The sequence below is a fragment of the Megascapheus bottae genome, chromosome 24 (assembly GCF_031878675.1).
Source record: "Megascapheus bottae isolate mThoBot1 chromosome 24, mThoBot2.hap1, whole genome shotgun sequence".
Lineage (NCBI taxonomy): Eukaryota > Metazoa > Chordata > Mammalia > Rodentia > Geomyidae > Megascapheus > Megascapheus bottae.
In genome coordinates this window covers 18,704,366-18,988,681 of record NC_143532.1, presented here as the reverse complement: position 1 = coordinate 18,988,681, position 284,316 = coordinate 18,704,366, and the positions used below count along the sequence as shown (strand labels likewise).

Here is a 284,316-nt window from a genome sequence, read left to right as displayed (position 1 = left end):
CAGAGTCAACAGCTCTCTTTTCCAGGGGCCTCTAGAGTAATCCTCTCTGTCCGGTACTCCCCAAAGAGGAGTGTAGGTGTGTCTTATTAAAGTCCTGTATAAACCCCGGTTGCCACATCGCAACCAACTTTTCAGAGTGAAATGGAACTCGTCTAGGGGTCGGGGCGGGGCCAGCGGCCTCACGTCCTCCTCGTGGTGATAGGCTGGGGGAGGTGGGCGTGGCCTCCGGAGGCCCCGCCTTTCCCGCCCGCGGCCGAGCGTCCTGACGACTCGCAGCGCGGTCGCCGTGGTGGTGATGCATGGCGGGCAGCGTGAGGGGTTCGTGGGAGATACAAGACTCGCGCCAAAGCCGCTTGAGCAACGGGGTGACTGACGATGAAAGCGACAGCGGCCTCACCGACTCCCAGGGGAGCGAGGAGAACGACCTGCCTGTTATCCAGCTGTGTGGGCTGGTGGATGAGCTCAGGTATCCGCCGGCGGCTTCTGGGGGCCCCCAGCCCTCCTCGTGGACCCCTGTCCCCGAAGCCTGAAGCCTAGGCTCCAGCATGGAGACCATCCACCAAGAGTGGGGAGACTGAGGCCCCACCCCGCCTCCCCCACCGTGTCCCTCAAGTGGAACAGGAACGTGTCTTTGCTTGGTGGTCTCAGGACCTCCAGTGCCAGTGACCTAACAAGCTGTTGATAAAGCCAGGATGGGGTGGAGGGATACGGAGTGGAAAACCCCAAGGTAAAATTCTAGCCCAGGGGTCGCTGGTGAAGGTTATTAGTGCTAGAACTTGAGCCTGGTGTCTGCCTAATGCCAGGCTTTGTGCCCAGGAGCTTCCCAGTCCTATCTCAGATGACCTTTAAGCCTCTTCCCAATGCTAATGATAAAATTAATAGGGTAACCGGGTAGAAAGAGAGCAAGTGGAACGATTTGCCTATTAGCAACATTGCAAAACCTAGGCATAAGAATGGCAATAGAGCCAGGCACTGGTGGTTCAGTCCTGTAATCCTAGCTACTCAAGAGACTGAGATCTGAAGATTGCAGTTCCAAGCCTGCCCAGATAGGAAAGTCTGTAAAACGTACTTTTCTTTCTTTCTTTCTTTCTTTCTTTCTTTCTTTCTTTCTTTCTTTCTTTCTTTCTTTCTTTCTTTTCCTTCCTTCCTTCCTTCCTTCCTTCCTTCCTTCCTTCCTTCCTTCCTTCCTTCCTTCCTTCCTTCCTGTTTTTCTTTTTCTTTTGATTCTGGGACTTGAACTCAGGACCTAAGAGCTGTCCCCTGAGCTTTTCTGCTCAAGGATGGTGTTTTACCATTTTGAGCCATAGCTCCAACTTACAGCTTTTTATATATCAGTCTCATAGGCTTTCCTGCCTGAGATGGCTTTGAACCATGATTCTCAGATCTCAGCGTCCTGAGTAGTTAGAATTACAGGCAAGAGCCACCAGAAACTATAAGACTCTTACTTCCACTAAATTTTACACACACACACACACACCTGGAGGAGGAGCTGTGGCTCAAGTGCTAGAGCATTATCCTTGAGCAAAAGAAGCTTAGAGACAGCATCAATGCCCCAAGTTCAAGTCCCAGGACTGGCACAAAGCAAAAAAGAGAAAAAAAGAGTGGCTATAGACTGTGAGGAAGGACTTTTGTTAACTACCCTAGCAAGTAAATGGAATACCAGGATTCCATGATGTAGGTTCATCCTACTCTTGCAGAGTATTTTGGTTCCTTCAAACTAAGGAGATGTTGCTTTATACACCACAATTGGTCTGTTGCTACCAGTGTTTTCAGTGCTTATTATTTGCTCATTATTTTGCATATATGACTTAAAGTGATGACAGCAGTCCTGGGAGGTCATTTCCCTAAGTTCACACGCCCTGTGAATATGATTCAGACTCAGGAGCAACTCCATGGTCTATACCACAAATATGGTATATGCTGGAAAATCAAGATACCTTGATATTTTGTGTTTACCATAGAGCCTTCTCCACTAACCTTAAAAATTAGCCAAACATGGGCCAGGAGTATGGCCTAGTGGTAGAGTGCTTGCCTAACATGCATAAAGCCCTGGGATCGATTCCTTGATACTACATAAACAGAAAAGATCAGAAATGATGTGGCTCAAGGTGTAGAATGCTAGCCTTGAGAAAGCCCAGGGATAGTGCCCAGGCCCAGAGTTCAAGCCCCAAGACTGGCAAAAAAAAAAAAAAAAAAGAAAGAAAAAAAAAAAGCCGAACAGAAATTAGCTCAGTAGGGCAAGGTACCATATACATTAAAAAAAAAAGCTGGAAGTGGTGCTGAGGCTCAAGTGGTAGAAAGTCCAGGGACAGTGCTCAGTCCCTGAGTTCAAGCCCAGGACTGGAAAAAAAAAAAAAAGCAAAGAAATTAGTTCAGTAATATATGAAAACATCCATGCTAATTGGGCAACAATGACTCATACTTATAATCCTGATTACCCAGGAGGCTGAGATGTAATGGATCATAGTTCGAAGCCATCCCAGGCACTAAAGTTTGTAAGACTCCATCTCCAAAATAACCAGCAAAAAGCTGGGCTGAGGGTGTGGCTCAAGTGGAACAGTACCAGCTGAAACAATATCAGCAGTATTCTCTCTGACATATGTATGTGTCTTATGCACCCACATATATAGAGAGAATATACTAAATTACATAGATGTGGGAGGTTAAGAAGTTCAAAAAGATCATAATCTTGCATATCCAAGACAAGCCTTGATCTCTCAACTCTAGTTTTTTAAATATTGTTTAAAGTTTTCTATTGTTTATGAGAAACTTCCGACCTATTCTTTCATCTATTGGTATTAGACATAAGACTGCTGAGAAACATAAACCAAAAGGAAACATCTGAAGATGGTGGCATGTATTCACAAATGAGTTAGATGATACTTGAGGACACAACTAATAAATCATTTTCAGTATTCTACCAGTGCACTGAATTTTGTGGCTTATTAAACATAATTCTAAAGATACCAAATACTTAACTAGCATTTAACTCTGGTGATCTGGAACTATCTAGCCCCAAGTCTTTGCATTTCTTGTTGTAGCCCTAAAATGCAACCCCATTTTTTATGAGTGAAGAAAGACAGTAAGAGGTCACACACCCTCAGCAAGAATCAATATGACTAGGAAGTACTAAGGACTGGTTATTGGAGGATGTAAACTCCCATTAGGACTTATTAGGTTCCTCTGCCTTTCAGCTATGGGAACTCAGCTCTCAAAACAGAGACAGAGATGTTTGAGAAATATTACTCCAAACTGGAGCCTGGGGATCACCGCCCTCCCCGGTTGTCAGATATCAAGATCTCTGCTGCAGATCTTGCACAGGTACACAATGGAGACCTGAAAATCATTTAACTCTGTTTATCCTCTTAAATGTAAATAGTATTGGTATATATGCCTTTTGATGTTCCCCTCTTTGGCCAAATGGGCATCCTTTCCCATTTTTTCCCATCCTTTCCCCTCCTCTCACTCCTCCCCCCTACTCTCTTCCTCCTCCTCCTCCTCCTTCTCCTCCTCCTTCTCTAACTCCTCTTCCTCCTCCCTTAAGTTTGGGGATGCAGTTATTTACAAGCCTGTCCAGCCACATTAAGGAGTGAAGTGGCCATCATGTTTCAAAGGGCGCTCAGGCATCTGTGTGTGTGTGTATGTGTGTGTGTGTGTGTGTGTGTGTGTGTGTGTGTGTGTGTGTGTGTGTTTGTGTGCTTTTCTTTTGAGAGGCAAACTTTGAGGCCCACACATTTCCTGGACCACCCACTTGTGACCTTTGCCTCAAACACATTAAAAAAAAAATAGGGAAGATTTTTGTTTATCTGTTTTACTAAAACTTTCTAACCCAGTCTGTCTTCTGTTATGTTCAGGAAGTTCTGACCTTGAGGCTTCCCCATGACCTTGAATGTCAATCTACAGTGGGATAACATTTAGTCAAGAAAAATTTCTCTTATTTATTTTGTTTATTGCCAAACATAGGTCTTAGTACAAGGCCTTAGGATGATGTGGGAAATCAAAATCATCTTAGAATCTGTCAGTCAACTTTTTGTGGTTGTGACAGACACCTGAGGAATAAACTTCAAAAGAAGATGCAGTTTGGCTCCTGGTTTCAGAAGCCTTGGTTCATTGACAGGCTTCTTGGCTTTGGACTTGAAATGAGGCTGACCATTGCAGCGGAAATATGTGTTGGGGAAGCCTGCTCACTTCGTGGCAACAGAACTTAGAAAGAGAGTGGGGAAAAAAGATGTTGGGGACAAAGATACAGTCCCCAAGGTTCCACTTGAAAGAACCCACTCCCTTCAACTGGTCCTACCTCCCAAGTTTCCATCACCTTTCACCTGCTGATGGATTAAGCCGTTAATGAGGTCAGAGATATTGTAATCCAATCACCTCTCAAGAGCTCTACCTCTGTGCGCCACTACTATGAACCTTTGGGGGACATTTCATACTCAAAGTATCCCCTCCCCAGATATTTGTCCTCTCTAACTTCATTCAGGGAGGTTTCTGATAGATCTTAGGGGTCATTTGATATCCATCTTGGGCTGATATTTTTGTGTGTATGTGTGGGCTCAGGGACTTGAACTTTGGGCCAGGGTGCTGTCCCTTAGGTTTTTTTTGCTCAATGCTAGCACTGTATCACTGGAGCCATAGCAGTACTTCCAGCTTTTTGGTAGTTCATTGTATAAAAGAGGCTCACAGACTTCTTGCCCAGGCCACTTTTAAACTGCAATCCCCAAATTTCAGACTCCTGAGTATCTAGGATTACTAGCTACCACCAATTCCTCTTTAACAGTGACTTGGTTTCCCTTGGGTTTCTAGTTTAGAAGCAGACGGAAATCCAAGTCCCGTATGGACCGTTTGACAGGCCTGGCTGTAGACCAAAAACTTGAGCTTGTACAAAGGGAGCTAGAAGACACGAAGGATGAAATAAGGCACATGAGAGCCAATGCTGAACGGGACCTGCAGCACCATGAGGTATCCTTTTGTCCTTCCTGGGCCCCCACTTACACCTCATCAGGCAGTGCCTGATGTCCATGTTATTAGTGGTGTTTTAGAAGAAGCACAGTCAGGATAAGACAAGTCAAGGCTCTCTCTACTTTAAAGAACTTGCAACTTCCTTGAGGAGACAACACATTTAAAACTATCTTAACTAAAATTGTTGCAGCACATTCTAATGTCGTAAAGTAACAAAACGAAGCCCTTTGTACTCAACACCGGCCAATAGAGGGATCCTTTTCTATCTTCACTGCCCCAACAATTTTTTCCTCATTCCCAAGGTCAATAGGAAGTGTAGCCTAGTCATATTGTTTATCTAAGTATTTTAGCAAGTGGATTTAAGAGATGGATTCTTAAAAACTGTAAGCACACTAACCATGAATACCTTCCAAAGTTTCTAATTCTTTAATAATAAAAGGAGCTTGAGGTTTAAACGAGTGATTGGTTAAAAATTCACTAAGTTGTCCTTCACGGTCATAGTCCAGGTCCTGATAGATTCCAACACAGTGTCTCCCAGTGAGTACGACACAATGGTTTCTCCTCCAGTGAAGGAGGAAATATCCCTGTTGATTGGATTGTCCACAGGATGAAGTTGTTGGTTTGCCTCTGAGAACTATGGAATATGACAAAAAAAGATAGCTATTTCTGTTTTTCTACTGAAAAGAATGCGTGTAGAATCACACTTGTTTCCAGAGGACATGTCAAGTTGACCTAAGTCTTCCGTCAATGAACCATCGGAACCTCTTTCTTCTGCTTTCTCTTCCTAACCTTGTGACATTCTCCTCTTCTTTTCTCTTTGCAAATGGACACTCCCAGCAAGTTAAAGGTGCCTCAGATATGCCAGCATTGTCCTATCCTGCTAGGTTGCGGACTTCTCTTCCCATATATAAAAATATATATCTTACTTATAACATCTTTTTGAAGTTACAGAAATGGATGAGTGTCCTACTTCCTTACTAATTCAATTCTCTAGACTTTAACTGTGATTAGGGTTTTCCCTTTGTTTGTCCAGATAATTTAACATAGCATTTTTTTTTGGCACTTGAACTCAGGGCCTGGGTACTGTCCTTGGACACTTTTTGCTGAAGGCTAGCACTCTGCTACTTGAACCACAACACCACTTCGGGCTTTGTCTGAGTATGTGGTACCAAGGAATTGAACCCAGGGCTTCATGCATGCCAAGTGAGCACTCTATCACTAGGCTATGCTCCCAGCCCTAACATAACATTTTTTTAAATTTTTTTTGTCAGTTGTGGTGCTTGAACTCAAGGCCTGAGCACTGTCCTTAGACTTTTTTTCTCTAGGCTAGAGCTCTACCACTTGAGCCTCAGCACCACTTCTGGCTTTTTCTAAGTATGTGGTACCAAGGAATCGAACCCAGGTCTTCGTGCATGCTAGGCAAGCACTCTACCACTAGGCCAAACTCCCAGCCCCTAACATAGCATTTTTAATGGGTAAATAATATTTCAAATACCTATTTATAGAGATATGTGAGACTTTGCTTTTGTTTGCTTGCACCCCCTTTTGTAAATACCATATAAATCTTCTGAGGCATGCCTCAGAACAACAAAATAATATTCATGCAATCAGGTTTGCACCTATCTTTCTTTCTTTCTTTTTCTTTTCCTTTTTTTTTTTCTTTTTGTCAGTAGCAGGGCTTGAACTCTGGGCCTAGGCACTGTCCCTGAGCTCTTCAGGTCAAGGCTACCACCCCACCCCTTGAGCCAAGCACCACTTCCAGTTTTCTAGTGGTTAATTGGAGATAAGAGCCCCACCATCTTTAGTGCCTGGGCTGGCTTTGAACTTTGATCCTCAGATCTCAACCTCCTGAGTAGCTAGGATTACAGGCGCGAGCCACTGCACCCTGCTTGTATCTATCTAAGACTAAGAAGTTTTATACATTGGGCTATAAGGCGGCCTGGGAATTTAGGTATTCCCAGGGAACAAGTCCTTGGGAATTTTTTGGAAGTCTTCCTTCTAATCTGACTCTCCCAGGCAATCATTGAGGAAGCTGAAATTCGATGGACCGAAGTTCAGAGAGCAGTGCATGACTTTGAAAAGGATATTCTAAAAACCGTATCCAAAAAGAAAGGAAGTATTTTGGCCACCCAGAAAGTGATGAAGTACATAGAGGAAATGAACCGCCGGAGGGTGAGTTGGGGATATCTTAGAAAGGGAGAGGCTGGAAGCTGCAGGGAGAGATGTAGTAGGCCTTCATTTCCAGAGATTTTTCCAGCACGTTAAGCTCTGAAGCCTGAAGCCAGCAAAGCAGTTGTACCAAATCTACCATGTGTGCTAACACAGGAATAAGAAACTGCAGACTCAGAAGAGCATTTTGTGTAGAAGGCCCCCTCCAGGAGCCCCGCACCTGGATACGTTTGAATTGAAAAGCAATGTGAAATGTGCACGGGGCATACCCAGTTTCTTCTGCAGGCTACCTACATGGTGAAATATCATGGCATTGCTAGCCCAGACCAGAAGTAAAAGGGCCTCAAATAAATGACGGAATGTTTGGGTTCAAGGTTTGGTTTATAGCTCCACATCTACTTTTCAAACCCACAGGGACAAAAAAAAAAAAAGAGAAGAGAAACTGATTATAATATGCTTTTATTTCTTAGGATAATATGAAGGATAAATTATGTTTGAAAAATGTTTCTCTCAAAGTTCAGAGGAAAAAAATGCTTTTTCAATTGCGACAGGTATGTGGCTTTTTTCCTCCCTATCATTCCTTTCAAAGGCAGTTTGGATCACAGCCTTCATGCCCACCAAAGCTGTTCCTGCATTCCTTCTTGGGCTCTGTGAATTTATGTGACAAAAGGATTATTCAGTAGTGATTAAGAACGTTGAGATGGGCAGGTGATCTTGGACTCAGTGTCATCCCTTCTGCAGTTCCTTATACAAGGGGAACAGAGATCAAAGTGATGAGATACAGGAGGGGATCATGAGCCAAGGTATACAGGAGACTTCTAGAAGCTAGAAATGACAAGAGAGGCTCCAGAATAATGCAAGCTCTGACAGTATCCTGGTTTTCATCTCCCAAACCCATTTTAGATTTCTAACCAGAACTGTAAGATAATAAATGAGGTTTGTGGTAATTTTGACCTTATAGCAGCTATTAGGAAACTCAGATACTGTGCAGAAAAATCAGGGAGAGGGAATTTGCCTGTAGGGAAGGAAAGTAGATGAAGGGTGTAGAGTTAGTAACATTGGGGCTTGAAGAAATTATTGTTTGGGGAGAAGGGAAGAAGAAACACCTTAGGCTATAAGGAACTGCTTCTATGTTGGACATGGGAAGTCAAAATTTAAGATGGCAAAGGCCCAGTTGGGCAGGCAGTGTGATGGCAAATCAGATAGGGAGCCTGACACTATAGCACACTCACCCTGCAGAAACAGCTTGGAAGAAAAGGAGGGGAATATACAGATGGCTTTTTTCTGGAACTTTCCATGTTTATAAATGACCTTTTCGTGTGAGCCAGTCCTGGGGCTTGGCGCTCTGTCCCTGAGCTGCTTTTGTTTAAGGCCAGTGCTCTACCACTTGAGCTACAGCTCCACTTCTGGCTGTTTTGGTAATTTAGAGATTTAGTAATTTGGAGATAAGAGTCTCACAGACTTTTCTGCTTGGGCTGGCTTTATATCAAAATCCTCAGATCTAGGTCTCCTGAGTAGCTAGGATTGCAGGCATGAGCCACTAATGTCCACTACAAATGACTTTTTTAATGACTGTTCTTCCTTACTACCCTGAGGGAGGATTCTCCTGGCTCTGCCCAGGATTTCCGTGTGTCCCTTTCCTGGTCCTCAGCACCACACTTTCCCCGGGCCAGGGAGCATTGTGTTAACTCAAACATCCATGCCCAGTGCTTAGTACAGTTGGCCAGGATATTTTTTTGAATGACTGAATGGTGACACATCTCTCTATTCTCATCCCAAAGTTACAAGGTGGGAGGCTACATTCAGAAATCACACCTGAACAACCATCTTTCTGTCTTTCTGAGCTGTAGAAGGAAGAAGTGGGTGAGGCACTCCACGATGTTGATTTTCAACAGTTGAAGATTGAAAATTCTCAGTTTGTAGAAACAATTGAAGCAAGGAATCAAGATCTGATCCAGCTGAAGCTGATCTCTGGAAGCACCTTGCAGATCCTTAATGCATACAAAGTAAGACTCAGTCCACTCCAGAGCCCAGACACCCCAGCAGAGCACCCCTGACTGCTGCCCACACCCACCTGTCCAGCCATAGGAAAGTCCTTGTGTCATTTCACCCACCACTGACTCCTGACTTCTCTCAACAAAGTCGTGCTCCTGAAATTTCCTCCACAACTAGGGCACATGAAACCAATATATACGCATGTGTATACATAAACATATACATATATTTACACAATATATATATGTGCAAAAAAACCCCCAAGAAAACAGTGTCCTACTCCACACAGACTGATTGGATTAAGGGGTAGAGTCCATTCCTGTCACTTTGGTGTATTTTTTTTTTTTTTTTGTCAGTCATGGGTCTTGAACTCTGGGCCTGAGCACTATCCCTGAGCTCTTCTTCTGAAGCCTACTGCTTTATCACTTTGAGCCACAGTGCCACTTCTGGTTTTCTGGTGGTTAATTGGGAATAAGAGTCCTGTAGTCTTTCATGCCCAGCGTGGCTTTGAACCACAATCTTCAGCTCTCAGCCTCTTAAGTAGCTATGATTACAGGCATGCCCCACCAGTGCCCATCTCTCCAAATGATTTTTTTTAAATGATTTTTATGCTTGATGTTTTGAAAAAGCTAATCACATTTAGTTCTATGTTTAATTTAGGCCTATATTAAGCACGTCCCTGCTTAAAACGATCTCAGTTATAAATCAGAGAATGACTGAATTATTTATTACCCAAATGCAATGCCTTAGGGAAAGAAAAAGGCACTATTAATAATTAAGGAGAGCCTATAGACTGAATAGGGCCTTTCCAGCACACCAGGCCATCTGGCCACCTTGTGAGTGATTGTGAGACTATTGTCTGACTATCATCATAGTGGCTAGCAAACTGGACAAGTGTGTCCTACCCTGGCCTGTGAGCTAAGATTGGCTCAGAGAGAAACATTTGCAGCAAATTAGATGATAGAAACCATTAATACCTAAACTCAGGAAAGGAAAACAGACTTCTCACCCAGAGATCTCCTCTTCTCATTAGCAGATCTCAATTCCAAAGTATTACAGTCAGTTCTTACACTTTTTTTTTTTTTGCCAGTCCTGGGGCTTGAACTCAGGGCCTGAGCACAATCCTTGGGCTTTCCTCAAGGCTAGAGCTCTACCACTTGAGCCACAGCACCACTTCTGGCTTTTTTCAGTGTATGTGGTACCAAGGAATTGAGCCCAGGTCGTTGTGCATGCTAGGCAAGCACTCTACTACTAGGCCAAACTCCCAGCCCAGTTCTTACACTTTTAATTTCATCAATAAAACATTGAAATTAGAGGATTCTATTTCTTATTATAATAATTACATAATATATGCAGTATTTGCCTCTGGGCCTTCAAAAACCTAAACTATTTACTATCTGAATCTTTTTGGGAAAAATCGATGGCTTCCTGGCCTAGCACCCAAATAAAAATAGTGACTACAGGCCTAGTTAACTCACTATCTGGTGTCCTTTGACCCACACAGTATTGTTTAGCAATGTAAGTTTGAGGGATTGGCTGTATTGGTAAAGTGCTAACCAATTAGAGAAAGCAGCTGGTACTGAGTTGGGGTCCCAGTCTTGGACCTGAAAAAAAAAAGTATAAATTTGAAGCTAGTTGCTGGTAACTCATGCCTATAATCCTACTTCTCAGGAGGCTGAAATCTGAGGATTGTTTTTTGAATTCAGCTGGGGCAGGAAAGTCAATGGAATTCCAATCTCCAATTAACCATCAGAAAATCTGGGCTTGGAGCTGACACTCAAGTAGTAGGGCACTAAGCCTTAGCAATAAAGCTAAGAGACAGCATTTAGGCTCTGAGTGTAAGCACCAGGAACAGCACACACACACACACACACACACACACACACACACACACACACACACACAGAGTTCATTTGAGTTGGTCAGCAAGCATTTAGTAATTCATGCTTGTAATCCTAGCTATGAAGAAAGTTGAAAGATGATGCTTAGGATTTGAAGCCAGCCCAGGCTGGTTAATTGCAACAAATTATGTGGTTCTGAGTTCAAGCCCTGGTATAGACAAAAAAAATGAATATGTTTAGGCCAGGCTTGTGTTGATTAATCTTTTTTCTTTAATAAACAAAAAACAGAATATTTGCCAGATTCAAACGCAGGTTAGAGACGGCGCGGGAACTCCCGGCCCACTGTGTTCCATTCATTTGCCTCCCCTTTGCCATAGAAGATGCAGGAAACACTGATCGAGCAAATGGAAACGGATGTGTTATGAGCATCCAGCCATCAGCAGGTCATCTTCGGAACTTCTCACATCAGCAGTTGGTATCTGATTAGTGGCATCCACACCAAGTCAGTCCATGACTGCAGCAGAGCCAGGAGCATGTTGCCCAGATCACGTGGGACCTCCGCTTTATCCCATAAAGTCACTGAAATAATGTGGGACCTGTCTGGTCTTGCTGCCCACGTACGTAGGGGAGCAGCTGAGCTCTGCAGGGCAAGCCTAAGTTCAGTGTGGATTACGGGCAGTACTAGAGCAGTAGCAGCAGCGCAGTCTGCAGGGACTGAAGGAGCCATTCTGGTCCAGAGTCTGCTGCAAATAATAGCAGACAGAGCTGGGGAGGGGGACAGGGGACACCACAGGTGCCTAAAGGTGGACCCACGTGACAGGTTGGGATAGAAATCAGACCTACTTCATGTGTGAGTTTTCAGCTCAGCCCTGGGAAATAGAGACAGAGTAGCTGTGGCTTGGGGAGCAGGACACATGGCGGGGAGTTGGATGGTGTTTCTGCTGATGGAGAGCTGAAGTCTTGTGTCTCGGATTTTTGTCAGTTGGAGGAAGGAGAAATTGTAAGATGTCCCCAGACTCTTGCCCCTGGTGCATGTACTCTGGTGTGACAGCTTCTACCATTAGGACATGTCTGTTGAATGAGTAGGCAACATTATATGGCATGGTTGACCCTAAAATGAGGAGATATCTAGGTGGACCTGGCTTAATTACATGAACCTATTGAGAACAGAATTTCTTTGCAAGAGATAGAGCTGTGAAGCAACAATGATTTTTTTTTCTGGGTCAAAAGTTCCCCAGGGCCGGGAGTTTGGCCTAGTGGTTAAAGTGCTTGCCTAGCATGCATGAAGACCCGGGTTCGATTCCTCGGTACCACATACATAGAAAAAAGCCGGAAGTGGTGCTGAGGCTCAAGTGGTAGAGCTCTAGCCTTGAGAAAGTCCAAGGACAGTGCTCAGGCCCTGAGCTCAAGCCCAGGACTGGCAAAAAAAAAAAAAAAAAAGTTCTCCATTAAAAAATGAGCCAGGTATCGTTGCTCACACCTGTAATCCTAGCCACTCAGGAGGCTGAGATCTGAGGATATCAGTTCAAAGCCAGCCTGGGCACTAAAGACCATGAAACTCTTATCTCCAATTAACCACTAGAAAATGGGAAGTGGAGCTGTGCCTCAAGGGTAGGGCAGTAGCCTTGAGCTGAAGAGCTCAGGGACAGCGTCCAGGCCCAGAGTTCAAGTCCCATGACCCATCAAAAAAAAAATGTCCTCTGTTACTGCTTGAAGATAGGAAAGCCATGTGGAAGAGGTCTTAGAGTTGCCTCTAGGAGCTGTGAGTCACCTGCCAACAGCCAAAAAGAAAACAGCACCTTAGCGCAAGGAAATGAGTTCTTCCAACAACCAGAGGGCTTGGAGAAGGGCTGTGTGTCTCAGATGACACCCACTATCCCACCCCCCATACCCAGCAGGTCCATGATAGACTAGCTTTCCCCTCCCCCACTCCACTGCCTTGGCATAGTCTCTCCTTGGCACAGTAAGGCTGCTGCAATTTTTCTGCAGTGATGGGCCAGCCTCCTCACCTCTGGGCTCAGGCTGACCTCCTGGAGACAGGCCTAGGCAGTTTCACTACCCAGTACCTGGTGCTGGGAAGGACAGTGTTCAAGGCCCCCTGAAATCTCTGGCTGCTTCTACTGGCCTTCTCCTCAGTTAAGCAGAGCACATCCCAACTCTTTATGGGCTGACAGCTCCACGGGCACGGTTTGCTCCCATGTAAGAAGCAGGAGTCGGGCCAGGAGTATGGCCTAGGTTTGACCCAGGTTTGATTCCTAGATACCACATACAGAGAAAAAGCCAGAAATGGTAGAGCACTAGCTTTGAGAAAGCCCAAGAACAGAGCTTAGGCCCTGACTTCAAACCCCAGGACTGGCAAGAAAAGAAGAAGAAGAAGAAGAAGAAGAAGAAGAAGAAGAAGAAGAAGAAGAAGAAGAAGAAGAAGAAGAAGAAGAGGAGGAGGAGGAGAAGAAAGAAAGAAGAAGCAAGAGTTTGGCAGGGGATAAAATTTCAGATGACACAGAGAGATTCCTGAGGGATTCCAGCCCCTGCCCTGGGCCCAACATGGACTCATGGGCAGCAGATCACACTGCCTGACTTCAAATCCTGGCCCCTACTGTATATTGGCCAATTGCTTCCCCTCCCTGAAGGTCAGTTCTCTCACCTGTAAGCAGGGCAAGGGGTCACATCCACCCTGTGGTGGTCCTTCCTACCACAATTTCCACCTCTGGAGACAGTCAGGTCACCTGTTAAGTGTTCATGTGCCAGGCGCTGTGTCCAGTTCTTTATCAGAGAGTAACTATACTAGTATGAAAGAAGTTCTAGGACTTGCCCAAAGTTGCCGTCAGAGTGTGGCAGGATTTGGGTTTCCATGTGTCTAACCACTCTGCTTCCCCATCTAGTTCTCAGCCCTCAAGAATGTGAAGACTGAAGTTCCTGTGCAAAGGCAGACCTCGGTTCCTGGAGGAACTTGATCTTGATTCTCCATCTACTCCTGTGCTTTTTATTTTTATGCTAGTCCTGAGGGCTTGAACTTATGGCCTGAGCAGTGTCCCTAAACTTTTTGCTCAAGGCTAGTGCTCTACCACTTGAGCCACAGCTCCATTCTGGTTTATTGAAGAGTCTCATGGACTTTCCTGCCAGGCCTAGTTTTTTGTTGTTGTTGTTTTTGTTTTTGTTTTTTTGCCAGTCCTGGGCTTGAGCTCAGGACCTGAGCACTGTCCTTGGACTTTCTCAAGGCTAGAGCTATACCACTTGAGCCTCAGCACCATTTCCGGCTTTTTTTTCTATGTATATGGTACCGAGGAATTGAACCCAGGTCTTTGTGCATGCTAGGCAAGCACTCTACCACTAGACCAAACTCCCGGCCCCCAGGCCTAGTTTTGACTTGCAATCCTCAGATCTCAGCATCCTAAGTAGCTAGGATTACATGCATGAGCCATCAGTGCCTGGCAAGTTTCTTTGTTAATAATGCTGGTACTGAGGCTCGAACTCAGAGCCTTGTGTTCTTGCTCAGCTTGCCTGCTCATGGCTGGTGCTTTACCACTTGAGCCACTCCTCCAGTTCAGCATTTTTCTGGTTAATTAGCATCTCTTAGACTTTGTTGCTAGGGTTGGTTCAGAACCTTGATGCTCAGATCTCAGTGGATAGGATTCTGGGTATGAGCCCCTGGTATACTTGTCTCTCAAGCTCTAAACAGAAGACTTGTGTTTCAGAGCAAGCTTCACCGGGCATTGGAATTGAATGTCAACTTGGACAAGGAGGTCTTAATGAGAGCGGAGCTACTTGACAAAATTGAAAAAGAAACCCTACAGGCTGAGGAGGTAGGAGAGGGTTTGTCTCCTGCCTATAGTGCTTGCCTGTATGTCTACAAACATCCTAGGTTCTTGATGGTTTCCCTAGAGAAGCCAAGATCACAAAAGTCAAAATAGCTTTGAGCCATCAGATCAGAAGCTGGACTTACAACCTCGTAATGTTATGTTCACTGTGGGTGATGCTCTGAAGAGTCCAAACACCAAGAATTCCTTAAGGTATCTGTAGAAAATGGGATTACTTAAGGTGACTGAGTTGCAGGTTGGGAATAGGGAAAGTTCTGGGAACACATGGTGAAGGGGTTTGTGCCATGGTGTGAATATTTATAATGTTTAAAAGTGGTGTAAGGCCGGGAGTTTGGCCTAGTGGTTAAAGTGCTTGCCTAGCATGCATGAAGAACCGGGTTCGATTCCTCGGTACCACATACACAGAAAAAAGCCGGAAGTGGTGCTGAGGCTCAAGTGGTAGAGCTGTAGCCTTGCGAAAGTCCAAGGACATTGCTCAGACCCTGAGCTCAAGCCCAGGACTGGCAAAAAAAAAAAAATGGTGTAAGGAGCTGGATTCTAGTGACTCATGCTTGTAATGCTTGCAACTCAGGAGGCTGAGATCTGAAGATCACAATTTTTTTTTTTTGGTAAGAAAAACTTGGTAGAGCTTTGAGTAAGTAAGCAAACAGGCAAACAGAAGGGCAAGGTGCATTCTCTAAGAGTGTATGGATGCTCTCACAGGTAAGGTGTGGTGGCTCACGCCTGTAATCCTAGCTACTCTGGAGGCTGAGATCTGAGGATCATAGTTCAGAGCCAGCCCAGGCACTAAACTCTTATCCCTAATTAACCACTAGAAAATGGGAAGTGGGGCTGTGGCTCAAGGGTAGGGTGGTAGCCTTGAGCTGAAGAGCTCAGGGACAGTGCCTAGGCCCAGAGTTCAAGCCCCATGGACCCATAAAAAAAAAGGAGGGGATCACAACTTTTTTTTTTTTTTTTGCCAGTCTTGGGCCTTGAACTTGGGGCCTGGGCAATGTCCTTGGGCTTTCTCAAGGCTAGAGCTCTACCACTTGAGCCATAGCACGGTTTTCTGGCTTTTTTCTATATATGTGGTACCAAGGAATTGAACCCAGGTCTTCGTGCATGCTAGGCAAGCACTCTACCATTAGGGTAAACTCCCAACCCGGGATCACAATTTGAAGCCAGCCCAGAAAAGTCTATGAGACTCTTATCTCCAATTAACTAGCAAAAAGCTGGAAGTGTAACTGTGGCTGAAGTGGTAGAGCACTTGACTGAAAAGGGCAAGCAAGAACATGAGGCACTGAGTTTGAAGCCCTAGGACTGGAAAAATGTATGTATATGAAGTCAAAATAAAGTTAAATAGGCATTTCTTCTTACAAAGAAATCCTAAGTAGAGTATATTCCTTAATACAGGAGAAAGGGAGTAAAGAAAGCAGGGAAGGGAAGCTGGTTGTGGTTGCATTGGCCTGTTTCCTCAACCTCAGGAGGCAGACACACCAAAGGATCAAGACTCAGCCAAGCTAAGTCACATAGTAAGTCCAAGGACAACCTGGGCTATGTAGTAAGACCTTGTCTCAATAAACCAAAGCCAAAACAAAACAAAACAACAAAAAAGGTTGGGATGAAATAGGAATAGGAAAGGAAGAACAGAAAAAGACAAGGCTGATGTTTCTCATTGGCATTAAAACATTACAATCTGGCTTAGAGTGGTGACCTGTTAATGCCAGCTTCACAGGAGTTGATGGTAGTGAGATTGTGCATTGCCAGAAATGTATCACCCTATCTGAGAAACAACTAAAAAACCAGAAAGGCCCTGGGAACATGGTTTGACTCGTGGGGTGCTTGCCTAGGAAGCAAGCAAATGGCCTTCAGTTGCCAGTAACACACACACACACACACACACACACACACACACACACACACACACACACACAATCTACAAACAAAATAACCACTGTTTTAGAACTACACTAGGACTGGAGAGAGATGCCAGATTTTCCTGGGACTAATCTACCTTTCTCAACTTAGGACCGGGCCAAAGCTGAGTCTATGAACAGGAAGTTGAGGAAGCAGCTGACTGAGTATCGGGCACCACCAGTGATGATGTACGTCAAGGAGAAGATCCTCATTACAGACCTGGAGAAGACCATCAAGATGTGGGAGAGGAAAGTGGAGATCGCAGAGGTGAGGCTGAGAACCCAAGGTGGGATGCCTTCTCCACAGCGTGCTAAACCTTTCATGTTCTCAATGTTTTTGTTGAGGGCTCTGCTTTGTTGGCCTAAGAGTATAGAGACATTTGCAGCTTTTTAGTGTGTGTGCTGGTCATAGGGTTTGAACTCAGGACTTGGGTGCTGTGGATAAACTCCTTCCCTCCCCCCAAGATTAGTGCCTTGAGCCTGTGGCTAGTGCCACAGCTCCACTTACTGCTATTTAGTGGTTAAGAATCTCATGGACTTTCCTATCTTGGCTGGCTTTGAGCCATGATCCTCAGATCTCAGCCTCCTGAGTAGCTAGGATTGTAGGCATAAGCCACCATATTTTGTCTATGAGAAACTTCAAACATTGTTTCAGCTATAAAAGCAAACTGAGACAGGTGAAAGGGTATCAATGTATGGGAATTAATGCACCATCTATCTTGCAAATATCATGTAACCCTTCTATTAATTACAATAAAAAATATATGAGAAAAAAAATCAAACTGAGAAATGGCTTTTAAAATTCCTTTTACAAATGTGTTGTTTTTGTTTTATGCTGTTAGTTTTAGTATCAGGGAGAGACAGACTATAGGAATAGTGTATTTTTAGTTGTGTTTAATGAATTCTAGAAGCTTCTGAATAGTGAGTTACTTTATACATGGAGGAGTATTCTTAAAACTGAGGAGAAAAGGGATGTTGAATGTCATTGGTGCTGGGTTGCAACGTTGCCAGGGTCTTCGTGTGTCTAAATGACCCTGCAGCCTCCGGGTGTGGTTCATTCTGCAGGGGAGCACCCTGCCCCCCTGTCAACCTCTGGGTCACGTGAGCCTGGCAGGCTGCTGTCAGGAAAAGCATTGCTCAGGACCACACAGCCCTGGTGAACATTGAGATCATCTCAAAGGCATTACTGTGGCTGAAAAACCTAATTGGGCTGCTTGGAAAACAGGGAGCTGGGCGTTTACACATCTGAGTCCCAGCTACATTTCTCACGTGACTTCCTTCGGCCTTTGTTGTGACTGCTTCGTGGCAGAGAGGAATGTAGTATCCAAACTTGGGCCTGGTCAGATCTGAAACCCAGAGGCTACAGGAACTGGCAGTATGGCTGAAAAAGTCTTTGGGGTGGGAGCTAAGCCCTAGGAGGCTCCTCCCCCTCCCCCCCGCCCCTCCACATCCTCTGCACCTTCCACAGGGCAAGAAGTGACTGCACACTCAGTTTACTCAGTTTTTCTCTCCTTCTCCCCGCTTTTGTCTGTTTTACAGATGTCCCTAAAAGGCTATCGCAAGGCTTGGAACAAAATGAAAACCAGCAGTGACCAGTTGCAGGAGATGGACATTCCTGAGCAGGAGGGGGAAAAGGAATGGCTTGCAGATGAAGTGACCCATTAAAGTTCTGGGTGCTTTTCTAGTCATGGGGTCTTCTGACTGTTCCCTGTGTGACTGGTGTCCCCAGCTCCCAGCCAGGCTTCCCGTCACCTCCAGGACTGCGTGCACCCATGGAACGTATCTTTGCCCTCTGGCCCCAGGACATTGAAAGAATCACAGGGCACTGTAATGGTTTTGACACTTGTTAGCCCACACATTTAGTTCACAAGGACAAAATGAAAGTGAACTTCTAAAGTGGGAGTGAGACAGGAGGGAGAACCAGCCCAGCCCTGTGGTGCATGCCTGAGCCGATCCATGCCAGCCCAGGTGAGCACCTATCAAAAACAGACACCAGAAGGGCCTGGTCAAGGCCTGGCACTCAGCGCTCCAAGCTTCCTCTTCCATGTGGTGTGGGTTAGCTACACCAGACACTGCTGCCAAAGGAAACTAGCACGAAGAAAACCAAGCTCATTGCTTGGGGGGGCCCCAGCCTGCTCTGACCTGCAGCCGCCTCCTCCCCGGCCTCGCCACCATAGTAGTCATAGTACACGGGTTGAGAGGATCCCTCGAGATGTCTTTCTGTGTCCTGGAGCCCCTTAGCCCTGAAGGTTTGACTAGCTTCTCCAGAGATGTTTACTAACCCTGGGTGCACCGTGGACCTGTCACGTGCTTCGTGGCGGGACCAGGCAATGCGGTGTGGTGCAGCATAAGTGCTCATGGGCATAAGAGCTGAGGCCTGGTGGAAGGAAACTGGGATCACCTTCTCCCAGGGGTGGAGCGAAAACAGGGAAGGGCCAGCCCTCCTAGCCTTGGACATAATCCAGTCACTGTAATCTTCCACTTTGGTGTACAGGAAGAGGCCGGGACATTGGTCACCTCCTCGAGTCACAAGTCCTCTCAGGACCCACAGATTCACCTCCTGAAGTTGGCACATCATGGGGTTTCCTGGTTCCCCCTGCAACAAAGGATAGAAAACTTTAGGGCCTGGAAAAACAAAACAAAAACAAAACTTGTTTCACTTTCTGGATCTTGTGCAGCTCACTGTTGAGTCTTCTTGGAAAATGGGACAAATTGTAGGATGCTGTCTCAATTACAGATGGTTGCCACTACAAATTCCAAAGGGTGATTTTCCTTTCATTATGCAAATTCCTGTGGTGGGCTACAGATTGCCTTGTAGCTTCCTGGTTCATCCTTTACTCGTTGCCACCCTCCCACCCCTAAATACCTCTGACTGACTCTTCCCTCACTCCTCAGGTGCTGGTGTGCCTCTTTTGGCAGTGGCTTGCCTTGCTCACACTCACACTTCTCCTCACTTTCTTCCTCCTATCCTTCCTTCAAGGCCCTTTGTCCCACCTTCTGGCCTAAGTAGGGGCTGTAGAAGGGGTCAGAGACAGAGTTCCCAGGGAGCACAACCTAGGCTGGATTCACAGCTTTACCTGGAGGCTGTCTAGGATTTTGTTTGTTGTGTTGGTACTTGAGCCTAAACTCAGGACCTGGGCACTGTTCCTAAGCTTTTTGTTGTTGTTTTTTCCACTCAAGGTTAGTGTTCTACTATTTGAGCCACATCACCACTGCTGGATTTTTTTTAGGGGGGGGGGAGATGGGGGAGAGGGAGTTCATTTGAGATAAGAGTCTCATGGACTTTTCTCCTGGGACAGGCTTTGAACTTGGATTCTCAAATCTTAGCTTCCCTAGTAGGATTACAGCCGTGAGCAAGTAACTGGTCTGGGATTATTCCACCAGTGTGGCCTTCCCCTCTCCCCAGGAAGCAAGTGCTCTGGAACTCAGGATTCTGCCACATACCACTCATTTCTTACAAGGCAAATGGGTAGAAGCTTGGCTTGCTTAGATAGATAGATAGGTGCCCCTGGGCCACGTGACCTAGTTCTCATTGAGCCAAAGTAGTGATGCAGTGAATGTCTATGACACATACAGAACCTGGCATGGTACCTGCAATGCAATATGCACTCAATGAAGTTTTAGCTACTATCATTTGGTCTCTATAAAGGTCATCAGTTTTCTCCAAAAGTTAAGGGAAAATGAAGGAAAGAAGCATGACAAGTACTACGTATGAGTTGCTCATCTGTTCTGCTCCACACCCATCCCAGGCTTCCTTTTTTGTTTGCTTGTTGATCATGGGGCTTAAACTCTGTTCCTGAGCACTATTCCTGAGCTCTTCAGTTCACTGTGCCCGGCTCCAGGCTTCCTCTTAAAGGAACATCTACCTCCACCTTCATCCCACCCATGATCTGTCTTAGCCCCCAGGGGAAGGGGAAGGCTACTCTATTGTCCTTGATTGTGTGGCCTGCCTAGCTCTGCAACTAAGGTGTGTCTTTAATCAGTTGATGCCTAAGTCTAAGTGGCATTAGATAAAATCATGATAGGTTCTGCCATTAGTGACATCTCATATTTGATGAAGTATGACACTGGCTTGATGGGATGATTATGGGAAGAATCTTGTTGAATGGTTCTGTCTTCTACTCTGCATGAACACATCTAATTTCAGAAGTTGTTAAGGTTTTCCCCCTGGTAATGGACCCATAGAAATGTGGCTTGAGCCTGGTGCTGTGGCTCATGCATGTAATCCTAGCTACTCAGGAAGCTGAGATCTGAGGATTGAGGTTCAAAGTCAGCCCAGGCACAAAAGGACCTGAGACTCTTATCTTCAATTAACCTCTAGAAAACAGGAAGTGGGGCTTGGCTCAGGGTAGGGTGGTAGCCTTGAGCTGAGGAGCTCAGGGACAGTGCCCAGGTCCAGAGTTCAAGCCTTACATCTCTCTCTCTCTCTCTCTCTCTCTCTCTCTCTCTCTCTCTCTCTCTCTCTCTCTCTCTCTCTCTCTCTCTCTCTCTCCCTCTCTCTCTCTCTCTCACACACACACACACACACACATACACACACAATGGCGCTTGAAAAATATTAACCAAGTTTGGAAGAGCAAAACTATATCAATGGCAGTCCTTCGTGCTTTTGCAATTAATAGACTTACAAAGAAATGTCATACGCACACACACACTCACATATATATATATATTATATATATATATGTATATTCTGCCTTACTAGATACTCTGAAGGAAAACACCTCTGCATCAGGAGTCCTGAGGTTGCTTAGAGGGGAACAGGTGATTGGCATCTTAGAAAGACGGAGTTAGAATAAAGAAGGGGGAGTCTGCCTGGAGATCTGCTTGCCTTAGGTTCCATCTTTGCCTTATTATTTGTTGTCTAGTTCCCTGGGTTTGAACACCAGAAGACTCTAACCAGGTGTTTGTGAATTCTACACAAAGGAGAGCCAAACCTATACAGCTCTCATCTGGGTGGTAGCAGGGTTTCTTAACAAGAAAAATCTGATAAAAACCTCTGGGAGGGGGTGAAGATGGCGGATCCTCTAGTGTCTCTAGGGCAGAGAACAACTGAACACCTCATTTTCCAGGTGGATGAGAGGGATAATGCACGGAGGTTCGGCAGTGATCACAGCCAGATTTTAATAAGGAAGATGGACAGCTTTGGCAAGCTGAACAGAAGGACTGCTCCAGTGGGCAGAGAGCCCAGCCCGGCAGCATGTACACATCCGAAGTGGCAAAAGAAAGAATGAATAAAAGGCAAAGTTCTAAAAAAAAAAATGGACTGTGATCAGACAGAATCTTATTTAAAATAGGAATAGGAGGCAGGCATCATGGCATATGCCAGTAATCTCAGCTCTGAAGGAGGCAGAGATAGGAGGATCTTGGTCTATGACTGGCCCCGGGGGGGGGGGGGGGAACTGTATTTGAAAAACAAAGTAAAAATAGCAAAAAGAATAGAGGAATGGCTCAAGTGGCAGAGTACTTGTCTAGCTAGAACAAGATAGTGAATTTAAGACCCAGAACCACCAGCCCCCTTCCCTTAAGGAAAAGGAAAAAGAAAAGTGGGAGGGGGTCGGGGGAGGGGAATAGGCACAAAAACATGAGAAGGGGATCAACGTGTGAGAATACACCTACTGCCTGGTGAATGTAACTGTAACCTCTCTATATGTTACTCAACAATAAAAAAAATAAAATTAAAAAAAAAAAAAAGGAAAGTGGGCCAGGAGTTCAGCCTAGTGGTAGAGTGTTTGCCTAGCATGCATGAAGACCCGGGTTCAATTCTTTGGTACCACATACATAGAAAAAAAAAAAAAGCCAGAAATGGTGCTGTGGCTCAAGTGGTAGAGCTCTAGCCTTGAGAAAGTCCAAGGATAGTGCTTAGGCCCTGAGTTCAAAGCCCAGGACTGGCAAAAAACAACAACAAAAACAACAAAAAAAAAAGGAAAGTACTGCTAAGTCAAAACGGAGAAAGTGTTGGGGGGAGGACAAAAACAACAACAAAAAAACAACAACAACTTCTGTGCAGCCAGGAGTTTGCCTAGTTAGTGGTAGAGTGCCTGCCTAGTATGCATGAAGACCTGGTACCACATACATAGAACAAGTCAGAAGTGGTGTTATGGCTCAGGTAGTAGAGAGCTAGCCTTGAGAAAGTCCAAGGACAGTGCTCAGGCCCAGAGTTCAAGCCCCAGGACTGGCAAAAAAACCCAAACAAACCCAAAAAACAAAAAAAGCTTCTGCAAGTTCTGGGTAGAAGTGAGATGCAAAAACTCAGAAAATACAGTTATCTAGATGCCACTAACTCATGCCTATAATCCTGGCTACTCAGGAGGCTGAGATAGGAGGATCGAAGAGCTGAGAAAACCAAGACACTCTTATTAACTAGCAAAAAGCTAGAACTGAAGGTATGACTCATGCCAGCTGTGAGTGAAAAGCCAGTTGAGATTGGAGATCCTGAGTTTAAGCCCTAGTGCAGGGCTTACATACACAACACACATACACACACACACACACACACACACACACACACACACACACTACAATTAACACTGGCCCCAATGCCTAGATTCCATCTTTGCTCTATTATTTGTTGGCCAGGGAGATTTGTAGTCTACCCAGGCAAATTAGAAAACTGCAAAGACTTAGGAAAGAGGGAAAATCTTTCTCTCCAGCATTTGGTCATAGCAAGATGGTGGGAGGATGTGAAGGAGAGGTGAAGGAACCCCGTGAGAGAGCAATGGTTGGTTGACGCTGCACTGTCCTTGCATCATCCTGGCTCTGGGAGCATGCAACAAGATTCAGACCCTTGTCTACTGAGAGCTGGCTGGGAAAGCTGGCCTACCTGCCGAGGAAGGTCTGAATCAGAGACATAGAGAACTCCATGTGGGGCCAAATAACTTGGGCTCACAGAAAAGAGCAGAAGTCAATTAATTACCCTCTGAATGACAGGGAGGATCGAGCCTGGAGACCCAGATGTACTCATCACTTCTCCCAAGCAGGAGGCACTTGAAGCCCCAGAGATTAGGACCTGATGAGAAATCTCATCCAGTGTGCTCCTGCAGTCCTCAGAAGCCATATCTGCTGCCCAGTCCCAAACAGGCCTTTAGGTTACTAGGCAAAACAACTCAAAGGAAACAGGAAGTCAGCTTGCCACTGGTAAGCTGGCCACCGAAGCCAGAGAGAGCCAGTGGGCAGAGCAGAGACCGCACTGTTGTAATAGAGGACCAGAGGACCAGAAATCTATCCTTTCCTTAGCAATGATGATGATGATGATGTTTCTATTTTTCTCATTCTTCTATTTTTGTCAATTTTAAAACCAGATTGATTGATTTACATATATTTTATCTCATTTCTTATATAAGTTCTTCCCCCCCTTTGCTTCGCTTTATTATGCCATATATATATATATATATATATATATATATATATATATATATATACACTTAATATCTAATTTGACTTTTGGCTTTAAAAAATTTTTCACGGAGCCAATAGTGTGGCCTTAGTGGTAGAGTGCTTGCCTAGCATGCATGAAGCCCTGGGTTCAATTCTTCAGGACCACATATATAGAAAAAGCTAGAAGTGGTATTGTGGCTCAAGGGGTAGAGTGCTAGCCTTGAGAAAGCCCAAGGACAGTTTTCAGGCCCGCAGTTCACACCCCAGGACTGGCCAAAAAAAAAAAATGGCACTAGCTGGGTGCTGGTGAATCACCCTGTTAATCCTAGCTACTTACGAGGCTGAGATCTGGGGATAACAGTTTGAAGCCAGCCCGGGCAGGAAAGTCTGTAAGACTCTTATTTCCAACAAACTACTCAGAAAAAGTAAGAAGTTGCTCAAGTGGTAGAGTGCTAACCTTCGGTACCACAAAGAGGCTCAGGAATGGTGCTGGGCCCTGAGTTCAAGCCCCAGGACTGGCAAAAAAAACCAAAACAAAACAAAACATGAAACACTGAGATTCCCTGTCACTGTGATCAGAACGGCCATCATCAAGAATACAAACTGAGCCAGGAGTTTAGCCTAGTGGTAGAGTAATTGCCTAGCATGCACAACGCTCTGGGTTCAATTCCTCGGTACCACATACACTGAAAAAGGCTGGAAGTGGTGCTGTGGCTTAAGTGGTAGAGTGCTGGCCTTGAGGAAAGCCCAAGGACCGTGCTTAGGCCCTGAGTTCAAGCCCCAGAACTGGCAAAAAAAAAAAAAGAATACAAACAAATGCTGTGAGGGTGCAGGGAAGAAGGGATTCTGGTGCTATTGGTGAGAATAGATTAGTCAAACTACTGTGGAAAACAGTATGGAGGTCCCTCCAAAAGAACTCCAAAAGACCCCAAACTAGAAGTAAAACTACCATACATTCCAGGGATAACACTCTCAAACATATTGCCCAAAGAGTAAAAATACATAATAGAGGTACCTCACATCAGGTTTATAAAGACTGCATATGAAGCCCTATCATACTGAGGAAAACCTGATAGTATTTCCTCTTAGATCAGAAAGGACACTGCCAAAATCATCTCTTTTCTAATATAGTGCTTGAATTCTTAACCAGAGCAATAAGGCAAGATAAAGAAATAAAAGGGATACAAACAGGAGATATCATGACCCTATAGACTTCTAAAGACTCCGCTAGAGGATTCTTAGATTTGATTTAGAGCAGACTAGGAGGGTACAAAATCTATACACCACCAATAAGCTCACTGAAAAAGAAGTCAGGAAAACAATCCAATCTCCTATAGCTTAAAAAAAAAAAAGACATAAATTCAACCAATGGGCTGGGAGTTTAACCTAATGGCAGACTGCTTGCCTAGCATGCACTAATACCCAGGTTTGATTCCTCAGTACCACATACACAGAAAAAAAAGCCAGAAGTGGCACTGTGGTCAAGTGGTAAAGCTCTAGCCTTGAGAAAGCCTAAGGACAGTGCTCAGGCCCTGAGTCTAAGCCCCAGGACTGGAAAAAAAATTCAACCAATGGTGCCAAAGGCTCTACAATGTAAACTATAAAATGCCAAAGAAAAGAAATTGTACAAGACCTAGAAGAAGGGAAGACCCCACACACGGTTCTGGATCAGCAGAATAAATAGCTTAAATAGCCCTACAAAAGTGATATGTGAATTTAATGCAATCCCCATCAAAATTCCAGTGGAATTCCTTCCAGAAATAGAAATCAAAGTCATATGGAAACATGAAGAGCCAAAATAGCCAAAGCAATCCTCAGCAAAAAATACCAATGCTGGGTGTATCATGATATCTGATTTCAAACATTACAGAGTCACAGTAGCAAAAATAGTCTCACCAGGTAGCCCAGAGGCTAACCTACCATTCACGACCCTCCTGCCTCAGTCTCTCAAAGGCTGGATGGAATTACAGGTGTGTACTTCAACATTTAACCATGCAGTAGTTCTTCTCTGCTATCTGTTCCCCTTACCCCACCCCTAGAAACAGCTATGAATCCCATCGGTATTGTTGTCTTCCCAGAAATATTTGTCCAAGAGAAGCCCCAACCCTCCCTACCATGCCCTCCTCTCCAACACAGCAATGCTTACTCTCAGGATTTATCATATTCTTACCAAGCAGACGGTGTTGGTTTCCTGCTCTGTGTGACTGCCGCATCCTGTCTTCCGGGGTTTGTGTAGGGGACATGACTCAATGTCTTTCACGGAGATTCTCCTCAGGATACTCATTGTCATGTGATTTCCTGTCTGGACCATGCAACAGAGAGCCCAAGAATTATGAACAAGAAGCTTGCCTCTCAAGTCAATCCAGCTGCCACTCACGTATCCAAATGAGGACCAGTTCTAGCATGTGGTCCTATAAAAGAAATCTCTTCCATAGAAGTCAGAATCTAGATCTGAGTTTTCCCTGGAAACTACCCTTGCTTTGACCTTGAAAGAATCAACAGGCAGAAAACAATTCACCCTTGTTTCACATCTAAGTAAGATCTTCCTTTTTTTTTCTTTTTTTCTTTCCTTTTTTCCTTTTTTTTCATTCTTTCTGTCCCTTCCTTCCTTCTTTCTTTTCCTCCCTCTGTCCCTCCCTCTCTCCTTTCCTTCCTTCCTTCCTTCCTTCCTTCCTTCCTTCCTTTCTTCCTTTTCTCTTTGTTTCTCAAGAATGACAAGAAACACAAATGGCTTAGACTCCTTTGTCCACAGCAAGCTCTAGTCTGAGAAATAATATCCCCTCACCTCAGCCCTCCTGTCCCTTCCTATAGTCTGTCCTCTGTCTATGCACTTCTGGTATGGGTACAGGCCTGTAATAAAAGGACCAATTTCATGCAGTATCAGAAACGCCACAGAAAGGGCAAGCCATGGGAATCTGATTGGATGGGGCTTCCAGCCCACGTCCAGAACCTCATGTATCCAAATGATTATCTTTAGTCCTCAAAAAAACAATTTCCAACTCTCCCCCCTTCCCCCAACCATACACACACACACACACACACACACACACACACACACACACACACACAGCCTCCTCTAGTAGAAGGATTGCATTAACTGCAGACGTGGGGTTCCATCCTGACACCCAACAGTTGTGCAAGACCGGTGGCAAATGCAGCTTTCTACTCAGGAAGCAGATGGACTGGACCAGGTCGTTGAAATGTATCGCCGAATCTGTCCTCAGCAGGGCTATGTTATGGTTCATTGAGTTGTTATCAAAGTCTTCATGGATGATGATGATATTGATGGGGTACTCTGTGTGAGCAACCATTTTGGGATCCATGTTGGCTATACCAACCACAGCAATAACGTTCTGCCTAGAGATAGATGGACAGACACACTCAGACAGACAGACAGCAAAGGAATCTTGAGAAGCCAAGATAATGAGAAGGTAACAGAATGTCCTCTTGTCCTAATCCTTATTGTTTCAACCTGGATGTTAGTCCAACTCAACTTCCCTAGGTAAAATTTTTTTCTTTTTCCTTTCTTTCTTTCTTTCTTTTTTTTTTTTTTGTGGGTCATGGGGCTTGAACTCCGGGCTTGGACATTGTCCCTGAACTCTTCACCTCAAGGCTACCTCCTTACCCCCGAGCCACAGCCCCACTTCCCATTTTCTAGTGGTTAATTGGAGTTAAGAGTTACATGTTCTTTCCTGCCTGGGCTGGCTTTGAACCTTGATCCTCAGATCTCAGCCTCCTGAGTAGCTAGGATTATAGGTGTGAACCACCATGCCCCCAGCTCCTAGGTAAAATTTTAACTCGCTCTCTTAGGCTTGAACTCCAGGAAATCTTTTTTGGAATCCTTAGACTTGTGCCCCCTGCTTCCAGCAAAGAGTCCTTGGGGGATCCTTCTAAACACTGTTTCACTACCCAGAATTAATCTGGTCACATGTTACTGCTGGTTTTCTAGGAATATTTTGGGGTTTCTTTTTGGTTGTTGATGGATTTTTTGTTTGTTTTCTTGGACGGTGCTGGGCTTTTGAACTCAGAGCTCCTCACTTGTCAGACAGATCCTCTGCCTCTTGAACCGTGCCCTCAGTACTTTCCTTTGAAATTGTTTTGGAGATAGGATCTTGCTTTTCTGCAGAGGCCAGCCTGGAGTATGATTCTCTTATGTATGCATAGCTGCTATGGAAAGTGGGCTCCATCTTGTCCAGTTATTGGTTACTTTTTGCCTGGGCTGCCCTCACACTGCTGCCGTCCTGATCTGCTTCTACCCTGGCTGAATAGCTGAATAGAGTGTGTGTGTGTGTGTGTGTGTGTGTGTGTGTGTGTGTGTGTGTGTGTGTGTGTGTAGATATAGATATAGATATAGATATGTATATATAGTTGCTGGGCAAGAGTATAGTGGTTTGAAGCCAGCCTGGGCAGAAACAACCTGGATATGAAACTCTCCAATTAATCAATTAATCTCCAATACATTAATTCAATTAATCTCCAATTGAGCAGGAAAAAAAAACCAGCTAGACTGGAGGTGTGGTGGGGTGTGGGGGTAATCAAAGTTTGAGGTCAGTCTGGGAACAAAAGTAACAAGATTCAGTCTTAACTGTGAATGAGAATAGGAATGGTGATGCACACCTATATTCTAGGCATAACTAGGAGGATTGCGGTCCAAGGCCAGACAAAGGAAAACCAGGAAAATTCTATTTCAAAACTAACTAAAGAAAAAAAAAAAAAGAAACCCCCAAATTTTAAAGCAACTAACGACTGGGGTATGGTTTGCCTAAGTTCAAATTTCAGTACCACTGAAAAAAAGAAAAGAAAGATATAACTTACAAAAGCTTTTTTTTTCCTTACAAAAGACTTAAATCTACCATTTAATTCTACCACAGCAAACATTTAAAATGTTACAGAAAAATCCACATTGAAACACATCCTGGTAAGTCCCAATTGGAAACAGATGGCACACTCAAATAAGTAGATTGGGGGAGATTAATTTCTTTTAAAGATTCCCCCCTCTCAAGGGGAGAGATTATTTATTGCAAAGCTCATGGTTTCAGAGCCCATGGTTGTCTGGCCCCCATGTGCTTGGACAGAACAGGATGGCCACAGAAGCATGTAGAGGAAAAGCTGCTTTATCTTTTTTCTTTTTTTTTGCCAGGCCTGATGCTTGAACTCAGGGTCAGCGCACTGTCCTTGGGTTTTTTCCTCAACGCTAGCACTCTACGACTTGTGCCACAGCATCACTTCTGGGTTTTCTATGTATGTGGGACCGAGGAATCGAACCTGGGTCTTTGTGCATGCTAGATGAGCACTCTACCAAACTCCTGGCCACAGCTATTTCATCTTATAGTGAGCAGAAGTAGAAAGGACCCGATAAGGAACACTTTCCAATTATTATCGCAGAATGCAGAAGTCACAACAGGGCTCTGAGCCTGCCTCTGGGATCCAGGGGAGGCAAAGTTGTCACTTAGCTGGAGGAGGAAGCCATGCTGCAGGACCAAACCAGGGGGAAAGTCCCTGACTTTTACTCTTTCTTCTTTTGATCCAGGGCTCCCATTGGCTCAAGCCAACTGGAATCAGAGAGAGCATTAGCGTATCCCACATAGGTCAACATGCTGGGAGGTTGAGCAGGAGGGAAAGAGTAGAGAGGGAATCTAGAGGGATCAATCCAACATAAAAGAGGAAGCCTTGGGCATACAGACCAACAAAAATAAAATGAGCCAGAATTCAACCATGTAATGTATTGTCTAATCAGGGAACATACACAAATGAGAAGAGGTGTTAGAGGCAAGAAGCTGGGAGAGAAAGCAGGTATCCAACAGACTTTCCCTGGTACATGAGGATATATGGTCACCCTCCTCCAAGAGAGAACACAAGAATCACATCGGGCTGGGCCAGAAGCTCATGCCTATAATCCTAGTTACTCAGGAGGCTGAGGTCTAAGGATTACAGTTCAAAGCCAGCCTTGGCAGAAAAGTCTATGAGATTCTTATGACTAGTTAATCACCCAAAAGCCAGAAGTGGAGCTAGGTTTTGGGGCTGGGAGTTTGGCCTAGTGGTAGAATGTTTGCATAGCACACACAAAGATCCAGGTTCGATTCCTCCATACCACTTACATAGAAAAGCTGGAAGTGGTACTGTGACTCAAGTGGTAGGGCACTAGCCCCGAGAAACCCAAGGACAGTGCTCAGGCCCTGAGTTCATGCCCCAGGACTGGCAAACAAACAAACAAAACACTAGGTTTGAACAAAAAAAAAAGCTCAAATATAGTATCCAAGCCTTTAGTTTGAATTCTAGGACCCGCACGCGTGCGCGCACATGCGCGCGCGCGCGCACACACACACACACACACACACACACACACACACAATCAGACTTTCCCACACCAGAAGTCAAGAGGGGTGGAGTCCTATGGTGACACCTAGACAATTCTCAGAAAGAAAGTGTGAACTAAAGGGTCATTCAGGCTTAAGGTCAGCACATTTCTGAATATATGCAAAGACCCATGAAATGTGGTTCTTGCAAAAACAACTTGAAGACCAAACAACTTAGAATCCAATGAAGCAAATACAGCAAAAGGACTGTCAAGCAGTGTGAAGCTCATTGTAACACTGGCCTAAAATCAGAACAAAAGGGCAGGGAGCATGGCCTAGTGATAGAGAGCCTACCTAGCCTGCTCAAAGCCTTGGGTTCAATTTCTTAGTACCACATACATAGAAAAAGCCCCAAATGGTACTGTGACTCAAGTGGTCTAGCACTAGCCTTAAGAAAGCCCAAGGACAGGGGCCAGGAGTTTGGCCTAGTGATAGAGTGCTTGCCTAGCATGCACGAAGACCTGGGTTCAATTCCTTGGTACCACATACATAGAAAAAAGCCGGAAGTGGTGCTGAGGCTCAAGTGGTAGAGCTCTAGCCTTGAGAAAGTCCAAGGACAGTGCTTAGGCACAGAGCTCAAGCCCTGGGACCAAAAAAAAAAAAAGCCCGGATGGGTGGGGGGGAGGGTAATGGGTACCAAGACATGTGAAAGGGTATCAATGTATGTGAATTAATGCACCTTCTATCTGGCAAATATCATATAACCCTTTTATTAATTACAATAAAAAATTTAAAAAAATAAATTAATTAAAAAAAAAAAGCCCAAGCATAGTGCCCAGGCCTTGTATTCATGCCCTAGGACTGGAAAAAAAAAAAGAACAAAAGAAAAACCTGTTAATCTGTTATTGATTGAAGCAAAAATGGAAAATGGGAAAAAGTACAATAATCAAATAATATGAATGAAGGCAGAAAAACAGAGGAAGGTGTTGGTAGATCAATTTCCTCATCTTTATAGAAATTGAGACATATGGAAATATGGAAATAATCAATATATAACATACATGGCTGATCTGTGAAATAAATGTGAAAATGTAGGATGAACGTTAAAAATTATATTAAATGCTTTAACAGGTTTGTGTGTGTGTATGAATACGCCAGTACTGGGACTTTAACTCAAGGCCTGGTACTCTACCACTTGAGTCACAGCTCCTCTTCTGGTTTTTGTGGTAGTTTATTAGAGCTATGAGTCACATGGATTTCCCTACACTTGCTTGCTTTGAACCATCCACCTCTTAAATAGTAAGGACAATAGGTGCAAGCCACCAGTTCCTAGCCACATATATATAAAATGCCTTGAATTTGGTTCATGAAAGAGGAGTGAAATGAGAAGACATGACTCTTAGTAGTAGCCACATTGGGTCCAGAAAACGCTTGCCAGGCAGAACAGAGGATTTTGGTGTCTTACATGAAATTACAGCTCTAAGACAAAAAGCAGACTGAAAACAGAAACTTTCCAAATTTGTCATAATTTATCTGTGATCAGAAACAACTAAAGCAGCAGGGAGTTTGGCCTAGTGGTAGAGTGCTTGCCTAGCATGCATGAAAACCCAGATTCAATTCTTCTGTACCATACACATAAAAAAAAAAACCAACTAAAGCAAATGTTACTTTGTGAATAATAAATTAAGGAGACACTCCTAAAACACAGTCTCAGGAGACATATTCTGAACCTCAAGCCAGAGCAGAGGGACATCAAGAGAGACCAAGAAAGGCTCTTAATGAAGGTCAGAAATTCATCATTAAGCCATTAATATCAACACCAAGTGACTGAGTGTCCATGAAGTTACAGCCATAAAATTTACCTCCGTCAGTCTAGGACAGATCAAGTAGACTTCCTCCCCAAATTTTACGAATTAAATTATATAATCCTGAGGCACAGTGAACTTTTCCATTACCTATGGAAAATATTGAATGGACCGTGTAGAACAGAACACACAATCAGGACAAAGTCCTAAAGACATCACTATAGCTCAAAATATGTAATGTTAGAAAACAAACTAATACAAATCTAGCACCTGGATATTTAAAAACTTGGCCATTAACAAAACCCTTGATCAAGGAAAAATCAAAACCAGAACAGTAGCCTTAGATTCCCCAAGGAGATGACATGGGAAAGAAAAGTAGTGAGAGATAATGGATGAAGGAAATACTTCTCGCTGTGTAAATATACTTGGCCTCCTGAGTATCCAGGATCAGCAGGTGTGAGCCATTGGCACCCAGCTGAAATTATTTTCTTCATATCATCTCCACAAAGTGAAATCACTGAGTTATTTCTTGTTTGTAGGGTAATCCACCCTACAATGTCTGGGTGTATTACCAGGATAAGTGGTAAGGCAGCCAGACAGAAATTAAGACTCAGTGCCTGGCAGACAAGGTGGTGCACTCCTATAACCCCAGATGCCTGGGAATCAGAGGCAGGAGGACTATAAGTTTGAGACCAAGAGGGGTAAAATTAGCAAGACATTGTCTCAAGAACAAAATATAAACAAAAGGGCCAAACAGAACAATTGTCTGGCACGGGCAAGGTCCTGGGTTCAATTCCTAGCACTGAAAAAAAGCAAACAAACAAAACCTCCATGGTTGCTGAATAATCAGAACTATGGATGGAACATTCCTGTCATACCAGCTGAGAAGAGCTGAGGCAGAATGATAAGTTTCAGGGCACCATTCTGGGTTGTATAGGGAAACACAATCTGGAAAGAAGAAAGAGAGAAAGAGAGAGAAGGAAGGAAAGGAGGGAGGAAGGAAGGAAAGAAAGAGAAGAAAAGGGAGGGAGGGAGGGAGGGATCAAAAGCAACGTACTTCCTGTACAGAGTACAGAGTACAGAGTAGTGCTCAGAACTCGGAAATCCTAGCAGTTGGTGATTTAGGACGCCGAGTTCAGGTCAGAGCAAGAAGCACTCATTTCCTTCCCATCCCTCTCCATCCCTCTGACCTCCTGTGTAAGGCAGATGCAGTGCTGAGGATCCAGAACTCGCTGAGGATGCAGCCAAAGGCCAGGTGGGTGTACTGTGTGTCCTGCAAGGACACCACCCACGGGAACTCGCGGCTGCCCACCAGGTTCTCCTCCGATTTGTCCGCTATGGTGGCTTTCTGGATACCACACTCTGCAGAAGGAAGAAAGTACCAGTGGGCACCCACCCTCACCAGCCTCAGCCTTGCTCATCACTGATCAGCTTTTTTTTTTTTTCAAAAACCCAGTACTATTGGACGCCCTTCCCAACTGTCCCAGGGGAGGTGGATGCCGACTGATGCTGTTGCAAAGCGTTCCCCCACCCCTTCCCGCCAGTCCTGTGTTAATCCAGAAGAGGTCTGTATACCTTATGTTCTTAGACAGATTCTAATTCATAGAATCAGACAGAATGTTAGGACGTTAGAAAAGGAAGGCCCTGACATGTGTCTGGTTGGAAAGGAGTATATTGTGAATAAGGGAAGAATGATGTGGCTATTTAAAAAATCAATTAACAGTAAAACACATTTGGTAAAGAAGAGGAAGGAGGGAAAGGAGGAGGGAGTGAGGGAGGGAGGGAGGGAGGGAGGGAGAGAGGGAGGGAGGGAGGGGAGAAGGAACAGAAGCCATGTCTCTCAAGTCCTGGATGTGGTGAACTGACCCCACTTTCCAGGCATCATTCATTAGATGGTGACTCCACAGGCGGTTTTGTTCTTCCAACTGCTGAATCTACTGCCCCAATCAGTAGATTCTTCCCAGTCAGTCAGTACACCTTGCTTTGATGACTCCTTCCTGGCCTTGTTAGACCAGGGGAACAGGGCGGGAGAGAGCTTTCCTGCTCAAGCAGACCAGGTGCAGAGGTTCTGAACCCTGACTGTACATCGCATCCACCAGAATTCCTGGCATGGCACTTGCTAAAGGCCTCAGAGCAGAGGCCACAGTGATTTAGGAAAGGCCTGGATGCATAGACACAAGTCACATTGGCCCCTTAGTGTGCTATGAAATCTTAAGTGTGCGTCATTGCTCTTCTCTGGGTCCCAGTTTCCCATTTGAAACAGGGGGGGTGATAATCTTGAATGTGCACACTTGTGGGAGGGGAGGGGAAGGAGGGGGTGAAGTTCTTTCTTGGTGATGGAATTGTGGAAAGTGCTTGGTCTACTAAACCTCTATGATGAAACATGCTAGAACCCCCAGAGCGGAGCTGACTGCCTGCTTAGCCTCTCTAAGTCCCAAACAGTGGCCTTTGATTAGGGGTGTCACATTGTCACAGGGGACATCCTTCTCCCTCCCCTACTCCGCAGCACACTGAGTGGATGGGACCGGTTAATGGCTGCTTCTTCAGCCTATCATCCCTCGACACACAGCCTTGCCAGGCGCTGGCCTGAGGGCCGGATTCAGGGATCATCTATCATTATGACCTGAATCACACAGACAGTGGGACAAAAGGGAGCATCCAGGGTGCAGGCGGGGAGGCTCTGGCCTGTGCCGGAAGCCTGGGAGAGCTCCCCCTGCTGTTGACGTTTGGGGTTAGCACTGAAGACAACGCAGGATAAGCCAGTCCTTTGCCATCTATAGCACTGTCATGAGCAGACACATCATGAGATCAAACGTCTTCTTTCTAGGATCCTTGGACACTTTTCTAGAATAATGACAGAGCTGAGTGCTGGCAAAGTGACACCTGGGAAGTCACTCGATGATTTAGAAATCATCAATGACAGACACGAATCAGTAGATTGATTCCCTCCACTCCCCAACCTTGGGACATGGACTTATACTAGAAACCTGAGCCAGTCTCTCTCAATCCAGGAACCTACATGTGTGTGTGTGAACTTTCATTTGCCTAAATCTCTATTTGGAGAGCTCAATGGCCGTAAAAATCCTTGCAAGGCCAGGAGATGAGAAGGAAGTCCCACCCCAGTGGTGGAATGCTTGCTTATCCTGGATCCCTTGATGGTGGCTTTTAGAAGGGAGAAGGGCCCTTTCTGTGTTTTCTGGATATCCTTAGCACGGAGACAGAGGAGGCTGGGAAGATGGAGTTCTCTGATGGCAAGACAGGCTTCTCACATGACTCCATGTCAGCCCAGGAAGGCCAAGGCAGAGCCGGCCAGGAGGGGAGCAAAGCAGACAGTCCTGTGTTAGCAAGCTGTCCCCCTTCCACCTGTCCTTTTCTAGGCTGGATTTCCTACTTCTGAACAGCCTACAGCTCAGGGGAGGAAGGGATCACAGTTGCCAGTTCTGCTTCCTGATGCTCTGATGGCCTTCAGGGCACTGAGAGCAGAGGAGCTCCAGCTACTCCTAAGATGGGTGCTGGGATCCATATGTGGGCAGGGACAGTCACAGCTTTTAAAGCAGCAGTGAGCCTCAGGCAGGCAGGTCGGAGCTGAAGGCATTGAAGCAGGCCTCACAGGACCTCTCTGCCCAACTGGCATCTCTGTAGCCTAAAGCTGATTTTCCAGCCCTCTCTGCCCCCAAAACCAGTCTTGACCAGGTTTTTAAGCCAGTGTCCCTATCCACAGCCTAGCGGGTTCCCACTGGCTCCTGTCACACACAATGCTGCCCAAAGCAACATACTGCGAATCAAGTGCTCCCCCCCCCCACCGAGCCACCCCGCCCCCTCTGGGAAGGTTCACACTCACTGGCAGCAGTGTGGGACACATACAGCAGCACCAACAGCATCCCTCTCAGCTCCGCCATCCCCAGAGACAAGTGCAGCGGGCACCATGGGCAGCTGGCAAGACAAGAGAGCCAGTGACTGTCACCCTCGCAGCCCACATGCCTCTGCTCCCAAGTCAGAAGCATGCCTCTTCTTTGCTACCCATGAAATACCGAAACCCAAGCATGGTGATTCGTGCCTGCAATCCTAGCTACTTGGGAAGTAGAGATAGGAAGATGGTGGTTTGAGGCCAATTCTGTCTCACAAGACCGACGTTGTGAGGCTTGTTTGTAATCCCAGCTACTATTAAAATGGCGATAGGAGACTAGCAGTCCAATGCCAGCCTCTGGTGCAAAGGCACAAGAAACTGTCTGAAAATAGCTAAAAGCAAAAGGGGCAAGAGGCATGGCTCGGCGGTAGCATATCTGCCCATCAAACAGGAGGACCTGAATTCAAATCACTGCAATGTCATTGAACAACAGACAAAATAAATAAGTAAAATCTGGGTACCAGTGGTTTACACGTGGCTCACACCTGGAATCCTCGCTACTCAGGAGGCTGAGATCATGATTCAAAGCCAGTCCAGGCAGAGAAGTTCCCATGAGACTCTTATCTGCAGCTAACCACTCAAAAGACAAAAGTGGTGCTGTGACTCAAAGTAGTAGAGTGCTAGTCTTGTGCAAAAGAGCTTAGAGACGGTATACCCAGACCCTGAGTTCAAGGCCCACAACCAACAAAAAACAATGTCTGGAGTCAAGGGAAACTAACCTGTCACATCCTCAGTGCTTGGATATTCAGTAAAGAGGCAGATAGCTGCTGTCCCGCACACACTCGCAGCTAGCAATTTGCAAGGTGGCCAGCTGGAGGAGAGAAGGCAGCTCACGTGTTCCGCTTGCTCCTTAGTGTAGCCCAGGCCTTGGCATGCCCAAGAGAGCTGGCTCTCTAAGAAGGGTTGGGTTTTGACTCGTGGAATTCAACCCTTGCTTTAACTCCGTGGCCACAAAATGCTACTGAAAGGCAAAGCAAGGTTTGGGTGAGTGCACAACTCTAGACTTTTGGTCAACACCGTCACTCTACTCCCACCAAATCAGCTGGCTTAACAAACACCAAGGTCGGCTGGGAGTTTGGCCTAGTGGTTAAAGTGCTTGCCTAGCATGCATGAAGACCCGGGTTCGATTCCTCGGTACCACATACATAGAAAAAAGACGGAAGTGGTGCTGAGGCTCAAGTGGTAGAGCTCTAGCCTTGAGAAAGTCCAAGGACAGTGCTCAGGCCCTGAGCTCAACCCCAGGACTGGCAAAAAAAACAAACAAACACCAAGGTGTCTTTGGGGTAGTCACAGCAGTATTTATACACCCAAAATTTAGCTCAACTCATTTTCACAACCACAGCAAGGAGGCAGAACCCTTCATAGGACCATTTTACAGATGCAGAAACAGAGACCTTAAGGGACCAGACTAAGGTAGCACAGTTACCAAGTAGAAAGTTGGAGCTTGAGCTTAGGACTCTCTGAATCCAAAGCCCTTGGATGCTTCACTTCAGATCAAACTACCAGGCCACCATCCTTGCCTTAAACCATGCACAGTGCCCTAAGGAGCCCAGGAAGTAGCTGCTAAGTCACCATGTTCCCCTCATAGTAGCCTTGAATCCTGAGAACCGACCCCACTGAGGAGACAGGAACTCACTCTGGCCTTCCACAACAAAGCTCAACAGAGGAATTTCTCCCACTACCGGGAAAGAATGTTCCATTGTGGCATCATGGTTGCCATGGTATCGCCAAGCAAATGTCTGGATGTGGGGATGTGGATGGGCTGGTATGAAAAGCCAGTTGTTACCCAGTGCTACTCTGGAAGCCAGGCATTCCCCAGGCCTGGCTGAGCCACACTCATTTTGTAGAACATAAAGTTAGTCAAGTCTGTGCTCTGACTTCCCCACAGCATCAATCCTGTGTCTGCACAAGTGAGTGTGACTAAGGTGGGTCACACCAGTTCCTGTCAGCTTTGTATGCTTCCAGTGTGGTTTCTTTGAAGTGCAAAAGAGCTCAGGAACAGTGCCTAGTCCTTGAGTTCAAACCCCATGACTGACAGACCAAAACAAAACAAAAAAACAACTTGTTTTCTCCAAACACTTGGAAATAGTCAAAATCTGGGGTGAGGACTAAGTGTTTCCCCTCCAAGGCTCTTGCACCCTGGAAAGAGAGGTGGGTGGATTTCTAGGCCACTTGGTTGCTTTTCTGTCTGGGAAAAGATTTTCTCATGTTCTGTTACAGCCTTGGTTTTTAAGCATGCCAATAATAGCCCCACTACATTTCAGAATCTCCTCACTTTTGAGATGAGTGGAACAAAAAGAAATCCTTCTCTCTGGTCTAGGTATACCACATTTTGTGAGCATGATTCCTGTTCATCACTAGTCTACTGAGTTTGGAAGCAAAATGTCTGCTAACCCTTTGCTATGGATGCTATGTCCTAAGGACTCATCTGTGCAGGAATCATGCACTGTCACACAGAACATAGATTTTAATACCCACACTCTCACTTAAAGCCTCCAGTTCTGGTACAACATGTACTATAGGAAACACAACTTTGAAGCAGGTTTTTGCTTTTAAATATGTTCTCTGCTCACCCCTTTTCTCTCTATCCCAACATAGGATTAATTAATTAATTTATTTATTTATTGTCAGTCCTGGGGCTTGAACTCAGAGCGTGGGCTCTGTCCTTGGGCTTTCTTACCAGTTGTACACCATCTAAAGTTCACTCTACAGAAAATATAATACCAAACAGAGCAAGTGTTCCTAATTTTCCCTCTAGGGTTGTCTTGATTATTTTTGTCTCTTTGTACTCTAATATAGTTTAGAACAACTTGTAAACTGCCACAAATCAATAACCCAAAACTGGGGCTTGGAGTGTGGCCTAGTGGTAGAGTGCTTGCCTAACACGCACTGGGTTCGATTCCTCTGTACCACATACACAGTCCTTTGGGGACTCCATATAGATATATGTTAGACTTTCTCATTTTTACCCTTCATGTCCTTCATTGTATTTGTATTTCTTTTTATTATTCTGTATTATATTCTAGGTGATCACTGTGATATGCCTTCCAGTTTAATCAATATCTTTTCATCTGTGTCTAATTTTCTGTCCAGCTGCCCTCTGGAGGACCCTTCTTCTTCTTCTTTTTTTAAAAAATTTAACAAAGACACCTGTTATCCTTTTTATTTTAAGACTGGGATGCAAATTCAGTATCTGAAGCTTTTCTCATTGGCTGCCGCTCTACCATCTGAGTCACACCTTCAACCCCGAAACATCTTTGAAAGATGATATCGTTCATCTTTTAACTACTTCGATGTATTTCAATGTATTTCTCTCTCTCTCTCTCTCTCTCTCTCCTCTATATTCAAGTGTTTTCTCTATATAATATATACCACACACACACACACACACACACACACACACACGTATATATATTCTAAAAGTATTCTGCTTTGCTTGAAAAGACTTTTCAAACCACTCGGTGCAGGGTGATATTCAAAGTGAAAAGGGATCTGAGCTTGTAACAGCTCATGCATCCAGAGCTAAACTAATGGCCTCACAGTAGAGCAGGCTATCTCCTAACTCAAATTCACACTTTTAGATTAGTGGTTTCTGGAGTTTTCTCTTCTTCATTCAAGTTTTTGGCTACTCTCTTGCATTTATCATACTTTTGGATTCATATGTCTCAGTGCAAATGAATCACACTCTGGGTCCTAGCTATTATTTTTATGAGGTACAGTATTTATGCTTTTATTTTGCATAAGTCTATGTGTATGTATGTATGTGTGTGTGTGCGCGCACATGTGCACACGTATGCATGTGTGCACCAGTGCTCAGGGCACGGTGCTCTCTCTTAGCTTTTTCACTCAAGGCTAGCACTCTACCACTTGAGCCACAGCACCACTTCTCATTTTTTGGTGGTTAGTTGGAATTAAGAATCTCATGGACTTTTTTTTTTTTGCCAACACTGGCTTCAAACTGATCCCCATATCTCAGCTTCCTGAGTAGCTAGGATTCTAGAGGTGGGTCATTGGTAGCTGGCAGAGAACCATTTCATACATACAGAAGGATATATTTTTTTACATATCTTTAGTAACAACAGGCTATGATTTGGGTATGGGGTGAATGTATCCTCCCGGGAACATGTGTTGACATGGTTTGGTCTTAGTATGGCTGTGTTGGGAGGTGGTACAACCCTTAGGGGAATTGTCTATAGAGAGGGGTTAATATAGCTCTTGTGGAATCTTAGCTCACAAGAGAGGATTGTTGTAAAAGAGCAAAATTGGCTCTTGTCCTCTCTCTGGGTTCCTCCTGATCTCTGATCTCTCTCCCACACATGCTCCCTCATGACACATCCATGAGGATAGGGTGTCATGCAGTTGAGCCTACACTATGCTGTTGGACTCTCAGCCTCTGAACTGGTGAGCCTTAATAAAGCTTTTCTCAAGTTTCCCAGCCTCAGGTTTTTGTTCTATCAGTAGAAAATATAGTCATATGTAGCATAAAAATAGTAGCATGCTCTGGTATCTACAAGCCAAAAAGGGAAGGTAGGGACTCACCTCTCTGTAGGACATTGAGACAGCAGGTAAACATTGTTTAAGTACTATTAAATATAGTTAGAACACCATTACTGATAAGTCTTCATATTAAGTACTCTTCTGGAACATTATAGATTGTGTTCGGATGAAGGGGAAAACTTAATTTCCCAACTGACATAAGCTATTCCCTCTTCCAGAGCCCCAGCTGGAGCAAAGAAGAGCCTTCCAAACAGGTAGCAGGACTGTTCTCATGACAATACCGAAATATGGCTTTCAGTGTTCCAGAAATAGAGTTCAAAGACTTGAGCCCAAAACAAGACCAATTGTCACACTTCCACAAGGGAATTGGAGGAGGTCAGAATGACTTTAACCCATCAGTAGACCCAGTGATTGGTGCAAACTCAACTCTTCATTTGCATAACAGTGTATCATGATTGGTGGAAACAGGAGGGGACTGCTGTTATTGGTACAGACATCCTTGAGCAGCCCTCCCCTTCTGCCTCTATAATAAGCAGGTTGATCTACTCACTTTGAGAGCAGTTGGGAGTCATTCTCCTTTTTGCTTCTCTAGTCTTATAACATCAGGTCCAAATAAGATTTTTCAAGTTGTCTTGCCTACATTTGCTAAGTGTTAACATGAAGAAAAAGCAGCAGCAGCAGCGGCTGTGGTGGTGGTGGCAAAAAGGAAGCCACCCAGGCATCAGGGTGGCAGTAAGGCTAGAAAGCCAAAACTGACTATAATGGTGCGGGTGGATGGAGGGGGGGCGGGGAAGCAGATAACACAAGCAATGGAAAAATAAAATGGTGGGATCAATTGGCAGACCCTTCCCACTACCCAGGGCCCAGAGCCACATGAGCTACCTTAGCTGTCAAAGGCCCCCAGGGTTAAATGCCATTACCCACTGTTGTTCTCTACCACTTGCAAGAACCTGGAATAACTACAGTTGCTTCTCCTCTACCCACAAGTGCTAACTGAGTAGAGCAAAAGAATACAACCAGCTGGCTGGTGCCTTGCCAATGCCAGCCTCTGAAGGAGATGAGAGCATTTCCATGGCACCCACCTGAAACCTCTTGCTTTTTTTTCTTTTTTCTTTTTTTTTTTTTTTTTTTTTGGTGGATCATGGGGCTTGATCTCAGCCCTGGGTGCTGTCCTTGAGCTCTTCAGCTCAAGACTACCGCCCTGTCCTTGAGCCAAGCCGCACTTCCTGTTTTCTAGAGGTTATTGGAGATAAGAGTCTCAGGTTCTTTTGTTGTGCCTGAGCTAGCTTTGAACCTTGATCCTCAGATCTCAGCCTCCTGAGTAGCTAGGATTACAGGCGTGAGACACAGTGCCTGGCCCTCTTGCTTCTTAATATCATGAGAACTCCCTGAGATTTCTCTTCTGGTCAAATATACAAAGATTCTTTTATTACTATTGAGTTTGAACAAAATGACACTGTTTGAATAAAAAACAAATTTCCTGGCATTGGCAGTCCAGTGTAAATGTTTTAGTTATCCAAAGTGATAAACAATCAGCTCAAGTCTCCAATCTTGGGCCACACCAAGGCAGATCAGCTAGGACAGTTTTTGTGTTTCAAGGTGACAAGAGTACCTCTTGAGCAAGTGACCACATTATCATGGTCACAAATTAGAGTAAACTCGGAATGACTGGCATTAATAGATCCATTAATAGGGCATTGGTTATATAAACAAGTTACTTAATTTGAAATACCATACATGGTTAATGGCAATTATAGAAATATATGTATATTTTAGATAGATAGATAGATATAGATATAGAGAGAGACAGAGAGAGACAGAGAGAGAAAGTTAATGGGAGCAAAAAAATGTATATCTGTTATAGAGTAAACACCAATGACAGGGCTTAGAGAAAAACTCTGTGTGTGTGTGTGTGTGTGTGTGTGTGTGTGTGTGTGTGTGTGTGTGTGTGCTGGCACCAGGGCTAAAACTTGGGTCTGCTGCTCTTTCTTGGCTTTTTTTTTTTTTGATCCAGGCTGGTACTCTACCACTTGAGGCACACTTCTGCTTCCAGCTTTTTGCTAGTTTATTGAAGAGAAGAGTGTTGTTGTTTTTTTCTGCCAAGATGGCTGGCGGGATCTGGCAGCCTCTCTGTGGTATTCAGCAGCTCAAAGAACCTTCTACTAGAAACAACTAGCCAATCATGTTTCAGATATATATGATGCCTTTAACATTCATCAGCCAACAGCACTTACTGACAAAGTGAGAATGAGAAGGCATGGGGGGGGCAGGACAAATGGGATATCGCTAAACTCACCAGCTGAGGAAGGACAGACACCATGTGTCCACTACAGAACAAAACAATGCAGGAGACCGAGGACCCATCCGTCAGACTAGCTGCTAAGATTTTCTGTCTCACTGCAGGAAGAGACATCATGGGGACCCACAAGGCCCTACTGAGACAGGCCCGACAGGAAGATCCACAGCCAAACACTTCCACATGCAATAGGGGAAAGCAGAAAGAGGCCAGAGGTAGCCGGCTCTCATCCTGCTGCTTGAGCTCCAGCTTTCTCACTTGCTGTCCCACCTCTGCTCACTCCATGCCATCCCTGGAGAATCCTGTATCCTCCATCCCACCTTTCTTCCTGCTGCTTCTGGGAATTTTACCTGTGCAGCTGCAGGCAGGAGGCCCTCAGCACCTTGGCACAGTCACAACGTTTTCTGCCATCCAGTTCCTGCCTCAATCACCCAATCCTGCTAAATCCATATGCAAAAAATGTAGTCATATTAGCTCATCCAACTCCAGCAAACAGGTGTTCTCATCACTGCTGTTTTACAAAGGCAGCTCAGAAAGGATAAGGCCCAGGCATGGGAACCAGGTCTCTGTCGCTCTAAGTCTCCAGGTCTGGATGATGATCCACTGAACTGCCTGTACACCTGTTTGTGTAGCTATTGGTCTGTGCTAAACCAGGAAGGTATTGAAGGGAGGGCGGGTTGTGTGTCTGTTTGATTCTCAAGATCAAGCCCAAGACATTGCACAAAGGCACAAGGCAGGAACAGAGAAATGGGCAGAGGCAGAGTAAGAAGAGGATAGTCTTTTTTTAGAGGGCTTTAAAGAACATTTAGCCAGGCACTAGCATTCATAAACATTCATGTTTTCTTTCATTCAGCCCATGTTTATTGAGCAACTGCCATATGCTGACCCAGCTCTAGATGCATGAACCAAATAAAATCTTTGCCAATGCAGCTTGCTTTCTAATATTGAAGACAAACACACACACACACACACACACACACACACACACACACACACACACACACAGCATGATGATAAACACTTGTAATGTAGCTAAACCAAAAAGCCAAGGGCTAGGACTTTAGCTTAGTGGGGAAGTGTTTGCTTAGCATGTACAATGGTTCAATTCCCAGCACTGCAAATAATCAAACCATACCAAAACAGAGAACCCACAAATAGGTACAATGCAATGTCCAGGACATTTGCTGGGAGAGAGCACCCCTGTAAATAAACTAGGTAACTAGTGGAGGCTGGGCACGAGGGGCCAGGAGGCTGGCTTTCTTGCTCCTTTTATGTATTTACAGCATTTTCAAGTCTTTAAAACATCTCTCTTGGCTACACCAAGCCACATCCACTCTATCATTCATATCATTTATTCATTCTGACACTGGCTCAGCTCCTTCAAGCACAACCACCCTGAAGCTTCATGCAATGATCACTGTGGTCAGTAGGTGGCGATCTTGTCTGAAACATGCCGCACTCAAGCCTTAAAATGGCAGTGGAGAATGACAAAATTAAGGTAAAAGGTTACAGCCCTGGTGAATCTTGTTGCTAGAGAAGCTACTGTTTGTAAACAAAGAAACACACTCAAAAGCAAACAAGCTTCCTTTAATTTCTCATCACTTTTTTTTGTTTGTTTTTAGAGGAAACTGCTTGGGGGTGGAGTGTGGGGGAGGCATAATTTTTCTCTTTTCTTCCTTGGTGTCATCTGGCTGGTTCATAGGCCAGTGAGACTGCATGTCTCTATCCTATGCCTCAGCACAAAGCAGATTAGCCTGGTAAGAAAGTGGTCATGGCTTTCACCCTCAGTAAATATTATTTCTGCTGGACACACCTAGGCTTTGCAGCATCTTAGAGGAACTCCAGAGGGTTCCCCAGATGAGAGGAATACTAAAATCTAAGTGGAACACCTGTCAGCCCTCGCACCTGTTTTTGCGCTGCTGCTCAATGGTAAGATTTCACGTGGTGGAAATTCTCTGCTAGTATAAAATCTAACACACTGCACAAATTTGGCACCGGGGGTGGCAATTAACATAGAAGCAGCTGGGATAGATCCCAAATCTTGCTTGACTACAGAAATGTTAGGTGGAAGTGGGGCTGGGGCTCAAAGGGTAAGGTGGTAGCCTTGAGCTGAAGAGCTCAGGAACAACGTCCAGACTCAGAGTTCAAGCCCCATGATCCACAAAAAAAAAAAAAAGGAAGGAAGGAAGGAAGGAAGAAAGAAAGAAAGAAAGAAAGAAAGAAAGAAAGAAAGAAAGAAGTTAGCAAAGATAAAGCCTTGTTATGAGTAACTTGAATGTGTTCTCGAAAGTCAGTGTTGGCGAGAGCTTGAATTCTAAGTGGAAAGTTCAAGAGTTTGGAGCTTCAGAGTGGAAAACTGTAATCACAACAGGTTTTGCAAGAGGACAGACACGTGTCTCTTTTGGTTTTGTATACTTTCTCTGTTTGGGAAGGTGGCAATGGCATCAGTGGAGTGTAGGTGTTTGGGGACTACACTGCTCTGTATGATTGCCTGCTGCCTATGAAGCCAGGAATGAAAAGGGCAGGAGGAGTCCCTTTCTCCCTGAAGGGATTTGTTTTTTCCCTTCTCTAACTGGCTGGGAGAGGCAACCCTCTGGTCCTAGGTGGGGCTGTGGTGGGGGCGGGAAGCATCTCTCTCCTTTTCTTGCCTTTCTCAAACACCAAATTCCTGGAAAGCCACAGAGATTATGTGTTTTCTGGCTGCGTGATAGGCAATGAAAGGTCAGTGCTTCGAGTCCAACCCTGGGTTTCCAGAAGCAGGGTTAGTGTCCTGCTTGTGTCACCCTTAGTAGCCACACTGGGGCTAAAGAGAGCAGATGTGATATGCAGTCCTTTCATGGCATCCCTACTGGCAGAGGACCCAGTAGGACTGAGCAGGTGGGGAGTGGTCTTGAACCCTGATGGCTCACACAGTGCTTTGAGAACATCCTGGGTTTTTTACCTCATAGCCACAATCTGTTTCATAAAAGACCTGTTCAATATTGTAGCCTGATCCAGTTGGCACATGTACTGTTGAGGTTAGATATGACATTGTTTCAATTTTGGAAGTCACTCTGTCACTCTCTACCTTTTTTTCCCTCCTAGCCTCTTGTTTTCCTGTGACTTTCATGCTCAGGGCTGGTGCTTTATTGCTTGAGCTGAGCCACACTCCCAATCTGACATTTTGCTGGAGATGGTACCTCATGGACTTTTTTGCCAGGGACTGGCTTCAAGCTGAAATTGAGCCACCAGTCTGGCCTCCATCTTAGTTTTTGCATAAATGTCTGCTTTTTTTTTTTCATACTCAGTATGTCTTGTTCTCCACAAACTCTTCCTCACCCCCATTAATTGAGGGCACAACACTATCTACCTCCAATTACAGAATGTCTTCTTTGTCTTTCAAAATCAGTATCCTTGTAGTCTAGGGGTGTCCCCATGTGTATCAGAGGGGCAGAAGTTAAGGAGAGGGCAGCAACGAGGTCATTGAGAATCACAGTGGAGGGGTAGAGCAGAGGGGAACCCTATACTCTGCCTAGAACTAAACCTCCTGTGGAAGGGAGGAGGCTGGGAATTCAAGCCATCCACTGAACTTGGACTTGGGGCTCTGAGTCCCAACCACAATAAATCACAGGTGGCAGAAAGGCAGCTCCAGAAGCAGCACAATCCTCTACATGGACTCAGGCTTGGCCTACTGGCTGTCCCTTATAATGGGAATTCCTCAGTGATGGGCCTCAGGGCAGAGTTAAGGACCTCTGGCCATGGCCCCCTCCCCAGCCTGAGATCCCTACTGCTTCACCTTAGTGGTCCACACACAACCCTCTCCCTCTGCACAACTGCCTCTCATGGCTGTCTCCCACACAGACACTGTGAGAAGGTGGCCCCCAGATCCCCAATTTAGGATTGACCCCTGTTTCCAGGTCCCCAGAGTAGCTCAGTCTCGAACGACAGGCCTCCTCTCAAGAAGCTGCCTGGGCTAGCACTCTGGGATATGGGAAGTGACAAAATGTCCTTCTGCTCCAGTGCTCACATCACATCCTCCCCTCTCCACCCCCACTTCCCACACACTGGGATTGATTGAAGCTTGTGACAACTCTGGCCTTAGCCAGATGCTATGTCTGCCAGTCTCTGCCACCAGGCTGGCCTCCTGGCTTCAGCTTCTCCCTCCTCACTAGCCCCACCACTTTGGAAACTGGGGTTGGAGCTTGCGACTGTTTCCTGCTTTTCTCTTCACAGTCTCTAAGTCTCTTTCCATTTTTAAAATTATTTATTTATTTATTTATTTTTGCCAGTCCTGGGCTTGAGCTCAGGGCCTGAGCACTGTCCTTGGACTTTCTCAAGCTCTACCGCTTGAGCCTCAGCACCACTTCTGGATTTTTTTTTTCTATGTATGTGGTACCGAGGAATCGAACCCGGGTCTTCGTGTATGCTAGGCAAGCACTCTACCACTAGCTAAACTCCTGGCCCCATCTCTCTCCATTTTTTCAGGTGACCTGTCACCCTTTCATGGTTGCTGATGCTTCTTTTCTCTTTGGAATATCATTTGTGCCTTGTTCCCCTGACTTCTCATTCAAGGAGTTGCACAGAGGAAACTTCTAGTTGCATAGAGGAAACTTCTAGTCTGCCATCTGGCCTCAAACATCTGGCAATTTCACCTATAAGGGTTGTGTGTTCATTGTTGTGAATGGTACGTGGCCTTGTACTTGTATCTCTAGAACCCTGCCCCTCAGTGCTTTCTGTCTGTTTTTCCAATAGGATCATATATTCCAGGCAGGTCTGGACCAAGATCCATAAAGTTACTTATATCTATGATTATTATTTTTCCCAATCCTGGGGCTTGAACTCAGAACCTGAGCACCATCCTTGGGCTTTCCTGAAGGCTAGAGCTCTAGCACTGGAGCCACAGCACCACTCTGGCTTTTCTATATATGTGGTATCGAGGAATCGAACCTGGGTCTTTGTGCATGCTAGGCAAGCACTCTACCACTAGGCCAAACTCCTGGCCACTTATTTTTGGTTTTGAAGGCAGGGTCTTGCAAGTGTAATCCAGGCTAGCCTCAAATTTAAATCCTCCTACCTCATTCTCCCCCAAATGCCAGGATTCAAAGAGTGCACCACAGTACCTGGCCTCTGTCTCCAAATGATTTTAAGCAGTTTCTCTTACGCTTTCCCTAAATTTGATAGCAGTACTTTCCTTTGCTTCTTTGTGGGCTCATGCGAAAATATAGAGTGCATGTGAACACAAACACTTAAAATAGAGACATATTCTCAAGTCATCAAAAGGGCTAGAAATACATTTTAATTATATACTGATTCAGAACTTTGAAACTTTGAAAACTTATGAGTCAAGCAAAATGTAATTTGACCTTTTCTAAGTTTTCCCGGAATGTAGAGCTTATAATATAATTTATATCAATTATGCCCAGAAGTCCATAGTAGAGTTCTGAGACTGTCATCACAATAATAATAATAATAATAATGTTTCAGAGTTAGAACCAAAGAGGTTGGAGAGGAAATTTAGAGAGAAAACAACATTTTCTGTTATGTTGAAGTTTATAACCCAAACAACAGGCATGATCAATTTCCTACACATAGGTGGCAAATCTGTACAAGCAGTGTCACCTTTACCTACAGGAGATTATTGAAAGGAATCCTCGTGCAAACCCTTCTAAAACGCCTCATGGTGGAATGTTGCAAGTGTACACAAGGCAGAGAGGCTCCAGTGAGGAATCACTATTGTTGCCACCAGCCATGTCCATAGTTGGGTCATAGATGACAGTCTTATCAACCCCCAGTTCCCTTCCCTCCCTCTGGATTATTTGGAAACAAATCCTAGACTATTACAAAATTAAAATGGAAAGCATGACGATACCTCTTGCAAAATACCCCCAAGGTCTTCCAGTGGTAATCATGGAATCTTAAAAAATAAATAAATAAATAAAAGGGGAAATGGAGAGGAAGTAAGGAAAAAGAAATGGACTCAGTATCTGATTTGTGAAATGGTACGACACTTTAATAATGATAAAATTATATTTAAAAAAGAAAAATAAATAAGGGCCAGGAGTATGGCCTAGGGGTAGAGTCCTCACCTAGCATGCACAAAGCCCTGGGTTCAATTTCTAGGTGCTACATATAAAGAAGAGGCCGGAAATGGCGCTGTGGCTCAAGTGGCAGAGCGTTGTTAGCCTTGGGCAAAAAGTGTCCAAGGACGGTGCCCTGAGTTAAAGCCTCAGGACTAGCAAAAAAAAATTTTTTAAAGAAACAAATAAGAAATATAAAGCTTGGTTGGGGGTTTGGCCTAGTGGTTAAAGTGCTTGCCTAGCATGCACGAAGACCCAGGTTCGATTCCTTGGTACCATATATATAGAAAAAGCCGGAAGTGGTGCTGAGGCTCAAGTGGTAGAGTTCTAGCCTTGAGAAAGTCCAAGGACAGTGCTCAGGCCCTGAACTCAAGCCCATAACTGGCAAAAAAAATATATATATATATAAAGCTTGGTTTGGTACCTGTGGCTCATGCCTGTAATCTTAATTATTCAGAAGGCTGAGATCTGATGATTGAGATTCATAGCCAGCCTGAGCAGGAAAGTTCACCGACTCTTATCTCCAGTTAACTAACAAAAAGCTGGCAGTGCAGCTGTGGTTCAAGGGATAGAGAGCCACCCTTGAACAAATAAAGCTGAGGCACAATGCTAAGGCCCTGAGTTCAAGTTCCAGTACCAGCACAAAGTAAAAGGAAGGGAAGAAAGGAAAGCATGGGAAGGGAAGAGAAGGGAAGGGAAGACGGAGGGAGGGAGCTAAGGGAAGAGAAGGAAGAGCCACCACAAACTTGAAAAGTATTGAAAGCCATATCATGATAGTCTAAAATTCAAAGTCTACCACATAATGTCAGAAGATTGATTGTACACAGGTAAAATGAAAATGGTTGCTTTAATTTTTTAAAGAGCTTGCTACGTTACCTCCACAACTACTACATGAAATGCACATCTTTTCTTGGGGTTAAAAGAATAAGATCAAGTTGGAAGTTTTTGCAGCATGAGGGAGTAAACATCAAAAGGAGAATGGAAAATTACCAACTTGGTAGAACAAAGCAGAGACAGCTGCTAGCTCTAAAATTAGGAACAGAGACAAGAAATTTTCTGAGTGCCACCAAACAAATCACAAAGGCTCAGTTCACCCAGCACCTTTCAGAGCCCCGTTCACCCTTCCAGGATGACAAAGCTAGCTACTGTCAGGCCATCAGCTGGCAGCTGTTCACTTCCCCAGACTTGCCATTTCTGAGGCCAGGGCTGTGGCTTTCCGGAGGGCTGCCCTTGAACGACAGCTCACGTGAAGGCCAAGGGCAGTGCATGTACACTTCTTTAAAGATCTGTGAGCGTAGACAATTCAGAAGTCTAGTATGTTTATTCCCCCCCCCCACTCTTGTTTTTTTTTTTTCTTTGCCAGTCCTGAAGCTTGAACTCAGGGCCTGAGCACTGTCCTTGAGCTTTCTCTAAGCTAGAGCTCTACCACTTGAGCCACAGCACCATTTCCGGCTTTTTTCTATGTATATCGTACCAGGGAATCGAACCCAGGTCTTCATGTATACTAGGCAAGCACTACCAGGCCAAACTCCCTGCCCAGTCCAGTATGTTTTACCTAGATTTTTTATCACTACATGAGCTCCTTTAGCATCCTGATGACACAAAAAGGTTAAATACTTTAAGTGGCTGGGTGATAGGTATCTTTTTACCTATCTTAGCCAGCTACTAAATAAATAAATAAAAATCCCACACTATGATGTTTAATGGAGCAATTTTGGACTTAGGCAAAGACTTGATTTCTAGCCCCAAGACTTGATTTCTAGTAAGTTCTCTGCCCCAAATCCAGCTCTCTCTGGAAAGACTAGGTAGGTCATTCCTGTTCCTTTAAGCCACTGGAAGCTAGGTGTTGCAAAATGGTAAAACAAGAATCCCACTGAGAGCTGGGCAGGTGGCTCAGGCCTGTAATCCTAGCTACTCAGGAGGCTGAGATCTGAGGATTGAAGTTCAAAGCCAGCCTGGGCACTAAAAAGTTCGTGAGACTCTTATCTCCAGTTAACCACTAGAAAACCAGAAGTGATGCTGTGGCTCAAGGGCTTGAGTGGTAGCCTTGAGCTGACGAGCTCAGGGACATGCCTAGGCCCAGAGCTCAAGACCCACAACTGACCAAAAAAAAAAAAAAAAGAATCCCACTGAGTACATACTCGGTGACTGGGGACACAGTGCTCAGTATCACCAAGCATTTCATTTGAATTTAGAGATTCAGTGGCCCATAGAGGCTGGGGGCTAGTCTTGATTAGCTCTAAGTGAGAACTCTTCAGTAATATGTAAAAGCTTCATTTCACTTCCTCTTCTAGAAAATTGGAGACCTTGCAATGGGAATTACATTCTGATGAGCCATTATTAAAAGAAACAATCTCAGGTAAAAAAATATTGATTAACAAGAGCAATGATGCAATATTTGTGTACCCAATGTTATGGACATCGTCTTGGAGCTATAAACATAACTGCATAGACATAAAAATTATGATGGGCTGGGCCGGGAGTTTGGCCTAGTGGTTAAAGTGCTTGCCTAGCATGCATGAAAACCTGGGTTCGATTCCTTGGTACCACATACATAGAAAAAAAAAGCTAGAAGTGGTGCTGAGGCTCAAGTGGTAGAGCTCTAGCCTTGAGAAAATCCAAGGACAGTGCTCAGGCCCTGAGCTGAAGCCCAACCAAGACTGGCAAAAAAAAAAAATTATGATGGGCTATATACTCTATAGACATAATGTTTTATTATGTAGATTAATATATATGTACCTATGACATACAAACCTTCAGCCTAATTTTAATCGTGTTCTAAAATCTGTGCCAGTGATTGTATACAGATATTCCCCTCTTGAATACTTGTTTGTTAAACATGACATTTGAAATATGATGTAAAAAAATCAATGTTAATAAAGTCACTAATAAAAAATAGATCGCTTAGCTGTACGCAGTGGTTCATGCCTGTAATCCTAGCTATTCAGGAGGCTATGATCTGAGGATCGAGGTCCAAAGCCAGCATGGGCACTAAAAAGTCCATGAGACTCGTATCTCCAGATAACCACTAGAAAACCAGAAGTGGCACTGTGGCTCAAGGAGTAGGATGGTAACTTGGAGCTGAAGAGCTCAAGGACAACACCCAGGCCCAAAGTTAAAGTTCCACAACCAAAATCAACAGCAACAAAAATGTACACTGACATACCAAATCTGACACTGAGTTTATCAGTGCAGCAAGCACACCCTAGCGTATGAACTAACTAGGACAAAATTCACTGCATCACTCTATGCATGGCATTTGTGAGATAGGGTCATGTTACCTGTTGGAAGCCCAAGAAAACATTCAGATTCAAAAGTTATGTGGTTTCTATCGAAAGTGCATCCATTTTGCACCATTGTAAAGTTTAGAAAAATGCTGGTGGCTCACACTTGTAACCCTAGCTAGTCAGGAGTAAGACATCTGAAGACTGTAGTTCAAAGTCAATCCAGGCAGGAAAATCCCAGACACTCCTACCTCCAATTAACCACCAGAAAACCAGAAGTGGCACTGTGGCTCAAAGTGGTAGAACACTACTAACTTTGAGCAGAAGAGCTTAGGGACAGTGCCTGGACCCCAGGTTCAAGCCCCACAACCAACAACAACACAAAAAAGACTTGCTTAGTCAGATGTGGTTGTATATACTTGTAATCCCAGTACTTGGGAGTCTGAGACAAGAGGATTGCAAGTTCAAGTCGAGCCTGAACTTCATTGTCTCAAAGCAAATAAAAATTGTGCCAGGTAGTGGTGGCTCATGCTACTCAGAAAGCTGAGATCTGAAGGTTGTAGTTTAAAGTCACCTGGGGCAAGGAAGTCTGTAAGACTCTTATTTCCAATATACTACCAACCCCAGACCTCCCTATCCCACCCCCTGCACCAAGCCTGGAAGTATAGGTCTGGCTCAAGTGGTAAAGTCCTAGCCTTGAGCAACAAAAGCGCAGAGACAGTGGCCAGGCCCTGAGTTCAAGCTCCAAACAGGTACAAAAATGAATAATAAATAAACATAGATAGATATAAATTGGAAGCGCCGGATCATCTGTACTTGGATTCTTATTTCTTTGAGACAGGATCTCACTACGTACCTAGTCCAATCTGAGATTCAATCCTTTTGCCTCCTGCTCCCAAGTGTTAGGGCCACAGACATGTGCCACCATGCCTGCATGAACGCAGAATGTTTAGATTTCATTTAGAATGAAACCCAGAGGATCCTAAGTAACACTCCTCAGACGTCATTATGAAATAAAAAAGGAGCCAGACACTGGTGGCTCATGCCTATAATCCTCACTATACAGGAGGCTGAGATCAGAGATTCAAGGTTTGAAGCTCACGTGGGCAGAAAGTCTGTGAGGGTTCTATCTCCAACAAACTACTCAGAAAAAGCCCGAACCAGCACTGGAGCTCAAGTGGTAGAGCATTAACCTTGAGCACAAACAGGCTCTCGGAGGCCAGCCCCCAAGTCCAAGCCCAGTGACCAATAAAAAAGACAAAAGAAATAGAAAGGGAGGCAATATTATCAAACCCATTCTACCAAGGTAGTATTATACTCATTCCCAAACAAGAGAGAATTATAGCCATGCACTGGTGGCTCACAACTGTCATCCTAGCTAATCAGAAGGCTAAGATTTGAGGAGCATGGATTGAAGCCAGCCATGTCAAGAATGTCTATATGACTCATTTCAAATTAACTATCTAAAAACTGGAAGTGGAGGTGTGGCTCAAAATAACAGAATGCTAGTCTTGAGCAAAAAGGCTCAGGGACAGTGCCTAGGCCCTGAGTTCAAGCCCCAAGACCAACCAAAACAAAAAAAGAGAGAATAATAGACCAAGCTTACTGATGAATATAGATGCTAAGAAGCTCTCAATCAAATACTTGCAAACCACATTCATTTACACATTGAAAAAATCAGACACCATGATCAACTTGGTTTCATTCCAGGGATCCAAGGATGGTTCACCATTCATAGATCAAATAAGTGTAATGCAGCATGTGAACAAATTCACATGACCATCACAACTGACCACAGGAAAATTATTTGACAAAATCTGACATCTTTTTTATGATACAAGCACTGAAGACATTGACACAATAGAAGAAATGTACCTGAATATAATGAAGGCTATAGGTGGCAAATCTGTTTTTCTTCAAAGAAAAAAAAAACCTGGAGGGGTCAGGAGTTTGACCTAGTGGTATAGTGCTTGACTAGCATGCATGAAGACCTGGGTTCGATTCCTCAGTACCACATACACAGAGAAAGCCAGAAGTTGTACTGTGGTTCACGTGGTAGAGTTATAGCCTAGAGGAAATCCCAAGGACAATGCCCAGGCCCTGAGTTCAAGCCCAGAACTGGAAAAGAAAACCTGGAGATTATTATGCTACATGAGAATAGCCAAGGACAAAAAGACAACTATCCTGTGTTTTCACCCATTTGTGGAAATTAGACCTGTAAGATAAACATACTCACACACACACACACACACACACACACACACACACACACGGGAGAAGAGGAGGTGGAGGGTTGGAAAAGACCATGATGGAGGTGAAGAATGCAAGGAATGGTACAGTGTATGCACGTGTGAAGATCCCACAAGAAACCTACTGAAAGCTGCTGAACACCAGAGGGAGAGAAGGAGAGCAAGAAAGAGGGTTTTCCTGATTTAAATATAACATGCACCTGTGAAGTATCATGGTGCATTCCCTTGGCACCATTAATCTAAACAATAACTATCAGAACTCTTTTTTTTTTTTTTTGCCAGTCCTGGGCTTGAGCTCAGGGCCTGAGCACTGTCCTTGGACTTTCTCATGGCTAGAGCTCCACCACTTGAGCCTCAGCACCACTTCTGGCTTTTTTCTATGTATGTGGTACTAAGGAATTGAACCCGGGTCTTCGTGCATGCTAGGTAAGCACTCTACCACTAGGCCAAACTCCCAGCCCAGAACTCTTTTTTTTTTTTTTTTTGAGCAGGTAGGTACCAGAATGGACAGAATGAATGGGGTGACTGTGATTGATGAGATGTGACGCTAGAACATTGAAATCTGTTGAAATTATTCTAAGGAGGGGTGGGGAATACCATTGGTAAAACACACTATGGTACACTGTGTGCTGCGTGGTAGTGTCATACAGAAAATCCTCCTTTGTACAACCAATGTGTGCTAATTCAAAAAAAAAAGTGAGAAGCCTCTAGAGTACCTTTCAGGTTTCTGTTTTGACAATAGGAAGTTGGCACCACTCACATAGCCAAGAATAAAGGAAGATGTTGCCCTCAATTCTGGATGCTGCTCATGGCCTCCTAGAAGAGTTCCACAAATTAGAGTTTGAACTCAGCAGACATCAAACAACTCTTGGAGGCCACAGCAATTTCATCCAAGGATGGTGGGGCGGCTAGAAAGCCAGGGGGAGTAAGGACAAAATATGCCCATGGAGAAAGGAGAAAATGGGACCAACCAGAGAGTCTGAACACTCTCAATAGACAGAGAAAGAAAGCCCAGGTGAGAATACCATCCTGGAACTCAGGAAGAGAAGAGGTAGGAAGGAAAATGGGGTGGCAAACAGCATCAGGGAGCCAGACCAGGTGAGGTATTTCTGGGAAGGCTGGAGAGGTCCTAGATAAGTTTAATGGCAGCAAAGGAGCAGAGGCTGGAGAGCAGGTCCGAGGGACAGGGAAGTTGGATGTGGAGCCAGAGGCAGATCCAGCCAGAGTGAACTGCACTTCAGAGGCATTTCACTCAGGATGAAAGAGAGGACTAAGTATCAGTTAAGGCCATTTGGAGTCACAAGGTTAATTTTGACCTTATGTCACTGTTATATATAGAGAGAAACAAAGAATCTCAAAAGTTCGGTTTTGTAAAATCAAACTCATCCAGTTAATGGGGTTTCCACAATGAGTCAGAACCCATTAGAGCATATGTTACTTGGCAGTTATAGGTAGCCAGCCATGACTCAGAAGCACTGACAAAGAGCCATGTACTGCTGCTATATGTTACTAAGAAGACCTATGCATTGTCAAGCAGTGATTTAAAAGCTGCATATAGTAGCAAATGCCTGTTAGCCTAGCACACAGAGTGGGGAGGTGGAAGCAGGAGGATTGCAAGTTTGAAGCCAGGCCAGGCTACATGATGAATTCAAGGTCAGCCTGAGCTACATAGCAAAATCAATCTATAAAAAATAGATTATGGCCGAGAGTTTGGCCTAGTGGTAGCGTGCTTGTCTAGCATGCATGAAGACCCGAGTTCGATTCCTCAGTACCACATACATAGAAAAAAGCCGGAAATGGTGTTGAGGCTCAAGAGGTAGAGTGCTAGCCTTGAGAAAAGTCCAAGAACAGTGCTCAGGCCCTGAGCTCAAGCACAGGACTGGCAAAAAAAAAAATAGATTACACAGTAGGTATATGGGTGTATATACTGCTGGCAGAATAGCCTAGAATTATAGAACTTATATCTCCGTTGGTGGAACTTTGGGGAATCTGTAATTGATTAAAAAATACTCTGAGTCCAGGCATGGTAGCTCACAGCTGTAATCCTAGCTACTCAGGAGGCTGAGATTTGAGGATCACAGTTCAAAGCCAGCCCAGGCACAGAAGTCCATAAGACTCTTACCTCCAATTAACCACCAGAAAACCACAAGTGGGGCTGAGGCTCAAGGGGTAGGGCAGTAGCCTTGAGCTGAAAAGTGTAGGGCCCCAGGCCCAGATTTCAAGTCCCATGACCAACCAAAAAAATACTCTGAGATTATAAACTCTAATCAGTAGACATAAAAAATGTACAGCTTTCTTCATATTTGTATTTATTTAATTCTTCATAATTTTTTCTGGCTTGAGTAATTAATTTTTCTAAAAGAAAAGCAAAAACAGATGGTGATGTTCTGTAGTATTTAAGAGCAGTTTGTGTTTTGAATCCTATGTTAACTCTTAGAAGCTTTGCAATCTTGGCTAAGTACCTGACTCATAAAATGAGAAGAATAGGACATACTACAAGGCAGGTGGGGATGTGGGGGAAAAAGGAAGAAAGGCAGTTGCTGTCAGGTGAAGTGAGGTCATGTGTATGGGGTGCTTGGTATAGGTCAGGAAACCTGATTAGAGTTTGGTAGGCATGAGCTGATCTCTGATTCCGGTAGACTCTAGTCAGAAGGGAGCCATAGGCTCAACTAGCTGAGAGGTACTAGCATTTCAGCCACTCGGGAGGCTGAGATCTGAGGTTAAGGTTCAAGACCAGTGTGGGGGAAAAGTCCAAGAGATTCAGCTCCAAAATAACCAGCAAAAAGCCAGACTGGGGGGTGGGACTCAAGTAAGAGAGGACCCGCTATGAAAAAGGAAGTAAAAAAAAGCACAAGGCCCTGAGTCCGGGCCTTAGTACTAATTAATGATAATAATAATGATGCAGGGGGTGGGGGGTGGGGGGGAGAGGGAAATAGGTACCAAGACATGTGAAAGGGTATCAATGTATGTGAATTAATGCACCTTCTATCTGGCAAATATCATGTAACCCTTTTACTAATTACAATAAAAAAAAATTAAAAAAAATAATGATGCAGGGCAGGGAGTTTGGCCTGGTGGTAGAGTGCTTTGCCTAGCATGCACTAAGACCCAGGTTTGACTCCTCCATACCACATACACATAGAAAAAGCCAGAAATGGTGCTGAGGCTCAAGTGGTAGAGCTCTAGCCTTGAGGAAGCCCAAGGACAGTGCTCAGGCCCTGAGTTCAAGGACCAGGACTGGCAAAAATAATAATAATGATGATGATGTTGGAGACTCATTTGGAGAAATGACATCGCATCCCAACCGGAAGTGAGGTAGACAGGGAAGAGAAACAATAGAACAAGATCCTAAATAGTACTGGTATTCTATAAACACGCAGACATACATATTGGATTATGTAAATATATATACGCACATATGCACTGCATTTCCACTGGAGTCTTTCCTATGCTTTGCCAAATCTGTGACAGCAATATTATCGAAAGCACCATGCCACTCAATATCAAATAACGGGAACAGTTTTAAGCCAATATTGGAATGTACTCACTCACCCCAGTGAAAACTGAAGGAAAGGCTTTGACATGGCTAGATTTTCTTCACGAAAACCCAATCCAGCATCACTAGCCCTGCTATGTATCTCTGTGGCCTCCCAGGTTAGGCCTGGGCTTTCTTGTGTGTGGCCAGCTACCCTGTGACCTTTACAATAACCTCCCCATTCCAATCATGGTGCGATCTAGGTCTCCTATTCATCTCTTTTCCTTCGTGCTGTATTGTGACTGGTCACTGAGCTCAGCCTCTCAGAATCCAGGTGGACGAAGAATGGAGGAGTGGTTCCCCAAGGAAAAAAATTAAACCATGAAGCGATCCCAATCAATCCACTCATGTCCTTTATCAGCTATCTCGGAAATACTTTTAATTTTAAAAAGTAAGGATCTGAAAAAAATTCTTTCTTTTTTTTCTTTTCCTGGTAGAACTGGAAACTGAATTCAGGGCCTTGTGTTACTAGCACTCTACCAATTCTGGGACCATGTCCCAAAAATTCTTTTTCTTTTCCAGACAGAACCTCAAGCTTTTGCTTGGACTAGCCTCAGACTATGCTTCTCCCAGCTTCACCTCACAAGTAACTGGGATTACAGGTGTTCACAACCATCTTTGGCCACTTTTTGTTTGTTTGCTTAAATAAGACAAGGAACCAAATGAGGGTAGTTACCTAGATGGCTGAGGCTGCAGCTGGGAAACAGGAGCCATCATTTTCTGGGGATCAGATTGCCCCCCTCAAGTAATGAAAAGCCTCTTTTTCAGATCATTACTGAGATAATGATTCACAGGACTACAGTTGGACCAGGACTGCTTAATTATGCAGATTTGTCACATTCCTGTCCCTGTTCTTTCTCTATTTAAACCTAAAGCTCACGTCTGCAGCCCCCAGGTGGGCTGAAATGCTAATTCTCCCTCTTCCTGTGGCATAAAACTCCTTTCTCCTCTGCCATTACTCATCTCTTCATATGGAGGATGGTGGGGAGTGATAGGACCCCCCGGAATAAAAAAAATAATAATCTCTGGAGCATCAATTACAAAGCCAGAGATTCTTTCACAACTGGGACCTGACTAAGGTATATCTACACAGTGGAGGAGCAGAAGGGAAGCCTGTGTGTCGGAGTTTAAATCTCACTAGGTCCTATGGGCTTGAGGTTTTATTTTTAAAATTTAATACAGTTTTTGTAGTATCAGAGGATCTAACCCAGAGTCTTGTGAATGCAAGGCAAGTGCTTAGCTACACCCCAGCCTTGCATTTTTTGTTTGCATACTGGTAAAATATCACTTATGTTTATAACTTGCCATTTTAATTGTTTTTAATCAGTTCCATATCGATGTGTTCTTCACCCCCAGAACATTTTCATCTTCCCAAATTGAAGGTTTCCACCCATTAAACACTTAACTCCCTCCTCCCCTCCTCCCCGCCTTCCTCACCAGCCCAGGCCCATAGCAGTACCATCCATCCCACTTTCCTGTACATGAACCTGACCATTCTTAGTAGCTCACAGACGTGGCGTCTCATAGTGTGTGTCTTCTTTGACTAAGCACAACGCCCTCAAGTTCTACTCTTGTTGAAACAAGTGACAGAGGGGGTTGGGGGAGAGAAAGCAGAAGAAAAAAAAAAAAAAGATGGGAGCTGGGGGCGGTGGCTCACGCCTGTAATCCTAGCTACTCAGGAGGCTGAGATCTGAGGATCAAGGTTCAAAGCCAGCCTGGGCACAATAGGACCTGAGACTCTTATCTCCAGTTAACCTCTAGAAAAGGGGAAGTAGGGCTTGGCTCAAGGATAGGGTAGTAGCCTTGAGCTGAAGAACTTAGGGACAGTGTCCAGGCCAAGTTCAAGCCCCATGACCCAAACACACACACACACAAAAAAAAATGGGAAGGGGTAACAATGTTCAAGAAGTAATGTACTCACTACCTTAGCAATGTAACTATAACCACTTTATATTACCTATTATCACCCTGATAATAAAATTTAGAATAAAAAGAAACATGTCAGAGTGTCATTCTTTTTGAAGGCAGAATAATACTTCATATTTTATTTTTGTTTATTAATTTGTTAATGGACACTTGAGTTGGTTCTATTGGCTCTTGTGGATGGATGTAACAAACTTCCTTTCTTCTTTCTTTCTTCTTCCTTTCTTCCTTCCTTCTTTCCTTCCTCTTTCCCTCTTTCTTCTTGCCTCTCTCTTCTTCTCTTTCTCTTTCTTTCTGTCTTCCTTCCTTTTCTTTAATTTTTTTCTTTTTGGCGTAGTAGAATTTAAACTCAGGAATCCGTGCTTGATTTATTTATTCATTTATTTTTTTCTTGCTAGTCCCAGGGCTTGAACTCAGGGCCTGAGCACTGTCCTTGGGCTTTCTCAAGGCTAGAGCTCTACCGTTTGAGCCACAGTACCATTTCCTGCTTTTTCTGTTTGTGGTATGGAGGAATTGAACCAAGATCCTCCTGCATGCTAGGCAAGCACTCTACCACTAGGCCAAACTCCTGGCCCCTTGATTTATTTTTAACACTGAAAGTCTTAAGTCGCAAGAGACATTAAGTCCTGGGCAAACTGGGACTGTTAGCCACCAGAAACATAAACCCAGCTAGCATATCCGAAGCAAGTAGGCAAAATTGTCACCACCCGAGTAGTTCTACCTACACAGGGTATGTCTTTCTGACCCCAAAAGGGGGCCTCGTTTTGTATAGCCACAGAGGACAGAGCAAGCTAAAGAGAGATGGTTTGTGGTGGTCCCTGAAAGAATGCATTGCCCAGGACACACACACACACACACACACACACACACACACACACACACACTTCATTTGCCCACACCTGTCCTTATTCATAAATACAAAATTTCGTCAAAGATCTGACTCCTACAAAGCTGAAGGGATTTTTCATTAACATGGAACTGAATTTTTAAAGCATGCACACATTTGGTATATCTAAGAGGTTTCTTTCCTTTTACTTTTGTGCATTATTTCTACAATGTGCTAGTTGCCAAAGGTTCTACTTTTATATATTCACACTGTAATACTTGCAAGAAAACAGAATGCTCAGTTTCTGGCATTCAACATGGGGTTTTGGTTTGCTGTCAGTCTAATGGGCCAGGCTTCTGTTTTTCTGGGTCTGTAACATGGTTTGTTATGCGGTAAGATCAGGAACAGTAGGTTTTGGGGAGGTGTCATGTTCTATTTGCATTGGTTTACCAACTGCTAATGCTGACAGATTTGAGCAACTTTCAGGCCTGAAATATTTTAGATCTTTGGTGGTGTTAGAGATGAGTGAAGGGATTTTTTTTTTTTAAGTACTTGATCTGTTTATCATGGAATTACACTGTGATTTTTGTTCTTTAGCTCTCTGCTTTTATTTTATTTTTGAAGGTCCTAGAACTTCAACTCTGGGTCTGGGCACTGTCCCTGAGCCTCTTTGTGCTCAAGGCTAGTCCTCTACCACTTGAACCACAGCCCCACTTCTAGCTTTTTCTGTCTCACAGACGTTCCTGCCCTGGCTGGCTTTAAACCACAGTCCTGAGATCTCAGCCTTCTGAGCAGCTAGGATTATAGGTGCGAGCCACCGGCACCTGACTTAGATCTCAGCTTTTAAATTTCAATTGTGTGATACTGTCTTTTTGTGAGATGGTTATATGGGATACAGCAGTAGTAGTGGTAGTAGCAGTTGTTGTTGTTTTTATTGTAAAGATGATATACAGAGCTGGGAGTTTGGCCTAGTGGTTAAAGTGCTTGCCTAGCATGCATGAAGACCCGGGTTCGATTCCTTGGTACCACATACATAGAAAAAAGCTGGAAGTGGTGCTGAGGCTCAAGTGGTAGAGCTCTAGCCTTGAGAAAGTCCAAGGACAGTGCTCAGGCCCTGAGCTCAAGCCCTAGACTGGCAAAAAAAAAAAAAAAAAAAAGATGATATACAGAGGGGTTACAATTACATAAGTCAGATAATGACTACATTTCTTTTTGAACAGTGTCACCCTCCCTCATTTTCTCCATGTTTTTCCCCTCTCTCCCTTCCCTCCCCACCAAGTTATAGTTTATTTCCAGCAGCATGTCTAATGACTATCACTGCTGAATTGCTTCATCCTTTGTCACACTGTTTCCCTTTCCCCTCCCCAAATCAGATAAACTTACATACAAGAAAAGGGTACAGGGCCGGGAGTTTGGCCTGGTGGTTAAAGTGCTTGCCTAGCATGCATGAAGACCCAGGTTCGATTCCTTGGTACCACATACATAGAAAAAAGCCGGAAGTGGTGCTGAGGCTCAAGTGGTAGAGCTCTAGCCTTGAGAAAGTCCAAGGACAGTGCTCAGGCCCTGAGCTCAAGCCCAGGACTGGCAAAAAAAAAAAAAAAAAGAAAAGGGTACAGAAATCAAGAACAATAACACTAGGGAAAAAAAAACAGGAGAGAGAGAGAGGGAGAGAGAGAGAGAGAGAGAGAGAGAGAGAGAGAGAGAGAGAGAGAGAGAGAGAGAGAGCGCCACAAACAGTATAATTAAAAAAAAAACTCTTGTTTTTAAAACTCTTGTTCCCATTTCTTAGGATACAGGAGTTTTAAAACTACATTTTTACAGACATCTTAGTTAATCTATTTTAATCACATAATAATCTTTATCTCTTCCAAAGTGATTTTTACTAACAAGTATTAGGTGAACAATATAAACTCTAAGGATGCTAGAAGAATTCCATAATGATATTGATGATTGTAAACAAACTAAACAGGTGGTGGAGTCCCAGTTCCCAAAGATTCAATAGCTCTAGGCTGGTTCCATTTTGCAAGCAGGTAAGAATTGGTGCCTCTGGTTCCTTCTGCAGCATGGGGCTACTTTACCTTTGGCAATCTTTCCAACTCTGTGTGTTAACCCATGGGAACACCCACGTGGCTGGGAGTCATGAATGACTTAGAAGTTCAAATTATATGTAATGAGGTTTCCAAGGATAAAAGCTCCCCTGAGACAGAATCATGGTGGCTTTAAACCACACACCCAACCGTTCAAGGCCGGAAGCAGTGTCTTGTCAGTTCAAAGGATGCAGTGAGGTCAGAATTTTCCCCAGACATGTATGTCAGGAGACTTAGGCAGCTTCCTGAAGGGGCTGTACATTAGGCTTGCTCACAATCCGTTCCCCCCAATAAAAGGGGTATGGAGCCTGGTGCTGGGGGCTCATGTCTGTAATCCTAGCTGCTCAGGAGGCTCAGATCGAGAATCATGGTTCAAAGCCAGGCCGGGCATGAAAGTCCATGAGACTCTTAACTCCACTTGATCACCAAAAAGCTGGAAGTGGTGCTGTAGCTCAAAGTGGTTAGAGCAATAGCCTTGAGTTGAAGATCTAAGGGATGGCACCCAGACCTAGAGTTCAAGTCCCATGACCAACAGAAAAAAAAGGGGGAGGATGAAATTTTTATAGTTTTTAAGTTCTCATCTTTGCTTTCACTACCAAAAAATGTGGAGTGATATTCAGCAAGCCACTTGGAGAGATGGACTGTCTGTACTGGACATGTCCCAGTTCGCCTGCAGCCTTGTGAAGAAGGTTCTGAACTGGTGAATGCTACTGTGGCTTACTCCAAACTGTGATTGGCCACATGTTGGCACAATACCAAGGTTGAGCTGGTTCCTCCAACCCTGCTGAAATCCCTGCAATTAGCTATTCAGAGCCGGAGAAAAATAAATCCATATTGCTCTGACTGGTTGCTTCAAACAGTTCACAGTTCAGGAAGCTATGCTGAACAGTTCGGTGGCCACTGAAGTGTGGATGTCATTGACAAGTGAAGCATCATTGGCTATGATGTTTGAAGACCAATCTTAACATCTGATTCTATTGGATGTATTGCTTGAGTGTTCTTAGACATGTGTTCAAAGTGTTATCTGAATAAAATGAGTCAAAAAAGCGTTCCATAAGAGTTCAAGCCCCACAACCCACCCCCCCAAAAAATCTAATTTCATACTTGCTTTGTTTTAATTTGGGGGGGGGTCAAGGGGCTTGAGCTCAGCCTGGGAGCTGTCCCTGAGCTCTTCACCTCAAGGCTACTACCCTACCCTTGAGCCAAGCCCACTTCCCATTCTCTAGAGGTTAATTGAACGTAAGAGTCTCAGGTCCTTTTGTGCCCAGGCTGGCTTTGAACCTTGATCCTCAGAGCTCAGCCTCCTGAGTAGCGAGGATTGCAGGTGTGAGCCACCATGCCCAGCTTGTTTTAAAAGTTCTTAAGGGTTTTTGTTTATTTTATTTGTGCAGCACTGGATCTTCAACTGAAAGTTTCTTGCCCTCATTTAGTTTCTTTCCACTTAAGGAAGTCTACCACAAGTCACAGTTCCACTTCTGGCTTTTCCCTCGCTAACTGGAGGTAAAAGTCTCCAGAATTTGTCTGTCTGGGCTAGCTTAAAAGTCAATTCTTAAATCTTGGCCCTAGAGTAGCTAGGAATACAGATGTCAGCCACCTGGATTATTTCTTAGGACTTTTAATGTGAAAGTAATACAGACACAAATTTAAAACTTCAAGCCATATGAAAAGACACACAGTGAAAAGTAAATCTTACTCTTCTTTTGATCTCCTGTCTTTTACTTCTCTGGGGAAATATACTGGTCCTGAATTTATTCATATCTTCCTTGAAGTACTCTAGGAAAAACTAAACATATTTATAAATATATAAACTCCACTTTAAAAGTGGCACCATGGCTGAGAGCATGGCCTAGTGGTAGAGAGCTTGCCTGGCATGCATGAAGCCCTGGGTTTGATTCCTTGGTAGTGCATACACAGAAAAAAGCCATAAGTAGTGCTGGGGCTCAAGTGGTAGAGTGTTAGCCTTGAGAAAGCCCAAGGACAGTGTCCAGGGCCTGAGTTCAAGCCCCAGGACTGGCCAAAAAAAAAAAAAGTGGCTGCATGCTCTGTTGTTTGTTCTGTACTTTGTTATTTTTGTTTTTGTTTTTGTTTTGGTACCTGTTCTGGAGCTTGAACTCAGGGGCTGGACTCTGTACCTGAGCTTTTATTGCTCAAGGCTAGCTTTGTTTACCTGAGCCACAGCTCCACTCTGGCTTTTGATTTTTGTTGTTGTTGTTGTTAATTGGACAAAAGAGTCTCAAGACTTACTTGTCTGAGCTGTCTTTAAACTATAATCCTCAAATCTCTGTCTCCTGAGTAGCTAGGATTACAGGCATGAGCCACCAGTGCCCAACTACAACTCTGACTTCCCTTCCTCTGCCTCCTTCCCTCCCTCCTCCCCCTACCCCTTCTTCTTGTCCTCCTCCTCCTCCTCCTTCTTCCTCCTCCTCCTCCTCCTCTTCTTCTTCTTCCTCTTCCTCTTCTTCTTCCTCTTGTTCCTCTTCTTCCCCTCCCTCTCCCCACTCCTAGCCTCAGAAGTCACACAGCATCATATCCACAGATTGAAGTAGTCATTAAAACATGCCCTACCTCAGCTTCACAGAATTCGCAGCTAGCATTTTTTTTAAACTACCATGGCCCAACTTCTGTCCACAAATGTCCCTTTCATTCATATGCAGAATAACCATCTTTTTCTAAGACTCCTTGATGCAATCTAGATGTGTCCCTAAAAGGCCTTGACACTATCAGGAAATGATGGTACTTAGAACAGGTAGGACCTCATGCACATGTTAGATGATTAGGGTGTGCCCTTGAGGGGGCAGTTGAACCTCAGACTCCTCCTTTTCCTCTCCTCTCTTTCATATCCTGGTCATGAGGTAAGCAGTTCTGCCTTACCGTACAATATCTCTATTTGGTATTGCCTCTACAGGCCCATATCACTGGGGCCTACTAATAATTGACTGAAACCTCCATTGGTGAGGCATAGTAAGTCTTTTCTCTTTCTGACTTGATTATCTCCGATTTTTAAGATTGATTTCTACGTTCACTATTTATTATTATTATTATTATTATCAAGATGAGGTAAAAAGCAGTTACAGTTCTACATAGGTCAGGTAAAGAGTACATTTCTCATTTACCTTTTTTTTTTTTGCCAGTTTAGGGGCTTGAACTCAAGGTCTGGGCACTGTCTCTGAGCTTCTTTTGCTCAAGACTAGCATTCTACCACTTGAGCCACAGGGCCACTTCTGACTTTTTCTGTTTATGTGGTACTGAGGAATCGAACCCAGGGCTTCTATGTGCTAGGCAACACTCTACCACTAAACCACATTTCCAGGCAAGAGTGCATTTCTTTTTAGACAATGTCACCCCTTCCCTTGCTTTCTTCCAGTTTTTACCTCCCATCCTCACTCACACTGTGTAGTTCATTTTAAACACACAGTGAATACCCCTGTTGTATTTGTTCATAGCTCATGATTTTTGCTTATAGGAATAGAAAGCTGACTAATGAATTTCTCCAAACTCCAGAATTTGTCCCATGCCTCTTTGTGCCCACGTCTACAGCCCCAAGACATCTAACAAGCACTTGAACAATGGAGCAAAAGATAGTCCTTCACCATTTTCTTTTCAGATTGATGAACCTGCTCACTGCTCTACTCACTTTGGACTGGGAGCTACTCTGGTTACCAAACCATCACATAATAAATTACCATCAAAAGGGGAAAGTGTAAGAATAGTAGGAAAGGGTATTTTTATGGAGCTGGAACCACAGAGAAAGAAAAGTTGGATTAACAAGTACCACTATTATAATAACGCACTTGTGAATGCTTTGCCAAGTTAAGAAGGTGACATGAAGGATCTCTCTGAATAAATAAGATGGGTTTACAATTTTATTACATTGCTGAGGACTGTGGGAAGAGTCTAAAATCAGCACTGCCTACACATAAGGTCGAATTATGCCCATCAATTTATTTTGATCTTGTGGAAGGCGGTTTAGAGCAGGGCTCAAGAAATAGCTCAACCAAAAGAACATTCCAATTATGTAAAAATGAACCCCAGTCATTTTCATCCGTTAACCTTACATAATAGGATTTTTAAACATAGTACTGTAATTTCAAAATACAATACAGTAATTAGATCTCAAAGGTAATAAATCCTACTTGAGGTTTTTGCAAGAATAAGTTTAATTGCAAAGAAAGATTGTATCACCCTCAAGTTCATTTAGAAACTTGGATTGGAAAAAGATGAGGTGTGGCCAATCCTTGACTAAAGATGGTAATGGGCAATGTTGTACTACCTGTTCATTTGAGTGCTTGTCATAAGACAGGGGTCCTTTGAGATGCTGAAGATACTGAGGTAAATAAACAAATAATGGTGATTAAGGCATACTTATTGAGCCCTTTTTGTGGGCCAGTGCTGAGTCCAGAGCTCTATGGATAACCAACTTATTAGTGCACCCATACCACCATTCTAGGAGCTACTATTCTTATCTGCTAGGTCCTGTCCCTTAGATTTTTCACTCAAGGCTAGTGCTTTACCACTAGAGCCACAAAGCTCTACAATACGACATCTTTTCTGACCAAGATTGTCCTGTGCCAAAATGAAGTGCACAATTTCTTAATCTATAATTTAACTAAACTAGGATTGTTTGTGCTTTGGCCCCAATGTAAGATGATAGGTTTACTGCAGTTACATTTGTTTATCATTTTACTAAAGAAGAGACAAAGAAAAAAAATTGGGTAGAGCCTGGCACAGTGACTCACACTTATAATCCTAGCTACTCAGGAGGATGAGATCTGAGGATCAAGGTTCGGAGCCAGTCCAAGCACAAAAGGACCTGAGACTCTTATGTCCAATTAACCTCTAGATAATGGGAAGTGGGGCTTGGCTCAAGGGTAGCCTTGAGCTGAAGAGCTCAGGGACATCGCCCAGGCCCAGCTCAAGCCCCATGACCCACCAAAAAAAAAAAAAAAGATTGGATGAAAGAGCTAGGCTAGCATGGCCCATCTAATATTGCACCTGGCAATTCAGGAATTTAAGAGAAGTTACAGAGGGGATTCTGACATTCACAGGGCAACATATCTGTGATGTCACAATATTTTATGGAGTTCAGAGCAAAAGCACACAATTAAAAAGAAAGTAGTTGAAAAGTTCAGTCAACTTCAATTCATTGAAAGCATCTAGCGGTGAGGACTTCAAACTCTAAGGACTGTATTCAGAGCCAAAAGAAAGCTGCTGTTGAGAGCTTCAGGCTCTCAGACTTCATGATGAACTAGGTGGCCCTGAAAACTGACTAGTTTTCATTTCTCTGATCTTGAGTCTGTCTTACAAAAGACTCACAGCTTGGAGCCTTTGGTCTGTAATCTTACCTAATCAGAAATATGAGATCTGGAAGATCCATGTTTGAAGTCAACCCAGAAGGAAAAGTTTACTAGATTCCACACTCCAAATAACCATCAAAAACCAGGGCTAGAGGCATGGCTCAATTGGTAGAGCACCAGCTGAGTAACTGCAAGGCTATGAATTCAAACCCCAGAACCACAAGTGGATTCACAGAAACTGACAGGTTCTCTTCTTTCTTTGAAGACCTCAACAATATTTTACTTTATGGATTTCAGTCAAAGGGACAAAGTGATTACATCAGCTGTGATCTTACTAAAGAAAGAACACCTTTAGCTGTATGGACAATAGTACTAAATTTCAAAGCAATTCTGCAATCAAGATTTTATGTAATTTTTAGACAGAGAAAAATGGCACTTTTATAGGTCTTATAGGTCTTTGTTTTCCAATACCACTGGTATGGAGAATTCTGTTATTTAAAATGCGATACACTATTCTAAATGACAACCATTGCTTAAACAAATGGCAACTATTTCATCACTTCTGTCTCTAAACCCACCTAAATACGGATGCTCTTCCGGTTACAGTGGGGTTCCTAATAAGTTAACAATGCATTTAATGTACTTTAATATATATTAACCTATGGAATATCATAGGTTAGTCTGGCCTAACTCTCAGAATCCACTAGCCTATGTATGCAAAGCATCTAACACATCTTACCTTAGAGTGTTAGATATCTCATGTAATTTATTGAACGATGTGCTGACGGTGTAAAATACAATGCTTGTATTGGTGTGCTTTTGAGCCACCGTGAGAAATCACAAGTGAATGTACTGTAAATTGGAGAACCACTTATATATTAGCTGGGGAAACTGGCACGCCCAGCTCACCCTGGCTTTGCTTCTAGCTCGGGGATACATGTGTCACCAAAGGCATTTTGGGTGCCCGTTGTTTTCTCATTTGGAGAGAGGGCCTCAATAGTGCAGCCCCTACTGGCCTCCAACTCCAGATCTTCAGGGGCAATTACTGTCACATACCACCAAGCGCAATGTGGTCGGCATCTTTCGAAATGAAACTCCCAGGCCAGGCACTATGACCACAGTTGCAAGCCCAGCTGATTTAGGAAGTGGAGATGATGGAGGATCTCGGTTCAAGGATCGCCTTTGCAAACACAAGAGCCCCTAGGTGAAAAGTAACGCGAAGCTAGAAGAAAAAGATGGGCAATGTCAGGGAACGGATAGAACACGATGCCTTTATTTGAAGCCCCTAAACGCGCTGTAGTTTCACACAGACGTGTCAGTGAGTGCAGGCACAGAACCCAGAACAGATGCGTGGCGCAGCTCTGACCGGGAAGCGGCGCCTCCTTTCACGGCTGGGAACGCGATCGGCAGACGCGCTCGATTGCTTCTGCCTGGGCGAGCTGCGGGCCCGCCCCCCGATCGATCGACTGCTCGGGCCTGGCCCATCCCAGAGCGCGGGAAAATGCATTTGCGGCGGCCGGGCTGTGGCTCCGGCTTTTCCTCCGCGGAGTCCTCCGGAGCCGAGGTCCTCGGGTCACCACCATGTCCGAGGCTTATTTCCCAGTGGAGTCGGGCGCGCTGGGACCCGAGGAGAACTTTCTCTCCTTAGATGACATCCTCATGTCCCAGGAGAAGCTGCCGGTGCTCACGGAGATGCCGCTGCCGCGCCTGGGCGCCTTCTTCCTGGACCGGAGCGCCGGGCCCGAGCGCGCGCTCCCGCAGGTGAGGCCGGGGCGGGCCGGGCGGGGGCCCCAGCGCGTCGTCCGCTCCGCACCTGGCCGTCCAGGTGGTCACGCTCGCGTGGGCTGTCACGTGACCTCTCCTCTCGCTCCCTTCCCCCCCCACCGCTTCCCGCCATTGCCCCGACCGCCTTCTACGCGGCTCCTTGGTACCATCTCCCCACCTCGCACGCCGCCGTGTCCCAAACACCCATCCGTCATCGCTCTCTTCCCTTCTCCACCGCCTTCTCACCTCCCCCCCCATCACACCCAGCCCAGTCCCACAGTTACCTCATAGTCCCGATTCCAGAAGGGGGCAAACACACGCATTGGGCCTTTGGAGTCTGCTATGTTTTTCTTTGGCCGAGTCATCTTCGCTGGTCCACATAGGCCGTATTTACCCATTCATCGGTTATTAGGCAGCTCAGCTGCTGCGCAGTGTGCCTCTTAGGAACAGTGTTGCACGCATGGAGTAAACGCACAGGCATCGCTCTTGTGGGATGATCTGGGTGCTGAGCAATGTCAGCAAGGGAAAGGAGGCATCGTGGGGCTAAACGGGGGGGAGACCACGCACAAGCTTGTGGAATCCCCAGCCCAAGTCACGACAAACATCCCCTAGGAATGCATATTCAGCCAGAACTTATGTGAAATCTTGTCTATCAGGAAGCTTGGCTCAGTTGCTCAACGTTTCATTGGGAGCTTGTCCCATAGGTCACTTCCTAAGTCACAGTGAAATTCCTGCTCCCAGGAAAGCTGTTGTTGAGGGCTAACCACATTGCTTCTATGTCTAGTTCGGATAGAGTACTCTCAGCAGTTCCGGGACAGGTGGAGCCCTCCAAAATCCATCCAGGTTCCCAACCTACCTGGCAGACCGGCTATGTTTAATCCTGCTACATCCACTATCTCCCTCACACGTCTCCCTGGAAATACCTTTAGTTCACCTTTGCTTTTAAAGTGTGGGAGCTTTACATTAGCAGTTGATGGGTTTTTTTTTTCAATTTTTTTTTTTTTTTGGTTGGTCATGGGGCTTGAACTCTGGGCCTGGCTGTTGTCCCAGAGCTCCTCAGCCACAGCACCACTTGCAGTTTTCTAGTGGTTAATTGGAGATAAGAGTCTCACAGACTTTAGTGCCCTTGCTGGCTTTGAATTGCCATACTGGGGTCTTAGCCTCCTGAGTAGTTAGGATTACAGGCATGAGCCACTGCACCTGGCTCTTCTTTCAGCATTTTAAGAAAAAAAAAATTGTCATTTCATTTCTATTATTTTGGGGATTCCAAGTTTCTGTTTAGAAGTTAGGGGGGATCTGGAGTTCTGGCTCAAGTGACAGAATGCCTGCCTAGAAAGTGTGAGGTCTGGGGAAAACAAGATGAGGGACCGGGGTGGGGGGGGGGGGGAAATGGGGACCAAGACATGAGAACAAATATCAGTGTTTTTGAAGTAATGCACCTTCTCTCTGGTGAATATAATGTAGCCCTTCTATAATTACAATAAAAGATATATGAAAAAAAAAAAGGAAAGTGTGAAGTCTGAGATCCAACCCCAGTACTACCACAGTAAATACGTGGCAGAGAGCTCCATTCTACCTGGTACTAGTAGTTCATGCCTGTAATCCTAGCTACCCAGGAGGATGCAATTGGAGGATCAAGATTTGAGACTCTTATTAACCAGCAAAAAGCCAGAAGTGGAGTTGTGGCTCAAGTGGTAGAATGCCATCTTTGAATGAACAAGCTCAGGAACAGTGCTCAGACCTTGAGTTCAAGCCTCAGTTATGGCACAAAAAAATAAAGATAGAAACTGCATTCCTGTGTGCTTCAGGGCTCGAAGCTTGAACTCCCCTTGTGGCTGGCAAAAGGACTTTTTGACAACAAGCGGCGCATTCTTTCTGTGGAACTTCCCAAGATCTACCAGGAAGGCTGGAGGACTGTGTTCAGTGCAGATGCCAACGTGGTAGACCTGCACAAGATGGGGCCACATTTCTATGCATTCGGCTCACAGCTCCTGCACTTTGACAGTGTGGAGAACCCAGACATTTCCCAGTCCCTGTTGCAGGTAAGAAGTGCCATGAGCGTGTATGGCCACCACACATCACTTTTCTCTAGGGAAGCATATGAATTTAGTGTGTCATTCATTTAGGTTGCTATGCAATTACTCTATGCCTGCCAGTTCGATTTTTTTAAATTCAATTTAGTTTTTAACCGATAAAACAAAAGTTCAACTGAGGGTGTTGTACTAGTTGTAGATCATTTGCCTGGCACATTTGAAGCCCCAAGTTTAAGCCCCAGCACCTCAGGGAAAAAAAATGAAACAAACAAAAGGCATGGAAGTTGTACATATTCACAGGGTGCTGTGTGGTATTTCCCCACATGCATATATGTGTTCTGTTCATGTCCAGTTGAACTGTGTTCTCCTCAAAGTGAACCATTTCTTTATGGTGCAGATTTAAAAACAAAATACTTCTTATTGCCGTCTGAAATGTTGGGTCATAACTATCACACTGTTGGGCTATCTTCCTCCTGAGTGTAATGTGTATTTAATATGCCTGTCTGCTATTCTGTTTGCTTCCTAAGAATTGGGACTAGCAGGTAATCCAAGAAATGATGGACTACAGGTGACAGGCATATAGATACACAGTTCCAGCCTGTCACAGATCTGCACAGAGTTGCTAGTGGAAACTCTGGCATTACTCATAATCTGCTGTGTCCCTTCTGCAGCTGACTTGGCTTCCCGTGAGCAGGTGTGTGACTGGCCTGAGCACCTTGACCTTTCTGAGCATTAGATAATGATGAATTTCAGAGTTAGATAAAAACCATGCAGAAGCCAGATGCCAGTGGTTCACACTTGTGATTCTACCTACTTATGAGGTTGAAATTCTACCAGCCTGGGTAGGAGTATCTTTGAGACTCTTTTCCAAGTAACCAACAAAAAGCTGGCAGTAGACTTCTGATTCAGGCAGTAGAGAATGAGCCTTGAGAAAAAACACGCAGGGACAGCACTCGGGCCTTGAATTCAAGCCCCAGGACCAGCCTAAAACACACACACACACACACACACACACACACACACACACATACACATTTAATTTCGAGATGCTTGCCTAGAACCCAAGGCCTTGACATTCTAGGCAAGTGTTCTACCACTGAGCTGCAGCCAGCATTATACTTGTTCTTTCCGCAGATGAAACAGTGCTGTGCATCATTGTCCTTTGTTGTAGAACCTTATCTGAAGTCTGCACACATATCTGTTCATAATGACACCAACCATCCTCTCTGCTCCTGGGATGTAAACAGTCAAGGCTTTACTTCCTTGTTTATAGAAATTGTTGGCTCAGGGTGCATTTCCTCCTAGGTATCATCCTCCATCAGATTTAGTGTTCACCACCCCCCCCCCCCACACACATATACACCTCTGTTTTCCTAGTGTTGCTTTTGATGTAAGTGGTAAGAAGCAACATTGCTCTACATTCAGGAAAAGAAGTCACTACATAGACTACAGTCACAAACTACATGGACTACAAGCTTAAATTCAAGTTTATGAAACTCTTGAGCAAAGCTAAAACAGGAAATTCTGTCTTACAATGTCCCCAGGACATGTTCTTTCTTACATTAGAGTCTTGCCTTTTAAATGAGTTGTATGTTTTCTTTTCCTGTCCTTGCTCTGAAGTGCTTTAAAGGTACTTACAGGTAAGGTGACTGTCATGAGACAGTTGAAGAATGTAGAGCAGGGGCTTATGTTCACGAAATAGCCTCACTAGATCTTGTTTCTCCTTTCTGCTCGTGGACATTCAGTTAAATCAGAAGTTCATTATCATCGGAAGCTTTCAGCCTTTGATCATGGGACAATATTATGGCTGCTGTCACCAATACCGATAATGAGTAATGCTTGTCAAGGAGCTTCCTGTGTGTCAGCCATTTGCTAGGTGCTATTCATTGGTTTTCTTAACACCCACTGGATCTCCACAGTAATCCATTTCACAGTCAGGGATACCAAGGCCTGGCAATGTATGATAATATACTTGAGTGGTAAAGGATACCCAGGCTTCCTACCAGTTTCCCTCATGCCATTTCAGTGAACCCCAAGGGGCATGGCTCAAGTGGTAGAATGCCTGTCTAGCAACTGTTCTAGTATACAAATAGACCTGGCTGTGTGGGATGGGAGAACAACTCTGATTTGTCTCACTGCCTTTCCCTTCAGACTTTTATAGGACGTTTTCGCCGCATCATGGACTCCTCACAGAACGCCTACAATGAGGATACTTCAGCTCTGGTAGCCAGGCTGGATGAGATGGAAAGGGGCTTATTTCAAACAGGACAGAAAGGACTGAATGACTTTCAGTGTTGGGAAAAGGGTCAAGCTTCTCAGATCACAGCTTCCAACCTTGTTCAGAATTACAAGAAAAGAAAATTCACTGACCTGGAAGACTGAAAGCCTAAAGAACACAGAATTACTCTTTAGGAACTTATCCCTTGGATGTCCTTGATAAGACCCAGATGACTTTAAGAGCAAAAAAAAATGTCCTATTTTATAGTTTCTAACCTGAAGCAGTCTCCAGAATTTATACTATCTGGTGTGAAGAGGATGATCTGATGGGTTCCCTGATCCTGTAAGTCTTCCTGGACTGATATCACTGGATCCACTGCCCAGGCCAGGTGAGTTGGAGTTGGGCTTCCTGTGCCTGGGGGTGGAGACACCCTCAGATGTCCACTTTCACTGGCTGCAGCAGACATATACAAAGTGGGTCACTTTTATCTGTTCACAAAAATGTTCTCTTGAGCTTGTTCATCTTCCTCATGGTTGAACAAAGCACAGATTCTCTGGCTTGCTGTCCTGCCTTGAAAATATTTCCTGCAGCCTACCAGTGGGGAGTTACCCCAGTTTCCAAAACAGTCACCAGGATGAAGGAAGAAGGGGGAGATGAATGGCCTGGCAGGAAAGAAAAAAATGTTGCTTGCAGACCCTGGCATCTCATTGCTGCAGTCAACCCAGTGGGGACTTTTGAAACAGCCCCTGCTCTTCCCAGTATCTTGGGAAGCACCACAACTCCATTCCCTGACTAGACGAACTGTCAGGCCATTGTTTGGAATTGTGAAGTAGTTTATTAAAGGTGTTAAGCAGCCTTTATTGCATCTGGAATCAGGACTTGAGCATTGTAGATTATAAAGAGTCCTGTTTGAGAAACCTAGTGTGGTAGATGTTAAGTAGGCAAGAGAAGAGGCCTTGATTGTATATTTTGCGGGCAGAAAGTTCTGCATTATTGTTGCATAGAGGACCTTGACCATTTACCGGGAATCTATTTAAGCCAAACCAAATGCTTCCCTGGAAGGCAACAGGAAACCTGGGTGAGAAACAGGGTTTCCTGGGACCCATTGGACAGTGGGCCCTTTCTCCACACTACTGTCCCCTCTCTATAAAGTATTCTATTTAGGTATCTAGATAGTGCAGATGTAATCTTAGAATGACAGAAATATGTTTTAAATGCCTATTTTAGAATAAAAGGGGTTTTTAAACTTAATTTTAGGACTGGACGATCAGCTTTTCCTACAAATCATTCTGTACAGGTACTGTTTCTGTAGCTCCAGGACTGCAAGTGTTCTGCAAACCATCCAAAAACTTTGTCTTTGAGCCGGATGTGGGGGCTCACGCCTATGACAGTAATACCCAAATAAATCCTTGTTTTAATAATTGCTCTTTGTTTTTTTTTTTTTCGGTACATCATTCATGCCCTTGTTTTTGTTCCCACTTCCATTTTTTCGCCTACTCATAGCCTTTAGCATCCTGCCAGACCTACCTTCTTACTACATCTCTTAGGTTTCTACTTTGAGATTGTTTACAGAGTCTAAGCACCTCTTAGTCCCTGTAGTGCTGTCGTATGGGTCCAGGCTCCCACCATTTCCTTTCTGGATTGCTGATATCATCTTGTAACCGTCTCCCCACATTCGCTCTCACCTTCCTTCAGATTTTTACCGTGGTAGCTCAGATGGAGCTAGTACAGGATTCAGATCTTGCCAGGCACTGGTGGTTCATGCCTGTAATCCTAGCTACTTGAGTGGAAGGGGATCACACTTTGATGTCAGCCTAGACAGTACAGTTTATGAGCCACTATCTCAACCCATAGCTGAGGTGAAGGTACACTTAACATATGTGGGAAGGTGAGAACAAGAGCATCGTGGTTCCAGACCAGCCCAGGCAGAAAAGAAGCATGGTGGTGTGTGATCCCAACAACTACAGCTTAAAAGGATTGAGGCTCACCCCCTTCTCAAAATAACTAGCGAAGAGGATAGAAAGAGAAGAATTAGGGAAGGGTGACACTGATCATGATGTATTGATAAATCGGTATTGAATTGAAACCCCTTTGTACAACTAAAGATAATTTAAAAATTTTAATAATAAAACACAGGGCTGGAGGTCTGGGTCCTGGTAGAGTGCCAACTTGCAAGCTCAAGTCCCTGTTTTCAAATCCAAGTAAATCCAACAAAAAGAAAGTCTTGACCATTGCTCAAAGTCCTCCCATCTCTAAGAGGGCTCATATAGACATGTAGCCCTATTTTTCCCAAAGTGTCTTTACTCCATTGATCCATTAATCACTTTTCTTACTGTGCCTATAACAGAATCAATATTCTGTCTTCTCCCTAGGAAAATTCTGAGCATCTCACAGTGTGTTTAAGCAATCCACACCATACGACCAGATGGCTCTGAAGTGAACTGTAATAAAGAATTGTTTGGGCCAGGAGCATGGCCTAGTGGTAGAGAGCTCACCTAGCATGCACAAAACCCTGGGCTTGATTCCTCAGTACCACATACACAGAAAAAGCTGGAAGTAGTGCTGTGGCTCAAGTGCTAGCCGTGAGTATAAAGTGTCCAATGACAGTGCCTGGATCCTGTCTGTTCAAGCCCCAGGACTGACAAAAAAGTGTTAATCGACTCACTGAAACTGTCCTGAGGTCCAGTCTAGTGTTCAGGCATAATTCAGTGGTAGAGCACTTGCCCAGCAGAGGTGAGGGTGGATCTACAGCACTGTTTAATAAAGAAATCCTTTGTATCTTTTTTATTCTATCTCTTCAAGAAACCCCTTAGGACTGTTTGTGCTGAAACAGTGGACTGTAATTGTGCCAAGACTGACCTCAATAAAAAAATAAAAGTGCAGCTGGGTGCTAGTGGCTCACGCCTGTAATCCTAGCTACTCAAGAGGCTGAGATCTGAGGATTACAGCTCAAAGCCAGCCGTGGTACAAAAAGTTTGAGATACTCTTATCTCCACTTAACCACTGGAAAACTGGAAGTGGTGCTGTGGCTCAGTGTGGTAGAGACTAGCTTTGAGTTGAAGAGCTCAAACAGCACCTGGGCCCTGAGTTCAAGTCCTACGATCAACAAAAAATATTAATAGGGCCGGGAGTCTGGCACTCTGGTATAGTGCTTGCCTAGCATGTACGAAGGCCCGGGTTTGATTCCTTGGTATCACATACATAGAAAAAAGCTGATAGTGGTGCTGAGGCTCAAGTGGTAGAGCTCTAGTCTTGAGAAAGCCCAAGAACAGTGCTCAGGCCTGGAGCCCAAGCCCAGGATTGGCAAAACACACACACACACACACACACATATATATATATATATATATATATATATATATTAATAAAAATAAAAGCAAGGCCATTTGTATATTTCTGAAAGTGGATATTTTTGTGTTCAAGAGGAAAGTCTGTACTACAAGGAACTGGTTGAACAAAATGTATGTACACATATAACTATAAGGATTACTCTATGCCAGGTGCCTGTAATTCTAGCTATTTAGGAGGCTGAGTCCTGGAGGATCATGATTCAAAGCCAACACACTCAAGGAAAGTCTGGTTCCAATTAACTATCAAAAAGCTGAGAAAAAAAATGCTAAGAGACAGCACCCAGGCCCTGAGTTCAAGTCCCAGTACTCCAATACTGGTACACATACACACACACACACACACACACACACACTGTAAATACAGATGTACACCAACTCAGGCTCATGCAGACTTCAAGTTTTCCTTCAATGTCCTCTCCTGTTCAGAATCCAGTCCAAATCCCTTCTAAGCTAGAGACATACATCAAGAGGTTGAGCACTTGCTTAGCACACGCAAACAATAATAGCATTGCGGTCATTACTATATTTCAGAAATGCAGCTTACTCAAGCAGATTCATAAGGAAAGGAGAGAGGATGCAATCTGCTTTTCTCCTGGATTTTTCACTTTTTTAAATATGACTTACAGAAAAAGGCCTCTTTTACTCAAAGCTTCAGATATTCTCCCTGACAATCAGAAACGTGATTGCCTCCCCATTCTTTCCCAACACCCTTGAGCTAATTTTCCTTGTGTCTAAATGAGTTTAAAACGAGCACCAATTTATACACCAACATTATTAACAAGTGTCAGCACAGCTCTGAAAATAGTGCCTGGGACTTGCTCGTGTTTTAGAATTCATAAAGGAGCCCAGAGTCACAGCTCATCTTGCAAACTCCCACCATGGCTAATTGCAACAGAAAGCCAACTTTGCAAGCCTTAGAACATTTTCTGCTTCCATTTCACCCTTGAAAGAGTTTGTCTGATTGCCACATGATTTGTATGTCTCACTTTGCACAACTAAAAATCTTACTCAAGGATCCCCCACAACACACACACCCCTGCCACCTTTGGGCACACACAAAAAAATTACTAGCTAAGGAATGTAGCACAATTGATGGGTGAGTGAGGACTTGGTGATCAATGAAGGAAACTTGTGTCTGGGATTGTTTTGAGTCTTGAGGAAAGACTGGAGACAGAAAGCAGTCTCTTGGAATAGGATCCAAGGAAAAAAATGACAATGATCACTCCAGAGTGGCCTTCTCTTAATGCAACCCAGAGGGCCTGGCACTTATCTCTGTTCAGAAGCAGAACTTTGGGGAGGAGGGAACGGTTTAAAAGGGCACCTTTATTTTCTAATTTAGCACTTCTTGTTTGCTTTCATTTGTTTTTTCCTGTTTGGGTTTGGTTTTGTTTTTTTTTTTTTGTATTGGTCTGGAACACAGGGCTTGGAATTTTGGCACTCATGGCTGGCATTCTAGCACTTGAGTCATACCTTCATTCTGGCTTTCTTTTGTGCGTGTGTGTGTGTGTGTGTGTGTGCACACGCGAGTGCGCGCACATGCGTATTTGTGAGAGTTCTGGGGCTTGAACTCGGGGCCAGGGCACTGCCCCTAAGCTTTTGTGCTCAAGACTAGCACACACTCTACCACTTGAGCCACAGTTCCACTTCCAGCTTTTGGGGGGTTGTTAATTGGAGATAAGAGGCTCATAGACTCCTGCTTGGGCTGGCCTCAAATTGAGATCGTCAGATTTCACCCTCCTGAGCAGCTAGGATTACAGGCATGAGCCACTGGCGCCCAATGACTTCAGACCAGCTTTTTGCTGGTTAGTTGGCAACTGAGACATTCAAACATTCCCCACTATCACCCCTGCCCCGTGGCTGTCTCTAAACAGATCTTTCAGATCACAACCTCTTCTTGAGTAGCTAGGATTACAGATATATTCCACACTGATGCTCAGCTTGTTGAGAGAGAAAGAGAGGGAGACAGAGAGAGGGATGCACTGGGGCCAGAACACAGTCTCTTAGCTTTTTCACTCAAGGCAGGAATGCTACACCACTTGAGCAACAGCTCCACTTCTGGCTTTTTGGTGGTTAGTGGAGATAAGAGCCTCATGAACTTTCCTGCCCAGGCTCACTTCTAACCAAGATCCTGTCTGTATGATGGCCAGACCCCTAGGGGATCAATGCTGATGAACAGATCATCCAGGTTCTGTTGCATGGCTTCAGAATGCTGAGAAATCGGGGAGCTAATGTTTTAAGAGCCAGATGGTGGGGTTATGGTTTATTAGATCTTTTTGAACTGATAGCTGCTACATACAATCTCAGAAATCCTAAACAGAGGGACCTATAAGGATAATCTAGTCGAGCAAAAGAAGCTCAGAGACAGTGCCCAGGCCTTGAGCTCAAGCTCCAGGATTGGCAAAAAGAAGAGCCTCCAGTACTAGTATCCCCATTTTACAGAGGAAGAAAAGCTCAGGCCAATTACTAGTGGCTCATACCTGTAATCCTAGTTACTCAGTAGACTGAGATCTGGAAGCCACTCTGGGCAAGAAAAGCCATGAGACTAATATCCAAAGTCACGTAGCAGCCAGAGTTGGCCTAGGCCTAGAACCTGACTGGTTCAGTTCTGAGGGTCAGATTCCTAACCTGTTCCTGTACTGACTGGATAGTTAGCCACAGAGCCAGGCCTGGGCAGCCCTGTCCCATGATGCTGTGACCACAAGGCATTTCTGCTACAGTCTTAACCCTCCATGGCAGCTTTTACAGGAAGTATCACAGCCACCTCTCCTGTGTGTTTCCTTTGGCAAACATGGCCCAAACCATACCCATGTCCCATAACTACTGTCTATAATGTAACTAAGACCATCTTTTATTTCAAAACACCACTCATGTCATTGACAATTCATGCTCATTCCTGAGATTGCAAGTTGCTATTTTTGAAAAGTTATTTGGCATGCCTCAGGGGCTCGAGCCTGTTTAATCTGGGTATCTCAGTTGGCAGAACACTGAGTGGCCTCAGGGTTTGATTGTGTGTGTCTAATCTGGCTGTTACCAGAACTCCCCTACCTCCCTCTGTTTCCACCTCCAGTCCCTTGATCAAAACAAAATGAGGTTTGCCTGATAGTTGATTTCTGTTTGTAGAAAGAACCCACTAGGCTCAACTAGCTCCTACAAGCAGGGTTAGCTGACTCCTGGCCTCCTGTGCAGAAATGACTCCCATTCCTTCAGCCATCCACCTGCCCCTCAAGTGAGGCCCACCCAATGCCAGGGGTGAGTGTAGAGTTCAAGGTGGGGAAGGGAATAGCTGTCCATCCCCTGTCTTTATTAAGTGCAAAGACAGGGGTAAATCAGACTGTAACAATATGTAACAGGCTGTGATTTAACTGTGAAAAGAAACAGCTAGGGGCTTCTGTAAGTGGTGAATTCAGGAAGGGGCTCTTGAAGGAAGGGGGATGAGGAGCAGGCCCAAGGGAGGACATCAGTCTAGGCAGGGACGACAGCAAGTGCCATGGCCCTGGCATGTGAGAAGTCCGTGGTGTGGAAGGCCTGGTTGGCAGGAATGGGCATGAGACTGACAGGTGAGGAAGTGGGGACCGGAGCCTTTGAGAGGTGAATTCCACAGCGGGGCTGATTGTGGGGAGCTGGTAGAGGTGGGGGTGGGGAGGGGGACAGGAGAGATCTGAAGAGACTGAGAGGCAGTAGTACAACAGGGAACCCTGCTCCTGGCCCAAGGTAAGTTAACCCTTTGTTAATCCAGAGAGTGTGGCCAGGGGAGTGACTTATTAATATAGATTAGTTATGCAAGGGGAGCTTTCATTGTGACATTTCTACACTTGTTCATGTCTTCCAATCATTCCAATCATATGGTCCCCAGAAAGGCACCATTTGTGAATCTGTTAGAACCACAACTTCTAGTACTCCTGCCCTGCAGAGTCACCAGAGCACAAAGCACAGGGTCTCCAGTTGTCAGCTGTCCCAGTCCAGAATGTGTCCCCATTGTCAAGAGGAAGATGTGTGTGGTGGGTACCCTGGCACTCCCAACACCACTGGCAGGCCACACCCACCCTGGCATAGATTAAGGACATGGAGGAGCTTATTTCAAGGTGTGAAAGGAGACACAGAAATTGTGAAACTTCACTTGTCTCTGAGTGCTCTAGGCAAGGTATGAAAGGAATTTACATTCCCTGCAGCAGGTTAGAAACCTTGAAACTGGCTTTGAGTAGTTGATCAGCAAAAGAAAAAATACACAGCTGGGTGGGTGGGGCACTGGTGGCTTAAGTTTGTAATCCCAGCTACTAGGGAAACTAAGATGTGAATATCTCAGTTCAGAGGCAGCCCAGGCAGGGTGGGAAAGTCTGTAAGACTTTGATCTCCAAACTACCCAAAACAGGAAGTGGTACTGTGGCTCAAAGTGGTAGAGTGCTAGCCTTGAGCAAGAAAAAGAAAAAAAATGGAAAAAAAAAAAAAAAAACACCTCTGGGACAGCACACAAGCCCTGAACTCAAGTCCCACAACCAACAACAACAATAATGTGAATTTGGGACTTAGGTTCTCTTCAATCACAGTGAATTAAGTCCAGCTGCAGTGGATGTTAGCCAATCACCTGCTAAGAAAATGGCACTTTGGTGCTGAGAATAAGCCAGTACTTCAGCCTCAGGGGTCCTTCTACATAGAAAGTGCTCCCGAGAACAGCCCACAATCCAGCTGCCTCCACAGCCTGCAGAGCAGCAGGCCTGACACTTTAATTGCTCTGCTAGAAACAAGTTAATGGGGTTTTAATAAAAATAGAACCCAAATAGGCGTTGAGTCCCCTATTTTTTGCAACCAAGGGCCTTGGAGGGTTTGAATTCCACAGGTGGCCAGGTAGTCTCTTGAGACAGTTGGGAATAACGCTGAAGTGAGCAGAAGGGGCAGAAAGCACTAGACTGCCATCAGTCATAGCCAGTGGTGAGACAAGTGGAAAACAGCTCAAAGCAGTAAAACTTGGGGAGAGATCCTATGGGTCCTGCCCCCCATGTCTGGTATGAGTGCAAGGGCCCTTTGCTGCTCATTAAACCAGTTTGAATCTTTGAAAGTAAATAAGGTGTCATTTTTTCCCCATGCATTAGTAGTTCTAGACAGAATCCGCTCATAACTAAAGGCTCAGGCTTGGAGCTGAGAGCACATGGATTCAAATCCCAGCTTTGCCTGGTTATCAGTCATGTGACCTGAGGGCAGGCAGCATCCCCCTGTGCCTCAGTTTCCACATCTAAGAAGCAGGAGTTGGAATTGTAGTGATTTTTGTAGAGCTTGGAGGACCACAAATGGCTTTAGAAGTGGAATGGGAACTCAGGAAGGGGAACAGGTCTTGGTCAATGTCACAAAATCCTGCCTAGTGAATACATCCACTGTGGCCCTCCCACATGTGTCCTAGCCACACTGGAGTCCCATCTTGCTGGTAGCCCAGAAGAGGCTCATGATCAGCTTTCCATCTGACTTTTTTGGGGGGGATGGGGGGAGCAGTGTTGGGGATTGAACCCAGGCCCCTTCATGGATTCTAGTTAAGTGCTTACCAACCAAGCTGCATCCTCAGGGTTTTTTGTTTTGTTTTGTTTTGTTTTTTTGTCTTGTCTGTCCTAGGGCTTGAACTTAGGGCCTGGGCACTGTCCTTTGCTCAAGGATAGCACATTACCATTTAAACCACAGTGCCACTTCCAGTTATTTTTTTTCTATATGTATACTGAGGAATTGAACCCAGAGCTTCATGCATGCTAGGCAAGCACCCTTCCACTAAGCCACATTCCTTGTCCTTGTTTTCTTTCCTTTCCTTTTCTTTCTTTTCTTGTCTTTTTTGGAGACAGGATGTAGCCCAAGCCCACCTCAAATTCCAAGATTCTCCTGTCTCATCCTCCCAAAGGCTGGAATTAGAGAGTGTACCACTACATCCAACACCACTTTTGTCATCTACTTTCCACAGCGTTCCGGATCCTCACATTATTGTTTTTGCTTGAGAAATAAGATATAGTATGCCAGAAGATCAAATTGCTATTTACATATCATTTGTTTCCTACTGAGGCTTGTGCCTGTTTCTAGTCCTGACAAGTGATCAAGATTTCCTGTAAGTTTGCTAAGGGAAGCATTTCAGAGTTTGGAGGCTGAGACTGTGTTTGAGTGCATATGATTGTATTTGAGTGTGTGTTTGTGAAAGTGATGGTATCAGAGGATGTGTGTGGTTATGTGAGGTAATGAAAGTATATGTGAGTGGTTATACAAGTGTGAGAGAATGACTGTGTTACACATGTATGTATGTGTGAGTGCTCATGTGTGTCTTGTGTGAGTGTGTGTTGCTTTGAGAGTTTGTTTGTTTTTGTCTGTCATGGGGCTTGACCTCTGGGCTTGGGCGCTGTCCCTGAGCTCTTCAGTTCAAGGCTACCACCATACCCCTTGAACCACAGCCCCACTTCCCATTTTCTAGTGATTAATTGGAGATAAGAGTCTCATGTTCTTTAGTGCCTGGGCTGGCTTTGAACCGTGATCCTCAGGTCTCAGCCTCCTGAGTAGCTAGGATGATAGGCATGAGCCATCATGCCCGGCTGCTTTGAGTTTTTTGAGAAATCTGTAACATTTTTATTCTTTCATTTAAAAATAACAATCAAAAATTATTTAGAGATTAGGAATGTTGTTTTGCATTTTTGCAAATACCTTTACTGTCTGACCTAATAAAAGATAGCTGTGCTGGGTGATGCTCCCATCTGTAATCCTAGCTACTCAGGAGGCTGAGATCTGAGGATTGCGGTTCAAAGCCAAGCCAAGGCAGGAAAGTCCATGAGACTCTTGTCTCCAATTAACCACCCAAAATGCCAGAAGTGGAGCTGTGGCTCAAGTAGTAGAGTGCTATCCTTGAACAGAGAAAGCTCAGGGATAGCACCCAGGCTCCCAGTCACAGGACCAGCACATACAAGAAAAGATAACTGTGTTCATTCAAGTTAGTTTCACATGTCATGTGGCCTCTAGGAAACTGCCAGCACCCTGTGAGATGATGAACATGCACAAGTGCTTAGGCAATTTTGTCCCCAAGTCATATTTTGGATGTTGCAGGTAACTAGAAATGTCGTTCAGTCCTTGGGGCACACACTATGTCTTCCTTTCCCCTTGCCCCTCTTCTTTCTCCTGCCTTTCATGATCCCCTGTATGGAGGTGACATGTCCTCACCAGGTGGCTTCCTTGAAGTCCTGCCATACCATTCTGCTCATACACCTAGGCTTACTTGTGTTGTATTTTGTACTTGTTCTGTTCTGGGGCCTTTCCTTATACCTCACAAAGAGTCTTCTTGGAGGCCTGGCTGCCTGGTTTGGTTTCCACCTGTGGCAAGCTTTGACATGGTATGGGGACACCTTCTGCTCCTAGCTGCTTGTCCTGCGCACCACCAAAGTGGCTGGACTTCCATTCACAGTCATGCACGAGCATTCCTGCAGGATTCCTGGAGTAGAGTCAATGTCCTAAAGGCAATGTGCATTGAAATTTTTAATTGCTACCGTTAAATTATGTTCCCAAAGGGCTGCATTTTTCTTTTTGAAAAAAGTTTATCTAATTACAAAACTAATTCACAGTCATGAGTGTGGGCATGTGCATGTGTATATGTGTGTTTAGGGTTAAGTCTCACTTTGTAGTCCCAGCTGGTCTCCAATACCCAGTCTTCTCACCTCACCTGACAGCTGCTGCATCTGACACCACTACCCCAGCTTATTTTCCTTGAACATTTGTAAGAATATGAATTAGTACTTGGCCTGGCACCCGCCTGTAACCCCAGCTAAATGGATACATAGGTACAGGGATTAAGGTTCAAGGACAGCCGGCAAAAAAATCTTGAGACCTTGTCTAAAAAATAACTCAAAGCATGAAGAGCTGGCGACATGGCTCAAGTGATTGATCACCTCCTAGTACATGGAAAGCTCTGAATTCAACTCCATAGTACTACAAAGATGTTCAAGTACAAAAGTCCCTTGTTTACACTGTGGCCACTCCAAAGGCTTCTGTGTGACTGTAGCATGGAGTGTTGAACACACAGAGCAGTTCAAACCTTGGCTCCTGGTTCAACTTCAAATCCTGGCTCTAGTATATCTTTTGTCTTCTCCCATCCTTTTGCCTGTTTCCTGGCTTGCAAAGGGAGACAAAGAAACAGGTCTTGGGTTGTGGCTATATTAAATAAATTCACATGCATAAACTGTTTAGAACTGGTTCTGGCACAGGGTAAGTAGTAATTAAATGTCAGCTCTTATTATTTCCAGGGTTTGGCTATTGTAACATTCTTAACCATTTCTTTGCACACATCTATGATTACTTATGAGGGATAAATTCCTAGAGGTGGAATAGCAATGTTGATCATTAGCATATTTATAAGATTTTGAATCCATAGTATAAAACTTCTCTCTAAAAGATTCACACTGAATAGCTGACCCAGGACTGGTTTTTAGGGGTAAACAAAAGGAACACAAATCCTTCCACTCATGGAGTTCAGGATAGACAATGTTTTGGTTTTGCTGGCGGTGGTATTTTTCCAGGGCTTTGGACAAACTCAGGGTCTCACACCTACTAGGAAGTGTTCCCCACAGACTCCCATCCCCAGCCCTGACATGGGGTTTTCATTGGCTAGGGGTAGGTAGTAAACTAAATAAACAAGTGATCTATGCAGAAGTGGCCATTGCCACAGAAAAAAAAAGCGGGGGAGATGTTGAAAATGCTAGGACAGCATGCAGCTGCAATCGTAACGAGAGGAGACCTACCTGAGGAAATAGCATTACAGCAAAGACCTCAAGAAGGAAAATTGGACACCTGGGAAATATGCTTCAGGCAGGGGGAATGGCATATGCCATGAGGTAGACTTGCCTGGAATGTGAGGATCATGTATAGCCGAAAAGGTCAGTGGAGTCAGTGAGGGGATGGGGATATGTCACCAAGGGATTGACAGGCTGAATCACAGGCCCATGTGGTTCATGCCTGTAATCCTAGCTGCTCAGAAACTGAGATCTGAGGATTGTGGTTCAGAGTCAGCTGGACCAGGAAAGTCTATCTCCAATAAACTACCCCCATCCCTCCCAAAAAAAAGAGCCAGAAGTAGAGCTGTGGCTCAAGTGGTAGAGTGCTAGCTTTGAGCATAAAAGATCAGAGACAGCACTGAGGCCCTGAGTTACTTACACATATACATACACCAAAAAAGCATTAAGAGGAAGTGAGAGTGCTAATGTCTCCCAGGAAAACCAGGGGTTCCTTATCCTTGTTTTCTTTTTCTTTTCTTTTCTCCCTTTCCCTTTCCTTCCCCACCCCCTCGCTCTAATTGGAGATAAGAGCTTCACGGACTTTAGTGCCCAGGCTGGCTTTGAACTGAGATCCTCAGGATTACAGGCATGAGCCACTGCACCCAGCTAGGTTCCTTATTTTCTCAATAAACATGAGTATTTCTGATTCTTTAAACCAGTTATTTTTCCTAAAACAGTAAAGCAAGAGTAAAATGAGTTGTGAGCTTGTGAGGGTTACTGTGCCTTATTTCCAGATAAGTGACTCTCAGGGAATTGAGGTCTGAGATGACAGAGCCCCAGGAGTCCCAGCCTGAGATTTACATGGAGGCTGCCCGCAATACAGCACAGTGTCTTTGGGGACTGCCATAGTAGGTGGCATGAAATCTTCACCCATCTCTCCTTCTGGAACTGGATAGATTGGATCATGCCAGGGGCCTGGCAAAAGACACATTTAGAAATGAATGGATGGACTGTTTGACACAGGTTCAGAGATGAACCCCGGTGCCATAAAGTGTCCTCTACACCTGGCTCTGAGCTCCCATTTGTGCTTTGCTTGTCAGTAATATGTCACCAGTCACCTCCTGTGCACAGGCGCAGGGCCAGGTGCATGGAGGAGCTGCCAGTTCTGTGGGGGAGGGAGGGAGGGACCTGTCATACTGGGAGAACCTTGGCTTATTCCCCATGGCCTTGCTACCTCCCAGTGAATGTTTGTCAGCTCACTCTACTTCGTCCTTCCTTCTGCCTTTCTCTATTTCATTTCTCCTCTCTCCCTCTCCTGCTTTTCCCTCCCCCTTATTTCCTTCTATCCTTTTTCCTTCTGTCCTTCCTGCCTCCCTCCCTTCATCCTTCCCCTTTTCTTTTCCTCCCCCTCTCCTTTGTGCCTAGTTTTTTCACTATGACCCAGAGTTGACATAAATAGATCATTCTTCCTGGGTACTAACTCTAATTCATTTTCATTTTTTTCAGGAACAATAAATGATTGTTGAAAAAGTAAGAACAACACGAAAGCATCCAGAGAGGGCAAGTCATCACCATTTTCATTCCTGTTCTCCCTATGTCACCGAGTTTCTTTTCCCTTTCCAGGTAAGACATTTTCCTTATACATTTTTCTGAAGCGTCTTTAGACAGGAAGGGAATATGAGCTTCTGTCTAGCTTCCTGCTGTGTTCCCTGAGCCTAGCCCATGGAGGCATGGAAGGTACTTGTTGCACAAATGAATCCTTTGTGAATTTCTGAAATTTGACTCTTATGGAAACCAAGGTACAGACATCCTTCCTCCTCATTTATCTCACCCTTGTTAAGGGTGGGTCAAATTCCACAGAGCATCTGCCCTCGTGACAGTCTTTATACTTCCCTCATCTACATCCTTGCATATATGTGTATTTCTGTAGGTAAGTGTGGTAGATGTATTAGTGGCTTACCCTAGGCACTCATATTCTAATGCTAAGAGCCTGTCCATTTCTTAGCTTCTGTGGCAGAGGGGCTGCAGCTGTGAATCAATTAAGACTCTTGTGTCATTCTGTCCTTTGGGCTTTGTGCTGGCAAATAGAATCAAGTCTGACCATGTGCCTTTCTCATAGAATCCTCTGATGTATCGATGTGAGGAGCCTGTGGTGCACCTCTGAGTGGAAACACCTTACACCTGCTTTATGGCACACAGTTGGGACTGTGCTTAGTAGAGTTGGTTTTATGATGTTACTGTAGCATGGTTTCTTTTCAGATTGCAATTGAAAAGCTAATTTATATATTAAAAAAATGGTGCCAGGAACCAAAACTGTAATCTTGCTATTTCTCAGAGTTTGTTACATTTACTTTTTCTTCTTTGTAATGGAGTATGCTGAATGTCTCTGGGTCTTGTTCAGATGACCGTAGAACCTGGGAAATCTGTTGATGCAAGACATACTGCTGTTACTAGTTTTTTCATATATATATATATATATATATATATATATATATATATATATATATATGAATGAAGTGGAGAAGGGCTCAGGCAGAAAATTCCACAAAATTTCATCTTCATTTAACCAGCAAAATGTTGGGTTGGAGATTTAGCTCAAGTAGTCATGAACAAGAATGCTGAGCAAGTGCTGAAAGCTCTGAGTTCAAGCCTCATTACTGACAAGAAAAAAAATAAGTATATTGCTGTTATCTAACTCTAGGCTCCTATAAGAAATACTGAAGTGAGGAGCTTATAATGGACAGTTTGTGGGGGGCAGGGAGGGGATCAGGGGAGAGACAATCTTTTTTCCAGTTCTTTTTTTTTTGGCCAGTCCTGGGGCTTGACTCAGGGCCTGAGCACTGTCCTTGGGCTTTCTCAAGGCTAGAGTTCTACCACTTGAGCTATAGCACCACTTCCGGCCTTTTCTATGTATGTGGTACTGAGGAATTGAACCTGGGTTTCATGCATGCTAGGCAAGCACTCTACCAATAGGCCAAACTCCTGGGCCTGTTTTTTTTCTCAGTTCTAAGGACTAAGAAATCCAAGGTCAAGGTGCAAATGTGTTGTCTGCTGAGGGCTCCTTTCTTGGTTCATGGATGGCACCTTCTTGCTGTCTGTTTACCTGATGTGAGGGGCGAGTTGGCACTCTGAGGTCTTTTTCTTTCTTTCTTTCTTTTTTTTTTTTTTTTTTTGCCAGTCCTGGGCTTGAGCTCAGGGCCTGAGCACTGTCCTTGGACTTTCTCAAGGCTAGAGCTCTACCACTTGAGCCTCAGCACCACTTCCGGCTTTTTTTTTCTATATGTGGTACCGAGGAATCGAACCCAGGTCTTCATGCATGCTAGGCAAGCACTTTAACCACTAGGCCAAACTCCCGGCCCGAGGTCTTTTTCTTTCTTTCTTTCTTTCTTTCTTTTTTTGGCCAGTCCTGGCTTGGGCTCAGGGCCTGAGCACTGTCCCTGGATTTTCTCAAGGCTAGGGCTCTACCACTTGAACCACAGTACCACTTCTGGCTTTTTGCTATGTATGTGGTACCAAGGAATCAAACCAGGTCTTCGTGCATGCTAGGCAAGCACTCTACCACTAGGCCAAACTCTCGGCCCCTCTGAGGTCTTTTTCATATAGGCAGTACTCTGAATTGCAAGTCTCTACTCTCAGGACCAAATCAAAGCCTCAGAGGCTATGCCTCTAATACCGTCATCTAGGTGACTAGCTTTCAAAATATGGAAGCTGGGGACAGGGGAGGGTAATGGTGACTTATCTTCTCCATTCATTGGCTATATCTGCTGTGGTTATTTACTACTACCCACCCCTCAGGCCTTCTATAAGCCTGTAGCCTTCTCAAACTGTCGATCATAGACTGACATGTCTCTCCAGACCCTCTGACACAGAAGGGATTAGGTTGGATCAGATAGGCAGGTGTGGGAAACTCATGGGAATTTACACTCTGCTGGAAATGGACAGAACATCATCTACCTCTTTGTCTTGTCCTAACTGTCCTGTTCTGGCCCCACTGATTCATTTTTTACCTTGGGCTGTATTTCATTTTCTCCCTGATGACTTTCACGTTGGCTAAGGAAATGGTGAGATTAGACCCTCAGGCATCAAGCTACTAACTGATTGTTCCTGGGCCATTTCAGTGGAAAGAACAGGTGGAATTGGCCTCTTAAATACTGTAGAGAGAATGGAAGTGGACTGACATTATCATAAATAATGCACTGGACAAAAAGCCTCCACATCAGAAATAGCTCAACTTCAGGGTCTTTAATGCCTAAGAAATGATTCATATCAGAAAGCCTCACAGCTCAGAGCAAGGCCTGAACTCACGCTGGGAATTTTATTTTATGAGTGCCCAGGTGACCATGCTATGCAAATGGAAACCTGGATGCTGCTGACTTCCCTCAATGAAAAATGAGTCAGAGATTTGAGTTGATTTGTAAACTAAAATCTATGCACCACCATTATGGACAAATAATTATTCAACAGAAATGTGCATTTAAACTGCTACTATACCTTCTCCAGAAAACTAAACTTAAAACTAAATTTGACTAGAGCCAGGAGTTGAGATAGGAGAATTGTGACTGTAAGCCACCCAGGCCACATAGTAAAACTTTGTCTAAAAAGGGAGGGAGTAGGAGAAGGGGGCTGAATGCTAGTTTGCATATTGATCTACTCCTATCTTGAAGGGATGGGAAATAGCTCATCACCCTTTCTTTGTAAAAGAACTGATTCATTCTCTCTCCCCCTCCGTGTCTCTCCCCCTCCGTGTCTCTCCCCCTCCCTCTCCCCCCCCTCTCTGGTTAGTCATGGGAATTATATTCAGGCCTGGGTGCTATCCTTGAGCTCTTCTGTTCAAGGTTAGTGCTGTACCACGTTGAGCTACAGTGCCATTTCCAGTTTTCTGGTAGTTAATTAGAAATAAGAGTCTCATGGACTTTCCTGGGATTTCAAAACCTGGGCTGGCTTTGAACTGTGAAGTCTGAGGACTAGGATTACAGGTGTGAGCCATCAGCACCAGGCTGAAGTCTTATTACAGTTCAATAAGAGGAACCTAATTGTCCAGGCAAAATCTTAGACAAGACTGGCTTTTATGAACTTGTTAAAATTTTTTTCAGCACTGGGGTTTGAACTCTGTACCTTATAGTAGCTCAGTTTACTTGCTCAGCTGGTGATCTACTCGAACCCTGCCTCCAGGCCCAATTTTTTTCTGGGTATTTCAGAGATGGCGTCTCACAGACTTTTCTGCCTGCTGGCTTCAAACCATGATCCTCTATATTGCAGCCTCCTGAGTAGTGGAGTTTACAGGTGTGAGCACCATGCTAAATGAGTTTTCATAAGCATGTAAAGGGCACTTACAGAGTCCTCTGAAAATAAGCCTGGCTCTGTTTAGAAAAGAAAAAACAAAACCTAGACTAATAATTATGTTCAGAAAATAATTTATGTATAGTCCATATAGCCTAGATATATGAATTTCCTGCTTAGTGACAGAAACATTTTTCTTATTTATTATTAAAAGATATACTTTCCAAATTAAAACAGATAAAGGGGGGAAAAAACTAAAAAACCAACACCCAGGTAGAGCAGCTGTTAGCATCTGATGATCCAGATGCCTAGAAGAACCCTAGCCACCTCTGCTTGCAGTGATCTGAAATACTTGATTTTTCCAGATTTCAGGCTGGCCTCTGCCTAGTTAGTTACTGAGACAGGGCAGGGCCCTGATGGGCAAGACACTCAATCATGGTCTCTGCTCTGAGGTCCAGATTACTGTATAAATCTCAGTTCAAAGAAAATCAAGATGGGAAATATCTGCAGAGCAGTCAGTGCAGCAAACAAATATTAAAGCACACTGATTTTTGAAAACAGGATTATTAAATTAGCAAAAGGAAACACATTTGACCCTGCAAAGCTGAGTTTCCAAATGTCTTTCTGGAATAATTAACTCCAGGCAGTAGGGACCTGGTACATTCACCACAAGTAGGAAGTGGTGGCAGGGCTGCAAACTAGAGGATGGCTCTGGGGTTTGCAGAAGAGGGCTTCGGGAACTGGTGTGGTGGTACCTGTGAATCATGCACTTAGTAGAGGTATCAAGGATCAAGAATTTGAGGCCAGGCGGGGAATTTGGCCTAGTAGTAGAGTGTTTGCCTAGCATGCACGAAGACCTGGATTCCTCAGTACCACAGAAAAAAGCTGGAAGTGGTGTTGTGGCTCAAATGGTAGAGCTCTAGCCTTGAGAAAGCCCAAGGACAGTGCTCAGATCCTGCGTTCAAGCCCTAGGACTGGCAAAAAGAAGAAGAAGAAAAAAGAAGAAGAAGAAGAAGAAGAAGAAGAAGAAGAAGAAGAAGAAGAAGAAGAAGAAGAAGAAGAAGAAGAAGAAGAGGAGGAGGAGGAGGAGGAGGAGGAGGAGGAGGAGGAGGAGGAGGAAGAGGAGGAGGAAGAGGAGGAGGAAGAGGAGGAGAAATAATAATAATTATTATAATTTGAGGCCAATCTGAAATTCTAAGACCTTCAAGAAAACAAAAAGGCTAGAGATGAAGCTCAGTGGTAGAGTTCTTACCTAGCATGCACAAGACCCTGGGTTTCACTTCCAATACTTCAAAAAGAAAAGAAGGAGAAAGCTTGGAAAAGGGACTGTCCCATGAAAACAGGCATCTCTGCCAACAAGAGGAGGTTCGTTGGCAGAGTGCTAAATGCCTAGCTTAAAGATCTAGCTACAGTTTTGGCTCTGTCATGGACCAGCTAAAATATCAGGTAGTTTCTTAACTTTCATATGCCTTACCTTTCATCTCAACGGAAGATAATCTATATAAGTACTTGATAGGATCATGGCAGCAAACAGAAGCTTTCTGTCCATTAGTGATCCAAGTAAGCATTGAAAGCTGTCATTGCTGTGGTTGCTTGTCTAAAGAAAAGGCAGAAGGGGGGCAGGCCTGTGTTCAAGAGGGTCACAGCTGATTCCCATAGAGGATGGCATTGGAAGATAGCCTTAGTCAGACTCTTGCTGATTCACCATGGGCAAGAAACCGCAGGTGAAATCTAAAGCTAACAAAGTTGGTCCCCAGAGCCTCTGAAACAGTTGTTCCTGGTCAACTTATCAGCTATTGTTGCCTTAATATAACCTGCCAAACCCACCCCCTACAGACACTAAGTGCCTACTGCCCACCAGGCACAGGCCACAGTGATGAAGAAGATGGTACAGGGGGCTTCCTGGACACTAATCACCCAGATACATCTTGGCAGCAGGATGGGGGCCCTGCACACCATGTTCCCCGGTTTGGGTAAGCTCTTGTTTACCAGAGATGGGCATCTTCTGAGTGCTTGTCAGTTACCCTGAGCCCAAAGACAGTAGTGGTGACCGAAAATGGATCAAAATACAGACAGAAAGATGCTAAAATGAGAGCCTGCAAGAGATGGGATGGTCCCTTCCATTTCAGCCTGTCGAGTGGAGGAGAAAACTGGCAGTCACGATTATGGAAGTTGAGCATTCTTCTAGAATAATCTCCAGCAAACTGCTTGGATCTCTCACTGGTCCACCTGCTCTGCTCCCATCAGAAAACTTATTAAAGACACAGAATCTTTCTCGTCTACCCAATCCTACACGGCCAGGGGCCATAATTCGGTTATGGTGGAGGGTTCTCCCCTCTGGAATTACATGCAAACATCTGTCAATGCTTTAAATCTCGGGGGGAAAAGGAGGAGAGTTTATCCCAAAGTGCAATTTTTGTTTTCACCTGGAGTCTGCACTGTTTCCAATTTGTAAGCAGCTGCTAAATTCGGGCATTGTCCATATGTAGACTTGGAAATGGAGAGTAAAGAGACCAGCTATGGCCTACATTCTGCCCACCCAGCCCTCCCCCTGGGGCACCCTTCCTGCCAAAGTTTAGTGTCCACCTGGTATAGGGTTTTTCAGCATGTACTGCTCTGTGCTGAGGACTTTGCCCACAGTAAACACATCTTCATAATGACTTGGTGAAATTGTTAGACGTGGACACTAAAGCAGAGATTAGGGAACATGTTCAATATCACACAACTCCAAAGCTATCGGCTCCTGGGGTCCTCCCCTGAGGATCCTCTGATCTTGACCTTAACTCTAGATTTAACCACCTCTTCGCACCCTCTGCGAGAAGGAAGAACATACACACTATCATCCTTACCACACATGGCTGTCCACACTCCCATGCCACCACAACACACACGCCAAGGCTAGGGGACATGAGCCTGGTGTTCGCTGCCTCTCCCAGGGAAGTCGGGAACTTGATGGCTGTGACAGCTGGCTTGGCAAGAAGGAAACTGAGCTCACAAGGTGGCTTCTGTGGGTGGGAAGAGGGAACATGCTGTGCCACACACCAGGAGAGGCTGGGGGTGGGGTGGGGTGAGGGAGAGCTGAGCAAAGACTGAGCAGTCACAGTCCTCTCCAGGGGACACAGGGTGGCCACAGACTCTGACAGGTGGGGGCACCTGGCAGAAGAGCCACCTGGATGTGGAGACCCAGTGAAAAATCCCATCACTGCCCCTTTCTGAGGAGTTCTAGTTTCCAAAGCCTCAGTCAGGGATTCACTCTAATGCCAGCTACCATGAGCATGATAAGACAAAGCAGGATGCAGACATGTGGTCATTAGCTAAATGAGTAGTGGCATTATGGAAGAGGAAAGGTTTTCCTTCTGCTCCTCTCAGTTCCCTGGCTGGGGTCCTGTAAACTCCATTGGCAAATGACAGATGAAGAGAAACAGTTGTGCTCATGTGTTATTTCAGTGCACCCACCCACAGTGCATGGGGCAGGGAAACTAGTGAACTCACAGGGGAGGGGGCACTCAGGCTGACACAGCTTCTGAAATTCTTAGAGAAGTGACGAGATAAAGGGAAAAGACTGAGCTCCTGGGGGCAAATTGTGGCAAGGCGAATGCACAGGAAGAACGATGGAAGTCAGGCCCACTTGGTAAGGTTCATCAGCTATGTGAAAAGCCTATGTTTTGGGGCTGGCAATAACACCTCAAGGAGCCTAAAACCAGGCCAGAGTGCAACACATCAAGATTTAGGCTCCTCTCTCTCCTTGGGAAAGAAGATGGCTTTGTTCCCCTCCAGAGAACGAAGCTCACCCCTTCACCTGCTTTGTGCCAGATTCTTTTCTGCTGGGAACCCCAGAGAAGCTGCTCAGGCCCACAGGGCCAGTGGAAGCATGAGGACAGCGGAAAGCCTGAATGGTTAACTCCACCTACCAGGAGTGGTGCCTTTCCCTAGATCAAGTACTACCTTCCAGGGGAAACGAAAACATAGACACCTAAGCTCTGCCTCTTGGGCTTGAGCTCAGGGCCTGAACACTGTCCTTGGACTTTCTCAAGGCTAGAGTTCTACTACTTGAGCCTCAGCACCACTTCCGGCTTTTTATGTATGTTGTACCGAGGAACTGAACCAGGATCTTCGTGCATGCTAGGCAAGCACTCTACCACTAGGCTAAACTCCTGGCCCTTAGCTATGGTTCTTGTAACTCAATGGAATAAAACGTCAGCTTCTGAGAAGATTCCAAAGAGATTACCAACAGGCCTGTCTCAATTTGGTCTCAATTCTCGTTTGAAATGATTGTAGATTAATAGGAAGTTGTGAAAATAGGAGAGAGATCTGGTGTCCCTTTCTCTCAGCCTCCCCAGCTGGAACGTTTTTACAGAGTATCAAATAGAAATCTCAAACTTGCCACAACTTGGGAGGTGAGGGGCTGGTGAAGACCCTCACTGCTTCCCATGGGTTCTCCCAGAATGTACACAGATGTGAAGAACATCCAAGGTCAAGCATTTCTTGACCTCTTCCTGAGGGCAGACAGACAGGGATGGACAGGAAGTCAGAAACTAGGAAACCAAAAGAAGGCTGCACATTGCCTTCCTAAGGTCAAGAGATCCAAGCAAAGCAGGCCTGCTGTGACATTGTGTCCAATGATGAAAAACAGTCACATCCCAAATGCATGAATTCAGTTCCCAGGCAATAAGACAAATCTAGCTGATATTGTTATATTTAAAAAGAATAGTTTTTATCAGGGTAAATACAAAGCATTTGGAGGTTCATACCCCTAAATGTTAATACTGGCTACTTTTTTTTTTGAGACAAGGTCTTGATATGTATCCCAGGCTAGCCGTGGAACTCATGGTTCTCCTATTTCAGCCTCCTGAATGCTGACACTGCAGGTGTGAGCCACTATAGTCAGTAGAAGTACTGGTAATTTTTATTTTCTCTCTGTACCTGATAAAATGTGTACACTGAGTATATATTACTATCATATTTTTTTTTTGCCAGTCCTGGGCTTAAGCTCAGTGCCTGAGCACTGTCCTTGGACTTTCTCAAGGCAAGAGCTCCATCTACCATTTAAGCCTCAGCCTTCGTGCATGCTAGGCAAGCACTCTACCACTAAGGCCAAACTCCCGGCCCCACTATCATAATTTTTATCAGACCCATTTTTTGCCTTGATCTAGCACCACCTTGGGCTCCCTGTAGCTTCTGGTTTTAAGGAGGAGATGGAAAGCAGTTCCAAAGGAAGAGAAGTCTGCTATCCTCTGCGATAGGGGCTGGAGAGAGGAGACAGTGATTGCAGAGCTAAGAGAGAAAGGCATGGCAACATAGTCTGGTCCCACAGTGGCCCAGGAGATAATCTGGTGGTTAGTAATGGATTAAGCCAGCCACTCTCCCCCACCCACCTCTTGGAGCAGCTTCCGAACCATCTGCTCACATATACCCAGACATATACCACACATATAGTACAGCTCAGGAGCTCTGTAGGGGCAGGACTGTAACATGCTCTTCTCTGAGTACAACCCAGGGCTTAGCTGGCCCAATGTAAATAGATAAGTGGATGAATGGACAGACAGATGGGTGGATGGGACCCTTCCCCTCGTCACTATCTTCCATCTCCATCTGTTGGCTCTGATGCCTCTTCCTCCAGGATGTCTTTGCTGAGCCCCCAATTGCCCCTCATGGTACCTCATGGTAATCTTTGTCTGGTACCCAGGGTATGGGACTCAGAGCTGGGTTCCTCCATCAGGGTATAGGTACTTTAGAGGCAGAGTCAATGTCCCTGTCCACTCTGGATCACGAGTGGACTCTGCAGCTTGGGCTCAACACCAAGGGACAGTGACTCATTATGCTGCAAGAAGAGAAAGGTTCCTCTCCCCCAAGCCTACTGGATCCTGATTGAAGCGGGGAGGAGTTCCTACCTCCCTCCTCCTACTAAGAGATGAAGCCCCTATAGCCCCAAGCTCATGTACACCACCAGCCCCATAAGCTGTTTCTTCTGACTTGCTCCCGGCCATGGTCACGAGGGGACCAGAGAGGGCCTGTGACTCAGCCCAATTCATCACTATAATGGAAAAACCCAGTCACCTGTCCTCCTGGCAGCAGGACCCAAGCTGTGTTTGCATCGGGAAGGGCAGCAAACCACACAGTTCCCAAGGTCCTTTTGTCTTTCACCTGCTGAGAAATCAAAGGCAAAGGCTTGAAGGAGAACTCCTCACTGATACTGAGGGCTTATAGAGTAAGGTCAGTGACCAGAGACCGTATGCCCCTTCCTATTAGAGTTAGAGGTAGGAGTCCACGAGCTTCCTCTACATGAAGTTGGCACAGGTCATCTGTTTGGTCACTAGCATCTACCATATCCTTCCTACAAGGCAGAGCCCATCTCTCATCAGAGAACCGGGAAACCCCTCTTCCCAGCCTCCCTTGCAGCTTTGATGGACTGTCCAATCTGACTTGTCCAGGCAAGAGTTCCTTTGGACCATAAATTGGAAACTGGAGCACAGGACCAGTACAAGACCACCCAGTGATATTGGCTGCAGGGGGTCAGATGTCAGTACCCATGTCTATGGGAAGTGCCAGCCCAGAGTGTCTGTGCTAGGTTATGGCAGTGCGGTTTTTAACATCATACCAGAGCTACAATGTCAGGCCTCACTCATTTGATCCCAATGATTGCCTGGCCTCCTTTTAACAAAGCCGCTTTTCAATCAGCCAGAGCCAGTCTCTGTTTCTTACCCCTACTACTGGCCTGACACATTAGCCTCCCTCCCCCACCAATGCCAGATGGAGAAATGAAGACTTTTCTCCAGACTACTGTGGCCCAGCCAGGCTGCAGACCATTATGAACTGTCTTTCAGGAGCAAGGCCAGGGGACATGTCTCAGGCTTCTGCTCACACCTGTAATCTTAGCTACTCAGGAGGCTGAGATCTAAGGATCAAGGTTCAAAGCCAGCCTAGGCACTATAGTCTGTTTGACTCTTATCTCCAATTAATCACTAAAAAACAGGAAATGAGGCTGTGGCTCAAGGGTAGGGCAGTAGCCTTGAGCTGAAGAGTTCAGGGACAATGCCCAGGCCCAGAGTTCAAGCCCCATGCCCCCCCCACACACACACACACACAAAAAAAAGAGGATGGAGATTTAGAAAAGCACTTGCCTGGCAAATGCATGGCCTTAAGTTTGATCCTCAGCTCTGGAAAAAATAAATAAGTAAAGTAAAACACTTAGCCTGCCCCCAAGCAGCACAAAATGAAAAGAGCCCCGTAGGACAGGTACTGCTGGCCCTCAGTTCTGCTAGATTGCAGGAACCCTTGTCCTAGTGTGATTGACCCACCTGTTCCCACAGCACCTGTGATGGATGCAGTGCCAAGGTTCTTGCAACCCTGTTTCTTCATCACCCAGCAAATCTCAGGTGCAAGGGTTCCAGTCTGAGCACTCCGAAGTAATCAAAGTCAAGCAGATTGCAGGCATTAGTTCAAAGCTGTTAATGCCATGCTTCACACGGTCAGGCCTGACATAGCCCCAAGCTCTGGTTGAGTCACCTTTATACCCAGTTTTTCTCAAGGAGTTCAGACCTGGTAAGGCCTCATGGATTAGAACATCGGCGATTTACTTAATCCAATGACTACATCTGAAATTATTGAAAACGGTAGAACTCAGGAGAGCCAGAAAAATTCTAATGTAATAATGATAGCCTCATCATCAATAACAATAACCATTTATTGAATGTCTAAACTGCATCTGGCACTATGTAAGCATTTTCTTCACAGTACTTCTTTTTTCCTCCCAGACCTGAAGATTTAATGTAGGATCTCCTGCTTGCTAGAGAAGCACAGTTCGTTTAATTTTTAGAACCTTCTGAGGTCAGGCTTATCCCAATATCACACTGAATGACACTGAGGCTTATAGAGGGTAAGGAACTGGATGGATATCACACAGTCAAGAAAAATGCAGATCTAGCCTGTGTTTTAAGGACTGAATCCTGACAGCCTATCCAAAGGAAGAAGTTTTAAAGATGGAACTTTCTTCTGTCACCACTGACAAAGGCCATGGAGAGGCAAAAAGTCAAGAAGCAGGGATGTGTGACCGCCAAAATCTTACCAGTATCTTACCAGATGCTCCAGTTCTCAGAGACCAGAGCTAAAGGCCAAAGATCTGCTGGACACCTGGAGCAACACTGTCTTTACAGACCAGCCTGGGGCACAGGGAGGAGCAGGCTCTCTGTGGATGGAACTCCGACCTCGGGCCCTCATCTCACTCCGGACCAGATAATTTTGGGTCTTCTGACTTCCATACACAGAGCGGGACTGCATCCAGGGCCTTTGGCCCTCCTTTTGGGGGGCTATAGAAGGGGGTGTCTCTAGGCTGGAGCAGGGAGAGGCTCAGATAATGGAGGCGGTACCCCCAGGCCCACACAGAACTATGCCAGGGGTCAGCACGGGAATAGGAAGGATGACGCCCAATAGCTCCTGGGGCCCTAGTTTTTCGTGCGAACCCCACGGGGGCGAGGGGAGGGGGAAGGGGGACGTTTTCTCCAATTGTTCCCAAGTGGCAAAACCCAAGGGAGAGAGGGAGGAAGGGACGGGGTGTCCACGAGTGTACAAGGCCGGGGTCCCCCGGGGAGTCCAAACAAAGACGGGCGATGCCACTCGGGGACAGGGGCCCCGGGGCGGGGCAGCAGGCAGAGCCGCGTCCCCCTCGCCCAGCCTCCACGGCCGCACCCGATCTCCGGCATCCACGGGAGGTGAGTGGCCCGCAGCAGGTCGTGGATCGCCAGGTTCTCCCGCCAAGGGGTCCCGCTAACCTTCGCGCCCGTCCACCCAGCGCTTTGGCCGCAGCAGGAGGCGGAAGCCGGGCTCCAGGGACCAAGTCCAGCTCCTCCTTCCCCCGTCCTCCCCTCCCACAGGCCCGGCGCCCACGCCCACCGCGCCCCGGGGGGCCGCCCCGCCCCGCCCCCGTGTCGCGCCTCCCCCATCCTCGCCCCCGCCCGCGGCCTCGGCGAGGGGCGCCGGCAGCCGGTACCTGCGCGCGCGTTGGCGGCGGCACTGAGGCCCGGCTCCCGCCCGCGTGCCCGTCCCGCTCGGCATCCCCGGTGAGTCGCGGCGCCCCCGTCCCAGCGCCCCCGGCCTCCGCTCCCCTGGTCCTTACTACCGCGGCGGGCGCCCCCGGGCCCCAGCGCGGCCCTGCACCTGCTCCCCGGGGCTACATTCCTCCCCGCGAGGGTGGCGCCTCCGCACCCCAGCTCCCCCGTTCTCTGCCAGGCTCGCCCCAACCCCGGGACCGCGACCCAGGCGTTATCCGCGCCCCCCGCCCATGCCTGGCGGCAGCGGGCTTTTGTTCGGGAGTGGGGCGGAGGGCCCCCACCCGCGGTGTCACCCTCCCTCCGCCCCCGGAGTTCACCCGGGCCAGGTGGCAGCGGGCGCCTTTTGGGGGTGCGCGGCCGTGCAATTGGTGGATTTTTTTAAACCGTGGTGGAGGGGGCGGCGGGAGCGCGCCGGGTGCCGGCTGCCGCTCGCTCTCGGCTCCGGCTCTCCCGCTGCCGCCGTCGGCGTCTCCCGCGCGCCCCACCCCGGTCCAGGTCTCCGCCGGCCCAGCGCCTCCCCGACGACGCAGGCCCAGCCGGGCATCGCCGGGCGCCGAGATGAAGGTGCTGGGACACAGGCTGGAACTGCTGACAGGTACCGCGGCCCCTCCCCGCCGGCGCGTCCGGAGTCCGGAGAGGACCGGGTGCGGATGCCAATTGGGTCAACGGGTGTCTAGCTCGGCGCTACCTGCCCTTGAGCGCAAGTTCTCCGGGGAGAGGACCCGCACCTGCGCCCTTCCCGGCTCTGCTCCCGGATGCCAGAGTCCGGGGCGGGTAGAGCTCGCCCATCGATCGAATCGATCGACCTGGGATCGCAGGCGAGGGTCAGGGTTCGAAGGGGGCTCGGAGTCCCAATCCTCCCATTCCCATCAGCTCTCCGGGCTCCCGGCACGACCCTTCCATGGCCTCTCCATGGGACTCTCACTCGCTCTTGGGGTGGGAATGGAGAAGTTTCTTGTTGGGAGTAGAGGCCAAGTGGTCTGGGGAGTAGGAGCTCCATTAGAGCGTGAGGACTGGAGTCCCTGACCACTGCCCTGTTTGGAAGCCTGCGTCCAGGAGACCAAGGGAGGAGAAGAAACAGGGAACCCAGGCGGGGGTTGGAGTGGCTGAGGATAGGAAATGTCACCCAGGCAGAAAGTGTGGTCGCACTAGTCGCTTGTGTGTGCATTCTTCCCCAGGTAGGAGTAGAGACCCACGGAGTAGGCAGGGCCCTAGCTCAGCCACCGGCTGCATTTACAGGATGAACCCAGGGAACAAGCTCATTCCAGTAGATGTCTCGGGGGCTCTTACTTCTGGAGACAAGAGCACAGAGCATGGGAGCCCTGTTAATTATAGGGTAGGTAGATGAGGGCAGTCTGAGTGCACTCAAAACAGGCTGGGGTCTGGAAGAGGGACCAGAGGGGGACCAGAGAGGTTAGAGCATGTGACAGAGTTTGCGGACTAAAGGACTGGATTTCTATTCATGGAGAGGGAGGTGGATTGGGGTAGAAGAACTGGCCTGGATCTTGGGATGTGGGAGAAGCTTGGTGTCTGAGGGCTGTGGCAGCGGCGGAGCCTGAGTATGTGATCAAACGCGTTCACGTGAGGACTTGGGCTGTTTTTTAAATCAACAATGGGTTGTGGGAGGGACAGGTGGGCATTGCTTTTGGGGTCCTGAAAACCCCAGCTGGACATTCCTAGCAGCCCTCTTTACCTATTCATTGTCAGCTTTTCCTTGAGTTCACCAGAGGCAGACCTGGTGTAGGGACCTTGAAGGGAGCTTCATGGAGACTGAACTTGTTAACCCCCTGGAGGGAAAGTTTGTTATGTCCTGGAAGACCTAGAGCCCTACCAGGAGGGCAGAGCAAATGCTCTCAACTGTCCTGATAATGAAGGATTGGCCAGTAGCTGTCAGGGACTCTGGACTGCCGCCACCCTGCTTCATCCCGGCTCCCAGGAAGAATTCCTGGGAGATTTTAACTGCTTCCTCTTTGGATGATGAAGGGATCACAGGATGATGGAGAATTTTTTTCTGCCAGTCGTGGGGCTTGAACTCAGGGCCTGAACACTGTCCTTGGACTTTCTCAAGGCTAGAGCTCTACCACTTGAGCCACAGCACCATTTCCAGCTTTTTCTATGTATGTGGTACCAAGGAATCGAACCTGGGTCTTCATGCATGCCAGGCAAGCACTTTAACCACTAGGCCAATCTCCCTGCCCAGTAATGATGAATTTATTGGATCTAATCTTATCCTGCTCATCAGCTGTGCCACCAGAATGATTCTGTAGAAGCTTTTAGCTCCCTGCCCAACCTCAGCCTTATTATCTATAAACCCTAAATTATCTATAAACCTTTAAAAATGCACATCGTTCTGGTTCTGTAATTTTCCCTACCTTGCCCAAGCAGAATCACTTTCTCATGCTCATATATACAGCCAAGGAGAGAGAATGCTGGGTGCAAACCTGAGAGCTGAGCCATATGCCATGCTACCTGCCCTGCTCTGGGGCCAGTCTCCTCCTCAAGAAAATGGGGCCATGGTGATACTTTTGGGGTTGACGTCTTCAGCAGTCAGATGTGCATGTCAAGTGTTGAGCACAACATTTGTCAATGGGCAGCAAAGGACGCATAGGGCTGGGGTCCCTCAGTTGCCTGGGGTTCTGTCTGCCTTGGCATCCCTACTCCTCTGCTTTGCTATCCCACATCCCCCTCCCTCCCAGGGTATCCCCGTCTGTTCACTGGGTCCTCTTCTCAGTCTAAACCTCTCAGATATGGTCCCAGGGGAGACCTACTGAGGCCCCAGGACATGGGATAGAGTGGGGCATGGCATCAAGGGGTTGGATCCTTCTAGTCAGATATCCACAGCTCTGATGCCTGTAAGAGAAGCGAGGCCCCCCTTTCATGGGAGCTCAAAGGATGTCCATGAGTGGTCATGCCCAGGCTCAAGGTACCACTTTGTTGTGGAGGGAAGAGGGCGGTGATGAGGTCGTCTGAGCCTCTCTGGTCACTAATGTTTCTGGAGGCTGGTTAAGAAGGCAGGGATTTTGCAATCTGCTGATGTGGATCTCTGGGTCTTGTCCCAACCACTCAGCTCCTAGGCAAATTGCTCACTTCTTTTGAGGCCCAGGCTCATTAGTGAAATACCCAGGTGCCAATGGCTCAGGCCTGTATCCTAGCTACTCCAGGAGTCTGTTGGAAGCTAGGAGGCTAAGATCTGAGAATCATGGTTCAGAGCCAGCCTGGACAGACTCTTATCTGTGAGACTCTTATTTCTAGTGAAGCAAAAAAAAAAAAAAAGCCAGACTATAGGCATGGCACAGATGATGAAGAATATAAGTCGAAGCCTGGAGTTCAAGCATGCATATCTACACACACACACACACACACACACACACACACACACACACACACACAAGAAAGGATAGAGGAGAGTGAGGGTCCTGAGCGTGGTTAAGAGGGATACTGGTAAACAAGTCCAGATCTATGTCACAACTGTGTACAAGTGCCTCAGCACTCAAAGGGCCAGTACCCTTTGCCTTTGGTGGCTGGAGGTTTTATTTTTCCATGCAACGTGAGAAGGTGGACTGTGAGTGGGTTTGCACACTGGAATGCAGTTGTTTTGGGCATTTGCACTTAATGTTTCCAAGACTTGTGAAAGAGCTCTAAAATGGCTGCTTGGGGTATCTGGATGATCCCTTAGGAACCTTAGTGTTGGATCTTGGCAATTACAAAAAACAAAAACAAAACGATGTGTGATTTAAAAGGTAGGTCTTAGTCCAGGTGTTGGTGACTCATACCTATAATACTAGCTACTCAGTAGGCTGAGGTCTGGGCATCAAAGCCAGCTAGGGTAGAAAAGTCTGTGAGACTCTATCTCCAATACATTGCTCAGAAAAAGCTGGCAATGGTGCGGTGGCTCAAGTAGAAGATTGCTAGCCTTGAACACGAAGAGTCTCAGGCCCTGAGTTCAAGCCCAAAGACTGGGGAAAGAAAATATGTCCAGTTCGGTGTAGAATTTTGGCTTTATTTGAATTCACAGAATGTATAACCTTACAGTTTTGCAGGCTACATTTAAATACTTTTTATCGGTAGGTTGACCTGCATTTTACACGAGGGGGAAGCTGAGGCATAGATTTGCCCTTACAGACTGGACATAGAACCTCCAATCTTCATTTCTAGTTCATCCATCTCAGAATACACCGTGGACGCTGAACTTCAGCAGTGGGGGCACAAGTTGGCAGGTGTCTAGGACTTCAGCCACATGAGAAGATGGGCAGACTCCTTGCTCTGAGCAGGGGGACAAACTGGTACTGCTATCATTAAGGGCAAATTGTCAGTGAGGTATCGAAAAGTACATGTGACTGTGACTCAGCAGTTGAGTTTGTAGGAACAAACAAGGAGGTGCGCAGAGGTGTCTTCGCAAGGATGTTTGTCCTGTCATTGTTCATAGAGGCGGGAAGTGGCTCAGCCTAGCTGTGCCCTCAGACCTGGGAACCCACAGTGCACATGCAGATTGTTTATTTGCCCAGACAGATGTTCCCTTACACACGTGTTCTAACAACAGCGATGACAGGATCTGTTAGATGACATTTTTCCTGTGCCAGGCTCAGTCCTCAACACCTTCTATATGTTAGCAAGTCATCATAGCAACCATATGAGGTATGTACTTTTCTCTCCATTTTCTTTTTAGCATGGGATTAGCTGGGCCTTAGTACACTGTGATGATGTGAAGGGGAGATTCAGGGTGGCCTGAGGTGGTTTGAGGGTCCGCTTACCATCACAGCTTGGTGTTTGCTTTTGCAGTGCCTTCAGTGGAGGAGACCTGCTTTCCCTTGAGTGGCTGGGCAGGGCCATTAGCATGCACTGGAGAGCACCTGCTCCAAGCCCAGGCGTCCTCAGCCAACGCTGGGGCAGGCTGGCTGCCCAAGTATGCTTACCACTGGGTTGGACGGGTTCTTGACTTTACTCAGCCCCTGGAGACCATGCAGGGAAATAATAACTTCAGAACTCATTTCAGTTTCTTAGTCACAAGTGACTGAAACAGAATTTATACTGATATTGAAAGAAACACGGAGTGTATGCATCCAGCAAATACACAGAGGCCATCGGCTCTATCTCTTTCCCCCTTCATGGCTTAGCGGTTTGGATCCTGATGATTCTTTTCTTTTTCCTCCTCTCCCTCCCCCCCTCACCAAAATTTCCATAGACTTGCTGGTCATTCCCTGCCCCTGCCCCTGTCCCACAAGGTGGGAATATTTGCACTCATCATTTTGTCTCTGGCAGCTGAAATATACAAGGTGGCATCATCCTCAATGCTTGAGACCAGAGGTGTTTTAGATTCAGAGGTAGTGAAGATTTGGGTTTTGTTTTGTTTTGTGCCAGTCCTGGGGCTTGAACTCAGGGCTTCAATTCTTTTCCTGAGCTTCTTTTGTGCAAGGGTAGTGTTCTACCACTTGAGCCATAGCTCCACTTCCAGCTTCTTGTGGTTAATTGGAGATGAGTCTCATGAACTTTCTTATCCTGGCAGCTGCATGATTCTCAGATCTCAGATCTCAGCCCCCTGAGTGGCAAGGATTACAAGCATGAGCCACGGGCTCCTTGGTTTCTTGAAGTGTGAAATATTTACATAGATTTATCTGTTGAGTATCCCCAATGTGAAAATCAGAATCTGAAATGCAAAATCCTTTGAGCATCATACCAGCATTGCAAAATCTTCCAGTTTCAGCTGGATGTGGTGGCACCTGCCTGTAATCACATCCTGGGGAGTCCGTAGTGGGAGGATGGAGAATTTGAGGCTACGCTAGGCTACATAGTAAGACCCAGCCTCAACCTGGGCTGGTTCACCTGGTCACCCCCAGATCCACCAGTACACCTGAACACCAGGGCTGAGGGTGGGAGGGGACATCCCGAAGGGAAACATGGGTGCTGTTATAAGAACATGAGTTAGGGTGAGGGTAGTAACAGACCGAGACAGGCAGCCCCTCGGCTGGGTGGGAGGCAAGAGAACTCTGGGGGTTGCTTGGTGGGAACATTGTTCTTCAAGGTGCTAAGGAATCAGGAAGCTCAGAGGACAGAGAAATCACCGTGGCCTGGCAGAGGAAATGCCTCTAAGGAAATGTATGGCGTGCTCTGTGTTACAGACACTGCCAGGGAAGGTTTGCTGCATCTCTGAGTGTTGCATAGAGATCCAGGGCAAGTGTGTTTTTGTTTCTGGGAAATTTGCCTAATTGGGCAAGGATCCACAGCTGAAAGGAGAGAGATACCTGTGTGAAGGAAACTTGAGAACGGGTGACAAAGTGGCGAAGTTAGCTTTGTAACTTGGGAATGTAGGTCATGCTTGTGAGCCCATCTGTCCTGGTCAGGAAGGGCCGCTCTGGCGAAGCTGCATCACTCATCACTCCCTCTGATTAGCTCAAGAACTTCCCCGTTTTCAGGAAGCCCCAGACTTTCCCTTTTCCTTGACTTCCTTTACCATATTAGCGTGATTCTCCCAGAAAATGGCCTAAGTTTAGTTCAGCCTCAACTGTATGTAACCAAAAACCCATGATGGATAATATTAGATTTAGCAGGATAAAAATGTACCCCCGACTCCCACAAGTGGGGTCTGAAAATAAACCATCCAGAAAAAATATGGTTTCATGGCTCTTGATTATTGCTGATTTCTTCTATATCCTAGCTCTGTCATGGTTCATGTCCTATCAGAAATGGTTGTTTAAACTCCTGCCATTATAGCTGTATTCTATCCAGTTGGAGGAGAGTAAAACACTAGCACATCTTCTCTTTTAAGAACACAGCCTCTTGGGCCAGGAGTTTGGCCTAGTGATAGAGTGCTTGCCTAGCATGTATGAAGACCCAGGTTCCATTCTTTGGTACCACATACATAGAAAATACTGGAAGTGGTGCTGAGGCTCAAGTGGTAGAGCTCTAGCCTTGAGAAAGTCCAGGGACAGGCCGGGAGTTTGGCCTAGTGGAAGAGTGCTTGCCTAGCATGCACGAAGACCCGGGTTCGATTCCTTGGTACCACATACTTAGAAAAAGCCAGAAGTGGTGCTGAGGCTCAAGTGGTAGAGTTCTAGTCTTGAGAAAAATCCAAGGACAGTGCTCAGGCCCTGAGCTTAAGCCCAAGACTGGCAAAAAAAAAAAAAAAAAAAAAAAAAAAAAAAAGTCCAGGGACAGTGCTCAGATCCTCAGCTCAAGCCCAGGACTGGCAAAAAAAAAAAAAAAAAAAAAAAGACAACCTCAGGCTAGGAATGTGGCTTATTAATAGGGTGCTTACTTAGCATGCATGAAGCTCTGGGTTTGATCCCTCAGTACCACATAAAGAGAAAAAGCTGGAAGTGGCACTGTTGCTCAAGTGGCAGAGTGCTAGCCTTGAGCAAAAGAAGCTCAATGATAGTGCTCAGGCCCTGAGTTCAAGCCCTAGGACTGGCAAAGGAAAAAAAAGAGGAGGAGGAGGAGGAGGACACAACCTCTATTCTCATTCTTTCCTGACCATCTCACTGGCTGAATGTCACATAGTCCTGAGTGGGGCTCTGACTTGAGGCTCTAGTATAAGGCCAGGAGGAGAGAAGAAGGGTTGGAGAACAAGGAATAGGAGTCCTAGCAAGACCCCCCTGGCTCCATACAGAAGCTGCCCATCTAGTCTCTGCCCTGGCCTTTGGCCTGGAGATTGGGGGTTGTATTTAGCCCTGGAGCTTGAGTTGGTGCTGTGCCTCAACCACTGTGTCCACCCAGGGAGCTGCACTTTGCATACTTTAGAATCTCTAGATGGAGTGTGCTGGCTGAGTGAGCGGGGGACCCTGCGGCTGCTCACATCCCTGAGCACCCAGATTTGCAGAGTGGACATCAGGAGCCAGAAAGGAAATCCAGAAACAGCAAGGTCCGAAGGGAAGAGAGGCTGCCCACCAGGCCATACATCACCACTCAGGATACAAAACGTTTAACAAGAGCTTAAACAATTTCCCTCAATTACATTTGCCTTTTTAAGAATTCACGTGAGGGCTGGGAGCGTGGTAGAGTGCTTACCTAGACTGCACGAAGCCCTGGGTTCAATTCCCTGGTACCACATAAGACAGAAAAAACCAGAAGTGGTGCGGTGGCTCAAGTGGTAGAGCTCTAGCCTTGAGAAAGTCCAAGGACTGGGGCCAGGAATTTGGTGTAGTAGTGGAGTGCCTGTCTAGCATGCACGAAAGACTTAGGTTTGATTCCTCGGTACCACATACACAGAAAAAGGAGGAAGTGGGCTGTGCCTCAAGTGGTAGAGTACTAGCCTTGAGCAAAAGAAGCTCAGTGACAGTGCTCAGGCCCTGAGTTCAAGCCCCAGGATTGACAAAAAAAAAAAAGAAAGAAAGAAAAAGAAAAGAAAGAAAGTCCAAGGACAGTGCCCATGCCTTGAGTTCAAGCCCCAGGACTGGCAATAATAACAATAACAACAACTAAAGCCAGGTGCTATGGCTCATGCCTGTAATCCTAGCTACTCAGAATGCTGAGATCTGAGGATCATGGTTCAAAGGTAGCCTGGCCAGGCAAGTCTGTGAGAATCTTATCTCCAGTTAATCACAGGGAAAAAAAAAGCCCTAAGTGGTGCTATGGCTCAAGTATTAGAGTGCTAGCAGCCTTAAGCTAAAAGGAGCACAAGGACAGTACCCAGGCCCTGAGTTCAAGCCCCAGGACTGGCAAAATAATAACTAGATAACAAACATTCTCACAAAAAGGAACTAGGGGCCAGGAGTTTGGCCTGCACCAAGACCTGGATTCAATTCCTCGGTACCACATACATAGAAAAAAAAAAGCCAGAAATGGTGCTGTGGCTCAAGTGGTAGAGCTCTAGCTTTGAGAAAGCTAAGAACAGCACTCAAGTCCTGAGTTCAAGCTCCAGGACTGGCAATAAAGAAAAAGAAAGAAAGGAAAAAAAGGAACGAGGGCTTCTGGTGACAGATTTCTGGGCTCAGGCAGAAAAAGCACAAGCTGAATTTGGAGCAATGAATAAGTATGCTAAAATTAGGAACTACCAAAAAAATAATGTGTACATGTTGAAAAGACACAAGAGCCACCTTGAGGGAACTCCCAGCGGCCAAACAGCCCCGTTTGAACAATGAAGTTTGAAAAGTAATAGTCCAGGCACTGGTGGCTCACACCTATAGTCCTAGCTGTTCAAGAGGCTGAGATCTGAGAACTGCAGTTCAAAGCCCAGCTCAGGCAGGAAAGTTTGTGAAAATCTTATCTCCAGTTAGCCTCTAAAAGTCCAGAAGCGGAGCTGTGGTTCAAGTGGTAGAGAAGTAGCCTTAATTAAAAGAAGTTTAGGAACAGCACCCAATCCCTGAGTTCAAGACCCAAGACCAGCATGCACACACACACAAAAGAGCAACGGATGTTAGCCCATAGTATAAATATGCATGAGTTCCATCTGATGTAAGTAAACAGAAACAGATAGAGGGGGGGAAGGCAGCTGTTGTCTATAGGAACAATTAATAAATGGAGCACAAGGATCGGAATAAAATATGATCAGTAGACATCACAGTACTATCTGCATGGGCAAGACTCATCAATGGCTGCTAAGATTAGCCTGCCAAAGGATGTGGAGACACAAGATGTTCACAGAGTATCTTCCTACAAAGATAGAAAGTCATTAGAAAAGGAGAGATCGTTGCCTTACAGTGGAGAAGCCACACTGCCTTCATGGCCCCAGTAACCAGACAGAGGCACCTTAAGCACTACACAGAACATGGGGGAGTGACTGACTCTTGTTCTCTTGCCCCAGATGCCTAAAGTTCAGTCAAGTCCTGAGAAAACAACACAAACTAACCCCAACTGGAGACATTCTACTAGCCAACCAGCTCCCTTCAAAATGTCACACGAAGGGATGACACTGGTCAAGATGCATTACACTCAAGACCTGACGTCTGGAATTAAAACCCCTTTGTACAATACTTAATCAGCCCTATCTATCTATCTGTCTATCTATCTATCATCTATGGTCATAAAAGCCAACTGCTGGTGGCTCACACCTGTCATTCTGTTTAGGAAGCTGAGATGTAGGGAATCTGTGGTTCTAGATCACCCTGGGCAGAAAAGCCTGCTAGGTCCACTTCCAAAATAAACCAGCAAAAAGCTAGGCTGGAGGCAAGGTTCAGTGGTAGAGTATCAGAGTTGAGCAAGCAAGCATAAAGAACATCAGGCAAACCGGTGAAATTCACACAGCATCTTCATATAACCAGTAGTATTACATGTGTATTTTCTTCTGGGGTTTCTCCAGCTGTTGCTTGGGGGAAGTGGGGAGATTTCTGTGCTTTTTGTTTCTCTGTTGCAGCCCTGTTAAGTTGAGGACTAGTGGAATGATTCAAGTGATACAGCACTTAGCCTAGCACCCCCCCCCCCACCTCTTTGTCAGCAGCTTTCCTTAAGATGAATGCCTGGACACAGAATTGAAGAGTTGACTGGTATATGCGTTTAACTACCAGTTGTACCAAATAAAGTTGATCCCACTGCCATCGGACCAGCTGTGAGAGAATTTGCCTGTTTTCCCTCCCAGCCTAACCAACACCAGGGACAGGCACTCTCTTATTACTTTACAGCCTGAATGAATGATTCATCCCTCCAGTTATTCATCCCTCATTTCATTAAGCAAAAATGGAGAAATGGAGCGGCTACAGTACAGCTCTGAGAGAGAGCACTTGCCTGGTGAGTGCCAGGCCTGGGTTTCAACCTCTGCCCTATTGCAAAAGACTAAAGTACTGAGTGCCAGCAAGGTCCTGGACATGGGGCATCAGCAGCAGAACATAAGAACCCCCCTGTCCTGGAGGCGCTCTGGGAGGGGAGGGGGCACAGGCACAGGGGCTCACACCTGGACTGTTCCTGGCATTTTCCTGATGCGTGCTCTTCCTGGACGGTCTGTGAGCCCTTGCTGGTAGCCTTTGCTCTCCTCAGCTAAGTCTGCATTGCCAAGTAGAGAGCTGCTCTGTCTCTTCCCCTTTTGGACTGGTGAGTTGCACTGCAAGATGGGACACAGGCGGGCACAGGTAGGAGAGAACCAGGCTAAGATGCTCCAGATAGAGAGGTTCAGAGGGAACTTCTGCTTCCTCACATGCTGTGGCCAAACCCACCACCTCTGAAGCCTATTACCTGCAGCCCTGGCCACCAGCTTTGGTGGAAGATGCCTCCATGCTCCGGTATGCTTCCCCTGCCATGGTGTACCGACAGATGGCACTGGCACCGTGGCATTGTAGACATAGGGTGTTTGTTCTGCAGCCTGGGAGTGCAGGTTGACCATGAACCTCTCCTGTTGGTCCCCAAGCCTTGGCACATGGGCCCTGCTGAGCTGGGCAGATGAGCAAGACCAACTTCTGGTAGGGTGCCCGTGTGGGGCAGGGATGCTACTCACCCCTGTCATTCAGGTGACACGACTGACACTGTCCAAATGACTTCTCTCATTTATACTAGAGAGTCTTGCTCATTTCACCTTCCTGTACCCCCACCTCAGCTACCGGGACAACAGCTGGCCCCTGTCAGGGAGGTGACAAGTTGGTGGGGGGCGGTTCAAGGATTTTCCAGGTAAAGAGCTAACACACCTGGGACCTAGGCAGGGCTCAGCAGGTATGAGCATCAGAACCGCATATGACTTCCTGAAGCACAGGGGATACAAGGGAGTGTGTATATGTGTGTGTGTGTGTGTGTGTGTGTGTGTGTGTGTGTGCGCGCGCGTGCGTGCACATGCATATGTATGGCATGTGCATGCGTGTATGCCAGGCAGTAAAGGGAGGGTTGAAATTCAGAGAAACCTATGGGAAAGTAGGCCATGTCCCAGGTTGGGATAACCTAAGAGACAGCAGCCATAGCACAGAGCCCAGGGAGGCAGAATACACTCAGCGGTGAGGGGGGGGTTGGTATGGCTGTGGACCCCTTCCTAGGTCTGCATAGTGGATGGCACCTGCCCCTCACACCTTCCTGTGGCTTCTCTTCTGGTCTGGTTTAGCCCAGCCCCACCCCAATGCTGTCCCAATCTTCTAAGGTGCAGTTGGAAGATGGGTTCTTCCTGAATTGGGGTCTCGAGTTTCCAGGATCTCCTTTTGAAAGCTCTGCTGGTGTGGTATCACTGACTGCCGACTCCAATCGCAGGCAGCCAGGTCCTCCGACCAGCAGCCTGGAAGAGGATTTCAGATGTGGAAGCTTGGGTGAATCACGTGATCGCCCTGTGCCATTCTCTCGGTGTGACACAGGCTATCTCTGGCTGGCTGTCCACTCCCCCAGGGAGGCTAGCCAGGCTGGTTTGGCTCTGTGCCTCGGTTTTGATCTTCATTTGCGGTTCATAACTGGGCAGGGCATCTTAGAACCTCGACTGTGGCCTACCAGGCTTCCCTCATGGTGACAGGAAACATAAAAGCCATTCATTCCACAGTCACCCTTCCCCTGTTCTCTGTGTCCCATCCGGCCCAGCTTAAAAAACAACAACACAAAAATAGTGTACACTAGGCCATGAGGATGTCTCACAATGGCCGTTCCATATGCTCCTGCAGTGCCCCAGAGCAGACTCACCTCCTCTACAGTCCCTTCCTGGAGGCCCAGCGCATCTGCAGGGTGCTTCTTGACCCTGACCTTGTGTCTTTCAGTCTTGGTTCTCAGTGGGCTAGCCAGGGAGTGGACAGTTCTTCACTGGATCCTTCTCACTTCTGAATGCTAACACCCACACCAATGGGATACCCCCAATCTCCCATGACAATTCCAAATTCCTCCTTCCATCTTCAGCCACTATGCTATGACTTCCTCCCCTTTGCCCATTGAGTTAAAAAAAAAAATCCAGGCACCAGTGGCTCATGCCTATAAATCCTGGCTACCCAGGAGGCTGAGATCTGAGGATTAAGGTTTGAACCCCAGGCAGAAAAGTCAGACTCTTTCACTTATTTTATTTACTAGTCTTGGGGCTTGAACTCAGGGCCTCAGCACTGTCCTTGGGCTTTCCTCAATGTTTAGTGCACTACCACTAGAGCCATAGCACCACTTCAGGCTTTTCTATGTATGTGGTACCAAGGAATTGAACCCAGGTCTTCGTGCATGCTAGGCAAGCACTCTACCACTAGGCCAAACTCCTGGCCCCAAGTCTAGACTCTTATCTCCAATTAATCACCAAAGCACCAAAACTGGAGCTGTGGCTCAAATGGTAGAGCATTAGAGTTGAGCATCCACACCCTGAGTTACTGGCATCCAAAAAAAAAAAACAAAAAAACTTTAACTGTAGGGTATAACTACCACTGGTTTAAACATTTATTGAACTGTTTCCGGAACAACATAATAAAACGAGGACTGCTCCCCCTCCCACCGCCCCCAAAAAAGCTAGGCAGTGAAAGACAGAGAAACCTCAGCAGCTCAAGTCAGCCTACTGGGGAGGGGGAGGGTTAGGGTTCATCCAAGTCCTGCATGCTTTTAAGGTTCTATGTTCCTTTAGTGAATAAGCGATCTAGAGGGGAAAACAGCATAAGGTGCCTGCGGACTGCCTACAGCTGCTTTACCCCCCTGCCCCCTGAAACAGGCTTCAGCCAGCCAGCTTAACAGCAAGCTCACCCTCTTACAAAGACCGGCCAACTGTGTTCTCAAAAAGAAATCATAAGTCAGGTGCTGGTGGCTCATGCCTATAATCCTAGCTACTCTGGAGGCTGAGGGATCACAGTTAGAAGCCAGCCCCGGCAGGAAAGCCTGTGAGTCTTATCTACAAGTAGAGTTGTGACTCAAGTAGTAAAATGCTAGCCTTAAGCAAAAAGCTATAGAGGTGGATGTGAGATCCTGAATTCAAGCACCAGCAGTACCAGCGTGGGGAGGAGGGGAGGAGGGAGGGAGGGAAAGAAAGAGGAGTAAGGATGACTTCCTTGGGAAGATGTTTCTCTGCCATGCCTGTGGGAATGTCTGCTCTGTGCTCTTTTGTGTGTGTGTGTGTGTGTATGTGTATGGGTCGTGGGACTTGAGCTGGGCATGGGTGATGTCCACCCTACCCTTGAGCCAAGCCCCATTTCCCGTTTTCTAGAGGTTAATTGGAGGTAAGAGTCTCAGTTCCTTTTGTGCCCAGGCTGGCTTTGAACCTTGATCCTCAGATCTCAGCCTCCTGAGTAGCTAGAATGACAGGCGTGAGCCACGGTGCCTGGCCTGCCCTGTGCTCTTTGTCCTGGGGCCCTAGCACAGCCCATCAGGTTTCCAGGAGTGGTTGGAGCCATTCCTGTTTCTCTGAATTGCAAGGTCTCCTCTACCCCTTTCCTGCTCCTCCCTCCACCACAGGCCATCTGTCCCTGCACAGCCTACTCACGGCCCTTTTAATAGCACCTCTCTGGGGAGAATGGTCTCAGGGATCCCATAGCCAATGAGGACACCCTAGAGCTGCCCACATTTGAATTGAGATGGGTGTCAGGGAGGCAGGTGTCTAAGAAAGTCCTAAGATGAAGTGTCCCAAGGTGGGGACCCCACTTTCTGCTTCCACTTGGGTGGATGGAAAAGTATGCACACATCAGAAAGGACAGAGCAGAAGTGGGGTGGAGGGTCAGGGAGAGGGGAAAGGACGCCTTTCTAAAAATACAGCCCATCTGCATTGTTAGCTGGTTTCCTGGGAAACTGCTGGGAACAGAGAACCAGCGGGGCAGGATGCCTGGGAATAGGGGCCCTCCTGAAGCTAAAGAGGGCTGGACTGCCCTCCTTTGAGGCTGAAGGCCAGCGGCTCCCCACTGGGTCAACACATACAGATCTGGAAAGCATAACACCATTGTCCTGGATGCCCTTTAGAGAGCTGAGCTTTAGCCTTCAGACCTGAAGATGGGGAGCAGGGGAGCGCTGCCACCACAGGGGGCTCCACCATAGCCCTGCACCTTTGGGCTGTCACTGTCTTCAGTCACTGCTCTCTGTAGGGAGAAGCTAGCTGGGAGTATATGGGGGGGGAGTGGGCAAGGAGAAGGAGGGTAGGCATATGTGACCAGCCAGTCTTTAGGACAAAAGGGAAAGTCAGATTTTACTCACAAGGCCAGAAATAGAGTTGGAGAGGACAGGAGGTGAGGAAACCCAGGCCAGGTGGCTGCTGCCATACCCCAGCTGAGCACTGAGCCCAAGGCCAAGCCCAGCCTTGGCCTAAGTTGGGCCAACAATGGACCGTTTTTATCTGCAGTTTCCTCATCTCACTTGTCTCCCAGGATGAAATACAGTAGCACAAGCAAGTCTTTATGAATGATGAAATGCCGTACAAAGAAGAAACATTCCTAATCTCCAGCCAGATGTTTAGGGTATTTTTTTTTCTTTCTAGTTTTAGACCATATACCCCTCATTTTTCCATCTTCTGCCTGGGAACTTGATGTATTACTTCATTTATTTTTGAGACAGTTTCATTAAGTACCCTGGACTGGCCTTGAACTTGAACTGCCGGTAGAATCTTTTACATCATTTTAATTCATTTTGCAATGCCACCTTCCAGGAAGATGTATCCGTGTATTATATTGCTATAATGTATCAGCGTATTAAGATTTTGCAGCTTGCCTTCCTAGTAGATGTGTCCAGTTCTGTTGTCCACAGAGAAGAGTCCCTTGTTTTGATGTGAACTTCTTTGACTTCTAATGAGCTTCGGTGTTTTTTCAACAGTTCAACAGACCAGTTATAATGACATAAACTTCCAGTCCTTGGCCAGTTTTTCCTTGGTAGTTTTCTCTCCACCCTGAGCAGCAAGTGGGGCTGGGGACGTGGGTGTGCGAGTGTAGTGGGGGCAATATTGTCAGTCCTGGGATTGCAAGTACTGTGCCTTTCCTTGTCTTTCTGCCTCTCTCCACTTCCGGCTCTTCCAAACATGTGCACGCACACAGGCATCCACGCACACACACCTATACAGGTGTGACTTTTTTCCCTCTGTGAACGAAAGGCCCCAGGAACTCCCTAGAACAGTAGAATTTGAGACTTGGGTCCTACCACCCCTGTGGGGTTCTGACATGCCCACCTCTTCCGTCATTCTCCCTGCCGCCCTGTGGGTGAGTGGATGACCCCTCACTTCCTCTCAGGCCTGTCCGTCCAGCCCAAGAGAGCCCTCAGCTCCATCCTCTCCAGCCTCTGATCCCAGAACCTCATTGTCTACTTCCTGCCCCTGGGCCTCCACAGGGGACGTCTGGCTGCTCTCGATCATGCTGTGTGCTCCCACACCCTTCTCCCTGACCCAGATGCATCTCTGCATCTCAATGAATGACACCAGTTTAGGAATCCAGCGTTGCTTTTTTATTTTTATTTTTTGTCCCTTTTCTTTGCGGTGTGGGGGGGCAGTCCTGGGGTTTGGACTTAAGGCCTGAGCACTGTCCTTGGGCTTTCCCAAAGCTAGAGCTCTACCACTTGAGCCACAGCACCACTTCAGGCTTTTTCTATGTATGTGGTACTGAGGAATCAAAGCTGCATCTTTGTGTATGCTATACAAACACTCTTCTACTAGGCTAAACTCTTGGCCTTTTTTGCCCTTTTTTAAGATAGGATCTTGGGTTTTGCCCGGGCTAGCCTGGCCTGGACCATGACTCTCCTATTTAAGCTTCCCATAATGGGTAGGATTGCAGACACACACCACCACGCCCAGTTTCTTCTGTTGAGGTAAGGCCTGGTGAGTTTTTGTCCAGGCTGGCCTGAAACCTTGATCCTCATCTCTGCCTCTTAAGTAGCTAGGATTACAGGCATGAGCCACCCATCATGCCATTTGACTTTTTTTTTTCTTTTACCTAATATTCTCCTCTATTAGTTTCCCATGGCCTTGTATTTGTCTTTTTAAGAACAGATAACGTAATAGCATACCCTGAGGTGAGCAAGCTGATCTTGTGTAAGATTCTGTGTGCCCCTAGTGGGTGTGAAGAGCTCAAGGACAATGCCCGGGCCCAGAGTTCAAGCCCACGACCAACAACAACAATAAAACGCAAAACCAAGAATCTGTGTGCCCCCTCCTGCCACCACCACTCAGTGCCTCTGCCTGAATCCCCACCCTGGTCCTCTGGAGCTTTGGAATGGGACCCAACCTCATTCTTCCTCCCTCCTAGGGCTCCTTTTGCACGACATGACTATGGCTGGTCTTCAAGAGCTGCGATTCCCAGAAGAGAAGCCGCTGCTCCGCAGTCAGGACGCCACTGAGCTGGTGAGTTGCCCTCTTGCATCCTGAGACGAGAGCGCCACCTTGTGGCACAGAGGGAAACTGTGCGCTTTCTCTACCATCTTGCAGGTGGTAAGGAGCTGAGCCTCCATCCATGGGGAAGGTCACTCTGGCCGCCTTGTCCCTGTCTTGAGAGAGTTTGAGGGCCAGCTTAAGTCCCCAGCCAGCCTCACTGTGCCTTTAGCTTCCCTTCAGGATAAGCGTTCTGCAGAAGAGACATCTCCATTTGTATGCAAATGTAGGCAGAAAGAACTCACTTGGCTGTGTGATCGAGCTAGAGGCCGTGGGTTCCACCGGGCCTTTCCTGTCATTTTGTCACAGTCTCTGAGGTCCAATGGCAAGGCTCACCCATAGTACCACTAAAAGCTTTGAGACGGAGGCACCCAAAGCTATGATTTTGTTCCCACAGCCTCTCGGTGCTAGAGTCATAGTTTCTTCCAGCTCACCTTCCTTCTTGTGTCAAGTTAGGGGCTTCAGGGCTGGGCATCCCTGAAGGCCATGCTGACCCCGCTCTCCTCATTGTGCAGTTGGGGAAGTCTAGAATCCCATCCCTCACATCTTCCGTCCGCTGCTCTCTTCCTACCACAAGCAGGTGAGCCCACTGTGGGGCCAGCATGGGAACCAAGCAGCCACCCAGGGCCTTAAGGGTCCAACAGCATGAAACCATAGTCCTGTCTCTGACAAGGGACCTTAAACATTCAGAATAAAGTGCTGGGCTGGGTTGTTGAAAATCAGCCAGCAGAGGCTTCTAGGTGAGCTGGGAACTACAAAGCTCTGTGCTGAGTTCCTCCCGCCCGGCCTGCCCTCATTCCATCTCCCGCCAGGATGCTTGCAGGAGGCCCCCCACTGCTCTCCAGCTTGTGCTCTGCTCTTGTTCTGCACAGTTCTTTCAAAAGTTCTCCTGTCTGCTTAAAACTTGCCAAGGGCTTCCATTGCCCTCAGTAACAGCCACCATCTTTCCCAGGGCTCAGGGGTTGATCTGCATCCCCACCTTCTCCTTCCTTACCCCAGCTCCCTCCATCCAGCCTTCCTATAGCACATGCCTGCCATATTTCCAGCTGCCCTCTGTGTCTGAGATAGATGGGGGCAGCAGGGGATGGAGTTAGTCCAGGAATTTGCAGGACTGGCTCTTCATCTTCCTTAGGTCTCTGCTCAGATTTTCCTGGGAGGCCTTCACACACACACACACACACACACACACACACACACACACACACACACACACACACACACCCAGCACAGACTCCAGAGCAGCTACCTGGGCTGTTGGCCTTCAGCTCTCCCCAGCACCCAGCACAGCACCATGCTCACAGCTAGTTGTCAGGAAAGATGGGAACTGGTGATACCGCCCAGGCCCTCTTCCCCACACCAGCGTCTTTCAAGGCATGTGAGCAGAGACCTGTGGTGGAGTGCCATGTGGGCAGGTGGTGTCCCAGGAGGACCCCTCTTCCCACCCCTGCTCGAGGGGAGCAGGTTGCAGAGCGATGGGCACAGTGTGAGGCGTGTGGCTGGGGCCACGATTGGCCCCGTGGCACTATGAAGACAGCAGAGGGCATCCCACCCCATCCCTTCTTCCACTCCTCAGCAAGACACAACACCAACTCATGAGCTCCTCCTGCTGGAGAAGCCCGACACTGCCCCCCACAGGACCAGAGTTCACCACTGCCCACCTCTGTACGAGGGTCTGTGTCTCAGTCTCCCCAGAAGTCTGGCTTTTCTCGAGTTCGTACAAGGCCCATACTGGAGCCTTGGTCATGGTCATGGTCATATCTGCTTTTGCCAAAGGCCTATTAAAAGTCCCATTCCCAGGCCCAAAGCAGCTTCCATGGAGCTCCCAGCAAGGCCTTTCCGTGTCAGCCTTCTTCTGTCTTGGAGAGCTGCTGTATTTGCTGTATTTCAGGCTGAGTTGCTGGCAGGAAGCCTCCCTCCCTCCCTCCCTCCTGCTGTTACTGGGTCTTGAACTTAGGTTCTGGGCGCTGTCTTTAGCTTTTTTTTTTTTTTTGTCAGTCATGGGGCTTGAACTCAGAGCACGGGCACTGTCCCTGAGCTTTTTCATTCAAGGCTAAGGCACTACCACAGCGCTATTTCCAGTATTCTGGAGATAGGAGTCCCACAGACTTTCTTGTCCGAGCTGGCTTTGAACTGCAGTCATCAGATCTTAGCCTCCTGAATAGCTAGGAGGCTTTCCCTTAGCTTTATCATTTAAGGCTGGCACTCTACCACTTGAACCAGTTACACTACTTGCTTTTTAGTGGGTTTTAACCAACCACAGAGGGAAAATGTTAGGGAAAAGAATCTAATGCTTACTGAACACGTACAGACTTCTTTTCTAGTCATGAGTCCCTAATAGTATGACCTAACATGAGTTACTCTATGTAATCTAAATCTGATTTAAATTCTGTGAGAGGATGCCTAGATTCAGAGCATATGGTAGGGCGTTTTATACAAGGCACCTGAGCATCTTCAGTTTGGTATCCACAGAGAGTTGTAGAACCAGTGTCCCACGGATAAGGTACCTCCTCACACTGGCCTGCTCTACAGTACCAGGTGGGAGGCTGTCTTCCCTGTCTCCTGGGTCTCGGTACCTCACCTGTCTCCCATTCCCAGGGCTTTTCACCCTCTCTCAGCTGGGCCTTCTCCTCTGAGCTTGCTCATCTCCAGTTTGGGTGGTGGGGTTTTGAGGTGGCTCTTTCCCCCGCCCCCTGCCGTTTCTTGACTCTTCTGGGCTCCATCCCTCCCACACTCCCCATCTCCTGTGCCCCAGCTCCCTGGGAGCGCACAGCACACCCTGCCATTATCTGCCTCATCCTTTCTGTCAGATTTTGTTTTTTAAAACCCTGCCTCCTACTTCCTGCTCAGAGATAATTACCCTCTTTAGATTTCCAGTACAAAAACCTCCCACCCGTGCGCTTTCCCAGCCCCTCCTGGGAGACCTTTGGGTGAGAAGATCCATCCATGACTCCACCCCCACCCCTGGTGGTCCTTCAGCCTGGGGTTCCTGAGGTGGCTGCTGTCCTGCTCCCACACAGCACCTCCCCGCCTTGGGTGGATCCGTAGGAGGCATAGGTGCAGCCATGCTTGGCGTGGACCCCGCTGGCCTCTAATCCTCCTGTCCCAGCCTCCTGATTGCTGGGCTTGCAGATGTGCGTACTACACCTGAAGAAAGTACAGTCATTCTTTATGAAACAGTCTCAGACCCCTGGATCCTAGCTGACGACAGTTCCTGGTGCTGTCTGACCTCGGTGCACACGCCTACCCCCTCCCCCACCCATGCTAGAATGCAGGTGGCTAGACTTCTCTTTACTATGTGGGGGGAGGGGGAACAGGCCAGGAGTTCCTACTGGCAGATGCTTCCTAGTGGCCTAGTGGTAGATGAATGAAGACCTGGGTTCAATTCCTTGGTGCCACATACATAGAAAAAGCTGGAAGTGATGCTGTGGCTCCAGTGTAGAGTGCTAGCCTTGAAAAAGCCCAAAGACAGTGCTCAGGCCCCGAGTTTAAGCCCTAGGACTAGCCAAAAAAAAAAAAAAAAAAGTCGTAATAATCGATTGATTCTTCTTCCGGTGCCTGTGGGGCTCTTTGTTGCATATCTGCAGCCCGCCCCTTCTCTTGCCATCGTCCAGTAGCCTTCTGCTTCTAAGTTGACTGACATCGACTCACTAGGAGAAAGCACAGAGGGCAGAACAGGAGCCATCCCCAGTCTAGGCTCAGGGGCGCAGAGACCTGCCTGGAGCTCCCTCACCAAGTGTAGCAGAGAAGTTTGTGTCTAGACTGGCGCAGAAGACACCCGGAGAGACCCAGAGCTCTGCATTCCCTGAGCAGGTGCTGGTCTCAAAGGCAGGAGATCTGAGCTAGCCCTCTGCCTGGTTGCACAGTGGGAGATTCACAGGATGGGGGTCACTCCTGAGAACCGGGCCCCACTACAGAGTGACTCAGGAAGTGAGTCACAAGAGAGCTCAGCCCCGACCCACTGCCCTCCCGAGCTCCTTCTGGGGTGCCCTGAGCCAGGCACCTTCATCCAGATCCTGTGTCTGGGAACCTGTTCCAGCCCAGGCTTTGTGTTGAGCACAGCAAGGCATGGTCCCACCTGGAGTCCAGTGGAGGACAGGCACTAAGCAAAGGCACAACTGCTCTATGACACACATGCCTAAGTGAAGAGAGTGCAGCTGGCAGTACCCCAGACCCTGAGAAGTGTGCAGGGTAGGAAAGCCTGCGTTGCCCTGCCCCATGGTGCCTGGCTTGCTTGGCTGTGACAGTCCTCCTCCTTTCCTGCCTCTGCCCTGTGCCCTCTCCCCTGCCAGACCAAGGAAAATGGCTTTGGTAGGAAAAGGGCAAAGTGACCAATAGCCAGACTTCGATTCAGATATTCTAGCACTTTCTAGCCCTGTTGCCCAGCCCTTCAAGCTGCAGCCCCTCTCCTGCAAATTGGAATCATTTGCCCTTGACATTGATAAGCTCATAGGCTCTGGTGACTGGTGCTTATTGGTTAATGTTAATGTACACTGGGGATAGCCAGGCCCTGTGGGCCCCCCCAGGCTCCCCCCAGTTCATCTCTTCCCCCCCCCACCCCATTTGCTTTCCCTTAGGAGAACCCTGACACCTTCCTCTCCACTGTGGACACCGACTGGAAGGTAAGTCAAAGGCCAGCCTCTGGAGCTGTGGGACCCCTCTCCCCAGATGCTCAGACCGCAGGGAGATTATAGACTTCTGTGTGCCACACACAGTGGCTAGGGTAGACACCTTGCAGCCTCAGGGCTGCCATAACTACACCCCTCCCCACAGCTGTGCCTGCCCCCTGCCCCAATGGAGAGGCTTCCCAGGGAGGTGGTGGGAGGACCCTGTGTTGACAGGATGTGGAGGGGAGGCCTGGGGACACTGAGGATGGAGAAGGGCGTGAGAGATGTTGTCATCTGAATCAGCATTTTCCTCCTGTGAAAGCCAGGTTGCCTCTGAAATAGCTCCTGTTTCCATAGCAGCGGTTGCCTGGCCGACCGTGTCCTCCTTAATTTGATTTCAGATTCTCCATGAACACTGAACTTGCTCTTTGTTTCTGTTGTTCCACATGACTGTTTGGCCCACTCGGTTTTGCTCTTCTCCCCTCTAAGTCCCCTAGTGACCATTCATCTCCAGGTGTCCCCACATGTCTAATAGCACCCTCCAGGTGAACCCCACCAGCTTCCCAGTGCCCACCAGCTAGCCATATGGGGTGGTAAATTCACATGCTTCCCGCTGCCCAGATCGGTGGAGCCCCTAGACCATTGCCGTGTCTCCACCCGACCTCTGGGTCTGTCTCCAAGCCCCGTGAGGCTGCTGGACTTGTGCGATGGAGCCTTCTGGCTCCTCCCTCTGCAAGCTGCTGTTGGCAAAGATGAGGCTCCAGGCCTGCATGTTGGTCACGCTTCTCTTCAAGGACAGGAGGCTCAGCTCCAGAGCAGACCATGTGCACTTTCCCAGACCACCCCTCCCCCGCCACACCCATGCATTCTCCTGAAAGGATGGGATTCGGCAATGTGAAGTTGGCTGCTGCGGCGGGGGGCAGGGGATGCAAGAGGAGGGATATGAGCTCTGCAGCTTGAAGGTGCTGGAAATCAGAGCAGGTCCTGTGGCCACCACCTTGTTCCACACTATAGGAGGCCCAGGCTGCGCTACCCAGAGCCCAGTGCACACCCTCTATGGGCAGGGAGGAAGGAGCCCCCGAGATCACCCAGGAGCCCCTCTCCCCATTCCCTGCTCTCAGCCCACACCCAGGGCAGCCACCATGGTGGGTAGGAGCCTAGTGGGCTGAGAAATAACGTCCTCTCCATCCTCATTATGGTCACCACGACACCTAGGCAGCTTTATTTATTTTATTTAACTTACAGGAAAGTGCCAGGACCAAGCAGGGACTTTACCATCCTCCCTCCCCGACTTCTCAGTGACAGACAGGTCATTGTCTCTGGCCTTCATGGCAGAGACCAGCAAGCACCAGACATACTTGGGTCATCCAGGTCCTGTCTTGCTATTTACCAGCCATGTGACCTCTGTGACTTCTAGTAGAAGTCACCTCACTCAGCTACCTCATTTATTCTCTAACACAGGCAGCTCAGACATCACTGAGCTTGTGAGGCAGCCGTATCCACAGGCCCATAGAGCAGACTCTCGGCGATGATCACCAGAGCACGGAGCAGTGGCACACTGCCCGGGTGCCATTCTCAGTTTTCTAGCTGTGTGATGGGGGCAGGTTACCACACTTCTCTGAGCTCATCTGCCTCCCTGGAAAAGTGGCTACTGAGAGGATAAAAATGAGGCCACAAGTATGAAGTGCCTTAAAAGAGCCTAGCAGGTGGGAGACATTGAAAGTGTTTGCTTTTCTGAATGCTGTGATCTGGGGCACAGAGTGCTGATATGATCTGGGACAATTCCCTAACTTCTCTGTGCTTCTGCTGCCAGTGCTGCCACCTCTACCAACACCACCACCTCCTCCTCCTCCTCCTGCCAAAGGATGGAATGGGGGAGTGCCTGGGAGTGGCCAAGGATCCAACTGCGGGGGGGAGGGTGCAGCTTGTGGCCCCAGGCCTGTGGAAACCAAAAACTGATCACAGCAGCTTGGCCAGGACAGTATCAGGTGGCTCCTGGTCTGGGTAGGTGAGGAGGGACAACAGGGAGAGGGGCTCATGTGCAAGGATCCGGACAGGACAGACAGGCTGGGCCTCTGCAGCTGCTTCAACTCTCCTTCCAGGCATGGACAGGATGTAAGGGGCTCCTCCACACTCCTGCTTGGCTTCCTTTGGGACACAGCCTCAGAGCTAGAGGTCAGAGGTGGAACAGGGAAAAGTTGTTGATGCCCCAGGCAGAACACAAGGCCAGGAATTGTGCACAGCCCCTGTCACCTGGGACAGAGAGCTGATTGCATTCCCCAGGGGCCCTCTAGCACACAGGACTGTCAGCTCAGGCTGGAGCAAGAATCCAAGAGACAGAATGGGGGCACCCGTGCCCAGCCCCTCCCCACCCATGGAGTCTGAGATGGCTTTGTGCTTCCTACTGTCTGGAGGCCTGGCAGCTGAGCTCCCTGCTGATCGGCTACAGAAGATAAACAGCTTGGACAGCCTGCCTCTTGACCTTCATCCTCCTCCCTGGTGGCCCCCAGCCCCTTGCAGCAGGATGAGGTGGGAGGGCAGATCTGATAGTGCCCCCCAATATCCCTGCTCCTGCAGCCTGCCTAGCACCCCCCAGCCCAGAACCCCACTTTTAGCAGTGTGGGCAATCCCCAGGCCTCTCTGTAGGCAGAGTAGGAGCTACCCAAGGGAGAGAGAACCCGCTGGACATAGAAGGATGGACCAAGTTGTTTCAGTAAGTAGTGACCTTCCTACCCTCACACCCCAGCTCTCCTCAAAGGCAGGCCTTCCTGCTGAGGACCTGGTGGGGGGGGTGGGTCTGGTCCCCAGGATGCCAGGGCCCTTGTTCTTTGGAGTCAGGTGTGTGAATCCTGCCTTGCTCGGCTATTTCTTGGTTTATGTACGTGACCTGGGGCGTGGGCAGCTTCAAGTAGTGGCGAGTACCTAGGTGCTGAGACTAGGTAAACTAGCTCATTGCCTGTCATTGAGGCTGAGCATTTCGGATGCTGGGACCATCAGGATGCTGTGAGCTGGGAGGAAGGAGCAGGAAGAAGGGTGGGATGAGCAAGAATCCCAGAAGCCAATTGGAAGCCAGCTTTGTCTCCCGGTAGCCAATCTGGGAGTAATTGCTCGCTGAGAGCAAGTGGCTGATCAGAAGCCTTGCAAGGAGGCGGAGCCAGCTTGGGCAGGCCAGGATCTGTGTATAAAAGGCCCAGAGCCCCGCTGTGCTCCATCACAAAGCTGCTGGTCTACCACCCTAGCTGCCCCCGCCCTCCAGACTCCAGTGACTCAGGCTTTCATTTGCTCTTCCTGATCAAGCAAGCTCCCTCTCTTGGCAAGATGCCAGAGTGCTGGGATGGGGTGAGTGAGGGGCTGGGGCTGTGAGGGCAATGTGGTGGGCAGGGAGGACAGACATCCTTGTGACCTACAAGAGGGAAGAAGCATCCCTCTGCACTTGTGTGGTGCCTTTTCCCATCCCCCTGGTGACCCTGGTCTGCAGAGAGAGTTGGGGACAGCTGCCAGTCAGGCCTTGCGAAGGGCATGGCAGGGTGGGGAGAAGTCTACAGAACTGTAATGCATGCCACTGTATTCAGTGAATGACCACCACATGCCCTACTATTCTGTGTCTTCTGCTTGGCGTGTGTCCGCTGGTGTCTGCCCAGGTGTTGGAGATTAGCCCAGCCTGGTGGACCAGGGCCCCCTCCCTGGCTAGTCACCAGCTTGCCTGAGGCCAGGCCTTCGGGTTCTGGGCCTGTCCCTCGGGGGCTTGTCTGGGGGGTTGGATGTCTGTGGCCGGAGCCTTTGGAAGGAGAGACCGCTTGTTTTCCTTACGAGTTGCCTGTGCATCCCCAGGGTGTGGGGGGGAGGGGCAGGGGAGAGAATGATGTGGAGGTCAGTGTTTTCAAAAAGGAGGTGAGATGGGAGGGGACAGACAAGGAGGAGCCACCTATGCCTTGTTTTGTACCTTGGAAGGGCAGTGGCTGGCACCCACGCTGCAGTTCTTCCTCTAAGAGGAAGACGCAAGGGCAGACCTGCTCTTATGCTGTCCCCCTGCCCGTCCCTGCTTGGTCCAGGGCCATGACATCAGCTCCTACTGGCTCCTGAGGGCCCTGTTCCTTGAATTATTAATGCAGTGACAAATCTCAGCCCAGCAGAACCATCCCTGATGAGCCACAGCCCCTGCCCTGCCCACTCCTCAGCCGCTGCCAAGGTCACTGGCAGGGGAAGACAAGCTGTGAGGGATGGCAGGGCCCCCTCCCCCGCCGCCTGCCGCAGTGCCTCCCGCAGGTGCCCACCTGGAGGCAGGGCTTGGCTCTGACGTCACCGGGAGCCAATGGGAGCGTTCGACCCTGGGAGTCGGGGGTCTCAGAGCTGCATAGGGCTGCTGCCCTTGGGCTGTCCCCCAACACCTCGGGCAGCATCTAGGGAGAGGCGACATTCAGCTTGTCAGGCTGAGCTGGGTCAGAGCTCCACAGGCAGGGTCGTGCTTGGTGGGAGGAGGGGTGGAGCTGAGGGGGAGATGCAGCCAAGGTCACTAGGCCTGGGGACAGATAGCCTGATCATCTGCCACTCTACATCTCTGTAACCTGTCCAGACCTAGCCCTTTCCAGTCCAGGAATTGAGCCTTGGCAGGGTCACCTCTGCCACTGAGGTAGGGGACCTGGACATGGGACAGACAGGGGCCTTGGCAGTGGAGGGTAGAGGTCTGGGTTTGGAGGGTGCCCTGGGTCCTTGCCCTGAAGAGCGTGAGCTGCCTGACCCGGAGGCCTGCCCACTGCAGCTGGCCCTGCAGCATTGTGCTGCACCCAGCCCCTCCCCCCAGAGGCTGTGGGGTGAGTGGCTGGGCTGCAGAGGTCCCAGCAGAGACGGGCAGCTAGGGAGAGTCTGCGTCCTCAGGCTATCCCTTGGGGAAACCTCAGTATCCACTTCAGAAAGCCCAGTTCTTGGTGTGGGGCCCAGGCTCCTGAGGCCACACCTGCCCCCCCACCTTCCAGGGGCTGGGCTCAACCTTGGCCAAGGCAGGTATCTTCCTGGGCCTCAGTTTCCTCCTCTGGCTTGTGCCCAGTTGAGGAGGGAATGAGCTGACATATACATATCGTGGCCAGAGCCTTCATTCTCTGGTGAGACTGAGGGAGGCCAGGCCTGCCTGGAAGACCACAGGGAGGAAAAACAAACAAACAGGTTCCCAGCAGAATATGGCCTTTGAACATGGGATTGGAACCATCTTGTCACTCCCCGCTGAGGAAAGCCAGATCCTGAGAACCATCTCTGGCCATCCAAGTCTCCCTTTCTCAACCCAAGTGTTTCCATCTGCAAAATGGAGATTAGTGTTCCTTCTTCTTGTGTCACAGAGGAAGCCCAGCATGTGTCTGGTGCTATTTCTCCCTGTCCTTGACCCTGGCCCCACCACCCGCTGAGGTGCCTACCCAGGCTGCTTACCCAGCTCTGGCAGGCCCTCTTGGGACATCCTCCTGATTAAGTGACCTGTAAAGGGGCTGGCCATAGGGCATCTCCCCAGGGATAGGGGTACTGAAGCATAGCAGCCCTTCTCGGGGCTCCTCTGAAGGGAAAAGCCAGTCCAGCCCAGCCAGTCCTCCTCAAACTCCAATGACCAGAGCAGCAAAGTCAGGCAAAAGTGATGACTCAGGATGACCCCACAGCGGAACTGCAGGCTTGGGGACAGGAGGTCCCAGAGGTGCTTGGAGCGCAGGGAAGAGCATTGGAGGTCGAGGGCAGGGCAGGGAGGGGCATGAGCTAGAGCCCAGGGTGGGATCCAGGGGCGGGTGTGGAGCCCCAAGCTGGGCTTGGTTGGCCACGGGATGTTTGCTGTGGATTCTGGCAGAGCAGCAGAGGTCCTTCCTCTTTGGGAGTAAGGGGCGCTTGAGGGCTCTGAGTGAGTGAGGGGCTTGGTCTGTGGTGGCAGAACCGCAGGAATAGCTGCAGCAACATGGGGGGAAACTATGGCCTCCCGTGGAGAGCTGGGTCTGTGCTCCTCAGGATCTGGGCACTGACAGCACAGTGCATGGGGCTGGTTCGCTTCAGAGACCAGAATGTTCACGCAGCCCACGCTGGTCTCGTGCTGAACACCCCTAAGCGAGGCGGCTCCACTGACCTCAACTCTGATGAGAGGACACCCTAACCATCAGCCCAATGGCTTTTAGGCTGCCTGGCCTTCTCGTTCCCCAGAAAGCCTGGGGTGCGGGCAGCCAGTAGCCAGCGCTGCCCATCTTGCCTAGGAGCACGATATCGAGACGCCGTATGGCCTTCTGCATGTGGTGATCCGGGGCTCCCCCAAGGGAAACCGCCCAGCCATCCTCACCTACCATGATGTGGGCCTCAATCGTGAGTACAGCCAGGCCCCCTCCTGCTCTGCTGCACCCTCAGTCTGCAACCCCCCTGCCCCACCCTCCATTGCTGTCCCTTAGCTCTGTGAGTCAGCGTCCCTCTGCCCCTGCCCTCTGCAGACAAGCTGTGTTTCAACACCTTCTTCAACTTCGAGGACATGCAAGAGATCACCAAACACTTTGTGGTATGCCACGTAGATGCCCCTGGCCAGCAGGTGGGGGCGTCGCAGTTCCCTCAGGGGTAGGTAACCCAGAGCCCCTCTGCTACCCTCCCAGCCCAACCCCCAGCTGCACCCCGGTCGGTCCTGATCTCTGTGCTGCCCTCAGGTACCAGTTCCCCTCCTTGGAGCAGCTGGCCGCCATGCTCCCCAGCGTGGTTCAGCACTTCGGGTGAGTTCTCCTCCCTCCTGGCCAGGGCCCCTGCTTCTGGGCTGGGTCCGGGAGTGCCCCCATCACACCACAGCCACCTGGCTCCAGCAGAGGCCAGAGGGCAGTGGGCAGAGCCTCTCGGGCTGGTTTCTGGGAAATGACACCCCAAGCCCTGCAGTGACCAGCCCTGCTCTGCACTAGGTTCAAGTACGTGATTGGCATTGGAGTGGGAGCCGGAGCCTATGTGCTGGCCAAGTTTGCGGTGAGTCACCGGCCCCCTCCCTTCCAGCTCCACTGGAAACGGGGCTTCCCTGGCAAGGGACTTGATCTGGTTTTCCTGGTACCTTTTCTTCTCCTCTTAATTTTTCTTAAAAAGAAAAAAAAAAAAAGAGCCTTTTTTCTTCAAAGGAAGCTAATTTTCAAAAAAATGCAAGAGGTGACATGGCAGGTTTTCTTCAAAAACTATTAATCTCAACTTACTTAACCTTACTTAACCAGATTTTGTGTATGTATATGTGTGTGTGTGTGTGTGTGCACACGCACACACGCACACATGTACCAGTACAAGGGCAAATTCCAAGTCTGAGCACTGTTCTTCACTTTTTCACTCAAGGCTAGCACTCTACCACTTGAGCCACCAATTCTGCTTCCAGCGTTTTGGTGGTTAATTGATGATGAGAGTCTCATAGACTTAGGAGTACAAGGCCTGGGGGCTGGAACTGGGATCCTCAGATCTCGGCCTCTTGAGTAGCTGAGATTATTGGCATGAACCACTAGCACTCAGCTCAAAATTTCTACAAGCAACAAAATATGTTGATGATATTCAGGTCGCCCGTTGAGGGGACATTTGAACACAATCTTTTGTTTTTTGGTTTTGGCTTTTTTTTTTTTCTTTTGCCAGTCCTGGGCTTGAACTCAGGGCCTGAGCACTGTCCTTGGGCTTTCTCAAGGCTAAAACTCTACCACTTGAGCCTCAGCACCACTTCTGGCTTTTTCTACATATGTGATACCAAGGAATCAAACCTGGGTCTTCATGCATGCTAGGCAAGCACTCTACCACTAGGCAAAACTCCCAGCCCTGACCACATCTTTTGACTTTTTAAAAATTGGTTTTGTTTTTTCTTCATCAATCTTGGGGCTTAACCTTGGGGCCTCCATTCTGTCCCTGAGCTCTTTTTGCTCAAGGCTAGCTAGCATTCTACCACTTTGAGCCACATCTGGTTTTCTGGTGGTTCATTGGAGATAAGATTCTCACTGACTTTTCTGCTTAGGCTGGCTTTGAACCACCATTCTCAGATCTCAGCCTCCTGAGTAGTTAGGATTCCAAGCATGAACCATCAGCACCTGGCTCTTTTGACTTCTTGTGGGGGAGGGGGGGTCATGGGGTTTGAACTCTGGGCCTGGGTGTTGTCCCTGAGCTCTTCAGCTCAAGGCTAATACCCTACCCCTTGAGCCTCAGTCCCACTTCCCATTTTCTAGTGGTGAATTGGAGATAAGAGTCTCACGATCTTTAATGCCCCAAGTGGCTTTGAACCTTGATCCTCAGATCTCAGCCTCTCCTGAATAACAAGGATTACAGGCCTGAGCCACCGTACCCGGCTTCTTTTGACTTCTTTGAAGTTAAAAAATTATGCTGTATTAACCTCCTGAGGTCTATAAAGTCTATAAAATGCCATGTCAGGCAGGAAAGCTTTTTTACTTTTAAAATCACGGATGAAATCTTCATATAGAATCTTCAAATCTTTAAATAGAAATAATAATCAAGGAGCCGGGAATTTGACCTAGTGGTAGAGTACTTGCCTAGCATGCATGAAGACCTAGGTTCGATTCCTTGGTACCACATACATAGAAAAAGCTAGAAATGGTGCTGTGGCTCAAGTGGCAGAGCACTAGGCTTGAGAAAGCCCAAGGACAGTGCCCACACCCTGAGTTCAAGCTCAGAACTGGCAAAAATTTTTAAAAAGGTAGATAGAGAAATAATAAAGATTTTAAAATCCAATTTTGAGTCCAGCACTTGGCCACTGTATTAACTGTTGACTTTTCCAAACCATTGAGACAACCTCAACCAAGGATAGTATGGTATGAACTTTGTCATAGAACAGAAAATTCAGGCCGGGAGTTTGGCATGCTTGCCTAGCATGCACGAAGACCCAGGTTCGATTCCTTGGTACCACATACATAGGAAAAAAAGCCGGAAGTGGTGCTGAGACTCAAGTGGTAGAGTTCTAGCCTTGAGAAAGTCCAAGGACAGTGCTAGGCCCTAAGCTCAAGCCCAGGACTGGCAAAAAAAAAAAAAAAAAAGGAAAGAAAATTCAGGTCTTAACCTGGCTCTAGAGACTCACACCTTTAATCCTAGCCACTGAGGAAGCTAAGATCTGGAAGATCATGGTTTGAGGACAGCCTTGGCAGAAAATTCTGCCAGACTCTATCTCCAAATATAACGAGCAGAATCACAGAACTGGTAACATAGCTCAGGTAGCAGAGCGCACCAGTCTATCAAGCCAGAGGATCTGGAGTTCAAACCCCCCAAAAAACAAAATAGGCAGATCTTTCCCCAATGTTTTATGTAAAGCAGGCCCTGAAAAGATCAAGTTCTTAATTTATGTCACAAGGGTTCATCATTCCTCTCTTTTTCTCCTCCTCCTCCTCCTCCTCCTCCTCCTTCTTCTTCGCCAGTCCTGGGCCTTGAACTCAAGGCCTGAGCACTGTTCTTGGGCTTTCTCAAGGGCTAGAGCTCTGCCACTTGAGCCACAGCACCACTGCTGGCTATTTTCCGTGTATGTGGTAGCTAGGAATCGAACCCAAGTTTTCATGCATGCTAGGCAAGCACTCTGCCACTAGGCCAAACTCCTGGCCCCTTCATTCTTCTTTTATTATTATTATTTTTTCTCTTGGTGGTGGTACTGAGCTTTAAGTACTCAGGGGTCCTGCTTGCTCTACTGCTGAGCCATGCCCCCAGCCCAAGTAGCCAGGATTACAGGCCTGCAGCACCATGTTTGACTAATGTCTTCTTTTTTTATCTAAAAGCAATCAACCATGCTTGACTAGCATCTTTATTTTGTCTAAGAGCAATCAGCATGTTTGTGTATTTGTTTATGCAGCTAGGTAGTTATGGGCCTGGGGTTTGAACTCAGGGTCTCATGGTTACTATAGGAGTATTCCCACTTGAGGCATACATACCAGCCTAAGATTTTAAGATGTTTAGTATTGAGTTTTGCAACCCTACTTTCAAAAATATGTTAAAAGGGATTGATGATGTGGCTGCATGGTAAGTGTTTGTGGAACCATGGATGAGTGAGGTCCTGGATTCAAGCCACATCACTGCATTCATTAAAGGTCTGAGCTGGGTCTTGAGGCTGCCATGGAGGGGAACCTGGTGTGTACACAGTGGTAGTTCTGGGGCTCAAGGGACTGTGGTTACGGCAGCAGAGGGTAGACTGTCTCCACCCGATTTTGCAGAGCTGAGTTTGGTTGTTACACAGCCAGGATAGAGGACCTGGAGAATGTGCAACTGAGATGGGGCTTTTAAGAAAGGGTCTGCCCTCCACAGCCCCCCCCCCCAAAGAAAATGTACTAGCTCGATGCTGGTGGCTCATGCCTGTAATCCTAGCTACTCAGGAAGCTGAGATTTTAGGATAGCTGTTGAAAGCCAGCTGGGGCAGGAAAGTCTGTGAGACTTTATTATCTCCAGTGATCTACCAGAAAACCAGAAGTAGAGCAATGTGACTCAAAGTGGTAGAGGACTAACCTGAGCAAAAAGAGCTCAGGGACAATGCCCAGGCCCTGAGTTTAATGCCCAGGCCCTGAGTTTAAGGCCCGCGAACTGACAGGATCTCCAATGTTTGTCCGGAACAGAAACTCTAATGCTGCCCCTGTGTAACTTCACCGAGAATGGGTTTTACTAACTTTCTAATTTCCTACTTCTCCTCCCAAGTACTGGGTTACAGATGTGAGCCTCTAGACCTGAAGCTGCTGCCCTTTCAGAGGATGGAAGACATTGATATAAATCAGTGCTTGTTTGTGTGTGTGAAAATGGTATCATTGTATCACAGTCTAGGCCAGCCTCAGACTCCAGGTTTTCCTCCCGCTGCTACAGGGAACCTGTAGGCCTGTGTGCGCGCATCCTGCAGAGTAAATCACAGGCCAGCAAGGCTACTACAGCCAGCTGGCTCATAGCCTCTTGAAGACTTGCATGCTTCCCCCTAGTCCCACCTTCCCAACCCTCTAGGAGAAAGGCAGGGCCGCGATTTCTTTTTTAAATATTGTTTTTTCACTGAGTAGTTGTACAAAGGGGGCTCAGTTCCAGGCATTAGGACTACACTGACAGTTTCCTAGATGGGGAGGAGGGAAGCTTCCTTCCCTGCCCCGCCCTTCTCACCCAGCCACTTCTCCTGGTCCCCTGCAGCTCATTTTCCCTGACCTGGTGGAGGGGCTGGTGCTGGTGAACATCGATCCCAATGGCAAAGGCTGGATTGACTGGGCTGCCACCAAGGTGAGTGTGGGGAAAAGAGGACAGAAAGCGGGCAGAGACGCGACCTCGACAGACTAGATCAACCTGAATGCAGTGTTGAAGAGGGATGCCACCAGGACGAGGAGACACCCAAGCGCTCTCGGGGGCAGGGGTGAAGGGACAGATGGCTGGAGGGGACCTGAAGTAATTTATGAAGGCCTGCTTTGGGAAGCCCGTTGTGCAAGCCCACGGAGGACAGGTTTAGCCAGGTGTGGCCTGCTTTGGGGAACTCAGGCAATCAGGTGCCTGCCTGTGGCGGGTGGGAGGGGAGAAAGGGGCTTTCACTTTCTGAGATGGCAGATTCCTATCAGTGAGCCCCCTCCCCCTCAAGCCAGCTTTCCCCACTGTCCACAGCTCTCGGGCCTGACAAGCACCCTGCCTGACACCGTGCTCTCCCACCTCTTCAGCCAGGTAAGGGGGCTGCGGATGCAGTGGACTGGGCCGCCCCGTCCCCACTCAGCAGGCAGGTGGCTGAACTCTGTGGTTATTTGTGGGGGGGTAGAGGCTCCCCCACCCTCCCACACCACCTTCAGAGCCTCTCTGAGCCTCTCTGCCCCCCCCCCCCGCCCCGTCCCCACTTGCTGGGCCAGGAGGAGCTGGTGAATAACACAGAGCTGGTGCAGAGCTACCGGCAGCAGATCTCCAACGTGGTGAACCAGGCCAACCTGCAGCTCTTCTGGAACATGTACAACAGGTGCAGACTGTGGGGGGACCGTGTGTGGCGAGCTCTGCGGGGCGCCCGGCCCCTCCCCTGGCTGTCCCAGGCGCGAGCAAGGAGAAGGCTCACCTCCGGTGTGGGGCTCGCAGCCTCCTGGGGGGATCAGAGGGAGCAGGGCTGTAAGTTCTTCCACCTCTCCCTTGCTGGCTGGACACTGGGGTGGTAGGACCCCTTGACCCCACCTTGGGGGTCTGGGCGCTGACCTCTGTGAGGTGAGGAGAAGCTGGGGTGAGGTTGCTCGCTGGCTCTTTGGCGTCCTTTGGTGGCCTCTGGGGGGAGACAGCCCCCTGCCTTCCTTCTCTTACCTCTGTAAATACTTAGGCACCTGGTGGAGAACAATAGAGACTAAGAGAGCCCCAGGTGTGAGCACTTGGCAAGCCTCTGCCGGGGGCACAGTGCTAAAACCCAGGGAGAGCTCAGGGCTGCCTCCCCGCCGTCCACAAAGCAGCCAGCCGTGCTGCTCTGAGGACTCACAGGGAACTGGAGGGCTGGAGGAAAGCCCCTGCACTCAGCAGTGGAGGGCTCGCCCCTCCTTTCCTAATGAGTCTTCAGTTGGCTCACCTTTCCCTCTGCTGCTCCCCTGCAGCCGAAGAGACCTGGACATTAACCGGCCTGGGACGGTGCCCAATGCCAAGACACTCCGGTGAGTGCCCGCAGCCACAGCCCGCCCGTGCCCGTGCCCTGTGCCCTGTGCCAGGCCCCACAGCTCTTTCCCTCTGTGTCCACAGCTGCCCTGTGATGCTGGTGGTGGGCGACAATGCCCCTGCTGAGGAGGGGGTGGTGAGTATGTGGCTGTGTCCCGGACCAGACAGGCAGTCACGGCCAGGAGCCCTTTGGATGCGGGCAGCCGGGCCAGCTCTGGATGTGGCCTGCAGGGACAAGTGGTGGAGGGTACCCTTCCCCTCTTCCCTGTCATCTTGCCACTCCAGCCTGGTCACTTCCATGGTGCAAGTGATGGGGCCTGGAAAGAGGGGAGCGCACTTGGGTCACCCAGACACTGCCATTGCAGGTGGTGAGGCCTCAGGTCCCCTGGGGTCTGCTAAGGCCCAGCAGCACGTGGAAGTTCAGGGAGAAGGCCTGGGGGAGGGGCAGCCTCTGCCTGCATCTGCCCCCACCCCACTCTACCCCACCCCCAGCCTTCTCTCTGAGGCACAGACCTACATTACAGCGTGTATACACACACACACACACACACACACACACACACACACACACACACACACACACACACGTGCAGTGGTGCAGGGAGCAGGGCTGTTGCTGCAGCTGACTCCTGTCCCACAGGTTGAATGCAACTCTAAACTGGACCCGACCTCCACAACCTTTCTCAAGGTGAGACCTTCCTGTGCCCCAGAGACACTGGGTTCAGTGGCGGGCATGGCCTGCCTGGGCCCCAGATGTCTGGCCAGCAAAGCCTGGCCAGGTGGGCCCGGTGTAGCAACCTTAGCTCACCCTGTCCCTCCTCTTGCAGATGGCGGATTCTGGGGGCCTTCCCCAAGTCACACAGGTGAGATTCTTAGCCCTCCTGCCTTTATATCATCCAGCAGGGTGAGGCTGGGCATTTGGGAGGGAGGGAAGGACTCACCCTGTGAGTCCCAGACAGCCAATCAAAGTATGTGACTGTGACTGTCTCCCCCGCCTCCCCCCCTGCAGCCAGGGAAGCTGACTGAGGCCTTCAAATACTTCCTGCAAGGCATGGGATACAGTAAGTGATCCCCTACCCCCCTGGACAGGGGCAAGGCATGAGGGTGGGGGCGCTATCCTGAGCTCTGGGTTGCCTGGGCCCACACTGGGCTCTGCTGTCCAGACTCCACCCACACTCTAAGGTACTCACCGGGATGTAGGCACTATTGAGGGCAGCATGGGGCCTGATGGGAAGGACACTTGTTGTAGCCCCCATGTCACAGATGGAAGGTGGTGCTCACGCAGGGCCACCACAGGACTGGGTGTGGAGTCTGGGAAACAGGGGAGGAAAGTGGGGACTCCCCTCTGAGTGTTAGGATCTGAGTTGAAGGCCAGGAGGACAAGGTTCCCGTACCCAGACTTCCCCCTGGGCAGCAATGGCGAACCTGGGCATGGTGCCTGCAGGCCAGGAAGCAGACTGCTCCCTCCCTTTGCCCTCTTGGCCAGCCCCCACAGACTTAAACCCTGGGCCTTGTGCCTCCAGTGGAGCACCAATGGGGCAGGCTGGAGTTCCCCTCCCCCCCCCCCCCCCCCCCCCCCGGGGCCCAGCCTCTCTGGGAAGAAAGAGAGCAAAGAGAGGCCAAGGTTGGCAGGGAGGTAGAGCCAGGGACTGAGGCTGGGTCCTGTGCAAGCGATGTAGCTGTGTGAGCACAGAGATGAGTAAGCAGCCTTGGCAGACCCCCTCCCCACTGCCACTCCCCAGGCAGCCCAGGGGTGGGGAGGGACTTTAGAGCTTTGCAGGCCTCTCCCATCTTGTATATGGACCCAGCAAGCGTCTATAATGGCCTGGGCATTGGAGGTAGGATATGGGCCTGGAGGGGGAGAGGGTACAGTGAGAGTCCAGCTTCTGCTGTTAGGGCTCCCAGAGGCCAGATTGAGATCAGCCCCTGCTGAGGATCAGGGCTGGAACTCTGGCAGCCTGACCTGATTGGGCATTTTGAGGGCCAGCCCTCCTTGTACTTGTCCATCTGTCTTATCTCCTCGGCCTATCCCAGTACTCTTTCCCAGTCCTGGTCCCACCCTGATCTGTGTCTCTTCCCTGTCCCCACTCTCCTCTCTGGCTGTCTTCTCTCTTAGTTGCATACTTGAAGGATCGAAGGCTGAGTGGAGGAGCAGGTAGCCCCATGGCCCCTCTCCTGATGCATGAACCTCCCTCCCAGCCTCTCCCCTGCTCCCTCTGTGCAGTGCTGCAGCCAGGCCGCATCTTGCTGTGGTGTACACAATCTTCTGTCCTTTTCAACTCACAGCCCCAGCAGATTCCAGCTCATCCACAGACCCAGAACCACTGTGGGCTGTGTCTCATTTGGGGGCTCGTGATTGGCCTTGCCGCTGAGTTGCTACAGGCTGTGGGGCTTTCCAGAGCTCTGGGAGTGAGTTAGCAGCAGAACCTCCTCATATGTAGTCAGGCCAAGCCTGCAGGCATCGTGCGTGGCCCCGGCCTAGCCAGCAGGTGGAGTTCAGAAGGGTAGCGTTACTTCCTCAGGCCACAGGACCCTGAATGAGGGCAGAAGCAGAATCCAAGGCAGCTGGGAGCCACGACGCCAGCCATGTCTTCGTTAGAGAAGCAATCCAGCTTCCCAGCCACCATCCTCTTCACAGAGGCCCTCCCTGCCCACCCAGTCCCAGCCATAGCTGGTCCATCCCTGGCCTCCAGGACCTTGCTGGCCAAAGCCCCTTTAGTTCATTCCCTGCTGCCGGCTCTGCATGCCACAGGCCTGGTGGAACCCATGCCAGTCCCATGGCTGTGGATGAGCCTCTGTGTCATGGTCAGGCTGGGTCTTGCTGACTGCTTTGCTTGCATCATCCATTTCCTACCCGCTGGCGCCAGTTCCCGCTGCTGGTCCTCACACTGATTCCATTTGCGTCCACAGTGCCCTCCGCCAGCATGACCCGCCTGGCACGCTCCCGCACCGCGTCCCTCACCAGTGCCAGCTCGGTGGAGGGCAGCCGCCCGCAGGCCTGCACCCACTCAGAGAGCAGTGAGGGGCTGGGCCAGGTCAACCACACCATGGAGGTGTCCTGCTGAAGCTCGCGCGCCTCTCAAGATGCCGCCTCGTCGGATCCCCCTGCCGTCCCTGCGCCCGCTCGCCGTTCCTTTCATTTATTTTTGTAAGGGTTAAGGGGAGGAGACGAAGGTTATTTTTCTTTTGTTTAAAAACAAAAAGGAGGGGATCCAACGTAGATGCTTGCAGTAGAACAGTCTGAGACCGTTTGAGGGGTGCCTCCCCCCAACCCATCTTCCCCTGTGTGTTCACTTGGCTCATGTGCCCCCCCCTGCACTGTGGGGGAGAGCCTCAGAGAGGGCCGGGGTCCCCTAAGAACAGAATCCAGCAAGAGCATGGGGAGGAGGAAGAAAGACCGCCGGCAGGCAGGTTTGAAGGTGGGATGCAGTTCTGAGATGCTGGGTGCTGAGCTCAGTCTCTGATGTGTGGGGTACAGCAGGGAGCCCTGGTCCTCCGAAGGCCTCTTCCTCTCAGCCCCTCCACCACCAAGCACACCGGTCAGACTTGTAATACAGGTGACAAGCATGTGGATGGCAACCACAAGGGGGCGCAGTGACAGGGACAGCTGTTTTCCTGGTGCTCTCTGGGACTGAGGTAACCCCAGGACAAAGTCCAGTGCTTCCCTCTCCCGGCTCCTCACTCCCTACACCTTCAGCCACCCTCTGGCCCTGTTGCATCCGGAGCCAGGGGTCTCAGGCAGAAATCACCTGCTTTTGTCTTCCTAATGACCTGACTAGGGACAGAGGGATTGCTCATGGTTAGCCACTGAGAGATTTGTGGAAAGATCTGTGGAAATGGCAGGTGACTGAGAGTCCTGCTGATGCCCTCATTGCCTCAGAGGTCAGCTCACTTGGTAGTCACCTGGTGATTCCTGGCAAAGCCCTGGTCAAGCTGTGCCAGTGAGTCCTGCCTCCATCACTGGGGAAACAAGTTAATGGAGAGATCTGGTTCAAGACAAGACATCACCACCTCTGCCCACTGGAGTAGGCTGGGCTTTGCTGCGTCCTGCATGGGAAAAGTTCTTGAATAAGGGTGAGGTACACTTCCCATACACTCCTGTCTCCTGCAGCCCAGGACTGTGCCCTCTGCTCCCCAAGAACCAGGGAGAATCTCCCAGGCCCTCCAAACAGAACCCTTGTCTCTGATTCTCAGTCCATTGCCACAATCCCCCAAACAAGGAACACTGAAAGAAAAAAAAGGGGGCCATAAGGGAGAGGGCAGGGTTTGTGTGGGGCTTTTTTTTTGGGGGGGAAGGGGTGTTCTGAGGCCAATAGATCACTTAACTCCACATCTTGGCACAGGCTGCCCCCTTCTGTACTTTTAAGCCATTACTAGACTGCTCTAGAGCTGGGCGGAGTGTATTCTGTCATCAGTTGTTTGCTCATGTGCTTTCTTTGAATATTGAATGTGATTGTTTAAAACTGGTAGACTTAATCCCTCTTACTGTAGATAGCACTGCGAGTATCTGATTCTTTTATGCTGTGTTCTTTCAGATGAGATATCTATAAATAACTACACTATATATATATATGTACATTGAGTCCTCCCGTGTGTGGCTTTCTATTGGAGGTTGTCTCTTTGACCAAGGTGAACTTGAGTGGAGTTCATTACTTTCTTCTCTGTACAAAGAGCCTAATTCCGTGTATTATGGTGGCTGACGTCCTGAGGCTTTAAGATGACAAAATGTGTAACAACACTCATGTATGTAGAGCGAGTTGATTGTGCTGACAAACTAATAAAAGACACTAAGAAGAGCTTGCGTGTGATGATGCTAGATGGAGTCTTCGAGGCTGCTGTTTGGCCTTAGGTTCAGGGAAGGGGCCATGGGAGGACGGGATCTGTTTCCAGCACTCAGCACATAGAGTCTTACTAATCCTAACATTAATTCTGCAGGGGGCAATATCTCTTTCACAGCTGAGGACACTGAACTGAAAGATAAGGAATTTGGCTTAATAAATGGTCAAACTGAGGGTTAACTCTTGGCATTGCTGGCATTGTTTGGCTCATGCCCATAATCTTCTCTTTGCTGCCTCATTTTCTTTTTTCTGGTTTTTCTTTTTGATGTTGTGAAAAGTTTATTTGCTTATTTGCAGTCACTCCTTTTGTCCACCATCATGAGATAACTGACATACCTCATTTCCTTAACAGCATGCTTCATCTCCACATTTAACCACTGTCTTCGTATTCACCTGATAAGTACTGAGTCCTTCCCACGTGTCAGCTGCTAAAGGAACAGATGATGATGATTTAGTACAAAGAGACTTACCATTCTGTAAGTCAGTTCATGAGTGCAGTGATTCTTTCATTTTCACCCACTTCCCTTGTCCTTACCCACAAGTTACATAGCTCATTTTCTTACATCATGTGTATTGAGTCAAAATTACATTTGCCCGCCCTCTGTTCTTGCGTTCCCCTTTTCTCACCCTTATAAAATCTTTCCACTTCCTGGAGTTCATTTTGATAAGTAGCACTTTAGACGTTCAAAGGACTCCCCTAAGTATATCCTCCCTACAGAGGTAACTTTCAGAAAAGAATTATTGGGGCCAGGAGTTTGGCCTAGTGGTAAAGTGCTTGCCTAGCATGCATGAAAACCGGGGTTCGATTCCTCGGTACCACATACACAGAAAAGAAGTGGTGCTATGGCTCAAGTGGTAGAGCGCTAGCCTTGAGAAAGCCCATGGGCAGTGCTCAGGCCCTGAGTTCAAGCCCCAGGACTGGGAAAACACATTTTTTTTTTAAAGAGAAGAGGGAAGTCCCAGGCTCAGCGCAGGCCCGGGCAGCACGGGGCCCTCTCGCTCTCTCACGCAGGTTTGCTCAACTTGATTGAAAACGCCGCAATCGAAAAGGTCAGTTCGAGGAACGATTCCCTGGAAGCAAGGCCCCGCCCCGCCCTCCCTCTCCCCACCCTGCGGCGGTTCCGGTTCCGCCCCTTCCCGGACACGTGTCCCGGGCTCCGCCCGCCGACGCTGCCGACTGCGGCGTGGACGCGCCGGGCCGCGCGCGTTCGGGGCATGGCGACGCCGGCCAAGCGCCCGCGGGTGAGTGGAGGGCGGCGGGGCGGGCCCACCCCGAGCGTGGCTCGGCACCCCGCCCCGCGGGTTCCGAGCCCTCGCCGGGGTCCCCTTTTCTCCGGCGCACGCGTCCCCAGCCCCCGCGGGCCTTCCGGGGCGCGGCCGTGTCACGGGCTCCCTTCTCCCAGGTCGGCGGGCCGGCGGGCGGCGGCGGCGGCGGCGAGGAGCCGGCTTCCGACCCCGTGGCCGGCTTCCTGCGCTGGTGCGGGCGAGTCGGACTAAAGCTGAGTCCCAAGGTGAGCGAACGGCGCGGCGGGACGGACGCGGCGGGGCTCGGGCTGCTCTGACCCGGCCTCCCCGGCAGGTGGCGGTGAGCCGGCGGGGGACTGTGGCCGGCTACGGCATGGTGGCTCAGGAAGGCCTGCAGCCCGGAGAGCTGCTGTTCGCGGTGCCCCGGGCCGCGCTCCTGTCTCCGCACACCTGCTCCATCGGCGGTCTGTTGGAACGAGGTGGGCGCGCGGGCGGGCGCGGGGAGCCCCGGGCGGGCGGGCGAGCCGGGGCGCGCCCGAGCCTCACTCTGCGTCTTCTCCAGAGCGAGCTGCGCTGCAAAGCCCCTCGGGCTGGGTGCCGCTGCTGCTGGCGCTGCTCCACGAGCTGCAGGCCCCGGCCTCCCACTGGAGCCCCTACTTTGCTCTCTGGCCCGAACTGGGCCGCCTGGAGCACCCCATGTTCTGGTAAGAGCCGAGGGCGGCTTCCGCCTGCTCCGACGAGCCTGCCGGGGTCACCAGGTGCGGGGCGCTGAAGGGAGCCGGGCCGGCTGTTCCTGCAGGACGCAGGAGGAGCGGCAGCGCCTGCTGCAGGGCACAGGTGTCCCCGAGGCGGTGGAGAAGGATTTGGCAAACATCCGCAGCGAGTTCTATTCCGTCGTGCTGCCCTTCATGGAAGCCCACCCTGATCTCTTCAGCCCCAAGGTTCGCTCCCTGGAGCTCTATCACCAACTGGTGGCCGTGGTGATGGCCTATAGGTCAGTGGGTAAAATGATCTCTAGACCTCGTGAGGGGTGGAAGAGGGTGGAGCAGCAAAGTCCACCCCCAGTCTTCAGCTCTAGACGAGTTCTCTCTGTGGCAGCTTTCAAGAACCACTGGACGAGGACGAAGAGGAGCCAAACTCTCCTGTGATGGTGCCTGCGGCAGACATCCTGAACCATGTAGCCAATCACAATGCCAACCTAGAGTACTCTGCAGTGAGTGGCTCTCACCTATTGTGTATTTTGGTACTCACGTTTGTGTTAAAAGTTGTTTGAATATATTAAAGCTCGAAATTAAGTTGTGGAAGCCAGATGCCAGTAGCTCATGCCTGCAATCCTATCTACAGTGGAGGCAGAGAAACGCAGTTTAAAGCCAGCATAGATTTTTTTTGTCTAAACAGCAAAAAGCTGGGAAGCAGAGTTTAAGCCCCCACTACCGGCACAAAAAAAAAAAAAAAAAAAAAAAAAGTTGGGTCAGTCTTCTTTGACAGATATTTGAAGTAGCATTTAGAGTACATGTTCCATTCCCTGCTGACTGTCCAGTTGGTCTTGTGGACAACAGTCTGCCACTGTGGTCACAGAAGGATAGGAATGTTAGCCAGAGTTATAAGATAACCGATCCTCTTTTAAGAATGGTATCACTTCTATAGCAGAAGTTGTAAGTAAAGATGCCTATAATCTCAGCACCCAGGAGAACTGAACGTTCAAGGCTAGGCTACACTTCCTTAACAAGTTTACCAGATGAAGCTTTTTGGAAGGTCATGGGGCTTGAACTTGGATCCTTGGCATTGTCCCTGAGCTCTTTAACTCAAGACTGCTGCTTTGCCATTTTGAGCAATAGTTCACTTCCAGTTTTTGAGTCATTAATTGGAGATAAGGGTCTCAGGCTAGGACTGTGGCCTAGTGGTAGTAGAGTGCTTGCCAAGCATGCACAAAGCCCTGGGTTTGATCCTCAGGTACCATATACACAGAAAAGGCTGGAAGTGCTAGCCTTGAGCAAAAGCTCTCAAGGACAGTGCCTAGCCTGAGTTTAAGCTTCAGGGGGGAGAGTCTCAAGGGGACTTTTCTGCCTGGGGGTGGCTTTGAACCAAGATCCTTAGATCTCTGCTTCCTGAATAACTAGAATTACAGGCGTGAGCCACAGGTACCTGGCAAGGCTATTTCTTTTACTAGCTTAAAATGGAGGTCCTCCAGGGCTTCAAAAAGGTAGGATTAAAGGCTTGAGCCTTTAACTGTTCATTTTGAAAAGCTAGCATTTTGTAAACACTGAAGGTGACTGAGGTTCCTAACAACACATGGAGTTGGTCTTACCCATTTGATTCTACCATGCAGGACCTAACTGGCACTAGGTTTAGAAGAATGGTACATGTAGCCTCAGGCACCAACAGGAAGCTTTTCCTAGGGGGTGAGGGCCTTGGAAGGGCTTGGCCCTAGAGTCTCTCTTTCATCCCAGGACTATCTTCAGATGGTGTCTACTCAGTCCATTCCAAAAGGCCATGAGATTTTCAACACTTATGGGCAAATGGCTAATTGGCAACTGATTCATATGTATGGTTTTGTTGAACCATATCCTAACAACACAGATGACACCGCTGACATTCAGATGGTGACTGTTCGTGAAGCTGCATTCCAGGGTGAGTTTTTAAAGATTGTACATATATATATTTACCAGTCCTGGGGCTTGAACTCAAGGCAAGCACTCTATTAGAGCCACAGCACTGTGTATATGGTACCAAGGAATTGAACCCACCCAGGATTGTGTGCATGCTAGGCAAGCATTCTATCACTAGCACACTCCTGGCCCCCAGGGTTTTGTTAACTCAGTCTTCAGCCGTGACAGGCTGTAGAAACTTTGCTAACTATTGACTTAGAAATGTCAGCAAATACCATTTCCATCAATTATTTTATCTACAGGAGTGAAAAGCGTGTCTGAAAGGCTCCTCCTATACGAGCGCTGGGATTTCTTGTGCAAACTGGAGATGGTAGGGGAGGAGGGAGCCTTTGTGATCGGGCGTGAAGAAGTGCTGACTGAAGAGGAGCTGACCACCACACTTAGGGTAAGGAGCTGAGAATGGCCATGATGTGCTAATAATACATATATTGTTAAGATAATCAAAGGGCCCATGGTTTCATCTTAGGTACTGTGTATGCCTGCTGACGAGTTCAGAGAGTGTAAAGACCAGGATGGCTGGGGGGAGAGTGAAGGCGAAAGCAGCTTGTCAATCGCCAGTATCCCGAAACTCCAAGCATCATGGAGAAAGCTTCTTCGAGACAGTGTTCTGTTAACACTGCAGACATATGCCACAGACCTAAAAGCTGACCAAGATGTGCTTAGTAATAAGGAACTCTATGCCAAACTCAGCTCAAGGGAGCAGCAGGCCTTACAGGTTCGCTATGGTCAGAAGATGATCTTGTATCAGTTGTTAGAACTGACAAGTTAGCAGATTCTGTGTTTAACTGCAAGCTGGTGGTATTAAGGGAATCAAACCCCGCTATGCAAGGCTCCGGCTATTTACTTCTGAAACTAAGTCCAGTAGCATTGGTGGTGCTGTGGCTCAAATGGTAGCATTGAGCCGAAGAGCTCAGGGCCGACAGCTCCTAGACCAAACAACAAAAAATTTGTCTAAGTGGGGTCAAGTAATAACTAATTTCTGGACGTTGTTTTCCTGTTCCAAGTTTTCTCCAAAAATTCCCTTGCCAAGTGTGTCTTCAGGACAAGCTAAGCTGCACAATAAGATTGCCACAAGAAACAAGTTTCTATTATAGTGGTACAATCAGCAAGGAGTGATTTCCCAGTGGTCTGGATCTGTTTGCAGGGGTTTTTTTGTTTTTTTTGTTTTTTTTTAATTATTTCTTTTTTTGGTACCAGGCATTGAACACAAGACATTGCTAGGCAAGTGCTTTTCTCCATTGAGCTACATCACAGCCCAGTGGCCAGGGTCTGTAAGGCCAGGCGGCCTACTTTCCTCTTTACCCAGCCCTGGCTTCGTGCCATGACTTTAATGTTTGCAAAGCACTTAAAATCCTCAACAGAAGAGGCTGTTTTGGTGTTGACTGTGTAGGGCCTAAGCTAGTGCTGAGGAAGGATAACTCCTAATATTAGTTCCTTTTCCCATAGTTTGAAAGACCAGGAGGGTTGGGGGAAGAAGCTTCAGGGCTGGCTTGCTTTTTTTTTTTTTCTCTTCAAAATGAGTGCTTCCCCTGTAACTGTACAATGGCTTTCAGGAAAGGCACCCAAAACCCTATGTTATAGTGTTTGTGTTAGCAACTTAGTGTGGGTAACGCTAAGAAATCTACATTAATATAGTAATAGTTGGCACACTAGGAATGTCAGAAGACAGTTATATCCTTGAACAAAAAGCATGGTATTTAGCTGCCTCTTTTTATTACAAGATACTAGGTTTATGTACTTGCCTCGAACATATTTTGCACAAACCCAGAAGTAGACAAAAGATTTTTCTCTTTCATATATTTACACAAGTTCAAAATGATATTCACAGCATCATCTAAATTTTGGCCAAGTCAAAAAAATGCATTTAAACTTTGGAACGTGCCCACATAGACAGGAGGCCAACCGCAACAGTGTAGGTGTTGGGGCAGACACCTGAGGGCTGGGAGAGTCAGGAGGAGTTGGAAGGATTCCACAGTCAGTTTATCAGTTTGGTGCCTTTACAACAGAGATGCAGTTCATCTAACTGGCACCAGTTCCTTCCATTACTTGCTGAGCCTGCTTCTGTCCCATGCAGCACTGTGCAACGGACTGGAATAACCTAGAGAGTAGAAAGAATTACACACTGACTCATGAGCGAAGTTCAGGGTTAAAACTACTGGTTTTAGCTACTATTGCCTTTTTTGGTTGTGCTAGACAGTGGCCTTGAGCTACTTTCCCCTCATGGCTAGCCCCTCTACTACTGAGCCACAGCTAAACTTAGTTTTTATGGTGGTAAACTGGAGAGTCTTAGGGGCTTTCATATCTGGGTGGGCTTTCAACTGTGACCCTAATTAGCTGGGATTATTGTAACTGTACCAATCTACAGACATTATCCTGTTCCTAGATAATTCAACTTACTTTTCAATTTCTGGGGCACAGTGTACAAACTCATGGTTCCAGAATTTAAATGCTGGATTTTTAATCAGCTCGATGAAGGTAATAAGAAGACCCCAAGGATGTGGCCTATTTACAATCAACCGTTCCAAGAGAACCCTAGAAAGGAGAAAGGGATTAATGACTGTTAAAAACTAAAGACAAGAAGTGTTTTCCTAGTCAACTTTATAAGGAATACACATCACAAATAAGATGAATCAGCAAGTTTGTGTATGTCTCACTGGAATCATGCTACTTCTTGATCCTATACATAGTCCAAACAAGCTGAAACATCCTTGACTATGGTTGAGGAAAAGGAAACTTTTTTTTTTTACTTTAAATAGATCTGTGAGACTCAGTGTTGTTCTAAATAATGCAAACTAGACTCTAGCATTGCTAAGAAAGATTTCAATAGACTAGTAGGGACGAAAAGACCACCCGACCCCCCCCCCCCCGTTTTGTCTACAGTTCTATCCTGTATTTACAGTAGTGCTATGTGAAAGCTATAAAGGCATCATTTGGACAAACTTCTCACCTTGTGATCTGTTCCTGGATAGCTTCAGTGTTGGCCTCTGCAAAAAGGTACAGCATGGTGCAGCTGAAGTAGTGAGTATGGCTGTTTGGGTACCGCAGCTGATTTGCAATTGCATTCAAGAAGAGATACCGGCCTAGAAATCAAGAAACTTGACTTAAGACTAGCTTTGAAACACCATCATTATAAGAAAATTGAGGTTTTTTAAAATTTATTTTATTGTCAGGGTAATGAGAGGTTACAGTTAAATTCATCAGGCAGTGGGTACATTACTTCTCAAACATTAATACCTTCTCATGTTTTTTGTCCCCTTTCCTTCCCTCCACCCAGAGATTTACTTTTACTCTTTCCTTTTATAACTATTCTCTAGACAGTTTTCAGTTCTGTGGGATTTTTTGTGCTAATATTTTTAAATACTTAAAAAGAATAAAAATACTGTTTTTCTTAAAATGTTCAAGTCTCACTTATTGCATTCTGCAGATCTTGTCACAGTTGAAAGATAGCTAGACTTGCATTTTTTATGTGTTCAGAGAGCGGTACTACCATTCCAACTCAGGTAGCCTCTGAAAATACCTGTTCTGAGAGCCATTAGTCTATATTATATTGGAATTCGTTTTGAGGAAATGTCTTGCAATATGAGACTGGTCCTGGGCCAGGAGTTTGTACATGCTAGGCAAGCACTCTACCACTAGGCCAAAGACCTGGGTTCAATTCCTTGGCACCACATGCATAGAAAAATGTCAGAAATGGTGCTGTGGCTCATGTGGTAGAGCACTAGCCTTGAGCCCAAGGACAGTGCTCAAGCCCCAGACTGGCACACACACACAAAAAAGGCTAGTCCTGAACCTGTTCTGCCTCAGCCTCCCCCCACGTGCTAGGATTCTAGATGTATACTACCACACGCAGTTTGATTGTAAGCTTCAGCCAATGTATTTGTAAAGCTGTCCAGTGACCCTTATTACCATTTCCTTTCTCATCCCTTCTAAAAGGAGGCAAAAGCTTGTGTATGAACATCAGCCCCTTGGGCTGGGAATGTGTAATAGAGTACTTGCCATGCATTCATGAAGCCCTGGAGTTCGATTCCTCAAAAAGCTGTAAGTGGCACTGTGGCTCAAGTGGTAGGGGGCAAGCCTTGAGCAAAAAGAAGCGCAGCTGACAGTCCAGGCCCAATTCAAACTCTAGGACTGACACTGACACACACACTATCAGCCCCTCAGAGAAGCAGCACCGTGGTAAGGAGTACTCACTAGTGAATAAGCTCACAGATAGTGCCTGGGCCCTGAATTCAAGCCTCATGACCTACCCTCCCCCCCAAAAAAAAATCAGCCTCAAGAATATATAATAGGCAGAAGAAAAGTCCCAGTCATACACTGAATGTGGCAAGGCAAAAAATAGGCACAGAGTAAGTAGTACTGGGGAAAAGTTAGGCTAATAAAACCACCTACACTGAAACTTGACCAAAAGGAACTTTTATTATCATGCTAAAATATAATCATATGCATCAAAAATTGGTTTATTCTGCAGAATTTGGGTCCTTAAGCTTTTTTGCTCAATGCCAGCACACGTTGCCATTTGGGCCACAGCACCAGGTTTGGTTTTCTCTGCTTATGTGGTATGGAGGAATCAAACCCAGGGCATCAAGCATGCTAAGCAGGCACTCTACATCACTAAGCCACATTCTGAGTCCTGGTGTATTGGTACTGGGGCTTGAACTCAGCCTCATATCTGGTTTAGCTCTCGCTCAAGGCTAGAGCTCTACCACTTGAACCACACATTGCAGTTTGCCCACTTGCAGCTCTTGCTTAATTGGAGATAATCACACATATTAGTCTGCTGTGATTGCCTTTGAACCACAATCCCCCGCTTGCTTTCTTTTCTTTTTCTGGTCGGTCATGGGGCTTGAACTTGGGGCCTGGGAGTTGTCCCTGACTCTTCAGAAGTGGCACGGTAGTATCCTCGAGCTGGTTTTCTAGTGGTTAATAGAGATAAGGGTCTCATGGACTTTAGTGCTCAGGCTGGCTCTGAACATGTATCCTCAGCTCTTAGCCTCCTGAGTGGCTAAGACAGATTACAGGCGTGAGCCTCCATGCCCAGCAATCCTCAGCTTTCTAACTAGCAGGATTGTAATACAGGAGCCACATTATCAGAACCAGGTTGATAATTCTATTATTGTTTTTGGTGGGTCATGGGGCTTGAACTCTGGTCCTGGGTGCTGTCCCTGAGTTCAGCTCAAAGATACTGCCCTACCCTTGAACCCCAGTGCCACTTCCAGTTTTCTAGTAGTTAATTAGACATTAGTGCCCGAGCTAGCTTTGAACTGCAATCCTCAGATCTCAGCCTTGCCACCACTCCAGCTCAGGCCGATAATTCTTCATACTTGGTTGTCTTTTTACTGAGGGGAACAGGGTGCAGACTCAGGAATTTTCCTTTACCAAGTGATCGTGTTCTTTGGCCTCTAATCCATTTGCTCTGGTTTACAGCAAGTGTGTGTAGTCAGATTATGCGCGTTCACTCACCCTCTGTATCTAAGTCCACAGCCAGGTTCTGGAAGATGTCCATGTGTGCTGAGTGGGTGATGGTACTCATTGAAGGCGTGCTGCCTTTGTTGTGGATATGGGCAATGGCCTGAGTCCCTACATAGAGCACCAGAGCATTGATGAGCTGGAGATTGTAGCGATTGCCAGGCTCATTGGACACCTATACAAAATAAAAAAAAAAGAAAATAACACCATTTACTCTAAATTCTTTCTATGTTTCTATGGAAGGCTAAACTGCTCTTAGTGTTCCTTGAGTTTTCAATATGAGAACTTTGCTTATTAAGCTTGTGGGTTTTGTTGTTGTTGTTGTTTTTGTCAGTCCTGGGCTTGAGCTCAGGGCCTGAGCATTGTTGAACTTTCTCAAGCTCTAGCACTTGAGCCTTCCCACCACCTCTTTTCTAAGTCCGTGGAACCAAGAAATTGAACCCGGGCCTTCGGCCTTCATGCATGTTAGACAAGCACTCTACCACTAGTCCAAACTCCTGGCCAGTGGGCTTTTTAAAAAACACAACTACTGGGTCGGGAGTTTAGCCTAGTGGTAGTGTTTGCCTAGCATGGATGAAGATCCGGGTTCAATTCCTCGGTACCACATAAAGCCAGAAACGGTACTATGGCTCAAGTGGTAGAGCAATAGCCTTGAAGGAAAGCCCAATCAAAAAAACAGCAACAAAAAACTATCCCTCAAGACAAAAATCAGCTCCTGTGGGAACCCAAACAAATTAACACCACTCTGATCACTGCTATACACTAATGTTTTTCAAGTGAAAGCCTGTACAATTCAGTTATGTTTTAGATGGGGAGAAAGTTGTGGTTGGCTGTGTGGAAAGAGCAATTCCATTTCAAGTTATTTTTATTAAAAGCAAATATCAGAATCCCTTCAAAGTACAGAAAATAATCAAATCAGTCTTACAATTCAGTTAAGCCTACTTGCACCATTAGACATAACATGTCAACATCTCTAATTAGGCTGAAAATACTTCTGAAATGTACTTCCCACATGGTAGATAATTAACAGGAAGTGCTTTTTATGAAACACAGCAGAGTTAAGTCAAACCAACTCACCTGTAGATTGCTGCGCAGATCAGAGAGAAAAGTGACTGGTGATCGAGTTTTAAGATAGGAATCCAAATCCTTTTTGAACTGAGGTGGCATCACTCCAGTGAAATTGGTAAGAATCCGGGGAGCAATGTTAATTTCACTTAGCATGTCCACCTGCCAGAAATTCAAAAAAATCAACAATCAACTGTAGAAGCTAACAACTAATTATACCTGTGCTGGAAAGTGGTGTAATTATATAAACTTATACACATTATGTCATGAAGAGGTGTCTGTGATCTTTTAATAAATCAATCTTTTCCCCCGCTTTGGCCAGTCCTGGGGGCTTGAACTCAGGGCCTGAGAACTGTCCTGAGCTTCTTTTGCTCAAGGTTAGTACTCTACCACTTAGACTACAACACTATTTCTAGCCTTTTATGTGTATGTGGTACTGAGGAATCAAATCCAGGGCTCTATGCATGCTAGGCAAGCTCTCTACCAGCAAGCCACATTCCCAGCCTCAAAATCCACCTTTAATTATAAGAATGTAAATGCATACTACAAAATGAGAGCAAATTCTCATTTTAAATATTTTGGTTAACTAAGGCTCAATTCTTTTTCTGGAGATGTCTAATTTGCAATAGGAACCATCTTTTCCTGAAGTCAAAATTAGGTAAGCAGAATCCTCGCCAAGAGCTCTAAGTCCATGTCAGTGAGATGGACCTTTAAATACAACCTACAGAAAAACACCTGTGAAATATGGGCACTACAAAGTTCTATTCACATGGTCCCAACAATGCCCTAATACTCAGATTTGGGTCTGAAAACCACTGTACATTTAATAACAAAATGATAGGAAAGCTTGGTACCAGGGGCTTACATTTTAATCCTTGTTATTTAAGGAGGCAGAAATCTGAGGATTACAGTTCAAAGTTAGTCTGAGCAGAAAAGTCTCAAGACTGTTATCTTCAGTTACCCAGCAAAAAGTGGGGAGATGAGACTCAAGTGGTTAAGTGCTAGTCATTCATGAGTGAAAAAGGCAAAAATCAATGACTAAAGGACAGTTTACTTAATCTAAAGGTATAACTGCTCTTAACAATACACTGATTATCAAAATAAATACTGGGAAATGGAAACGTGTTTAGGAAAGGAGATTGAAGGAAGAAGGGTGAACAAATGCAGTCATTATGATCAGTGTAACTTATGTAAAACCCGAACATGGTAACTTCAGGGTAAGGACAGGAAGAGGAAAATGGACCAAGCAGCATTGTACTATGAGTACTTATGGAATTGTAACCGCTTTCTACAACTACTTAATTTTAGAGAAAAAAAGTAAATAAAACAATTAGGCCCTGAATACAAGCCACAATATGAGTAGCTGGGCATCTGTGGCTCACACCTGTAATTCCAGTTACTCAAAAAGCTGAGATTTGAGGATTATGGTTCCAAGTCAGCCTAGGCAGAGGGCCCAATTATTAAATTGCCCATCAAAGAACCAGATTACAGCTGTGGCTCAAATAGTAGGCTGCTAGCTAGCCTTGAACAGAGTACTCAGGCCCGAGTTCAAGTCCCAGGGTTGGGTAGGAACAAAAAGGGGACGAAATAGGACAAATAACAACTAGAAACACTGTGAATCAATTTATTAACATCTACCAAAAGCATTATCATTCCCATGAGGATCAATGACCATTATTACCCCATAACAGCAGCTTTGCCTGAGCTTCAGACTATGTGTGTGTAGTGTCAGCCTGCTTATCAGAGAAGTATTAATTAAAATTTTAACTTACTGAACTGTTTGGAACATTACCTTCAGATTAGGAGTGAATGGGTCTGGGAGCCTCATGTTTCTTGGGAAGGCACTCAGGATCAAATTTCTTAACTGGATACAATTGGGTGGGATCACATCACAGAACCCATAATGGTAATCACAGAGGAACTCTGGGAAATCATGCAAAAGAACCAGCAGCACTCTTAGAGTACCCTATTTAAAAAAAAAAACAAAAAACACAAAACAAAAAAAAAGGAACACTTCCACACTGAGAAAAGGAAGTAACATATTCTATTATTAATTCAACTCAAAGTTAAAAGGGCAAAAAGGCAATAGTATACTTTAATAACCAAAAATTTGTAGCCTTTAGTCATTATCCATCAGGTTGTTCCATAAACAGGTTGTTTATCAAAATCTTTACGTCTAGGTATCAGGAAAGCCTAAATGAGGATTCAAACCCTGGTCTTCATGCATGCTAGGCTAGCACTCCCAGCCCTCTGAAAAATATTGTTTTTATTTTTTAAGTTCTTTGCCAGTCCTAGGGTTTGAACTCAGGGCCTGAGCACTGTCTTTGGATTTTTCTCAAGGCTAGTGCCCCTAAACATACACTCTATAGACACACAAATGTTTTATTACATAGATTAATATGCATCTATGACGTATACATTTTAATTATGTTCTAAAACCTGAGTGCCAGTGATTGTATATAGAGATTCCCTTCTTGAGTACTTGTTTGTAAATTCTTTAATTAAAAAAAGGGAAAAAATGGCCATATGAACTGACCATCAAAAAAAAAAAAAAAAAAAAAGAGCAGTTAGTAGCCAGGAAAAGAACTAATGAGAATCAAGAAGAAAGAGAACATAGCAATTAATTCCTTTAAAGTACTTAGAAAAGTGGAAGTGGAGAGGGACAGGGCTGGAATAGAGAGGAGTCAGCAGAGAAAGCACACAACCCCCCCCCCCCCCAAGATTCCTTGGCCTAGTGGTAGAGTGCTTGCCTAACATGAATGAAGACCCAGGTTTGATTAATAGGTACCACATACATACAAAAGACTGGAAGGTGGTGCTGTGGCTCAAGTGGTCGAGCTCTAGCTTTAAGAAAGCCCAAGGACAGTGCTCAGGCCTGAGTTCAAATCCCAAGACTGTTCTCCCTCCCGCACCCCCTGCGGGATTCTTTCCTCCAGGCTCATATCTGTGACCTAGCTACTCAGAAGGCAGAGATCTGAGGATTACGATTGAAAGTGAACCCAGGCAGGTAAATATATGACTTTCTTTTTTGCTAGTTCTGGGGCTTCAACTCTGGGGCTGGGTGCTATCTTAGCTTCTTTTGGTCAAGACTAGCACTCTACCAGTTTGAAGCACAGTGTCACTTTCAGCTTTTCCTATGATTAATTGGAGGTTAGAGTCTCATGGACCTTCCTGTGCAGGCTCGCTTAGAACCTCCATCCTCAGATCTCAGCCTCCTGAGTAGCTAAGATTACACAGATATGAGCCACTGGTAGCCAGCATACAACCAAAATTTTGTTTGCCACTTTTTGTTATAATAACTACAGCTAAATCATACACTTGCATTTAGACAGATCTATTTAAGTGACATGAGTACAAATTTTCTTTAATTCCCTTAGATAAATCATTAGTTCTCCAATATCAATTGCCAAAGTTTTATGCATTAGAATGAGGTGATAAAGAACTATCCTTGAGCAAGACAAAGCTCAGGGACTGGGGCTAGGAGTGTAGCCTAGTGGTAGAGTGCTCACCTCACATGCACAAAACCCTGTATTCGATTCCTTGGTACCACATACATAGAAAAAGCTGAAAGCTGTGCTGTGCCTCAAATGGTAGAGCCCTAGCCTTGAGCAAAAAGTGTCCAAGGACAGTGCCTGGGCCCTGAGTTGAAACTCCACAACTAGCAAAAGAAAACAAAAAGCTCAGGGACTGGGCAGGCCCTAAGTTCAAGCCCCAGGATAGGTGCACACACAAAGATCCTTAAATGACACCTTTAACGCAACCCATCAGAAAGCATCTGAATATATATTACTAAAAGACTTGAACCGGGGCTGGAGTTTGGCCTAGTGGTAGAGTGCTTGCCTAGCATGCACGAAGACCCGGGTTCGATTCCTCGGTACGCCACATACATAGCAAAAAGCCGGAAGTGGTGCTGAGGCTCAAGTGGTAGAGTGCTAGCCTTGAGAAAGTCCAAGGACAGTGCTCAAGCCCTGAGCTCAAGCCCAGGACTGGCAAATAAATAAATAAATAAATAAATAAATAAATAAATAAATAAATAAATAAAAGACTTGAACCTAAAAAGGGAGGGGTGGGAACCTGAAGGCATAGACCCGACAGAGCAATTGTACTACAAGAACCAAGGCTCCATAACAGTACCAAAGGAATGAATTATAATTTAAAATTAAAAAGAAAAAACAATCCCCAAGAAACATGAGTAAAATATTGAGAGAAAAAAAATAAACAGAAAACCCCAATTTATAGAGAAATGGTTAAAAGAAATGCAAATTATATCCTTAATAAAACCCACCATGAGCTGGGTGTAGTGGCTCACGCCTACCTACTCAGGAGGCTGAGATCTGAGGATCATGGTTCAAAGCCAGCCCAGGTACAAAAGACCATGGGACTCTTATCTCCAATTCATTACCAGAAAACAGCAAGTGGTGCTGTGGATCAGGGGTAGGTCGGTAGCCTTGAGCTGAAGAGCTTAGGGACAACAGGAAGGAAGGAAGAGAGGGAGGGCAGGGAAGGAACCCATGCACCAGGCTGGGGGTGTGATCTAGTGTTGAGTGCTTGCCTTGCCATTCCTCGGTACCACAATACACAGAAAAGGCTGGAAGTGGTGCTGTGCCTTAAGTGGTAGAGTGCTATCTTTGAGAAAGATCAAGGTCAGCAGTTAGGCCCTGAGTTCATGCCCCAGGACAAAAAGAGGAGGAAGAGAAAAAAGAGGAAAAGGGAAGGGAAGAAGAAGAGGACTACCACCTGTATTGCCCACCAAAGGAGCTTTGAAATAAAAACAAAAAACAAACAGGTGTGACAAAGACGTGGAGAAACTGGTTTGTTGCTAAAAAGTGTAAACTGGTATAGGCACTTTATAAAATGCAGTAGTTTCTGAAGGTAGACTTAAGCTCAATAAGACCTTACAAAATCCTGCAAGAACAAGATTTTTGTACTTTCCTGCATATTATTAATCTTTAAAAACTAAAAGTCGTATAATCCCAGTTTAAAGTATTTTTGTAGCTCAGAAAGTTATTCTAATTTGTAAATCCAAATTAATTACCTTGTAAAGGATTTGCATAGGTTTGGTGAGCTCCACATTTCTAAGAAAAGGTGCTAAATATTTGAATAAATCGATCAGTAGCTGTGCATACATAGGCCATCCCTAAATGAAAGAAACATACATGAGTTATAATTATACTCAGCTGTGGTTCAGCCAACAGAAACCACCCAAGAAGCTACACCAAGATGGTTGGTAGACTAGCCTTAGAAAAGACTAAGAATTAAGATAGTGGGAGGGGCCAGGAGTTTGGCCTAGTGGTTAAAGTGCTTGCCTAGCATGCATGAAGACCCGGGTTCGATTCCTCAGTACCACATACATAGAAAAAAGCCGGAAGTGGTGCTGAGGCTCAAGTGGTAGAGCTCTAGCCTAGAGAAAGTCCAAGGACAGTGCTCAGGCCCTGAGCTCAAGCCCAGGACTGGCAAAAAAAAACAAAAAACAAAAAAACAAAACAAAAACAAACAAACAAAAAAAGATAGTGGGAAATCACATTTGAAACAAAATGATTCCAGAGATTGTAGGATATACTGCTCCTAATACCTGTAAGGAAATTTAAGGAAAAAAGAGGAGAATTTGATGAAATCCCAGTTCACAAAGAATCCTAGTCTCAACTATTTCTTTTCCCATTTTTAAGTTCTTAATAAACTGAGTTTACAACACTTAACCTAAAACAGGCCCATTTATTATCACTCAACCATGTTGATTATCTTTCATTCTTGGATAATTTTAACTAATGTATTTTATTCCTCCCTTGGAAAGGGAATGCCCTTCTTGAAAACAAAACCAACCTCATTAAAGGATTCCTTTCTTTGGGGGGGAGGTGGGACGCGGGGGATGGCTAAATTCACCTCAGCACATTTTAGTCATATTATTTTTGACTGGAGGTCCAAAGGAAAGAGCTTTAGGTAGTACTTATTTGTTATTTAACTGTGGAATGAAAGCTGGGCATTGGTGGCTCACTCCTGTAAACCTAACTTTTCAGAAGGCTGAAATCTTAGGATCATGGTTCAAAACCAGCCCAGGCAGGAAAAGTCCATGAGACTACAAATTAACTACCAAAAAGCCAGAAATGAATCTGTGGCTCAAGTAGTAGAGTGCTATCCTTGAACAGAAAAACTCAAGGACAGTGCCCAGGCTCTGAGTTCAAGCCTCAGGATTGGCACCAAAAAAAGAGGCAAAAGGAGAATTTCTCTTATTTAACCATACTTCAGATCTAATGTCACAGGTTCAGTTCTTAGAAGCAGCACCTCTCTTCCTTAGTGGTGTTCAACTAAAGTTGAGACAACCTGCAGCATTTAGAATGGGAGCCTATAAAAATAACAAGCACCTATTAACCACAGGTTTACTCAGAAAGTAATTAAGGATTCCACCTAAAACAAGAAACCTTAATGATGTAAAATAATCATTACTGTGTATAAAGCTGTACAAATGGGGAACAAAAAACTCAGAAAGCCTTTAAGAGACTGACAGTGGCCTACAACAAAGCTGAAAATGTAATACCAGTCACCAAAAGACGACTTTCGGGCAAAGGATAACTGAGGTCTTTTTAAGTTTTTCTCCATGACTTGACCCAGTAATATATAGATTAATTCCCAAGTAAGCATGGAAATTGTACAACTGCTACTAAATGACCAGTAGAAATCTCTAGGCAGTGCTAACAAGCCCCAGATACAGTTTTCATCAATAGGAGATAAACTGCAGCCACACCTTCTGCTGTGGCGTATGTGCCAGCATTCTTGCAATAAATATCCGATGGGAGATCAGTTCAAGCCAGGCATATACAAAGCCAGGAGCTTTGGTAGGCCTCAAAATGTGGAATGTATTACTGAAAGAAGAAAAATACAAATTAGAAAGCTCAAACTTTAACACATAAATACACTAGGTAAGCTGCCTTATAAATCAACATTCTTCAAAATACAAACACTCTACTTCTAAAAATATACCACACCAAAGCAACAACTCTTAATAGAACTCTCAGTCAGATATAATGGTGGACTGCCTACAGGAACTGGGAGGCTGAGGCAAGATTTTGTGCTCAAGGCTACATTGTTGGGCCATGCCTTAAAAATAAACAAGCAAGGCACTGGTGGCTCACACTTATAATCCTACCTACTCAGGAGGCCATGGTTTTAAGCTAACTTTAGCAGAAAAAGTCATAAGACTTCCATCTCCAATAAAATACTCAGGAAAGGCAGGAAGTAGTGCTGTGGCTCAAGTGGTATCACTAGCCTTGAATGAAAAGAAGCTCAGGGATAGTACCCAGGATGGGCCAACAAAAACAAAACCCACAAAACTGTAATATACAAACAAAACATAATAAACCCAACAAGACTCTACTCACCAGAAAGCTGTAAGTGTTTGGAAATTAATAGTTTCTAACACATGCTCAGGGGCATTGAGTTCCAAGAGCAACATGATAAAAATTCGATGGTAGGGAAGCTGCTGAAATTCACTTTGTCGAACATCATGATCCTGCAGGAGAACTCCTACTACTATTCCAAGAACCTGTACAAAGTACACAGGACCAGAGCTTGAAAGCAATACAGAAAATCCACCACTTTCAAATGATGTTTCTTTTACCTTAAGCCCTTCATTAAAGGATAGATATCATTAAACAAACAACAACAACAAAAAAACTTGTTTGGAGCCATAGGGACCATGTCTTTGAATGGCTTGCAGTATTTCTTCCTTTTTTTTTTTAAAAAAAAAAAAAAAAAAAAAAAAAAACTATTTTTGGACCAAGCTTGCATATTCCTCATAAATACCCTCCACTGGTTCTCCAAAGCCTTGGATTTTAGTATGGAAAACATTCTGAACAATATAATTCTTCTGATCCACCTGAAGTTGACAAGAAGAAAATGATTTACATTTCTTTGGGCATCTGGCCATCGACCAGATGGCCAGATGACTGCCCAAAAAACTGTCCTGCTCTCTAAATGATTTGCTCAGTGACTAGTGAGGGATCATGAAAGCCCCACGTGGAACATCTTAGACCAAAACTAAGTTCACACACATTTTTGTGCTACTTTAATAGTCACATTTCCAGAAATCTGAATGTGTAAATTGAGCCAATTTTTTCTACTATGGCACTCCAATCTTTTCCTAATGGTTTGATGAATTATACTTATATATTATATCTGAATTTTTTAACTTCAGCATAGAAAAGAAATTATAAAAAACATTCTAGTAAGGGCCCCGAACAAAAAAGTTGAGAAACACGAATAAATTTAAATGGGCAAAGACAATGACAATGGATTTCAGACCTTATTCAGCAGATTAATCTTTGTGACAGTGTTGGTGGCCTCTCCTGAGTGCTTCACTAACAGTGCAATGAGTCGCACAAAGGCATCTAGATTATGGTAACACTTGGCTCGAATCATGGTGGGATTAGCAGCAGGATTGTGCTGCTGCTCAGCCTGAGCACGGTAACTGATTTCAACACACATTTCAGTGCACAAACGAAAAAATCTTGTTATGAGGTCATCAGTCTTCAGTATTCCTTGTTGATGCATCTATCGTGGGGAACAAGAATATAGATATACAATGAGACAGTATGCACAAATTAACTTTGTATGCCTCAGTATGCTGTCATACTTAAAAATATATTCTCATTTATTTCTATTGTCACAATTTCTTAAAAAAAAATGGTTAGGAGGACAACTCCATTAAGGAACAGCGACACAATTCCTCCAGCTTTAAGTACTATGGAGAACAGAGAATGAGAAAGTATTTTCAAATAATTTAGAAAAATGTGCAAATAAACCCAACTTTTAGTGACTGTCTAGATCAAAAGATACTCTGGACAAAGTATCTTTTGTCCTCGGAGTAAACTTAACTACATGTATTTTATTTCTCATAGAATTCAGCACTTTTGTTTTTTTAGTTTATTTTTTTTTTTTGGGGGGGGCAGGGAATACCCATCCTGGGGCTTAAATTCAGGGCCTAGGTATGGCTCCTAAGCTTTTTGCTCAAGGCTAGTGCTCTACCACTTGAGCCACAGTTCCATTTCTGGCTTTATGGTGGTTAATTAGAGATAAGAATCCCCGGGACTGGCTTCAAATCATGATCCTCAGATTTCAGCCTCTTTGAGTAGCTAGCTAGATGTGAGCCACCAGTGTTCAACTGGTGTTTTACTTAAATAGTAACAAGAGATTTTTTGTTGTTGTGGGCCTGGGTGCTGTCCTGGAGCTCTACAGATCAAGGATACCACCCTACCCCTGGAGCCACAGCCTCACTTCCAGTTTTCTAGTGATTAATTGGAGATGAAAGTCTCAGGGACTTTAGTGCCAGGGCTGGCTTTGAGCCACAATTCTCACATCTCAGCCTCCTGGTAGCTAGGATTTATAGGAGTGAGCCACTATGCCTGGGTGTAACAAGAGCTTCTGAAACTCCAACTAACCATCATTAGGGGAAAAAAAAAATCACTAATTTAAACAATAAACAGGTACCAAATGAAAATACTCAGACTGTGGCTAGCCTTTTTAAAATATAGTAAAACTGTTACAATATAATACAATAAAAGGAAAATTCAAATTATTATATATTTGCTTAAAAGGCAGAGCAGAAAAGCCAGTCAGCAGATGACAACAGGAGAATATACATTAAGACTAAAGGAAGAAAATAGCACTTACTTAAATCAAACCTTGAGAAAAAATTATGAAGGTTATTTTAGAAATTTCTAAGCAATTTAATGCCCAATAAAACAGCTAAACTAGTGCAAGCCTAATAACAATGTATCACAATGCCAAGGCAGAAAGTAAGAACTGCCAACAGTAAAATTTGAAGTAAGGGTAAGGGAAAGGAAAGGGTAGGGAACCGGATGGGGATGAGGATGGGACACACTAGTCAACCAGTGGCTCATACTTTCCTTAACTCTGGGAGACAAACATCAGGAACACCAATTTAAGGTCAGCCCAGGCAAAACACACTTTCAAGATCACATTTCAATAGAAAACGGTACCTGTCCTCACAGCAATAATGGGGAGTATAATCAGGAGGACCTCAGTCCAGACCAACTTGGCCAGAAAGCAAGACATAATCTATCTCAAAATAACCAGAACAGCCAGGTGCTGTGGCTCATATCTATAATCCTAACTACTCAGGATGCTGAAACTGGGAAGATTACAACACAGGAAAAAGGACAAGTGTGATACATTCTTTCTCAAGAAAAAGATGAGAGCAAACAAAGCAACAGAAGAGCTGAGACAGAAGCCACATCCATACCCATGAAATAGCAATGATCACAAAACTCAATTGATTTAAAATTTTTCCTCTAAGAAATCAAAATTAAAAATGTGAAGTAATAGCTTTTCAATAAGATGTTTTATAATTTTTTAGATTCTTTTAGTAGAGAATTTTATCTAGTATAGTTTGCTAAGTATCATTTATTTTTAAAAGTAAAAGTAACAACTTCCAGAATTCAAATCACATCTTTCACTTATCAACTGTCATGTATTTGAAAATAGATCTAATTAATCTTTTCTTGGCAACATATCTAAGTTCTGGGTTTAGCTGAGAGAAATGTTAATAAGCAGATAGCTCACCCTGAACAAATATGACATTTATAATATTTAAAAGAAATTTAAAGGCCAATTTAGGATAGAGGGTGAATTTGACTGGTATATAGTGTAAATATGTGGAAATTTAACAATAACTGTCCTCAACTCCCATTTAAGTAATATACACTGAACTTTTTAAGTCATTTCAAGGGCAAGGGCGATCATTCTTGCCAAGTTATATTGCTGTGGGGACACACTGACTATTGTTCTTATACCCTGAAAATCCTGAAAGCAGTCAAGGATGAAGACCAAAAGTAGAACACTAAATGGCACTATGGCTATCTTCCCATATTTTTTTTTAACCTGTTTACACCTGTTTATTCTTGCAATGCCTGAATTTTAGCCAGGGACTTGATTCCATATACTTTATAAATTCAAATTCCCATTTCGCATCAATTTTTTTTTTCTAGCAGGGAGGGAAACAGGGAATCATTGATCGTGGATTTGATCACTAAGTCTGGGCTCTGGCCCTGAGCTCCTTTTTGCTCAAGGCTACGACTCTATCAATTTGAGCTACAGTGCCACGTCTGGTTTTGATGGTTAATTTGAGGTTAAGAGTCTCACAGATTTTAAAACTCAGGTGGCCTTTGAACCACAATCCTCTCATAGCTTAGCCAGAGTAGCTATGATTACAGGCATGAACCACAGGCACCTGGCCCTATAATTTAAGTGTCTTAAGTTCTTAATTTCATTGTATCTTTTTTTTGGGAGGGGGAGGGGTGTCAATCCTCCTGAGAGCAGTCCATGAGCTCTTTTGCTCAAGGTTAGTGCTCTACTACTTTGAGCCACAGCTCCATTTCTAGTTTTTTAGTGATTAATTGGAGATAAGAGTCTCAAGGGGACCTTTCTGCAACGCCCCCCCCCATCTCTGCCTCCTGAGTAGCTAGGATTACAAGCATGAGCGCCCAGCTGTTTTATCTTTTAAACATAATCAGTAATAGCCTATTACTGATTATCCAGCCAATAAAATCATTTTTTCAACCCATTATTCAATAACCCATTATATACTTGTTGCTGTGACACACCAGATGTGATAAATAGGACTAATGTGAGCTTACAGAAGGCAAACTTCACTGAAAGTTTTGAATGAGTACGATGATCTTGTATTTTTGGATTGCATGAGTATGGAGGTAACTCTGATCACAAGTATATAATAATGCTGAGCTTTAATACTGGAGGTATCACACCCTACTTAATGTTGAATAAAAAGCACCTTTCTTTCCAAAAGCTCTACCTGTCCAACAAACGCAGAGAAAGCTTTGGTACTGTCACGGCCAGCTGCTGCTGAATGGTAGAGATTCACCCATTCCCTCAGAAGATACTCTGCCTTCTCCCTCAGGCCTGGAGGGTCATCATACTCTGAGGCTTGAGAGATCCCAGAATGCATCATAAAGTTGGGGCCTCCGTGAGCACGATCAATCATTGCTTCATAGTTGGATCGTACTACTTCCATCAGCTGGGGCAATCTAATATGGTAAATCCAGAGTGAAAATCAGTCTACTCACAGTTGAAATTTCAGACATACAGTTGGACAACTTGATTATTGAACAGAAACCACAATTCACTGCTTTAGTTTCTAGTCTCTTTGTATCTCCTTACTTAGGAGAACATTATCTATCCATCCATCTAGGCTTTAAAGTACTTCACCAAAAACTTATCCACTGAAGGTCAGAGTCAACAAGTGGTCCATTCACTGCTTATCTATGTTCATTCATTGCTGTATAATATTTCTCTTAATTTTTTTAACAGTTGAGAATTTGTTTCCATTGTATTTTAGAAACAGGCCTAGAGAGGTGAAGTCCACTTGCCTAAAATTAGCACATTTTAAAGTGGCAAAACTGAAGCTGAGGAGGATTCTGACATCAACTTAGAAGTTACTGTATCTACTGTTCTACGTTAACTACCTGGTAGGTAGTTAAGCCACCTTCATACTTCCATAGGCAATATAAATGCCTAACTCAAGTTACACACTATAGGTAAAGCACTTATTAGTCAGTCTGTACATTCATTTCTAAAGCTATTGGGAGAGTGCTGAATGCACGGGGTGACCAAAGCATTTCATCCTCACCCTTCTGGAGCATTGCCTCTGGAATGGGCATTAATCCTCATGAGAGTTTCAATGGTGTGAAACAGATCTGCCTCAGTAACATGGGCAACACTCCTTTCATCCACCAGCAGGATTTTTACCAACTGCATAGCAAATGCCACAGCCATGTAGTTTAGACCATTCTCCATTGACTGGCAACACAGAAAACACAATGTAAGAGAGAAAACACAAATAAAAATGCTTCCTGAGTTCTTTGGTCAGGTAAGTAAATTTCATTCATACCTGAGCTAGGTGAAGGTCATACTGCTGCATATTAACCAAATGATTTCGTATTAACAACTCCACTGCTTCCACATTATATTTATATTCATCTCGACATTCAATTAGGCACCTAAGAAAAGTGAGGATTTTATTTACATGTTAAACCTTACCACATAAAACAAAAAAGATCCATTTTACTTGGTAGAAATGTGTTCCAGATTAAGACTGCCTTAAAGAGTCAACTGCAAAAATCAGTATCTAAGTTTCTAAATAGTCAGAGGGCTGAGGGTATAACTCAGCGGTAACATATGTGCTCAGCACAGGAAGGCCTCACAAACCTTGTGATCTGTTTGTTGCACCATGGAGATCCATATGCCCTGCCATCCTGCAGAGCTTTTAGTACTAAGAGGTGGCACTCTCGGTAGCGCAGCAGTAGGTCAGCATCAGCACCACTTGTGGCATCTAATAAGCCCTCAACAGCCTGTGGGGAAAACACATGAAAGCTAGCATCAAACTTCATTAAGAACTACAATACTACTCATGGCTATCTCTGCAAGAGGTGTTTAAAGGCTACTTTTTTGGGACTAGAAAAAAAATCTTGGCATTAACGGCTTCCATTTTCTATGTATCTTTGCTTCTAAATCATTGTGTCTGAAGTCACTTTGCAATCACACTGGAATTAAGGATGGACAGGATTTATCACTGATCAGCAACTTTAGGAGGAACTAAAGAATATTAGTTTCCTCAGGACTGACCACCCAGCATGTAGTGATGACTTATTATCAATTCTAAACTTCTCTAGACTCTTTCCTAAAAAAGGACCAAGACAATGGTCATCCAGGACCAACTTGTGACTGGGACTCCTAACTGTGAATTCTTCTTTGCCCCTGTTGCCAGTTCTCTGTCCATTATTAACGTAACAGGTGGAATTAAGATTCACTCTAAGTTCTGAGTTTCCCATCACTGTCTTTAGCTTTTTTCCATCAAACTGTCAAACTTTTTTTTTTAAATTCTCTTATGGAAAAATCATGTTTTCTCTTTGTCCTAATTACATTCTACTCCCCCCCCCCCAAGAAAAGCACCCATTTATCCTGCGAAAACTGCTTTATGTAATTTTAATCTTAATCTATATATTTCCTAAGTATGTAGATAGGGGTGCAGGTGACTTAAAGTCTCCAAACCTAATTTCGTTCTTCTAAAAGTAAAATAAAGAACCAACCTTCTGGAGCAAGCCAAGAGCAGCTATGGCATCCCGAGAGTTCCGCGATAACACTACAACCTCCAAAAGACTGCGAAGAGCCTGGGCTTGAGGGTTCATAGCCAAAGTTGGTGGTATGGCATGCAAGTGCTGTTCCAGTTCTGTAATGCACTTATCATAAATTTGAGCTACATCATCTGTTGCCCAAGCTTGCTGTTTTTCAGAAGAAAATAAAGAGTTAAAAAAAAAAATTTTTTAAAGATGTTCTCTACTGAAGGTCATGTTTGTTCCCTTGACTTTTGTTATTTTTCTTGATATGCATGACCACTGCTCTTTTTACTGAGGGAGGGGAGAAAGAAAGGAAGGAAAAGAAGAAAAAGAGCAAAGGGAAGAGGGAAGGGGAAAGGGAGAAAGGGGAACATTAATAAAGGTTTGGGGTATGGATCAGTATCAGTGCTTGCCTGGCATGCTCTGGATGAGTCATCAGCACCATATACACAAAGTAATAGCAGTAATAATGGCATGGTACTCGTAGTAATATAAATACATATCATTAAGGACAGTCATGAGAATACACTGTCAAAGCTCCAATGAATGGGAACAGGGAGTGCTTGCCTGGCAATCACAAAGTCCAGGGTTCATACTACATACATAGAAAAAGGCAGAAGTGGTGCTGTGGTTCCAGTGGTAGGGCTCCATCCTTGAGGAAGCCCAAGGACAGTGCTCAGGCCCTGAGCTCAAGCCCTGGGACTTGGGGGTGAAGGAGGGGGGGATAAACAAAACACATAAGCTTCAAATCAAGCCATTCTAGAAAATACCTGATTATTTAAGAGAGTTGGTGGGGGGGGGGGGGGGAGAGCTGGACCAGTCCTGGGGCTCAAATTCTGGGCATGGGTACTATCACTGTGCACTCTTTAGCTCAAGGTTAATGCTCTGCCACTTTGAGCTACAGTGCCGTTTCTGGTTTTCTGGTGGTTGGAGACGAGTCTCACGTTCCTACTCAGGCTGGCTTTGAACCTTGACCTTCAGATCTCAGCTTTCTGAGTAAGCTAGGATAACAGGCGTGAGCAACTGGCACCTGGCATAGAGTAATTTTAAAAAATGACATCTAAGGCCCTAGAGTTTGGTCTACTGGTAGAGTGCTTGTCTGGCATGCACAAAGACCTGGGTTTGACTCCCCGGTACCACATACATAGAAAAAAGCTAGACGTGGTGCTGTGGCTCAACTGGTACAGTTCTAACCTTGAGGAAAGCCCAAGGACAGTGTTCAGACCCCAAGTTCAAGCCCTGAAATGGCAAAAAAAAAAAAAAAAAAAAACTTACAAACCCACCCAATATAATGTGTGGTACTCTAACAGGTCTTCTATAAAGCATTATCCTGACTAGGTTAAAGTCAATGAGGTCTTACATGGTAATAAAGTGTTATATTTCCTGATGTGAATGCTTATATTGTGGGCACAGAACATTTCTGTAACATAAATGAGCCAGCAGTATATACATAGAATAGCAGTGGAACAAACAAAGGAAGGGAGGGAAAGAAGGGTGTATTTTCTACTTATGTGGGTAAATCACATGTTAATTTTTAGAAAACCCATTACAAAAACCCCTAAGGGAAACCAAGAGGCAAAATTTGTTCCAACACAAATGAACACTAAAGTCAGGCTAGTATCATGGATTTAATTAAACAAATAAAAATTCCTAAACATAAGTAAGCTATGTAAGTTGTCAGTGGCTTACACTCTAATATTACCTCTTTGGGAAGCTAAGATATCATGGTCTTAGATCAAAACCAGACCAGGCAGAAAAGTCAATGAAACTTTAACCTGTATTTAACTAGTAAAATGCCCAACTGGAGGTATAGCCCAAGTGTTGGAGAATCAGCTATGAATGAATAAGCTGAGCAAAACACCCTAAGGCTGGGGCCAGGAGCTTGTCCTCATGGTAGAGGGCATGCGGAAAGTCCAAGGACAGTGCTCAGGCCCTAAGTTCAGTCTCCAGGACTGCACACCCATCCCTACCCCGCCCCCCCCCCCAAAAAAAACTAAGGCTCTAAATTCAAGTCCCAAAAGCAGCGCAGAACCAGAAAATAAAACAACTCTGTGTCCGGGTAGCCTGATACAAAGGATCCAGTAATTACAACCATGTATTTCTGTAATTTAAGCTTCCAGGAACAGTGACAGATTAACTGATACATTTAAATCACACTTTACTAAGGCCCAATTTAATCCAAGTGAAATATTTTACCTTCATGGGCTGAGCTAAAAATCCTGTGGGCTGACTTAGGTCATTTGTAGGCAAGAAGCCAGGTACATTTCGTGCAAACTCTTCATAAACAGCCAGCTGCTTTGGGTCCACACCACCAACCTTGAAAAAGAAAAACAAAAAAGAGCCTAATTGGACAGAATCCATTTTTAAATCAAAGTGAAGTTTCTGAAAGCTGATGTCTAAATAGGGATGGGCCCCTGGGTTCTCTGACATAAGCCATCATAACATATTGTGGGCATGAACTGATGGCCACAGACAGGGAAGAACAGGGTTTGCAATTTCATTCCCAAGAGTACCCTCATTTATAAAGTCACTGAAGATTTTTGTCTCAGATGGGGCCATGCAATTCTCCCTTGGTGCCAAGAAATAGTATTAGATTCCTCATCATAATGCTGGGAGCAATAAGCAACTATCAATAAAAATATACATATAAAACATACATATCAGAATGTATGTCTAGGGAAGTCCGAGTTGGGAAACAAAAGCTAAAGCATAGAGGCACACAGTCTTTGCAACAGCTTTCCTTTAATGACTGGAATGGAAAAGCCAAGGCTTTTTACTTTTTATTTTTTGGTTGGTTGTGGGACTTAAATTCTGGGCCTGGACATTGTCCTTGAGCTGAAGAGCTCAGCTATCACCCTACCCCTTGAGTCACAACACCACTTCCCATTTTTGGGTGGATAATTGAAGAGTCTGGCTTTGAAACTTGATCCTCAGATCTCAGTTTCCTGAGTAGCTAAGATTATAGGCGAGAGTCACCCTGCCTGGCAAGGCTACTTCTATACCTGTTCCATAGGCACTCAAAGTGCTAGGCTAGTGGGGCAATACATTTTTTTCAGAAACATTTAGTGCAGCCAGTAGCATCAAAGGGGGAGTTGGGGTTGGGGGGGGGAGGGGGCGGGGAGGAGGAAAGTTGCAAAGACAGAGAAATCCCCAGTTCTCACTTTCAGCCTGATCTGCTCTGGCATCCGCTCAGCTTGGTATGTTAATACAACAGGATCACAGTATCTTCGTCCTTCTTGCCTAGCATGCTTTCTCAGCTCAAATTCCTGGAATTAAAAAAAAAAAAAAAAAGAAGTCACTGAGGTCCTTGTTACGAAGCATTTTTTTAAATTATAAAACACCTTCAGCCAAAAGAAAATGATATGCACTTACAGTTGCTAATCTCTTGTCCATCTCCGGGCCTGCTTTTTCTACTGCAGTCTTCTGAATAAAACAACAAGCTAATTCACAATTGTCCTGAGCTAACTGAGCAGCTGCTTGGTCCATCATTTCCCTTTGTTGTGGGGATGCAGTCTATTTGGAACAGAAAAATGGGTTAGATAAATTTTTAGGTTGGACAATGGGAAGTATAATATATTCAATTAATACATTTCAAATTCTGATAATAGTTAACAGATGAGCCATGACCCTTAGAATGTTTTTAACAACTGCCTCATTATAAGAAGAAAACACACTAAGTACTTTGTTGGTTTGTTATGAATATGGTGAACAGTATGAAAATAATAATTTAGTAAACAAAGGAAATATTTACCATGACATCTGAGACTCAATAGTACTCCCAGTTGAATGCCACTTCAAATAATTCTTTACGACTCTAACTACTTCATGTAAATTCTTCATGGACTAAACTTTTTGCACTAAACACTTCATTTCTTTAAACCAACAAAGACTTAAATATTTACTATTTGTTAAACACAGGTGAGAACAGAACAAATTAACTTGGAATCGGATGTGAAATTGCCTTACAGAAATGTTCGTTTAAGAAGACATCAAATAAATACATTTTATAATACTGATGGCTCCTCTGTTATCCTAGCTGCTCAAGTGGCTGAGATCTGAAAATCATGGTTTAACTCCAGACTGAGTAGATTCTCTTTGATTAATCTGCATAAAGCCAAAGGAGGAGATGTGGCTCAAATTGTGAGACCCTGAGTTATATACTCTAGTTGTGGTGCATGCATGCACGCATACACACACACGAATAAAAAAAGAACAAAAGACAAAGAAAATTTTGGAAGTAGTAATAAGTGTTTGTTTTCTGGTAGGCCCTGTGAACTGTCCCTGGGCTCTCTTGGTCAAGGCTACTGCTCCACCACAGCACCACTTAGGATATTCTGATCGTTAGAGGTAAGTCTCAGGGAAATTTCTGCTCAACTTGGCTTCAAACTATGACCCTCAGCAATCTAACTCCTGAATAGCTAAGGTTGTAGGTGTGAGTACTAGTGCCTAGCAGTAAAGAAGCTTTTGGTTAGTCGTGGGGCTTGAACTCTGGGCCTGGGTGATGACCCTGTGCTCTCAGCTCAAGGCTAGCACTCTTCCACTTAAGACAGAGGGCCACTTCCAGTTTTCTGGTGGTTAATTGGAGGTAAGAGTCTCACAACTTTCTTTCACGCCTGGGATGAGTCTAAACTTTCTCAGGTCTCAGCACCCCGAGTAGCTAGGAGTACAGGTGTGAGCCACTAGTACCCAGCTCAGTAGTTTTTTTTTTTTTTTTTTTTTTTTTGGGGGGGGGGGTCGATCATGGGGCTTAGGCACTGTACCTGAGCTCTTCAGCTCAAGGCTACTGCCCTACTCCTTGAGCCACAGCACCACTTCCAGTTTTCTAGAGGTTAATTGGAAATAAGTCTTTTAGTCTTTAGTGTACAAGTTGGCTTTGAACCGTGATCCTCAGAGCTCACCCTCCTAAGTAGCTAGGATTATAGGCCTGAGCCACTGAGCCAGGCTAGTGGAGTTTTATACCAAATACATTACCAACTTACACGAAGAGCTGATGCAAAGCTGTTTTTTAGGTTTGTGGATATGCTCATCAGCAAAGGTTCCCTGCAAGTAATCATAGCCATGCCAGCTGTCAAGTTTCGCATCATGTGATGAGCTGCTATTCGCATTCGAGATTCCTCTGAATCCAGGGCAAAATCTTTCCTGACTATTTGCTCACATGTAGTCATGGCAATCTTAATTGACCGATCCACCACGGGATGAACCAGTTCCTGGACAGCCCGTTCAATTGCTTGACGCACACACTGTTTCAACTGTGGATGGGCCTGGAACAAGGGAATCTAGGAGGAACAACACAAAGCACATATGAACACAAAATAAGTCAATCACTTGTGTAAATAAGACAATCCAGTTTTTATCAGCAATCACATAATGCTAGTTACTTTAAGGTACTATATCAACAAATTAAGCAAGAAAAAACAGAAGCTAAGCTATATGGTCTTAAGTATTTCCTGTAGCCATGTTGTGTAGATATTAAATATCTTTTTTGGGGGGGGGAGCAAGCCTGGGGCTTGAACTCAGGGCCTAAGCACTGTCCTTGGGCTTTCCTCAAGGCTAATGCTCTACCCACTAGGGCCACAGCACCACTTCCGGCTTTTCTATGTATGTGTTATCAAGGCATCAAACCCCGGTCTTCATGTGTACTAGGCAAGCACTCTATCACTAGGCCAAACTACCAGCAGCATTATCTGTTTTTTAAAGATGACTTTTTTTCCTGGGTATTTATTAAAATATGTATTATGTAATACAGATATAACTTGCTGAGTTACATTTATGGCTAAAGTACATAGTACAAAGGAATTTCTCTATTAGATCAAGAAATTAATATTGCTACAAACAGTTCCTGAGATTAGCAAACTTTTACAGTACTCACTAAAAAAACTGTTTCTGATCTTTCATCTGGAATAAGCTATGCCCTAACGTTCACTAGGCTGTCTTATTTATAAGGTATTTTTTTTTAATTTTTTTTTATTGTAATTAGTAAAAGGGTTACATGATATTTGCCAGGTCGAAGGTGCATTAATTCACATACATTGATACCCTTTCACATGTCTTGGTACCCATTTCCCTCCCCCCCCCCAAGGTATTTTTTAAATAATCACAATGAACATAAAATATTCAAATACTGGCATAATTCAAAGAAGAATTATAGAGACATTGCCTACCACACCTACAGAAGGACGAGCAGGGGAAAAGTTAAATCGTATCTTTCAGTTATGGTAATTGGAAGATTAATTAGCAAGGCCAGGATCACATGCTAAGAAAAACATTCAATGTTCCCCCCCACACCTCACGTCGGTTGTGGGGTTTGAACTCTGGGCCTGAGCACTGTCCCTGAGCTCTTCAGCTCAAGGCTACCACACTACCACTGGAGACACAGCCCCACTTCCTAGAAGTTAACTGGAGATAAGAATCTACTAGTTTTTAGTAACAGGGATAGTTTTGAACCCTGATCCTCAGACCTCAGCCCCCTGTCCCGAGTAGCTAGAAATACAGTTATGATCCACCATACCTGGCTCATTCAAGTCTTTAATGCAAAAGTACTCATGCATCTGGGAACATTTTGGGTTTGTGAAAGCACAACAATGAGAACTCCAACCACAAGACTATGAGTTAAACTAATGTTAAGTGGGGTGTAGTGGGACACATGTACAGCACTTAAGAAGCTGTGAGGGCTGGGAGTTTGGCCTAGTGGCAGAGTGCTTGCCTAGCATGCACTCTGGGGTTCGATTCCTTGGTCCCACATACATAGAAAAAAGCCAGAAGTGGTGCTGTGGCTCAAGTGGTAGAGCTCTAGCATTGAGAAAGGCCAAGGTCCAGGACTGGACAAAACAAACAAACAAAAAAGCAGGTAAGGACTGGGATTTTGGCCTAGTGGTAGAGTGCTTGCCTAGCATGCATGAATACCCAGATTCGATTCCTTGGAACCACATACAAAGAAAAAGCCAAAAGTGGTGCCATGGTTCAAGAGGTAGAGCTCTAACTAGCCTTGAGAAAAAACCCAAGGACACAGTGCTCAGGCCCTGAAATCAAGTCTGAGGACTGCCCCTCGCCCACAAAAGGAGCTGAGATAAGGAGGGTAAAAAGTTTAAGGCAGCATGGGCTACATAATCTTCCTACAAAAAGAGAAAGAGAGAAGAGAGGGGGGAGAGGAAAAGAGAGGGAGGGAGAGAGAGGGGAGAGAGGAAGTGGGGAGAGAGGGAGGGAGAGGGACGGAGAGAGAGACAGAACAGACTGTGAGTAGACAACAAGCAATAAATTACTGCTTGGAATATACAGAGTAAATACTACCTATAAGCATAGAAAAATTTGTAAAGGTGTTATCTGACAGCATCCTACAAATGAGAAAATGAATAAATCCCATTTCCCAATGCTGACTTGGAAATTTTATATACAAAGATCAGCTTGTTTCTAGCTTGTTCCCCGCCCGCACCCCCCCCCAAAAAAACAACACAGGCTAAAGTGATAGGTTAATAAACGTAAAGGCAAAAAGCTATGACATATATTAGGGCTCTTTTGACCTTTGCAAGAAGAATCTGACATTGTGATTTTCTTACCGTATTTAATCATCATGGCTTGGAATAAGAATAGCTAACAGGAGGGGCTGAGAATGTGGCTTAGTGTTAGTGCCTGCCTAGCATGCATGAAGCCCTAGGTTCACTTCCTCAGTATTACATATACAGAATAAGTCGGAAGTGGTGCTGTGGCTCAGGTGATAAGAGTGCTAATCTTGGGGCCAGGAGTTTGGCCTAGTGGTTAAAGTGCTTGCCTAGCATGCATGAAGACCTGGGTTCGATTCCTCGGTACCACATACATAGAAAAAAGCCGGAAGTGGTGCTGATGCTCAAGTGGTAGAGCTCTAGCCTTGAGGAAAGACCAAGGACAGTGCTCAGGCCCTGTGCTCAAGCCCAGGACTGGCAAAAAAAAAAAAAAAAAAAAAAAAGTGCTAATCTTGAGGAAATGCAGCTCAGGGACATTGCCTGAGTTAAAGCCTCAGGAACCGCAAGAAAAAAAAAAGACTGACAGGAATGTTAATTATTATACTACTACTACAAGCAAGGAAAACCAAAAATTTCCAAGTGCACTATGTAGCCTTTCCAGATCTTCCTTACTAATAAATAGTAATACAGAGAATAGACCAAATAGTAGACTTTGTCACAAACTAGTAATTAACTGGAAGGATGTAGTACTGTTTACTTACTGTTGGGTTTAGGGTAATGTGTGGTGCCAGCCCTGCCAGGGAATAGACATTGATGTCATGGTAGCTGTACTGTGGCTGTGGTGGAACTGTGGCTGTACAAGTAGTGCTGGTAGCTGGTGTGGTAGAAGTTGCTAAAGGTAAAGAAAAAAAAAGAGCATTATTTGTTTTTTTTTTTTTAAAAAGATACTGTCCTCTAAGTCTGGTTATCTAACTAAACAAACTGAATTATCATCTTAGGAAGGGATGCTTAGGTCTCATTCTGAAAAAGAAATTCTGGCTAGGCTCCAGTGGCTCAGACCTGTAAATCCTAGCTAAGTTGGAGGCTGACAAAGGAGGATAATGGTTCAAAGCTAGTCTTGGTCCTCAGATCTCAGCCTTCTGAGTAGCTAGGACTTATAGGGGTGAGACACTGATGTCTCACTAAGGGAGACATCTTTTTAAGTGGGGCTTCAACTCAGACCTAGGTGCTGTCTGATTTCTTTAGCTCAAGGGTAGCACTCTACCAATTTAAGCCACAGCAACACCTCGAGGTTTTTGTTTTGGTTTTTTGTTATTTGGGTTGTTGTTGTTGCTGTTGCTGCTGCTGCAACTGCTGGTGTGTGTGTGTGTCTGTGTAGCTGATTGAAGGTAAGAGTCTTATGGGGACTTTTCTGTCAAGGCTGGCTTTGAGCAATCCTCAGATCTCAACTTCATGAGTCGCTAGGATTACAAGGGTGAGCCTCAGGTGCCTGGTCCACTGTTCTATCTTCAATGCATAAAAATGACTTTCTGCCATCACTTCTACTTGGTATGTCTGTTCTATCAGGAATACCCTGGTTTTAATCTATCTTGCCATGCGAATATTTGCTACATACATTGGGATGTACCATTAAAGAAAACATTCCGGTTAACAAAAGGCTAAACTAATTGTTACACTTACTTGTTGTTGTGATTGGAGGGAGTTCTTCAGGCTGCTTGACATCCTTCTTTGGAGCAGAGAGTTGCTCATCTAAATTTTTCAGGCGATCTTTATCTTTTAATAGGTTTCCAGGTTTTAGTTCGTTGATATCTAATGCAAGGTTCTTGCAAAGCACCTCAATTTCAAACTTCAAGTTTAACTGCATTAAGGCCAGTATTTTAATTAGAATTTTAGAATAAAAATCTTGGTTTTATTCATAACATATTCTACTTTCAATGCATCTATTAAGAATTCCTGCCTTTACTGTAAATTTCAGTAACACAAAAGCAGAGACTATTCCAAAGGATAAAGCAGCATTATAATTACCTTCAAGTCATGTTCCTGGTGTAGCTCTGCCAATACATTCATAATTGCCATTGTCCAGGGGTTTGGGGGCCTAAAAACCTAAAGAAATTTGACAATGTTAAGCTGGCTCCAAAAACCAACCTTAAGGTTAAAATGATTTTAAACTTTTTTTTTTTTTTTTTGGCCAGTCCTAGAGCTTCCACTCAGGACCTGAGCCAGGCTGTCCTTGGGCTTTCCCAAGGCTAGAGCTCTACCACTTCTGGCCTTTTCTATGTATATGATACCGAGGAATAGAACCCAGGTCTTCATGCATGTCAGGAAAGCACTCTACCACTAGGTCAAACTCTAGGCATATAAAACAAACATTTAAAGCTATGTAACTACATAAAACCCCTAACCTGGGCTGGGAGCATGGCCTAGCCCTGGGTTTGATTCCTTGGTACTATATACACAGAAAAGGCTGAAAATGGTGCTATGGACCAAGTGGTCTTGAGGGAAAAGTCCAAAGTACTCAGGCAGTGAGTTCAAGCTCCAGGACTGACAAACAAACAAAAAACAAAACAAAAAATAAAACCCCTGACCTTCCTATTTGAGAAAAATACCAGAACATAAACATTCAGTCTTATAGTTTCACCTAGCTTCACAAACTAAATCTAAAATTCACTAAGTAACAAAATGATACCAACTGCAAAAAGGCCTTCAGTTCAAGTCCCAGCAATACCTATTGAGGGATCGAGTTTTATTTTTGCAAATACTGGGGCTTGAACTCAGTGCCTTGGCATTATCCCTGAGCTTCTTTTGGTCAAAGCTAGCACTGTGGCACGGCCTTCATGTATGCTAGGCCAGGACTCTACCACTACGCCACATTCCCAGCCCCCAGATGGGCTTTATTGTTAGGAAAAAAAAAACAGCCTATAAATCTTTTGGGCCCACTCTTACAAATTAAAATACACTTACCACACTACGAATGCTGGACTCTAAGACTTTGGCAACAAAGGGCACTACATACAGCAATTCTTGTTGTCCTTTAACATAAGCCTCTAGCAGCAAAGATTTCACATCCAAATCCTAGGAAAAAGAACATTTTCAAGAGTGTGTGGTATAGACTATGCCCTGAAATAAAGTTCAAGATCCAAAAGCTTTCAAAAATTATACGAAGAAAGGCATCTCACTAGGCTTATTCTACCAAATAAGAATATAGTGAGCCGGGAGTTTGGCCTAGTGGTTAAAGTGCTTGCCTAGCATGCGCGAAGACCCGGGTTCGATTCCTTGGTATCACATACATACAAAAAAAGCCGGAAGTGGTGCTGAGGCTCAAGTGGTAGAGCTCTAGCCTTGAGAAAGTCCAAGAATCAATATAGTATGTAAACCTTGCCTTAGGAAAATGGAAACAGTAATATCGTACTTTGTTGCTTTTCTATAGCCTAGCATACCACTAGACCAGGGGTGGAAAAATTGGAATTCAAACATAAGCCAAAATCTTACAAAAAGGAAAATAATCATTGAAAATACCCCTGACAAAGTCAAGACTTTAAGACATGATTTACATAAATCTTCAGCTGAAACTCACAGTATGCAAGATGGGTTTATTTTTAGCTAATGTGATCATTCCCAACCAGTGTCCCAAGTTCTTCAGCAAAGATCGATCTGAAAAATTGGCTGCAGCTTTATCAGAGGTCAGGAGAACCTAAAACAGTATAGGACCAAGAAAGAAATAGTAAACTTACAAAAGAAAATTTTCAACTCAATGTTTGAGAATTTTATTTATATTCTCTTTGTTTTCAGCCATTATTTCCAACAATGTGCCCAAAGTATACTATTACATACGTCCTATTATTTTGCTTTGTTCAACAGAAAACAGTAGCATTTTTACCAGTAAGTCTTTAGAGGCTATAAATACAGTCGTGTGTGCCTAAAATGTGTTACGAGTGACTGAATGAATGAAAAAACTAAGATCTTATATTTTTACCTCAGATTATGTAGGAACTTTCTGATATGTGATTATCCCTCCTACCAGATGAAAACTGAAGAATTCATGTTCCTTAACTCCATTAAAGCAACAACTGAATGTCACATATCAGCTGTGCAACAGAAAGAGGCAGAAATTCTTTTGCACTACAGCGTAACCCACAATGAGAGAAATCCCATTAAGGTTTAAATATAGTGCTGGTTCCTAATCTAGTCCCAAGTCACCCAACAAATAGTAATGACAAACACTAGTCTACTTCTTTGGGGAGGTGAGGAGGCGCATTTCTGGGAGCTTGAACCCAAGGCCTGACCACTGTCCCTGGGCTTTCTCAAGGCTAGAGCTCCCCACTTGAACCACAGTACCACTTCCGTTGTTTTCTATGTATGTGGTATGGAGGAATCAAACCTGGGTCTTCATGCATGCCAGGCAAGCACTTGACCACTAGACCAAATTCCCAGCCCCTAATTTGTACTTTAGAGACTCAGCTCCAATTAACCATCAGAAAACCTGAAGTGGTGCCATGGCTGAAGGAGTAGAGTGGTAGTCTTGAGCTGAAGAGCTCAGACAGTGTCCAGGCCCAGAGTTCAAGCCCCAGACTGACCATATCAAGCCCCATATCTGATTTGGGAGGGGGAGATTAACAAGCCTTTAATTTTATGGAATAAATATAAGTTTGACCTTAATACAAGCTGCAAAGAACTCTTTTCCACAGACAGGCCTACATCCTGAGGTGTGTAGTATCTATAGACTAGCAGGAGATAAAAATGAAAATATTTGTTGCCATCTTGCTTTTTCTACCTATAGTAAGTAAGGTCAACTGTCAGTAACATTGTATCTCCACACAATTTTTTCTGTAGTACTACTTTAAAAAAAACCAGAGTGGGGGCCAGGAATGTAGCCTAGTGGTAGAGTGATTGCTAGCATGCAAGAAGTCCTAGGTTTGATTCCTTGGTACACATACACATAAAAAGCCAAAGGTGGTGCTGTGGCTCAAATAGTAGACACCTAGCCTTGAGAAAACGCAAGGATAGTGGCAGAGTTCAAAGTTTAAGCCTCAGGACTGCCCTCCCCCACAAAACAAACAAAAACCCCAAGGTGGAAGCCAGGTGCTGGTAGCTGAGATCTGAAGATGGAGATTTGAAACCAGCCTGGGTAGAAAAGTCCATGAGATTGATTTCTAAATAATTGCCAAAAGTCAAAAGTGGAGCTGTGGCTCAAAAGTGGTAGTGCTATAGTCTTGTGCAAAAAAAAACTCAGCATGACATGGGTCATAACCAGACCCCATGTTTGAGCCCCATGAATAGCATATGGGGGGAGAGGGACTAAGACCATAAACTCCAGAATGGGGGAAGACACAGTGGTATCATGTAAAATATGCTAAGTAATAACTATTGTTATGTATAATAGAAAAATGAAAATAAATTTAGAATGACAGTTACATTCAATGTAAATCTTATAGCCATTTGTGTTTTTCGTTTTGTTCAATTCAGCTCTATGTCTGAAGCATAACCCAGAGCAATTTCCATAGATACTTAATACATAAAGATAGGAAGTTAAATGTAAATATTTTCCGATTAAAACCATTAATTAAAGGAAATACAAGAAATAACTCTTACTTTGATATTTCTATAGGTCTCATTCAGAACCATCTTGTTAAACTCAGGATTCTTCAATGTGTCGAGGAAGTTTGAATATAGGCTGTGAAAGTTTGGCTCAATACTGACTCTCTTCATAACTAAATATTGTGAAACCCAAGGCATAAATTCTTCTTTCACGGTTTCTTTTAGTTCTTCAACCTAGCCAATTAACAGGACATATAAAACATAGAATTACACTAATATGAATAAAGTTTGGATTCTATTAACATTCAACACAAAGCATGTAAAACAAGAGGCTTAAGCACCAGGCTTTATTTTTCCTATGACAGTTAGATGCTACGCATTATAGCATGCTCTATTGTAGTATAGGGTCAGTTAACTTGTTGGCTTGTGTGTTAATCAGCCACAATTCCAACTATCACATCAATAAATCACTTTTAACATTAAAATTAAAAAACATACAGCCCGGCCAGTGGTTAAAGTGCTTGCCTAGCATGCATGAAGACCCAGGTTCAATTCCTCGGTACCACATACATAGAAAAAAGCCGGAAATGGTGCTGAGGCTCAAGTGGTAGAGCTCTAGCCTTGAGAAAGTCCAAGAACAGTGCTCAGGCCCTGAGCTCAAGCCCAGGACTGGCAAAAAAAAAAAAAAAAAAAAAACATACAGCCCTTGCCATTAATACCACTTCACTACCTGAGACAGGCGTGGTGGCTCACACTTGAGGCTGAGACCTGAGGATAAAGGTTCAAACCAGTCCAAGCACTGAAATCCATGATACTCTTATCCAATTAACCACTAGAAAACCAGAAGTGGTGCTGTGGCTCGAGAACTTAGGTACAGCGCCATGTCCAGAGTTCAAGCCCCACGACCTGTACCTCATTGCACTATAAATTAGACTATGATTTATATGTGTCCACAAACCCACAACCACTAGTTAAGAGATTCATATTTCCTAATAGCTGACACTTTAAGTGTGCGTCAGAACACCTACCTTACAGTATTTTTAAAAAAATGACAAAATTAATGTCTCAGCCTGCAAGGAAAAGAAGAAAGGCATTTATCAGGTGCAATACCATGCTCACCTTCTGTGTCATATTTGACTGTGACAGATTATTGAAAATAAAAGCAATTTTCTCTTGGATATTTTCTGGGGGCTCCACAATTCTCTCAGTTTGATCTGTGGCCACAAGCAATGTATCTATATTTGTAGTATTGATGGAAGGCTAAAAAACAATAGTAATAATAAAGTTCATGAGTTAAATCGAGATGCTTCCTTGGAAAATCCCAATAAATTGTATGGAATCCACTAGTATAAAATATATACTAATCCTAACTATTCAGGAGGCTGATAATCTGAAGGATTCAAAGCCAGGCAGGGCAGTAAGGTCTTTGAGTCTCATATCTCCATTAAACTATTCAATAAATACCACAGGGCCAGGAGTTTAGCCTAGTGATAGAATGCTTGCCTAGCATGCACAAAAACCCAGGTTCAATTCCTCTGTACCACATACATAGAAGAAAAGCCAGAAATAGTGCTGTGGTTCAAGAGGTAGAGCTTTAGCCTTGAGAAAGTCCAAGGACAGTGCCCAGGCCCTGAGTTCAAGGGCCCAGGACTGGCAAAACAAACAAACCCCACAAGTGGCACTGTGGGTCAAGTGGTAGACTGCTAGCTTTGAGCACAAAGAAGCTCAGAGATAGCACTCAAAATCCTGAGTTCAAGCCACAGGACTGTCAAAAACAAAACAATACACATGGCATGATTGCCCAGTGGCAGTAGAAGAATACATATCCAGCTATTAATAGAGGCTGCCCTTGAGAAATATAGGGAGTGGATACAAACAGGGAGGAATACTAGCCTTTTATACTTACAATAAAATTAAAATACACGCTCACTACTCAATATATTACAGTAAATATTGGGAAAGAAAAGAGACCCACTTACTGGCACATCTTTCTTAAAGCTGACTCCAGTTGGCCTGGTGACTGTAACCGTTTTAGCAACAGTGGTGGTGGTTGAGGTGGTTACCATAGTGTTAACCTGACCAGCAAGAGGAGCTTTGGCAGGAACCTGGGCTTGAGCCTGGGCCTGAGCCAGTGCAATACTTCCAGGGGTTGTGATAGAGCCCTGCATTTTCACAGGTGGATCTCTAGATTGTTGTCCATACTCGATATACTATATGAATAGGGAAATGAAGCAAAATAGAATAAAATAAAAGAGTACTTAGAAAAGTACTTTTTAATTGCATTACTTTCATTTATAAAGAGAATAAAATGTCAGACCTCCTTTGGTACATCTATGTCCCTTAATCCTTGCCCCACTGTAGTAATAACATGTAAATGGATAAAATACCACTAACTACTGTGAAGATCAATGTTAATATGCTAAGTATTTATTAGAGGATAGAAATTAGAAAAAAAATCATAAACCAAGGCCGGGAGTTTGGTCTAGTGGTAGAGTGCTTGCCTAGCATGCATGAAGACCCCAGTTCAATTTCTCAGTACCAAATACATAGAAAAAGCTCAAGTAGTGGAGTTGTAGCCTTGAGAAAGCCCAAGGACAGTGCTCAAGCCCTGAGTTCAAGCCCCACAACTAGTCCCCCCTAAAAAGAAATCATAAACCAGAGTTATTTGCCAATTAATTCTTAGTCATTAATACAAATTTTTTCAAAATTTATGTAGCAGTAAATGAATCCATTTTTCAATGAACAATAATTAAACTAAAGCATAAAAAATATACTATAGGAAGGAGCACTGTGGGGCCGGGAGTTTGGCCTAGTGGTTAAAGTGCTTGCCTAGCATGCATGAAGACCCGGGTTCGATTCCTCGGTACCACATACATAGAAAAAAGCTGGAAGTGGTGCTGAGGCTCAAGTGGTAGAGCTCTAGCCTTGAGAAAGTCCAAGGACAGTGCTCAGGCCCTGAGCTCAAGCCCAGGACTGGCAAAAAAAAAAAAAAAAAAAGGAAGGAGCACTGTGGCTCAAAAGTGGTAGAGCGCTAGCCTTAAGCAAAGGAGCTAAGGAACAGTGCACTTGAGCCCTGAGTACAAGCCCCAAGACTGAACAAGAAAAAAACATACCATAGGACTTGAAACATAGGTCAATAGTATAGCATGAGACTACAAAAGCCCTGGGTAGAACCCTCAGCATCATAAAAGTAAACAACTTCCCATATTGAGCATCGTCTCGGTAAATCTCTTATTATAAAAAAGAAAGGCATTAAGTACTGCCAACACAACATAGCATAAGGAACATTACAGGGCAGTTCCTTTCATTTCACAAGTCTGAGGACATGATGCTCATAATACTACTTCAACAGTTCTTACCTGGCAATATGAAATCCACCATCTATACATATAATAGTGTTCATCATTTTTATTAAGTTAACTAGATCTTTTAACCCCAATTTCAGGTGCTCATGCCTGCAATCCTTCTCAGGAGGCTAAATGCCAAAGAATAAATATATGAAGCCAGCCCAAGTCTTTAGGACTATTTTCAAAGTAATAAGCAAAAGACCACAGGTTTGGCCTAGTGGTAGAGTGCTTGCCTAGCATGCATGAAGACCTGGGTTCAATTTCTTGGTGCCACATACATAGAAAAACCCAGACATGGTGCTGTGGCTCAAGTGGTAGAGCTCTAGCCTTGAGAAAATCCCAAGGACTATGCACAGGCCCTGAGTTCAAGCCTTGGGACTGGCGATAAATAAATAAATAATAATTAAATAAATAGATAACAAGCAAAAAAAAAAAGTGGTAAAGAGATAGTTAAGCTGTCCTCCAAAAACAGTAATCATTGAGGTAAGCTCAGTAAGAACGGATGCCTAGCATGCATGCACACATATACACACAAGTACATATTCATATGCCTGTGTGTATGTATTTATGTATGTATGTACACACACATACCCACATGCTCAAGACAGAGTCTGATCTCTAAGACCACAATAATTGAACTTCTTAATACTAAACAATGACCTTATAATTTATCTGCTTTATGAGGTATAAAAAGTAAACTTAACAAAAACAGATCAATCTTCCATTTGAAGCTTACTGATAAAAAGTATGACAAAAGGGCCGGGAGTTTGGCCTAGTGGTAGAGTGCTTGCCATGCATGCACGAAGACCCGGATTCGATTCCTCAGTACCACATACGTAGCAAAAAGACAGAAGTGGTACTGTGGCTCAAGTAGTAGAGCCCTAGCCTTGAGAAAATCCAGGGACAGTGCTCAAGCCCTGAGCCCAAGCCCAGGACTGGGGGGGGGGGGGGGGGGGGGAGAGTATGACAAAAGTGTAACAATGCATATTAGGAATAATCACAAGGCAGTTTAATGTGTTTTTCTCTACGTCTGTTTTCCCAAGGACTGCATCCTGTTTAGTAAGGTACTCAACACAATGTAATCAAGTAGCCAGAAACGTGTTCCAAGAAACACCTTGTCTTAAAGTATTTAAGAAAGTTAAAACTACAGCAATATTTTAAGCTGTGAAAAAATGTATACTTATGAATCATACTCTTGATTCCTATTAGAAGCAATCAGGTTTTCCATACATATTAGCGTTGAGTCACTGAGTAACAGTACAGATTTACTTTCCTCAGCTCATCCATTAAGAAATCTTAATGTCATTCCATACAAAACCTAATTCAAACTAGATAACCCAATTACTAAATAGATATTAAATGCCGACAGCACTTACCTCCTGCAAATGATGTGGAAACTGCATAAAGTGACTGATGGAAGCCAAGTGCTGGCAATACTGAGGATAATCTTTCAATCTGCCAAGACAAACAATTGGTTTTGTTACTTCAGTGTTGTAAAAAGAGAACCTCTAGTGGTGCTATGGCTTAAGTGGTAGAGCACTAGCCTTGAGGTGAAGAGCTCAGGGACAGCACCCAGGCCCAGAATTCAAGCCCCATGGTTGACCAAAAAATTAAAAAAACAAAATAAAGCCAGAACCTCTTACACTAGTTTTATCTATAATATCTAATTTGAAGAAAATGTAAAAGGACAGAACACCAAAATATATGGGAATACTTGTGAATTCTCATATTAGAAAGTACAAGTGCTACAAATTAATTATGAAAAGACAGATATATGTATATACTGTGTGTATATATACACATTTTTTTTTTTGGCCAGTCCTGGGACTAGAACACAGGACCTAAGCACTGTCCTTGAACTTTTCTCAAGGGTAGAGCTCTATTACCTGAGCCACATCACCACTTGTTTTGTTTTGTTTTTTTTTTTTTTTTAATGTATGTGGTACCAAGGAACTGAATCCAGGTCCTCATGCATGCTAGGCAAGCACTCTATCACTAGGCCAAACTCCCTGCCCCAGGATATATTATTTAAAATTATACTGAAACATAGGACTGGGATATATAGGTTAGTAGTAGAAATGTGCTGAGCAACCTGGGGGAAAGAAAAAAAGAAAAACAAGAACCACTAAGATGTTACCTACAAACAACTCAAATATCCAACAGATACATAAATCCAAGAACAATGTGTAGTGAATGTAAACACTGTAATATGTCTCGGTCTGAGAATAAAATACTAAAAATAGGTAGCCACATGAATCTCAAAACACAATGCTTAAAAAGCTGAAAATGGCCAGGTTTGATGGGATCAGCCTATAGTCCAGCTACACAGTACAATGTAGCAAGATGGTGGCTGGAGGGCAGCCCTGGACACAAAATGCCAGACTGTACCTGAAAACTGTACAAAAGGAAAAAGAGTTGACTCAAATAATAAGAATGACTGCCTTGAGTTCAAACATCAATTGAGGGGAACCTACATATGTTTTGATTCCAATTAAATAATACTTAGGTCTGAACACTTCTGGCTCATGCCACTGATCCTAGCTACTCAGGACAAGATATGAGGATCCTGGCTTAACAAACTAGTCTGGCCCGGTGGCTATTCAGGAGGCTAAGATCTGAGGAACAAGGTTCAAAGCCAGCCCGGGAACAAAAGGACCTGAGACTCTTACCTCTAATTAATCTCTAGAAAAATGGGAAGTGGGACTTGGCTCAAGGATAGAGTGATAGCCTTCAGCTGAAGAGCTCCAGGACAGTGCCCAGCCTGAGTTCAAGCCCCATGATCCACAAAAACAACAACAACAACAAACACAAACCTAGCAGGGGAAGATAAAGATAAAAAAAATCAGCCCAGGCAAGAAAGTCCCTGGCAATCTTCTAACCAACCACTATAAAACAGGAAATGGAGCTATAGCTCAAAGTGGTAGAGTGCTAGCCCTGAGAGGAAGGAAGGAAGGAAGGAAGGAGGGAGGGAGGGAGGGAGGGAGGGAGGGAGGGAGGGAAGGGATGAGGGGAGGGGGGGAAGGGAGGGGAGGGGGGAGGGGAGGGGAGGGAAGGCTTTGCATACATGAACCCTGAGTTCGATTCCTCAGTACCACATAAACAGAAAAGGCTGGAAATGGTGCTGTGGCTCAAGTAGTAGAGTGCTAGCTTTGAGCAAAAGAGCTCAGGGACAGCATCCAGACCCAGACCCAGACCCAGAGTTGAAGTTTCAGGAAAATAAAGCAAGAGAGGGGGGTGGGGAGGAAGAGAGGGAATGAGGGGGAGAGATGGGGAGAAGAGTAGGGAAAAGGGGGGGGGGAGGGAGGGAGGAAGGGAGGGAGGGAGGCAAGCAGGCAGAGTGACCACTTGAGGGACAATGAAATTTCAGTATAAATTTGTTAAAATTCATGAATGAGCCAGCCACGGTGGCTCACACCTGTAATTCTAACTACTCAGGAGGTGGAGATCTAAGGATCATGGTTCAAAGCCAGCCCTGGCATGGGAAGTGGGGCTTGGCTCAAGGGTAGGGTGGAAAACTTTAGCTGAAGAGCTCAGGGACAACAGCTAGGCCCAGAAGTAGGGCGGTAGCCTTGAGTTGAAGAACTCAGACACAGCGTCCAGACCTATTACAAGCCCCATGACCCACCAAATAAATAAATAAATAGGGGCCGGGAGTTTGGCCTAGTGGTTAAAGTGCTTGCCTAGCATGCACGAAGACCCGGGTTCGATTCCTTGGTACCACATACATAGAAAAAAGCCGGAAGTGGTGCTGAGGCTCAAGTGGTAGAGCTCTAGCCTTGAGAAAGTCCAAGGACAGTGCTCAGGCCCTGAGCTCAAGCCCAGGACTGGCAAAAATAAAAAAAATAAAAAAATAAATGTTAAAATTCATGAATATGTAAAATGAAAAAAAAAAGAAGCAAAAATACATGACTTACCTATCTCATTACCATTAGTTTTTCTCCTACTTATTTGATAATTGTAATGAATTAAATTCATTTGGCCTCTTCTGCTTCATATACAGACATTATATGATATAAACATATGTACAGAGCCTGGCATCCATTAGTTGACTTTAAAAAAAAAAAAAAAGTTGGGGCCAGGAGTTTGGCCTAGTGGTAGAGTGCTTGCCTAGCATGTACGAATACCCAAGTTCGATTCCTTGGTACCACATACACAGAAAAAGCTGGAAGTGGTGCTGTGGCTCAACTGGTAGAGCTCTAGCCTTGACAGTGCTCAAGCCCAAGACTGGCAGAGGGAGAGAGGGAAAAAGAAAAGTTTTCCAGAATGAGGGAGGTGGAGGCAGGAAATCATGAACCCAAGATCAATCCCCATGGTGAGACCCTTATTAGAAAGGCAGGAAGAAGGTGCCAGGTGGTATCTCACACCTGTAATCCTAGCTACTCAGGAGGCTGAGATCAGAAGATCAAGATTCAAAGCCAGCTAGGGCACAAAAGGACCTGAGACGACTTATCTCCAATTAACCTCTAGAAAAATGCAAAGGGGCAATGCCCAGGCCCAGGAGTAGGGCAGTAGCCTTGATGAAGAGCTCAGGGACAGTGTCCAGGCGGAGTTCAAGCCCCATTACTCACAAAAAGAAAAAAAGAAAAAGAAAGCAAAAAAGAAGGTAGGTTTCACATGCAATGAATTTTCCTATCTACTCACCTATTTTTAAACCTATCTAGTGCAGCAATCCCAAAATAATACATTTTGGATCCAAAAGGCTTCCGTAAGGCTTCAAGGACATATCTCAGGGCCAGACCCAGTGCCATGTAAGTGACCAGTCCTTTTTCTATTATGCCACCAAACAGGCAAGCTGTTATATGTAACTCTTTATCAGGGTACTGGGGAAAAAACCGATATTCTTCAAACAAGTTCCTTAGCATACAGTTAAATACTTCTCGTTCCCTTTTTATAGTTGAGTCTTTAAATCTCTGTAACATTTCTAATACCTAGAAAAGAACAAAACACATACATAAGCAACTATTAGTAAAACCTTCAGAATGCAAAATATTTATCAATAAACAGAGCTAACATAAACATTAATATTCTGAAAGAGCCAAGGACAGAGACATACACTCAGGTCTGGGACAGAGGGGTTGGCAAATTCCACAAGACCCCATCTCAAGAAGACTCAAAACAAAAAAGCAATCGAAAAGTATATAAACATAGCCATACATACATCAGGCATGGGGCTTGAATTCTTGGGACTGGGCGCTGCCCTTGAGCTCTTCAGCTCAAGGCTACCACCCTACCCCTGGAGCTACAACGCCCCTTCTGAGACAAAAGTCTCAGTCTTTAGTGCCCAGTCTGGCTTTGAACCATGATCCTCAGATCTCAGCCTCCTGGGTAACTAGGATTGCTGGCATGAGCCACCACGTCAGGCTCATATCCACACATTTTGAGCTGAATTTCTAGACACTTTGTTTGGGGGGGGGGGGGGGTGGCGGCACACATATTTAAGACTTACGAAACAATGAGTAATTATAAATGCGAAATACTCACTTCATCAACAGACATGGTTGGATGTGGAGGATGATTATATATTCGCTGGAAATAGCTGTTTGCTTCATCATCTATCTCTTTACTAAAGTGCTGATTTGCCTCTGGCCACACCTGAGATAAGTCAGCTGTGAGAAACAAAGAACAATCACTGTGTAATTTAATTCCTTCTTCAACGCCCATAAAAAGAGCCAGAGATCAGTACAATTTTAATTTCATGAGAAAAAGTAAACTGAAGATCTAAGTATTAAATGGTCAAACTTCAATATTAAGGTTTTCCAGGAAAACAGAAAAGATTTTTGTATGTGTGCTAGTCCTAAAGAATTAAACTTGGGACCGGGAGTTTGGCCTAGTGGTAGAGTGCTTGCCTAGCATGCATGAAGACCTGGGTTCAATTCCTCAGTACCACATACATAGAAAAAAGCCAGAAGTGGTACTGAGGCTCAAGGGCTAGAGCTCTAGCCTTAAGTAAGTCCCAGGACAATGCTCAGGCCCTGAGTTCAAACCCATGACTGGCCAAAAAAAGGTAATAATAATAATTAAACTAACTCAGCCTGGGTGCTGTCCCTGAGGCTTTTGTGCTGAAGGCTAGTGCTCTTCCCCTTGAGCCGAAGATGTACTTCCAGTATCTAGGCAAACCATTAGAGGTAAAACTTTCAATGGGCTTTCCTGCCGGGGCTCGTTTTGAACTGCAATTTTCAGATCTCAGCCTTCTAAGTAGCTAGGATTACAGGTATGAGCAATCTGTGCCTGACCAGAAAAGACTTAGAATAAATGCTGACCAAAGACTAGAGGCCTGGCTCAAATGCAGAGTACCAGAAACCTGAGTGAGAGCGCCCACGACCCTGAGTTCAACTCACAATCAAAGAAAGAAGAAACACATAAAACAACCCCCCCCCAAAAAAAAACCTCCAGCAAATAACTGCTGTACACAATCCTATGTTGTCTTTTATCAAGATTTATTACATAATAAGAAAGCGTACTAAGCACCAGCTCCTACAATGTTTAACCTTAAGAGAACCACTTTAGGTTAACAGGTCTTTACTGTTTTTTGGATTTTTTTTTTTTTTTTTTTTTTTTTTTTTTTTGCCAGTCCTGGGCTTGAGCTCAGGGCTTGAGCACTGTCCTTGGACTTTCTCAAGGCTAGCACTCTACCACTTGATCCTCAGCACCACTTCCGGCTTTTTGCTATGTATGTGGGGTACTGAGGAATCGAACCCAGGTCTTCGTGTATGCTAGGCAAGCACAGCACCACTAGGCCAAACTCCTGGCCCCTGGTCTTTATTGTTTTACAATAAAAAAAAAATCTTAGCCAGATGCCAGCAGCTCATGCCTGTAATCCTAGTTACTCAGGAGGCTGAATTCTACAGATCTCAGTTCAAAGCTAGCCTCTGCAGATCTTAGTTCAAAAATAGCATGAGAAGAAAAATCTTCATGAGAATCTAATCTCCAACTAACAACCCCAAAGAGTGCTAGCTAGCCTTGAACCTAACACCACAGGGACAGCAGCAGGCCAAGACTTCAAGCCCCAGGAGCAACAATATAAAACAAACAAAAGCAAAAAAATCTCATGTAGGGCCGGGAGCTTGGCCTAGTGGTAGAGTGCTTGCCTCGCATGCACAAAGACCCGGGTTCGATTCCTCGGTACCACATACATAGAAAAAAGCTGGAAGTGGTGCTGAGGCTCAAGTGGTAGAGCTCTAGCCTTGAGAAAGTCCAAGGACAGTGCTCAGGCCCTGAGCTCAAGCCCAGAACTGGCAAGAAAAAACAACTCATGTAACTATAATACATGTGCATAACTGATAGAAACACAAACCATGCTATAAAAACATTCAGACAAGCCTTTCACACTAATCATTTTCAAGTCAGCTGGTACACTTTCAATCCTTTCAGTTTGTTTGAGAGACAGTATCAAATATAGAGCACAATCTTGCCAAAACTGGAAATCATCCTTTCTCCTTCCTAGTGCTACGACTACAGTCATACCAACCTTATCCAGATAATACTTTCAAATCATGTATCATAAATATTCACTCCCTGGCTGGGAAGGTTAACCAACATGTGTGAACCCTGGGTCGATTCCCAAGTACCACTTAAACAGAACAGGCTGGAAATAGCATTGTAGATCAAATGATAGCATGCTGGAGCCGGGAGTTTGGCTTAGTGGTAGAGTACCTGCCTAGCATACACGAAGACTGGGCTTCAATTCCTCCATATCACATACATAGAAAAGCCAGAAGTGGTGCTGTGGCTCAAGTATGTAGAGCACTAGCCTTGAGGAAAGCCCAAGGGCAGAGCTTAATCCCTGAGTTTAGTCCCCAGGACTGGCATAATAATTTTAAATAAATAGCTAGTTTTCACCAAAAGAAGTTCCAGGCCCTGACAGTACCCAGGCCCTGAGTTCAAGCCCCAGGACTGGCAGGTATGAACACATACATACATACATACATACATACATACATACATACATACATACATACATAAAACCATAATACAACATAACATAACATACATATTTGGTCCCACGGATAAAAAAGACACAGAAGTCAGTTATGCCTATGGATTTAACTTTAGATTGTATTACAAGAGGTGAAGTTTTAAACCTTTTGTCATAAAAGCTGGGCACAGTGGCTCACACCTGTAATCCTAGCTACTTAGGAGGCTGAGATCTGAGGATCCTGGTCCAAAGCCAGTCCCCAGCACTGAGGTCAGTAAGACTCATATCTCTAATTAACCCCCAGGAAGTAGTGCTGTGTCTCCAGGGGAAGGGAAGTAGCCTTGAGCTGAAGAGCTCAGGGTTAGCACCCAGGCCCACAGTTCCAACCCCACAACCAACCCCCCCCACCCCCGCAAAAAAACAAAATTATCATAAATTGTTTAACGAATGGAAATAGCTGTGAAACATGAAACCATATATAATTAAATTGTAACTTTAAATAATATGTTGCTTACTTTCTAAACTTAACTGAAATTTTAAAAATCAGTCTTTCATAACTTAAGAGCCAACACCAAGAAATTTAAACAACTGAAAATATTTTTGCTTTCCCACACCTACTTCTTACTTCAGGAGGGTACTTCTTAATCATCATTACATGGTTGACCCAATCCTGAGTAAAGATGAATAGCTCTAGTTTCCCCCCCCCCCCCCCCCTTCTGGTGTAAGCTACACATCAACATTTGACCCTTTCATATATTTAAGTTAATCAATGTTTCTGTCCATATAACTCAAAATATAAATTTCACTGGGTGTCTGATTTCTTATATGTTTATCAGTCACACCTCACAATCACAGACAACACTACCACTTACAAGGTTTCATCTTACTCTGCTGGAATGTAGGCTGGTTGAGTCCAGAGGTGCCCAGTTTTCTCTGTACGAAGGGATCATTATTCACTGCAGGAAGTCCAAGAGCCCCAGTTCCTATACCAGTCAAGCTGCCTGTGCCAAGACCACCTACTAGAGAGAACAAAGGTAGCCAGAAGTTCCATCATTCCTTTAAATACTTAACTTCCTTCACAGCACCAGAATATTTAATCTCTTTTTTAAATCCTAATGGGTGCCTAATCAATTTTAAAGAGAATCTAAACTGCTTAGAGTAGGTACAAATTGTTAACAGCAAAATTTCCTCAAAATTTAGAATTTATTACTTTATTTATATTCTTTACTGAGCTTGGAAACTTGAGGCCTCTCACCTGCTGGATAGGAGCTATTATGAGTAGAGCTATATAGCCAGGGCACTAATATTCTTGAATGTGGAATTTATTAAAAAAAAAGTTATAGGGCTGGGAATGTGGCTTAGTCTTAAAGGGTTTGCCTTGCAAGCATGGGTTCAATTTCTCAACACCACATCAAAAAAAAAAAAAAAAAGGCTTGATATGGTACTATGGCTCAAGTGGTAAAATGTTAACTCAAGCAAAGGAAGCTTAGGGCCAGTAGCCAGGCCCTGAGTTCAAGCCCCAGGACTGGCACCTAAAAAAATAAATAAAAACAACAGCAAAAACACACATTAGAAGAACCTTTTGCCTTTTTATCACAATGACTAAACTTCATTTCATTACTAACATTTTACAGTTAAGTCTATTGTTCCTCTCAATTCTGGCCAAAAAGAGTCTTAAAGTAGTAAGATCTATTCTAGGACACTAAGTAACTTTAAGTTTGAGTGATACCAAGTCTAGAATCATGCCAAAGCAATATTAACTAGATTACAGGCACATGTTAACTGTCACAGGTTCTAGTACCCCAACTTACAACATGAACATGGGTTAAGAATAGCAAATGGAGCCAAGGATTTGGCACAGTGGTAGAGTGCCTGCCTAGCATACACAAAGACCTGGGGTTCTATTCCTTGGTACCACAAGATGGAAGTGGTGCTGTAGCTCAAGTGGTAGAGCTTTACCCTTGAGAAAACCAAAGACAGTGCTTAGACCCTGAGTTTAAGGCAGAGGAGGAGGAGAAAGAAAGGGGAGACAGAGGAGGCTAAGGAGGAAAATAGGGGAGGGAGAAGTGAGGGAGGAAGGGAAAAAAGGGAAGGAGGAGGGGGGAGGAGAAGGATGGAGAATAGAGGAGGTGGAAGAATAGCAAATGGGTACAATCAAAGAAATGCATAAAACTGAAAATTAGCCCTTATTTCAATATAAAGCTTCAAGCTAAAAAATATTTGGGGAGGGGGCCAGGAGTTTGGCCTAGTGGTAGAGTGCTTGAGCCTTGGTTAATTGGAGATAAGAGTCTCGTTAGTGCCTGGGCTGGCTCTGAACCTTGATCCTTGATCTCAGCCTCCTCAGTAGCTAGGATTACAGGCGTGAGCCATTGTGTCTAGCCCCGGGCGTTTTACTGGAAGCTAGTGCTCTACCACTCCAGCTACAATGCTACTTCAGGCTTTGTCTGAGTTTGGAGATAGGAGTTTCATGAACTTTCCTGCCTGTGCTGGATTAGAACTGCAAATCCTCAGATCTCAGTCTTCTGAGTTGCTAGAACTACAGTATCAGCCACTAGCACCCAGCTTTAATACTATTTTTAATGTGGGCAAAAGTACAAAGCAAGCAGAACAAATGCCTGAACAATATTTTCAATCTTAATTATATTTTCATAGTAACTAAAGTGGTCTTCATTGGGCTCTAGTGGCTCATGCCTGTAATCTTAGCTATTCACACAGAGCCTGACTTAGAAGACTGAGTTTGGAAGCAGCTTGGGCATTAAAGTTTTGAAAGAAATTCCATCTCCAATAACCAACAAAATGTCGAAACTAAAGTCATTGCTCAAGTGGTAGAACACCAGGCATGAATAAAAAAGCTGAGAGTACAAGACTGTCATTTTAATCTCTGCATACAAATACACACTGAACGAAGCCTAATATATGATAAGCACCGAGTACATAGCTTAGTGGTAAAACACAGGGTAATATAAGAATATATGACTTTATCCCCAACTGCAAAAATACTATCAGAAGTTTGTTTTTTTGTTTTTTTGGTGGGATATGGGGCTTAAACTCTGGGCCTGGGCACTGTCCCTGAGCGATTCAGCTCAAGGATATCATCCTAACTCTTGAGCCACAGCCACACTTCCAAAAATACCATGAGAAGTTTTAAAATAGTAATCAACAAAGAGGTTATCCATCATTTGGCAATACAGAATCTTTACTACACTAATCAACTAACCTTGCGAGTTTAAATATCCTGTTTCTATTAGATTAAAATGAATGTAATGATTTTTCTCTTTCACATTTTCACTTAACTGTCCTTTATTGCAGTGACTCTAAAAAGAATAATGAAATTTATAAGCAATCTATACTACTCCTCCTTACCTGGAAGCTGTGATGAAAGTCCTCCAATACCACTGAATGCAGTTGTTTGATTTGGAGTTGAAAGAGGTGGAAATGCTTTTGCTGGTGATTGAGGTGTACTGAATGCAGAACCCAAATTTGGAGGAAAGCCCTGCATGCTCTGGGTGTGAGGAGCAGCGGAACCACCTATACTAAGTGATGCCATTCCAGCAAGGGGGTCAATCTAAAGAAAAACATTATAAATGTATATTAAGACATGTTTCAAGGAAAGTCAGAGATGACCCATCTTAAAGCACTCTTTAGCAGAATTTCTTTATACTCTTAAAAAGGAGTCTCAACAAACAATATTTAATTCCCTGTATTATGTCTACTAGTCATTTTCAATCTATATGTAATACAGATAGGTTTAAGAATTAATTTTGGGCCAAGAATTTGGCCTAGTGGTAGAGTCTTTGCCTAGCATGCATGAAGACCCAGGTTAGATTCCTCAGTACCTTGATACATAGAAAAAGACAGAAATGGTGCTGTGGCTCAAGTGGTAGAGCTCTAGCCTTAAGAAAGCCCAAGGACAGTGCTCAGGCCCTGAGTTCAAGCTCCAGGACTGCCCCCCCCCCACACACAAATTATCCAATATCAAAAGTTTCAGAGCCATAGAAGGAGGGAGAGAGGGGAGACAAAATCTATGCACAGGTCAGGAAGGCAAACTAGTGGCAGTGCTTGCCTCACATGCACGAAGCCCTGGGTCCAAAAGTGATGGTGCTGTAGCTTAAGTGGCAGAGAACTATCCTTGAGTGAAAAGTGTCCAAGGACAGTGCCCAGGCCGAGTTCAGGTCCCAGGACTGCCCCCCGCAAAAAATTATGAATAGGGGCCGGGAGTTTGGCCTAGTGGTAGAGTGCTTGCCTAGCATGCACGAAGACCCGGGTTCGATTCCTCGGTACCCCACATACATAGCAAAAAGCCGGAAGTGGTGCTGAGGTTCAAGTGGAGGAGTGCTAGCCTTGAGAAAGTCCAAGGACAGTGCTCAAGCTCTTGAGCTCAAGCCCAGGACTGGCAAAAAAAAAAAAAAAATTATGCATAATAATCTCCTTGTCACTACAATGGCACACACAGGTATTATGTTGAGTCATTGAAATTTCCAGTAAATTAAAATTTTGAGATAAGTTAGTTCTCAGTAAAAACATTAAAAATTACAAATTAATCCTCCAGTAAAAATATGTACAGTCTAAATTTAAGAACCTTTAGGGTTTAAAGATCAGCTTTGACTTTTAAAACACAGGTATACCATTTACCAGATAATTTCTAAATAATCTAATAGATGTAGTCCCAAGCATCTTAGTCTGTGGCACTATTTCATACCCTCATAAGTACAGAAAATGAGAAACAAACGCCTTAGATAAAGTAGACACTGAAGAATCACTAAATGCTGTTCCCTGTCCTTATCCCCCAATCTGCTATTCAGTGCACTGGGTAACAGAAGTGGGGTATGTTGCTCCCAAAGAGAATGGGGTGGTCAATGTCAGGGAGTAACTTAAATGTACCTTGTTTTTAAAAGAGCAGTTCAGTTGAGAGCTGAAGAGCCCCAGTTATAACAAGTCGTTATGCTCTAGTACTGTTGCTTGGCCCGTGAAGCTACAAACAAGACACATCAGATTCAAAGGCAGTGCTTATTTCTCAAGAGTGTAATTCTAATTTTAAAAAGAAACCTTTTCCAGTTACCTAAATAAGTGGTTTCTATCTTTGCTCTTAGATTCATGTTCTATTTGATAATTAAGCTCTATTTTCAACCATAATGCCTACTGATGCCCTTAAGGATAGTACACATGCAGGCATTTAAAATGTAATAAACTCAGTTTATCAATGATGCAGAAGCGTAGTCTATTCTGAGTCTATGAACAAATGCAGACATACCAATGGTAATATTCATTTTTACCTGAACAGGAGAAATGGCATCTAAGCTACTAGCACTAGGTGGTCGTCCTTTTGGCATAACTCCAGGTGGTGGCTGTCTGGCCTTATTCATAACATTACTACAATTGGCTACCATGGTGAGGATGGTCTCTGATAACTCCTGAGAAACACTCCTAAAAAAAGAGAAAGAAAGTGAGCTAGAGCTGTGCCTCAAGTAGGAGGAGAGTATCTACCTGATAAAGACAAGACATTGAATTCAACACCTAACTTATAGTTGATAAATATACAAGTAACATATAGGGGTTGCATGCAAGTGCACACAAATGTATTAACAGAAGTATTTATGGCATGTGCAGTGGAGGAGTCTAAGCATTTAATTGCTAAGAAAAACTAAATCATAGGAAGAGGTGCTGCAGCTCAAGGGGTATGGCAGTGGCCTTGAGCTCTTAAAGAGCTCATAGACAGTGCCGAGGCCCAGAGTTTAAGCTAGACGACTGACACACATGCGCGCACACACACGCACGCGCGTAAATCACAGTCGGACAAAATGAAATGTACCATTTTAAATGCAAGGGGAAAGAAGGGGTGAAGTCGAGGGGAGCTGGACAGCGGAATGAGAGAGGAATGAAGCCATAATGTTCAATGTACTTCCTATGAGAAAACTGAGGGAAGCAGACTGGTAAGGAGTGATGGAAGAAAATGATGAAAGGTGTGAAATGAAGAAGCACTATACTAACCAGATGTGGTGGCTCAAGCCTGTAATCCTAGCTACTCAGGAGGCTGAGATCTGAGGATCAAGGTTCAAAGCCAGCTCAGGCACTAAAGTCTGTAAGACTTATCTAATTGACCACTAGAAAACCAGAAGTGGTGCAGTGGCTCAATGAATAGGTAGGGTGGTAACCTTGACCTAAAGAGCGTAGGGACAATGCCCAGGCTCAGCCCCATAACCCATCCAAAAAAATAAATAACCTAACAAAGGTACTATATCAAAATAAACAGGCACTGATGTATCACAAAGGCCATAATTTTTTTTTAAATCATTATATACACCAAGACATGTGAAAGGGTATCAATGTATGTGAATTAATGCACCTTCTATCTGGCAAATATCATGTAACCCTTTTACTAATTACAATAAAAAAAATAAAAATAAAATAAAATCATTATATACATAGTTACACAGAAAGATAAAAACAAATACCATGTGGGATAAATATTTGACAGCATAAAAATAGCTTCTTCCGGCCGGGAGTTTGGCCTAGCATGCAAGAAGACCCGGGTTTGATTCCTTGGTACCACATGCATAGAAAAAAACTTGGTGCTGAGGCTCAAGTGGTAGAGCTCTAACCTTGAGAAAGTCCAAGGACAGTGCTCAGGCCCTGAGCTAAAGCCCAGGACTGGCCAAAAAAAAAAAAAAAAAAAAAAGCTTCTTCCTTTAGAGTATTAATATAGCCTTTAGGATATTAATATGGCCTTATGAGACTCAGACAAACCCCCTACCTTCTCAACATCAACTAGACTGTGCCTTAAAAAGGAATTAAGTCAGTCATAGTGGTGGATGCCTGTAGCCCAAGCTACTTAGGCAGTTGAGGCAGAACTGCTTACATTGAGGAATATAGACCAAGTTCATTTAACAAAATATTATATATTGCTCGTTATATGTGAAAAGCAGACCTTCAAATATATACATATATTGGCATGCGTTTGTATATATGATTACATAATTCAATGGATACATAAATACAGAGCATGACTCAAACTTAGAAAAAGTGAAAAATTCTGAAATACATTTCAAATATGCATGTGAAAAAAAACATAAAAGACCCTCAATGAAAAATACTAATTAATAAGGGATAGGGTAAATGGAGAAAAAAAACAATTATCTGTTGGAGGTTAGTAGCCAGAGGGGGTGGTAAACCTAATGCTAACAAGGAGAGTGAAAACGTAATAAGGTGAAGTAAATTGTTTCACAAAGCAATGAAACCTGTTTGAAATTATTTTAAGAAGGGGTTAAGCGCTGGCTCACACCTGTAATCCTAGCTACTCAGGAGGCTGAGATCTGAGGATCACAGTTCAAAGCCAACCAAGGCTCTAAAGACCATGAGATTCATCTCCAATTAACCACTAGGAAACTACAAGTGGCATTGTGGCTCAAGAGGTAGGGCAGTAGCCTTGAGCTGAAGAGTGCCCAGGCCCAGAGTTCAAGCCCCCCCCTCAAAAAAAAGGGGGGGGGGGGAGTTGGTGAAGTGATAAGAGAAAGTTAGAGTGACAGAAACAGAAATGTCACAACAAAATCCCTGTACCTAATACATGCCATTTAAAAGATGTAAAGAAAAATGAGCTCACATCTATTCTCACAAAACTTAACAATTATATGAAGTCAACAGAACTCTACTATCATAACTAGAAAAAAAAACACAGCAAATTTTCTTAGAAATACAAAACTTTACTATCAAAATAATCAAATTCTAGAACAAAGAAAAAGCTATTTCCTAGAATGTTGTTCTTACCCAGCACAAGCCTGTAGACAAGCCAACATTGTTGCCAGAGTTTCAGGTGGAAGTTGAGCACTCTTAGGCTGGTCTTTTTCTGGGGCAAGTCCACCCAAAATAGAAGGACATCTTCTCTTTAAGAAAGTCATGCATGCTTGAATAAAAGGCTCCTGAAAAAGTTTTCAGCATATTGAAATTGATTGTACATTAATGATAACTAAGCATTAAAACTGAAATATAAGCTGGACACCAGTGTCTCATATCTGTAATCACAGCTACTACTCAGGAGGCTGATATTTGAGGATTGAAGTTCAAAGGCAACTTGGACAGGAAAGGCCACAACACTTTTTGTTTTGGCAAGACCTGGGGACTGAACTCAGGGCCCGAACACTGTCCTTGGGCTTTCCTCAAGGCTAGTACTCTACCAGCTGAGCCATAGTACCACTTCCAATTTTTGTATCTATGTATGTGGTACTGAGGAGGAATTGAATCTGGGACTTTGAGCATGCTAGGCAAGCACTCTACCACTAGACCAAACACCCAGCTCTCACGATACTTTATCTTCAATTAACCACCAGACTTAGTTTCAAAGTGGTAGAGTCTCCGTAGCTGTGTCAGGGACAGCACACAGGCGAAATTCAAGTCCCATGACTCAAAACAAAGAAGGAAAAAAATTCCAATGACTAAAATACAGAATCAATGACATTCTTCATATCTTTTTTTTTTGGGGGGGGGGGGATCAGTTGTCAAGGGTTGAACTCGGGGCCTGGTTGCTGTCCTTGAACCTCTTTATGCTCAAGGCTAGCACTCTACCACGTGAGCCACGGTGCCACTTTCAATTTTGTTTACATAAGAGTCTCATGGGGACTGTTCTGCTCAGGCTGACTTCAAACCATGACCTTAGATCTCAGCCTCTTGAATGGCTAGGATTGATTGGGATGAACTACCAGCATCCTGCCTAAATGCCATCTTAAAAAGCTGTTTTTTAAACCCAGATACCCTACTGCAAATGAATAATTTTTTTTTTTTTAATTGCCAGTCCTGGGCTTGGGCTCAGGGCCTGAGCACTGTCCTTGGACTTTCTCAAGGCTAGAGGTCTACTACTTGAGCCTCAGCACCACTTCCAGATTTTTTTTCAATGTACCAAGGAATCGAACCCGGGTCTTTGTGCATGCTAGGCAAGCACTCTACCTCTAGGCCAAACTCCCGGCCCCTACAAATGAATGAATACAGAAAGAGTGTAGAGAGACAGAGAGACGGGGGGGGGGGGGGGGGGGGGGAGAAGAGAAGAGAAGAGGAGAGGAGAGGAGAGGGGAGGGGAGGGGAGGGGAGGGGAGGGGAGGGGAGAGAGAGAGAGAGAGAGAGAGAGAGAGAGAGAGAGAGAGAGAGAGAGAGAGAGAGAGAGAGAGAGAGAGAGAACGAACGAACAATGGAATTCTACACAGCCAACAGACAAGATAAAATGATGGCATTTGCAGAGAAGTGGATGAATCTAGAATGAATCATGTTGAGTGAGACAAGTCAAGACGACCAAAGGAACAAAAGGCACATGGTATCCTTAATACAGATCCAAACAGTACAAGAGCGAGGACTCAATATTTGCGTACCCAATGCTATGGACATGGTATTGGAATATAAACACAACTACATAGATATAAAAATCTATGACTCTGATGGGTACCAAGACATGTGAAAGGGTAACAATGTATGTGAATTAATGCACCTTCTATCTGGCAAATATCATGTAACCCTTTTACTAATTATAATAAAAATTTATGACTCTATAGACATGCTTCATTACATACAGTAATATGTATCTATGACATACAAACACTCAGCTTAATTTTAATTATGTTCTAAAATCTAAGTGCCAGTGACTGTATACAGAGATTCCCTTCTTGAATACTTGTTTGTTAAATATGTCATTTGAAATATGATGCAAAAATCAATGTTGTTAAATTCTTTAATAATAATTTTTAAAAAGCTGTTTTTTAGTGTGTGCCAGTGACTCAACTACTCAGGAAGCTGAGATCTGAGAATTTTGGTTTGAAGCCAGTCCAGGCTAGAAACAGAGCTGTGGCTCAAGTGGCAAGAGCAATATAGTGCCTTGCCCTCAGGAATAGTGCCTACTTACGCCTAACGCCCTGTGTTCATGCTCTAGGATCTTTACCCAAACAAAAACTGTTTCTTAGGGCTCAGATGTAGAATTTTTTCCCTAGCATACACTAGGCTCCAAGTTCCATTCCTAACACCATGTGACGGGGAGGGAGGAGGTTTACATACTTTAGTTATCAAAATTTCAAATTAGAACATGGAGGCGGTACCTCATGTTAATAAATCCTAGCTACTCTGAAATTAGGTGAACTAAGAGCCAAGGTTTGAAGCCAGCCAGAGCAGTGAACTCGCTCAGGCCAATTAACCACCAAAATAAGAGAAGTGGAGCTGTGGCTCTCAAGTGGTAAATCACAAGCCTTAAACAAAATAGCTCAAGGACAGGACCCAGACCTTGAGTTCAAACCCAACCTCTGGTGCACACACACAAATAAAAGACACAGGTTCAATTTTTCAGTATCACATACATAAAAAAGCCAGAAGCAGTGCGATGCAATAGAGCGCTTGTCTTAAAGAAAATGCCCAGGGACAGTGCTTAGGCCCTGAGTTCAAGCCCAGGATGGGCCAAAAAGGATAAAAAAAGAAAAGAAAGTCAGGGGCCCAAAAGCCAGAAGTGGGACTATGGCTTAAGAGGTAAAACAGTAGCCTTGAGAAAGCCCAAGGACAGTCCCCAGGCCCAAAATTCATGCCCCAGGAAACTGGCAAAAAATAAAACTAAAAATAAAACCTGTGGCTCAAATGTTAGCCTTGAGAATAAATGCTCAGGGAAAGCACCCAGGCTCTGAGCTCAACCCCAGAACCAACACCGAAAGAAATAAAAAATAAAAGCAGAAATAAATGGATGATAGATAAATCATGTTTATACCAGGGACAGGTAAATCATACTTACAATCCTAGCTACTCAAGAGGCCAAGATTAGAGGATCCAAGTTTTGAAAGTCAGCCTGAGCCACAGACTCTTAGTGTCACTTCACCAGCAAAAAGGGAGAAGTGGAGCTGTGTCTCAAGTGGTAAAGCATGAAACTTGAGAAAAACTTAAGGAATAGTCAGTCCCCAGACTCTTGAGTGTATATACACACCCACACATACAGCACCACCACCAAATTATGCTTACCCCATGCTCTCTTATTTTATCTGTGAGCCATTTGTCAAGTTTGAGGTATTCGCGACGTGAAGCAAGTGCAGCAAGGTCAATAACAAAGGCAAATGGAGTGCCATTTAGCAGCATTGACAAGGCCTAAAGGGAAAAAAGGACACTAGAAAAGTTAAGTCACACAGTAAGTTACTATTTCTGTGGCCTACTCTCTACTTCCTGCTTCTCACGGACAAAAGTATATATAACATACTACTAATACTTACTTGGTCACAATTACATTTTGAAGAGTCACAACTTTTTTAGATAAGTTAATATAGATTATTCGTGGGCCAGGAGTTTGGCCTAGTGGTAGAATGCTTGCCTAGCATGCATGAAAACCTGGGTTCAATTCCGTGGTACCACATACATAGGAAAAAAAAAAAAAAAAAAAAAGCTGTAAGTAGTGCTGAGGCTCAAGTGGTAGAGCTCTAGCCTTGAGAAAGTCCAAAGCTCAGGCCCTGAGCTCAAGCCCAAGACTGCTTTAAAAAATGAACGAACGAACCAATGAACGAAAGAAAGAAAGAGAGAGAAAGAGTATCCTAATTTAAAATAGATTTACATTCTAAGTCAGCTTATAACTCTAACAGGTGCTAGCTAGGAGTGTGGCCCAATGGAAGAGTCCTTGCCTAGCATGCACAAAGCCCTGGGTCTGATTCCTGATACCACATACACAGAAAAGGCCGGAAGTGGTGCTGTGGATCAAGTGGTAGAGCCTTGAGAAAGCTCAAAGACAGTACGTAGGCCTTTAAGTTCAAAATCCACGACAGGCCAAGGCAAAAAAAAAAAAAAAAAAAAGTACAGGTGCTTTTTCAAACTAGCTAAACCTACAGCAAAGTATTAAACCTACAGCAAAGTATACTCAAAGCACAATGTTCATTATCCATTTTCTTAAAATCTAAACATGCATACCACCTATACTAATGTAATCAGTGATGTGATATCCAGCCAGACTAATATTCTGTCAGACTAATATTCTAACAAATTCAGAAATGCATTTTTTTTTGGGGGGGGGCAATCCTGGGGACTGAACTCAGGACCTGAGCACTGTCCTTGGGCTTTCCTCAAGGCTAGTGCTTTACCACCTGAGCCACAGCACCATTTCTGGCTTTTCTTATGTATGTGGCACCGAAGAATCAAACCCTGGTCTTCGTGAATGCTAGGCAAGCACTCTTACAACTAGGACAAACTCACAGCCCCAAAAATGCATTTGCTCCGAAATTATATTACTATTAAATGACTTAAAATAAAAATTTATTCATTATTTCACTTGCTTCATAACAGCCTTGCCAGGGCTGGGTATGTAACTGGCAGAGTGTTATCCCAGAACATACAAGTCTTAAGGTTTGGTCACTCAACATCTATACCCAAACTACATAATATAGCTCACTCAAAGCAAAAAGCAGTTAAAAAAAAAAGAAAGAAAGGGGAGGAAACAGGCTTATAATACACAAGACCAACCAGAAATAAATGATTATCTAAAATAAAAAAGAAGCAAGGGAACTAAAGAGAGACTTATCAGAAGAAGAGATTAAAATGGCAGAAAAGCAGGGAACATTTCAGGTCAGGGAGTAAAGATTATGAGTTGAGCCCTCAAGAATAAGCAAGATTAATATCCAGTATCTACAGGGAACTCAAGAAACTAATTCCCCCGCCCCCAACCCAACAAACCAATCACTAAATGGGCAAGGAAACTAAAGAGAGATTTATCAAAAGAGGTTAAAATGGCAGAAAAGCATCATCCATGGTCATAAAGGAAATGCAAACAAAAACAACCCTAAGGCACCACCTTATCCCAACAAGAATGACCAAGATTTTGAACTCAGACAATGACAGCTCTGGCGGGGTTGTGGAGAAAAAGGAACCCTACTGCACTGCTGGTGGGAATGTAAACTAGTTCAACCACTTTGGAAAGCAGTGTGGAGATTTCTTAAAGAACTTTAAATAGACCTTCCCTACGATCCCGCCATACCACTTCTGGGCATCTATCCTGAACATCATGACCTAGGATATTATAAGGACACCTGCTCAGCTATGTTCATCTCTGCACTATTCACAATAGCCAGGCGATGGAAACAATCCAGATGCCCTAGTGCAGATGAATGGATACAGAAAATGTGGTATATATACACAATGGAATTCTACATAGCCCACAGACAAGATAAAATAATGGCATTCACAGGGAAGTGGATAAATCTAGAGTGAATCATGTTGAGTGAGACAAGTCAAGACCTAAGGAACAAAAGACACATGGTATCCTTAGTATGTGGCTATTCAATCCGAAGAGTACAAGAGCGAGAACCCAATAACTGCATACCCAAAGCTATGGTCATGGTAATGGAAATATAAACATAACTATATAGACATAAAAACCTATGAGTCTATAAACATGTTGTATTTCATGAATTAATACGTTTCTATGACATACAAACCCTTAGCCTAATTTTCATTAAGTTCTAAATACTAAGTCTCAGTGATTGTAAATAGATTCCTCCTTGAATACTTGTTAAACTTGTCATTTAAAATATGTAAAAATCAGGGCCGGGAGTTTGGCCTAGTGGTAGAGTGCTTGCCTAGCATGCACAAAGACCCGGGTTCGATTCCTTGGTACCACATACGTAGCAAAAAAGCCAGAAGTGGTGCTGTGGCTCAAGTGGTAGAGCCCGAGCCTTGAGAAAATCCAGGGACAGTGCTCAAGCCCTGAGCCCAAGCCCAGGACTGGAAGAAAAGAAAAAAAATGATGTAAAAATCAACATTAATTCTTTAATAAAAAAAAAAAAAAGTATCTTGGGGCCGGGAGTTTGGCCTAGTGGTAGAGTGCCTGCCTAGCAAGCACGAAGACCCAGGTTCAATTCCTCAGTACCACATACATAGAAAAAGGCTGGAAGTGGTTCTGTGGTTCAAGTGGCAGAGTGCTAGCCTTGAGAAAAGCCCAAGAACAGTGCTCAGGCCCTGAGCTCAAGCCCAGGACTGGCAAAAAACAAAACAAAACAAAAAACAGTTTTAGGAAAGTTTATATACACTTCTGCGCATATAAAGAAATCAGGCATATATACACATATACAGAAATAGACAAATACAGAATAAAGCTCAAATAAACATATTGTTTTTAACATTGTATGTATATGCTATATATATATATGTATATAATATATTTATACATATTTGAGTTATTTATTTCTGTTTGTATAGTATAAGAGATCAAACCCAGGGTCTCACACACATTAGGTTACCCAGAAACACACGCCCCATCCCACTATTATTTTCTTGTATTTGTTTTCTCAAAGTTATATGTTATTTTAACCAGTAAACTAATTCTGAAAAAAAAAAAAAGACATTTTTTTACATAGCTAAAATTATTCAACTTCCCAATCTCTTTAAATTTATAAGGCAAACTTCTAAATCTTAGTTCATTTTTATCAAAATGCTAACTGCATATAAATTGTGCTAAGGTCTCTCAAAAAATTACATAAAATTGACTTTATATCATGAATATACTAGTGTCTTTCTGTCCGTCTGAAATTACCTTCAAGTCTTGGGCCACATCAAGTATTCGAGACAATTTGGCCTGGTCATATTGCTCCCCTCTCATGTACCATTCTGCCATTGCATGCATGATAAGCTGGCGTATTGATGGAGACTGGCCCTAAGAAAAAGAGTAGGAGATTAGATGGAAACACTTCAACTTGATAATCTTCTACTTGATAATCTTGACAAATGCTTGCCTCATTTTTTTTTTTTTTTGCTTTTGGCCAGTCCTGGGGCTTGAACTCAGGGCCTGAGCACTCTTCTTTGGCAATTTTTGCTCAAGGCTAGCACTTGAGCCAAAGAGCCACTCCACCTTTTTCTGTGTATTTGGTTTTGGGGAATTGAACCCAGGGCTTCGTGCATGCTAGGCGAGCACTTTACCACTAAGACTACTATTTACCTAATTTTGATGATTATATTCAAATAAAAATTATGCCCTTGCAAACACTAAATTCAGTCCTTAAAATACTGCAAGTGGAGAAATTCTTCATTCTATGAAGTAGCTTATAAATGCAGGCTCAAATAATTAAACAAAATATTTGTTTGTATATTCGCGTATATATCTGCTTACCCATTTTAAAACACAAAAATTAGAGTATGAAATAATATGAAGCTAGGCATTGTGGTAAAAGTCAATAATCTCAACACATATGAGGAAAAAACTAGAATATCATGAATTTCAGGCATACTGAAGTCATGTTTCAAAAAGAAAAGGGAGGGCCAGGAGTTTGGCCTAGTGGTAGAATGATTGCCTAGCATGCACAAAAACCTGGTACCGCATATATAGAAAACAGGCAGAAGTGGTGTTATAGCTCAAGTGGTAGAGCTGTGGCCTTGATAAAGGCCAAAGACAGTGCTCAGGACATGGAACGAAAGAAACAGAGAGAGAGAAGGGGGGGGAGAGGGAGAGAGGAAGGGAGAGAGGGAGAGAGGGAGAGAGGGAGAGAGGGAGAAAGGAGGGAGGGAGGGGAGGGGAAAGAAAAAGGGGGGGAGGGAGGGAGGGAGAGGGAGGGAGGGAGGGAGAGGGAGAGGAGAAGAGAGAGAGGGGGAAGGAGGGAGAGAGAGAGAGAGAAAGGAAAGGAAAAGAGAAAAGAAGGGTGCTGGTGGCTCACACCTATAATCCTAACTATTCAGGAGGCTGAGATCTAAGGATCGAGGTTCAAAGCCAGACTAGGCACTAAAATGTGTGAGACTCTTTATCTCCAATTAATCATCAGAAAACCAGATGTGGCATTGTGGTGCAAGTGATAGAGCACTAACCTTGAGCTGAAGAGCTCAAGGCCAGCTCTAGAGTTCAAGACCCGCAACCAACATTCAAAAACATTTTTAGGGGCCAGGAGTTTGGCCTAGTGGTTAAAGTGCTTGCCTAGCATGCACGAAGACCTGGGTTCGATTCCTTGGTACCACATACACAGAAAAAAGCCGAAAGCGGTGCTGAAGCTCAAGTGGTAGAGCTTTAACCTTGAGAAGTCCAAGGACAGTGCTCAGGCCCTGAGCTCAAGCCCAGGACTGGCAAAAAAAAAAAATAAAATAAACTAATTTAAAAATTAATTGTTTTACACCAAAGTAAGGACTAGAGTAAAATAGGAAGTATTTTTCCTTAAAAGTTTACCATTTTATCAATACAGACTCGCTTGGCATAGTGGGAAACATATGTAATCTTAGCATGACAGTCTGAGGCAAAAAAATTGAGACTTGCCTGGGATATAAAATGAAGCTATCTAAAGTATTAAAAATAAGAAAACACATAGTGGTAAATATATATAAACCCAACTATTCCAGAGAAGGAAAATGTCAGCTTAAGTAACTATTCAGAACTCAATCTCTATCCTATATAGGACAGGAAGATGAAGGCTGAAGACAAGCTAAGGCAAAGTTAGCATAGGACTTAGTTAGAAAAACTTAAGAGCAAAATGACTAGGATATGACAACATTGGCAGAACACTTGTCTAGTACATGGGGGGCTTATTAAGAAAAACTAATGGTTCGAGTAGAGCTGTGGATCAAATGGCAGAGTACCAACTTTGAGGGAAATACAAAAGCCAACCCAGGGGCCGGAAGTTTGGCCTAGTGGTTAAAGTGCTTGCCTAGCATGCATGAAGACCCGGGTTCAATTCCTCGGTACCACATACATAGAAAAAAGCCAGAAGTGGTGCTGAGGCTCAAGTGGTAGAGCTCTAACCTTGAGAAAGTCCAAGGACAGTGCTCAGGCCCTGAGCTCAAGTCCAGAACTGGCCAAAAAAAAAAAAAAAAAAAAAAAAAAAAGCCAACCCAGAGAACAAAGCTCTGAATCAAACCTTAGTAACAGCACCAAAAAAAAATAAATAAAAAGTAAGAAAAATCAAGGAACAAAAGTGTAGCTGTGGGGGGGGGGGGGAACATGGGAGGAGATAATAGTGTCTAACAAGAAATGTACTTACTACCTTACATATGTAACTGTAACCCCTCTGTATAGCACCCTGACAATAAAATGTAATTTAAAGGGCCAGGAGTGTGGACTAGTAATTAGAGTGCCTATTGCCTATCATGTACAAAGTCTTGGGTTCAATTCCACAATACCACATATACAGAAAAATCCAGAAGTAGTACTGTGGTTCAAGTGGTAGAGCACTAGCCTTGAGCAAAATAAGCTCAAGGACAGTGCTCAAGCCATGAGTTTTAAGTGTAGGGACCTCTGGCATTTGATGCAGAAGTAGAGTTCCTGCATAGAATGCATGAAGACCTGAGTTCAATTCCTCAGTACCATGCACATAGGAAAAGCCAGAAGTGGTGCTAAGGCTCAGGTGGTATAGCTCTAGCCTTGAGAAATCCCAAGGACAGTGCTCAGGCCCTGATTTCAAGCCCCAGGACTGACTGGCGTACCCCATCCCCAAAAACTCATCCTAGTTGTCAAACTCATTCTATTTGAAAAGAAAACAAAAACAAAGCTAGGTCATCACAAACTAAATAGAATGTAAATCAAAATAATTTTTAGCAGGCAATTACATTTATGATCTCCTATTTATTTTATTGTTTACTTAAGGGAAAGTGGAAATGCATCCTGACTATTCATGAGGCTGAAATCTGAGGATCAAGGTTTCAAGTCAGCTTGGACAGGAAAAGTCCACGGGGACTCTATTTCACACAGGCCCTAAATTCAAACCTCAAGACCACACACACACACACACACACACACACACAGATTGACAGATGTCTATAAAAATATGCTAAAGGGGGCCAGGAGCTTCAACTAGTGCTACAGTACTTGCCTAGCATGCACCAAGACCCAGGTTCATCAGTATACATACATAGAAAAAGCTGAAAGTGGTGCTGAGGCTCAAGTGACCTTGAGAAAGTCCATGGACAATGCTCAGGCCTTGAGCTCAAGCCCCAGACTGGCAAAGATAAATAAAATATGCTCATGCCTCCAAGAACATCAAATGTTAGGTGAAGAAATCGTGAACAAATAAATGGCCATGTCTTACCTGCCCATGCCAAGCATAGTGCAAAATAATGGCAGAGTTAGGATGATTTCCAAGGAATATTGGCATCAGAGTGGAGATGAGTTCATGACGTAGAGTGTGCCATGAAGTGTTGATTTGGAGTAAGGCCAATACCAGCATGTCTGGACAGTGTTTGATAGGAAAGCCAAAGAGCTGTTTGACTTGTTCATACTGCCCAACTTCTGCAAGCCTAAGCAGAGATTCAATCAAATCCAAGCTCTTCCTAAAAAAAAAAAAAAAAAAAAAAAATGAAGGAAAGATGTTCTGTCAATGAAAATACTACGATACCAAACTGTTCTGGGGGTTTGGATTCTAAACAGCAAATCCATGACTTCACACATGCTGGTTCTTTCCAACTGAAATACTCCATTGGGCTGAAAACTTACAGCCAGAATAAGTGATTGCTAGCTAGTAGCACAAACCACATTGCTGTTAATGGATTTAAGTATTTAAATTAATGCTATTTGTCTAAAAATAATATGCTTTTGAAGCTGGTGTAATTTGGTGATTGAACATTTGATTAGTGCATGTGTTGGAACTAAGACACATTATCAGCACTATGAGAGGTAAGGGAGAACGCTGTTACACTTCAAACTAATTTCCAAGGCCATCCAAATTAACGTAATAACTGATAGAACAATTGTAAAATGAAAGATTTTTATGACTGGGGTGAAAAAAAATCATAGCTTAGAACTATTCAAATTCCAAAATTAATTGCTAGATGTCAGTGGCTCATGCCTGTAATCCTTGCTACTCAGGAGGCTGAGATCTGAAGATTATTCAAAGCCAAGTCAAGGCAGAAAAATAAAAAATAAACCCAGGGTTAATTGTTCAAATAAGGGTTGGCAAATGATATCTAGAATCCAAAGTCCAACCACTGCTTACTATTTTTTTGCTGGTGCTGGTGTTAGGGCTTTAGCTCAGGCCCTGGGTGCTGTCCTTGGGCTTTTTCACAACTGGCATTCCACCATTTAAGCCATGGCTCTACATTTGGACTTTCTGGTGGCTAAGTGGAGATAATCTCATGGACATTCCTGCCTGGGGTGGCTCTGAACCACAATACTCAGATATTAACTTGCCAAGTAGCTAGGATTACAAGTCACAGTCAATGAAGCCCAGCTACTGTTTATTCCTATACAATGTTCATTGTACTACCAGAGTTAAACAATCTAACAATTTTACAGAAATGTTATTATCTGGCAAGGAGCCAGTGGCTCACATCAATCCTAGCTACTCAAAGAGGCTAAAATCTAAGGATCTTGATTTGAAGTCACTGCAGGCAGCAAAGTCTGTGAGATTCTATCTCCAATGAAACAAGAGAAAACAGGAAGTGGAACTCCATCTCCAGGTGGTAAAGTACTAACCTTAAACACAAAAGCTTAATGATAGTCCATGAGTTCAAGCCCCATTACCAACAAAAAACACCCCCCACCGCGGAAAAAAAAAAAAAAACAACTAGGAAAGTTAGCACTGTGAGAGCAATAAAGGCTTCTTTACTCTGTTCAATGATAAAGTATCCTGAGAAAGCATACAGTTGTCCTTGTCCATAGGGGAGGGATTAGCTGCAGAACCGGCTCAAATACCAAAATCTATGTGTGCTCAAAAGTCCCTTATACTAATAAAATTGTCTAATCTTGACCCATTCCTACACAAATGATAATCATCTCCCTAACTACTTATGTATCTGATGCAGTGTAAAAGCTAGGTAATTTACTGTTACATTGTGCTGTTTGGGAGAAAAGTCTGCATATGTATGGTATAGGCGTTTTTTTCCTTTTAATGTTTACTATCTGCATATGGTTTAATCTATAAATATGGAAACAATCTGGAGAACTGGCTACAATCACAAATAAAAACTATGAGAAAGATACTAGTGGTGCATTCCTGTAATCCTAGCTGCTAAAGAGTCTGAGTTCTGAGGAATATGGTTTAAAGGTGGCCAGGGTGTCAGTGAAATCTGTGTGATACTTCTCCAATTAACTGCCAAAAAGCTAGAAATGAAGCTGTGGCTCAAGTGGTAGAAGCTAGCACCTTGAGTGAAAAAGCTCAGGGACAGTGCCCAGATCCTGAGGTCAAGCCCTGGGACCAGTGCACACACGTGCATGTACGCACACGCACATGCACGCACACACACACTCTACAGAATTTACCATGTAGCAATTTCTCGATTGTCATCCTCTGGTGGTGCTTTCAGAATATCAGTGGCAACAGTATGACAGGGATAGTCGGCAAAACAGAAGATCTCTGGGTTTATGAGGGAATGTTGAATAAAGGAGAGCTGAAACAAAAAAAGCAAACAAGTATTATGCCACAAAAACTTGAAACACCTTCATTAGGCAAGTCTCAATTATTAGAAAGATAACATTCCTTTAAAATCCTTTAAAATTATTGCTGTATGCCACTGGCTCACACCCCAGCTATCTTGGGAAGCTAACATCTGAAGATCACAGTTCAAAACCTGCCCAAGAAAGAAGTCCATTAGACTCTTACCTCCAACTTAACACCAAAATGCCAGAAGTAGAGTAGTACAACACTAGCCTAGAGCAAAATAGTTCATACATAGATAGCACCCTAGCCCTGAGTACAACCCCAGGACAAACACAAAATTATTTGTCCTTTTAAAATCAAGCAATTCAGAAAGATGAGATTATCTTAGAAATAATCATTAAACTAAGTCTGCTAGTCTCACTCCTTTGAGGAATACTCTCTAAATACACATATTCAATAATATTTGATTTGCTAGCCTATATAAAATGAACTCGCATTTATAAAAAATTTCAATCAATGGGTAGATGGACGCATATAAGAAATTCCTAGGATGGAGAATGTGGCTTAGTAGTAATCGTGCTTTGCCTAGCATATTATGAAGCTCTTGGGCTCAATTCCTCAATACCATATAATAGAGAAGGCCAAAAGTTGAGCTGTGGTTCAAATGACACAGTGCTAGCCTTGAGGAATATAAGCCCAGGGACAATGCCCAGGGGCCTGAATTCAAGCCAAAGGACAGGATGGGGGCGGGGGATTCCCTTTCCTCCTCCCAGTGAAACACCATTTACTTACCTGGCCTTCTGCATGTTTCCAAGGTCTATATATGAAGTCTACAGGGAACACTTCCATACCCAAACCCCTCTGAATGCCATAAACCACATTATGAAGTCCTTTACTGTCACGAATCTGAAATCCAGGATGGTCTAGTTCGTAAGTTACTTCCTTGAAATTCAAACTCGGGTTCTAATAAAACAAAAGAATTTCAAAGTTTAACTATGCAAATTACACTTTTTTTCAAAGAGCCAGTCTAAAATACATTTCATATAAAGGCTTTCTACTTGGTTGTAGTGTAGCTCTGTGGTAGATAGAGCACCTTCTTAGCATGTAAGAGTCCCTAGATTTAGCTCAGAGAGACACAGACCCTTCCTTCATCCTTTCTCTTACCCCTGCCTTAATTTAAAGATTTTAGAGATGTCATCAAGCTCTTTTAAGGTTTCAAGGCTAGAAAGAGTGCTACACATGTGCCATCCCAGTATTTGGGAAGCTGAAGAGGATCATAGGTCTGAGACCAACATTCTCAAAAGAGCTACATTCCCAGCTCATGTAAAAATTTTTTTATTTACTAATTTTTTTATTTTTGCCAGTCCTGGGACTTGAACTCAGGGCCTGAGCATTGTCCTAAGGCTTCCTCAAGGCTAGAACACTATCACTTGAGCCATAGTACCACTTACAGCTTTTTCTATGTATGAGGAATCCAACCCAGGTCTTCATGCATGCTAGGTAAACACTATCACTAGACCAAACTCCTGGCCTCATTTTTTTTGTGGGAGAGGGGCTTCTGACAGTCTTGCTACATAGGTCAGGCTGGACTGTTAGTAGTAGTCCAGGCTGGCTTACAAACTCATAATGTTCCTGTTACAGCTTCTAGAATGCAGGGATTATTAGACAAATGCACCAATTAAGTGGATTTTTTTAATTAGTATGCCAAGGGGCTTGAACTCAGCCTCAGTATCACCTAACATAGGGGAAAAAAAAAAAAGCAGGAAGTGGTGCTATGGCTCAAGTGGTACAGCTCTAGCCTTGAGAAAGCCCAAGGACAGTGCTAAGGCCCTGAATTCAAGCCCCAGGACTGGCAAAATAAATAAAAATCGAATAAATGCAAAGCTTTATTACCTCTTACCACCAGCTTTTTTGTGATCCACTATATATTCATGCCTCATTCTCAAAAATTCTTTATTAGTTTTTAAACAAATAAGCTTATTTCATCTCCTAAAAGGCCCTAACATATCTCATAATTCACCTTCACAATGGTATTCAAAACTGTAAAGCAGGGCTGGGAGTTTGGCCTAGTGGTAGAGTGCTTGCCTAGCATGCACGAAGACCCGGGTTCGATTCCTTGGTACCACATGCATAGCAAAAAGCTGGAAGTGGTGCTGAGGCTCAAGTGGTAGAGTACTAGCCTTGAGAAAGTCCAAGGACAGTGCTCAGGCCCTGAGCTCATGCCCAGGGCTGGCAAAAAAAAAAAAAACAAAACTGTAAAGCAACATCCCAGTAAGGCTCGAACTGATGCTATGCCACTTATCTAATTACTCTGATACTTCATTTTTTAAAACCAGTATGATAGGGAATTACCAAATACTACTGCTGCTCTTAGTTGGCTGGGCCTATGAGTTACAAAAGCTTCATTTTGGGTACATCATACTAATGGCTGGATCACAAAAATAGGGTTGTATGAACCTACCAGTTCCTTAAGAACATCAATCAAGACTTCCACGTTCCAGGTGTGTGCCTGTGCGCCATCGCTTTTATCTTTTCCATCACTCCAGATTCCACTGCCAGGAGCAGATATACTCTGTAAAGGTAAAACTTAAAAGTAAACAAATCCAACCATTTAATGTGTTGACTCTGGCTGATATGACAACTCATTCTGCTATAGTTTAAATAAAGATAGCAGGAGGCCGGGAGCTTGGCCTAGTGGTAAAGTGCTTGCCTAGCATGCATGAAGCCCTGGGTTTGATTACTCAGTACCACAAAAACAGAAAAACCTGGAAGTGATACTGTCTCTCACATGGTAGAGCACTAGCCTTCAGAAAGCCCAAGGATAGTATGCAGACCCTTACTTAGTTCAAGTCCTAAGACTGACCAAAAAATTATAAAAAGCAGGATATTAACTCATTGTGTAATATGGCTGAATTCACAAACCTGTAATGGAATACCATCTGTTAATCCTGAATGAGTTCGAGCCATCATTCCCAAAACCCTGGCGACCTGGGCAGCTGTGACTTCCCGAACACCAAACTGCATGATTATATTCCGACATTCTTCAATACTGAAACAAATACAATTTTTTTAAAGAAAAACAAAAACAAAAACACTACCACTCTCAAATACCAAGGTAAGGAAATTTTAACATCGAAGTCAAAATTTTTAAATTACCCATTTGATTTTTTTTGCCCTGTCCTGGGGCTTGAATTCAAGGCCTAAGCACTGTCCCTGAGCCTCTTTGTGCTCAAGGATAGCACTGACCACTTCAGCCAAAGTGCACCTTCTGTTTTTTTCTGAGTAGTTTACTAGACATAGGAGTCTCACATGATCCTCAATTCTTAGCCTCCCGAGTATCTAAGATCACAAGTATGAGTCACTTGTGCCCAGCAAAATAACCCACTTGTATAAGAGATGGCAAAAGTGCAAAATACCAATGGTAGAAAATGAAGCCAGTAATAATACATCTCACAATTGAACAAAAATATATTCAGGGGTCAAGAGTGTGCCCTAGTGGTACAGTGCTCACCTAGCATGCATGAAACCCTGGGTTTCCTGTACCCCTTACACAGAAAAGGCTGGAAGTGGAGCTAAATTTCAAGTGGTAGAGTACAAACTTTGAAGGAAAAAAAAGAACAGAACAATTCATGGTCAGTGCCCAGGCTGAATTCAAGCCCCACAGCTGACCAAAAAAAAAACAACAACAAAAAATAAAAAACAACAACAACAATAAAAACACTCAATATTCACTGTGAATCAAGTTACTTTTTAAAATTTCATTTATTTTATTTTATTGCCAGTCCTGGGCTTGGGCTCAGGGCCTGAGCACTGTCCTTGGGTTTTTTCAAGGCTAGCACTCTACCACTTGAGCCACACCACCACTTCTGGCTTTTTTCTATGTATGTAGTACCAAGGAATTGAACCCAGGTCTTCATGCATGCTAGGCAAGCACTCTACCACTAGGCCAAACTCCCAGCCCAAATTACTTTTTATACAAGGCGAGTTTAACTAAAAAATGTGAAAATGTAGAGCTGGGAGCATAGCCTACTGGTAGAATGTTCGCCTCGCATGCATTCTATTCCTCAGTACCACATACACAGAAAAAGCCAGAAGTAATACTGGGGCTCAAGTGGCAGAATGGTAGTCCTGAGCAAAATGTGTCCAAGGACAGTGACCAGGACTAAGTGAATGTATATATGAAGGGCTCAGAAATAAAACTTTTGATATCTAAGACGCGTATATGAAGGCTTTTAAAACACTTCAAGTTACACTTAAATTCAAAGCAAAGCACATTAATTATATACTAAGAAAATAAATTAACCCATTATATTAGACATATGTGCAGCTACTACTACCAATAGTTTACAAATTCTTTCTTCCAAGTCTTATTTTGATGACTAGCAGAAGAAAAAAACAACAACAAAACTAACAGACTGGGCACTCATGGCTCAAGCCTATAATCCTAGCTACTCAGGAGGAAATTTGAGGGTCACAGTTCAAAGCCAGCTTGGATATGAAAGTCTGAGACTCTTATCTCCAATTAACCACTAGAAAATGTGAAGTAGCGCTGTAGCTGAGCTGAAGAGCTCAAGTACAATGTCCAAGCACAGAGTTCAAGCTCCATGACCAAACAAAAACAAACAAACAAAAAAATAAACCCTAATACACTGAGTCTTCAGCATGACCAAAAGGTCAACTCACTTTTACCTCTCTGTGCCTTCACTGCTCTATCTGGAAGGTCATATAGTAAAAGCAGAAAAGGGAAGACAGGAAAGTAAATAGTGAGGATATTGAGGGTGGGGTTCAGGAAAGAAAACATTAAGATACTAAGTATAAAATGAAGTTCTAGGGCTGGGAGTTTGGCCTAATGGTAGAGTGCTTGCCTAGCATGCACGAAGACCTGGGTTTGATTCCTCAATACCACATACATAGCAAAAAGCCAGAAGTGGTGCTGAGGCTCAAGTGGTAGAGTGCTAGACTTGAGAAAGTCCAAGGACAGTGCTCAAGCCCTGAGCTCAAGCCCAGGACTGGCAAAAAATAAATTAAAAATTAAAAAATAGGCCCGGAGTTTGGCCTAGTGGTTAAAGTGCTTGCCTAGCATGCATGAAGACCCGGGTTCGATTCCTCGGTACCACATATAGAAAAAAGCCGGAAGTGGTGCTGAGGCTCAAGTGGTAGAGCTCTAGCCTTGAGAAAGTCCAAGGACAGTGCTCAGGCCCTGAGCCCAAGCCCAGGACTGGCAAAAAAAAAAAAAAAAAAAAAAAAAAAATTAAATAAAAAATGAACTTCTGTAAAACTTGCCTAAACCTGTCTTTCTAATTAATTATGCCTCTCTTAATCAGAAGGCTAAAGACTTCATTTCTAATTTGAGAAACTAATCAAAATAGACATACAGATATTTAACCTTCTCAGGAGGTTTATAGGTGACACCTACACTAGTATGTAGAAAATTTTAAATGTAGAAACAAATTTTTTAAAGAATTACATAGTTTGTCACAAGAAGTTTTACTACTAACCTTGCACAAAAGCCATAGCCTACTTCTTGCATGAAATCAGCCAAAGAGCTCTCCATCATGGTTTTAGCTACCCCTCCAGAATCAGGCAGGATCCTGTCCATTAGAATGTCCCGTTTTTCAGGATATAAAAGTGGTGCAAGCACCACAGGACAGCGTTCTTGAGGAAAATCTGAAGGGAAGAAAAACAAAACTGCTATACAGATTAAAAATCACCAGGGGCTAAGGATTTAACTCAGTGACTTGAGTGGTAGAGAACCTGCCTGGAAGGCCAACAGTTTGGCCTAATGCTAGAAGTTCTTACCTATCATGCATAAAGACCTGGGTTTGATACCTTGTTACCACATCCAGGGAAAAAAAGCCAAAAGTAGTGCTCTGGCTCACATTGTAGAGAGCCTGCCTAGCCTTGAGAAAATCCAAGAACAGTGCTCAGGCCCTGAGTTCAAGCCTCTGGACCAGGGGGGGAAAAAAAGAATTTGCCTCAGATTCACCAAAAACTGAATGTCTTCTGAACTCAATTCTTCCAAAAATTAAAATGTAAAGCAAAGTTTATCTAATTTCACCAACCAACTAGCCCACATTATGACTTTATACTAATTGTAGAATCTGAATTTTTTTTTTGTCAGTCATGGGGCTTGAACTCAAGGCTTGGGTGCTGTCCTACATTGAGAAACATTTTCACTTCCAGTTTTCTGGTGATCAATAACAGATACAAGTTTCAGCAGGCAGTGTACACCTGTAATCCTAGCTGAGTACTCAAGAGGCTGACAGATCAGGCAGATCAGGCACAAAAGGGCATCAAAGACTGGAGACTCTTATCTCCAATTAATCCCTAGAAAATGGGAAGCAGGACTTGGCTTAAGAGTAGCCTTGAGCTGAAGAGCTCAGGGACAGAGCTCAGGCTGAGTTCAAGCCCCATGACGAACCAAAAAAAAAAAAAAAAAAAAAAGATTCAAGTTTCAGACTTTCCTGCATGGCCTGGCTTTGTACTTACTGTCACAGGTCTTAGCCTCCTGAGTAACTAGGATTACAGGCACAAACCACCAATGCCCAATAGAATCTGAGTTTTTCTTTTTGTTTTATGGCCAGTCTTGGGGCTTGAAACTCAGGGCCTGAGCACTGTGCTTGGGCTTCCTCAAAGCTAGAGCTCTACCACTTGAGTTACAGCAGGCATCTACCACTAGGCCAAACTCCTGGCCCAGAATCTGAGTTCCTATGTCACAAAAAATTACCTGTGTGTATACTTTTTGACTATTCAACTATATCAATTCAGAGCTTAGTATTTTAATTGTCACAACAGAACAATCTATTCTCCCAACAGGCATCAGAAATAGTGTATAAAAATCTGTTGCAAGGCTGGAATAAGGCTTAGCGGTAGAGTGCCTGTCTAGTGTGCATGAAGCTCTGGGATTTGATTCCTCAGTACTACAGAAACAGAAAAAGTTGGAAGTGGTATTCCTCCTCAAGTGGTAAGAGTGCTAAACCTGAACATAGAGAGTTCAGGGACAGCTCCCAGCAAAAAAATAAAAATAAATTCATATGTGGATATCTGGATTCTACTTCCATCTTCCATAGCAAAGATTACTGATGAAGGTAGATTCTGTTTTGTTTTTCTTCTTTTTTTTTGCTAGTCCTGGGGCTTCAACTCAGGGCTTGAGCACTGTCCTTGGGCACTTTTGCTCAAAGATATTACTCTGCCATGTGAGCCACAGCACCACTTCCAGCTTATTCTATAGATGTGGCAGCAAGGACTCAAACCCTGGGTTTCACACATGCTAGGCAAGCATGACTATAGGTCACCATACTAGCCCCATTAGGTTCATCTTGTACTAGTTTATCAGACACTTATCTCTTTTATGTTTTAATTTTTCTCTAAAGAATGAGGAAGATAAGAAACAAGTAAATTTGTCTTTGCCAATTCTCTAACATCCTAACATAGATGGTATCAGATCTAATGAAGAATTTCTTACCTCTGCGCAGAGTCTTAAGAAAAGCGTCTATCTGTTCCTGTCCAACTCCAAAGGCCCCCTTCTGCCCAAAAAGGAGATGGGAGAGGAGGAGGTGTAGGACCTCTATTGCTATATCTTGGAAGCCACCTTCTTGATTTCCACTGACGTCTGCGTCTATGTAAGAACGCAGAAGATCTGGAAGCTTCTGTTTGATAAACTGGGCAGCTAGAAATCAAGTAAACCAAATACCCCAAGTTATTAATAGCCCACATACATAAAAATTCACCGTCTTTTTTTGTTGTTGGGCTTGAACTCTGGGCCTGGGTGCTGTCCTTGAGCTCTTTAGTTCAAGGCTACCGCCCTACCCCTTGAGCCACAGCGCCACTTCTGGTTTACTGGTAGTTAACCTCAGATCTCAGTCTCCTGAGGAGCTAGGATTACAGGCATGAGCCACTGCGCCTGGCTCACATACTCAATATATACAGATGTCATGCTTTTTCCTTCACCAAATCACCATTTAGCTAATACACTTACAAGTCTATTTCAGAGGTACAAAAAGAGTGAGACAACAATAGTGCCATGTGCTGATCATCTCAGTGTTCTGAGTTAGGAGGCTGGTGAATTTGAGGCCATAAAGGGTTACATAGCAATAACCTTTTTACTGGCCCATCTCCAACGACTCACCCCTCAAAACCAAAATATGGGGGAGGGGGGAGCAGAGACTAACTGTTGGCAGCTGACTGAAAAGTTGTTTTACAGGATGAGAAAATTCTAAAGGGGTCAGGAGTTTGGCCTAGTGGTAGAGTACTTGCCTAGCACATACAAAGACTGGGGTTTGATTCCTCGGTACCACATACATGGAAAAGCCACAAGTGGTGCTGTGGCTCAAGTAGTAGAGCACCAGCCTTGAGGAAAAAGCCCAAGGACAGTGCTCAGGAGCAAACCCCAGGACAGGCAAAATAAATTCCTAAGATCAATGTAAATATAGGCAACACTATAGAAACATATGCTTACGGTGTGGCAGGCTCAATGGAAAAGTACAAATCTCTATCTGCTCCAAAAAAGGAAATGAAAAAAGCTTTAAGAGAAAATTTTATATTGTGTTATTAAAAAGAAAAATGACATGGGGGTGGAAATGTGACTTAGCAGTAGATCGCTTGCCCTAGGTTTGATTCCACAGTACCACATTAAGAACATAAGGCTGCGACAGCCGGTAGCAGTGGCTCACACCTGTAATCCTAGCTACTCAGGAGGCTGAGATCTAAGCATCACAGTTGAAAACCAGCCCGGGCACTAAAGTCCGTGAGATTCTCATCTCCAATTAACCAATAGAAAACGGGAAGTGGGGCTATGGCTCAAGGAGTGGGGTGGTAACTTTGAGCTAAAGAGCTCAGGGACAATGCCCAGGCTGAGTTCAAGCCCTATGACTGACCAAAAAAAAAAAAAAAAAAAAAAAGTATAATTTTTGGGATAAAGTGACTTACCAAAACCTCGGAGATCTGAGCTAGAAGAATTCAAGAGGGCAAGGCCAAAAATTACCTGAAATAAGAAGTATTACATTAACCAAAGTCAGAGGATGATTTATAACTCTAACCCTACAACTCTTTTGTGAAACCACTTACCTCTTGTACTTTGCTTAACTTGAGAACTTTACTCAGCTGGGCAAACAAGTGAGGTGCAGGCTTTAAACTCTAAAACAAACCAAATTACATTTAAAACAATGGCTTACGAAGTTTTTAAAATCAGCATACCCAAATATGAAACTATATGCTAAGCAACATAATTCTGTAGCGCTATTAGAAGCAGTGTATCATATCCTTAAGCTTTCACATGGTCTGTTTTTAGTGTGATTCTGTTTATAATTAAAAGAACTGTCTTGATGTCAGAATGCTACAAAAAATTTCAAAGAAATTATTGAAAAATTTGAAACTAAGACATTACCTTCATTAAGAGATTATAGAAAGGGGTGCAGCGGCTCACACCTGTAATCCTAGCTACCCTGGAGCCTACCTAGATCTGAGGATCAAGATTCAAAGCCAGCTCAGGCACAAAAGAACCTGAGACTCTTATTTCCAATTAACCTTTTTAAAATGGGAAGTAGGGCTTGGCTCAAGGGTAGGGAAGTAGCCTTGAGCTAAAGAGGTCAGGGACAGCACCCAAGCCCAGTTCAAGCCTCATGATCCACAAAGGAGAGAAAAGGAGACAGAGAATTATATTCTAGACAGGTTATTGGCAAACACCTTTCACCCAGCACTTGAGAGCATGAAGCAGGAAAACCAAGAGTTTAAAGTCTCCTTGAACAAATTAACAAGACCCTGTCTCAAAAATAGAAGAGCAGGCTATCACAATCTCAGGACTAATTAAGATAAAAGTAATACCAACCTTCTGGTAGTGCAATGGATTATCAATGGCATATGACAATGTCGAGATAAAATTTGGCTTTGTAATCAGCGACGCACACTCCTGAATCAGAAACTGTGTCTTTAAAAATAAAAAATGAATTGCTATTAGCACTGACTGACCATTACCTCATACAAATGAAGCAGATCTCAGAACATTAAAGAACAATTTCATACTGCATACTTTTTGTCAAAATCAATTCTTAGAGAAAATTTTAATTAAAAAATGTGTGATGGGCACGATGGCTCACACCTGTAATCCTAGCTACTCAGAAGGCTGAGATCTGAGGATCATAGTTCAAAGCCAGCCCAGGCCACTAAAGAACATGAGACTCTTATCTCCAATTAATCACTGGAAAATGTGAAGTGGGGCTGTGGTTCAGAGGTAGGGTGGTAGCCTTGAGGTGAACAATGCCCAGGCCCGGAGGTGGCTCAAGGACAGTTCTGAGGCCCAGAGTTCAAGCCCCAAGACCCACCCAAAAAAAAAAAAAAATTTAAAATATGGGGGGAGGGAAAAAAGGAAGAAAACATGGGAAGGCCTACCTAACAATGTTCAAGAAGTACCCAATACCTGATGATGGTTATTTTAAACCCCTTTGTACATTACCTAACAATAAAATTAAATTAAAAAGCAAAAAAATTAAAACAAGCCATTAATTTAGTGAGTAGTGATGGAGAAATCTTAAAAGAAACCATAAAAGAAACCAATCAGAAAAGGCTATAACTCAGGATTCCAATTATAGAACGTTCTGTAAAAGGCAAAACCGTGATGACAGTAAAACAGCGGGTCTAGAAAGGGGGAAGAATAAAAAACAGAAGAGAAGATGTTAAATCAGTGGAGCTCTAGAATATGCTACTATAATGGTGGACATTTGTTATTCAATACTTCTCAAAACCCAGAGAAAGGCAGGCACTGGTGGCACACCTGTAATCCTAACTGCTCAAGAGGCTGAGATGCCAGTCCAGTCCCAAAAGTCTAGAGATTTTGATCTTGAATTAACCACCAGGCCCTGTGGCTTTAGCCTTGAACTAAAGAACTCAGTGACAGAACCCAGGGTCCAGAGTTCAGGCCTCAAGACCAACCCCCACCACCCATCACTGGGGGAGAGGATGGGATGACAGAAAATGTACATTGCATAAATCGTAATGTAGGATATTTCAGGTCAATGTAATGTAAAACAATTGTGAAATGAAAAATAGTAATAGTAATTTGAGGACACAAAAAATCTAGTTTTAGATCAATTATAGACTATTCACGATTGCAGGAAGTTATGAAAATATTTTTAAGTACTCATATAAACAGGTTTCTTGGTGTTTATGTCCATGTGCACGTGCACATGCACATGCTGGTATTGGAGCTTGAACTCAGTCCTGTAGCTTTTTCGCTTTTGGCTAGTCCACTTAAGCACACTACACTTCCAGCTTTTTAAAAGTTAAATGAAATTACGAATCTTATGGCTCACACCACTACTCAGGAGGCTGAGATGAGGACTGGAGTTCAAGGCCAGCCCAGGCACAAAGGTCCATGAGACTCTAATCTCCAATTAACTACCAAAACTGGAAGTGGTGCTGTGTCTCAAGTAGTAGAGCACTAACTTTGAGAAAGCCCAAGGACAGTGCTCAATCCCTGAAATCAGTCCCCAAGACTAGCAAAAAAAAAAAAAAAACAAAGAGGGGCCAGGAGTTTGGCCTAGTGGTAGAGTGCTTGCCTAGCATGCACGAAGACCCGGGTTCGATTCCTCAGTACCCCACATACATAGCAAAAAAAGCCGGAAGTGGTGCTGAGGCTCAAGTGGTAGAGTGCTAGCCTTGAGAAAGTCCAAGGACAGTGTTCAAGCCCTGAGCTCAAGCCCACCACTGGTTTAAAAAAAAAAAGAGAGAGAGATACAAATAACAATGATTAACTATTACAAAATTAAGAAGCCAAAAAGAATATGCACAAGAGATAGCAAATACTTTCTCTGCTTTACTAGTCACAAATACCTCCCCTTCCTCTCAATCAAGCACGGCTGTCACCAGCAGACTAGCCTAAATGAGATAATTCTGATGGTTTACAGTCAGGGGAAAAGAGGATTGTCTGGATGCTATTTCCGAATGTACATGTTATGCAAAACTGCAATTGATTGAACAATTAAGAGCTAAGTGCATATAAACTTTATAAGCCTCAAATACCTGATGGAAATCTTTGCCACTGCTTTTACCATCGCCACTGAAATCAACATGTGAAAATAGGCAGCGTAATAAATGCCTGTCTGCCTCAGGACCGTGCCGATTCACAATCTGCAAAGGACAAAAATGTAAGATTAAGAGAGGGATTAATATATACTTGCTTTCTATGTAATATACACTTATTTAGTCTATACTTATGTGTATACATGTAAATTCATGTATAGTATATGCATATGTATATATAATACTTATAGGTAAAGAAGGGTGTCTAATGTGTATTTCAATAGTTTTATTCTTAATTTTTTTTTTTGCCAGCCCAGGGGCTTGAACTCCAGGCCTGGGCACTGTCCCTGAGCTCTTCAGCACAAGGCTACTGCCCCACCCTTTGAGCCTTCACACCACCACCCATGTTCTAGTGGTTAGCTGAAGATAAGAGTATAACATTCTTTTTTTTGGGGGGGGGGGGGGGAGGCAAGGGCCTGAGCATTGTCCTTGGACTTTTCTCAAGGCCAGTGCTCTACCACTTGAGACACAGCACTACTTCTAGCTTTTTTTCTATGGATGTGGTAACGAGGAATAGAACCCAGGTCTTCATGCATTCTAGGCAAGCACTCTACCACTAGGCCAAACTCCCAGCCAAGATTATCAAATTCTTTAGTGCCCGGGCTGGCTTTGAACCTTGGTCCTCAGATCTCAGCCTCCTGAATAGCTAGGATTGCAGGTGTGAGCCACCTCGTTCAGCTGTCCTTGAGCTTTCTCAAGGCTAGTGTCCTACCACTCAAGCCATAGCACCTTTTTCAACCTTTTTGTGTATGTGGTACCAAGGAATCGAACTCAGGGTTTAATGCATGCCAGGTAAGCAAGCACTCTATCACTAGGCCACACTCCTGGCCTTTTATCCTTAAATTTCAAGGTATGATTATCTGAGTTAAATACAGGTAAAGAGGTACAAGCACTAAACCTCCTAGCCTGTTCCACACACACACAAATAGGCCTTTTATTTATTATTAAAACTCTGAAGTTTAAACAGGTTCTTGAACTGGTGGTTCATATCCATCAGCTTGCTTGACTTTAGTACCAGTCTTGTCCCTAGTAGCTTTTCCACCTTCACCATGAAGCTCCATGAGTTTTTTTTACTTTAACTAATCTTGTTAAAATTTTCCATTTTAGGGGCCAGCAGTTTAGCCTAGTGGTAGAGTGCTTGCCTAGCATGCACAAAGATTGGGGTAGAGAGCTAGCCTTAAGCAAAAGAGCTCAGAGACAGCACCCAGGCCCTCAGTTCAAATTCTATGCCTGAATCAATGAATAAGCAGCAAGCAAGCTGGGTATCAAGAGACTCACGTCTGAACAATCCTAGCTATTCAGATTAGATCTAAGAATTGAAAGTTCAAGACCAGCCCAGGGAGGAAAGCCTGTGGGACTCTTATCCCCAATTTAATCAGAAAAAATTTGAAGGGGTTTCGTTCTAGTGGCACAGTGTTAGCCATATGTAAAAGGAGCTCAGGGACAGTGCCCAGAGCCAGAGTTCAAGCATCAGGACTAATATAACATATTAACAATTACAATGAACAGAAACACGAAGAGATGAACATTGGTCACGTCATGCTACATACCCACATATACTTCTACCCATCTGTCCCCTGCATATTAATCCCTTGAATGTTATTACTTTCTTTACTACATTACTTACATGCTGTATTTCCTGCTGGCTGGCTCGGTAGTTTTTCTTGGTTAAATTGTCCACCAGGTAGCTGATTTGAGACAAGGCCAGCGAAAGCGAGTCAAGATTCATTGCTGGTTGGGGCGGAAGCAGGCGGCCGAGCCCGGCGCAAAATCACCATTATTCCCCTTTAGTCACCTCAGAGGCAGGTTAATGCTTTCTTTGTAATTATGCTATATCTGGTATCTGTATAATTTCTTCAATTCTTCTTTACCAGGTGTCTTACTCTGTCCTGAAACATGGCACCTGTCATACAATAAACAAAAATTTAAAAAATGAATAAAAGCAGAATTTTAAATTAGAAGAAAAGGTTAAATAACTTTCATCATGTTACAAAGGACTTAAAGATTTCTACTTTACCAATTCAACAGTTTCTACTATCATGATCAAAAGCAGCAAGAATGCACAATTAATAGTGTGAATAAGAGAGCCAGGAGTTTGATCTAGTGGTAGAGTGCTTGCCTAGCATGCACAAAGACCCGGGTTCGATTCCTCGATAACACATACATAGAAAAAAAGCCAGAAGTGATGCTATGGCTCGAGTTCTAGCCTTGAGAAAGTCCAAGGACAGTGTTCAGGCCCTAAGCTCAAAGCCCAGGACTGGCCAAAAAAAAAAATGAATAAGGTATCCCATACTTTTTCTCCTTTGTAACTTATTTTTTTCAAGACTTCAGGGACCAGGAATGACTCACATTTGTAATTCCTGACACCCAGGATGTAAAGATTAAAAACAATGTGGCTACCGGCTAACCTAGGAGAAAACTTAATTCTCAACTAAGGGGAAGAAGGGGGGGCCACCAAAAACAAGTGGAGCTGTGATTCAAGTGCTAGAGTGCTAGGCTTGACAGTACCCAGGCCCAGAGTTCAAGGACCAGAACTACCCTCCCACCCCCCAGAAAAGGATATAAGCCAGACACCAGTGGCTCACACCTGTAATCCTATTTACACAAGAGGCTAAGATCTGAGTATCATTTTTTCCAGTTCAAATTCTAGTATGGCCATTCTGAAAACAAAGGGAAAAAAATTACTTTTTCTTATAATACTGCATCAAAGATGATAGTTGGGTCTTAAAGTTACATTTTGGAATGTATTTTAGTTATTTGAATGGCTGACAGAAAAGGAAGTAAAGACTTCAGGAGCTGGTGGTCCTGGTCATGTTGTTTTAACTGTCCAGTACAGATTGCTTATCAGCAAACCCAACTACATGCTAAGTCAGAAAACCTTTATAACCAAAAAAGAAAACATGGGCTGGGAGCGTAGCTTAGTATGCACAAAGCCCTCAGTACCACAAACACAGGAATAGCCAGAAGTGGCACTGTAGTGCCAGAGAGCTAGCCTTGAGCAAAATGTGTCTAAGAACAGTGCCCAAGCCCTGAGTTCAAGCACTAGGACTGGCAAAAAAAAAAAAAGAAAGAAAAATTGAGTGACATGTCCTAAGAAGAAATGTAGTCTTAAGCCAGGTGGCTGACACCTGTGATCCTAACTACTCAGGAGGATGAGATCTAAGGATCAGGATTCAAAGCCAGCCTGGGCAAGAATGTCCATTAGACTCTTATCTCCAATTCCATGAGACTCTCCTCTCCAATTAATCACCAGAAAAATCAGAAGTGGCACTGTGACTCACAGTGGTAGAGGCCTAACTATGAGTAAAAAAGCTCAAAGGCAGCACTTATTTAGAGTTCAAGCCATGGTCATGACAAAAAAAAAAATAATAATCTACTTGATTTATTTAACTGTACCCCATCTCACCTTTATAGTAACAAAAGGGGGGAAAAACTTGCCATTGTTTTCTTTATAAATTCTCAAAAGTATCAGTGATACACAAGTCTGAATGCAAGTTTAGATACTCACGTTCAATTTAGAAATGTACTTATAATTTCATTATACTCAGAACTCACAAGTAAGACATAACAAAATAATCATGGGGCTAGACATTACCAGCTCACGCCTTATAGGTATGATACTTGAGACAGACATCTGAGAATCATGGTTCAAAGTCAGCCCAAGCAGGGAAGTCATAAGACTTTCATCTCCAACTATCAAAAGGCAGGGAGGTTGGTGGCCTAGTGGTAGAATGCTTGCCTAGCATGCACAAAGACCCAGGTTCGACCTTGGTACCACACCACATTCCCCCATGCTGAGGTGCAAGGATTCTAGACTTGAGGAAAATAACCAAGGACAGTACTCAGGCCTTGGACTCAGCCCAGGACTGGCAAAAAAAATAAAAATAAAAATAAAAGAAAGTAAGAGAAAGTAAGAGAAAAAAGGCTGGAAGGGCTGTGGCTCAAGTTGTAAAGCACTAGTTTTCAGCAAAAAAGCTAGGAACACCAGGCACTGATGACTCCACTGATGGCTCACATCTGTAATCCTAGGTTCTCAGAAGGCTGAGATCCAAGGATCACAGTTGAAAGATGGAGGAAGCAGCAAGGTTCCTAAGCCTCTTACCCAGTTAAAGCACCAAGAAGTCTGAAATAGAACTGTGACTCAAGTGGTAAAGCAAGGGGCCCAAGGAGAGCACCCAGGCTTCAAGCTCCAGGACCAGCAAAAACATAAAAAAAGATTTTGGAGGGCATTGGTAGCTCACATCTGTAATCCTAGCTACTCAGAGGCTGAGATTTGAGGATCTCAATTCAAAGCCAGCCTGGGCAGGAAAATCTTATCTCCAGACTCTATCTCCAATAAAGCACCAGAAAACTTGGAAGTAGTTAGTGCTTATGGCTCACATGGTAGAGCACTAGCCTTGAGCTAAAGAGCCCAGGAACAGCACCAAGGCTGAGTTCAAGCCCCATGAGGGACCAAAAAAAAAAAAAAGAAAAAAAGTGGATACAAGTTTCAAAAGCCAAACTTTAGTATATTAACAGGTTAGTACCTTCAATAAATAACCAATTCCCAGCTCTACCTTAATCTGTTACAGTGACCATGTAATTAGTCAAACTAGTACCTTTCTTCTAGGCCCAGGAAAAAAAAAAAAGGTGGGGGAGACTTCTGCACCAAGATAAACAGTAAAATCCAAACCATACGATTATCATAACCCAACCTTCACCTCTGACCAAGCCGAAAGCTTCTCTCCTAACATGGTAAACTATCTCAAAGACGCTCTTCCACTAATCTCTACTGCTCAGTCTCCTTTACTGGCTTTCTGCCTTGCAATATGAAGACTACCCAGGTCATTACAGTACCTTTCCCTTTACATATTTATCACAGTCTGTATCCTATGGCCAGAGCAGTAGCTAGCTCCTGATACTGAGTGGGGAAGGCAGCCTAAACAGGGGCCAGGTAGATATAAAATGTCCCAAGAGGTTGCCAATTTGAACTCACACAGGGCTGACTATCCATGCACTGTTCTTGAAGATACAAGATTGGTTGGACTCACATTAAGAATTGATGTGGCTGGGCCGGGAGTTTGGCTTAGTGGTTAAAGTGCTTGCCTAGCATGCATGAAGACCCGGGTTCAATTCCTCGGTACCACATATATAGAAAAAAAGCTGGAAGTGGTGCTGAGGCTCAAGTGGTAGAGCTCTAGCCTTGAGAAAGTCCAAGGACAGTGCTCAGGCCCTGAGCTCAAGCCCAGGACTGGCAAAAAAAAAAAAAGAATTGATGTGGCCATACAATGGTGACTCACACCTGTGATCCTACTCAGAAGGCTGACAAATGGGGATCGAGGTTTGAAGCCAGTCCAAGCAGCGAAATCCATGAGGCTCTTATCTCTAATTATAATCTACAAAAAGCTGGATAGGAAAGTACAGCAAATGTGCACAAAAGCTCAGAGATAGTACCCACATCCTACGTTCAAACCTAAGACTGGCACATATGTGCATGTACAGGCACACACAGAACTATGGGTCCTTAGAGTAATTAATTCCAGGGGCTGGAAATGTAGCTTAGGGGCACAGTACTTGCCTTGCAGGCAGGAAGCACTGGGTTCAACTTCTCAGTACTACATACTATATAAACAGAAAAAGCAGGAAATGATGCTGTGACTCAAGTAATAAAGTGCTAGCCTTTAACAAAAGAAGCTCAATGACAACGCCCAGGCCCTGAGTTCAAGCCCCAGTACTGGCAAAAAAAAATTCTAGCAGGGTGCCATGGCTCATCCCTATAACCCTAACTACTTTGGGGGCTGAGGTCTGAGGATTGCAGTTCAAAGCCAATCCTGGCACTAAAGTTCATGAGACTCCAATTAACCACTGGAAAACCAGAAGCGATGCTGTAGCTCAAACTGGTAGAGCACGTGCCTGGCACTGAAGAGAACAGCTCCCAGGCCCAGAGTTCAAGCCCCCACAAATAAGAAAAAAAAAGAAAGAGAGAGAGAAACAAAGAAAGAAAAGAGAGAGGGGGCAGGGGGAGGGCGAAGGGGAGAGAGAGAGAGAGAGAGAGAGAGAGAGAGAGAGAGAGAGAGAGAGAGAGAGAGAGAGAGAGAGAGAGAGGAAGGAAGGAAGGAAGGAAGGAAGGAAGGAAGGAAGGAAGGAAGGAGAGGGGGAGGGAGGGAAAGAAAGGAAGAGAGAATGGAAGGTTGGTTAATTCCAAGGATATGTACATCCAGAAGGTAAAATATGTTAGCGTCATCAGGAGAAAAGGACACACTCAAATTTACAAAGGACACAAGAATCAGTTGAAGGGATTCTAAATTTGGGTTAATCTCAGCATCAAAACTTAAGGCTGGACCGGGAGTTTGGCCTAGTGGTAGAGTACCTGCCAAGCATGCACGAAGACCCAGGTTCAATTCCTCGGTACCACATACATAGAAAAGGCCAGAAGTGGTGCAGTGGCTCAGGGTAGAACCCTAGCCTTGAGGACAGCCCAAGGACAGTGCTCAGGCCCTGAACTCAAGCCCAGGACGGGCAAAAAAAAAAAAAAACCCTTAAGGCTAAGCTAAGCATTTGTAGCTCATGCTTGTAATTCTAACTACTTGAGAGATAGAGCAGTTCAAACCAACACCAGTCAGAAAAGTTTTTGAGATCTTAAAATTTAAAAAGGGCCGGGAGTTTGGCCTAGTGGCAGAGTACTTGCCTAGCATGCATGAAAACCCAGGTTTGATTCCTCAGTAACATATACCCAGCAAAAGTAGGAAAAGGTGCTGTGGCTCAAGTGATAAAGAGTGCTAGCCTTAAAAGTCCAAGAACAGTACTCAGGCCCTAAGTTCAAGTCCTAGGACTGGCAAAAGTAAGTGTGTGTGTGTGTGTGTGTGTGTGTGTGTGTGTGTGTGTGTGTGTGTGTGTGTGTGTGTGTGTGTGTGTGTGTGTGTGTGTGTGTGTGTGTGTGTGTGTGTGTGTGTGTGTGTGTGTGTGTGTGTGTGTGTGTGTGTGTCAGGAAAACAGGACTGGAGCATGCATATGGTTCTGAGTTCAAACATACATACTGCACACACACACACACACACACACCCCAAAAAGAAAAATAACAGCCAAGTGCAATGGCTCTTGCCTATGGTTCTGAGTTCAAACATACATACTGCACACACACACACACAAAAAGAAAAATAACAGCCAAGTGCAATGGCTCTTGCCTGTAATCCTAGCTACTCGGGAGGCTGATAATCTGAAGGAAAGCCATCCCTAGCACTAAAAACCAGGGGATTCTTATCTCCAATTAACCCCTAGAAAATGAGCCTTGAACTGAAGAGCTCAGGGACAGCTCCAGGCCCAGAATTCAAGCCCCAAGAACCACACACACACACACATGATCACCTGGCACAGTGGCTCTCAACTGTAATCCTAGCTACTCAAGAGGCTGAGATCTGAGGATCAAGGTTCAAAGTCAACTTCAGCACTAATTAAACTCTAGAAAATAGGAAGTGGGGCTGAGGCTCAAGGGGTGGGGCGGTAGCCTTGAGGTGAAGACCTCAGGGACAATGCCCAGGCCCAGGGGTAGGGAGGTAGCCTGGAGCTGAAGCACACAGGGACAACACCCAGGCCCAGGGGTAGGGAGGCAGCCTTGAGCTGAAGTATACAGGGACATGATCCAGGCCCAGAGTTTAAGCCCCAGGACCCCAAAATATAAAAAAATAAAATGACTTAAGCAAGCCTGCAATACCAGTACTCAGGAGGCTGATTCTATCTCAAACACAAAAACAAGGGCCTGGAGTATGGCCTAGTGGTAGAGTGCTTGCCAAGCATGCAGGAAACCCTAGGTCCAATTCCTCAGTACCACATCACACACAAAAGCCACAAGTGGTGCCTGTGGCTCAAGTGGTAGAGTACTAGCCTTGAGAAAGCCCAAAGACAGTGCTCAGGCCCTGAGTTCAAGCCTCAAGACTGGCCAAAAAATGAAAAATAAAAAATAAATTTGAACCTCTCTCAGAGTACACTAGACATACATTAGAACACCTTGTAGTATTTTAGGAGCAAAAAAATTATTTTCTCTTAACAAGACTTTTTGTACTGAAAACAATTTTTTTGAATTTTTCTTAGCCTAAAAGACAATTTTCCTTGGAACACATAAGAACTGTGCAGTAGTGCTTGTGGTCTGAAGCAAACATGAAAGATGAACCTGAGGGATACTAGAATACAAAGAATATATTTTTGTTATGGCTGGTTACCCCCAGTCTTCTTTTACCTGTGTGTGTGGTTCCAGTGTGCACTGGGAGGCGGCTGAGGCCTGAAGCCACCATATGCTCCTGCCTTGCACCTCCAATAGGTTTTATTTTTTAAATTAATGAAAATATGTAATATTAATAGTTATTATTTACTGGTGCAGATGGTTGACATTTTCCCCTATTTTCCTCACTTTATGGAAGAGTTTAAAAAAAAAATTTCTAAAACCAGAGGACAAAAAGGGTTAATGTTACTTTAAAATTACATTCTCTCTCTCTCTCTATATATATATAAATATATCTTAAAATACCAATTTTTTTCTCTGGGTGCAAAGACGTTCATTCTTTTTAAAATGTTTAAAAAAAAAAAAAACTCCCTTTCCTCCCCTCAAGTCAACTTTTGTGCTCCAGAAATTTTTCTATTCTGTCAGTCTGAGCGTAAAACTTCAAGTATTAAAATAATTTGTACACGTAGAAAGAAAAATGACTTTTTCAGAATATAAGGGGGCAGCTGCCAAATTGATGTATTATATATATTGTGGTTTTTGTTTCTTGAAAGAATTTTTTTCGTTATTTTTACATCTAACAGGAAAAATAAAAAAAGAGGGTAAGAAACGATTCCAGTGGGATGATTTTAACATGGAAAATATCCCCGAAGGTTTCTTCTTTGCTTGCTTTCTTCCTCTTTACCCTCCCCTCCCACATACACAAACATACATACACAACACACATACACACATACATACACACACAGAAAACACTTTCTGTAAAACTTGAAAATAGAAAGCAAAAACCCTGAACTGTTGTAAATCATGGAATTAAAGTTGATTACTTATAAATATGAAAAATAAATAAAACAAAAAAACAAGGTCTTATAGGGTCTGAACGTGTAGTTTATTGGTAAAGTGTCTGCCTAGCAGGTACAAGATCCTAGACCAGATCTTCAACATTGCCAAAGGGGATGAGGAATAGGGGAAGCAATCAGTGTTTCTAAAATATGCCCAAAAAGGCAGCATCAGTTAGAAGTGCTTAATGGGAATAACCTCATTATTTTACTATTGCCAAACTATGTACTGTGAATTCCTAATTTACCACAAGCACATAAGTTCATTACTACTTGAAGCCAAAAATTTCTTTCTATGCATTCTCCACGTACATGTATACACAAATAAGAAGCAATTTCAAGCATAAATAACCTTACATTAATGTACAATTAATTTATATTAATGTGATCATATGTTACTCAACCTGTAATTTCCATTAAACACTCTAGGTAAAAGTCCTTTCTACAGTCACACTGCTTAAAAAAAAAAAAGAAGAAAACTTGGTGATGACTGTAAGTATCACTGAATCCATGAATATACTAGAATGCATATTTTTAGACCTCAAGCATAAATACACACACATATATACATATCATATGCACATATAAACGATCAAACTTGACCAAAGTATAGGATATTCAGGAGTAAGAGTCCCATCATGTAACCACTGAAAGACAATTTTAAAAAATGAGTATCAAGGGGCCAGGAGTTTGGCCTAGTGGTTAAAGTGCTTGCCTAGCATGCATGAAGACCCGGGTTCAATTCCTCGGTACCACATACATAGAAAAAAGCCAGAAGTGGTACTGAGGCTCAACTGGTAGAGCTATAGCCTTGAGAAAATCCAAGGACAGTGCTCAGGCCCTGAGCTCAAGCCCAGGACTGGCAAAAAAAAATTTAAAAAAATGAGTATCAAGCTGGGTACTGGTGGCTTACGCCCGTAATCCTAACTACTCAGGAGGCTGAGATCTGAGGATCAAGGTTCAAAACTAGCCCAGGAACAAAAGTTTGTATGACTCTTACCTCCAATTAACCAAAAACAGGAAATAGGCTGTAGCTCAATGTGGTTCAGCTTTGGGCTGAAGAGCTCAAGGACAATGCCCGGGACCAGAATTCAAGCTCCCCATGGCTGAACCAAAAAAAAAAAAAACAGTATCAGGGCCAGGAGTTTGACCTAGTGCTAGAGTGCTTGCCTAGCATGCACAAAGACTCAGGTTCGATTCCCCGGTACCACATACACACTAAAAAAAAGTGGTGCTATGGCTCAAGTGGTAGAGTGCTAGCCTTGAGAAAACACAAAGACAGTGCTCAGGCCGTGAGTTCAAGCCCCAGGACAGGCAAAAAGATAAATGCATATTGGAAAGCTGAAAAATGTGTCTTGCCTGGGGGGTAGACTAGTAGGTGAACTGAAGGAGGAACTCATGTGACTTAATGTACAAATGTGAAAATGTAACCAGGAAACTAAGACTAATAGGGGCCAGGAGCGTAGCTTAGTGGTAGAGTGCTCGCCTAACCCTGGGTCTGATTTCTCGGTACCACACTCAGAAAAAGCTGGAAGTGGTGCTGGGGCGCAAGTGACAGGGGGCTAGCCTTGGGCAAAATGTGTCCAAGGACAGTGCCCAGGCCCTGAATTCAAGCCCTAGGAGTAGCAAAAATAAAAATAAAAAGACCCAGGCTCCATTCCCCAGTAGCACATACATAGAAAAAGCCAGAAATGGTGCTGTGGCTCAAGTGGTAGAGCTCTAGTCAAGGACAGTGAATGCTCAGGCCCTGAATTTAAGCACAGAGACTGGCAAAAAAAAAAAAAAAAAAAAAAAGATTAATAGGGTAGGTAGAGAGTAGGGAGAGGAAAATGAGAGGTGACTCATTAAAAGGCACAAAAAAAATGGACACAAATGGGCATGTATGGACCTGTTAAATGCTAACTCCCTTGAACAATTTGAAAATAACAAAAAACGGGCTGGGAGTGTGGCCTAATGGAAGAGTGCTTTCCTCTCATGCACAAAGACCCAGGTTCTATTCCTCAGTACCAAACACATAGAAAAGGCCCAAAGTGATGCTGTGGCTCCAGTGGTAGAGCTCTAGCTTTGAGAAAGCCCAAAGACAGTGAGCAGGCCATGAGTTCAAGCCCAGGAATGGAAAAAAAAAAGCTGGGCAATGGTGACTCACACATGGGCATATGAGATGGGGGGATCCTAGTTAGATACCAGCCCAGGCAGAAAAGTCACTGAAATTCCTGTCTCCAATTAACCACCAGGAAACTAGAAGTGGAGCTGTGACTCCAAGTGGTAGAGTGCTATCTCTGAGCAGAAAATCTCAGGGGACAACACCAAGGCACTGAGATCAAGCTCAACAAAAAGAAAAAATAAATGCACTTTTAACAGGTTAAGTGTTGACAAATGCAGAAATACGAGTTTCCTGTTCTGCATACAACAGACTCAGGTAAGAATCACCAAACCTTTGGTTAATGTTCCTGAAAGATTCCATCTCCAATTGACCAGAAAATGCCAGAGCGGAGGTGATAGGCAAGTAGTACAGTGCCAGCTATAAGCAGGGAAGCCAAATGAGTGATGTGTACACACACACACACACACACACCTTGGGACTAGGTTATTGGCATAGTACACTGGTAGAACACAGAGGCTCTGGGCTTAATCCCAAGAACCAATTTAAAACACAGTCAAGGGCTGGGAACAGGGCTTCGTGGTAAAGTGCTTGCCTTGCATGCATGAAGCCCTGCTTGGAACCCTCATTACCACAAAAACAGAAAAAAGCCAGAAGTAGCACTGTGGTTCATGTGGTAGGGTACTAGCCTTGAACAAATTCATGGACAGTGCCCAGGCCCTGAGTTCAGGACCCAGGACTGGCACACATGCACATGTGTGCACGCACATGTGTACATATACATACACGCACGCACGCGCGCGCGCGCGCACACACACACACACACACACACACGAGATTAACTGTTCTGCCCAAATGTTAACAAGGTTTTTGTTGGAAAACAGCTTTTCATATCCATCTTCTGTAGGGTGGAGCCTCCAAGTATAAATGTTAGATTGGCTTTTTAAAAATTCATATAAGCCAGGCACAATGACTCACATCTGTAATCCTAGCTACTCAGGAGGCTGAGATCTGAGGATGGAGTTTTAAAGCCATCCCAGGCACTAAAAATGAGACTCTTATCTCCAATTAATCACTAGAAAATGGGAAATGGGGAAGTGGTTCAGGGGTAGGACAGTAGCCTTGAGCTGAAGAGCTCAGAGACAGTTTCTAGGCCCAGAGTTGAATCCCCATGATCCACCCAAAAACAAACAAAAAAAAAAGTGTAAGTGTGTGTGCGTGTGTGTGCGTGTGTGTGTGTATATATATATATATACATATTATATATATATATGCTCCAAGAACTCAAATTTACCACTCAATGACTATAGAAATTCAGGGTAGAAGGCATGCTTTAGCACACAGGAATCCAAGGTTCAAATCTCAGGACCAAAACAATAAATAAAATCCACCTTATACCTGTAATCCTAGCTAGTCATGCAACTGAGAGCTCAAGTTTATCATTTGAAGCCAGCTTAGTCAAGAAAATCCGTAAGACTCTTCAACTTAAAAGTCAGAGGTAGACCTGTGGCTCAAGTAGCACAGCACAAGCCTTGAGAAAGCTCAACGGTGTCCAGAACTGACCAAAAAAAAAAGTTGATTCACTCTGGGTATGGTGGCCTATACCTGTGGACCCAAGTACTCAGCAAGCTGTGACAGAAAAAAAAAAAAATCAAGAATTTGGAGCCAGCATGGGTTATAAGATCATAGCTGTCCCCAAAACAGCAACAAGTGTTCTATGTATAAACTATGTCACATCAAAGAGCAATTTATTCACTAACGCAATATAATCATTTGGGTTTTTGGTTTTTGTTTTGGTCAGTCCTGGGGTTTGAACTCAGGGCACGGGCACAGTCCCTGAGCTTCTCTTTGCTCAAGGATAGCACTCTTCCACTTGAGAAACTATGCCTCTTCCACTTGAGAAACTATGCCCCTTCTGGCTTCTTGTTTACGTGGTACTGAGGAATTGAATCCAGGGCAAGCACTCTACCACCAAACCACATTCCCAGCCTGCATTATAATTTTTCTTTGTGCCAGTCCTGGGACTTGAATTCAGGGCCTGGAAATTATCCTTGGACACTTTTGCTCAAGGCTGGTGCCCTGCCACTTGAGCCACGGTACCACTTCTGGCTTTTTCTGTGTATGTGATACTAAGGAATTGAATCCAGGCTTCGTGCTTACTAGGCAAGCAGGGCCAAACTTCTGGCCCTGCAGAATCATCTTAATAGCTTACTTACTATCATATAAAGGCTACCTTAACCTTTTTTTTTTTTTTTTTGCCAGTCCTGAGGGATCAGGCCCTGAACACAGTTCTTAGGCTTTCTCAAGGCTAGAATTCTACCACTTGAGTCACAGCACCACTTCCAGCTTTTTCTATATATGTGGTTCCCAGGAATTGAACCCAGGTCTTTATGCATGCTAGACAAGCACTCTACCACAAGGCCAAACTCCCAGGCCCCTACCTTAACTATTTTACAAGAATTTATCCAATCCATTTGTCATTAAGTTTCAAACTTTTGTTAAGTATTAGCAAGCGTTTATTTTTACAATAGTTTGAGACATGTGAATCAAAATCAGATTAAAGGCTGGGAGTTTGGCCTAGTGGTTAAAGTGCTTGCCTAGCATGCACGAAGGCCCGGGTTCAATTCCTTGGTACCACATACATAGAAAAAAGCCGGAAGTGGTGCTGAGGCTCAAGTGGTAGAGCTCTAACCTTGAGAAAATCCAAGGACAATGCTCAGGCCCTGGGCTCAAGCCCAGGACTGGCAGAAAAAATAAAAAATAAAAAAAAAAAATCAGACTAAAACCAAGTTCTCAATCTAGAATCAACTATTCATAAACATCTTCTTAGTACAAAAATAAAGAGTACATATTAAGTATTTAATATGCTCAAGTCTAAGAAAAGATCATAGGAGGCTGAGCACCAGTGTTGCACACCTTTAATACACGCTAAAGGAGGCTAAGATGTAAGGAGCATGGTTCAAAGCCAGCCCAGGCAGGAAAGTATGAGTACTGGACTTCTAATCAACCAGCTTAAGTGACACTGTATAGCCTTGACCAAAAAAGCTAAGGGACAGGGGGTGGTGGGACAGGGAAAGGAAAGTGGAAGAAAATCATGAGAAGGGATAGCAATGTTCAAAAAGTGATGTACTCACTTATGTATATCAACTGTAACCTCTCTATACATCACCCTGACACCCCCTCCCCACCAAAAACAGCTACGGGGCAGCACACAGACCCTGATTTCAAGCCTCAGTGTATGCATATGAACCAGCACATGTTTCTGTGCAAACACACAAGGTAACAGGGCCTAGAGATGCTTGGATTCAATCCTTATCACTACAAAATTAACTTATATACAGTACATTTATGTTTGGGCTGGACTGTTAGATAAGGTTTTGGAAAACAGATAATACAAGATAAAAGAGGAAAATCTGTATTTTGGGGGCTAGAGATGCGGCTTGCTGGTAAAGAAAGCAGTTTTACACCAGGTCTGAAGCACTGGATTTGATACCCAGCATATTCCACCTCCCCCGCCACACACCTAAAATGCATTTGAAAAACTAGCCTTGAACAAAAGACTCAGGGACAGTACCCAGGCCCTAAGGTCCAGTCTCAAGACTGGCAATAATAACAATCATCATCATCATCTAATAACTAAACACTGACTAAATAAAAGGAAATTATTGCAAAAATAAAAAAAAAGGAGCCAGGAGCGGTAACTCACACCTGTAATCCTAGCTACTCAAAAGGCTGAGATCTGAGGATCAAGGTTCACAGCCAGCCAGGGCACAAAAGAACCAGAGACTCTTATCTCCAATTAACCTCTAGAAAATGGGAAGTGGGGCTTGGCTCTAGGGTAGAGCTCAAGACAGTGCCCAGGCTGCGTTCAAGACCCATGACCCATATAAATAAATAAATAAATAAATAAATGAATGAATGAGGGCCGGGAGTTTGGCCTAGTGGTTAAAGTGCTTGCCTAGCATGCACGAAGACCCAGGTTGATTCCTTGGTACCACATATATAGAAAAAAGCCAGAAGTGGTGCTGAGGCTCAAGTGGTAGAGCTCGAGCCTTGAGAAAGTCCAAGGACAGTGCTCAGGCCCTGAGCTCAAGCCCAAGACTGGCAAAAATAAAGAAATAAGGAAGGAAGGAAGGAAGGAAGGAAGGAAGGAAGGAAGGAAGGAAGGAAGGAAGGAAGGAAGGAAGGAAGGAAAAGAGACTAAAACTAGATTTAAGGACAACTATTCCTCTTCCCCTATTTCTACAAACTAAGGGTAAAACTCAGTAGCTCACAAATGCTGGGCAAGTGCTCTACTACTGTCTGTATATACCTTCAGCCCCAAGACAACTGTTTTTATGACAAACTAGGCCAGTGCCTGTGAATTTGCCAGTGCCTGTGAATGCACAACAGGAAATGAACTCTGAAACTATGGACTTGAGGTGATAAAAGATGCACACATACAAACTCAGCCATTAACAAATGTGTCACTGGGGTGGGGAATACTTTGAATGACAATGGGGAGGTCTTGGAAAGCTCTGTACCCTCCATTCAATTTTGTACCTACCTGCTCTAAATAATAGTCAATTTTTAAATGCTGTCAATCTTAAAATAACAAAGAAAGGGAAATACTAAACTTTTTTCTTTTTTTGGCCAGTACTGGGGCTTGAACTCAAGGCCTAAGCACTGTCCTTGGGCTTTCTCAAGGCTATAGCTCCACCATTTAAGCCACAGAACCACTTCTGCCTTTTTTCTGTGTGGTACCAAGGAATCAAAGCAGGGTCTTTGTGCATGCAAGGCAGGCATTCTACCACTAGGCCCTGGGAAATACCCCCTAAACACTTAATATGAAGCTTAATATTTATATATTGCTGGGCGTAGTGGCTAACATCTGTAACCTGTAATCCAGCTATCAGGAGGCTGACATCTGAGGATCAAGGTTCAAAGCCAGCCCAGGCATTAAAAGTCCATGAGACTCTCATTTCCCACTAACCACCAGAAAACAGAAGTGGCACTGTGGCTCAAGGGGTAGGGCAGTAGCCTTCAGCTGAAGAACTCAGGGACAAGGCCCAGGCCCAGAGTGCAAGTCCCATGACCGATGGGAAAAAAAAGGATATTTATATAGGCACCAATAGGTCATGCCTGTAAGTCCTAACTACTCAGAAGACTGAAATCTAAGGATCAAAGTTTAAAACCAACCCAAGCAGGAAAAAAAAAAAAAAATCAGTGAGACTCTCCAATTAAGCACCAGAAAATCAGAAGTAGAGCTGTGGCTCAAAATAATAGAGCACTATGCTTGAGCAGGATAAAAAGTTCAGGGATAGCATCCAGGCTCAGTTTAAGCCCCCCAACCAACCAAAACAACAAAAATAATATTTAGAGTACTGCTGGGCACTGGTATCTCATTCATACCTGTAATCTTCACCACTGAGAAGGGTGAGATCTAAGTAAGGACTTCAGTTCAAAGTCAGTCCAAGCAGTAAAGTCCATTAAAGTCTCACGTCCAATTAACCACCAAAAAAGTCAAAAGTGTAGCTAGCTGTAGCTTAAGTGATAATGTGCTAGATTTGAGCAGAAAAGCTTAAGGCAGTGCCGGGTCCCTGCATTCAAGCTCCAGCACTGGCACAACAGAACACACATATACACCAAAACAAAAAGTGTTTTTATCATTTACATTTCATATACTTATTCCAGTATCACCAGAAAAATTATTACACAGTGTGTTTGTGGTGGTTGTGGTAGTGATGGGGTGTTTTTCTTTGGTTTTTGTTTTTTTTTTGCCAGTCCTGGCCTTGAGCTCAGGGCCTGAGCACTGTCCTTGGACTTTCTCAAGGCTAGAGCTCTACCACTTGAGCCTCAGCACTACTTCCAGCTTTTTTCTATGTATGTGGTACCGAGGAATCGAACCCGGGTCTTCGTGCATTTCTAGGCAAGCACTCTATCACTAGGCCAAACTCCCGGCCCCTGGTTGAGTGTTTTTTTATTGTAATATGGTTTTGTGGTCTAGCTTAGGTAGGCCTCAAACTCAAAATCCTCCTGCCACAGACTCCAGAGTATGATTATGTTACCATACCCTTCCTTTCTCCTACAACTTAGTATATTTCAGTCAATATTTTAGGAGTTTCATTGTAACAACTCCACTTATTCTAGAAGTTATGAAGTTGGGTTTGTTTTGGGTTTTTTTTTGGGGGGGGGGGTGGTTGTTTTGTTTTGCTGCTCCTGGGCCTTCAACTCTGGGTCTGGGCACTGTTCCTGAGCTCCTTTTGCTCCAAGCTAGTACTCTTACCACTTGAGCCACAGCACCACTTTGGCTTTTTCTGTAATTCAATTGGAGATGAGTGTCTCACAAACTTTTCTGCCTGGGCTGGCTTCAACCAGGTGATCCTCAACTCTCAGCCGCCTGGGTAGCAAGGATTATAGGCGTGAGCCGTGGCACCCTGCTCCTAGAGATTTTAACACTGAACTCTCCAAAATTAAGGACATAAATATTTCCTTTTTTAATTTTTGTAGTTGGAGTGAGGGTTAAATTCAGAGACTCGTGCCAACTAACAAGTGTTCCAGTACTAAGCCATTACTTTCAGCCCTTTTTCTATATTCCTGCCCCCCATGCATTCCTAAACTTTGATATATTCATTTTATCATATCAGGGATGATTGACACAGACCACGATGCCCTGCTATGGAGGGAAAAGTAGGCCTCTCCAACTTCTCTCTCAGGCTGACCTCAAATGATGATCCTCCAGTCTCACAGTTCAGGATAAGCCTAAGCCACCAATTTCACTCATGCTTTATTTAATGGGGTAGAATTTCAATATATATACCAGACTGGCATTCAATTCATGCTTCAGACTGAAACTTACTTCACTCCTGCTTCAGCCTAAAACTTTAAAAAGTGTGTCACAATTTTACCAAAGCTTTTTTCAGACAATGGTATTTAAGATACATAGAATATGTATATATCTCTATTGCTTCCTCCATCCCTTCTCCCAACAGAGATGATCAACAGCTTTCACTGAGATTCCTTCTGCCATCTTTAATCTGTAGTGCTTTTCACTCCCAAAGACAATTTCCCTATGGGCTTTCAGACACTTGTCTATAACTCACAGCAAATAGTTTTCAATGAATGTTTCATTTCCTTTGCTACATTATTGCTAATTCATAAGTAAAAATTTACATTTTAGCCAGTGTATTTGCAAGTAAAAATGTACATTTTAGCTGGTGTCTCATGCCTATAACCCTAGGCAAGAGGTGGTTCGAAGCCAGGAAAAGTCCATGGGACTTTTTTTGGTCTCAAGGCTAGAGCTCAATCATAGTGAGCCATAGCGCAGCTTCCCATTTTCTGATGATTAACAGATAAGAGTCTCACCGATATGCGCTCCAGTAGTTCACACTCTTTTCTCCCCATTTTTGGGGGCTCACACTTTTAATCCTAACTACTCAGGAGGCTGAGATATAGGAGGATAGCAATTGGAAGCCAGTGCAGACAGAAAGTGATTCTCACCTCCAGTTAACTAACAAAAAAGCCAGAAATGGAGCTGTGGCTCAAGTGGTAAGGAGCAAAAAAATTCAATTATTTGTTCAAATAATTTTTTTTTTTTTTTTTGCCAGTCCTGGGCTTGGGCTTAGGGTCTAAGCACTGTCCTTGGACTTTCTCAATGCTAACACTCTACCACTTGAGCCTCAGCACCACTTCCAGCTTTTTTCTGTGTATGTTGTACCAAGGCATCAAACATGGGTCTTCATGCATGCTAGGCAAGCACTCTACCACTAGACCAAACTCCCAGCCCCTGTTCAAATAATTTTTAAAACTGTAGCTGGCAGCTAGGAACGTGGCATAGTGATGGAGTGCTTGCCTAGTTTGCATGAAGCCCTCCATTGCTCAGTACAGGGAAAAAAAGTTTAAGTGACACAGAGTGCTAGTCTTGAGCAAAAGCAGCTCAGGGACAGTGCCCAAGTCCTGAGTTCAAGCTCCAGGACTGGCAAAAAAAAAAAAAAAAAACCCTGAGAACCAGTGATAGACATCTGTAATCCCAGCTACTTAGGGGGTTGAAATCTATGGATTGTGGTTGAAAGCTAGCCCAGGCAGAAAAGTCTCTAACATCTTATCTCTAATTAACCACAAAAAGCAAGAGCAGCAGCTGTGGCTCAAGTGGTAGAGTGCTAGCTTTGAACACAAGCTCATGGACAACACAGTTCAAGCCCCAGGACTAGTGGAAGAGAAAGAGGACTGCTTACATGTTGTGAGCCCTAAAAAAAATTGGCTTTGAAACATGATTCTTAAAAATTGTATGCAGGGGGCCAGAAGTTTGGTGTAGTGGTAGAGTGCTTGCCTAGCATGCATGAAGACCCGGGTTCCATTCCTTGGTACCACACATATAGAAAAGCTGGAAGTGGTGCTGTGGCTCAAGTGATAGAGCACTAGCCTTGAAGAAAGCCCAAGGACAGTGCCCTGAGTTAAGTCCCCAGGACTGGCACGATGTTTCACTCAGCCTCAGCACAAAAGAACCTGAGACTCTTATCTCCAATTAACCTCTAGAAAAGGAGAAGTGGGGCTTGGCTCAAGGGTAGAGTGGTAGCCTTGAGCTGAAGAGCTCAGGAACAACACCCAGGCCCAGGGATAGGGCAGTAGCCTTGAGCTAAGATCTCAGGGACAGTGCCCAGGCCAAGTTCAAGCCACATGACCCACCAAAAAAAAAAAGACTCATTGGGATGTCATCCTGGTAGTTTAAGTAGCAGGTCATTTTGTAGCACACAGTGACAGTGCTTCTGGTCTGGCATATCATGGTTACCAGCAATGCAAAACTAACACTTGAAAAGCTGAGACAGAACCACAAATTTGAGGACAGTTTAAAAAAGGGGGAGTGGACCTAGTTGTAGAGTTCAAGCCCCAGAACTGGCCAAAAAAAGGGGGGAGGGGCTGAGACTTGGGAGGATTGGAGGCTCAAAGCTAATCCAGGCAGAAAAGTCTGTTAACCAATTATCTAGTAAAATAAGATGCCTAACCGTAGAGTGGTTCAAGTGATAGGGCACCCAGCCATCAGCAAGAAAACCAGCAAGAATCTAAGGCCCAGAGTTCAAGCCCTTATTCTGGCAAAAAAAAACAAAAAAAAAAAAAACAAAAAAAAAAACCACACCACCACTTCTGGTTATAATCTCAGATAAGGAAATATTTTTAGGTACTAAAGGTCAGGCTTTTGTGCCTTGTTCCTAGATTTGTCTAGTTTCCACAAAAAATTTAGAGCCTAGAGTTGAGAGTGTGGCCTAGTGCCTGCCTAGCACGCATGAAACCCTGGGTTTGATTCCTTCAAACCACATACACAGAAAAAGCTCAAAGTGGTACTATGGCTCAATGGAAGAGCCCTAGTCTTGAGGAAGCTCAAGGACAGTAACCCAGGCCTTGAGCTCATGCCCCAAGACTGGAGGGGAGAGGGGAAGTCCCAAACTTTGGGTCCTTTAACATGTTGAAAAGATAGCCAAATCCTAGAACACCTTTCATCTCCCTAAGTTTAGCAACATGCTACCATAATGGTATGAAAGCACCACTAGCCACCTAAAAGTCCAGGTATCATCAACTCATTTTGTCCTTAGACAATGTAACAATTTGTTTCCTAAAGTATCATTATTTAACTGTTACTATATACATCCCCTTTTTGAGAGGGGAGGCTTAACTGGGAATTAATCCAGGGTCTCCTCTAGGAGATAACACGTGAGTGCCCCACTACTTGAGACACGCCCACAGCCTTTTTGTTACCATACACCCATTCATCTTTTTAACACCTAAATACTATGCTACCTGGGCTGGGAATGTGGCCTAGTGGAAAAGTACTTGCCTAACATGCAAAGCTCTGGGTTCATTTCCTTGGTACCAAATATCAATTTTTAAAAGAGTAGAAATTCCAACCTAGAGAAAGATCAGTACCTCTGCAAAAATTAATTTGTTCTTACCCTGTGTGACTCACTTCTCAATCTTTCCATTTTTCATTTTCATAACTGTCATGTATCCCTACTCCTTTTCAAAGGGAGTATCTTGCGAGAAATACTCGGAATTCTTTTTTGAAAAAAGTACTTATTTTGCTAATTAAAAAGAAAAAGAAGTAGGGCCGGGAGTTTGGCCTAGTGGTAGAGTGCTTGCCTAGCATGCACCAAGACCCGGGTTTGATTCCTCGGTACCCCACATACATAGAAAAAAGCTGGAAGTGGTGCTCAAGTGCTACTAGCAGCCTTGAGAAAGTCCAAGGACAGTGCTCAAACCCTGAGCTCAAGCCCAGGACTGGCAAAAAGGAAAAGAAAGGAAGTGGAGCTGTGGCTCAAGTGGTAGAGTTCGAGCCCCACGAATGAGCAAAAAAAAAAAAAAAAGTGGGAGCTGGTGGTTTATGCCTAGCTACTCAGGAGGTTGAGATCTGGGGATAATGGCTTCAAGCCTTGAGCTATGGCAGGAAAGTCCCTGAGACTCTTATCTCCAACTAATCCTCAGAAAAACAGAAGTGGGAACTGTGACTCAAAGTGGTAGAATGCTAGCCTTGAGCCAAAGAGCTCAGGAAGTTCAAGCCCCAAGACCCAACTAAAATTGTCTCCTCTCCTCCCCTCCCCAAAGTCCCAAGCAGTCATCGAAGATCCAATTGTAGATATACAAATAGGAAGTACTGTTTTCAAGAACAAACTTCTTTTTTTTTCCAAACAAAAGTCTAAGAAGGGTGACACTATTACAGGGATGGCCTAGAAAAAACACAGGACATCTTAGGGTTGATGCCGGAGTGAGGTGGATAGGGGATTCGCGATTAGCTTTCAGAGAAACGTTTACTTCTCGAAAAGTCTAAAACAACAGCATTGTCTTTTAAAACCACCTCCCCACCCGTGAGCACAGGTGGGTGGATAGCTTTTGTGGAGCAGGTGGGACTGCAAAAACAACAAAAAAAAAAACCACATGATGTGTGGTCCGGTCGTCAGTAAACTCGGAAGACCTGCGACCAAACCAACCTCGAGGCCTGTAAGGGCTCCCGGCTCCCGGAGGAAGAGACACTTGTCCTGGTGGGGATAGAATCGACACCACCATACCTACACACCGAGCCTGGAGGGGGAGGGCGGAAAGGGTGGGGGGGTGGGGGAGAATGGCTCGCAGGCGACTTCGGAGAAAGTGAAGGCCGAGCTGCGTCAGTGGAACAACAAGAAAGGGAAAAAAAAAAAAAAAGATAACAACACAAAACCTGTGGCCACAAGTGAGGAGGAAGTGTTGGCTCCCGCGCGCCCCTCCCACCGGCGGGCGGGAGGCCTGGGGGGCTCTGACAACGCGCCGGGGACCCACCCGCAGGGGAGCGGCAGTGCCCGGTACCTGGGAAAGGCTCCGGGGTCGGCCCCAACTCCCGCTCCTCGGCGGCCCCCTCCCCCCACCCCGGCCGAGCGCAGCAGCTAGGCCTCGGCAGTCGGTGCCCACGGCGCCCATTCCAGAGCCCCGAGGGGAAACAACAGTTGAGGAGCTCGTGCGGCCGGCGGAGGCTGTAACCCTCGCGGTGCGGCGCCCAGGCTCCCGAACCGCCACCGCCACCGTCCTCCTCCTTCAAAAGCCGCCAGGCCCCGGCCCGGCGCCAACCGCGGGGCTCAGCCGCTCCCCGCGCTCCGCTCTCCTGAAAAGCCTCCGCACCGCGGCCTCCTCCGGGCGCAGGGCCCCGGCACGAGCCGCGGGGCCGGGGCCGGCCTCTCCCGCCTCGCTCCACTTCCCCGTCCCACCTACCCCTCGCTCCCCCGGAGCTCTGAGAAACGCTCCCAATGGCTCCGCTTCAAACCCCCGACCCTTCTCTCGCCCGCACTCGCCTTCTGAGGCTGACACCACCAGCAAAGCCCCCAGTTCCACTGACCTCAGGCGGTTCCGGCTGTGCTGGACACAGGGAAACTCCTGGGTCCTTCGGACTCTGGTTCACCACGACCCCCCTCTTCGGTTAACTCCGCTTGTTTCTCTACAAAATGGCGCCGGAGGTCGCGCGCTCACGTCGCGGCCTTTCCCCTCCCCGTTCCCATTTCATCATTCGCTGCCGGGCCGAGGAGGGTGGGCCCCAGCACCGGCCAATGGCCACACTCCACCCTCGACGCCTGTCCAATCGCTGGCCGGCGCCCGCGGATTTTAGCCAATCACACACCAGCGCCCGCCGAAGTCGAGGAAGAATCCTGGCTCCCGCTAGCAACTACCAATCGGAGCTGCAACTTGGCGGGCTTTGCCCAATAGCCTGTCAGCGGCCCCGAGGGACCCGAGTGGGACCCGGGCGCGCCTGCGCAAAAGGCGAGCGCCAATGGGGAAACGCCGATAACTTCGATTTGGGGTTTCGAGGACTGCCGAGTCTTCGACCAATAGGGAACAGTCACTGCCTCTGAGAAACAATAAAACCGGGACCGGAGTCCTCAACGCCACGACAGCCTGTTCGAGAACTGCTTTGAGTTAGGCTGAGGCAGGTTCCCTCCACTTTCTTCCGTCTTCCGGTTTACTGCGGGGAGGCGTGGGGTGGGGGGCTCCCTCTTGGAAACACTCCTCCCCCTCGATCTCTCTTAGCCGGAAAACAGACCCAGCGCCGATCTACAGTTGGGGGAACCTTTGCATCTTGGGAGATGTAGTCTTAGATGCCGTCCACTCCGGTCGCAAAAGTAATGCGTAGCTTTTGTCATTGCCCTGCGCCCGTAAGAAGCAGTGCGTGATGGGGAATGTAGTTTCCCAGGCGCACACCTGGTCCTAGCTCGCAGTTTTCGAATCAAAGGAACTTCCTCTTTCACTTCTGCCTGTTGAAAAGGGTATGATTTGCAGAAAAGTAGAAATTCAAGGTCTCTTCCTTTACCCAGGGCCGGGTAAAGTGCTTGCCTAGCATGCACGAAGACCAGGGTTCGATTCCTCGGTACCACATACATAGAAAAAAAAAAGCCGGAAGTGGTGCTGAGGCTCAAGTGGTAGAGCTCTAGCCTTGGGAAAGTCCAAGGACAGTGCTCAGGCCCTGAGCTTAAGCCCAGGACTGGCAAAAAAATAAAAAAAAAAAGAGCCCCAGTGTGCAGTATAAAATGCATGTCATGTTATGTAGAGTAGAGTAGTAAGATGTTGTGGTCACACCTTTTCCCAAAATAGATTTTACTTTAAAAAGAAAATAGGTTGTACTGATTAGATATTACTTTAGAAAGAAGAACCGATCCTCTCCTTATCACTGTCCTCAGGCCAGGCTCATTAGCTTGTCTCCTGGTTGTCTACCTTTGTTCCTAAAAATACATTTTTAAGTACTCTCCTGCAGTCTCAATTGCTTCAGAGTGAGGCTGGAGGAACACTTGAGCCCAGTATTTGGATACCAGCCTTAGCAACATAGCTACACCCTGTCTCAAAATAATAATAATAAATTGTGTTTTAAGAGCATATATTATCATCTTAAACATGTTAGAGCATATAATACAGTAATGTTAGCTATATGCGCATTACTGTGTGACAGATACCTAGAATATTTTTTTTTCATTTTGCAAAGCTGAAATTGTGTCTACTATTAACTTTCAACTTCTCCCTGTTCCAAGACCCTGGCAACCACCATACTCTATTTTGTTTTACTTTTTGCCAGTTCTGAGGGCCTGGAAGCTGTCTTTGAGCCTTTCTGCTCAAAGCTATCACTCTACCACTTGAGCCACAACACCATGCCCCACTTTTTGATTAGTTTATTGGACATAAAGAGTCTCAGACTTTCCTGCCAAGGTTGTCTTCAAACTTTGATGATCAGATCTCAGCCTCCTTAATAGCTAGGATTACAGGTGTGAGCCACCAGCGCCCAGCTAATTCTTTTCCTTTTCCTTTAACTTAACTCATATAGATGGGCATGATGACGTTCACCTGTAACTGTAGTCTTCAGGTGATTAAGACAGGTTGATCAGGTGATCTGAGGAGCTGGGAATATAATTCCGTGGTAGAGCACGTTTGCCTAATTATGTACAGAGTCTTGGGTTCAATACCCAGCAACACCCATATACAAACAGTTTCACACCAGCTTTGTCTACAGAGAGACCCTGTGTCAAATGAAAGAAAAACACTCCAAAGAAGTACCATCATACAGTGTTTGTTGTTGTCTTACTGGCTTGTTTCACTTAGCACAATTTCTTTTCTTTTTTCTTTCTTTCTTTCTTTTTTTTTTTTTTGCCATTTCTGGGCTTGAACTCAGGGCCTGAGCACTGTCCCTGGACTTTCTCAAGGCTAGAACTCTACCACTTGAGCAACAGCACCACTTCTGGCTTTTTTCTATGTATGTGGTATGGAGGAATCGAACCTGGGCCTTTGTGCATGCTAGGCAAGCACTCTATCACTAGGCTAAACTCCTGGCCCCTTAGTATAATTTCTTTAAAATGTTTTTTGGCCCCTTATGTTAGGTCTGAGGCTTGAACTCTCAGATCGGACACTGTTCCTAAAGTTTTTCATTCAAGTCTGGTGTTCTACCTCTTGAGCCACAGAACCATTTCCAGCATTTTGCTGATTAATTAGAGATTAGAGTTTCATGGACTTTCCTTTCTAGGCTGGTTTTAAACCATTATCCTCAGAGCTCAGCCTCCAATTAATAGGTAGGATTATAGGTGTGAGCTACTTTCGGATGCCTACCTTTCCTTGAAGATCCAATCTTTCAGCAAGCATTCAGTGTGTGCATTGTGTTCTCAACTAGTTATGTGAAAGCCAAGCACCCCACAAACAGTAAGGATGATTGCTTCAGTCTTGTTGGTACCTGTATTCCAGCATCTAACACAGTACCTGACACAGGAGAGGCATATACACCAATAACTATTGAAAAAGTGCTCCTTTGGCAGTACATGCTCTGAAATTAGAATGTTAGAGATGACAAAATGGTCCTGTGACTTATCAGAGGACCCATCTCTTCCTGGGTAAATATTGCTAGAGCACTAAGCACTGTTAAAAATTCTTAAATATAAAGATAAGCGTCTGCAGTAAGCATTACTTTTAATGCCAATTTTCCTGTAAATAAGATAAGATGTTGACTCACTACTTGACAGTTATTAGACCTTTTCCTTGTGCCTTGACTATTTTGAACAAAGGATTTCCCCAATGCCAGTTCCAGCTGCTTTGAACATTCCACACATACCTTTTTTTTTTTTTTCCTTGTCAGGCCTGGGACTTGAACAAGGCCTGGGCACTGTCCCTAAGCTTCTTTTGTTCAAGGCTAGCACTCTACCACTTGAGCCACAGAACCACTTTTGTTTTTTTCTGTATATCTAGTACTGAGGAACTGAATCCAGGGCTTCATACATGCTAGGCAACCACTAACCCACATTCCCAGTCTCTCCACACACATCTTGAGGAAGCTACAATCAACCATATCAGCAACTCTTGTTCCTAAAGGCACTGTCTCAGCAAACACTTTGTCCTAGATTTTTTTTGGGGGGTAGGGGGGTCATGGGGCTTGAACTTGACCTGAGTGCTGTCCCTGAGCTCTTCAGCTCAAGGCTACCCTTGAGCCAAGCCCCACTTCCCATTTTCTTTTTTTCTTTTTTTTTTTGGGGGGGGGGCAGTCCTGAGCCTTGAGGCCCTGAGCACTGTCCTTGGACTTTCTCAAGGCTAGAACTCTACCACTTGAGCCACAGCACCACTTCTGGCTTTTTTCTATGTATGTGGTACCAAGGAATCGAATCCCGGTCTTTGTGCATGCTAGGCAAGCACTCTACCACTAGGCCAAACTCCCAGCCCCTACTTCCCATTTCCTAAAGGTTAACTGGGGATGAAAGTCTCAGATCCTTTGGCCTGGGCTGGCTTTGAACCCTGATCCTCAGATCTCAGCCTCCTGAATAGCTAGGATTACAGACATGAGCCACTGCGCCCAGCTGTCCTTGATTTTTGGACATCAGAAGCCTTGGCACATTTTTTTTTTTTTGCCAGTCCTGGGCTTGAGCTCAGGGCCTGAGCACTGTCCCTGGACTTTCTCAAGGCTAGAGTTCTACCACTTGAGCCTCAGCACCACTTCTGGCTTTTTTCTATGTATGTGGGGTACCGAGGAATCGAACCCCGAACCCGGGTCTTTATGCATGCTAGGCAAGCACTTTAACCACTAGGCCAAACTCCCGGCCCCCACCTTGGCACATTTTAAATGACTCTGCAGCCATTCCCACCCAGACCATGGGAGGAACAGTACCCTAGGTAGTCCACTGGAAGACTTGTGAATGATATAATCACGGTCCTTCAGTGGTACAAGAGACTGCCAGGTAAAGACACTCTCATACCTCCTCTCTGGCCGTGTAGGTAGGTGATTTCAGCTCACTTTATGAGTAAGCCAGGAGACCGCCCTCTTGTCCTGCACCCAAGTGTTGCAACATTAAGCCCAACACAAGTCTTCTCTCAAGTGGTCTTGTTATATGCCAATTTGTTGGTAAGCTAGGGAGAGGCCACATTTTGAGAGGTCAGATTGGGAGTCTTCATTAGAAAGCCAGCAGTTGCTGGGCGCTGGTGGCTCACACCTGTAATTCTAGCTACTCAGGAGGCTGAGATCTGGGGATCATGGTTCAAAGCCATCTTGGGCTTTGAGACTCTTATTTCCAATGAACCACCAGAAAACCAGAAGTGGCACTGTAGCTCAAATGGTACAGGGATAGCTTTGAGCTGAAGAGCTCAGGGACAGCATACCCAGGACTAGAGTTCAAATCCCACAACCAATAAAAAGAGAGAAAGAAAGGAAGAAAGCAAGCCAAGAGTTGCAAGTGGACTCCTGTCCCAAAGACCTACAGCCCTGAAAGTAGCTAACACAAATCTTATAAAGGGAAAAAAAAAACCCACATGATTAGGATGGGGACTGAAGCCTAACAAAAGTGTTATATATAAGCAAAACAAACTATCCGTGGTGAGAACTTTCATGGAGCTGAATGCAGACATGCAGCTGCATAGTCTCTGAGAACTTTCCTGGGGCTAACAACATGACACATCTGCCATTCAAAGAATGGCCTATTTCACCTCCAGGCTTTTCAGAGCTGGATGAAACAGCCCCCATCCCCCACCAAGATGCCTGGAGGACCAGAAGATGTTACTTAGATCCAGTATCTTTATTTTGATCTTTTCCTGCCTACTTTTGACTTTCATCATTAGAGTGGGTTAAACTGGTAACATGAAGTAAAGAGAAGAGGCAGCAGCAGTGACCAACTCCAGGGGTGACAGTGATGGCAGCTACTGCCTGGCAGCTGTAGCAACAGTGGTGGCAGCCAGAGTAAATGACAGAGGGCAGAGACATCCAGAGGTGACAGAAATAGAAGACAAGGGATGTGAAGAGCTAGGCTGAAAAAAATGAGGGGAAAGTGGTTGAAGGCCTGAAAGAAACTATAAGGCTCAAATACCTGTTGCCACTGTCAAAGGCTGCAGATTTGGACATCCAAGGCCCTAGAGCTGTACCATTTAGAATTAGGGGTCCCAGCGCTCAAGGCCTAATAGGAACGGTAACACTAAAAGACACCTCCTACTACTGTTCCTGGTGATCTGCTGCCATCATCGCCCATGAAGGGTTACAAAACCACCAAGAGCCTAGAATGGCTAGTATAGAAGAGCTCATCACCTACCCATCATTCCTAACTGGGTAAAACCATAGGCTACCAACCAGCTGATTGGTCCATAGCTCCTATGTAAGGATGACATGAAATGTTCCATACCAAAATAAAACTAAAGAGCTGGAAATATGGCGTAGTGCTAGAGTGAGTGCCTGGCATACTTGAAGCCCTGAGTTTGATTCCCCAGTACCACATAAACAACATCAAAAGGCTGGAAGTGGCACTGTGGTTCAATCAGTAGAATGTTCGCCCTGAGCAAAAGAAGCTCTAGGACTAGGCCCAAGCCCTGAGTTCAAGCCTCAGGACTGGCAAAAATAAAATAAAGTTGAAAAGGCAATAAAAGGAAGAGGGAGAAAATGGAAGGAAATGTCTGTATTACTAATTGATGCTAAAATGTGAGAGGGGAAAAAACCCACAGGTCCACATTTAAAAAAAAAAACAAAGAAGGAGGAAGTGGAGGAGGAGGCTGAAAGGTTTCAAAAGGTAAAATTAGAGTAGAATGCCAGTAGCTAAAGCCTATAATCCTAGCTATTCAATTGGTTGAAATCTGAGGATCACAGTTCAAAATCAGCCCAAGCAAGAAAATCTGTGAGATTCCTTATCTCCAATTAATCTCTCAAAAAGAAAAATCTAGAAGTGGGATTGTGGCACAAGTGGTAGAGCACTAGCCTTGAGAAAAAAATAAAAATAAAAAATAAAAACCCAAGGGCTGGGAGTTTGGCCTAATGGTTAAAGTGCTTGCCTAGCATGCATGAAGACCCGGGTTCGATTCCTTGGTACCACATACATAGAAAAAAGCCGGAAGTGGTGCTGAGGCTCAAGTGGTAGAGCTCTAGTCTTGAGAAAGTCCAAGGACATTGCTCAGGCCCTGAGCTCAAGCCCAGGACTGGCAAAAAAATAAATAAATAAATAAATAAATAAATAAATAAATAAGTAAATAAATAAATAAATAAATATAAAAACCCAAAACTCTGGGACAGCACCTAGGACCTGAGTTTGAGCCTCAGGACCAAAACACACAAACACACACACACACACACACACACACACACACACACACACACACGGCAAAATTACCAAGTAATGGCTCATACTCATAATTCTACCATTAGCAATGCAGAGGTAGGAGGATCGAATGCATGGTGGAGGCCAAGCCTGCATTACACAGTAAAATACTAGAAGAAAGAAAGGAAGGAAAAAAGGGCAGGAGGGAGGGAGGGAAGAAAGAATAAAGAAAAAATTTTACAAGTTTGGTGTTGCGTACTGCATTAAATTCTGAAATTACAATGTATTCATACTCTCAAGTGCTGGGATTACAGGATTACAGGATACATACCTGTATGTACCCTCATCACATATGGCAATTGTGTGTGTGTGTGTGTGTGTGTGTGTGTGTGTGTGTGTGTGCAAGAGAGAGAGAGAGAGAACATAAGAATAGCAAAATCCTCAAGTAAGTTTTAGCAGGTATAAGTTCCCTCTGCTTTAACTTTCTAAAAGTAACTTTGAACCAGTCTGGTTTTTGTTCTGCTTCTGGTTTCCTCAGCCTACTCTGTCTATAAAACCAACTTCCTCTGCTCAGTTCATTAGAATACTTATTCTATTTTATAGGCTAAAGTGTTAACCCAATTCTAGAATTGTCCATAAAAGCCAAGTAAGATATTTAAACTAGGCTGGGTGTGGTTTTTTTTTTTTTTTTAAACCATAATCTCAGCAGTCCTGCTGAAGTCTGTAGGGGATTTGTGGAGTGGTTGTGGACAGCCTGGACTATTTTGTGTGAGACTCAGTCAAATGAGAGGAGGGAGAGGGAAAGAGAGGAGAGAAGACAAAGGAGAGCAGGAGAGAGAGAAAGGAGAAAGGAAAAGCAGGAAAAGAAAAGAGAAGAGGGAAGGTTCCATCTCCAAAAATGAAAAGTTGTAATAGAACTAAGTTGCTTTACACTCCACTTTAGCCAGTCTTTGACAGGAAGATGATTGGCTACTCTAAACAGACTGCTCCAGAAAACCTGTGTGCCCACTTCTAGCCCCTTTCTCTGGAGCTATACCAAAATGACTCCCAGGATTTGAGGTGCTATGGAGACTCTGCCAAGGGCCTACAAAGTTTGCACAATAACACTCTGGAGATCAAAGTCTTCAACTGTGTGTCAGAATGCTCAGTGTCTCCAATTCCTGGAAGAAAGCTGAAGGACTCAGAATGTTTATGGACTGGTTGGGGTAGTAGAGATGATTACTGCTAGAAGACTGTTGGAAATCACACCCAGACAAGCTATTTTACTAGAGATCTTCACAGTAAAGGATCCACTGAATCACCTTCTAGCTTAGCAATCCTGAGTGTCAGAATTCAATCATATTTTGAAATTGGGTATTTTCTTTAAGTTAGCTCTGAATCACTCATCAGGCCCCTTTTCTCAACCTTCTTTTGGCCCTTCAAGCCCCACTTAACCACAAGTCCTACTTCCACAAGAAATTTTTTTTTTTTTTTGCCAGTCCTGGGCTTGAGCTCAGGGCCTGAGCACTGTCCTTGGACTTTCTCAAGGCTAGAGCTCTACCACTTGAGCCTCAGCACCACTTTCAGCTTTTTTCTACGTATGTAGTACTGAGGAATTGAACCCGGGTCTTCATGCATGCTAGGCAAGCACTTTAACCACTAGGCCAAACTCCCGGCTCCTCCACAAGAATTTTTTTACAAAACTTCCCCAGAATAGCCTGGAGAGAGAGATGTAAGGGCCAGAAAACAAAAGCCTTTTCCAGATTGGGGAGTGAGCAAAGCACATTTGGAAGATAGAACTTTGAGGGTTTGAGGTTTCTATAGACTGTGATATTTTTGTGGGATGATGAGCCTGGCACCTGTGACTCAAGGCTATGATCCTAGCTGCTCAGAGCACTAGTGTGAGCAGAAGAGCTCAGGGATAGCACATAGTCTCAGAGTTCAAGCCCCAGGCAAAAAATAAAAATAAAAAAGATGTTTTAAAAATGTGGGCCTGGACTGGGAGTTTGGCCTAGAGGTAGAGTGTTTGCCTAGCATGCAAGATGACGTGGGTTTGATTCCTTGGTACCACATACATAGAAAAAGCTGGAAGCGATGCTGTGGCTCAAATGGTAGAGTGCTAGCCTTGAGAAAGTTCAAGGGCAGTGCTCAGGTCCTTAGTTCAAGCCCCAGGACTTGCAAAAACAAAACAAAACAAAACAAATGTGGGGGCCATGGGCTGGGAGTGTGGCCTAGTGGCAGAGTGCCTACCTACCATGCACAAAGCCCTGGATTCCATTCCTCAGTCCTACATGCACAGAATAAAACAGAAGAGGACCGGGAGTACGGCCTAGTGGTAGAGTGCTCACCAAGCATGCACAAAGCCCTGGGTTCTAGTCTTTGTTACCACATGCACAGAAAAAGCCGGAAGTGGAGCTGTGGCTCAAGTGGTAGGGTGCTAGCCTTGAGTTGAAGAGCTCCGGAGCAGCACACAGGCCCAGAGTTCAAGTCCCACTACTGACAAAAAAAAAAAAAAAAAAGGCCGGGAGTTTGGCCTAGTGGTAGAGTGCTTGCCTAGTATGCATGAAGACCTGGGCTCGATTCCTTGATACCACACACATAGAAAAAAGCCAGAAGTGGTGCTATGGCTCAAGTGGTAGAGCTCTAGCTTTGAGGAAAAAAACCCAAGGACAGTGCTCATGCCCTGAGCCCAAGCCCAGGACTGGCCAATAAAAAAAAAAAAAGAGTGGGGTGCCGTGCCTCATGCCTGTAATCCTAGCTACTTAGGAGGCTGAGATCTGAGGATCAAGGTTCAAAGCCAGCCCAGGCACAAAAGGACCTGAGACTCCTATGTCCAATTAACCTCTAGAAAACGGGAAGTAGGGCTTGGCTCCAGGGTAGGGTGGTAGCCTTGAGCTGAAGAGCTCAGGGACGGTGACCAGGCTGAGTTCAAGTCCCATCACTATCCCTCCCCCCAAAAAAGAAAGAAAAAGTGGTACCATGGCTCAAATGGTAGAGCTCTAGCCTTGAGAAAGCCCAAGGACAGTGCCCAGGCCCTGAGTTCAAGCCACAGGAATGAAGGGAAAATGAGTGAGCAACTGTAGTTGTAGTAACCGTATTCAATATACACTATATAATAAATGAATTATACAACTACAACTTGTAGGTAGGGACAGGAGGCAGGAAATGGAGGAAAACAAAGGAAGAAGTGACATTGTCCAAGAAATAGTGTACTCCTAATCTGACTTATGGAATTGTAACCCCTTAATAATAACAATAGTAACGAATGAACTTCCCCAAGAAAATAAACTAATAATTACTTTTAAACATGTGGGAAGAAGATGAACAGAAATACTTGGCCTTGGGCAGGGAATTTGGCCTAATGGTAGAGTGCCTGCCTAGTATGCACGAAGACGGGGGTTCAATTCCTCAGTCCACATACATAGAAAAGACCAGACAGTGGTCAGGCCCTGCGTACAAGCCCTGGGACTGGCAAAAAAAAAAAAAAAAAAAAAAGGAAAAAGAAAAACAATCATCAGGTCAATAAGGCCAAGCTGTTGTTGTTGGTTTTTTGTCGCCAGTCCTGGTGCTTGAAGTCAGGGCCTAAACCATGTTCTTGGGCTTTCTCAAGGCTAGAGTTCTACCACTTGAGGCACAGCACCACGTCCGGCTTTTTCTATGTATGTGGTACCAAGGAATCGAACCGGGACCTTTGTGCATGCTAGGCAGGCACTCTACCACTAGGCAAAACTCCCACCCTCCTTGTATCTTTCAATCCCATTTTTTTTCAGATGAAAATGAGATTCAGTTACTGATGTAATTTCAGTTTCCTATAGTTTGGGACTCCCCATCTCATATAAAGCATTATCCACAGCCTAATTCTAGATCCTCACCTTCCAGCCATTCCCACTGCCTAGCTCAGAGTTTCTGAACTGTTAGGTCTAAGACTTTGGCAGGACTTTGCTGTCTGTACTCTGGGAGAATGTCCCAGAGAGGCACATTGTAAAAAGTCTACTGAGAAATCCAGAAACCGACCCCTAACCAGGCTGTGCCACTGACTTCCTATGTCATGCTGGGTAAATCACTTTTCTTGCCTCCATCTCATTTTCCCCTCTTTGTTTTTCTGAGGATATTGGGCAGGCATTTTGTGGCCCCAACATGTGGGCTGTGGACCCCTGGGAAGCCAGGAAATTCATGAGTGTGTGTTTGTTGTAATATTCTATTAGAATTGAACAAAGAGCCTCACATACTGGGCAAATGCTCCAAAGCTACCACTGAGTTACACCCACAACTTGTGCTTTTACTTTTTGTTTTTGAGATGCAGTTTGTTGTTGTTTTGTTGTTGGTTGGTTAGCCAAGATCTGGGTGCTGTGCCTGAGCTCAAGGTTAGTGCTTGATATCTTAGAGTCACGGTTCTCAGATCTGAGCCTCCTGAATAACTTGGATTGCAGGTGTGAGTCACCTACACCCGAATCTTTAAAAAGGAGGGTGGGGAGGGGAGTTTGGCCTAGTGGTAGAGTGCTTGCTTATTAAGCACAAAGACCCGGGTTCCATGCTTCGGTACCACATACACAGAAAAAAGCCAGAAGTGGTGCTATGGCTCAAGTGGTAGAGCGCTAGCTTTGAGAAAACCCACAGACAGTGTCAGGTCCTGAGCCCAAGGCCAGGACTGGCAAAAAAAAAAAAAGGAGCAGGGCGAGTCTCCAGTGACTCAGCTCTATAACCCCAACTACTTAGGAGGCTGGAATGTAAGGTTGGAGATTCCTTGCCCAAGTAGGAAAGTTTGTGAGAGTCTTAGCTCCAATTAACTACCAAAATGGTAGAAGTACAGCTATGACTCAAGTGGTAGAGTACTAGACCTGAGCAAAAACCTAAACAAACACAACTAAGACAGCCTCCAGGACCTGAGTTTAAACTCCAGTGCTAGCATCAAACAAAGAAAAAGGAGCTGGGTGCCAATCAGTGACATGCCTATAGTCCTAGCTAATCAGGAGGATGAGATCCAAAAGATGGAAGTTTGAAACCAGCTCAAGGAGGAAAGTCCAAGGGACTGAATGTTCAAAATAACCATGAAAAAAGCTGGCTGGAGGCCTGGTTTAAGTAGAGCCACTTAGTTCAAGTCCTTACAGAGATATTTAAAAGGAAGGCAGTTCCAGAGGGTGGTTAGGCATGTAATTTCCTGGTAGAATGCTTGCCTAGGCCCGTGTTCTATCCCCAGAACTGCAAACAGAACCAAAATAAAGAAAAGGAAATTTAGGATCTGACGGTGGAACTCAGTGGCCCAGCACTTACTTGCCATTCAGAATGTCTGAGGTTCAATCCCCAGCACAAGTGATGAGAAAAGAAAAACAAAGGTAAACCTGATTATCCGGCAGAGCACCTCCTCGACAGGTTGCATTTATGGGGTATTACGTTCTTGCAGCCACACCTGCTGTGTGCACGGCTTTCCAACACTAAATTCACTTAATTGAGCTGGATGCCTATGGTGCATGCCTAATAATCCTAGTGACTCAGGAGGCTGAGATCTGAGGATAGCCGTTCAAAGCTTACCAGGGTGGGAAAGTTTCTCCAATATCTGTCAGAAAACTAGACACACCGGTAATCTATTATGACACACATGAAAGTTGAACAATCCTTCATCCTAAATGTTTGAGATCAAACATGTTTTGGATTACACATGTATTTATTTTATTGTGCCAGGTCTAGGGCTTGAACTCAGTGCTGTGTACTACCTCTGAGCTTTTTTTGCTCAAGGTTAGCACTCTACCATCTGAATTACACAGCTCTACTTCTCCCATTTTGGTGGTTAACTGGAGGTGACTCACAACCTTACTGATTGGGCTGGCTTTGAACCTTGATCCTCAGACCTCTCAGCTTCCTGAGTAGCTAGGATTTACAGGCATGCGCTACTGGTGCCAGTTTTTTGTTTTGCCAGTCCTAGGGCTTGAACTCAGGGCCTGGGTACTGTCCTTGGACAGTTTTTGCTCAGGGCTAGCGCTCTGCCTCTTGAGCCACAGCACCACTTCTGGCTTTTTCTGTGTATGTGGTACTGTGGAATCGAACATGAATGCTAAATGAGCACTCTAACAATAGACCACACTCCTAGCCTCTCAAGGATTTTCTTACCTGGGCTGGCTTCAAACTATGATCCTCAATCTTAGCCTCCTGAGTTGGTAGGATTACAGGTATAAGCTACCAGTGCTTGGCCCATAGTCCACAGACTTTTCAAGGAAAGATTATGTAGTTACCAAACAAGTGGGCTCCACAGTCATTTAATACATTTAAAAATGCAACTGATTCTGGAGTCACATCAGTGTGCAAGCGTCATTACTGGGTTCTAAAGCAGACATAAATGATCCATGATAAGGGTGTTCAGAGATTCCTATCTGGTGTTTGTGTGGTTAGCAGTTATAGCTAGCACCATTCTTCCCCCACATCTGGGGACGAGGGAGCATCCAGGAAGGGAATGTGCACGCACTCCTTGCTAACTTGAGTGTATTGCTAATCAGTAAGAGATAAACTTTGAGAAACAGCTAATCTTTCCGAGATAGGGGAAGCGGAAACAAGGAGAAACTTCAGAGAACTGGATGTCAGTGGTGGGGGACTGAGAAAGGCTTATGTACACTTTAAGGAGGAATCACAGAATGTGGTGGACTACATGGACGAGACAAACCAGACAGCTTCTCAAGGTCACGGGGTGGGTTGTGGCTGGAAGCAGCACTGGGAGCCATCTCAGGCTCAGTCCAGAAAGGATTTCAGTCACCAAGGCCAAATTCAAAGGAGTCCAATAGTAGAGATTGGAGTTTGTTGTGGAGCCTCCTGGTGGTGGATATAGGGAACTGCTTGTTCTCTGAGCTCCACTTCTGGAAATAACAACCCATCTTGCCCACCTCCCAAACACTGCCCAGACCAGTGCTGGGATCAAACTCAGGACTTCCTGCATGCTACGCAAGTACTGTATCACAGAGTTACACCTCCAGGGCCCTTACTCTTTTTTTTTTTGAGCTTTTTTACCATCCAGTGCTCTATCATTTGAGCCACAGATCTACTTCAAGCTTTATTGTGGTAACTTAGAGATAACAGTATCATAGAGGGCTAGGAATGTGGCTTAGAGGTAGACTGCTTGCCTAACATGAATGAAGCCCTGGGATTGATTCCTCAGTACCACATAAACAGAGAAAGGCAGAAGTGGGGCCAGGAGCATGGCCCAGTGGTAGAATGCATGCCTGATATACACGAAGCCCTGGGTTCAAATCTTTGGTGCTACATACATAGAAAAAGCCAGTGGTACAGTGTTAGCCTTGAGAGAGTCCAAGGACAGTTCCCAGCCCCTGAATTCAAGCCCCAGGACGGAACAAAAGAAAGCTAGAAGTGGAGCTGGGGCACAAGTGGTACAACATTAGGCTTGAGCAAAACAAGCTTGAGAACAGTGCCCAGGCCCTGAGTTTAAGCCCCAGGACTGGCAAAAAAAAAATTATTATAGACTCTACTGCCTAGCCTGGTTTCAAACTTTGATCCTCAGGATTTGAACTTTATGAGTAGCTATTATTACAGGCAGGAGCTACCAGCACCCAGCCTTCATATTCTGGGGTTTGAACTTAGGGTCTGGGTGCTGTCCCTGAGCCTCATTGTGCTCAAGGCTAACACTACCACCTGAGCCACAGTGCCACCACCTGAGCCACAGTACCACTTCTGGCTTCTTTTTTTTTTCCCCCTTTTCTCTTTCTTTCCTTTTTTGAGTAGTTTATTGGAGGTAAGAGTCTCACAGGGACTTTTCTGACTGGGCTGGCTTTGAACTATGATCCCAGCCACTTGAGTAGATAGAATTACAGGCATGAGACTGGTGCCCAGCCACTTCCAGTTTTGTTTTTTTTTTTTTAATTTTTATTGTGGGGCTGGGAGTTTGGCCTAGTGGTAGAGTGCCTGCCTAGCGTGCATGAAGACCCGAATTTGATTCCTCAGTACCATATACCTAGAAAAAGCCGAAAGTGATGCTGTGGCTCAAGTGGTAGAGCTCTAGGCTTGAAAAAGCCCAAGGCCAGTGCTCAGGCCCCGAGTTTAAGCCCCAGGACTGGCAAAAAAATTATTTTGGAGTTAACTGAAGAATTTCATGGACTTTTCTGGCTAGGTTGACACTGAACTGGGATTTTCAGATTTCAGCCTCCCGAGTTGCTAGGATTGCAGGTGTGAGCCACCAATGCCAAGAATGTAGTACTTTTGTTCTTCAGTGAATGGCCAGATGTAAGCACAGAGGACTACAGGAGATACTCATTTGTAAATACCTAGGGACTATGATCTTCTGAGATTGCAGTGAGTCCCTCTACTACTTCTAGCTATAGACATGCCAAGCTGAAATTATTTGGGAGAGACAAAAGTCCTGAGTAACAGAGGAGGTGCAGATTCTATAGTGGGTTGCCATGGCAATCAGGTGTTTTTTTTTTTTTTGCCAGTCCTGGGGCTTGAACTCAGGACCTGAGCACTGCCCTTGAGCTTTTTCAAGGCTAGAGCTCTACCACTTGAGCCACAGCACTACTTTCAGCCTTTTCTAGGTATATGGTACTGAGGAATCAAATCTGGGTCTTCATGCTAGGCAGGCACTCTTACCACTAGGCCAGACTCCCAGTCCATGTTTTTTGTTTTTGGTTGGTTGTAGGGCTTGAACTCTGGGCCTGGGCTGTGTCCCTGAGCTCTTCAGCTCAAGGCTAGAGATCTACCAGTTTGAACCATAGTGCTACTTCCAGTTTTATGGAGGTTTATTGGAAATAAGAATCTCATGGACTTCCATGCCTGGGCTCTGAACTGTGATCGTCAGATCTCAGCTTCCTGAGTAGCTATAATTACCAGTGTGAGTCCCTGATACCTGGCTTCAGCTTCTTCTTCTATGCTTTTCCTGATAGTTGTTCACAGCTAAATGTTTTGGAATAAAAGGGACAGAGAATGGGCTGGGCCTGTGGCCTAGTGGTAGAGTGCTTGCCTCGCATGCACAAAACCCCGAATTCGATTCTTTGATAGCACATACACAGAAAAAGCTGAAGTGGTGCTGTGGCTCAAGTGGTAGAATGCTACCTTTGAGCAAAAAAATCTCAAGGTCAGTGCTCAGGATCTGAGTCCAAGCCCTAGAACTGGCAGAAAGAAAAAGGGAGGGGGAAGGGGACAAAGAAGGATCCCAGGGCTTTCTCCATCCACTGGAATGAGCATGGGGAACATAAGTGGATTAAGGGCTCAACAAGTAAACATCAGATGGTCACGGGGGACCGAGCAATTGTGCTGGGAATCTGGAGACAGGACCCCAGCTGACCCTGGTAACTGTAATAGGTCACCTTCTTTCTTTCCTTTTTATTTTAGTAATAATGAACTGGACCAGGTTCCCATCATAAAGAAATGCTAAACTGAATGGGAGTAAGAGAAGAGCTGACACTGCCAAAAAGAAATGTACTCTTGTCAGGTATTGATCGTCTACCCTGTAATTCTAGCTCTCAGGAGGTTGAGATATGAGGATTACAGTTTGAAGCCAACCTAGGCAGATAAAGCTGACTCCATCTCCGCCAGCAGATTTATACAAAGGCAACCTCTACTGACCAAATGAAGTAACTGCAGTTGCACAATCTAGTCAGTAAAATGACGAATAATACAGTCCTGCTACCTGCCAGGTATTCCCCAGGTATTATTATGTCTTGGATCTATAATACCTACAACCACAAGAAGAGAACCTCTGAAGCTCCGCATAACAGTACACCCCTAGCAATCCTAGCATTTGAGATCAACATTCAAGAGGACTCAGAGAATAGAATCAACTTCCTAAGTTCTCCTTGCATAAAAGACATATTTGAAACTGGATCCAGGTCTGAGAAGCCAATGGCTTTGCTGTGTAGGCCCCTGCATTAGCTTCATGGAGAGTGCTGGCCATAGGGTCTCAGACTCCACCATGAGAGGCAGAATCAGCATTTGTAGCCACTCCTGACTTACGAGCCTTCTAGGAGGCCATGGAGAGCCCCCAGCACCAATTTGCCCAATGAGAAATGCAGCCGTCAGTGAGTTTCAAAGCACTTTTATTTTTTTTTTCAAGTCAAGTACTTTTATTACATTGTCTCTGCTTTAACCCTGTAAGTCATACAAACATCAGTGACTGCCATTCTCATTTTCTGGTGGTATTGGGGCATGTGTTAATGAAATGCTCTACTCCCCCAGCCCTGTTTTTAGTTTGCTTTTCAGATAGGGTCTCATGCTTTTGTGTGAGCTGGCCTTGGATGGACAGAGATCCTACCTCTGTAGGTAGCTGAGATTACAGGTGTGTTCTTGCACTCCCGTTTTGAAAATAAGAGAATCAGAATCTTGAGAACATTTGTTTAGAGCCATCAGCTGACAGGCCTCCTGATAAGGATTGGCTGGGAGGGGATCTAAGGGTTTCTATGAGGGTCAAAGGTTCTTGGATTTGCAGTCTAGGTTTAGATCACAGGCTGGTTGAGAGTGGTTTCTGCTTACTTGCTTACTCATGCAAAGTCCTGTATGGCTCCACTTCTATATGTGACCCTGGCAAACCATTTAGCCACCCTCAGCCCCGGTTTTGTTTTGTTTTCTGCCAGTCCTGTAGCTTGAACTCAGGGCCTGAGCACTGTCCTTGGACTTTCTCAATGCTAGAGCTCTACTTGAGCCACAGCACCACTTCTGGCTTGACTATGTATGTAGTACCAAGGAACTGAACCCAGGTCTCCATGCATGTTAGGCAAGCACTCTACCCTTAGGCCAAACTCCCAGTTTCTCCACTTCTTTAATGTAAGGACTACATGAGGATGACCCAAGTAGTGTTAGTGCAATATGGGGACTTGTAAATGTTGCTATTTGCTTTCACACTCACTCAATCAGCTATTGAGCATGTGTTTTTCTCAGGCAGGCACTGGGCTATGGTGTCTAGTGGATCAAGAATCTACCTTGTTCCCATGTGTTTAGACTAATGAGGAGACAGATGAGAGTAGGGAATATTAAGGGATGTTGGGCCAAATACAGTGGCTCACACCTACAATCCTAGCTTCTCTGTGGCTTAAGGTCACTGTGGACAAAAAGTTTGTGAGACCCTTGTCACCCCAGCTATTTAGAAAGCAAAGAGTATGGAATGCAGTTCAAGGTAGCCTGGGGATAAACATAAAAAACAACTAAGGAAAAAATGGGCTGGTGGCATGAGTCAAGCAAGCACAAGGCTCTGAGTTCAAACCCCAGTACTGCCAAAAAGAAAATGTGACTTGAGTACCCTATATGAGAGGCCCAGTCAAGGTGGACACAGTAGGACTGGCCCAATTTAGAGAGGGACTGAGGGAAGTGGAAAGAAAGGCAGGGCTGGGTGAGACACAGTGGCTCATAGCTATAATCCTAGCTTTTCAGGAGCTGAAATCTGAGGATCAAAGTTCAAAGCCAGCCCAGGCACTACAGAGCGTGAGACTCTTTTATCTCCAATCAATCACTAGAAAACGGGAGGTGGGGTTGTAGCTTACTGAGTAGGGCAATAGCCTTGAGCTGAAGAGCTCTGGGACAACGCCCAAGCCCAGAGTTCAAGTCCCATGACAAAAGAAAGACAAATAGACAGAGACAGACAAGAAAGGCTGGTGTTCAGAGTCTCTCCCAGGTCCCTGTCTGGTTAGGGACTCCTGAGACAGAGGGCCAAATGCCATCTACATTTCCTAGTTCAACCCCTCTTTCTCCGTCTGTGCCCTAGACTGTCCCCAGCGCTACACGGGACACAGTTCTGCTGCACAGGCCTGTTATTAACCGCCCTTCCTCCTCTGAGTGTGCTTGACAGAGGAGCAGTGAAAGGCCTTGATGAGAAGGGGCAGGGAGGGAGGGCTCCAGAGACCAGGACCCAGGTCCCTGTCCCTTTCCCTCCATGGCCTGTCTATGCAGCTTTCCCGCTGTACATACCCTAACTCCTGAAACGCAGCCCTTAGAGTCTGTCTGCCTGGCCTTGGCAGGGCTTGTGGCTGGGCAGGAGGCTGTAGGAGAGGAAGGAAGAGTGGGTGCTAGGAGGGGCCATGAGAAGGAAGCTACAGCTCCTGCTCCTCCTCCTGCCAGTGGGGCTGATGGAAGCTCCCCTTCTCCATCCGGCTCTTGCTTCCTAGATTGGAAGATTGGGTGAGGGCTACTGGGTGGGCACCCCCTATTACTGCTAACACAGGTTTTAGGATTAGGGAGGGAATAAACATTGGGGTTCCTGAGGAGGAAAGCTAATCCTGTACCTTAACAGAGTGAGCCAGTGGGGGTGGGGGGAGGGGATCCTAACAGGAAGACATGCAATCTGTCCTTAACCTACTGGCATCAACAATCCAGGTATGAGCTCTGTAGGGCACGGAGCAGCCTACCTGATGGAGGTGTGCAGCCAGAGAAGCTGGTGAGAGGGTCTGGCACTCACCCAGCCCTCCTGCTCGGCCCAAGCAACAAAACAAAAATGCCAGAGAGGGGGAGACAGGCTGGGGGAGGAGGAGGCAGCCAAGACTGAGATAGGAAGGGAAACTTTTAGGTTCCAGTGGTCCTTTTCCCTTTGGGCTCTCAGGCTGTGGTTGGCTGGGGAGGGGAAGAGGAGGGTCAGTGAGAAGGTAAACAATTACACACACACACACACACACAGGAACTTCACTCAGGTTTTGGTCAGCTCAGCCCACAGGGCTTGAAAAGTTCCCAGGCTCTGTCATTCCCCACCCTGACCTTCTGAAAAGGGCCCATCTGGAACAGGAAGGGAAAAACACCAGCCTACCTTCACCAATGGATAAAGTTAAAGAAGGAGCACTCACAGCACCACAGCACAGGCAGCCCCTGGTCTCAGAGCCAGGCTGGCACCATTTGTAAACATGAGACTTGATGTTTGGGGACACAGGAGAGGATGCCCCGCCTTTGGAGAGTCAGGGTGAGATCTCCCCCTGCCCCCCACTGAGACTTGGGGAATAGCAATTAGCCATGGCAATGTGGCTAGCAGGCTCCCTGAGCATCTGGGGAATAGACAGCTGTCTCTGTACATCTGTATAACTCCATGGCCACCTTCAGAAGCTCAGATCCCAGAAGTTTCCACTGGCCATGGCTGCTGGGGACAGGAACGGGCACTGAACATAGCCCCTATGCTGCACAGGCAACTCTGGGGCAAGGGAGGATGCCAGCTTTTTGCACACGGCCTTTCTCCAGGGACATCAAAATGGGTTCTCTTCTAAGATGCTTTCCATCCACTGAACTGAGAAAGTCGAGACGTGGAGGAGGAGGAAACTCCTGTGGGACATGAGACCAGCCCCTGCCTTCAGCACTGTAGGGGCTGAGAAGCAGGAAGGGCAAGGGTCTGAGGTGGTAGGGGGCTAATTCTTCCTGGAAAAGATGTCTGGGTGCCATCACCCCGGCTGGAATGATGTTGGAGCTGGGGTAGCCCAGTGCTCTGAGAAATGGCTCCTGGGGTCCACAATGGCAGTGGCTATGCCAAGAGATTCATGAAGATGGCACTGGCTGTCGTCTGGCCGAAGATGAAGGCTCCCAGGGTGACTAAGAGGACTCCATAACTGACCAATGCCCACCAGCTGTAGGGCAGAGGGCGAGAGGGACAGGTCAGTCAACTTGTTTCTGACTCTGCACACTTATCAACTAAGCTCTGTAACAGAAGTACACTGTGTCTGATGGAAGAGCACCTCTGAGTTTCCAGGGCCTTTTCTATAAAGAGGCATTTGGGCCAGGTGTCTAAAGGTAAGGAGATGGAGGCCTAGTGGAGTTAACTGAATGGTTGAAGCATACTAGGGTGGGACCAGGGCACAAATGCAGGTCTCCTGACCGAGAGAAGGTCAAGGAACAAGCAAGTCATGTGGAATGTGACCTTTAAGAGACAAAAAGCCAGCGGTGGCTCACGTCTGTAATCCTAGCTACTTGGGAGGCTGAGATCTGAGGATCAACGTTCAAAGCCAGCCCAGGCACAAAAAGGCCTGAGACTCTTATCTCCAATTAACCTCTAGAAAATGGGAATTGGGGCTTAGCTCAAGGGTAGGATGGTAGCCTTGAGCTGAAGAGCTCAGGGACAGCGCCCAGGCTGAGTTCAAGCCCCATAACCCAGCAAAAGAAAGAGAGAGATAGGGGGGGAGAGAAAGTAGACAACTACAAATACTCAGCTATCAAAAACACCAGCAAGTGCTCTACCATTTGAGCCACAGCTCCACTTCTGGCTTTTTTTTTCCCTTTTCTTTTTTTGGTAATTTACCGGAGATAAGAGTCTCACAGACTTTTCTGCCTGGGCTGGCTTTGAACTGTTATCTTCAGATCTTAGCCTCCTGAGTAGCTAGGATTACAAGCAAGAGCCATTGACGCCTGCCTGTTCTTGTTTTTTTGAGATAGGGTCTTGCTATGTAGCCCAGGCCAGTATTGAATACTTGATCCTCTTGTCTTAACCTTCTGAGTCCTAGGATACAAGTGTTATTTGTGGGATATTTCTTTTTTGTTTTCTTGTAGTGTTGGGGATAGAACCCAGGGCCTCATGCATGTGAGACAAGTGTTCTACCACCGAGCTACATTCCCAGCCCTTGGAATAATTTTCCTTTTTCTTTTTTGCCAGTTGTGGGACTTGAACTCAGGGCCTAGGCACTGTTTTTCTGAGCTTCTTTGCGCTCAAAGCTAAGGCTCTACCACCTCAACAACAGCGCCACTCCTGGGCTTTTTCTGAAAAGTTTATTAGGGATAAGAGACGCATGGACTTTCCTGCTCAGGCTGGCTTCGAACCCTGATCCTCAGGCCTTAGTCTCCTAAGTAGCTAGTATTATAGGTGTGAGCCACTGGTGTCCAACAGCATCATTTTTCTTAAAGCATGTAAACCTTTCGTTCAGCCTGTTCAATACTCATTAACACGTGTTTTTCAGTTACAAGTGTGCCATAACTTACAGGCAGCACAGGCAAGGCAAAGGGCGCTATCATTCAGTGTTGCTGAGACTTTGGAACTGCTTTTTAGGAAGGTAATTAGGAAACCCATGTGCCAAAGCAAAATGAAGTGCCTCCTGACTCACCAATTTTTTATGAACTGATCTCATCAAAATCACCAAATGGATGTGGCAAGATGTGTGACAGGACATGCTCACATGACACTGTATCTTGAATCCATTAAAAGAAGGAAGAACCAGGCATTGCGGCACATGCCTGTAACATTCACTAGGGAGGCCAAGACAAGAGGACTGCAAGTTTGAGGCCAAGCTGGGCCACATAATGACTATAAGAGCAGTATGGGTTATGTAGTAAGACCCTGAATTGAAATCAACAAAAACCACGCACAGTAAGCTTCCATATCTGTGCATAGCCGTGTATAACTCGTTTCAAGGAGCACAGTCCACGGGGATAATGGGGAGAGGGCATGATGGGGAACTGGGAGACACTTGATTTTTACTAAGTCCTTCAGTAGTATTTTTAATTGTTACAACTAGTGTAGATTACCTATTTAAAAACTATGCATTCAATCCGCATTGTTTTCCAAGTCCTCCTGTGAATGGTAAGACCCTCTCCCAGTCCACCCTGGCCACAATCCCAGGAGGCCCTTGGGTCCGCTTTGCTTTACCTGGCTGGTTTGACCTCTTCCATTTCTGACAGCTTGGCTTGAATGAGGCACAGCCCTGAAAGAGAAGAGGTGGCCCTGGGTTTGGAGGGAGCAGGGTCTGGCTCCCTCCCTCAGCACAAGAGGCAGTGGGGTGGTAGAAAAAGGCCTGTTTTTTCCTTTAGAGAGACTCCACCCCTGCCCTCCACTCCACTACTCTCAGTCGGAGGCCTTGCTTCTGCTCTCTCCATAGGCCAGCACCTGACATGCATGGGTTGGGCTGTACATAGGGCTCAGAGCCAAATGGTGACTCTTTGGTAGTTCACACTACAGGTTCCTTCCAGTGAACTCCTTAGTAGACAGGACTTCCTTGTTCCAAGTCCAGTGGGAAGGGCTTTCAGGCCCCTTCAGATAGACGTAAGTGAGTCTGAGTTTTTAATGGCCTTGGCAGCCAGATCCCTAAGTCAAGTAGGCACACATGCTTGAATGAAAAGTGAGAATGGAAGCATAGGGCCCAGCTGATGGGTCTGAAAGGGCTTGAGGCTTTCTAGCTGAGCTTGTTAACCTCTGGGCAAGACTGCCCTCAGTGAGCCTCACATCCTACCCATGAAAGGGAGATGATAATCTTCCCTTCAGGGGTATATGCTGACCCCCAGGCAGCTGAGGTGGGCAAGAGACACAGGTTGGTAGTTTACCCTCCCTGGGCTAGCAGTGAGCTGAGGCCAAGGAGGCCATGAAAAGGAGCTGAGACAGGGGCAGCAGGGGCTCACACCTGGAAAAACGAAGATGAAGCAGGCAGCCAGGCCTCCAATGACCGAGATGACCTTGCCGATGTCAGGGATGAAGAGAGCCAGCAGCAGGGTGAGCAGGAACCACACCAGTGTCTGCAGCACACGCCGTTGCCGCTCGCGCCCCACATCCTCCTCCACGGGGGTCCCCTGGTAGCGCAGCCATAGGCCTTCGACCACCGCCCTACCGGTGTGAGGAGGAGCTTGAGGGTTTCCATATTAATGCCTCCTGCCTCTCGGTCACATGAACCAGACCTTGAACTGGGTAGATTGCAGGCAGGGACCTGGACTGAGCCCAGGCCTTCTGTAACATAGGCCTCCATCACCATGGTGATGGGGACCACGAAGGCTCAGGGATTTGCCTCATCACATGAAAATGACACTAAATTACAAGAAACTGGGTGGAGTTTCCAAAAGGGTGGGTGTCTGTGTCAGAGCTCAGAGAAAGGAACTGGACGGGAGATTCCTCAAGGCCTCACAGAATGTTCTGGTTACCCTGGGACAAAGGACTTGTCAGATCCTCACTCGCAGTACTTGGGGGCCATTCTAGGCAAGGACATTTCTCTATTGCCTTATACTTCTTCCACAAAATGGCTTCCACATAAGGCCAAGAGCCACACTGGAGGGCTTCCAGAGCTCTGAGCGGGCTGGGGAGGGGTCTCACCGCCCACAGAAGTGCAGGATGGGGTAGGAGGTAAGCACACTCAGGATGATGAAGGCTCGGGCCACAGCCACAGCCATGTCTGTGGAAGGGTAGGACAGGAGCACATCTGGGTCCACAGCAGTTCCGAAGGTCAGGAAACCACAGATGCCTGTGGACAGGGACAAGGGGAATGGGAACAGGTGGGTGGCCTGAGGAGGTGAGGGGTGGACTAGTTACTACTATTGGGTGTTGGCAACTCAGGAAGTTGAGCCTGGGGGAATTGATCTCAGAAGGTGCCTCCCCACCCTGCCTTCTGAGATCCCTTCCTGCTAGAAGCTCTCTAGCCCTCATACCACATTTCTTTCTGTCTTTTTCTTGTCCTTACTGGGGCTTAAACTCTAGGCTTGGGCACTATCCCTGAGCTTCTTTTGCTTAAGGCTGGCACACTACCACTTGAGCCACTTCTGGCCTTTTCTGTTTATGTGGTACTAAGGAATTGGAACCCAGGGCTTCATGCATGCTAGGCAAGCACTCTACCACTAAGCCACATTCCCAGCCCACCCTACCACATTTCTGAACTTGAACTTGTCTTGTATTCTTGTCTTAGAATCTCTGTGCTCATGGTCTGATTAGCTCTTCATTTCACCATTAGGCTCTCAGTTCAGATGGCCCCTCCTCAAACTATACTGCCCTTCCACAACCACCCTCACGCCAGGCTCTCACTCATCCCCCCATTCTATTTTCTTCAGAGTACATCTCAATTGTCTCTCTAGCCAGGACATAAACCTCACTGTACAAATACTTGGCCTGTTTGCCTTTCCTGTCTCTAGCTATGCTTCAGAGGCTGGAATAGTGCTGGCCCTAGCAGCCCCCGCCCCACCTTTCTCTTGCCAGGGAAGGGCCACAGGGTCCTTGTCCAAACCACTCCATGCAGTAGCCCAAGTCTTCATTCCCCAGCCACTCCCCTGCAAGAAACACTTCATCTCAATCACCCTCCTCATGATCTGTCCAGCCTCATGGCTACCTGCCTTCTTATCTCTGCAGCCCAGCTACACAGAGCTCCTTTCTGACCCTGGTTCAGAGATTCTGCTTCTTCAGAATGCTCATTCCACCCTTCAGATTCCGCCTCATCACCTGAGCCTCCCCAGATGGACCCTCCTCAGAGAGGGGCCTTCTGTGAACCCACCCCTACCCATCGTGACGGCACCAGAACCCTTATTCACTATTCACTCTCACATGACTGGCTCCACAAGGAGAATGCCATGCCCCCAGGGACGCACGTTCATCACCTTCACTGACAATAGCTTCTGAAACTTAGTAGGCACCAATCTAGAACCCATGAATGAATGGAGGAACATGCTTTTCTCATCTTAACCAGCCCACATCCAACCCAATGTCTACAAAGTGTTTGTTGTCCTGGTCCTTGAAGGGGAAGCACTCACCTGTGCCCAGGTAGACAGCCAGGGCTATGACCATGGCGGCTGTTACCACTCCGCCCCAGGTCTTCACCTCGGGCCTCTGCATGCTGTTGAAGACGGGCACACTGCTTACATGGCACTGTTTGGGTGAAGAGCATGGTGATAGTGGGGACGGAGGCCTTGGGGACAAAGGCCCTGGGAACAAGAGGAAATTGCAGGGCCCCTGCTTTATCCTCCCCTTCCCGCCCAGTATTCCACCCATCTAGCCTGTGATATGAGTTCCATCCTAGGGTGAGGGATGGCCTAAGGGAATGGCAGAGATCTTGTAGCTGGCACCTGAAATCCGAAGCAGATGGTGGGCATAGCATTGAACACAGACATCCAGGAAGCTGGCCTGAGAACAAACAATGAACAGCCGCCTGTGATGCTTTCGGAGCGTCTCTCCCATCTATGCTTCCCCCACGCCACCACCGCCTCCAGCGGCCAGCATTCCACATGCCGAGCACCTCCATTTAAAGTGCAGTGAACCAAGACCCTGTAAGGTCCTCTTAAAGCCCAAATTCTGAATTTCTGACTTGCTTTTTCTGATCAAAAAATTATATATATATGCAGAAAAAATTATAAAGGCAGAAGGATAGATTTAAGAGAAAAAAAATGGACTCATGCTTGTAAAGAAGATACAGAAAATAGAGATAAATGGTGTCAGGAAATTGTGCACTCTCACTCTAGAAGTCTCTCCAACCTGGGCTGTGTCTAGCACCTAGCATCTGTCAGATCTCACTAGGGTTTCTCACCATCTCCCTTCATTGCTTGGTGAGTCAGCCCTTCTCAGAGTCAATAAGCCTCAGCAAGAGCCCATGTGGCCTTGGATGCTTGACCCAACCCCTCCCAGGGCCAATGCGACAGGTTCTACCCTGTCAGCCTCACCCACCTTGTGAGGATATCCCCTGGGGTCATCTCGTCATCTGGCCAGATGTATTTGATAATAACGATGGCAGTGACATACCAGGTGCCCACGACGCTCAGGAAGCTATCAGAAAGGACAGAGTGACTTTTTCCTCCCCAGTCCCAGTGGCCCCTTGTTTGATGCCATCTCAGGGTTTCTACCAACTGTGCTTGGGATGGAACTATGATAAGCAAAGTCTTGGGACATAGGTTTCATGGAGACCTGCCACAGGTAGGAGGGAGCTGGAAGCCAGTGTGTAGCCTTTCTGGCTATTGGCACATACGATATAGTTTAGCTCCATGGCTCAGAGACCATGTTGGAGAACTGGGCTCCATAGCACAGCAACAACTTGGATCTGAGCCGCCCAGACTTGACAGGGTCAGCTGCAGGCTGTTCTGTGGGTCTTTTGAGCACTAAGAGATGCTGAAGGTAAAGGATGAGTATACAGAAGAATACCAACATTTAAGGGGACCATGGAGACAACAGAATGCAGTCCTTTGCTTATAGAATAGGTAACTGCCTGGACACAGCCCCCCACCTCTTACCCCATCCTTCAGACATGGAGCCAGGCAGCCAGCGTCTCCCTTCATCATGAGCTACATGGAAGATGCTTCCAGGCTGGCATCTCTAAATGACCTCAAAGCCCATGTTCCCAGGAAAAGCCTCCAAGCTAGCAGGTTGCCTTCTCACTTCTTGATACTCTCCTTCTTTGATAAGGATATTTAGAACTGACTTTCTCACGGATGCAATGGATAGTGACAGAAAAGGAAAGTCTTGGGCCTCAAACACTATGCGCCTCGGTCTGCTCATCCTTGATACCCAAGAAGGCGAGATGCCATAGAGGGTCTCCAGCAGCCCATGACCAGAGCTCTGTCCCACCCACACTGGGGTGGCACCTCCAAACCTGGCATATTTCTGGAAGCCAATCTCTCTGGGAATGGAGAGGGGCAGGATGAAGAGGAAGGCAGTGAGGCTGATGGTGAATTTGCGGTCTGTGTACCAAAGGCTGCTGTTGGCTCCCTCTGGCTCCTTGGCTATCACAGCTATAACTGCATGGGGAGGAAGGCAATGTCATTCTAGGCCATCAGAATGTGGCTTTCCTACTCTGTTATGCCTCAGGCTTTCTGTCACTGGGCCCAAGTTCAGACAAGGTCAGGCAAGTACTTAATCCTTTTTCTTTCCCACCCGGGATCCTCAGGGTTAGGGGGAGATGAGGGAGGTGCTTTGGGAAGAATCTTACTCTTGTCTTGCTGGTCCCCAATGATGATGAGGAAGGCGATACAGGTACCGAAGGTGTAGACAGCGATGGCCACCTCGCACAGCACACCTGTTAGCTTGCCACACACAGCCCATACCACCTCCTGGTAGGTCCTTTCATTGCTGGCCTGGGAACAGTAGGCCAAGATGACCAGGCCACTGATGATGAAAACCAGCATGCCCTGTAGGCAGGGAGAAAGGAGAGTGTGAGATAGGCTGACAGCTAAGGGTGTCCTGGGCTCACACACTATTCACTGAACCAATGCCCAAAGTGCCTCTGGCAAATGGATCTCATTTGGCAAGGCAATTTTAACTGACTGTTAGAGGTTGCCAAGTTGAGGTTTTCTTTAAGAAATAAGAGTTCTGGGGGCCGGGAGTTTGGCCTAGTGGTTAAAGTGCTTGCCTAGCATGCATGAAGACCAGGGTTCAATTCCTCGGTACCACATACATAGAAAAAAGCCGGAAGTGGTGCTGAGGCTCAAGTGGTAGAGCTCTAGCCTTGAGAAAGTCCAAGGACAGTGCTCAGGCCCTGAGCCCATGCCCAGGACTGGCAAAAAAAAAAAAAAAAAAAAAAAAGAAATAAGAGTTCTGGGCTGGGAGTTTGGCCTAGTGGTTAAAGTGCTTGCCTAGCATGCACAAAGACCCGGGTTCGATTCCTCGGTACCACATATATAGAAAAAAGCCAGAAGTGGTGCTGAGGCTCAAGTGGTAGAGCTCTAGCCTTGAGAAAGTCCAAGGACAGTGCTCAGGCCCTGAGCTCAAGCCCAGGACTGGCAAAAAAAAAAAAAAAAAAGAAATAAGAGTTCTTGGAAAGCTGAAAACACAATCAAAATAACACCTAAAAAGTTAACCATGCCGGGCCGGGAATTTGGCTCAGTAGTAGAGGGCTTGCCTAGCATGCATGAAGACCTGGGTTCGATTCCTTGTTACCACATACATAAAAAAGCAAGAAGTGGTACTGTGGCTCAAATGATAGAGCTCTAGCCTTGAGAAAGCCCAAGGACAGTGCTCAGGCCCTGAGTCCAAGGCCCAGGACTGGCAAAAAAAAAAGTTAACCATACAATTCATGTTTTTGTTTTTGATTGTAATTAATAAAAGGGTTACATGATATTTGCCAGATAGAAGATGCATTAATTCACATGTCTTGGTGCAATTCATGTTTGTGTTTGTGTGTGTATGTGTGTTTTCTTTTTGCCAGTCCCAGGGCTTGAACTCAGGGCCTGGGCACTGTCCTTGGACACTTTTGCTCAAGGCTACTGCTCTGCCACTTGAGCCACAGAGCCCTTTCTGGCTTTTTCTGTGTATGTGGTACCAAGGAATCAAACCCAAGGCTTCGTGAATGCTAGGTGAGCATTCTACCACTAGGCTACGCTCCCAGCCTGCAATTCATGTCTAAATCTCCCTGAAGACTTCTGATAAGAGTAGAACAGAGTAAATGGAATAACTTGATAATGTCTGCCAGGTATAAGGGAGGGGAAGAATGGTAGCCTCAGTCCATAGCTGTTCTACAGACGCAGCGCCCACCCACTCATCTGTCATGGGTTTGTATACTCACCATCTGCAGGGAGATGCCAGCTGCCACACCCCCAGCAGTCCTGAAGGCTGCTGGGAAGTTAAGCAGCCCTGCACCCAGGCAGGCATTCACAACGATGAAGATGGCCCCAAGTGTGGATGTGGTGCCTCTGTTGGGACCCTCAGGAGAGGCTTCCCCCTCATTTTTGGGGGTTGTGTCTACACAGGGACTCTGCAGCAGTCGGGCTCGCTCCCCAGCATCAGTGCTGGAGTCCCATTCGCTGTACTCATTGTTAATGCTAAACTGTGCCATGGTCCTGAAAGTTGTCTTCCTGTAAGAGCTCGGGTTCTGTCTCACGACCACATCTCTGGGAGTAACTGAGGAACACTCGCTTGCTCAAGACAGCTATTTTACGAGGACTCTTGTCAACCTAGATGGGAAACAGGCAGGTATTACTGTTATCCTGAAATGGGGAGTTCAAATCTTCATGTGCCTCTGGGAAGGATATTGCACTATGCGCCACTATGAGATGGCAGACCAAAAAATACACCAGATGTAAACCTTGTTTGTTTCAGCCTTAGAGACATTACAAGGTAAACAAAGACAAACAGAAAAGAGAGGAGGATACCACACCTAGAACTGATGCTCACACAGCAGCACTAGAAAGGCCCCTTCTGAGCAGGTATGCCATGGAAGTATCTTATCTCACTGAATCCTATGACAGCCTTGTGATTACAGGGTCAGAGAGATCAACTTACTAACTCTAGGTTGGATATGAGCAGGCCGTGGTGCAGGATCTGAACCGGTATCTGTCAGCCTGTTTCCACACCACGGATCTCAAGAGGTGGTCTTATCGACAACTGTACAAGTTTCGATGGCTTATATATGGCCCAGCACATTCCCCTGGTGCCTAAAGGACCATGTGTGCCTTCCCCACTTCCCAGAAGAGATGTGGCTAGAGAGAGGCTGGGAGCATTCCAAGTACAGGAAGCCTTTCCTGGAGTTACTGAAGGCCTAGTATTGCTTAGGCACTTCCTTGCAGCATTCTCTTGTGAGCTAGCAATGTATGGGCCAGGGTTTATTTCCCCTGGCTAAGTTACCAGGCTCTAAGGCTACACACATGGTGGTGAGGGCTACGATGAACCAGTCCTACTGCATCCCACAGTGCTTTGTCTCATTTTATCTTCAATGGAGCCCTAAAAGTGGGTTTACTGAAGAGAAAACCCACTCAGCTTTGGGCCATCCCACAGTCAATTGAGGGTTTGCTTGTTGCTAGCCTCTCCCTGAGCGTGAGATGTATAGTTTTTCTTTCAGTCTTGGTCCTTTCTTGGAAACCAGAAAGAGGATTTCATCTTCTCAGAATCCTGAGCTTCAAGAGGTACAGTCCTGAAAACACACCAGCTCATACAGCCTAAGACCCCCCCCCCCACCCCAAGTGAAGTGATGGTTTTAAGTCCAATCCCAGAGGATCTCTCCCAGCATGGAGAAGCTGTACTTTGGGTCTTAAAAGTAGACTCTGTAGGGGCCGGGAGTTTGGCCTAGTGGTTAAAGTGCTTGCCTAGCATGCATGAAGACCCGGGTTCGATTCCTCGGTACCACATACATAGAAAAAAAAAAAAGTTAGAAGTGGTGCTGAGGCTCAAGTGGTAGAGCTCTAGCGTTGAGAAAGTCCAAGGACAGTGCTCAGGCCCTGAGCTCAAGCCCAGGACTGGCAAAAAAAAAAAAAAAAAAAAAAAAAAAGTAGACTCTGTAGCCTGACTGATACTGCTCTACTTTCCTAGACATCTGACTTGGGCAGATGTCTAAGCCTAAGCCTTTACATGTTAACTTCCTGTGAAGAATGTGTTAACATTAGTAACCATTGTATCACCCAGTAAACAAGAATCACCCTGGGCGGAGGGGGGGGATAATAACTCAGAGGCAGTGTGTATCTGATAAGAAAAGGCCCAGATTCTGCCATAATAAGCTAATCAGGGTCTTTCATAAAGCCATCCTTTTGGAAGTTGTCAGTCTATGGGGGGGTATGACAGGGGATGGTTCTTAGTTTCTCCCTGCGAGGGTGGACAAAGCTGGGAGCATTTGTGAGGAAAAACAGTCTTTTCTATCAAAGTATATTGCTTAAAAGTGGCTTTGGGCGGGTGGCTCCCATCTTGTAAAGGGAAAAAAGAAACTAACTTGGGGGTAATATGATTTGTAAAATGTAAGGTTTTATCTTAAAATGGTTTCTTTCCAAGACAGACTTACAACAGCCCTAGACTGTCCAAGAAACAGTAGAGGGTGTGGGTATATTTTAAGAGTCTCATGGACTTTTGTGCTTGGGCTGGTTTTGAACCACGATCCTCAGATGTCAGGCTCCTGAATAGCTAGGATTACAGGTGTGAGCCGGTGACTCCAGTGGTTCTTGGAGAGCATATTTATATTTCCCTTGTGAGACGGACACAGAAAACTCTGCTCTCAGATATCTGTCATTAAGGGGACTTGGGCGTGGCTTAAGTGGTGGAGCATTTGCCTTAAGTTTGGTTGTGTGTTTGTGTGCACTTGCACACATACCAAGGGACACAGCCCTAGGGGAAATGTCCTTTTACTTGTGCCAGATTCTGAAAATTAGTCTACTACACAGGACTTCTTCCTCTTGTGCAACCTGTCCTCCAGCCTGCAATTCAGCAAAAAAACAAAAAACAAAAAACAGAGCAGTGACTAGTGATGGCAGAGTTTCCTAATTTTCAGCTTTTAGTACAGTGGCAGAGTAGTCTGAAGACCATTCACACTACAGCTACAGATGTTTACTGGATAACCTATGCAAGGTCAAAAGGCTAGAGCAGCTTGCTGGCTCTCCAGGGAATACATTACCTATAGCACTCCTGCCCTAGTCTTGTGTCATCTCCCCAGCCTCTACACAAGAACTGAGACTGTAGTTCTCATAGATCTTGGGCCTAAAAGTCAATCTCTTTGCAGGCCCACTACATCAGTTATAGGGCCTTTAATGTCCATCTCACCCCCAAACACACAGCTCCAACAGCTCCCAGCTTACCTGCTCTTTTCATCTGCCTTGCTATAGTGGAAGGGAGTTGTTTTTTCTTCCCAAGACCTGTGATCCTTCTCACCTCCCTCTCTGGCTTCGAGTTCTTCTTCCTGAAGACTGTACCCAAAATCTGGAGTCAGTATAGAGGAGTTCAGCCAGTTTCTGAGCTGACTTCAGAAAGTGGGAGAACTGATTGGTTCTAACACCAATTCAGAAGTGAGACAGGGAAAAGGGCTCCTGAGGGAACGAGAGTAAGGTCACAGTGAGTAGCAGAAGCTTGATGCCTCACATGCAGACCTAGGTTGACCGCTCACATCCCCCCCCAGGACCTGTCCCAGTCCCGGATGGAGAGGGAGTCTTGAAACACAGGAGGGTGGGGGAGCACTGGGAGGAGGACCAGGAAATGCCCGGCCGGGCCAGGCGTGTGCGTGTGTTTCTCAGGCCTGCAGCAAGGCGGGTGGGCCGCGTGTGGTAACTGGAGAGCCGCCCTGGGACGCCTTCCCGGCCTAGGACTGGGTGGAGACCTGACTGGCTAAGGAGGGACCCCCGCCGGAGCAACAAAGGGCGGGCGGCGAGGACCCGCTCTGGAGCCCTGCAGCGAGCCGGCCCGAGCCCGGCCGCGGTGGGGGACCCCGGGGCCCTCGGGTCTTCACGCTCTCCCCCTCAACCCCCTCCACCTACTACCACTTACCTACGGTGCTTCACCCGGGAGCCGGCTGCGGAGACACGTGAGGACCCGTCACATGACCGCCAGGTTCCGAGGGGACCGCAGGGCACGCTGGGAGTTGTAGTTTCCAGAAGGTGTTACTCTTGGACACTACCAGCTCCCTGACTCAACTTGGCAATTCCGTCCTGGCCAGCCTGGCGCCCAGTCAGTCAGCGTTTACGCAGTTATTTTTAGGCCTGGCTTCTTGGTCAAGCTAAACACTTCTTCCTGGGCAGATTTTTTTTTCTTTTAAAGCGTTTTGGCATCTTTGTCTTTCAAAGGTAATGGGCCAAAGCTTTTTGGCCTATCTTTCTCTTCTGTCTCTGCATTTATGCCCCAGTCAGTGACTGTACACTTTATTTCTCCTTCTCCTCTTTTTTTTTTTAAGTCGGTGTCCCACTTGCAGTCCAGGATTCTCTTGAATTGGAGATCTTCCTGCCTCAGCCTGCCAAGTACTGGGATTACAAGTATGAACTCCCATGCCCAGCTTCCAGTCATGTTTTAGACAAATGTTACCTTAAGACCCAACTTTCTTTTTTTTTTCTTTTTCCAGTCCTGGGTTTGAATTCAAGGCTGGGGCTCTCTGTTCCTGAGCCTCTCTGTGCTCAAGGCTAGCACTCTACCACTTGAGCCATAGCACCACTTCTGGCTTTTTCTGTTTATGTGGTAGGGAATAGAATGCAGGGCTTCATGCATGCTAGGCAAGCACTCTACAACTAATCCACATTCTCAGCCCAGACCCAACTTTCTTTTGTTCCTTCTTGCTTGCTTGCTTGCTTTCCTTTAACTAGAGATCTTGAGGCACAAGCCCATTTCTGGCTTTTTGCTGGTTAACTGGGAGATAAGAATCTGGGATTTATCTGCCTGAGCTAGATTTTCAAATCTCAACTTCTTGAATAGTTAGGATTACAGGAGTGAGCCCACCAGCACCCAGCTAAGAGCCAATGTAAAGGGCTGTTGTGTAATTGTTTCCCCTGTTGGTCGTGGACTTGAATTCAGGGCCTGAGATCTGTCCCCAAGTCTCTCTGTAATCTAGCTCTATCACTTGAGTCACAGAGCCACTAGCCTTTTCTGTTTATGTGGTACTGACGAGTTGAACCCAGGGCTTCATGCACGCTAGGCAAGCATTTTACCACCAAGCCCCATTCTCAGTTTGTGCTTACCACGTTAAGCCACAGTGCCATTTCTAGCTTTCTGACTGGTTAATTGGAGATAGAATCTCATAGACCTTCCTGTCTGGGCTGGCTTTGAACTTCCATCTCAGATCTCAGAGTCTTGAGTAGTTAAGATTACAGGTGTAAACCACCAGCACCTGGCCTTATGTATATTTTTTTCCAGTCCTGGAGCTTGAACTCAGGGCCTGAGCACTGTCCTTAGGCTGTCTCAAGGCTAGCATTCAACCACTTGAGCCACTTGTGTACGTGGTACCAAAGAATCTAACCCAGAGCTTCGTGCATGCTAGGCAGGCTCTATACCATGCTCCTGGCCATTTTGTACAATTTTTGTGTGGATCTTAAAAATCTTGGCACTGTTTGAAAAGGATATGGAGCCTAAAGGAACCAACAGCTGCCAGTTTGTAAGTCATCTTGAATACTAGGCTAAAATGTTGACGCTTTATTGGAGAAAGTGCCATAGGAGCAGAGCACACCTTCAATGTTAGCCCTACATTTGCATGCCGATTGTGACAGTTAAAATGTGTCAGTTTACTTATCTACACAAATGGACATAGTGGGTTGGGGTGTAGCTCTGGTAGAGCCTGCCTAGTATGTACAAGGCCCTGGGTTCCATCTCTACAGTCAAATATACACACAAACATATTCTCAAACCTCATTCCAGACATACTGAATCAGAATGTGTGCCTATCCTGGGCTTAAACTTGTGCCACATCCTCCCTTCTGGCTTTTTTGTTATTAATTGTAGATAAAAAGCCTCATGGGGACTTTTCTGTACTGGCTGGCTTCAAACCATGATCCTCAGATCTCAGCCTCCTAAGTCCCGTAGCTAGGATTGCAGGTGTGAGCCACCAGTGCCCGGTATGACTGTTCTTTTTGAGCATACAACCTCACCAGGCTAGAGAACATTAACATCTTAGACTCACAGGGAAGTAGGATGTGGGCAAACAGTCTGAACTCCTAAATAAGACACAGGAAGGGCTCACGCCCACAACAGAAATGGGATTTAGTCCGGGTGAGCCTTGTTTAAAAATAACAAAGTCAGCTGGGCATTGAAGAACCCAGCTAGCTGAGGGCTTGGCAGTCAGTTTTCAACTACTTTCATTCCATTTGAGAATTCAAAACAGTTTGTCCTAAGCTAGACAATCTCTTTCCAGAGCAAATGACTAATAAGCTTATTTTTTTAACTTCTATTCTAAGACATCCAGGGAGTCAGTATATGTATTTATGCGTTTACCATCTTGGAATATCCATTAGTGACAGGAACCCAGAAGAGCAAGGAGCCAGGGACTCTGCCTGCCATACACTGAAGCCCTTAGGAGTGAGAATGCGTTGACGACACACTGAGCCTGCCAGCTTCCAATGGATGGCTTCTATGCCTGATCCCTCCCAGCCTCAGTTATTTGTCTGGACTGTCTTATTCAAATGGCTCCTGTCACTAATCACAAAGGGATATGACAGCCATGGGTAGTACTGATGACACATAGGTACCACTGCTAGATGTCTGCAGAGAGAGGGCTTGGCTGCAAACTCAAGCTTATGATTATCTAGTTTGCATTTTAGTTATGAGCCACTTGAAATAGCTGCTAACTCTGGGCCTGAACTTCTTGGCATTCTACTACTCGAACCACAGCTCCACTACCAGCTTTTTTCTGTGATTAACTGGAGATATGTCTCAAGGACTTCACTGCTTGGGTTGGCTTTGAACTACTATCCTCAGATCTCAGATTCCTACTTAGCTAGGATTATTGGCGTGAGCCACTGATGCATGGAGAGTTGTCAACTTTTTTTTTTTTTGCCAGTCCTGGGCTTGAGTTTAGGGCTTGGGCACTGTCTTGGACTTTCTCAAGGCTAGAACTCTACCACTTGAGCCTCAGAACCACTTCCAGCTTTTTTCTATGTATGTGGTACTGAGGAATCGAACCCAGGTCTTCATACATGCTAGGCAAGCACTCTACCACTAGGCCAAACTCCCGGCCCTGAGTTGTCAACTTTTAAGTACCAATAGACCTTGCATTAAAACTAGGATTTCCAGGGCTGGGAATGTGGCCTAGTGGTAGAGTGCTTGCCTAGCATGCATGAAGTCCTGGATTCAATTCTTCAATACCATATACACAGAAAAAGCTGGTAGTGATATAGTGACTCTAATGGTAGACTGTTAGCCTTGAGCAAAAGGAGCTCAGGGATGGAGCCCAGGCTCTGAGTTCAAGCCCCAAGACTGGCAAAAAAACAAGTAGGATTTTCGGGATCAGGGGACATGGCTCAAGTGGTAGAATGGCTGCTTAGCCAGTGGGAAGAATTGAATTCAATCTCTAGCATTAGAAAACAAAACAAAACCCCCAGAGGATTCCCATTCTCTTTGGAAGACCTCTAGCCATGGGCTTGTATGCTCACATCTCTTTATTTATTTTGGGGGTCATGGGGCTTTAATTCTGGGCCTGCGAACTGTCCCTGAGCTCTTCAGCTCAAGACTACTGCCCTACTCCTGGAGCCACAGCCCCACTTCCTGTTTTCCAGTGATTAATTGGAGATGAGTCTCAGGTCTTTTGCGCTTGGGCTGGCTTTGAACCTCAATCCTTAGACCTCAGCCTCCTGAGTAGCTAGCATTACAGGTGAGCCACCATGCCAGCTTTTGCTCACATCTCTTGTCACGTCTCCACTGTGAGATGGAGCGTGGATAAGTAAGGATTGTCTCACATCCACCTCATCACTTTTTTTTTTTTGCCAGTTCTGGGGCTTGAACTCAGGCCCTAAACACTATCCTTGAGCTTTCTCAAGGCTAACACTCTACCATATAAGCCACAGTATCCCTTTTAGCTTTTCCTGTGTACTGAGAAATTGAACCCAGGGCTTCATGTATACAATACAAGCACTCTACCACTAGGCCACATTCCCAGCCCCTCATGCCACTTTTTTTTTTTGCTAGTTGTGAGGCTTGAACTGGCCTGAGCAATGTCTTTGGACATTTCTCAAGGCTAGCACTCTGCCACTTGAATCACAGCACCACTTCCAGCTTTTTCTATGTATGTGGTATGGTGGAATCAAACTCGGGTCTTCACGCATGCTAGGCAAGCACTCTACCACTAGACCAAACTCCTGCCCCTCACATCACTTTTCAGCCTATCAATTTAGCTCTTAGATAATGGAAGCTGTCACTCCCTTCACTCCCTCCCATCCCTTGTCCATATCCACACAATCTTTTCGCAGGCATTCTTCTGCCTTCCAGGGTCCTAGTGAGATTGGACCTTCAATCTCGACACCTTTGAACAACCTGAATGGCAGGATGAAGAATGACATGCATGTGCAGTCACCACATGGATCAGCTAAGACTTCTTTTGGCTTATTGTCAACTGGACATGATGCTAGACTTTGGGAATACTTATTCTTACGCCTCCTCCCCTATAAGAAAAAGCAGACAGCAATTACTACCATAATTTTATTGTAACAGAGAAACCAGGCTGTAATAGGTCTAGATGAGAGCAGATGGTGGTTATCTTTCTAAAAGGTAGAATCTGAGCTTGCTGGTGGCAATCACAACTCAGGGTATCTCCTTTCTGATCTTACTCTGTGCTGCCTCCTATCACCCATCACACACCCATATGGTGTGGGATGAGCTTTTGAAGCCCAGCTGAAAGAGGGAAAAGGTGTAGCTGGGCAGAGGCTCCATCTAATGGGAAAGACTCCAAATCTCTGGGGAAGATGCCAAGATAAAGTGCAGTACCTACCCTCCCCCCCTTTTTTTTGTTCTGAAAGGAAAAAACTAGCAAGGACAAGAAGAAAACCCTTCTCTTAAACAAGACAGGAAAATGGCATCTACTAATTTCCCTGCAGCAGTAGCCACGCATTGGTTTTCAGAAAGCACAATTCCTGAACTGTGGTATTGATAAAGACAAACAAGAGGACAACTGTTAATGACAGAAATAAACCTTCTCCCTCAGCTTCTAATACGAGCTATACCTTGGCTGGATCCGCACAGGAGCTCCTAACATTGCCATACAATGCCTCAGTTAAAGCTGTGCAATATTGCAGTGTCATGACTGACCATTTTTGTTGTTGTTGTTTCTGTTTTTGGTTATTTTTCTTTTTGGTGCTATGACTTTCTTGTACATGAAAACTCTCTCAGAAAGCTGGAGGCAAAAGATTGGGGGGAGGAGGGGTTGGTTGAGAGCCACAAAGTCCCAGATGCCAACCTTGAATGTCTCTGCCCTATCTCATGACCTGTTTTTGTCTGAGCAAATTCAGTTGCTGGGAGCTCTGTGCTGGTTGGAAGAAATGATCCGTTTACTACCCCCCACCCCCTATCCTCATGGGCGTTTCACAGCAGCAGAGGCTGAAGACGATGATGGGAAGGTTGTCTCTGTTCTGTTCGGGATGGTTGTCTCTGTTGGCACCCCATGGGACTACTTGGTGACCTGGTGAATGGCGTGGGCGAGGTAGCCCACATTGTTGGAGGTGACTCCAGCCACAGAGATGCGACCATCCTTTGTCATGTAGATGGAGAACTCCTTGGTCAGCCGCTCCACCTGCAGAGAGAGAGAGGTTAGGGACTTCTGGGTGGGAATTTGTTGGCCCTGGCAGGACAACTTGTTCAGATAGAAAAATAACAGAGGGCTCCATTTTCTCATTAAAGCCTTAATCCCAGAATAAAATAATAAAAGATTAGAAACCCATTCTAAAGAAGGATGATGGGTTCTGAAGCATGAATAGGTGAGGAAAAAAAATTCAGCTATGAAACAGCTATTTCTCACACTGCATTTTAAGGAACCAGCAGGAGTCATAATGAAAACAAGTACCATGGGTTGGGTTGTGGCTCAGTGGCAGAGCAAAAAGCCTGCATTGGAACCCAAACAAACAAAATAAAACAATCCCAAGCTGTGTACTTCAGAAGTTTAAAACGTATGGAGGATATAGACAGTATTCTCAGTAGCTCAGTGGTACTTGCCGATAATCCCAGCTACCCAGAGAACTTGAGTATCACTTAACAAGATTCCATCTTAAAACAAGAACAACACAACAAGCTAGAGCACCAGCACTGGTGGCTCATCACTTCGGATTCTAGCTACTCAGGAAGCTGAGATCTGAGGATTGCAGTTCAAAGTCAGCCCAGACAGGAAAATCCTTGAGACTCTATCTCCAATTAATCATCAGAAAACTGGAAGTGGAGCTGTGGCTTAAAGTAGTGGTAGAGCATTAGCCTTGATCAGAAGAGCTCAAGGGCAGTACCTAGGTGCTGAGTTTAAGCCCCATGACTGATAAACAAAAAAAAGAAAAACAAAAACATGAAAGGCTCCAAAAGAGTTGTTTCCATGGGAAATCCCAAAGACACAGACAACATCTTTTGCCTTTGAGGGACTGGTCACCTGTGGGACGATCCACTCACCTGCTCAGGCTTCAGGCCAGTATAACAGAACATGCCAATCTGGTCGGTGATGTGTTGCCAGTTGTGGGTTGAGCCCTCCTTCTTGAGGTTGGACACTAGCTGGGTGCGCATGCTAATGATACGGTCAGCCATGCCTTTCACTTCCTGCAGCCTGCAAGAAACCCCAAGAGGTGGCGGCTCATTCTAGCAGATAAGCCAGAGTTCCTGTGTGCTTCAGTTCTCAGTCCTTGAGCTTGTCAATGAACAGGGAATATGCACGCGCATACACACACACATACACACATGTGCATGAGCACATACACGCACACACACCCCACATAATTTTTTAGTTCTGGGAGTTGTACTAGGAGCCTTGTGCTTGCTTGGCAGTACTCCACCATTTGAGTCATGCCTCTAACCCTCTTTGCTTTTTTTTTTTCTCCCTTTGGTACTAAGGAACTGAACCTAGGGCTTCATGCATGCTAGGCAAGCACTCTATCTACTACTAAGATACATTCCCAGTCCTTTAGTGTTCTGTTTTTTTTTTTTTTTTTTTTTTTTTTTTTAAATGAGGAGTGGGTTAATGTCCTGGTTGGTCTGGATCTGAATCCCCGTATTTACTATTTATGGTTCTAATGTAGCTGAGAGGAAAGGCACCTTACCAGTCCAAACTTTTCACTGGTTGAGATGGGGGGGCGGGGGTCTCTCAGTTAATGTATATGCATGTTAAGAAAAGTGAAGGGCTGAGCCAGGTGTGGTGGCTCATCTCTGTAATCCTAGCTACTCAGGAGGCTAAGATCTGAGACTCGTGGTTCAAAACCAGCCTGGGCGCTAAATAGTCTGTGAGCCTCTTAACTCCAATTAACCACTAGAAAACTGGGAGTGGTACTGTGGCTCAAGTGGTAGAGCTCTAGCCTTGAGGAAGCCCAAGGACAGTACTCAGGCCCTGAGTTCAAGCCCCAGGACTGGTAAAAAAAAAAAAAAAGTAAGAAAGAAAAAGATCCAGAGTATCTTAATAAAAGACAAAAATATGCAGAGGTCATTCTGTGACCAAAATAAAAACATGGTGGCTAGGATTAGCTCAGTGGTAGTGCACTTGGGGGCAGACGTAGCTCGTCTGAGGCCCTAGGTTTGACCTCCAGAATTACCATACTAAAACAAAAATACAATATTTGTGAGGAAATTTTCCTACTCAGCGTACTACAATTTGAACTTGATTCTAGGGGGAAGCAGCTTTTGCTAAGAACGTATAGTATTTGTCATCAATGGCACAAATGGAGCAGCCATTTCTGAATTGTTTGTGTCTCCTCAGGGAACTAATTTATTTGATCCTTCCCACACAGGAACTAGAAGGTTCTGCATGTCACTGGAGGCCAGTCACTAACTGGCTCTGAAGGAGCCATGATGGGAACTTTACCACTGCTTTCGCAAATCCGGGGATGTCAGGATGGTGGAGGCGATGCGGGCCCCATTGAGTGGAGGGTTGGAATACATGGGACGGATCAGGATCTTCAACTGTGACTCTACTCTTTTGGCTTCTTCGGCATCTTTGCAGATCACAGTGAAGGCTCCCACACGCTCACCTGAACACAGAAAACGATCACGTTGAGGATGCTAGTCTAGT

At 45.2% G+C, this 284,316-nt stretch overlaps 8 protein-coding genes and 2 non-coding genes across 31 annotated transcripts in view; 4 read left to right on the top strand and 6 right to left on the bottom strand.

Annotated features, from left to right (window-relative positions):
- Positions 1-244: 244 nt before the first annotated feature.
- On the top strand, positions 245-18,361 carry Cfap263 (cilia and flagella associated protein 263). 4 transcript variants are annotated; one of them, XM_090357554.1, is made up of 9 exons: positions 245-466; positions 3,195-3,321; positions 4,804-4,959; positions 6,976-7,131; positions 7,599-7,679; positions 8,979-9,134; positions 14,660-14,767; positions 16,790-16,945; positions 18,217-18,361. In XM_090357554.1, exons 1-9 carry the CDS (start codon positions 300-302, stop codon positions 18,340-18,342), a joined length of 1,233 nt encoding a protein of 410 aa, XP_090213680.1. In that variant the 5' UTR covers positions 245-299; the 3' UTR covers positions 18,343-18,361. The 4 variants fall into 4 exon arrangements, with proteins under 4 accessions (XP_090213680.1, XP_090213683.1, XP_090213682.1 ...); XM_090357557.1 differs by lacking the exon at positions 18,217-18,361 and adding an exon at positions 16,175-16,293 and having other exon boundaries at positions 16,790-16,877; XM_090357556.1 differs by lacking the exon at positions 4,804-4,959.
- A 147-nt stretch (positions 18,362-18,508) lies between these two features.
- On the bottom strand, positions 18,509-37,739 carry Prss54 (serine protease 54). 7 transcript variants are annotated; one of them, XM_090357561.1, is made up of 7 exons: positions 37,699-37,739; positions 36,782-37,023; positions 35,997-36,088; positions 33,346-33,517; positions 27,153-27,411; positions 26,225-26,356; positions 18,509-19,273 (listed from the first exon to the last, which is right to left on the bottom strand). In XM_090357561.1, the coding sequence occupies exons 3-7, from the start codon at positions 36,052-36,054 to the stop codon at positions 18,734-18,736; spliced, it is 1,161 nt and encodes a 386-aa protein (XP_090213687.1). In that variant the 5' UTR covers positions 36,055-36,088; positions 36,782-37,023; positions 37,699-37,739; the 3' UTR covers positions 18,509-18,733. The 7 variants fall into 7 exon arrangements, with proteins under 7 accessions (XP_090213687.1, XP_090213685.1, XP_090213688.1 ...); XM_090357559.1 differs by having other exon boundaries at positions 37,675-37,732; XM_090357562.1 differs by having other exon boundaries at positions 36,782-37,020; positions 37,675-37,728.
- Positions 37,740-69,568: 31,829 nt separating this feature from the next.
- Gins3 (GINS complex subunit 3) lies at positions 69,569-75,485 on the top strand. 2 transcript variants are annotated; one of them, XR_016539496.1, is made up of 4 exons: positions 69,569-69,810; positions 71,622-71,855; positions 73,998-74,452; positions 75,322-75,485. XR_016539496.1 is itself a non-coding variant. In XM_090357022.1 (3 exons), the coding sequence occupies exons 1-3, from the start codon at positions 69,631-69,633 to the stop codon at positions 74,226-74,228; spliced, it is 645 nt and encodes a 214-aa protein (XP_090213148.1). In that variant the 5' UTR covers positions 69,569-69,630; the 3' UTR covers positions 74,229-75,485. The 2 variants fall into 2 exon arrangements, 1 of the variants encoding a protein (XP_090213148.1); XM_090357022.1 differs by having other exon boundaries at positions 73,998-75,485.
- Positions 75,486-100,379: 24,894 nt separating this feature from the next.
- On the top strand, positions 100,380-139,535 carry Ndrg4 (NDRG family member 4). Of its 5 annotated transcripts, none has more exons than XM_090357551.1 (17): positions 100,380-100,464; positions 117,450-117,544; positions 122,146-122,190; positions 128,391-128,496; positions 128,619-128,739; positions 128,826-128,888; positions 129,069-129,129; positions 133,273-133,359; positions 133,732-133,788; positions 133,968-134,071; positions 134,682-134,738; positions 134,824-134,875; positions 135,380-135,427; positions 135,567-135,602; positions 135,749-135,800; positions 136,856-136,894; positions 137,650-139,535. In XM_090357551.1, exons 2-17 carry the CDS (start codon positions 117,467-117,469, stop codon positions 137,802-137,804), a joined length of 1,161 nt encoding a protein of 386 aa, XP_090213677.1. In that variant the 5' UTR covers positions 100,380-100,464; positions 117,450-117,466; the 3' UTR covers positions 137,805-139,535. The 5 variants fall into 5 exon arrangements, with proteins under 5 accessions (XP_090213677.1, XP_090213676.1, XP_090213675.1 ...); XM_090357549.1 differs by lacking the exon at positions 100,380-100,464 and adding an exon at positions 100,916-101,050; XM_090357550.1 differs by lacking the exons at positions 100,380-100,464; positions 136,856-136,894 and adding an exon at positions 100,914-101,050.
- A 1,450-nt stretch (positions 139,536-140,985) lies between these two features.
- Positions 140,986-144,964, top strand: Setd6 (SET domain containing 6, protein lysine methyltransferase). Its single transcript, XM_090357548.1, has 7 exons — positions 140,986-141,301; positions 141,385-141,526; positions 141,622-141,816; positions 141,921-142,035; positions 143,273-143,453; positions 143,734-143,876; positions 143,958-144,964. The coding sequence occupies exons 1-7, from the start codon at positions 141,196-141,198 to the stop codon at positions 144,258-144,260; spliced, it is 1,185 nt and encodes a 394-aa protein (XP_090213674.1). The 5' UTR covers positions 140,986-141,195; the 3' UTR covers positions 144,261-144,964.
- A 221-nt stretch (positions 144,965-145,185) lies between these two features.
- On the bottom strand, positions 145,186-243,896 carry Cnot1 (CCR4-NOT transcription complex subunit 1). 8 transcript variants are annotated; one of them, XM_090357543.1, is made up of 49 exons: positions 243,703-243,896; positions 222,366-222,641; positions 220,679-220,786; positions 218,490-218,588; positions 217,730-217,798; positions 217,592-217,646; positions 216,129-216,332; positions 214,162-214,330; positions 211,586-211,712; positions 211,125-211,235; positions 209,456-209,626; positions 208,546-208,673; positions 206,378-206,618; positions 202,912-203,031; positions 199,368-199,490; positions 196,161-196,312; positions 193,673-193,823; positions 191,763-191,964; positions 189,287-189,415; positions 185,966-186,090; positions 185,126-185,412; positions 181,861-181,939; positions 179,117-179,347; positions 178,257-178,397; positions 177,192-177,371; positions 175,177-175,293; positions 174,564-174,674; positions 173,628-173,705; positions 173,283-173,460; positions 172,364-172,494; positions 169,146-169,442; positions 167,539-167,679; positions 167,328-167,432; positions 166,363-166,482; positions 164,140-164,331; positions 163,259-163,401; positions 162,942-163,050; positions 162,681-162,850; positions 161,826-162,078; positions 158,318-158,566; positions 157,396-157,559; positions 156,762-156,879; positions 155,058-155,159; positions 151,815-151,988; positions 150,035-150,184; positions 148,952-149,132; positions 146,439-146,571; positions 145,889-146,023; positions 145,186-145,589 (listed from the first exon to the last, which is right to left on the bottom strand). In XM_090357543.1, exons 2-49 carry the CDS (start codon positions 222,465-222,467, stop codon positions 145,511-145,513), a joined length of 7,134 nt encoding a protein of 2,377 aa, XP_090213669.1. In that variant the 5' UTR covers positions 222,468-222,641; positions 243,703-243,896; the 3' UTR covers positions 145,186-145,510. The 8 variants fall into 8 exon arrangements, with proteins under 8 accessions (XP_090213669.1, XP_090213665.1, XP_090213668.1 ...); XM_090357539.1 differs by having other exon boundaries at positions 189,272-189,418; positions 243,703-243,895; XM_090357542.1 differs by having other exon boundaries at positions 189,287-189,418; positions 243,703-243,895.
- Positions 175,640-175,774, bottom strand: LOC150047054 (small nucleolar RNA SNORA46). The gene has a single exon (XR_016539584.1). It is a non-coding gene; the product is annotated as a small nucleolar RNA SNORA46 (small nucleolar RNA).
- Positions 193,273-193,408, bottom strand: LOC150047053 (small nucleolar RNA SNORA50). Its single transcript, XR_016539586.1, has one exon. It is a non-coding gene; the product is annotated as a small nucleolar RNA SNORA50 (small nucleolar RNA).
- A 16,749-nt stretch (positions 243,897-260,645) lies between the features above and the next one.
- On the bottom strand, positions 260,646-272,859 carry Slc38a7 (solute carrier family 38 member 7). Its single transcript, XM_090357538.1, has 10 exons — positions 272,476-272,859; positions 270,904-271,102; positions 270,568-270,712; positions 269,649-269,747; positions 269,054-269,111; positions 268,742-268,856; positions 267,321-267,468; positions 266,641-266,840; positions 265,893-265,947; positions 260,646-263,886 (listed from the first exon to the last, which is right to left on the bottom strand). Exons 1-10 carry the CDS (start codon positions 272,743-272,745, stop codon positions 263,784-263,786), a joined length of 1,392 nt encoding a protein of 463 aa, XP_090213664.1. The 5' UTR covers positions 272,746-272,859; the 3' UTR covers positions 260,646-263,783.
- Positions 272,860-280,755: 7,896 nt separating this feature from the next.
- Positions 280,756-284,316, bottom strand: part of Got2 (glutamic-oxaloacetic transaminase 2) — a 19,156-nt gene continuing 15,595 nt past the window's right edge. The window contains exons 8-10 of the mRNA XM_090357536.1: positions 284,110-284,275; positions 282,714-282,864; positions 280,756-281,856 (exon numbers count right to left, since the gene is read on the bottom strand). Of these exons, the coding sequence (XP_090213662.1) occupies positions 281,734-281,856; positions 282,714-282,864; positions 284,110-284,275 (440 nt within the window). The 3' untranslated portion in view covers positions 280,756-281,733. The remainder of the gene's footprint in view (positions 281,857-282,713; positions 282,865-284,109; positions 284,276-284,316) is intronic.

What these genes read in the sequence shown, in the direction of transcription:
- Gins3 (XM_090357022.1), top strand. Translation starts at nt 69,631, where the DNA reads ATGTCCGAGGCTTATTTCCCAGTGGAGTCGGGCGCGCTGGGACCCGAG. An exon ending in CCGAGCGCGCGCTCCCGCAG is followed by an intron (nt 69,811 to 71,621) that starts GTGAGGCCGGGG and finishes TGTGTGCTTCAG; the next exon opens with GGCTCGAAGCTTGAACTCCC. An exon ending in TTTCCCAGTCCCTGTTGCAG is followed by an intron (nt 71,856 to 73,997) that starts GTAAGAAGTGCC and finishes CTTTCCCTTCAG; the next exon opens with ACTTTTATAGGACGTTTTCG.
- Slc38a7 (XM_090357538.1), bottom strand. Translation starts at nt 272,745, where the DNA reads ATGGCACAGTTTAGCATTAACAATGAGTACAGCGAATGGGACTCCAGC. An exon ending in CTGGCATCTCCCTGCAGATG is followed by an intron (nt 271,103 to 272,475) that starts GTGAGTATACAA and finishes CCCTGCCTACAG; the next exon opens with GGCATGCTGGTTTTCATCAT. An exon ending in GAAGAGGTCAAACCAGCCAG is followed by an intron (nt 263,887 to 265,892) that starts GTAAAGCAAAGC and finishes TCTGCCCTACAG; the next exon opens with CTGGTGGGCATTGGTCAGTT.
- Setd6 (XM_090357548.1), top strand. Translation starts at nt 141,196, where the DNA reads ATGGTGGCTCAGGAAGGCCTGCAGCCCGGAGAGCTGCTGTTCGCGGTG. An exon ending in CTGGAGCACCCCATGTTCTG is followed by an intron (nt 141,527 to 141,621) that starts GTAAGAGCCGAG and finishes CTGTTCCTGCAG; the next exon opens with GACGCAGGAGGAGCGGCAGC. An exon ending in TCGTGAAGCTGCATTCCAGG is followed by an intron (nt 143,454 to 143,733) that starts GTGAGTTTTTAA and finishes TTTTATCTACAG; the next exon opens with GAGTGAAAAGCGTGTCTGAA.
- Cnot1 (XM_090357539.1), bottom strand. Translation starts at nt 222,467, where the DNA reads ATGAATCTTGACTCGCTTTCGCTGGCCTTGTCTCAAATCAGCTACCTG. An exon ending in AATCGAGAAATTGCTACATG is followed by an intron (nt 206,619 to 208,545) that starts GTAAATTCTGTA and finishes TTTTTTTTTTAG; the next exon opens with GAAGAGCTTGGATTTGATTG. An exon ending in ACTATGCTTGGCATGGGCAG is followed by an intron (nt 203,032 to 206,377) that starts GTAAGACATGGC and finishes TCTTTTTCTTAG; the next exon opens with GGCCAGTCTCCATCAATACG.
- Cfap263 (XM_090357554.1), top strand. Translation starts at nt 300, where the DNA reads ATGGCGGGCAGCGTGAGGGGTTCGTGGGAGATACAAGACTCGCGCCAA. An exon ending in AGATCCTTAATGCATACAAA is followed by an intron (nt 9,135 to 14,659) that starts GTAAGACTCAGT and finishes CTTGTGTTTCAG; the next exon opens with AGCAAGCTTCACCGGGCATT. An exon ending in AAACCCTACAGGCTGAGGAG is followed by an intron (nt 14,768 to 16,789) that starts GTAGGAGAGGGT and finishes TTCTCAACTTAG; the next exon opens with GACCGGGCCAAAGCTGAGTC.
- Ndrg4 (XM_090357549.1), top strand. Translation starts at nt 101,014, where the DNA reads ATGAAGGTGCTGGGACACAGGCTGGAACTGCTGACAG. An exon ending in CTGTGGACACCGACTGGAAG is followed by an intron (nt 122,191 to 128,390) that starts GTAAGTCAAAGG and finishes CATCTTGCCTAG; the next exon opens with GAGCACGATATCGAGACGCC. An exon ending in AGCGTGGTTCAGCACTTCGG is followed by an intron (nt 128,889 to 129,068) that starts GTGAGTTCTCCT and finishes GCTCTGCACTAG; the next exon opens with GTTCAAGTACGTGATTGGCA.
- Prss54 (XM_090357561.1), bottom strand. Translation starts at nt 36,054, where the DNA reads ATGGCGGAGCTGAGAGGGATGCTGTTGGTGCTGCTGTATGTGTCCCAC. An exon ending in GCATCTGCCTTACACAGGAG is followed by an intron (nt 27,412 to 33,345) that starts GTCAGAGGGATG and finishes ATCTATCTCTAG; the next exon opens with GCAGAACGTTATTGCTGTGG. An exon ending in AAACCAACACCGTCTGCTTG is followed by an intron (nt 19,274 to 26,224) that starts GTAAGAATATGA and finishes CCTTTGTTGCAG; the next exon opens with GGGGAACCAGGAAACCCCAT.